The 221,318-nt window shown below is 41.0% G+C and overlaps 1 protein-coding gene across 1 annotated transcript; it reads right to left on the bottom strand.

The window, feature by feature from the left end:
* Positions 1-1,184: 1,184 nt before the first annotated feature.
* On the bottom strand, positions 1,185-195,757 carry LOC310997178 (interleukin-1 receptor accessory protein-like 1; the record flags this gene model as incomplete). Its single annotated transcript, XM_083986841.1, has 10 exons — positions 1,185-2,018; positions 7,266-7,436; positions 13,117-13,260; positions 16,851-16,996; positions 26,235-26,367; positions 86,334-86,408; positions 115,116-115,269; positions 116,302-116,488; positions 133,360-133,639; positions 195,676-195,757. 10 exons carry the CDS (start codon positions 195,755-195,757, stop codon positions 1,291-1,293), a joined length of 2,100 nt encoding a protein of 699 aa, XP_083842967.1. The 3' UTR covers positions 1,185-1,290.
* Positions 195,758-221,318: the final 25,561 nt, after the last annotated feature.

Genomic DNA, 221,318 nt, shown 5'->3' with positions numbered 1-221,318 from the left:
AGGTGGGTTTCCTTCTCCTCCATCTGCACTGACATCATGGATAGTGGAGCTCCGTCCTCGTCTAATTAACTCCGAATCGCTGCGATGACCGAGGAGTCGATGGATGTAGAGACCTTGCGAGCTGCCGTCTGTTGTGTGTCAGAAAATGTCACAACTCCCTCTGTTTAATGATGAAAACACAAACTTGCAATATAAGAGTAAGACATTAAGTGAAGGACCTATTGATTTTTTGTGAGATATGCAATTCCATATAACAAACACTTCTTTTTTTTATTATGTTTCCTCAATTCTTTCTATCTGAATCTTTATAGGTATAACTTCTCTAAGCAAATATCCCTCAGTTACAAAAATAGACTTTTCTTTTTTCATAAAATAATACACATAATTAACTTTCGGTGATATAATCATCTGTTAAGGTAAATAGCAAGGTTGTTTTTTTGTTTTTTTAAAGTAAATGTTATCGTGAGAGAAACATAGAGATGTGAAGCCTAGCACCATATTCTTCATATTCCCATTCACAGATAGGACTTCCATTACAATCTTCTCCCGTTCCCTCCGCTCCAGATTTTGCATATTCTGGTCGAGTCCAGACTCTCGACCCCTCGCGGCAGCCGGTGGAACCGAAACTCCCAGAAATCCAAACCAGGTAGTCCTCATCTCACGAAGGCTGCGACTTTTACCCAGCCGCCCCCCACCCCCTCCCCAGAAAAATAAAAACTAAAAGCTTTATAAACTACACCAGCCAACAAAGTAAGATAAAGGTAACAACAGTTTAACCAACACGTCTCACAGGCCATTGCTTCACTTTTGTACAAACTGAAACAAAAGAAATAAAAAAGAGTCCCAACTGATGGAGAACAGAAAGAAGAAACAAGTCCCACACACTGATGCTACAAAGAATTAGAAAAACGTATGTACAGGACCCTGTATTCCTTGACTCTCTGGGTAAATCATCGTAGGTGTTGGCTTGTGTTACATGAGTGTTTGTACAGGCATACAAAAGAGTCTCCTTGCTTCTTTTTTTGTTTCAATAAAAGCTCTTATTAGACCAAACCAAACCTCCATCACCTAGTTGTCCACTGTGTCTGACCCCGCCCTCCCCCTCCCTCCCCCCACCCCGCCCACCCTCCCCCTGTTGTTTCCTGGTGCAAATTCAACAGCAGCAAGTAGCTTAGTGCCATTCAGGTTCATCTGGCTCCGGTGCGTTCAGGGTCCGAGTGCCAGCGGTGAGTCCTCCTGGTGACGGACATCGTATAGATCCACGGTCTACCCCGCCCGGCACCGTCTCTGTCACCAGATGACGCTGGATATACTGGTCTCTCTGGGCAGCAGCGGCAGCATGGCGTTGTTGCCGTGGGCCTCCTCCAGACTCTGCTGCCGTGGCGACTTGGACTGCGGCCGTTGTCCGTTGATGAGTGTCATGGGGATGTTGCAGTAGGTGTGCTGGTTGCCTAGCGAGGAGAGCGGTGGGAGCGTGCCGCCGGGCGGCAGGTCGTAGTCGTAGCTACGGTAATAGTGTTTCTGCCTCATCTGAGTGTGGCAAGAGTTGTGAAAGGTCGAGCGCAAGTCCGGGTGTGCCGTCGCCATGGCGGTGGAGGTGGCCGCCGCCATGGAGATGGCCGAGACGGTCTGGAGCTCGCCGAAGGGGCCCTGCTCGCTGACGTCCAGCACCTGCTCGTGGGAGATGCTGAGGGGCTCCATGCGCTTGAAGGGCATCTCGTAGAGCAGCTGCTTCCAGAACTTGGAGTTGAGCTTGTTGCTGGACGGCCCGCGCCACTTGATGACCGTCAGCATCTTGATGGTGTGTTTGAGGGCCTCCACTTCCTGGTAGTTCATGATGCCGCGCAGCTCGGCGCACTCGATCAGAATGACCTTGATCTCGCCGGTCACCAGCATGTTGCGCAGCCGCGTCTCCAGCTCAAAAATGCTCCAGCCCCTCCGCACCACATAGCTGGGCGTCATGACTATGATGAGGCGCTTGCTCTGATCCACACAGCGCGCAACGTCCTCGATGTAGGCTGGACACGGACAGAGACACACAGACAACTTGGTGTTAACGTCAGCACAAAAAGAAAAGCAGAGCTGTTTGTGTGACTTCCTGTTAGTGTTCTGCAATTATCTCATTTATGACTTTAATTGTACAGAAAAACTACACAGAGCTAATGGCTGATGAAAATATGATGAAACGTATCACACAGGCAATTTGAAGAACTCTCTTGGCCTCATAGCGAAAGCTTACCAAACTACTGCCTTTCATCAAAGTTTCAAACAACAAATCCAATTAACGAAAACAGTGTGATTTCTGCAAAAAGAAGAGACGTAACTTCTGATGAATCCTAAAATCTACACTAACTCAAATCCTCTCGGAGAGATGGTATGAGGATAGTGATGCGTGAGATGAAAATAAAATGAGGATAAAACTGAACGTGTTTATTTATTCTGACTTAAATAACATCTGGAGCCTCTGCTGCTCTGGATACCGAGACGCAACTGTTCAGAATTAGAGACAAAAAACAAGGGCTTTAACTGGGAGATGACAGTAAACAGAAAACACTCAGAGACAAGCAGCAAACCTGTCGGCTTAAACCTGCATCTGTCACCTGAAGCTAACACAAGTCTGACTTTACAGTGAATACAGTTCTGTGTCTCTAATGAGTAGCCAGCCGCTCAGGTAGTAATGACTGTGATCAAGACTTTCCCCAGGCCTGTCGGGGAGAAGAGGAGTGTGTGGGTGTAAGAGAGTGTGTGTGTATAGCTAATAAGTCTTTCTTGGCTAAGCATGGACATGGTGTCTCTTGGACAGCAGGTTAACTGGACTTTACTTCCCAGTCAAAGTTGTTTGTGTGTGAGAGTGTGTGAATAGTATCCTAGTGTTTCTGCCGATCTTTAAACAAACACACATCACCTCTCCTCTCCATATCTCTGGGAACAACCTCCTCCTTACAGGTCACGTCCACCATCACAGACCTGATCAGAATAAACTCTTCACTTCAACACGACAAGTCAATCTCTCTGCTGTTTGGTAATTGGTCCTCACACTGTAATTCACCATAATGCCCCTGGAGCTACAACTCCTCTGCAGGGTGTCGGCCTATTCCGCTTGTGTTGAACCAATCAGGCAAAAACAAATTTTTCTTTTATCTTATCATGAATAAAACAAACTAGAATGGATAAATGGATACTCTATAATTAGCTAATGAGTTGTCGTTTCATTTTATGTTTTGAATTGATTACACTGAAACTAAATCTGCCCTCTCGGGGTGCTGTCTGGTAACACTTTATGGCTTCATAGATTAAATTCCTCCTTTCAGAGACCTCACAAGCTTTACAATCAAAGCCTTGCAAGTGTAATAATTGATTCTCGTCTGCATAAAAAGAAAATCAATGCTAAATTACATGGAGCAGAAAATCACTGTTGCTCTCACTCTACAGTTTTATCTCAAATTTTTTAAATTGAAAAGCCCATTAAGATGCATTGAACTGCATAAAAACATTCAACTTACTGGAAAAAGAATGTGTGCATGAAAGTTTTGTTAGCAAAGCAGTATTGTACAACCTTTAGAAGATTCAAAAAGAAGCATTTGAAACGACGCCTGTGCTAAACAGCCAGAACGACATCTTATGTCCGTCAGTAAACATCGTCAGTCATATTTTATCTGTGAGTTGACGAGCTACACGCTGGGCTCCGACTTCCACGCAGCTGAAACCTGCTCAGATCTAGTTGCTGGCAGGTTCAGTGACCAGCATTTGTTCCAATAAAGCAACAGCTACACCTGAGGGCAGATTGGAGGCTCTGACATTTCAGTTACAACTCCACTGGGCCACAGTATCACAGACTCAAACCCCCCCCCCCCCCCCCCCCCCCCCCTCTCTCCAGCTCCCCGTCACCGCTCAGGCCTCTCTGTTCTGATCACGTCCTGATATGATTGTGATGGGTTGCATTAATGAATGATGTCCTTTGCTACACACAGTGAAGTTCTGTATGTTTCTGTTTCATATCATCGTGGTGGGTCTGAAGTTATCAGAGTACATGATGCCTGACTGGTTGGGACCACATACACTGGTTAATTTCATTGCGAAACATTCTCATTATTTCCGTTACTTTAACCCCACTCATCAAAACAACATGTGAATATTCATGAAAGCAAAACTTTTTAATAAGTCATGTTTTATAAAAACTGTATAAGTTGTAGCTCAGGGCTGTATTGGTGCTTGATGAATAATTCATTTATGCATCAGACATCAGTAAATATCACTCTGTAAGAAGATTAATAGCTGATCTGATACTGATCTATGAAGCATAAATAGAAAGAAGTCACTACCAACAATGCCATAAGCAACAACGGATATGACTTATTATGAAGTGTGTTCATTTTCTAAGTTACTGACTTGTTGAAAAAGTCTGTCAGTGTGTGTTGACGCGAGAGTTAAAATCTGGGGAAGAAGTACCTCTAAGTAGTCTTGTGTCATCCTGGAAATGATCATTGGTGAAACCTAAACATAGATATTTACATTCAAAGTGTGATCAAAAGATTTAGAGAGAAGCATAAAAAAAGCACAGTTCTGTCAATGTGGGGACATGGCTCTGGCATAAACTGTGTTTCTCTACTGGTGATCCACTGGCGGTTGTGAATCGGTAATGGCGCTGAACAGTTTATTCCAGTTTAATATGGGACATGTAGCATAAAAAAGACAAGGAAAAGGCTTTTACTTTGGCGGAAGGAGTTCAGCCGAGTCCTACAGTTGCTGTTAAAAATACACTAGTTATATAAGAAATCTGTCATTGAGGTGAGGAACTTGACACATCCAGCATAACAATCCAGGAGTAACACGTCACATATCAGCCGCTCAGGAGAAGGATTGTTGACACGTGCTGAAACCCCAAATGGCCAAACTGTGTTTATCTATAGCTGTGGATTATACTTCATCATATTGACTGAGATGCTAATGCGTTCCCAGTGGGAGCTAATGTTTATACGTAGACACAGTGAGCTGTGTCACTGGGCTGCAGTAGTGGCAGACACACTTTAGATTCCTCTCAGTCCTTGCATTTTTATGCCATTTTTCCCATATTACATCAGTCCCCCCGCATCGAGCACATAATCACAGCAAGGGATTCGGTTTATAATCTTGGCACAATGCCACTGAAGAGGAGCATAATTAGTAATGGCGGTATGTGCAGGAAGACAGGCAGATGCAAGTATTCAAATGGAGGCTAATAACATAATGATATTATCAAACTCATCTGTGTGATGAGTTAATCAAAGATAAGCATGGGGCATGGTGAGAGGCTCCATTAGAAATATACTGTAGCAAAACATGCATTAATATCCATGCATAAAGAGCTTTTTCATTTGTACATTACACAGCAGCATGCAGAGGTAGAGTCTGTATGGAGCTGGATCAGGAACACGGACTAATAATAATAGGCTGCTTCCTTCCACTAATTATGCTGCATATGTATTATTCCTCCCACAGGCCTTACATAGTGTGGATAATGCCCTTCAAATATATAATATATAGTATAATAAAGAGACAAATGGTAAATCCAGACCCTTTCCAGACCTCTGGTGAGTATTTATAAGGCCAAGTGTTCTGTTTTTTTCTGAAAGAACAGGTCAGACTGCAGGAACTGACGTCAGCTTTTGTTACAGATTAGCTGCTGTACATGTTGAAAATCTCAGAGCAATTTGGAATTAGTTGATTAAACCCTGTGGAGGGAGAAGTATTTAAAAAAATGCTGCATTAAAAACTTCTTCACTTAAAGGAGAGTGGGTAAACTATCATCTCCATAATTTACCGAGATGACGAAAGTGAGCCCACTCATCCAGGAGTTGTGTTAGCGGTGTATTATTTTACTGCATTATGTGCAGGCAGAATTTTAATTTTTCATCTCATGGAGGTGGAGCACATTTTGCCTTGTTTATTTACTTCTGAACAGCATGATCCATGATCCATAACAATGTTCCATATTTATAGGAGGAGAAGATGAATTATAAATAACAACCGGTAACTTAAGGTGGAACTTGTGACCATAACTGCAAAGTTAATTTACATAAAGTAGAGAACAGAATATCCCCATTACAGTAAGATGTGAGGTTAGAGTAGCATAAATAGAAATAAAGGTTGGCACATCACATACTTTTGTTACTTTTTGCCACTGGTAAATTCTTAAGCAAACTCCAAGTGACAGTCTGTTCAGATTCACGAGGATTATCTGTCATCTGGAGCATCTTTCTTGGAAAAGCAGAGTGCTGCTATTATCAGAACTATATGTACTTATCCTTAAGATTTCCATTTTCTTGGTATTACAATCATCAAAACTATTGTGTTTCTTACAGCATAGTAAGAGAATTGTAGTACTCTTATTATGATGTACACCCTCCTTGGGCAGTCACTTGGACAACAGGTTTTAGAAGCATTGCATTGGGGGGACGTTGGTTGGACAGCCCAGTCAGATCTATTTATACTACACCTTCTCATAGGAATGGATGCTATTTAACTGTAACAAAACATTCAGTTATCAAATGTCATTACTTAAACTATCTTCACTGTGTTTCCATTACAAATAGCTGTCTAATCTAACTACTTATCAATTACTTTAACTGCTGGTTCACTTCTCTGCACCTTAACTATTTTTCCTGTAATCTTAATTACAGCACATGAGACCAGACGCTCCAGACGCTGCTATGCTGTTCCTTAGCTTTATCTGTGGAAGGCCTTCGGTGGTCGATACTCTGTCGAGTCCATGCAGCATTAAAGACCAGCTAGGAACAAGACAGCAGTGTTTTTTCTTTGCTTTGTTATTGCAGCAATGTGTGTGCTTCCTAACTGTGGAAGTAGCCCCCTGACATACGAGCAGCTCTGCTTTTAGGACTGCAAATATTTCAAAGAGGTTAAAGAACTGTTGATATGATGTCTGCATTACCACTAAGTGCACAGTGAGCAACGAATGATAAGTGGGGGCTTGTCCCCAGAAATAATCCAACATATTGACATTCTGGTTTTGGTTTCCTTATATTCTCCTAAAATCTACATGCCTCCTTTCAGCTTACTGATCCACTTTAGCTCAGCCAGTGGTTAAAAAGATGTAATATCTAAATGATCAAATTAAATCAACAATGGTCTTACGGGTTACGCCACAACACAAATGCAAAACAGAAAACAACAAACAAGCCATTTCACCACTGCACTGACAACACGAGCAACACCAAGTGACAAAACATTCGACACAACTTGACATCGCCGTGAGAGAGAGAGCTTACTTCCTGTGGGGATCAAGTCCCTGTCTGGAATGAAGAGTTTATACCCATAATGCTTCTCCAGCACGTCGGGGAGGATCTCCAGGGCAAAGCGCTCCTCCTCTCGGGTCTCCTGGCTCCACTGGTCCGGGTCCACTTTGGTGTAGGACAGGTACGCGTCGTAGTCCTTGTTGTCTGTGGGAGAGAAATGTCACAGGTCCTTTTATCCACCAGATAATTCAGCCGAGTCTGTTAGCAGAGTTTTATTGCCCTCAGACCCCTCAAACAGACCTTTTCATTTGGTTTTATAAGCCCTGATATCAGGCAGGTACGTAGAGAGAAAATAAAGCCTTGGTTTCATCAAACTGAATAAAAGCCAGTCTGTTCCCTTGAATACTAACATCGCTTCTTGTATGGATATTATAAAGCTCCCAAAACCACTTTGCTTCAATTAAATGTGTGTATGTTTTACAATGTTTCCTGCTTTGGTCAGCAAAGTTCCTCCCTGCTGTACTCCTGATGCTCGCTATCCATTTTCACACTGCTCTACAGAGAGCTCAGTGGGAGACTTCAGTGAGGCAGGACGCCTCCATTACACTGACCTCTGAGCACTTCTGCCCATCTGAGTGCTTTTCATTACTGCTTTGTCCCCACTGATGAATTATATTATGCCAGTAGCTGCTTTAGCTGCAAATTAGACTCCAGCCTGAGCTAAATGCCCAACACTGCCCGGCAGGTCAGAGCACGGTGGGGCTCCATCTCTCGTATGGAAACAATGATCGACGACAGATTTAAAGGGATTGAGTGGAAACATGAAAAGTGAGAAGACTGATGATTCTTCACAGGCTGGTGCAGCGAGGCAGGAGGGTGGGACATGGAGGAGACATATCCCTAAACCCCCTATGCACACAGCCAGCCTGGTAGAGACAAGAACCTGCAGAGAGCTCTGACCCTAAATCCATCCAGCACCTTTGAAATGAAGTGGAACAGCAGCTGTGAGCAAAGTCTTATCGCCCACCATCAGGGCCTGACCTCACTAATGCTTGTGACTAAATGGTAGCAAATCCCTGCAGTCAGGTACCAGGGATCTTGAAGAATGACGAGTGGAGAAAGTCACGAATGAAGCCTCACAGTTTTGGTCAAATAATTTAAATGGTGGGAGATAAGCCAGGCACTGTGTCTTTTAATCTTTGCTAACTTTGATGAACTGTCTCTTTAAAATCAGGAATATTATCCTCTGCCAGCTGCAGTTTCCCAGCCATCTATCAGATACAATGCAAGTCATGTTTTGAGGTCACATTCATAAGAAATGAAAATATCAGATTCTATGTGTTTCTTTATTCACTGAAACCAGCGTCTCTGTGTCACAAAGGGACAGTGGAATCAGAGCTGGGACACTGAGCTGCAGTGTGAACACAGTCTTTGAGGTGAACTCATTAGAGACAGGAGCAAGGTTTGGATGCATGAGCTGCTCTCTTCATTATGACTCCTTCATGGTGGAACAGGAGACATGAGGCCGTGTCTGACCTGTCAAGACACTGGAGATGATGCTGAGGATGAGATGTCAGGTCAAGAGAAGAAGAAGAAGATGAAGAGCACATGGGTTAAAGAGGAGGGAATATGGAATAAAATGTCAGTTCAGCATCTCATATATGCAGCATCTAAAACCCTCTCCATTTTCCATTTTCCACTTCTGCCTCTCTCTGGGTTTGAGCCTGTCAACAAGACTCACTCACATCCCAGTGGGTATAATCTTGATATTTGGCAAGTATTCACCGCTCTTACATGACACCATGTAATTCATTTTACATTTTTTTTTATAACATTCAATTTGTTTTACAACATCAGAGACATGAAGAAATAATTGAAATGTAACCTCATAATCACTTAGTATAACTAACTCTAAGGCTTGTATTCTACTTTGTGGTGACATAAATCTCCCTCTCTGTTTTTCTGCGGTAGCTTTTAGACAAAAGCTGTGTAGGCAGATCAAGGGCTATTTTAGTGGAGCTGATTCACTCGTTTGTAGAGAGAGAAAGAGAACGGAGGGGGAGGGAGAGGGTGAATCTCTAAGGAGGAATGACCCTCTCCTTGCATCTTGAGGAGTGACTAGTGAGGTGTATCCAGCACACCTCCATGACCACATCCGACACCTTGTGCTCCTCTGTCCCACAGGCCGAGTGCAAAGGCATCGACTTCGACACTACCACCAATGCACGCAGTGGTGGTAGTGGTGGTAGTGGGGGGTAATATGCAGATGTGAATAGAGAGCCCACAGTTAGATTGTGAACTCTTGAACTTACGCTGGAGAGCAGCAAGAGAGTTGGAGGCGTAATCTCTGGGATATCTCTGGGCTCCATTACATTTAATGGAGAGTAGATTGGAACGTAACACACATACTTAACTCTGGAGCTACAAAAGCACATGGGGCGGACTGCTAATGAGCAACAGAGCATTTTTTTTATACATATCATTTTGTTTTCCATAATCTAATTTACCCTGAAGAATATGGGTTTGCATCAGACAGTGGAAGGTAGACTATCCATGAGATGCAGTAATCGAATTTTGTTTTAAAACATAGTTTGGATCTTGGTGCATTGCTTGAATACAGTTTGATTTTCTGGGCTCTGACTTCATATATTTACACATTTCTGAAAATACACTCAGTTGCTAGTTTATATATACTGTGTATATATATAAACAATGCTGCAAATCCAAGACAGTGCAACTTTATGTCTTGGTGTACTAATAGTAGGGAGGGACATTGTGCATGTACTTTATGTTTAATTAGACATAATGCAGATATGTATATTTGCATATCAAAATCGGAAGAAATAAAATTAAGAATATCACAGCTAGTTAATCTTGCTAGGAAAGGGATATAACGGTTACTTTAAGTTATCTCTGAATGTGTGATTGTTAGCAGATTGGATTTTTTATTAGATTTGAGAGATGAATATGAGTTCATTTGAACATAAAGCGTCTTTATTTTTATCTGTAACATCTCTCTCACCCACTCAGAGTTGATGTGGTGAAACTGTAACTCTCCATTTGTCTTATTTTTCTAACAATATCACTGTGGAAAATGGAGACACCACTTGACCCCCTGATTACAAACGAGCCTCCACGTGATGCTACCTCTGCATCTTAAACGTGCAAATGAAGCGGGGTGCGTGATGTGAAACTCACAACGCTCAGTCCTGCAGAACTACACCCAACACAGACGCAGCCTCATAATTCCACGCCGCACTGACAACACTGACATTCGTATTTATGGCAGAGCGTTGATGAGTTCCCACCTCCTTGACAAGCTTGCTCGGCTGTTGTCATCATGAAGACTATTATTGATTCCACTGACACCCACACAATGTGACAACTGAGTGGTCTTTAACTAAATTGCGCTGCTGACAAATAGCTGACAGTCCATCCTATTGTTACATAAAGCCTACAATTGTACATCTGGCAGAAGAGGCAGGCAGGTGTTCAATTAGTACTTTGCGAGGCCACAATGAGACACACCACTTTCTTGGCAGAGTTACGCTGGAGCAAAATAACAACATTTCTGTGCATCCAACACACTGGCTTAAGGGCTTTATTGATGAAAAATGTGTGTGCGCAACTATAACTTATATGCAGCTACTTCTCCCTGTCAGTGCAGTGGTTACCATAGAGATGGGATCTCAGTTAACCACCTCCTGCCATTGCTCAGTGACTGTTTTATCTCCACTCGACTGGCAACCATTTTCAGCTTGGCTCCCGTTTACTTCTTTGTACTTTGCTGTTCCCATCCTCTACGCCGGCCTATCCACGTTCTACAGCAAACTGTCACTGGTGCTCCGACGCTTTAGGGAGCAGCGGTGTGCGTGCGTGCACACTGAAGAAAGTGTGCGTGCCAGAGGTGGCAGTGAAGTGCTCTAATTGACTGTGGCGTGGAGGAAAGTATCAGGGGTCTCCTGAGAGCTCTAGAGGCAGCGTGCTGTGTCTTATTGAACCTGATCCCCTTTATACTGGAGAACAAATTGAAAATCTGTTTCTCTCTCCAAGCACTCGCTCGGGTGGCACAATTAAAGGAGACAATTGCTGTTTGGCATTAAGTTCAAGGCTCCACATTTTTTTTCTTCCCTTTCTTAACACAACCGTCTCTGGGCCATCCATTATGGCGAAGCTTAGCTTTCTGAGGCCGGAAGCCCAACGCAGCCAGAGGTAATGACTTTGACTGAAATGTCTGATGTAGCAGCCATCACAGTTACCCAGAGCCAGGAGTGTAGGAGGAGAGGAGAGGGGCACTGAATACTTTTTTACCTTTCAACACTCATAACTCTCTTGCTGTCTCTCCTTCCTCTGCATACAGTCCCTCAGCCTCTCCGAACTAATCTCATTCCCCCTGAATTCATTGCAGCGCTGGTGCTTCAGAGACTCATTACAGGGGAATCAAATTAAAACTTGCTCCTTGTCTTAGTTTGATGCATTCTTGAACCAAGACTCATCCACTAGGCCCAATCGGAGGTTGTTTTTTTTTTTTACTGCTGATGGGTCTAGTATGGGGACTGTGTTTTGATTAGCGTTCACTCTTGCTCATGCACTGCTTTCCTTAATGCACTGGTTCTGTTCATTGTCAGAAATATGTGTTTTTTAAATGTATTTCAGAGATGGCTTTATGATGGAGTTTGCTTTGGTTAGTCAAAAAAATAAAAATCCATTTCCTAAAACCTTTTTCAGTAACTCAGGATAATGGGCTTTAAGTTACAGAGATCAACAGCAAGAGCGATTCAACTTCCCCCTTCAACAATAGGGTAATTGTACCACTTAGGCTGTGTTTTGACCGAGATTAGTGCTGCATCAAAAAACACAGCCTCCCTGTTTCACTGTTTACTGTGTTATCTTCACAACAGAAGATAAAACCACTGTCGCCGTGAAAACTTCCCAGAGCTTTAAAATCCTGTATTGTAGTACCTGAATGACTGCTAATCCTTTCAAATGATGGTTTGATTATTTCAATAGGACGCATGGATTCGGTCGAGCAAACTTATTATTATTTTTTACTGAATCAATGTGGCCTGGGGAAAGTCTGAGAAACTGATGACAGGCATGATGGGCATATGTGATGATAAAAATACACAACAACCTGGAAATATAGTAAAATACATCACAAGGTGCAACAGCATTCACAGTGTTGAGGTGATCAAGGCTGCATTTTTCTTTTAAGTCTAAACTCTGCAACTTTGCTCCCGTTTCAGGCTCCGAAACGCAGCGAGAGGAGAGACTGTTTGAAAATCCAAACTTCATTACCCAGAAGTCATGCATTGTGATGTCAGGGTACAACACCCAGCATGAACATTCTTACAAAGCCGCTTCGTGATTAGTTTTTACGAGGATGCAAATGTGAGAAGAAAGGGAGCCACATCAAAGATTGTTGACTTGTTAGCTGCAGTTACGGAGACAGTTTACACAACAATTTGCATAACATTTTGGATTTTGTGTTTCTCTTGGGTTGAGAGGATTCCCTGAAATTGACAACAGAATTTTATGAGTTAGAAACTATGGGAGGCTCCTCTGTTGCAGCCACTGTGTCATTTGCAGTGATAAAACAGATGTATATTTACATAAAAATAGTGCCACATGCAGCTTCAAGATATGAAAAATAGCCCAGGTGTTTTCTGAGTAAAAATAAATGTGTGCAAAGCAGCACTGATACTGCTCAGGTTTGGGATTTGGGATTTAATCCCTACAGAGGAAAGACAGGCTGCTTTCACAGCAGTGGAGGATGCTTTAGAAATCCTCCACCAAACAGCAAACACTGTGCTATCTCAGATTATGGGAGGTTATTATATAATGCTGTAAAGTAAATTATGTCTGGCACTTTATCTCATCTTACCTCCATCTATATCCTCGCTGCCAAAGTGGTTCCTGTAGAAGAGCATGAGCTCGATCCTGTAGCACTTGTACAGCGTCACCAGACAGATGAGCAGCATCAGGATGGCTCCCAGACCTCCGGCCAGCTCCACCGTGTACATGAGCTCTGCTGTTGTGTTGAAAACACAGTGACAGGAAGGAAGACACAGAGAGAACGTTTTAATGCAACTTAGAAAAGAGGCACTGTGGGACAGCTGAAGTCATACCAGATGAGTGAAGTGTGGAAAAGGGCATCTGCAGACATGTAAACTTCTTCAGCCATTGATTACACAGTTACTGCAAAATGTCAGATTTGCATTATTCATGATCTATTTCTAGTTTTTTATGATTAGATTTTTCTTTAATGAAACTGGCTTTAAATCATTTAACTACATTTTCATTGTCATTTTTATCTTTTGAATCAGATATCTGATTCTGTGAGACTACGTTTTACACTGGTCTTAAAATTCCACTTCAACTCAACAAGTGGTACAGTGTCAAGTCATAACCTCCTCCTTTATTGTCTCTCTCTCTCTCCTCTTGTGCACACGCAGCCTGGCTCCACATCTACAGAAATCAGATTGACTTTGAGCTAAATCCAACCTCAGTCCATCAGTACTTGAGAAATAAAGCATGATGGATAAGATGTATCAGCTACTGTTACAAGACTCTACATTGTGAAATGACTTCAGCGTAGCGCCACGTTTGTTTGAAAATGGCTTTTAATCATTTCCCATGACTGAATTCATCCACTCTCTGTATGTATCAGTTTTTCTTGCTTTCCTTCTGCATTTTTCCTCATTACTTATTTTGTCAGTGCGGCTGGATTGTATCCAGGTGACATATCGCTCCCACTGGAATGAAAGTACAGCCACTTCTATACCTGTCACTTAATGCCTCTTGGCTTGATTGGATAATAAAAAACTCACACTGAGGCGAGCGGAGCAACAACAGCTTGTGACAGATCAGACTGCCACACTTATGAAGATCGGTTACATGTGTGTACTGCTGCAGAGAGGTGCGAGGTGAGCACAAGCTCCCGGCTGTTAGCTCAACTGTCTGTTCGTTGACAGATCGAAGTGATCCACTCTCCTGGCCATCTGTCATCACTGCAGCCTGACGAGAACTCATGAAAAAGCGTCAGTAGAAGCTGAATTCACAGGCCTACTGGACTTCACTGTTGATATTTCAGGTTGAAGCTGTGAATTGCTCTGTTTTTAAGAAGGTCCACAGGACGGAGAGATTCTGTGGAGGCCAGACTACTGGAGTTATTCAGCAGGGTGAGAGGTGATTTTTCACACCACAGGACAATGGACTCCACCATTAGGCTCCATGGTCTAGTACCTTGCCTTGAAAATCAAGTCGTTTACTTTATCTTTTCATGATCTTGTCTATTTTTCAAGGCTTTTCTTACTTTCTTACAGTGTTTTCTATCAGAATGTCACTCCATCTTTTGCAGTTCTACATTTCCTCCTGGCCACGACTCACAAAATACCGGTGGTCAGCCTTCATTGGCTGACTAATGGACAACGGTAAAAGGCTGGACTTGCTGCAATGCCACGCGCACACATAAACATGGATGGAGAGGACTCGCGTGCATCACCATCCATCACGGCCGCCCATTTAACCTTGTTGGAGTGCGCAATGCCCATCCCACTGCAGCGGCCATCAGGCTGACAGCTCCCATGATAAAGCACGATGTTCTGGAGGGCTAACGAGCACGGCCTGCGCCGCTTCATCGTGTCCGTCCAGGCGACAACCTTCAGCAAAACTCTCAGACAGAAAGACGGACACGTATGGAAACAAAAGTGTAAGCAAAGTCATGGCAGCACGGACGCAGGTTTCCCTCGTGAGCCTCTGACGTGCTCCTCTTGTCTGAGTTTCTCTCCCCTCAGCCTGAATTAGTTTGCTTTTCTAAAGGAGGTGCTGCGGCTAACAAGCACGGCAGGAAGCCACAACCAAGAAACTCCATTTCTGGCTTCCTAACAGTCCTCTCCACATCCACTCTGCCCTCCTGCCTCAGATATCTGGACAGTATAACGAGCCAGCTGCTCCTCAAGTAGCAGAGATTACAGTGGAGGAGGCCAATTCTTCTCTTCCTGGCATCCATATTGTAGCACCGCTGCAGTGGGACAGATTAAGACAAATTAGCTCCTGACGACTAGAAGGCAGGATTTGATGGAGCCACATGGCATCGGGCGATTCATCACCCTTCCTCTCCCTCTATTTCTGAATCTCTGTCTAGGGAAGGGCTTTTGAGGGAGAGGAAAAAGGCAGAGTAGGGGTTGGATGGTAAAATAAAAGAAAGGGAAGCAGGCGAGAAAGTGTGAAACCCCAGAATCCACATGTTATTATTTTTCAGCACATGAAGCTTCGTACTAGTCAGTGTTCTTGCTGCAGTTGCGAGAGAAATACAATATCTGAGTAGAAGTTACCATGGCAAAAAAGTTGGCCACAGGCAATTGGAGAATCACAACTTCTCAACTACAAGAAGTTTTACAAGAAATGTAAAGAAGGACACATCTCCATGCTAAAATACATACAACTGAAGACGTATTCTGATTGATGCTGCATCGTTCAAAGCATCTGCATGTGTGTGTGTGCATGGAAAAGAAGCAGAGGCGAGTAGGGAGGGAGTACAGACATTCTCACGCTGAGCCGACCAAATTCACTTGGAGTGTCATGTGCCGCTTTCACAGCTTCAAGAGACAAGCAAGAAAACTTTGACGCTTTTTTCAAAGCAGCGTAAACACCGACCGGCCTTGTACTGCACCGCAACACAGATGCAGCAAATAAAAACATGGAAACGGGTCAATTTCTTGTCGACCAGCCATCCTGTGAGGACCAGGCTAATCTTCTCCGGTTTATTCTGAGGTTCGACTGTGCAGCATTTGCTTTAATATAGCAAATAGAGGGGAACTGGGCTGCCATCAAAGCTGGATCCAAAGCTGCAAGCTTAAAAGAGAGGAAAAATATCTACTATGTAAATGTATTCAACACTGACAACTTTAAGGCTACACAGACCCCCCTTAGCCTCTCTAAAAAATGTAAAACTATATCACTTATATAACCACACTGAAACGTGTGCATCTGTATTAAAATCATCAAACAGCCTTCCTTTCCTCCACCTCTGTGAGGTGAAATCAAGAGGAAAAACCCAAAGATAAAATACCAGGGAGAAGGGGAGAGGGCAACAGAGGCTGGTGACGAAAGATGAGAGGATGTCTGAGAGTTCAGCGATCAAAGGAGGATTTGTGTGTGTCTGTGTGTGTGTTGGAGGAGGTCACTGCTAGACAGTTAAACAGCTTGTCTGCCATCATAACATCGAAGGCTGCCTCTCTCCCAAAAATGCTTTTTCCTTCTCTGCAAACGAATGCTTCCTCTGGCCGGTGTGGATGAATCGGCTCTCTGGACTATCTATAATACTGTGCCATTTTTTTCTTCCCCGAGGCAAGAAACAACTGGTCAATTCCCAGAATCCCACTAGTTGTTCTTCTTTGTACTCAGTAAATTGCTGCGAGCGAGTCACTCATTGTCAGAGCGAAGGCCTGTGGTATTAAATGGTGTTTTTCACCTCCAGAGCTGAAACAGCCCTATATTAAATATCAAGGCTTTCACACTGATCCCTTATATTCATGGTCAGAAAGATACTTAGAATAACACAACTTTCTTCATCTTTTGCGCTGATGTGTGTGTGTGTGTGTGGGCTGGCCTCACCTTTTTTGGTGAGCTGGATGTTGGCTTGTCTCCGTCCGTTGCCATTCTCCACATAACAGGAGTAGTTGCCCAGATCGCTCTCTTCCAGAGAGTCGATGGTGAGAGAGATGGAAACCTCCTGCTCCCCTAGGTGCTCACGGATTGCCCTGCAGAGGGTGAGAGAGAGAAAAAACAGAGAAGATTGATAGTTGGCAATCACCTGAAGCTCAATATCCGCATAAACAATGACCTTGAGTTGGACTAACAGAGACACAGGAAGTAGAGAGTGTGGACTGTTACAGATTGAACAAATAAAACAATGAACTGAGCTCACAACACTGAAGCCCCTGTCAGGATGGGACACATCAAGCCACTACATCACTTTGACAAGTGCAAAAATGTGTTTTCTGAGGTCACAGCGATCAAATCAGTTCATCTGAGGGTCCAAGAGAGTGTTTGTACCAATTCCAAAGAATTCCCTACAGGTATTTTTGAGACACTGAGTTCAAGAGAATGGGATTTATGCACCTGAAAACATAATACCACCAGAACTGAGGCATAAACACAACATCTGATGCTGCTGGCAAACACAGCTGCATTATCATCCATCTGGAGCTGCCTTTGTGTCCAACTGCTGGGTGTCCATTACTGGTCCACACCTCCTAACCTCCTGCTCCTGAAAAAAGCTTTAGTTTGACTCTTTAGCTGTTCAATGTTTCTCTCTTTTCAGCAGAAAGCTCTTAACTTTGTATTTCTCTCTCTTTGTACCGGGCAGCAGCTTTTTCAAAGCTTTTAACCTGATGGAGAAGAGGTCAAAGGCTCCAAAGAAGTGAAAGTGAGTAAAAGGGAGATGATGGAGATTGATGGTTGGTTGAAGTGGGTTTGTCATGATGAAAAACAGCTTTCAAGGTCATTTGTTCAAAAAATATGAATTACTGAAGCTTTAATTATGTAGTAATTAAAATTTGGGAAAGGACTTAGACACCACTGTTATAAAAAAATAAGTCAGCTGAAAAATACATTTGAAAACCCCTCCAGTACTGTAACACAATATGTAAATACATCAAAGGAGGGAACTGTCAGATTGTTAATATTCTCTCCAACTTTGGTAATTTACCTGAGAGAGTGCAGGAATAATAGTCTGCTGCTTTCATTTCCCAGCCATTCATCTCGAGAAAAACATGCAGAAAGTAGTTGTCTGGCATGAAAAAGTAGATATGGTTACAGCCGTTGGGAGCAATCTGCTTTGGACTCAGACAGGTCAGACAATACTGAGCTTTTGTGGAGCTGTGGAGTTGATGAAAGCAGGATTAACTATCTGAGCCAAAGACGAGTGTTGAACATGAAGTTGCCTCTGGTGGAGGGGAACCACCGGTTCTGATACAGCTCATACACATGTGAGCTCATGGTTGGCAAAATGAGGTCAACATCAATAAAGCTTTCACACCAACATGACTTCAAACATTTGCCCGAACACCTCTTTATATATAAACTAAACATGTGTCTTAATTATTGGGTCACATATATATATATATATATATATATATATATATATATATATATATATATATATATATATATATATATATATATATATATATATATATATATATACGTATATATATATATATATATATATATATATATATATATATATATATATATATATATATATATATATATATATATATATATATATATATATATATATATATATATATATATATATATACGTATATAATATGCAGGTATACCCTGTGACGGCAGATTCAAAACAACAGTGTTAAATCAGATTTTTTGAATCGGTGTACCAAAAAATAAAGAATAAAAATAACAGAAGAGAAAAAACTATTGAAAAAACTATGGAAAACAATAACTCTAGACTGCAGGCGGTCAAAAAGTCATAAGTCGAGAGTATTGACTCTTTAATAAAATATGGATTATTCTGAAAAACAAATGCCCCAGGGAAATTTGAGTTGTGTCTACAGTTTGCATCCTAGATTCATAAATCATGACCTTGGAGTTATAAACTTTTATCTGAGCCGAGTGCAACTCTGAGAAACTGTAACGCAGTGTGACGTCCTCCAGGTACAGTATCATACCATTATATTGTACCTTTACACCTCTTTGAAATCATAAATATGCAGATAACCACAGAAGAGCCCTGGTTTGATTCCAAACTTTATAATCTGCTGCCATTGGTGGCAGCTTTTGAGTGCAGTTGATCAGTCAAGCAAAAGTGCAGAACAAAGGTGGGAGGTGACAGCGTGTAACTGACACGAAGCCAGCGTCATCTGAGTCGTGACAGATTTCTCCCATTTATAAAACTCCTTTGTTGACTCGCTAAGCCTTGATGTCTATTGGTTGTGACATGTTGGTACAGGGATAATGGTGCGACTGTCATGATGCACTTCACTGCTGACCTATCACAAAACATTTTGCCACCAGGGTTAGTGAGAGAAAAAAGAGCTCTTTTGACATTTTTGTTAAACAGAGCTCAGTCAACCAACAAAACACTAGAAGCCACCGCTCTATATAACCACAGTAACTGCACTGGAAGGACACTGTGACACTTTGATAATAAAGAGGAGGCTGGGAAAAATCTTCTTCTACTAATTAACACAACGCCCTGCCAAGTGTTCAGTGAGGAAAAAAAGATATCTGTGTCTTTAAGGAGAGCATCATGGTGTAGCTAAGAGAAACATGACAAAGCTAAACACTCAAAATGTCAACGTGAACACTTTGTAACAACTTAGGTGCTCTTCTTTACAAGGAGTTTTAATAATCTGAGGTCAAAACTAAAGCTGCATCCAATTTAGAAATTAGACAGCATGGATTTTGTCAGTATAATATACAGGAATATGTTTAAAAAACCTTTCAAAAAGGTCAACTGATGATCTGTTTGTTTCAGAGCTGGAGCAAGCAACATTTCCATGAAGTATAAACGGAAGCTGCAGATGTATTGATTTAATTTGAGGTATGGATAAAAAGAACTCCTCTATTTGCAGCCTGTCAGAGGAGAGATAATATTGTCAGGACTAATTATGAGGACTTCTGTATTAACAAGAAAGCACTGCGAATCAATGCTAGGAGCTCTGTGAAACTAACTTCGACACAGCTGTGCTTTGACCTAAATGCTAACATCAGCATGCTAACATCTGCATCCCACTGGAGCTGACAATGACAATGCTACAGTAACATGATGCTCATCAAGTGCAGTATAATTATCACCTAAACAATCTTTATCATGCTTGATGCTGATATTGGTGACTAATGGGAACAATGTTGTTTTAATTACTCACACCAACATGGATTGGTAAACAGAGGATTGCATGTATCATTTCCTGAATAACAACATTTGTCCCTTCTGTGCTGTCTACATTGATTTTCTCATGCATATTTACAGACTTGAGCCTGGGTAACATTTGAAAACAAGCAGTTTGCACAGAATCAGAGGTGCTTATACCTGAATTAAACAGCCCCACTCAGGACTGAAAAGCCAGCTGTCACAGAGGAGGTTGACATGATACAATTTAAATGATTAAATAATGGGGATGACGGCACACATTTTCAGCCAGCCTCTTCAGGAAGACATTCTTGCACTCGGTTGTTCACATTAAGAATGACAGAAATAGTTCTGCCCCCCCAAAAAAACACTGGAGAGAAAAGTGCCATCTTGAATGAATGTGGAAATAAAACGAAATGTAATCAAGGTGTGGAAACCATTTCACACAAGGATGGAATGGTTTTTATAATGATTAAGCATTTCCTGTCACACGTACAAAACCCCAGTTGTAATCATAGTGGTTAAATAAACCCAATTATACTTAAAAAGTGTGGTTAAAGCATTTGTAACAAACTTCTGTGGCCCAAAGAAAACAACACAGAGGTAAATCTCTCCTGCTGGGCTGCTGTGCAAAAGCATGAATGATATATGTGCAGATAATCTTTTTAAGGTTGCGAAAATTGCCGCTATTTCAAACCTCTGTTTAATGATGCATGGAGCTAATAGTGTGAAAAGGTACAAGTGTCACTTGGGCATTCATCTACTGCCTGCAGCGGAGCTTCTGAATATAAAAACTCATCTAATGCTTGTTGATCAATGAAAAGGCTAAACAAATCAGATCAAGAAGTGTTGGGGAGTTAGAGACAAACTGCAACTCACCCACTGCTGCCATGGTAATATCTTATATATCTTGTGTATCATATATTCCCTTCACAAGCTGCTGCTAATAATTGGTATCATACAGAGAAGAAACAACGTTCGCAGTGAAATTTTATGTTATTGACCATGCACAATAAAGAACCATTAGAGGTAATCTTTTGTAGTTACATGGACTGGTTGCTTTATAAAAACTAATTATGAAGGAGTAGTTTTTAAGATGATCATCTGCAGGGGAGCATGAAGGTGACTTTCTGGATTAAGGCTGGTGTTAGTATGTATGTGAGAGGGAAACAATTTGAGCGTTTTCTCCTAATTCCTGCGAGCTTTTCTAACACTCATCCTTCTCCATCGTGCAGCCAGTCAGCCAGAGACATGGGGCTCCACAAGGTTGGGATATAGATCCATGCTGATGGCTTTTTAAAGAGGTGGCACTCATGTGTGACTCAACATGGACTGAGCTGAAACACAGTCTTAGCAATGAAAAAAAAATCAATCTTTACAAAAAGACTCATCATAGTTAGGGAAAGTTTTGAGTGGGGTGTGTGTGTTTGTATATGGGTGAGGGAGATAAACAGGAGCAGGAGTGTGCGAAGCTGAAAAAGAGGAATCGTGAAGCATGAAGTCTCCCACACAAATATCTGGCAGGTGCTGTGTGTATACGTAAGTCAAGGGTTGTGGTAAGCTGCTGCTGTGTAACTGGAAGGAAATGAAAGTGCACCAGGATCCTTGACAGTGTAGCGAGGATACTGTTGCACTACAATGACTCACTGACAACACACTTCAGTGTCATCTTGACAAACATCTGTGAGTTTGAGTTTGGATTTGTTACTTTACTTTTTAAACAGTAAAACTAACAAAGATCTGCTGTCGATCCTTTGACCTAAAACCAGTTTCTTTACACAGACATGAGAGCAGGGGTTGTGAAAACCAGAGCCGGGCTGAGAGCAAGCAGCTCTGTGGCTGGAAGGCAGATTATTACAACATCATTATTCATTTCAAACCTAAACTAATAATCTGACATGAGCTTGAAGACTTTTACTGTACATGTACAGCAACACCTCCTGTGAACGTGCTGCAGCAGGATCACACAGCATCCCATCATCATCTCCAGGCACTGTGACATATCTGTCTCGTACAGTCTCTCCCAGCAGCTTCAATGTGACACCTGAACTATTGAACTGCACCATGTTGTCATGGTGGTGGTGGTAAAACACTTTAGTTTGCATTTCTTCTGACTGTATGTATTGTTAACAATGACAGATCTAAGCAGTAGCTTCCACTTTTCTGATACATTTCCTTTTTCTATCTGTTCCTAAGTATAGTGGACTGGTAAAATTAGCTCTGCTTTAAAACATCAGGCACAAAACATAAAAGCAATTTGACCATTTTTGCTGTGAGTACGAGCAGATTGATCACTAATGTGTGTATGCTAAACAGAGCCGCCCTAGTCCTCTTCAGTTATATGCCAAGTTAAGATAAACCTCTGCTGGTTACATCTTCATATTTATTGTGCAGACATGCGAGTGTGACTGATCCCCTCATCAAACTCTTGGCAAATATAAACAGCCAATAAACAGCCACTGAGATTCTGACTCCCACCCACTCCTGCACAGAGTTCCTCCATTAAACCATCAAATATCAAATGTTTAAACTTGAGTCGAGGCTCAGATGATTGTCAGTCTGTCTGGAATGTAAAATGCAGCACTAGTAGTCAGTGACAGACACTAAACATATCTGCAGGAGTGGTAATTAGTGTAAGAAAATACATTTTACTCTTGAACTTCTGCTCAAAAAGGTGCTGCCTGCCCATGCACCACACTTCCTCTGGTCTTCACCTCTGAGATCCACAGCCACAAAATTTTATATCAACTCTGAATCTCAGTGGTGAAACATTGTGCCAAAAGCTCCATTTCATGTATTAACAGGCAGTCCTTCAGGGAATACTCCTGTGTGATTAATTTCCATTTCAAAGCTAAAAGCTTGTGGAATGATGTCAGGGAGAGGGTTTGAGCTGGTGCACAATCAAATGGGAACAAAAAATAAAATAAATAAAAACATGCAGAGAGACAGAGTCACGCGGTGGCACACAACAAAAATAAGCACTTGAAAAACTTGAATGTGCGTGCATTGTCGGCACCCACTATATGCACACGAGCCTCTTCACTGCCCATGAACACACAGAAACACAAACGCTTTCTAAAGCTGCTCATGGTCACAGGTTTGATCTCTTGGCTTGTTACATCTTTTGACTATCATGTGAAAAGCAGGGTTTCTAACCGCATGTGACTCACTCCTAACTATTTTTTCCTTCTCATTATCATCATACCACCTACCCAAAGCCGCCACCTGCCGCCCCCTCCACCTACACCGCCCCCTCCTAAATCCTGTAGGCTCTAATTGGCCCGGTGTCCTTCACAACTGAGAGCTGGATGGCGCGTGCTAGCAGGCTAACACAGACATCTCCAAATGCCAGGTCACAGACCGGGCCGCTTGCTCTCCTCCCAGCCTTGTCATGCTGCTTACAGTTAACCTTTTCATTAGATGGCATTTGTCAACAACAGGGATTTTCTTGTTATATGTGGTTCGTCGAAGGAGTGTAGTGTGTATTTCACTGAGGACACACCTGCAGGAATATCTTGCTGAACAAATAATCTATCTTTAAAAAATCCAGACCAGATTTATGTAAATATTTAAGATACAGTATAATGCACATTTTTTTCATTCTATCAATCCCTGTTTCATATTATTTATGGATGCCATTTGATGTATTTACATTCATTAAGCACCTCTCCATACTGCTCTGTATTGTTTGTGCCTGGATTAAATTGCCTGAGAAAACTATAAACAATGGATGGATGTAACACAGCACTGTATCTCGCTGATATCAGCATCACTCTCCTCCACCTCCATCAGATGTATCACAGTTGTATTAAGTTACTGCTAATCAAATATTTCTAACTGCTGCTTTAAAATTAAAACCAATCAACTGGGAAATCACTGTGTGGCTTTTAATGTGAAGCAGTCACACGAAATGCTGTGCACTTGCACTTTAAACTGATACAGCAGCTGTTCTAGACTGGTATATTCCTGACAAAGTGTTTGCTGCAGAAAAAAATAAATACATGAGCTAGTTCATCCAAGGCAACAACCAACTTGTCTCTTTAAGATTTACTTTACCCACATTATAAACCTGGACATGAACATGGAGCCCTTTGAAACCAGAACACTGTTCCTGGGAACAACATTGCTGATAAAACTATATTACACAACTCCATTCACCGTCCTTGTAGATGACAGTTTTAAACATTGAAAAATACAACCCAGACTATTTGCATGGCTAGATGCCACTAAACAAGGAACAGTTCCTTACGATGTTGTTCGCTACACCCTCTTCCTCCGCTTTGATTTCTGAATGCCCCAGTGGCGTCAGCAGAGCAAAGAAACACATTCCTGAGGATTAAGAGTTTCCTCTTCACTGCTAAAACCCAATGACAGATTATTTGTTGCTCGTGTTTTTGTAACAACATCTGGGAGACCATGACAGCACCACTGCACAAATACAGAGAATTCACTTACTATATGTAAATTCTGAAGCAACACCTTTCTGTCAAGGTATTAATTTTGTATATTTGACTATTTTTATGTCGTATAATCCTCTTTTCTTCAGGAAGTCTCTCGTTTCTCTGATCATGATTAACCTGTCTGTATGAATATAATGATAGACTCTCCTGATGTGGACTGCTTATAAGAGATTATCTGAAAAGCTGTTTAGTCTAGCTTTGACTGACCTTCACTGCCCAATCATCTGCTCATCATGTTGAAAAAAAAATGTGGGTGAGGAACAGACCAAAAGGGAAAACTGTGACCTTTTTCCATGTGGCCCATAATAACGCGAAGGTCAGATGAATGACAGTCACCCGCCATTCATCTGGGCCAGTTAATCAAATTTCTCACATGCAGATTTTGACCTATATACATGTCAATCACGTCAAGTCTGGACTGGTTTAATATGGAATGAGCCATCTCTAGTGTATCCCATACATAACCCGATAATGTCATAAAAATTAGCGGTAAATAGGGTGTCACCAGTGTAAGGTCTTCACCTTACACTGGTGACACCAGTGGTGGAGGTAAGTTTTAATTTGCAGTGTGTTTATGGTGCGTTTTAAATGTGTGAATAAAGTTATTCTGGATGAATTATTCTGTTCATGTGCCAGTGTTTCTGAGCTAAAGCCACACAATGTCCTCTTTCTCTGCTCTTTCCAAGGCGACCTGAATATAATGCGAATCAAAACAAAGAACCACCCACCACTGACAGAAAACATCAGCTTGTCATTTAGTCAAATGCTCCGTGCCGAGTTGTAATAAACAGAAGTTATTTGTACAATGTCGCTGCTGTTGAACTTCTCAATACAAGTGCCAGCGTTTCAAATACAAACAAAAGAGCCAATTTGTTATTTGTTGCTGTAAATTCACTTAAAAGAAATGACCCCCTACAGCTGAGGAGAACAATATTTTTCTTGTTATTTTTTGTGTGATGTTTTCCAGATGAAAAGAATGGAGCAAAACCTAAAGCAAAAAAACAAAAACAAAAAAAAAACAACTTCCTATAAGCCAATTATGACAGTGCTGCAGGGTCAGCCAGCTTCAGGTGGAGTGTGCCCGGCCGTTGGGTTTCCACCTGGTAAACAGACCTCTGTTTCCGGTGATGAGTGTGAGCCAAAAGATGGAGGTCACCCAAATAGAAAAGGAGGCAAACACTGACATTCAACTGAAGTTTCCATCTGCTGTGCTTGCCCTGCTCCGCTATTACTGCCTCTGCTTCCTGTATATTTCAGTGCAAAGTAATAGCTGATCACTGACGGATTGATGCTTGAATCCTGAATATATATTGTACATGATAAAGAATGCATAGCTATCTGCATTATTTAACAGCCACATAAAGCATTCATGAAGTTCATTTGAATGATAGTTTGATAGTGAAACGTTTTATTGTTCTGCTTGTGTATGGATGTCCACACAGTTGTTGTAAGTGCATTTATAGGTGTTTACTGGTTTAGCCCTCGGGTCATACGCTGCTTTTGAAGAGATCAGAATTACCTCATGAATTGATTATATGCTGTTAAAGCTCTGCTGCCATATTAACTGGTTTAGAGAACATTCAACCTGAATTGACTGGTATTTTTCGCCTCTGTTCCAGGAATTTAGTAAGTATAATGGTCTGATGTTGAAGGTCTTACTTGATGTCACTCTCCTGAACCCGCTCCTCATCCAGATCCTCGATGAACTTCTCCCCCTTCATCCAGTAGATAAGTGGACTGACGTCTCCCATGTATCCAAAGAAAGCTCTGCATGTCAGGTTGACAGGAGTTCCTGGAAGAGACAAGAGACAGGACATGAAGTCACCCAATGAACCATGTGTGAACCAGCATATCTGCTGAGAAATCATGAAGATATTGTGTTTGCAATAACATTCAGATTCATTGAATATGATATTTATTAAATACACTGTTCTATAAATACTGTATATATAATCACTACAGCTATGTTGCATTATTTTCTAATGTGGGAATAGTAAAATGGGTCAGGAGCAAAACAATGCAGAGCATGTTGATTCACAGTGCTGGAAACTTCCTCTAATTGTGATCCATAACACGAGGCAACAAAAAGCAGACAGGGACAAATATAACAGTATGGTGCACTAAAACTGATGCATGTCGACTCCCTGTGAAATTGAAATGCAATTTTATGCTTGTGTGTGCAGCATGTCAGTCTTGACACACGGTTGCAACGTGGCTTTTCTACCTCCTCATGTAGTAAAGTAACAAACAAGCAGGAAAAACACAACTTGTTTTTCCTTAAACTGTTCCTTCACCAGGTGCATTCACTGTATGACAGGTGGTGGTGACCTGACCAACACAAAGTCAGCAGCTGAACACTAATACAAAGATATGTCAAAACAATACTTTATCACAATGTCCGTGCTTTCTCACAGGTGCTGCAGGATATCTGGTAACTGGATCCAGCAGCCCTGGACACCCAGACTTACATGAACCTCCTGTTATAGACTCCCTCTTTTTCCCCCTAACACTCAATGAAAGCCTCCTCGATTCCATCAATTCCTAAACTGTCTCTCGATCTCAAGAGATGCCATTTCAAACCACGCCAGACCTATCTTAAATTCCCTGACAGCCTCTTAAACTTTTAAACACTCTCTTGAACCCCCTTACACGGCAACTTTGCAACACTGCTGTGCCTTCATAAAAGCTCCCACATTCTTCAGCAGCCTCTGTCAGATCCTACCCTTTAAACTTCAATCGCTGTGTTTTGCAGGAAGTAGACTTTAGAAAATTTGAAGAACAAAAGTGCGGCAAAGTTTTTAAGGACAGCGATTTGCATAAGATATAAATTAATTCAAACAGCTGATGGAAAACTCAATGATCAACCTTCATTCCACAGTGTTCAATGTGATGATACAAGGTGGTCATACAGAAGTTAATAGAGCTCTGTAGTGGCTTGACTGCACCTTGATTTACTCATCTCTTCAAAAGCTCAAAAAGAAGCAGGTTTGGACATTTTGCAAACAAGTCCTCATTAGAAATATGGAGATAAAATTACAAAACTCATGTAATGAAGTTGTTGAATGTGTTCACAAACAGCAACATCAGCGATCACCTGTTGTCATGTTCACTCTACGGTTAGCTCTGCCTCAGTAAATATCCAGTTCTCTAGTTTGATTAAAGCTCCGCTCTGTTCACTTGTTAGTTGTTAACTTTGACTGCTTTCTTTCTGCTGTCACTGTGCTGGGCAGGTAGCACAGTCCATTCAGCAGAGCTTAGAGCTGCTTTTGCTGAAAGCAGCTGCCAGCTGAAAACAACAGTGATGACAGTAGTGAGACGGAACAAATCAGAACAATAAAGTTGCATGATGTAAAACCGAAGAAATAAGAGTAAAAAATGCTCCATTGCTCCATAGAAATGCCTCTGAGTGGAACTGTAGAGTTGGGCGAACACTCTTTGTAGGATTGTCACAGAGAAACCTTTTCTGTGTTACACTCTTTTAACCATTGTGATTGAAATAATAAAGATAAGTGCAGATTTGAACTCTGAACAATAGCATCAGATTTCTTTGGCATACTTTGAGAGGAAGCATTAAGTACATTTAAACCATTTATAAGGAATGGTACAGTGAATTATACATGTAATATTTAAAACAGCTAAAATGTCCAATGTTTATTCATTTGAAATGCATTAGCATGGCTGTAATACCTGAAGTAGGTACTTAAGTTGTAGCTGAAGTAGGAGCACTGAAAGCTGCTTAAGTTCAAGTTATCAAATGCATGACTGGTAGAAGGTTGTAAAAAAAAAAAAAAGGAAGAGGAAGATATCAACATGTTAATTTCAGATAGTCTTCCTGAGATGATTAGAGGTTAGAAGGTGCACAGAAAACACACGAGAAAAACCCTCTACCCTCAGATCAGTAGTAATGTCTGCTCGGCACATCCTATACTGTACAGTACGACTGGAAACAGATAAACCCTTTTGCAGCTCGTTTTCCTCTCACTGCCTGGGATTAGAGCGCTCTCATTCTTCTTTTGCACTTATCACACACATGCTGCAGCCTGTGGTAAACCCATGAGTGTGTGGCCTGTGCTGTGACAGGCTCAACGGCGGGGGAAAAAGAAACACATCATCAAAGCTGGGGAATGACTCTGATCCATAAAAAGACGCCGATGATCAAGGAGGCTCCACCAGTTGTGTGTCCAGGAAGGCAGGAAGGTAATTCAGCATCTCTTCATTAGCACTCCTTGCTCATTGGCCCCGTGGCGAGGACTCAGAAGTCTGTGAGATGGGAGATAACCGTGGCGTATAATTGGGTACTTGCTAGTTCAAAGATAATAGGGATTTTATTTTACCAAGTCCTGCTCTAATTTGGCCCTCTAGTGCAGTCTAGTGAGCTCAGATGATAGCTAAAGCCTTAGCAGACACAATCTGGATTGGAGATGCAGAAAAAGGCTCCAAGTTGGAGGACAGTTTTGCATTTTGTCTCACGGCCCAACAAAAATATTGTCCACAGCTGAGAGATAAGAGCTGTGTGTGTATCTGAGTGTATGTTGTGTATGAGACAGTGTTTTAGCACAGGGGACAGAGATAATGTGTTTTGCGGATGCTGAGATACATCCTGGACCCCACATGCACACACACAAATACACACATAATGCTATGCTGACCACCTCCACCAGGGGTCTCTGTGGTGCTACAGAGCAGGAGGGCTGGTGTGCAGGAAGAGCATGCAAAAAAACAACAACACAGGAAAAAAAATACAAAAAAACAAAACGCCCCGTTTTGACAGGTGCGGACAACAGTAAAAGGAAACACGGATCCTTTTGTGTGCCACCTTTGATGTCAAGAGGCTTCACCCATGGATCTGAACAGCATGTTGCGTTGTTGCACTGACAGCTCTACTGCTGTGCTGGCAACAGCCGCCGTGTCACTCTCCAAGACTTATTCCAAGGGGCTCTTCGTGCATATGGCTGCGTGTTATTCCCTTAACGATGCCGTGTTAATTTGTGCCGGCTTTACTGTGAGCAGCGAAGACCGCGCGGGCAGGGGTTGTGTGCTCAGTTTGTGAAAATGCACAAACAGCCATGTAGGGATTTAAGCAAAAACGATCCTAACATTTAAATCCCAATCTCTGGTCTTGGTCAGGGGGGGTAAAGTGAGTCTTAATGCGATTGTTTCCTCTCTCTCTTATCTCTCTGCGCCTCTAGAGCATCTCTCTCAGCCAGTGTGGTGGAGACGTCAGCAAAGACTCCCGTGGCTAAGCGGACAGACTGGAAGCCATGAAACCATGAAACACCACGGAGGAAGCAGGGAAAGAGACCGAGTCAGACAGAGGGAGCAGGCATGCGTGCGTTTCTGCATCTGTGTGCAACTGACAGAGGTATGGCAGGAGAGAAAGGGGGCATATGTGTGTGTCGGTGGGGATGTAAGTGAGGAGAGCTAGACAGAACAACCACACACGTGGGAAAGCAAACTGTTTTTCATGGAGGATTGAAAGACTTCCCACCAAGTGAACGGAGAATCGTATCGTCCTTGTGCACAGGAGATTACATAGATTACAGATCAGTACATCTGCAAGCACTGTATGCACCATCCATGTCAAGTTAATCTAGCAGCGTTTTCCATTCAAATCCAAACAATCCAACTCGAGTAGGAAAGCCTCTCTCTCTCTTTTTTTTGCTATTAACAGCCTTGAATAAATTAAGCCCTGGAGCTAGGGGGAATAATACTTCAGAGAGTGAAGAAACTAAGCGTTTCAGAGGATTGTGTTTTCTTTTTTGGAAAGGGCATTGCAACAACGAGGACACATATAACTTTCTGTTTTAATGTTTTGGGTGAGATGGGAAGCGATTTAGGAGCTGGCAATTAAAGACAAATAATGCTGCACAAGAGCAGCACACTTTACAAATTACTGGCAATCTGCTAGCAAGTTTGATTTCTCTGAAAGAGTCTTTACACCATATTAATGTTAATAAAGGCCAGTGGCTGTCTGAAAGATTGTTTAGGAGAAATACAATAAAAAAAATGAAATAACTAAAAACTAAAAACACTGCTATGATTAAAAGTTCAACAAACAGCAGCTGACAAAAAGGTCCATTTACATGCAGAAGCTTTTTATAATTCTATGCTAACTGGACACACACCATCTGTTGACGAAGACTGTGTGATATGATCAGAAGCTCTGCAGCAGCTACCCCGTAAACTTGTGCTGAGACAACTAAAAAAAGCCTGTGTTAACAACAGCAGTCATGTTATTATGCATGATTTATTATTAAAACACATCTACGGTAGTACCTTCAATCTCCGTCCTTATTTATGTTGATGAGATGAGCAACTCCTTTACAAAAAAAATTGAATTAACAAGTGAAGGGCTATGACACACACAAAAGCTCCTTTGAGGGGTCCATCGGTGATTTGGTGAGCATATGAATCACATGCTTGCCTAACCACTGCAGTGTCTGTGTCTGTGCCATAGAGGTCAGACTTGTAGACTCAATGTGAAACAACACTGAGGCTGGTTTTTCTTCTTCTTGCATTTCACTTCATTTCAATTTATCAAGGTAGAAAGTCAAAATTTCTTTAACCATAAGAAGCTTACAATTGCCACTGCTTTTCAAGCACAACTAAAACCTCTTCATCAAATGTCAGAATGACATTTGTGTCACTTTTCTTGCTCTCTCCAGATGAGATGACATTCCCTCTACTCTATAATTAGTCCTTCCTTTAATGCAAGAGCCTGGGCTCGACATGAAAGCAGTTGAAGATTGCCCCATGGCTTGTGATCAGCATGATAGCCAGCGACTGATCTGGACCGAGAAATAGCCCAGGAATCGAATCAGTGAGATAGTCTGATTGTCAACGGTTAGAAGGGGTTTCCCAGATTCAGCAGGGCATCTGGGAGGAGTGAATCAGTTCCTGAAAATATTTTACAGTGGGAGTGAGCATCCCCCTTTATCATTTGCTCCAGTGCAACATCCAGGAGGTGAAGGGTTACACCAGCCCTCTAATTGCAGTGGCTGCGCACCCACTCACATTGCGTTGCCAGATGTGGTTGTTAAATTGTCTCTCTGTTCAGCATTCACTTTGTTTCATTACAGCCCATGCCTCTCCAATCATGCATTTTAAGGCCGCCATTGACTGCGCTGTGCTCAGTATTCATTTAGCTACGTTTCCCTTGCGTATGGTCAATCTCCTCTTATTCATACTTGGCACTGCACCTCATTATCACTAAGCAGGCAAACCGTTACCACCATTCCCCTTAATTAATGCAGGTAAAGCAGATATCAAGAGACAAAATACAATGTTTAGACTGTTTTCTGATTGGTATAAGCATGTTAACATGTGGTAATAATAATAGGAAATGCTCAATGATGTGTTGTGAAATTACAATTTTCTCTGCTCTGTGTTACTTTTGCCGGGGACAAGCTGTGCCTGGAAATTAAATATGGTAGTACTGTTGAATATTACAATGTAATGGGAAACAAACAGGCTGGGGGTTGGGTGAATAACAAGTCCAATTCGATCCTTGTGGAACAGAGCATGACATTTGCAAAGATCAACACCCACTCTTTGCATTGATGTTCTCATAATACAATGTTCTTTAGCACAAAAGCAGCTCCTATTATTACTGCCCAATCCAAAGAAAGAATCATTATCAACATTAAACCTCACATTGCTAATAATCTCACACAGAGTAGTCACTGATGAATTCTCCAAATGAAAAGCTCATTAGACATTAATGAAACACTTAAAGGGTAAGTGCCACAGTAAACGGAGGAAAAAGGTAATACCACAATTAACAAAGCATCAGATGATGAGAGAAATTGACACGTCAGCTTTGAAGCAGATGCTATTTTTGCTAATGGTTTAGTGAGACATTGTTAAGTGCTGTGCTTATTCTGGCTTCACTAGTTGCTGTTATGTTCTTCCATCTTGCTGCTCACATGAAAAACATCTCTTGGCTTTTCAAAGAAAACTGTCACTTACAGTGTAACAGCAGAAAGAGTTAAGTACAGTAAAGTAAAAACTTTCTTTGAAATCCCTGTCTTCTTCCTCAACCTGATTCTTACTCTGAAATGCTGATGCTGCTGTTAGCTGAGAATTAAAAAAAAAAGAAAAGAAAAAAGCTTCCCTCACAGTGAGAAGACAGGGATTGGATACCAACAGGAACTGAACGCTCACTGGGCTTTGGTGCAGGGCTATGCAGGCAGAGGAGGAACTCCTGTCGGGCTTAGCCCAGAACGAAGAAGACGTCTAGAGAATCCCTAAGCGGCACCATGTAGTTTAGCTACTGATGGAGGGCTGGTGAGCTGGGGAAAATACAAGATGTGGTAGGGAGGGGAGTGTAATAGACGGATACACAATGAGGGAAAGAAAGAGACTGATTGCACAAAATAGCAGGTTCCTTGAGACCGTACTGGGTCACCTTTGAAGCGTGTCCAGACCCCCAACAGTCCCATTTTCTCACTGCGGCTCCCTGCGGTTAAATGCTCAGCTTGGGCCTACTTTAAAAATGCTTTAAATGAATTCTTTCTTAAACAGTGTCTAGAGGATCGAAGCTATTCTCCACCTCCAGACATCACAGGCCCTCGTGTGCTCCTCCATTGTTCTGCATGACTGTGAACCAAATCGAGTCCTGTCTGCTCCTGTCTGCTCAAAAGTCTCAGCCTCCATCCAGGCTTGCCTATGTACACTCGAATTTGCTTGTTAATGATGAGATGTTATGACTCATGGCACTTGCATGGCTGACTTTCAGGAGCTGCCGAATCTATCAAATGCTATTTCTATCCCCAGTCTGGCTCATTCGTGACAAATTACAGCAGGGTAGAGTTGTGTTACTCACACCAACACATGCTAAAACAGGTCAATAGCACTCCCAGTGAAAAGAGTCATGTACATGAACCTAAAATTCACCTCTTCTCTCAGCATTTTAGCTGCTGCAGAGGCAGACGATCTGGATATCGAGTTGGGCTAATGCCTGGATCAGGCTATGTGATATCATTGTGGAGATAGCCTGGTCCAACATGCATGGGGTGTCTGGAACGATTTGTTGGGTTATCCAGTACAATGTGTCATGGTGGAGCACTGACTGTGATCAGGAGGCCGAGGCCCAGATGGAAAGCTACCACAAGCCATTGCTCATTCAGTTTAGCCCTGTCCATGACATGCTGTGAGACTGCCCGGCCATTCCACATTTTGTGATCCTGGAAGTATGTCTCTGCACCCTCATGCATAATGCACTCAGTCTCTGAGCCAAGTCACAACCGAGTCGTCGCTTAAGCTGACAAAGTGGCCGCTACACATTGCACCCATATGTGATTGTTGAACTTTAGCTATTGATCTGCTGCCAATCTTCTGAGAAAGTTTTCTGAGAAAGATTTTGGAACCCGTCTGAAGGAATTCACTGAAGTTGGATGATACGGCCTGACTTCCAGTCATCACTCCGCTTCACACCAATGGAGCTGAGGTAAAGGCTCAGAGCCAGCCAGTGTAGACCCAAGAGGGGTCTCCATACTTTTAGCCATAAAGTGTGCAAGCATTTACCATTTTGGCCATCCTGCCTTCTACTCATGTTCACATGTTCAGGGATGACCGAAGCATCGATTGACTCTACCTTCTTGCAGCATTGTGTCGTTCATCTCTTAAGCCATCAGTGAAAAGAGTCTAGTCTCTAAATGGTCTAGTGAAGCAAACGCACCAGCAAAGATCAAGGCAGCTTACGGTGCTCAGTGAGCAAGAGAGACGGAGACGGAGAGTGAGGGAAAGAGAAGAGAGTGGAGAGGAAGGGTGTGCTTCTACATCCATACCCTCTCCTGGGGAGTCTGTGTAATGAAAACAGGACACAGCAGAGTGGTTGGGACTGTAGGTGCTTTCCCAGCATTTCAGGAGACACCGTGTTGGATATCTGCAGCGCACGTGAGCTGAATGACCAAGGAAGTCTGGGGAGCGACTTAACCGAGGCAGCGATGTGAAGTGAATGAGTGGAACAGGTTTGAAGAAGCAGGGGGAAAAGCTGCTGTAACTTATCACCTCAAATCTAGCTGCAGAAGGAACCAGGAAGGGAGGAAGGAAGGGAGGGAGGGAGGAGGGAGGGTTATTGGGTTTGGAAATCATTGCATCACATTTCTCCAGAGCGAGCGGGATAAAGTCGGGAACCAGGTTTGCATGGTGGGAGCTTGGCACTCCAGCGGTTGGGAATACATGTACTGAAATGTCGAAAAAATATGTGTGGAGGCGAGATGTCGATGTATCAGCTTTTTCTAAAAATGACATCGCCTGTTCCAGACATGTGGGAAAGCTAGAAAATCTGTTTTTCCTTCAGGCCCCTCAATTCAGAATTTATGGTGGGATTTCCAGTTTTTAAATGGTTTCATGCAGATTTGAACATAAGCGGGTACTGTAGATGCAAATGAACGTATTCATCATTGATTAGTGCTGCTCTAATCGTTTCCTTATGTTTACAAAAGCTGAAGTGACAGACATTATAGACAATTAACAGCTTAAAGGAAAAAAAAAGTCTAAAACATTTCCCTAAAAGTTAAGTCAAATTACAAAGTTATGATACGTTGTCCGATCATTTCCCTTCATTTACAGGTACTGTACTACTGCCACTCTTATTATATTATTAACAGTATAGTATATCCTCTATGCATTGTATTTCTGTTTTCATTGTCTCATTGTCTACATTCATCCTATTCATCTCATCCTCTTCTTTGTCTTCCACCTCACCTTTCTCCCTTCTCTCTCTCTCCCGTGCCTTGCAGCATGTCTTGGGAGTGCTTTGTACATAAACAGGTTTCTATAATGAGTGCCGAATCAGGACAGGGACCAACAATAGGACTGTGTGACAGAAGGGCCGCAAGGAAAGAGACACTCTGCAGGAAGGATGCCGGGGAAAAGGTTAGAGCTCTGGTGAGACCAGACATCATCTACACAGCGTCCTGCTGCTTTCACCCTGTCTGTCATGTTAACAGAAAAAAAAAAAAAAAAAAATAGGAACACAGTATGAGATCTCTGCTTGTGTGTCAGCGAGTGTGTGGTGTTCTGGTGCATAGGCAGGATAATTGGAGTGATTTGTACTACCTATGCTGCTGTCCTTCCAATTTGCATGGACATATGGTAGTAATAAATTCATGTTCACATGTTCAAAACAGGGTGCACTGGGATTTGGGATCCTTTGGGCCTAACTCCCGTTCTCTGAGTGCGGAAACAATGCACATTTGATGAACATGCCATGACGAGAAAACATGTTTAAAAACCCTCCATGTGTCCATCTGGATAAATTACCATAACATTGACACAAGCGTCTGGGGATGACAAAATGTCAGCATGATAGGAAATATCCGCTGCGATGAAGGCGACAAGAATTCTCTTTGGGGGCGCTGACAAGACTGGTTGAATGGTACATTTGCAAAAGAAAGGATTTTAATGTTGTAAGGTCAGGAAGGTCAAGGCACTGTGATTGCTGAATGTCAGATCGCCATCTGAATAAAATTGGACTCTTGTGAACGGCTATCTAGAACAAATAACCTTTGAGGCATACTCTCCAATGACCTGATATATATGGGGAAATCACATTTAACGCCAGTCACACAGAATAAACCCTGAGAGTCCATAGCTCACCCTCTGATTATTCAGACATACATCTCAGCTTGCGCCGTGGATAATCAAATTGATTTGCTCATTCCCACCCACGACTCCTTGCTGCAGTATATTTTCCTTATTAAGCACTGTGGTGGTCTGACTGTTCTCTTGTTCGGTTTGTACTGCAGGAAGTGGATGACGGGGTCAGAGACAGGATGGGAACAAAATACACAGATAGTGAAATTAACAATTTTTACAAGCAATTTCTTTATACACATTTTACAAGCTGAAATGACCTGATTTCTTGTAATCTGGTTTCATGAGACATTATGCCTAGAAACATGGCTTGTTGTGGTCTTGACTGAAGGAAGTGGTCCTGCACTGAGCCTGCTGCGACTCCATTTAATTTAAAGTTCTTTTTTATCTGGGCAAGCATCTCTGTAATCCAAGGCTGTCTCCTCTCTGATCCTCTGTGCCAGACTGAGAACACACCAGCCAGGCTGTTGGAGCTGTGAATCTGCGGTGTCCTGATGTCTGTGAAGTTTGTATTCACTGCTACACAGCCGCCGCTTTATTATCCCCGCTCTTCTCTTCTAAAGGTGACATTTGTCTAACTGTTCAATCCCTCTAACACGCAGCGGTGCAGTTTGGGACCTATTCAGCTTTATAGTCCTGCTTTACAGTAGGTGTGCACTGAATTTAGAATTTAGATAAGAAATGGCACGTCTCGGAACTGCTGGGCACTTAAACCCCCTTGCCATCCATTTAATTAAAAACAATACAATAAATTACAAGCAATGCTATTAGGAGGTGGGAGGGAAGCAGAAGAGGAAGTAACTGGAGGCAAGATAAATTATGACCTTATGCTGGAAAACATTTAAAAGGGGGGATATCATGGTGTGTGCATAAATTTAAGAGCGCAAGTGCTGATCTGTCAATCATGCACTGTTCCCTGAATGCAACAGTGGGGGACTTAAAGCTGCTACAGTACGCATCCATATTTCTTTTCATGCTGGAAATAGCACAAACATGCAAATTTGTGTACATATGTACATTTTAAAACATGTGATCTGACGCAGAGGAATAATCCACATCCACTGACATCCAGTTCTGTTATGAGATATTAGAAGCAGATTTAATTGGTAGAGAATAATAAAGATGCAGATGTGGTCAACTATAAGAAGAAAACCAAAACCAAACCACACAGTAATGTGCTCCTAACCCACATGTCACCAAAAACCCTTTATCACTGTTTGCAGCCACAGCATTTCACCACCAAAACAGATTGACAAATATCTTTTATAATCTGTAAACCAGCAGGCACATTAGAAGCTTTTGGGCTTATTCACTTCATCCACTGTTAGACTAGTAGCTTCTCCGCTGTACAGACTTAAGCGGTGCTCCCAAATCCACAGAGTGATCGGTGCTCAGTGATAATCCACTAAATATGTCCAATAATGCATGAGCATGATTTCCAATAATATCACAAATTATAAACATATCAGATATCCCTGTTCAAGCTCCCTCAGTGCCAGTCCCTCAGTGCCTTATCAGGAACTGATAAGGCACTGAGGGAAAAGTGACATGTTTTTTCTCTGTGAGTGTGTGAAAACACAAGAACAATATCTCAAGAGCAGCTTTATTCACTATTCTGGACACCCTAGTCTTTAACAGTAAATATTAACAGATTTTAACTATACATTTCCCATAAATTGCACCAAAACTGCCAATGTATAAAATATTCCTGATAGCCCTCATACACTCTACTCTTAAAAAGCTGCCTGTTTGAAATTCAAAGACATCTGGTAAAAGAACAAATTAACTAAGAAGTTCAATACTCAGCTCAGAAAGCAAGAGAAGTGCCTATAAGCATCCAGGAGTACTCAGAATAACTGAAGTCAGGGTTTCATGAGTGTTATGACAAAAGAGAGAGAGAGAGAGATTGTGTGTGTGTGTGTGTGTGTGTTTGTGTGTGTGTATGAACCAGGAAAGCTGAATCTGTGGGATGATGAGAGTGATGGAGCGCTTACATGATTACATTACTCTGTTATTTGTCTATCCTGACGGCCATCCTTGTGCAACTTGTGTGTGTGTGTTTGTGTGTGTGGCACAGGGGGGTTGGGGGTGTACATGAGCAGCATACTGATGAGTTCCCAGCATACACCGATCAAATTACACTACCTCACTACCTACTCCCCCCCCCCCCCCCCCCCCTCCTCGCTTTCAGTCAATCTTGCCTGTTGCCCGTCCTTTTCTCAGCTTCTCTCTCTGCAGGTAAACAACTTGATATTTCACCGATGTCACAGCAGTTCAATTCCTGATGACCTCAGAACCTTGCCTTGTCTATAGGACTGCTATCAGATTCACCTCTCTATATATTTATCTTTAAGAACTACAGCTGCTTTAATATACACAACTATACACAGTCTATCTGGACCTGTATCCCCATGTATTTTAATACTATCACATTGGGCTCATGTTATTCATCTGGAAGCTCATGGATCACAAGTCTAATATTAAAGAAAAACTTTATTCATCAAAAAATAACAGAGTGCTCAACTGTTGGCAAGCTATAAATAATAACTTAGGAAACTTGGCAGAACATGCTCTTGTTATTGTTTTATCTTTTAAGTATGAGACAGTTAAATCATGAGTGAATGGATGGCTATAAAAATAGATAAAGGGAACATGAAACATGAATATGAAAAATAATCAAATATATTTTATGTTCTTTAAATTCATGCCATTAGAGGTGTCATATGATCATTTTCACAGGTTTTATTCTATATTTATTTAGTCCTAGCTGGGCTATGCTTTTTGTATCGTTTAGAAATGCTGAAACGTGGCCTAGCCGTGGTGCGAGGCCCTTCTGTCTGCCTGAGGCTGCAGGGGGATTTACTTATTAGCCCTGCTGCCAGCGCCACTGGCACACCTCACTCACGTCACTTAGACAAATTGACTCAGGGATGATATCAATCAAAACTTTGAGAGAAAGTAAGAAAGTAAGAAAAGGGGAGACAAGGAGATTAAACATGACACAGTCTGCAGCTATGATGACATGTGAGGCTGCTGCTTCCCCAATCATCCAATAATGTTTGGTGTGTTTTAGTCTGGACCAAAACAGTGGTCTGACCGAGGGACTGACAATCCATCACTAGAACCGGTATGGCTGAAAAGAAGCTTTTCATCTTCACCGTAATGTTTTTCAAAAAGAGAGGTAAAAGACGGACGGACGGAGCGAAAGAGAGAGTGAGAGAGACTGAGCTAAAGAAATAGATCGATGGATAGAGAGAAACAGTCAGAGTGAGAGAAGAAAGAGAATCCATAAAACACAGATTAGACTTCCTAAACCTGCCTAATACAGAATCTCTAATATCAGCTACTGTGTTGTAACACTGAGGTGCAGAGGAGAGGAAGAGTCCCGCTGAGTCTTTTCCTGCACTGCATCCTGGGATATCAGGGAGCCTGTTTGGAATCGGTGCAGATGGACAAAATGTTGCTGTGAATGCCGATTTGCCCGGCGCACTGCTGGACACCGAGTCCAGGTCAAACGTTTACAGAGGTGAAGCGCAGCAGGACCGATTGACCCGGATGTCAGAGGAGTGGAGACAGAGATGAGGTGGAGTCAGAGCACAGGAGGAAACTAAGTGGGTTCAGCTGCTCCGGTGGCTTTACCGAGGGGAGTTTTAGGAACACAGGGATTATGAGTCAACTCTTGGAGTCACAGCTTCAGGGATTGGCTGCATTTAAGGCACCAACAAATCGCTATCTTTTAATTAATTAGATATGACTTCATTATGCTTGTTTCGTCTGTCCAAGATTTCAGAATCCTAATTATTTACATTATGCAACAAAAAAAAGAAGAAGAAAATCCTAAAATATGTAAAGGGACCACGTGGTGTTTAGCAGACTCAACAATTAACCCTGAATACTAAAATTCTTGTTCCATATCAAGGGTAGACATTTGTGCAAAGTAAATTATCATAAGATAATAAAAACAAATCCCACATTACCCATCATGCTGCAGCACTGTCCCTGGACTGTGGCCTTGGTTACTAGCTCGTAAACAGGATTAAAGATAGGAGGTACCTTTGAAGATATTAAAAGGACAATGTACAAGCATTGAAATCAAGAGGCTAAACTGGCATGGTGATGCCCTGAGCTGCTTGGCTGTGAGGCCGAGGTGGGGTGGGGGGTGGGGGGGAGCTGGGGGGTTAATCTGAGGCTGGGTAGTGAGGCAGTAATGCCAGGGCTCATGGGGAATTACTGGGGAGATTTGGAGGAAATCTGCTGGCAGCAATTTCCCTGTCGCTTTTATTAGCCTAGATGTGCAATTTGCTGCTGGCTGCTCTAATATGACAGGCTACGTCTTGCTTGTGTTTTCTTCACCACCAACCCCCCCACACACAAGTGGTGATTCAAGTTGTGAGATGCACAGGAAGAACAGAAAATGTGTCACTCTATGTTTGTTACGTAATACAACATGATACTGTACTGCCCCCATAGGGCAGTTCCTCATTTGAAGGAAGGTCAGAGGTCACTTACTGGGATTAAGTGTCTTGCTGAAGGGTTCTTGTGTCATGTTGTCTTGTTGGCCTGTTTTGTTTCTAGGCCACCCTGCTGCTACACAACACAGCTTGTTTGCATATGTATTCGCATGTGTGTGTGTGTGTGTATGTGTTGACAAGCCGTATCTGCACCGACCCATTTCATCCCCGGGGATACATGCACACATCAAAGCAACCCCAGGCCTCGTGCTATACATACACCTCAGCACATATTGTCTATCTTCCTCTCACACACAGTCTCTGCAGTCTCTGTCCAGGCCTGCAGGCTCTCTGCTGCTTGGTATGGAGCGGATAAAGAGGTGACTGACACTGAATATGAAGAGAGGAGCACTGACAACATAACTCTCACAGATAATTGTGACCATCATTGTCAGAAAGGGGTCAAAAAAAGCTGCATATTAGCAGCAGGATAAGCAGGTGGGAATGTTTCTGAATCATTATTCAGGACGTGCTGACTTGCTTAAACATTACTTGGTAGGAGAGTCAATAGTTTCAGATAGAGAAGCATGCTGGAGCTTAATTACTAAGTATTGTATCTTGCTGAGTCCTTGAAATGAAGTCTGTATCATTCAGAGCAGAGCAAATCAAACAGCGAGTGCAGTGAGTGATTAGCTACGTACAAAGACGTGAATGCACAGAGGGCACATGGTACATGTGCAGAATTCTCACACTGATTGCTGCTTCCGACACTGAAGATAAGCAGCCATCCCACATCTCCTTGTGTCTCATTAGACCAGGAAATAAACAACAACATTTCATTTCCTACAAAAATGCTAAAAAAGCTACAGTGAGTGTGCGGCACAACTAGAAGGAAGCCAGGAGGCTTGTCGGAACTGCAGGAATAATGTGCAGGAGCCGTGCCAAGACAAGTGGGAACGAAGGTGGGAGGAAGAGGAGCCGCAGCTTATAGCATCACCACGTTTCAATCAACAGCGGCTTTGGTTTCTGATCCTGAGCTGGAGTCAGTATGAGTAAGTGCAGATAGAAAAGACGAAAAGATACTCGCGGCAGTTTTAGGAAGCTCTCGTCGTCGTATTTTCTATTCACAGACATTTAAAATCTACAAAATCTTTGCTTACTGGATATGTGACTCTTAAGAGGATGTTATTAGTGTACTAAACTGTTTGTCTGTTTACTGCAGTGTGTGTTATTTGAGACAGAGTAGCTCAAAATAAAAATGAGCGTTTGCGTCGCCTCCTTCCCCATCAGGTCATTTGCCTCACACTGACCTCACATCCACTTACAAACCTGTCTGTCTGTCCTGTCATGTGGAATATGTCTCATCTCATCCTGTCCTGCCCTGGATTCATGCTCATCATGTTCCATCATATAATCAGAATGATATCATACGGGGTGGAAAGAGGCAGACAAAAAAACAGGTCAGTGGTCTGGAGGTCTGTCACACACCTTGTCTTGGTACTAATTGGTTTTTCAATAAAACTTTGAGGCACTAAAGGGAGCTGTTACTGTGTTCCACCAATTTGGTTTCACTTGACTCCATAAATCTTTATTGAATAACGCCCTGACCATCAAGGTGGGTACTGTAAACACAAAAGTACTGCTTTAGGAACAGGCAGAAGCAAGAGTGTGCATGTCCATGTGTGGCTCTGCGATAGAGTCAAAGTGCTGTGCCAAAAGCATAATTGGGCCTCAGCTTCGGGCCCACAGCGACAGCGATCAGGCCTCAGTCCAGCGGCACTGGACCCACTTCATAAGGACTCCTCCGACATCCCAGATGATGTTTGTTTGTGTGGCTGCTTTCACATTTATGCGCATCTTTCTCAAGTCTGGTAAATTATGACTCTCCGCCGGTAGTCTAGAGGGAGCAACCTCACATCTTTGGCACTCTGAACAAAACATTCAACAAGCAAGATGTTTAAATTAGAGGGAACCAATTAAAAGAGCAATGGGTGGTCAACACAATCAAAGGCAACATGTCAGCCATCTAAACCCATCTCCAAGGCATAAGTGGAAATACAAGGAATTCTTGAATAACTAACATATAATTTACTGCGTTTACTTTTTATGACACAGAGAAAAAAAAACTGTTGTTCACACTGGCTGGATGTGAACAAGCAGCAGCTGCTGAGACAACCAGTTTCTTATTTTATAAACTGTATAAGAGATGAGCTGGACACCGACTGTTTCCAAGAGATTTGTGTTGAAACTGTGGGTTTTGTAATTCTAATTTCATATCATGGAAAAAGGTTTTAGTTTTCCTCCCATTCTCAGTCAGATGAATCCAGTTCATTCTCCGCTATCGATGGGGTTTCCCTATTCTGAGGTGAAGCCCCTGAGGAACAGAGAAAACTGCCTGTCTGGCATTCTTTGGTCAATGTGGTGATGGGAGAACAAAAGAGAACAACAGAAAGGTGACATATTTTGAGGGACAGAACTAATGAAGCAGGTAATGAATGGACCTCCTTCCTAAAACATCAGATAGCACAGCTGGAGTATAATGGAGTGCAAAAACAAAAACATGAGTCACTAACCACCGAGGCTGTGCCTTGCCCACCAGTGTTGTTGGCGTCAATACCACGACCAAATCATTACAAAACGAGACGAATACATCTTTGATAAATTGAGGCAAAGGAGCAGTTCATTATTAAAAGGTGTACAGACCTTTTGAGATGCAAATGGAATAGAAATGAGTCATGTTCTTAGACATGGCATCATGAGTCACACCTGCTTTGAAAGTCCATCTGAACAGGTCTAAAAGGCTCTGGTGACACTCCACCATCCTCCTGCTCTATGAGGTTAGATGTACTGTAGGCGTTATGCAGGTTGACTTTTGCCTGAATGGGCTCTCAGCATACTCTGTCATACAGGGGTCTGAACGCTTTAAACTGTCTCTTCTACAGATATTAGTCATATTGACTGAATTATTGATGTAAACATCATTCATCTGACTCCCTAAAAGGAGTAAGAGAAAAATGCCTTTTGGTAGCTTAGGGTTACTTCTTTAAACAAAATGATGAATAGAAATGTATTTTTGCGATATCTAGGGTGCAACAAATTTCAAAAAGTCCCTTCATGCTTCATAGAAATGCCCATGTCGTTCAAATCAAATGACCCTGGGTTTGCCATGCACAAGCTGGATAACTGATATATGTAACACAACTGGAGTCACTATAAATTCTATACTGCAAACATGCACCACTAGTATCTGCATATACTATATACTGTGATGACAAAGTGAAGGCTGGAGTTCCCGACAGAAACAAGGCAAAGAGAGAAGAAACAAGGGTGATTCATCATGGGTGAAATGGAGTGGCAGGTGGTCTCCCCACTGGGCCAGGTCTGTTGTCCTGTGGTGTCCCACTGCCCCCTCCTAGCCCGATCTGGCTCGCCCTGCTGCTCCCCCACTGGCCATTGTTATGCCCCATCAAGCCAGGGAGCCACGACCATAAACTGAGACCTCAAACACCCCAGTGTGAAGGATATGTGCGTGTGTGTATATAGCTGTGAACCTTGAGGGCATTTCCGCCTTCTATCAACACAGCCCCCGCTGAGGGTGACACCTGCAAATAACAGTTTAATAGCTGAGTAATGTCTCCAGCCTCCTCCCCAGCTGTGCCGGGGCAGCCTGGTGGGCTGGGAGGCAATTGAAAAGCCTTTGCTCCCTTTAATGTATACACACGGACATGTCTATAAACACACATGTACTCCGACTGTATATATTTTTATGTACACACAGACACACAGTGATGTGAGCTGATAAAACAGTCAGGAGGTTGTAAAACTGGGGCACAAGTGCCAGCAGCGGGCCAGCGAATGGGCATGCACATCATATATCTTCATATTCCACCTGCTCCCGCTGCTAATGTTTTTCCTTCCATTACAGGTATGTGGGTGTCTGCTGGGGAAATGAGGGTTGTGCAGTCTCTGCAGACCAAACAACTTTATTGTGGTGGAGAACATCCAAATGTAATCCATACATTTTGCAGAACAGGAATAGGGACGCCTGCTTCTGCTGGTGGTGAGTATTGATTCTGCTATCTGATGACACATTCCTATTCATAGAGCTCAGTGATGATTATCCACCGCTGAGATTATCAAACAGCCTATATAAACTGTACACACATTCAAGAGATGCTGGGCAAGATAAATATTTAGGGCTATGAAATTAAAGATTTTCAGTGGTAAATTGGCCACAGAGGCATACAGGCCTGAAGAGCAGGTTTGATTCTGATCTGTTTCTCTATAGCTCCTGTGAAGCCAATTGCATAAACAAGCATTTATCCCCTCGCCTGCACATGTAGCTGATACTTTATCTGTGAGTCCACAAAGTTTTATTTGCCCTTCCCCGTCAGCATGTGAATCTTTGTTGGGGAATTGCCATTGTGTCCTGACAGACAGACCAGAACTAAAAGCTATCTGGAACAGCAAACGCTCCCTGGTGAAATGAGAAATAAGTGAAGATGTTAGAGAGGACCTGCCATGAGTCTGAATGCTAGAAATGAAAGACTGAACTCTAAGTTATGAAATCCATAAAAAACGCTTCTAATAGTTATTACAAGAAGATGAAATTTCTGAGGACACTTGTACGTCATCTCTAGTGATAAATGATTAGAAAAACAATGCTCAGGTTCTGTTCCCCACAATTGAGTAAATGATTAACTCCACCAGATTTCCTGCTGTGATCCTGTTTTTGAACAAATCTAATGCATGTGTCAGCTTGGCAGCAGATAAAATCTCTCATATTTAGAGACAATACTTTACGTGACTGATCTATCCACAAGTAGAAACTGATGATGCCAGTGTCTTCTCCTTGTTTCCTAGACTCCAACCGCATGAACTCTGGAAGGAGACTGAGATTTTTCACTGCCCATCAAACCAACTGTAGGTGCAATCAGGTATAGTACTCAACATGATACATTTATGAAGTTACAAAAACTTCAAGTTCTAGTTTGCCCTACACTAAAACATATACTGTACTGCATTACATGAATGTAACGTCCATCTTGTTAAATATCCCTAAAAGAGTGCAGGGGGTCTACAAGAAATACAAGACACAATTCAGAAAATAAAAACTCATTGGCTCCAGAGTAGTATATTATTGTATGATTACAGTGTTCTCCATAGACAGGTCCAATGACTAATTCAGTGAATGTGCATTCAACCACTACAGTCCTACTGTATTTTCTGGAATACACATCAGGTTTACTGTATGTGTAGATATAATGTGATGATACATGTATGGCCTTGCTGTGTGGTTCAGATGAGATCAATGCAGGTGTGTGTGCAAAGTTTACCTAAGTCTGTCGGCAGATGTTGGGAGTACGACTGAACATGTGAGAAAATGCTGCATAAAGCCCTCTGTGTCTTGGCTGAGCCGAGTCGTGAGTAATATAGACATCAGGTTTTTAAAGGGAAGAAAAACCCTTTGAAAAAAAGAAATGCTTTGAAGACATTATCTCTGGTTTCGCCGCATCGATTTTGACTTTTTTTTGTGAAATGTGAGTTTGTTGTGGAAGTGCAACACTAAATTTGCACCGTCTTTTAAGTCTAGTGTGAAAGCTGCCATCTTAACCCTGCTGCAGACCAAACAACAACATCAAACTGCTTGAAATGGCTTGTTTCTGATATAGTCTGGAGATTATGGACAAATTAGGTCCAGTTACAGTCTCTACTAGTGATTCTCATAATAGCTTTTGTTTGTGAGCTCCTTGTGACAGCACAGAAGATAAATGAACCCGTAATGCTACGCTATTTGCTGTCACCACTTGTTCACCAACTGTAATAAAATTTGTTCAGATTTTTCCCAGAAGGTTCCTAACCTGATGACTATAGTCACAAACCTGTTCTATCATTGAATTACCTGCTGTGTCAAAATTGCCTTACATGTAGCCTCACATGTTGATCTATGAGGATTTATCCCTGAAGTCCAGATTTGTGATGAGGATCCACTTGTCTTGATTATAATGAGAATGTGAGTCATCGTACTCTGTGTGGGATAATAGGCTCTCTGGCATTTGGCTGAATAATTTGTGCTTTCTCAAGCAGTCAAACAGCTATCAGCGTATAGACTAAGGAGACAGAATGCATCTTATACTTTTCACATAAAGAAAATCCATCTCGCAGCCTAATTACTACTGACAGACGGATGACAGGGTCACAGCAGATGCACCCACTTAGCTCTAAAACCACCGCTGCACCGCTTGATCTCGACGTTCTTGGAATGTAAAAACCTTAGAGGACAGAAGTGGGGATGGCAGCAGTGAATAATGGGGGTGAGGAGTGAGGGGAGCAGATAACGTTCTGACCATGCTAATAAGTGAGGAGACAACAAGTAGATTGGAGCCCAAGATGAATGAAGTAAGTCACAGCGTCTTGTGATTGCCAGCTAGCGACAGTTACCCTGCATGTTGCATCCAAACATCATGGGAAAACAGTGACACACGACAGACAGAAGCAGTGAGGGAGCATCTCTACATCTGTGACTGTCAGCCGTGGGAGCTGAGTGACATTCATCCTCCTCTCTTCTCTCACCAGCCTGGTCAGTAAATCACAGTCTCTCTCTCACTCTCTTTTTTTTTTCCTTTTGCCTTCTGCTGAGGTCAGCTCTGAGCGGTCCAGACGTAAAGGGGGAGGCATCCATCACCTTTTTATACGTCCAAAGCCTCGGCTATTTAATGCAGCCTGAGATAGAGCACAAGACAATCCAATCAGCCAGCTGAGATTCAACCCTGCCACATTCCTGTGATTCTGCTATTTTTGGACTGAAAAGTGCAGAGAGTTGCAGAAAGGGGCTTTCTGAGGAAAGAATCCAGAGATGAATCCAGCTCCTGCTTCTGCCAGAGTAGATACATTTGGGACAGATGCAGGTAGGTACAGGCAAGTTAAACTCAACGTTGGTTGAGGGGGAAATAATTTCCCAGGAGGCCATTCTTTAAAGAGACCACAATTCAACATAAACACAAAATTGATGAGCACTCTCATCAGAAAAAGAATTCCCCTAACATCAGGCTGCAACTGGAACAAGATAAATTTGGAGCCATTTTCTGGAAACTGCCTCTCGAGACTAATAAGACATTCTCAGAAAGAGAATTAATGTCCACTGCATTGTTCCCCTCATTGTTCATCCCTTCAGATGAGTGTGCATTGTCAAAACAGGGGAGGAAAGACAGAGTGTAAACAGATTATGTCGACTAGAGACAATGGCGGGTAGCCGACATTGTGCCCTCGTGCTGAAAAGAGGCTATTAACCTCAGTTTGAATGCCAGGAAACCCAGAGATAATCTACTGCCTCACCAATTTTAAACCCTGAAATACTCCACCAGGCGATGATGGCTACCGAACCTCTGTTTAGTCGTCCTAAACTTGGGGGTGTTGCTCCAGTCTGATCTCACACATAGGTCAAGATTTGAGAGGATCAACTGGTCCAAGAACTGCTGTTACAAGGCAGCCCATGACTCCCCCTTTAAACGTCTCCTGATTACCTGGTTACCAAGGCAGCTCTATGTGGGCTGCTAATGGCAGTGGTGCATCATTCTTCTTTTTCTTTCCTGTCACACAAACCCTCAGCTCCGTATAGGTGTGGGTACACATGTGCATACTGAGACAGGAAAGGGTATTGATTGGACACAACTGTGAAAACACAAAACAACTTGATTGGACTATGAGTAATGAGAATGAGGCAAATAGAGGTTTAGTAGGAGATGGCAAAACGCCTATTTTGATAACAAAACTGCTCCAAACTGGTCTGTGTGTGTAACTGGATAATGAAAAATCCACTCACAGGATGAATTGTGCACCTATGTGATAAAATTGGTTAATGTTCTTTCCACGAGAAAAGTACTATTAAAACAGCTAGAAATACCATGTAAACAGCTCTGTTGTTAACACAGTGAGTGCCCCAATTTAAAGTCATTTGTCTTTTTTTTTGTCTTTGATGTTGTTACATATCTACAATGAACACTGTGTCTCCTAGTTTATATTGACTGATGTTTATTTTTAATCAAACCAAAGTAAAATATCTGTTTTCTGAGTCCACTTCTGTCCACACCTCACTCATATCTGGTGTGTCATATGAATCTTTGTCTATTATTAAACCCCTACTCTTTTCGTTTTCAGCTCTATGCATTCACTGCAGCCACCCGCTGGTTTGTGTTGTGGTGGTGGTGTGTGGTGGTATCATTTGTCAGCATGACTCATTTACTGTTAGTCAGCAATAATTAGTAGGCAACATTTAAAAAGTAAACTATACACCATGGTTATCTAAGATCGTACTTGACTGCTGCTGCTGCTCGTACTGAATCACCAGCCACTCTGCAACTCTGAATCTCAGAAAGTGGGAGTTGAGTGTTTGGAGGCCGACTCTACATCAACAATGAAGGCAAATCAACACGCAGAGCGAGGCTGATGCGATGATGACACATAATTTTAGGGGTTTATCGTTCTTTCTCTCGTCTTAAAAATGTGTATGTCCGCACAGTGAGACAGTTTGCCCACGCGCACTTGTTTGTATTCTGCTGCAAGGACATATTAAGATTCAAATCATGTCTCCCTCCAATCTTGATAAATGGAAAGAGTCTGCAAAAACTTCCCTAAATGGCCCTCTGGCATGGCTGGGGAATAAATTGAGCTAATCAAGGGTGGCCTCACAATCACTGCATCCACAAAGTAATCAAAGAGTTGAGAAGGAAACACAGTGTGCATGTAGATGTAGGAGTGTGCGTGGATGTGTGTCAGAGTCAGATACAAGATATCTCCTCGTCTGGGCACTAAAAGCCACTTTGGAATTTCGTGGCCATAATTGGCGCTTTTCCTCCATTCATTGTATATGTGCATTGTCACGTTGCATGTAAAAGCCTTTCTGTCACAGCTGTATGGACGCAGTGAGCGCAGAGCCAAGTGCCTACATTAATAACCACCTCATTCACTTGACATGTAGATGTACCCAGCCACGGCGAAGATGCATGGCAAACTGAATGTTGACACTCAATAAAAATGAGCTCTTCTACTCAAACGGCTTCTTCATGTCAGGATCCAAACCTCAGTGGACGCAAACAAATGACTGAGAGAGGGATGACTTTGCAAAGTCCCAGTTAGCTTAACCCTCCATCCTCCTTTCCCATACAGTTTTATTCGATTCAAAATGAAACAAGGCCAAATAACAATCTATTCCTCTGGGCCTGATGACCGTGGAATAAATCCTGGGATTTGGACAAAACACTGCACCTGCTTTCCTTGCTAATGGGCACGCTCGCACTCGCTCCAAAAAGTGTTTCCTGAAGCCAATTTAGTCACTGGTGAGGAAATTCTCAGAGGTGGCAATCGTAGCAAACAAACAGTGTGTATGTGTGTTTCTTTGACCGTTTCCCCCTGTGGAGATAGACTGAAGCGTGATGGATAACCACTTCGCCAAGCTGCTGTTCTTTTCCACGAGCCTGGGTCCAGCCTCAGGGGTGTCGCTACATAAAACTAGGTTGGAGAGGCAAATTCTGCACAAATTCAACTTGATCATCTGAAACATTCAGCTCACAGCTCTGAATGACACTTTATTTGTGAAGACAGATGCTCCCTGTGTATGTTATCTGCAGGCAAAGACTTTTAACATTTTGGAAGCTCCTGTTGCTATTTAAAACACATATTAACATTGTGCAATTGTCCGTGAAAATCTTTACTTTTACCCATTTCAAGGCCTTTTCCTAACAAGCTAGATGAGCAACAGCCTGCAGCTAAAACGCAGGTGAACCGGTGTTAAATCTCTGAGCGGATCTTTTACATGTAACCAGAGGCAAGACTGTCAATGATCATTCAAAGGTTAGGCTGCTCTTTTGTGCCAACTTCAGCCAGCATTACAATTTTACACACTCACTTCACTTACACATTCCAGTGCCCTTACTTACCACCAATGTTAAGCATCAACTAAATATGTAAGTCACCTTCTCAACTGTCATCAAAAAACAATCAGTTCCACTAAACCAACAGGCAGCGCTCAGCTGCTGCATAATGAAAACGTGACTTTGAAGTCCGATGTGGGAAAAGTCACCGTAAAACTGAACCAAATCATAGCGTCTGAAGGAAGGACAAATGCAAATCTCCAAATTGAAATGGAAAGTATGTTTCACCTGCAACCTCAGTCAACTCCTTGTTTCCCTCCCCCGGACAAAGGCAAATGTTTAACAGGCTTCCTTTAACCATTCCACGTTGAATTCCTTCAGCATCCCAGCAGGAGACGCTTTGACTTGTGATTCTGTGCTACCAAAGAGCCCCCCCCCCCCCCCCCCCCCCCCCCCCCCGACAGATCGAGTCAAGCTGACATCCTGTGAAACACAAGGACACAAGTCTCTGCAGGTAGTACACGCTACCCAGAGAGGCGTAAGTGCTCAGTCAGTCTGTTGAAAGCGGCGCTGGTGAGCAGCACATTGGTGTAATGGCTCGATGATGGGAACATTACGGAGGGGACGGAGAGAGGCCTTTTCAAAAGGCAAAGGGCCATAATCCCTCTGTTTGTAACAACAAGAGGGTATATCAAGACTGTGACAGACCTGAAACAACTCTCCGGCCCCCTCCCTCTGCCTGTGAAGGGCTCTCAGACGAGGCTGGAGCACGGGCAATAGACTGGGATTTGGAAAGGAATTACAAAGAGATCCTTACAGAGATTTAGAGGGCAAGCACATATATGTTCAGATTAAACGCAACACACTTTCACACATCTCCTCTGACTGTGGCAGGGCTTCAGGTGTAATCCCATTTATTTTTCCATTACAGTTGAATAATTCGGGAGTGTGTGTTCAAGACACTGAACACTGTGTTTTTGTACCTGAGTGTAATCACTGATGTTCAGAGGCTGAACGCAGGAATATCATTTCCTGTCCCTTTGCATTGATCAGGCAAGAAGATGGAAGTTGATTGACAATGAAAAGACAGGGCAGTGATCAGCTCTGCACACACATGCGCACACACACAGGTGCACAAACACGCACACACACCCACACCTGTGACTCACGAACCATTTGATTATTTCTCGCCTCTGCTCGCTCCCTTTGCTTCATCCCTTCTTCACCGACACTGTGCATCTTATCTCTGTCGACCCATGCCTCCCTTGCTCACACGCCACCGCCTCTCCTGTTAAGAGGCGGGACTGCTGTGAGTGAACAGGCCCTTCCTCTGCGCGGCGCTGATAGAGCCTTAATCTGAAGACCGATGCTCAGGAAGAGGCTGATTAAAGGCGGCCGATGAGAAGGAGGAGGGGCCTTATCACGGTGAGTGAAAGCATCTCAACTCTCAGGGCTAATTGGCCGGGGAGCGAGTGACCAGCTGCTGGGCAGAGATTGGGTCACCTGATGGCTCTCCTTTCACACTGTCACTGGGTCTACTTTTACACACTTTCTCCCTCGAGTTTGCTCCTGCTTAATGAACTCGACCTTGTGATCTGGGCTGTGCATGTTCCAGCAGACCCCTCCACACACACACATAGAAAACCTGATTAATTTTTTAAAAAGCAAACTTGAAGGGGTAGGGGGTGGGGGGTAGCGGTCCCGGAGGTACAACACTTGGTAAAAGGATTAATTGAGCTTAACAATACGAGCCGGTGAATCACTCACGGGATCGCTGATACAAATGCCTTGTTTACACAGGAACATTTCCTCATGACACCCCCTTGATATTTGCACAGAATTGCTGAGATAATTTACCCACAAAAACGTGTCCAAACCTTCAGGCTGGCCTCATGACAGTGGGCTTGGACAAGAACTAGGGCGAGAAATTAATTACTTCTTTATTCTTTTTTTTTTCTTGTTGTTTTCTCTGAGCTCAGCTCTGTGTCTTGCGTCGTAGAGGAAACACCTCCACAGAGCTACAGACAGATAGACTCACATGTCACTGTTTTATATCTGCATGTTCATAAAGACATAATGTTTTTTTGCCCCCAGAGAAAAGGTGAGATTTGCACCAAAGCATGTAACCTGACTTGACTAATAGGTTATGTTAATTGGTATTCATCCTGATTGGATTCTATATTGTTTTCTTAATCTGTCTAAATTTCAGTGATGTAAGGAGGAACAGGGACTGCACTTCTTGTCCTTTACATTGTTACTTTCTGGCAGCTCATGTATAATTAGGCCTTAAGAGGAGCGTTTGGACATGAAATGAAATAGCTCAAACCTCAAATGAGCCAAGGAACTCTGCTCTACATGCCTCCAGTACAAGATGTCTGCTGGATGAATCCTGGTCCCTTGTCATTGCCCCCCCCCTCTGAACTGCTTGCATTTGCATAAAACTCTTGTCACACAGCGACACAGCGTGCAGGTTTCAGCAAAGGTGCAACCGGAGAGAGAGAGGGGGGCTTTATAAAAAGTGAAAAAGGAAGTGAAAAGGAGAAGTGCTAAACTAGCATGGGGTCTTGAGGGGTGGGGGGGACTCATTTCTATCCAGATCTGCACCACAAGCAGAACGGATGCGAAGCCCCTTAAACGTGCCAAGTTCAAGCCCATTTCAATATTCACTCTTCAGCAAATATAATACCTGTGACATTAGAATAAAGCTGCTTTGGTCGGATTTGTGCTCTAGCTTCTCCCGACAAAATGAACAGGGAAAGGCAACACTTGAATACTGACAAAGAAAAATTGGCTGCAAGTGCACTTAAAAATCCATATGACAGTGCGACCAGGCACTCGGTCCTCTTGTACATGCAATTTTGAGCATAAAATCATCATAAAAGTCTTGAACACTGAACTGATTACTAAGATTTTGTGCTACCAGAGGTGAAGCAAAAGCACTTGTCAGCTATTCCCACGAAACATAGAGGTATAGTAATAAGATGATAAATGTATGAGCCGACTATCTGAGGGATCATGAGTGACATGCGCGACGGAACAAGGTACAAAGCCACAGGCTGAGCCAGAGTATTTTCCTACTTATTCTTATGACATATTTTTAGATGAACCAACAATTCACCCGTCGAAGTTGAAAAGTGCAAATCAGCAGGAAAATCCAGAAGAAGATATCAGAGAGGAAACTGTCAAATTTCTCTGATTTAACAAGCCCACTGCTGCATGTGGCCTCTCACTAAACCTGAGTGATGGCAAGTGAATAAAAATAATGAAAGACATGGGGAGATCCACAGGTTTATGTGTCCGTTCTGTATGCACCATGGCGCTCAGTGTTCACAGCAAGGCTCAGGCTCCTCTCTTCCACATCACGGCGAGATGGAACAGTTTATTTTTACTCACTGTGCCAGCCTGCTGAGCCTCTTTTATGGTGAAGATAATTGAGTCTATAAAGAGAAATGCATCACCTGAAAAGCAGCGCAACAATTCATTACCTGCCATGTACTTTGCAATAAATTCACACACAAACATGTTTGTTATTTACCTATTGGTAAATCGTGAATACTGAACCACTTCATCAAGCTTTGATAATATCCTTTAGCTTCATCGATTTATCACAGTTACTGCTACAAACCCTTCATTAATTTTGGATGAACATATTGAAAAATAACACTGGTATAATTAAAAAGAACCAATAAAACTAGCTTCTTTAAGGCTCTGGAGCTTTAACTGAGGTGACTGAGAGATGCTGTGAACTTGGGTGTTTCAAGTTTGCAGTTTTTTTGTTTTTTTTTGTACCTGAGGCAAATTTAATCTCTACAGCGGGAGGGTCACAATGTCTGCTAGCGCATGTAAAAGGCTGCTGTTGGATTCAAACTTTTATCTTCTATATTTGGACTTTTTCAGAGTTTAAGAAAATAAAAAAAGGAAAAAGTACAAATGACACCAAAGAGGATGTGGAATTACATTATTTGGTACACAAAGTTCCAGTGGGACCTCAGGTTGCAATACAACCTGAGGGCATAAAAAGAAAAGTCTGTTAAAGGAAGTGCAAACAGATGTACACTCAATGAGTGTTTTATCAGGAACACCATACTGTATGAACACTGCTAGTTTCTGCCTTTGCAGGATGTTGAAAATTGAGACTTTGCTCCATGTTGAGGTGATTGCATCACATCATTTCTGCAGATTTGTCAGCGGCACATTCACCTGCCAATCTCCCGTCGTACTGCTCTCTGATCTGGAGACTGGGGAGGTCACTGAGGTTCACTGAACTCACTGTTGGTTTCATTAAACCAGTGTGAGATGTGTGACATGGTGCATCATCATGCTGGAAGTAGCAAGATGCACAGTCAGCAGCAATACTCAGACTCTGCCGCAGCATTGAGACAACCACTGATTGATAGTAAGGGGAGACAAAGTGTCCCAAGAAAACATTCTGCACACCATTGCACCACCATGGACTCATGCTGTTGACACCCGGCTCTGCTCCTACCATCTGCCACAGCACAGATCCACGTTGATCAGAGCAGGTTATGTTTTTCCAGTCTTCAGCTGTCCACTGTTGGTCAGCCTGTGTCCACTGCAGCCTCACATTTCTGTTCCTGTCTGACAGGAAAGGAGCCTGACATGGGCTTCCACTGTTGTTGCCCGTCCGCCTTAAGACTCGACATGTTGTGCATTCTGAGATGCTTTCCAGCTCGCCACAGCTGTAAAGAGTGGTTATCTGAGTTTCTGTCAGCTCAAACCAATCTGGCCCCTCTCCTCTGACCTCTCACATCAACAAGGCGTTACTGTACCATCTGCAGAACTGCCATTCACTGGATTTGCCCCCACCCTCCCGAAACCCTTCTGAGTAAATGCTACATACTGTAAACGTTGTGCCTGGAAATCCAAGGAGATCAGCGGCATCACAAATGCTCAAACCAGCCGGCCTGGCACGAACAACCATGGCACAGTCAAAGTTGCTGTGATTTCATTTTCCTCCTATCATATTTAATGTGAACAGTAACTGAAGCTCTTGACCTGTATTAGAGTTATTTTATCATAATGGCTGAGTGTATAACTGTATGAAGGAACTTGTCTACTATACTATTGTATTGGCTGAGAGCTGACAGAGCTGAAACATACTGTAATATCAAAAGGATGAAACCTTGATTAAGCTCTATTTAGGTGAACTGACACAATAGTATTGGCCACTGTGCCAATACTATTTACTTAGTGATGTTTCTTCATTCATAGGGAAGACTGGCGTAAGCTCCAACATCTCACCCTAAGAGTTTGCTGCCAAGTAGAAACACTGCTAAAAGCACATTATTATTTCTGTGACAACTGCATTTGTATTTTGTTTCTCCTCAAAGTTAGATTTTCCAGCAGCATAACTTACTGACTGATGTGATGAATACAACACAACAGAAAACATGGAAAATCTGTCTGCCCACAAAACCACAAGGCGATTAAGTCACAGTGACAAAAACAGAAAACATGATGTTCATTAAGATGAATTGCCAAACAATTAAAATGTCTGTATATTTATTTTAACTCAACTAAGACAGAAGTAAGCAATGAATCACTGCTTCGGCAAACAACTGAATACATATAAAAATAAATACTGAGAGTGGTGTTTCAAAGCATTTTTGGGCAGAAATAATGTTTGAGGTGAAGGTAAATGATGCGTATGTGTCCTTGTCTACATGTTTATAATTTGCGATCTGATGATAGCTGACATTATTCTCATCGTACGAGTGAAGGACTCTCTTGCTCTACACAAGCCTTTCACATCCTGCAAGACACAGTTGGCTCAAACTATTCAAGCGAAACAAGATGACATACCAGAGCCTGACAACATAAGCAAACACACTGGCTGACTAACAAACGACATTATGACTCCTCGGTGCTGCATGTTCGCCTCAGCATGCTGATCCACTGGGACATTAAATGATGGTTTAAACAACAGGCAGTGAAGAAGTGACCCCGGTCAAATGTGTGTGTTTTGTGTTTTGCGAGACGGGGACAGACAAGCAGCAAGAATTAGAGGGGCAGAGACATTGAGAGAGGCAGACATTAAGAATTAGTGGTACACAGAAGCCGAGCAAGACAGAAAGAAGGGGGGTGGTGGTGGTGGTGGTGGTGGTGGGGCTTTGCATGGTGTAAATCACTGGGCCTGAAGCATGGTGCCAGGCCTGCCAAGCAGCTGTTTGGTATGCAGTGTGTAAAGCCTGTTCTCTATCGGAGCTGACATCCCGGGCAGAGGAATTATGATGAGAGATGATTGTATCATGACTGTAATTGTAAATGTAAATCCTGCAGCGTGGCCACCCTCTTTTTTGCGCATAACGATGAGTTGCCCAAACAAAATTTACATTCCACTTCATATCGTGCAGCGACTGCATTACTTTGACAAACAATAACCATTGACAAATGAATAACATAAAAGGAGATGATTAACTCCAGAAAAGCAATCTGGATAGATAATTTACACTGAGCTCACGTGCTGAAGCTTCCCCAGGCACCACTAGGGTTTTTTCTGCAGATGCATGTGTATAGCCATGACAGCAGAGATTTATATGGTGCATAGTTAATGAACATGGAGAGCCACTGATTCACCTGTCTGTGTCATTACAATACTTTGTGTCCCGGTCTAATTTTAACCCACAGGTTCCTTGTGTGGAGCTGCTGCAGGAAAACTGGAGTTTCAGTCTAGTTAAGATGAAATGCCACATGTGTGATGAAGCAGCATCTGATTCCTCTCATTATCCAAAAACAACAAATATGTGCCACAGTAATTAGCGTGACGTGATCACTGGCCTACGGTGATTACACAGATACACCTACAAAGGAGAAGGTATGGCCTGTCGCCTGCTGCATAGGACTCTAGAGGCATCCATCTTATGCAGGCAGCCAAGGAGACTCAGCGCTGCATTGATACAAAACCAACAATTAGCATCCACAAATAGATGTGTTGCTGCTGCTCATTCCTCATCAAGAGAAGAGGTAAATGAGTTAACATAGTTGGCTCAAATTATCCTAATTAAAGAAGCTAATTGGTCCCCTTCTTTTCATATTGCTCTTCCAGTTTGTTGGGAACTGCATGTACTGTAGTGCCGCTTTTCACAACAAAACTACATGCTGGACTGGATTATATATATCGTATCGTATCGTATTGTATTGTATCGTATCGTATCATATCATATCATATATTTTGTGACAAAATCCCAACAAAAATGAAGCCAATTAATTTTTCTGCAACAAAAGTAGACACAGTACTGAGATTCTATTCTTTTAGTCTGACTTTTTTCATGTCTGCTTTTATATTTGATGACAGACTAGATCCTCAGGGCAAGGATGATACATCAAATCTGTGGAGAGATGTTCTGTCGTTCTTCATGGATGATTCTTTGCAGCTGCTTTTTGCTGCAGGGGGTTTGCTCCTGTACCTTCACCACATGATGCACCAAGGGTTTTCTGTTGGATTCAAGTCAGGGGACATCCTTGGCCAGGTCATATTCTTCACTACAATCTCTTGTGTGATTGATGTTATAAATGTGATTATGGAAAATTAGCTACGCATTTTGCTCTCATGCAGCCCCATATCATTAGGCTCCTGCCTCCATATTCGGACTGCACTATGCAGTCAGTGTGGTAGCCCTGGCCAGGTCCACACACAACATAATGGACCCCATCTGAGCTAAACAAATGTATTTTGGTTTCATCTGACCAAAGAGTGTGCTGCCAACATTCATCAGGCTTCTTTTCACGTTTTTTGGCCAAGTGAAATTTTGCAATTTATCTTTTTTTCCCCCCGTTGTGTGAGCAATGGTTTTCCTCCTGGATGCTTTCTGGAATGGTCGACTTCATGTGGTGTCCTCCTCACTGTCTGACCAGTCACTGAAACACCAGTTTCCATAAATAATCATTGCAAGTCAAAACCATTTGCCCGTCTTTATTTCAATGCAGTGTTGCGTAAATGGCATCATTTTATGACCAGAGTCACAGCAACTGTATCTCCTCTATTGGTCCAAATTAAACAACATTACTGGCCAGAATATCAAATTTCTCTGTCAGGTTTGCAACAAAAACTCTGTCTCAGTATTTTTTGGCAACTTTTGACTTGGTGATGTCGCTATTGTACTAAAAAGACACAGAAACAAACCCTGTTTTAAGTATGGGTTTGATGACAAAGATCAAAAAAATAAACCAGGTTTCCTCAGCCACTGGTATGATTCAAAAGTCTCCATCAGAGGTGTACTATGTCACATCAAAGCCTGCTATCTAGCAGACACCACAGTCCAGGCAAAAAAGAGACCCCCTCCGTTTCTCCATTTACTTTCTGTCCATATCCCTTCCCAATGAAGTGATTGGCAGCTCTGGTTAAATCTGTGACCCAGAGTCCAATTACAAGGAAAAGGTGTGGAGTATATGAGTCCGATTACAGACCCATCTTCCCAGAAATAAGGACTCTGTCACCGGGGAGCTCAGGGCCTCACAGAACCAGCCAAGCCTGGCCACAAACCAGAGAGGTATTCTCTCTTCTGTCACTTCTCGTTGTTGTGAAGCGGCCGCTCTGCAAGCGAGCAAAGTAACCTGCAAACAGGCAGCGTAGCAGAAAATGCAAAGACATGGTCTGGTATTTACACAAACATGGACACACAAACAAAAACACACAAGGATCTGTTTTTCCTCCCAATTTCACAAGTGTCAGGCATAATTGCACATCCATGCATATCTGGACATAGCGCGGCCTGTTTTTAATCATCTATAAACTGAATTTGAGAGGAATTCTCTCTCACATCCCTAAACACAACACAGAGTGAACACTAACATTAATAATGCAGATCCCATCACAGTGGTTAGTCTTATCTTCTTATAGAAAATGAAGCCCATAGCATACTACACCAAGAATACTAAAAAGCAATTATTGCTCTCAGCTGTGGTGAGCCCCAAATTAATGAGGGAGAGAGAGGCAGCGCAGATTTGGGCAAAAAATCTGCAGGATAATTTGTTTAGAGAGAGTGGGAAAAAAGTTCTCCTCAGAGACTAGTTAATTGTGCTCTTCTGGTGAAGTTAACAGGGTGCAGAGGTAAGAGCGCCCCTGGTAGACAGAGACCCAAAATCAAACTATGTGCAGCTATTTCCATGACAACAAAAGCAGGTCTGCTTGTCTCGCTGCAATTTTTGAGAGCATCTTCTTCTGTGCTGCATGATAAGATAATGATTGCTCTCCCCTTCCTTTTGACAAATGAGTCAACCTCTCAACAGGGAGAGTATCTCCCATAATGGTACCGGCACCACCAAAGGAGGCTGACTTCCAAGTGGGGAGGGGCATCAAGTCAGGGCTAAAGCCTGCTCCGAGTCCCCGGGCTCCAAAGCTTAGGCTGCTCACAAATATCTGTGCATAAGGGAGAGTGTGTTTATGTGGGAGGGGTGTGCATTGAAAGGTCAAGAAACAGCCCACATCCTCCCTCAGAAGGAGAAGAGGAGAAGAGAAGAGCTGGGTGCTGGCTGTGGGTGGGTGACTGTATAAATACAATAAACAGCATGACAGTGTGCTCACCCCCTGTTCTCAAACTTCTTCATCTGCAATAAACACGTATAGACTGTCAGTGTATCTTCATTCATTTTCATTTCTTGGTGGAAATAAATTGACATTTGACACAGTTGTATAAACACAATAAGAAATCTGTGTCCTCCCACTATTAGGACTGAACACAGAATAGATATGAAATACAAATGAGCACCTCATGGCTTCAATAACACAACATGGAGATTAATTCCCAGTAATTTGTGACATAACAACAAAGAAGCTCTAACTAAACTGTCATCATCAATGTAAGAGATTTTCTGCAGGACAACTGAACAAAATTCATCCTTCGATGAAAACTGTGGATTTTGGAAAACAAAAATAAACTCATCATACTGACATATTTCCTGTGTCACGAAAGCCTGACACATCTTATTCCTCTGTGCCACAGGGCTTAATAACACCAGTTTAATAGCTACTGTATGAATAATAATACATCAGTGGGTCACATCTTTATACGGCATGTCCCTACGTTACAATCAACACACTGTACTGTAGTTTGTTTCGTGTCAATGCCACATAGATTCTTCTGCTGTCATAAATACTCACAAACTCAACCAGTGCAGTGTCTGTTATGTAATGTGTATCCACAGTAGAAAACTGTCACCAATTAGTTCTTCATTCCTGTGTAAGTCACATCTGGTAGAAACTTTAGGTGTTTCACTGAGACTATTTTTAAAGGAAACACACATTTGTGAGCATTTTTCTTATTCTCAATCTCAATCTCTGCTTTAAAAAGTGTTTTCTACAAATCTCAATCTTGTGATGATAACTTTTATACTTTAAAAAAACTCAGTTCACAAGAATCACAAAACTCTATTTCTCCACTTGTCCCAAGTGGTACGTAGCCAGGCTGAAACTGTAGTTTTGGTTTTACGAACACAGATTTTCAGATATCCACCTTTGAGATTTCTGCCTTCATCCCAATATAATGGAGGAGGATAGAAAGTAATTTTGCAGTGTTCCAGATATTAAGACGTTGTTTCTGGACAGTCAAAACAGCATCAATACAGCCAAAACCATACACTAGGGATGCAGTGTAATTTTGTAGGTGACATTGTGAAGTCACCTTTAATACAGTCCACATTTCCACTTTCAGTCAAATAGGCATCTTGCATGATCACTTACATCTCAATAGTAAAAACCTCTGCAGACCTGCAGTGTTGCTTTGCCTCACATCTCCCAGTCAGATGTTGCCATTACAATAATCTACAATATAATCTACTACTGTATCTTGTGAGCAACTTTGTTTTCTTGACTGCCCTGTAATCTGTGCAAACCAGACTCCTACTGTATATCAATGCTACACTGCATTACCCCTAACACTCAACAGTGCTTTGGTAAAACATAAAATATAGTCTCATAAAGGTCTTATCAGGCAAACAAGTGGACCTAAGAGTTCCAGACGAGTGCGCTTAAAGGCTCATGGTGAGTTTAAAGGATTTAATGATGTCTGGCCTTAGAATAATTTTTGCTAAATGCATGCTACAGGACTTTTTGGTAAGCAATTAGACACTCAGGCCTGCCCTCCAGTCCAGTTACCTGTTAACGTTTCTTGAGAAATGTGACACAAGTATAAATAAGATAAAAACAAAAGCAGATTCTTTCTTTTAATCAATTTCTATATTTGTTCTGGATGGGAAACATCACATGAGGTGTCTTGTAAAATAATAAATCAACCAACAAGCAGCTGTCAGAATCTCAAGAATAGGCCTGGACAGACACATTTGTGTGATTATTTGTTGTAACTCATCTATTTAAATCCATGCTCTAATGATGAAAAACCTCAACTGTCATCTCACTTAACTCATCAGACAGTTTTCTCTGGTAGAATCCAGTCTGATTAAACAGTGGACGTAACCTCAGCTCCTGCTGTCCAGCTGTTTGTTGTTTACCTGTCCTCTCAATTAAGTCTAATTCATGCGAATTTTTCTGATAATCACTAATGGTTGTTTATCCTCCTGCTTCTCCACTCAACAGGCCCCATTCAATCAATTCCCCATGAGGCAAATAAAAAAACAAACACAATTACTACTCACCATGTCACTTCTCTGTTCAGCCAGGGGCGGACTGGCCATCTGTACGTTCTGGAGAATACCAGAAGGGCCGGTACGGCAGGACGGCCGCCGCCGGCCGCTGCGCAGCCGTCAGTTTTTTTTTTCCTCTTGCTTATCATCTACTGTTGTTCCATGTCCAGACCAATAGGTGGCAACAACGCGCCCGCAGGCCCATAGATGCGCAAGCTCACTCGTCACTCAGCCGTTGACAGTGAGCATGAGTGCAACGCGTAGCTCAACTGGTAGAGCACCTATTCTACAACTCAGAACTCTTGCTCCTGTGTGGGATCGAATCCCTCCATAACTCTCTGAGTTTGGATAATGCATTTTCTTTCCCCATCATTATGATCACTCTGTCAAAGTTAACGCATTAACGCAAAATGCTTTTAACGCTTTTACCGCTTCGACTAGCAATTGTTTTTGTTTGTTTTTTTCCCCAATCACCTGTTCATTCAGCCTGGGGAGATGAGAGGGGGAGGGGGGGTGGCGCAGTCTTAATGTTACAGAAAACCTGCATGTTTTTTCTCCTCATGTTCCTAAAGAACCTGTTTTTATATAGTCTGTCTATATATATATATATATATATATATATATATATATATATATATATATATATATATATATGTAACTTGAAATATATATATGAATATGTGGCCTCTCTCTGTCAAAAATGCCAGGGCCTATTTTCTGTCCCAGTCCGCCACTGTGTTCAGCTAATGGTTTGCAGTGATCCAGTATCAGCTCATAACATTTATCAAATAAGTAATGGTGATTTTCTTTTTTCTTTACTTGAAACCAGAAAATAAAGCTTTTCCAGCCATGATCAAACTGACAAACTACTACTGCAAGGTGAACAAATCACAAAGGCAGCATTTAAATCATCTCTTGTGTTGCATTATTTAGACCAACACACCAGTCTCTATCTCAAACAAGTCCTGTTAGAGCTGGCCTTGGGCTATCAACATGAAAAGTGTGACTGAAGGACTTTGTGCTGCTGAGCACGTTGAGAATCCTTGGTACCAAAAGTATCATTAAATTAGACCTTTATCTGTATTTAATGTTGCTAAAGAAGCGACACACTGAGTGTTCTTACGTTATAAAAGACAGACCAGAGGTGAAGGGGCACGGTTTCTTCCAACAAGTCTATTATTTTCCAAGTCAGGATGCATGCGAGTGTAATTTGACACATTTTAGGTTTGTTCATAGTCAGTGAAAAAAGCAGCCAGAAGCAGCTGCCCAAACTGTTTACACCACAACCAAAAGGCTTTTCAAACAAAGTCAACACTGCAAGCTTTCTTTCCTATACACAAGAGTTGCAAACTGTAGCAAAACCTATTTTCTGTTAATTGAAAACACTTTTGTTTGCTCACTATCTCTAAAAAATGTTATTACAACAAGTACAGGTTAAAATATTGCACTGGTTGGACCTGGCAACCCCTCCACAGGCCTTATTGTATGAGAAACTACTGTGTAATCAGCTACTGTGCAGATTCTTTCATTTTCTTTGTATCTGTACTTCATAATGAGGACTTTGGTCAAATTTCACTATGCTGCAGCAGGATTTGTGAAGAACTCAAATAGGGCTATTTGGAAAACTGGGTCACTTTGAAGTCCAACATTTCCAAAGCACTAACAATCTACTTAGACCATGACTTCAAAACAACATTTTTATCCTCACAAGTACACTGGAGGACATTAAAGTTTCTCTTCTGCTGGCCCCTGAAAGCAACCAGAGTTGACCAACCACACGAGCATGAATATGAATTTCCTTCAAACAGTTGAGGTGTTAAAAAGGTGATGGAGGAAGTTAGAGATGTACAGAGGGAGACTTTTGACCAGAAGAAGAATTCAGTGAGGTATTAAGTAAATATTCAACAGAGGCACTAGAGACTTCATAGTATTGACTTCATAAATAATAGTTATGGAAGCGTCTACTGCATTAAATTTAGATTGTGCTGCTGTCAAACCATTCAGTCAGGGAAACTGTCTCTCTGCCCTCACTGACAACTGCACAGGCCCCTTGAACATGCCACATGTCTCTCACCTGCAGCTGTGGAGCCGCTCGCAGGCAAACTGCATAGGAGATTTTACTTGCAAAACTCAGCTCCCAGATTTGAAGGTGTAAAACTATGAATGTGAAGCAGGATGTTCCTAAAGAAAGAACAGGCTGAATGCACAGCTGCAAGTTGGCCTCAAGAATCAATGACACACTTTTGGCCTTGCTATTCAGTAAGAGACTAGGAGTAATACAGGCCTGAGGAAGCCTTTCAAAGAGAGACGACCACGGTGCTCAAGCTGCTGATACCACGGAGGGGTAGCAATTTTGTCACATCTAAAGCAACAAAGGATATAATGAAATAATTATTGAGACTGTTGGTGAAAAGTAGGAAAAGCACTTCCATTGCCTCACTTCCACTCCCAGCAACCAATAATCTGGATCATGTGACTAGTGAAATATACAGTGGGTACGGAAAGTATTCAGACCCCTTTAAATTTTTCACTCTTTATTTCATTGCAGCCATTTGCTAAAATCAAAAAAGTTCATTTTATTTCTCATTAATGTACACTCAGCACCCCATCTTGACAGAAAAAAACAGAAATGTAGAAATTTTTGCAAATGTATTAAAAAAGAAAAACTGAAATATCACATGGTCATAAGTATTCAGACCCCTTTAAATTTTTCACTCTTTATTTCATTGCAGCCATTTGCTAAAATCAAAAAAGTTCATTTTATTTCTCACTAATGTACACTCAGCACCCCATCTTGACAGAAAAAAACAGAAATGTAGAAATGTTTGCAAATTTATTAAAAAAGAAAAACTGAAATATCACATGGTCATAAGTAACCCTTTGCTGTGACACTCATATTTAACTCACATGCTGTCCATTTCTTCTGATCCTCCTTGAGATGGTTCTACTCCTTCATTGGAGGTTACAAAAGAATTTCTGCAGCACTCAAGGTTCCTAAGAGCACAGTGGCCTCCATAATCCTTAAATGGAAGAAGTTTGGGACGACCAGAACTCTTCCTAGACCTGGCTGTCCAGCCAAACTGAGCAATCGTGGGAGAAGAGCCTTGGTGAGAGAGGTAAAGAAGAACCCAAAGATCACTGTGGCTGAGCTCCAGAGATGCAGTGGGGAGATGGGAGAAAGTTCCACAGAGTCAACTATCACTGCAGCCCTTTGTATTGGGCAGGTGATGAGCAGTGCCTGGTTTTCTCCACACATACCGCTTAGAATTAATGCCAAAAAGTTCAATCTTCGTCTCATCAGACCAGAGAATCCTATTTCTCATAGTCTGGGAGTCCTTCATGTGTTTTTTGGCAAACTCTATGCGGGCTTTCATATGTCTTGCACTGAGGAGAGGCTTCTGTCGGGCCACTCTGCCATAAAGCCCCGACTGGTGGAGGGCTGCAGTGATAGTTGACTCTGTGGAACTTTCTCCCATCTCCCCACTGCATCTCTGGAGCTCAGCCACAGTGATCTTTGGGTTCTTCGTTACCTCTCTCACCAAGGCTCTTCTCCCACCATTGCTCAGTTTGGCTGGACAGCCAGGTCTAGGAAGAGTTCTGGTCGTCCCAAACTTCTTCCATTTCAGGATTATGGAGGCCACTGTGCTCTTAGGAACCTTGAGTGCTGCAGAAATTCTTTTGTAACCTCCAATGAAGGAGTAGAACCATCTCAAGGAGGATCAGAAGAAATGGACAGCATGTGAGTTAAATATGAGTGTCACAGCAAAGGGTTACTTATGACCATGTGATATTTCAGTTTTTCTTTTTTAATAAATTTGCAAACATTTCTACATTTCTGTTTTTTTCTGTCAAGATGGGGTGCTGAGTGTACATTAGTGAGAAATAAAATGAACTTTTTTGATTTTAGCAAATGGCTGCAATGAAATAAAGAGTGAACAATTTAAAGGGGTCTGAATACTTATGACCATGTGATATTTCAGTTTTTCTTTTTTAATACATTTGCAAAAATTTCCACATTTCTGTTTTTTTCTGTCAAGATGGGGTGCTGAGTGTACATTAATGAGAAATAAAATGAACTTTTTTGATTTTAGCAAATGGCTGCAATGAAACAAAGAGTGAAAAATTTAAAGGGGTCTGAATACTTTCCGTACCCACTGTATTTGTGGGAATCAGAACAACAATCGTTCATACTTTCATTTCAGAAACAAAATCCCTGAGTATCTGATCAAATTGCACATGGTTCCTCCAGTTGGCAGACCGACCTCAGGCACTGCTGCAGCCTTATCACTATGAATTACAGTGTTGTTATACTGTAATGCAACTGTAAAGTGTAGACTGCATTAGAGGGGGGAAACCATGAATGAGCTGTTTCCCTCCGGCTGAGAGATTATAACTCTTCTGCTCAAACCAGAAATAATCAGAATTTTCTGTCCTTGGGTGTTCTTGGCTCGACTGAAAAGTCCTACTTTTTTTTTTTTTTTTTTTTACCCTACACCTAGACACAATTCAAGAGAGCGACCACTGCCATGGCTACTGCAATTAAATCACATGGGAACATCAGTGTTTCTGAAGAAGAGACTAACAATTCAGTCTGTTGTTTACTCTTTGTCAGACTAGCTTTCAAGAGAACAAAGGAAACCTACAGACATAATGACAGCAGCAACAAACTGGCAAAAAAAATTGGACAATTTCAGATAGAGAGGAAGATGTCATCAGAGTTGGGCAGTGTTGGTGAACACGATAGAGTACTGGCAAGCTCAGTTTGTTGTGTGTCCGGACACATGGCTGCAGATAAATGCCTTTTCTCCATGTCTGTTTGATGTGTGAATAAGGCAATTGTTAGCTAAAATGTTTTCCAACAAAAAGTAACCCAAGTCCTCAAATGCAGAATTGAACTTTCATATCCCCAAACCTCAAAGAGGGTTTGTGACGTTGGTGTGATGATGTGTATATTGCTGCTGCTCCTTGACTCAGTCTCAGAGTATAGCTTTGAAAAAGGCCTTTTAGAAGTGTTTTCTTTAACTTTCTCTCTCCAGTGCAGAGTATGTGAGTGGAAGAAAAAAAGTCAACTTTCTCTGAAGTGCTGGCTGCTCCTGCTTGTATGTTTCTGTTTTGTATATTATGCTAAGAGAGGTATGACCTTGACTCAAAGCTGTTGAATTGTGGTTTGAGCTCCCATCTCCCTTTGCCTCAGAGAGAGAGGAGCTACAGAGTATGCTACTGACCTGGATGGTAAACGGGGCGCTAAATCTGAAATGATGTGCATTAAACACGGTGACGTGTCAAGTGGCATGCGATAAATGAAAGGGAGAGGAAGATGGCTCCAAAAAAGGAGAGAAATTGGTCAGGATGAAACTGCCTTTGCATAATGGCATGAGGAAATATCTCTGGGTATAATGTCTAGAAGTATTCGTCACAGGCCTTGCCAACAATTGAAACCATGACCATATAAGGTGAAAAAGGCTGCATGTACAATATGTCCCAGGAGATCCCAGTGAGTATCACAACAACACTGATGATGAGATCAATCTCAATCAATAGCCATAACTACCCTACCCAGGCTCCTTTCATTTAGCCATTGCCTATATAGATCTAAGATGTGATGTGAACTCATAATTGCAAATTTTCTGTACTGCTACTTGATTAATGCCCGACTGCTTTACTTTTTCCCACACATCACTCTCTAAATCAGCTGCTATTGTGTCCTGTGACACGCACACCCGCTCAAACACCTTGAATCAATAACCTTGGCTGGGTTTTAGCTAAAGTCACAGAGGCTGTAATGATGCTTAACAGCCCATTAAAGTGATGGAGACCTACAGTACTGTGTGGGTCACATGTCAGGGTCAGGCTGTGGTTTTAAGCACCCGGGGGAAGTTGTGCTCTCGGTGGCATAAAGTACTTCACATACTTGACCTAAGATATTAGACCAGTAGGAAATTTATAGTCAGCATTTTGAAATCTAAAAAAGTGAGAGATTTAAACAAAAAAAAAAGTGTAATTGTTTAATTGCTGAGCAGAATAGGGAATACTTTGTCTGCATCCAACAAATGTACAGTTGCTGAAATCTATACTTAGCCGTTCATGAGAGCTCTCAGTGTTCCCTCGAGCTGCAGTGCCAAACAACTCGTGGCCAAATTTCTTTTTATCTTCGCTCTAGTGTTTTCTGACCTCAGTTGTATGAGAGGCTTGTTCTCCATTGTTTGCCTCTGCAGTAAAATTGATTAACATTGGCCTATAATTGCAGCTAAGATTTGGGGACAAACATTGGGAACCATTATCTTTCACACTGTCTGACAAAATGGAGCCATAATTACATTCTACTGTTTCGGAAAACAACTCGTCTGAATCCAGTAGAAGTGCAGTCCATTAGGTTGTACGTGCATTTGCATGCAATGTGTAATTGATGATTACCCCTTGCTGATCAAAAGAGACTTAATGCTGGCGCAGATGGCAATAACAGAGGAGGAAGGTGGTGGGTGAGAGTGTGTGGAGGCTCCATGAAAGCCAAAGAAAGAACATGAGAGAGAAAATGAAAAGAAAGGTTAAGTGCAGGCAGAGTCCAAGTGAATATTCATGTATGTTAAATGATATGTTTTGTTTCCTCTGTGTAAATCAACCTAGTTATGAAAGGATAAAAACCACTTGGCTGCCAAGAGACTCTCTCTTAATATTCACTGATGTAACAATTATCTTGTGTCCATATGTTTTGGCAGAAACACACAAGAAGCAACTTCTAAATCGTCACTTGTTTACATAGTGTGATGGATGCATGCGAACGCTACAACAATAATCCACACATCTTTTCACAAAATTGCCTCAATTTAGGTTACACACACACATACACATGTACATTAACATATACAACGCACACACTTATGAGATTACACAACACGATGCTCAACTAATCCCACATGACATGAATACATCTGGCCAACAGGCAGATTTCACAGCCTTCAAAAGCCTCACCGATGGGGAAGGACTGCAGCGCGCAGACCTTGGATGTTGCTTTGAGTTTCAGCAGCCAAGCAGCACATAAATAGCAGCCATTTATTTCTACTCAACAGACTGTGAGTCGAGACTCTGCATCGCACAAACCAGACATCACACAAGTGGGTCTGAATTGTCAGCGAGGAGAGGTGAGGGTGGGTTCAGTGCAGTAATGTCACAGAGGTGCAGATGCACATAAACACACACACACACACACACGCACACACACAAGACAAAGACACTCAGGCAGTCTACTGTGCTGCTCTTTGTCTTTATGCAGGTTGACACACTCGTTTTGCTGCTTCAGGCGCTGACCGCATTTCACTACCGAAAAAAAAAAGGATCTCCATGGCAACAGCTTGTGCAGTTTGTAGGTTGTCACACGTGTGGTGACATCATCCAACCACGCGGATCAGAGATACCTGCTGATCCGTACACTTTCACCCGTCAATCAAAACATCATGTGGCCTCTCAGAGGAAGAAACAAAAAGACGAGATAATCTACTGTGGAAAGAGACGTCAACCATCTGAAACAACATTCAACGCATGTTTAAAATATGATACATATCATAGGGTGTGCAGTTAATCTTATGCTATAATATTCTTTCCCATGCTTACATTTACCAAGCAGAATTATCATTATTAAAGTATTAAGAAGGTTAACAAAATGTTATCCTGAAAGAACAACTTCTTTCTTTCTTTTTACAGTAGGTATTGTAACTTGAAAAATATAAACTATTATAACTCAGGACAAATACACAGACCATCAAACAAACAAAAACTAAATTTTCAGATGGGAATATTATCAGTCAATTGGAAACAGCATATAGCATTACAACTGTTGAGAATATGGAAGCATGTGATTTCCAGTGAAGTATATGTAAATTAACCTGGATGTCTCCTTCTGTAGGAAACAGTGTTTTCCTATAAGAGGTACATCCACTCCTATGCTACCAGGGAAAGTGAAAAAGAAGCAAAATATGCTTGTGAGAGAGAAACCACAATAGCTGTTAATGATGTGACACACACACAGAGACACACACACAGGTAAAGTAGCAAAAGGAGGAAACAAGGATGAAATGTTGGGAGAGTTAAGATGTGAAGAGTGAAACACGGTGGGGAAGGAAGACTGATAGAGAGATGCCACAAGCACGAACAGATGGCTGAGAAGAGAGTGAGCGAGAGAACGACAGGCAGACAGAGAGAGGGAGAGAGAGAGAGAGAAATCTGGATCAGGCTGAAAAAGGCCTCAAGTTCACTTTGGGGAATGCAGTAAGTAGGACATCGCAAAACTTAAATTCCAAAAAATGAGACCCAAAAATAACCCAAAGGAGAACAAACCACCCGAGCCTAGGAGCTATGCTAGATGGTCAGTGAAAACAGAGCCGACTCTCCCGCTTTGAAGAAGTGTCTTCTCTTTAGGATTCATAATCTACCTGAGGATGAGCACAAAAGGGGGCTGAAGTCTTAATGGTAATCTATGCAAATTCAGCTATGAAGGAAAAATGATAAACAGGGATAGTTCTGATGCAAATTAAGTCTCCAAAAGGAGGCAGATTCATTCATATGCATGTGAAGGTGGAGCTATATCACACTCTGTACAAGGTTGGACAGAATAAGCAGTACTTGCTACAAGTTTGCAGCCCTTGCTGCAACACGAGGAAGCCTTCGTCTCACCCTTGTCTGCACTACACCTTATTGCATTCATCCAGTACAGCAACAGTTCTTATTCCTTCCTCCATGCTCAAGGCAATAGCAATATACAGTAAGAGCTGGTCATTAATTCAACAATTCCTTCATATCGTCTAATTCCTGGGAACCCCCATTTGAGCATAAGAAATGATGTGAATCATTAAGTGGGTTGAACCAATACCATTATGTTGTAATATGAAACCAATTCTCATGGCCGATATAAAGCAGGCCTGTGGCAGTCGTCTATCCTTCTCCACTAATCCATGTGCTTTCTCTTCTGTGTGCTCTACACTGTTCCCACTATGAAATCTTTAACCCAGTGATCTCACATCCACATCCACACACACAAACACACACGCACACACATCTTCATGCACAAAGCACCTCAGGAGGTAAAATGCATTGGTATTCTCCACCAAACGTGGGATGAGAGTCGAGCGGCTGGCAGATTGACAGCTGTTGGATGAGCGTAGATATGTTGTATTATGCTCTCTGACAAAAATGGCATGGAGATATGAAGATGCGATGCTGCTGTGTGCGTATTCAGCCGCCTCAATTACAGCGGGATCCCTGTAGAACCTCGCAAACACGTACGCATGCGAATAGCACAATCCAATTTGATTCAGTGTTTACTGTTCGTGCCTTTGGGGGAAACGTTGGTTCTGCCTCTCACCTGATGAGTCATTCACATCTGCGAGTAAAAAAACCAAAAAGAAATGACGTATTGTTTGAGCGTGATATGGTGTACGCTCTGCCCTCCAAGAGGATATGCTTGTTCTGAGATGGGTTTCTTTGAGGGGAACCAAGCAGTGCGTCAATTCTCCTCTTGGTACTTGGTTTTTATTTAACTCAAAAAATAAATTCAAAATCTAAAAAACCTGAATCAAAGAAAAAGATTTATATAGACACAGGTTGAGGTTAAATGCACAATGTCTTGAGCTTTGCCTGGACTGAACTCTACTGCCAGTATTTATGAATGGGAATAACTCAAACCAAGGCAGAGCAAGTACAAACCAAGTGTTTTGACTAAGCCAAGTCTTCACACGAGGAAAAGAAATGCCACCGGTATCTCATTTTCTTCACTTTGAGCATGACTGACGTTTAGCTGACATTATTATCCACCTTTAGAAAACAGGCACTAACATTAGCTGGTAAAGGCCAAGTTCAGATGGTAACAACCATGACAGCCTGTCAGAACGTGTCCACTGGACATCCTGTCTGACAGGAGGAAATCAATAAAGCAAAAGCCATAACCCATTGTCAGATTCAGACAAATTTTGTGAAAAGTGCCATGCTGCTGTGTGGATGGATGTGTCTGTGTGATATTTGGCTTTCTCTTATGTCAGCTGTCAGACATGTTGCCTTCACATATTTTCAAAGTATATGAGAAGCTATGGGCACATGCCAAAAACTAAATACTGTATGTTTGACTGCGAGCTGGTGTAAAAGGTAATAAAAAAGGGGCCGGCTGTTGTAAAACACACCTATATCAGAAGTAACTGCTATTCAGGCCAAACTACATATATTACACTTGGATTCTCCTTTATTACAATTAACATGGGAACTGCAGTTTATTTTGTGTTGTACTGCTTCCTGCTGCTGTAAGTAGCACTACAGCAATGTGTATTAATCCACGGCTGAACACATGCACTATTTACTTCTGCTTCAGTCTCTATTTCTCAAAACAGTGCCCATGTGTTTTAGAAAATGAGTGAGAACAGATGTCAGCAGCTTTGGTCTTCTCACTCGATCTGTCGACAAGAAGAAACACATTGAATCGTGTCGGCCTTCTCTTTTAACTATATTTGCACTGGTGGGAAATTTCACTGAAACTTCACATTGGAAAACAGTATTAGTTATACGTTTATAAGATATATAAAGAAACCAATTGTGTTGGTAAGTGGGAAATGAATTATATATTTATAGATAAAGTGTAGGAATTTAAGGACAGCAGCAATAATACTGTATGGATATGCATATTAAAAAACTCAAAAACCATGATCCACAAGCACTTGACCAATTAACATACCAAAGATTTCACAACTAACTATGAAAATCCTGACTGGAGGGCAACCCTGGAAATATCTTACCCCTCTGACCCTTTGCGTTTGATATCCTACTGGTTCATGCTTTAGATTCAGTACGCCTCACTGAGCTACATCCCACATCCTGCCAACAGGATATATATGGATATACTACATATTAAGGAAGAAAAGATAGTGCTTCATTTTTTTCTGCACTGTGTCAACCACTGATTTGACAAGTGATGCATTCAATCCTGTATTACATTTTTTTAGTTGTATGGATAAGTAGTGATATGAAGCATTGCTCTATTATTCTGTTTTATATGTTGGAACTGGTCCAGAGTGCCGGAATTGGACTCCAGCAAATTTATGAGTTTTCTGCAGAACAGTGATTATCATGTAAACTCTATTTAATGGTGACTAATGAACTATAAGCTTCAACTGAACAAACACCGAGAGCAGAAATTACCGTAAATGATTGTCTCTATTAGTTTCGCAGCAGCCATGTATGTAGATAAAAACATTAAATGTTATGAGCACACACATCAAGATGGAAAATGCACAGCTGTTCATAAGAGCAGAGCAGCTACTGATTCTCAAATTTTTGTCAGGAGCATGAGAAAGAGCAACTGCAAACCTGACAGCACACTGAGGATAACTTAGGACACACACTTCACACTTCACACACAGTTGTGACGAGGTAAAGGTGAGTGAATATTTATCTGAACTCATTTTCTGTAACTACTGATGTAAAAGGAAGCAAAGGAAAACTGTGTGTTAGTGTGTACGAGTGCAAAGGCACTGGTACAGTAGTGACACACTATGCCCCGTGGTTCTCAATCATTCTTGCTGTGCTGCTTCTTCCCTTTTCACACATGGTAAAACATGTGCACACACACACACACACAGAGTCAAAGCATAAACATATACTGGCAGAGACAGTCACACAAACATGCTTCTCTGTCTCTCTCCCTCACACACACACACACACGTATACACTATCCTTTCCATCCTGTTTTATTAGTTGATGAGTCATAATGTAGCTCTGGGTCCTCTAAACTGGGACAATCCACACTCGCGACACACACAAACACACACACCTTATACAACAGAGCACCCAAATTATACCTACATGCATACACAGTGAATATACTCTCCAACAGACACACAAATACACATACACAGGGGTGACTTGGCAGCAACCAGACTGGCAGCCTGGGGTCTCTGAAGCTGCCTGGTGTTGACAGGTTAGTGCTGTTTTTCTTTCACACATTCAAAAAACTGGAGTGTGCTAAGTATCAGCACCAGCTGCTTCTGCCGTGAAATGGGCTAATTAACTTTATCCTGGGAAAACTTTACTTATCTTCTCCACCTAACGCGGGCTGGAGAGACAAGGTATAGATTTTGTAAATGGATGACAACTCAATATTGGGAGGTGTACTTTATATTAAGGTGTATGTCATCCAAAATAAATTTGCCCGGTGACACAAATACAATCCTAATTTTGCCTCTGTGACACTTTTCTTAGAGAATTGATTTTCTCTGATGCTTTGAAGCCACTCTGAATTTATAATCTGTCTGTAAAAAAGCAAGACCACAGAGTGACGGCTTGGCCAAGTTCTTCTTTTACTTGCCAAAAAACTAAACTCTCAAGATGTTTGTTGGTGCAACTGTCGAGTTTAAGCTCTGATTTAAACGCTTTCTGGTTGAGTTGGACTGGGTGGGCACTTCTGCACTTTGACATCCTCAAGTGGCAACGGTTTAAAATTTCACATCAAATTTCTGTCATTACCAGGAAAAACATGCTTGTGATGTAGGACGATGCTCACTGCTAGAAGTTAGGGTTCTCCACAGCAGCTTCTGTGGGAAGAAGATGGTGGAGAAGGAGAGAAGCCAATGTTCTGGTGGGGGTGGCTGCTCTGGGTGACTGGGTTCACCTTTGCTCACTCTGAGACAGGTGTATTTTTATCTGAAGCAGTGACTATGGAGATAAAAGTTTCACATTATGGACTGCTTTTACAACAGGAGCATGGAACCACTCAACCTCTCTGACCCCAGACATGATGTGAAAAACAACATTGTTTGTGGATTACAATAGCTGTTTATACCCTGGCCCTTGTGTTATTATTTGTCCTTTATTTCCTTTATGTCAGTCAGATGGGGAGAGAATAAAAAAAGAAGAGACTTAACAGTGATAAACAAGCAAATGAAGAAGTAGGGGAGAGGCAGAAATGAGCATTTCCTGTTTGTTTGGACAGCTACCCCTCTGCCTGCTTATGTATCTGTGTTGCTGTGATTTTTACTTGCCAGTCTGTGTGAAAGAAAGTAAACCCTCCTCATTCATAAGAAAACAAAACCGTGTGTTAGACAGGGTGTACTAAATGTTACCAGATCCTTTGAAGTACATTGTTTGCAGCATTGAAAACTGGCAGCTTTGTGCAGAGGGTTAGAGGGATAAAACCTCACTACACCATGTGACTGTCACAATAATAACCATGATGTTTAGCCTGACCTTAACCAGGGAGTTTAATTAGTCTAATCTTAGCCATTCTGCCTTACTGGAGCTTTGGCAACTAAAGGGTAGGTGTAGTTTGCCTGTGTCTTCTTTCCTGTGTCTGAGGGAGCTGGTGGAGGAGGAGGAAAACATATACTGCAGTACTTTATGCTTCTGCCTCCAGAACCCTTGTCTTTTGTCTTGTTTAATATTCTATAGAAAATCTGTCAGGGTCATGTTAGAAGACATGTGCATGCGATGAAAAATAAAAAAAGGCCAAATGCAGTTCTCTAAGGAACAATTCATTTGGATCAAATGAAAAAAAGAAGAAAGAAATCCTGAAAAAATCTGTTGTTGATGCCTTTCCACTCATCAAACCAGCAGCACCAACAGCAACTAATGGAGCAGGGACACACTGAAGCACAAGTCCTCTAAAAACACTTTGTCTTAGCTATGTTGCTGTCATAATTGAAATCAATATCAATACTGTGTCACTTCATGGAAGGATGCTCAGTATCTTCTATCTGTCCTGTGCTTGGCAGGGAGAGTGAGTAGTCTGGTGTGTATGTGTGCTAAAGGAAAGAAAGGAGATGGAGGCTCCCATGCTACGGTTAGCCTGAGTCTTAGAGATTAAACCTGGCTGCTGCCAACACAGCTGGCACAGTCGCTGTGGTTTCTCTCAGCTAGACCCAGGAAAAGGAACACATTTTTTACAATTAAATATTTTCCAGGCACTTTGGTTTCATTGTTGGGAGACATTTTGGTTCCTTCCAAAAGCAATATGTTGAACTGTGAAGGCACAATTTAGAATTTCATATTATTGTAAGTTCATGTTGTGACTCAGGGAGGCTGAATGGAGCCGTCTCAACTGCACACTACTATGTTCACTGATTGAATTCAACTGTGTGTTCACGGTGGAAAAATGTCAAAATGGAGTTTATCGAACAATGCCAGCGAGTAACACTGCTCTATTTTTTGAGAGTGCTGTGTCACTTCACTCGTTTTTTCACTGCGAGCTGCAGTAAAACTGAAAAACAAACAAAACGTACACTGACTTCTACATTATAAAATCAATTCATATTAAAGTGCACATATACTGTATGTATAAAAATATTCTGTTTTTAATTCATTGAACATTATACAACATCTGTTCTGCCTTTATCTGGACTTTTACTTTTTCTACCCTACTAGGATTTGGTTTCAGAGTAGGGAAACACTCCCTGCACCTTCTGCCCTGGATTTCTACAAAAAAGAGCTGAAAGGGGGATTCCAAAAAGTATTGATCTATGCAGCAATGGTGGGCATTCTTAATTCAAATACTTAGAATAAAATAAGGAGTGTTATTCCTAAAACTAACTCTTGCCACAGTGCAGTAAAATCTTTCTGAAAAGCAAACAATAACTGAAAGTCCGTTTTCTGTGGTCATCACAAAATATCTTATTCTTGTTAATTCCCATGATTTGTTACAGAGTAGACTTATCTGGGGGAAGAAATAATAATAATAATTCCAATAATAAATCACAATATAAGTAATTAATGGGAGTCTACATTACCATTTTTCTTTCCTTCAGTTTTTTAATATCTGACACAATCAAAAAACAAAATGAATGTATTGGTTCAAACTAATAATACATGAGATGGGAAATAAAAGGGCACTCTGTCTGTCTGACACTGGGAAGAACAAAGACGGAATAATTACAAATGACACGATCAATGCTAGAAATGTCACCATGTTGCAAGTCAAAAAGTTGTAGGGATGACTGCACTGAATAGCCTATTCTGTTCTTTGCGTCCTATTCTACTCTGGTTTATTCTGGTCTGTAGCGAGGTCAGGGCCTATCTGAGCTTGTCATAATCCCTCCCACTGCAGAGGGAAAAAAACTGTGTTTCTTTACATAAGGTATAGAAACAAGGTGTTGCCTGACTCATAGCAGTTATGAGACAAATATCTGCAGCATTTCATCTGACACATTCTTATTCCCTGTAGCATGGCTGCCCACAGACCAAACACAGGACCATAACTGTAGATACAATGCACCAACACAAAGCAGTTGCATACTGTATCTATGTGGAGAAAGACAAATCGGACAATATCAGATTGTTTTTGCACATACAAATCCCCTGAGGCGCCAGTGTGAGGTGGTAAAAGCTGCAATAGACCTCTGTGTGTGTCAGCGTGAGTGTGAGGGAAGGATGAACCTGTGTTTCTGCTTGTCCTAAGGATACAGCATTTTTCTTGTAGCAATATGTGTATGCATGCAGCAGCTGTATCATGACATCATATATCTCTGCTCTCATGTTTTCTCATGTGTGACTTGCCAAAGTTTGCTGCCAGTGTCATCTCGCTCCCCTCCTGACCGTCATATCCTGGCCCTCCAGCTCTCTGGCTAGAGATCAGAGGATGCTCCAACGCTCTGTGTCTCTCAAACGCAAACACACACAATAACACATCCAAAACCAGAAGTTGGCCCCAAAGACCAATGGGAGACCAGAGACAGTGCAGAGGGAGCATAGCCCAACCAAGGTCATGCTCTGGGCGGAGAGGAGACACTGTCATCTCTGTCCAACCTGGAAGCACTGTCTCATAAATGCAGCCAGAAGGAAAGCAATATGGCCACCTGTTTGGCTGGAAATACAGCAAGGGCAATTAGTTCAACCAGGCAACACACTTGTGCTGCCAAGGGAATGATGATGAGGGGAAGGTTTGCATTTTGGCTGTGCGGTTTACTGTGGAACTGGCTTTACCGCAGAAACTGATAAATTCTTGAGAGACAGAAATGCAAACTACTCTGGTTTTCTCAGCATTCCTGGAGAAAAAAAACTCAACAGCATCCATGGAAACAGCAACTAAAAGACTAAATAACCAAAGAGATTAAAATGAAAAAGATTTTATTCAAGACACCAGAATAAATGAACGTGTCCTGTGCCTGCTGGCAGTTGAAGTTCTTGAATTGTGGCTCACAAAAGAACAAGGTGACACTGCTGTGCTGAGGTTAAACAGAGGGCTAATCTAATGGCTGTAAAAATCCTGTGCTTAACTGCCACACTAAAAGGTGCGTTTAAATTTAAAGCAGGTGGCTCTCGGGTGCCAAGCCGTCACACGCTGCCGATCGAGTCGCAGAGCGAGTCTTCCTGCTGTCGGTAATTCATATGCTGCTGTTGGAAAGTGGCTGACGATCAGACGGGGAGTATCACAGCTACACTGCAGAACCCACTGACACATCATGGTACTGGAGGGAGCATGAGGAAAGTAGAAATGAGGAAATGTGTTTTTGTGTATGTGGAGGAGGAGGAGGAGGTCTGTCAATTTAAAAGACTTGCTCGATTCTGCAGTACACAGCTGCTGACAGAGCAACAGCTGGATTGGAGCTACACAGACTGCACTCTGGGAGTACATGTGCTGTGGAAGCACTGGAGACCTGAGTCACAGAAAGGCTAAACAAAGCAAAGTCCAATGATAAAACCACAAACCAGTGGCTTTAAAGTTGCACTGTGCTAAAACAAACCCAAAAGCACCAGAATAACAATCACAGCAGGTGCCTGAGGGTGTTGTTGTACTGAAACATAAGGTCGCACACACACCACTACTGCAGCTATGACAGCCCCACTAGATAGTCCAAGGCTGAAATGAAATCGTAAATCTTAAACTTCGGTAAACTGCAATTTATAGTGTAGTCCAACTTAGCAGGTGGAAATGAAAACACCACTGACTGCACTGTTATCTGTGTTAATGTTTAGTCTTTAAAAAAAAAAAAAAAAAAAAAAAAAAACAGCAAAAAACAGTGACACTAGACAATGATAGTGGATTGTAGGAGATGATGAGGCTGCTCCATTATATCCTTTCTATTTCATTTCCCATGCTCTATCTGCAGCCTGAGATTCATACACCTCAAATTTATATCCCTGAATGTATTTCATCTTATCACAAATCAGTATGTCAGTAAGTCATGACAGTTAGTTCATCAAAATATCAAATTAAGTAAAAAAAAAAAAAAAAAAATCAATGTCAATCCCATCATCCTTGTGTTCACTGTCATTAAAAGGCATTTGGTAAGCTGACTATGCTTCTGCAGTAATGGTGATGTAAATAAATCAATCAGCTAGCAGATGAGTCAACAGTCAAAACAGGCTAAATCAACTTTTCTCCTCAGGTGAAAGGTAGAGGTCTAGTGACTGTGCTGAGTACCTCCATGCAGGTACAATGCGGGAACACTATAACCATTAAAAATAGAAAACAACAACAGCCTAGACTTTCCGTAAACTACATGCCAAGGCCCAATTTATGATTAATAGGTCCACCCAGAGACGGGAAGCATTGCTGGCACAGATAAGAGGCTGTATATCTTAATACTCAAGTGCCTTGGCCGGTTCTTGATGCTATTTTCTGCTAAGGAGAGCTCTTGCCTTCAGCCATTTTTCCTCTTAGTTTGCCAAGACAGGTACAAGGCTGCAGGTGGGAGTTGCTGACAGGAAGCAGAGTGGGGGGGTGGGGGGGGGGTCAATGTGGGACAGTGGCTTGACTTTTGAGGTCAATCGTGATCCAAAGTGTGAGCACGGTTTCGGCCTCGCGGTCACACTCTGGTGAATTTTCGCAGCCACTGAGTAAAATTAGCCTCCTTAGGTCTCGCGGGCTGATCAGATCCGGTGAAGCTCTTGCACAGACTGTCCCCCTCATTACAGTCCTTATGTAAAACACTAATGGGAGCATCCCCTCGCCAAGAATCCCCTCCAATCACCACCAGTGCCCCTCTCTCTTATATGACAGTCACGATTTATGCCTCCATGCTGCAGGGCATATTAACCATTTGGGACAGAGCGCCGTCTTGTATCCACTTTCATCTGTAATAACCCAAGGTAAGACACCATCATATTTCATCCCCTCTGTGAATCTTAAATGATCTTGCTCACTTTTTCTCCCTTGCTCCGACTCTTAGCCGAAACTCCCCCTATACCTACGTTCCTCTCTCATTCTCTTTCCTCCTCTCTCTTCATCCCTGCCTCCAGGGGCTTGACTCAACTGGAGACTTGCCAGGAATGCAGATAGGATCACTCGCAGATGTACAATAACTTGAGGGGAATAAATATGCCCTAATTGAGAGAAATGATGTAATATTGATCCCGGGGCCTCTCAACCTTTGGCATCGATGAAGCGTTCTACTGAGCCTGTGACATTTAGAGGGATGGCTGGTGTGTTGTGTTAGTGTATGTGTGTGGTACGGAGGATAGGTGTTGCTGAGGCTGCTCTGTGTGGGACTTTGCTTTTATTGTGAGACTGAAATGTTTCACAAAGTTTGAGGAGAACTGGGCTGAAAAGCACAAGACAAAGTAGACGTGAGCTAGAAGATGATGTTTACCATAACACCATGCTGCTGCACTGGATTGAATAACACGTTGAAGATGTGGAAATATTATGTACACAGTATGCTGTCTGCACCTGAATGGTTCTAACACACAGTCTGCTTCCAGGCTAACTTTAGGATTAGAGTGAAAACAAACACCTCATCTGTCCTTATCTATAATAATGTATGTCAAGTCTGAACACATCCAAGCCAAGTTGTGTGGATTTTTAATGTTCACTGTTGCTATTTCAAGTTATTTTTATGGTGTCAGTATGTAAAATTGGGCCACATTTCTCTACTCCTTGTCCTGATCTATATACAACCATGAACACAGGGTTTCCAGCAGTATATTGGCTAAATTGGTGGAGTCCAGCTTTTCAGTCTGGTGTGAAATTTGTTAGCTGAACTCTGGTGCAGCTTATTTGAAGTGTGAAAGCAAAAGCAGGGAAATTAGAAGGATTTTATGAAAGTGTGACTTTAGCCAGAAGTCAACAGATGAACTGGGTTTTAATCCTTCTGATGATCAAAAAACTGTAAGACTACTCCCTACTTCCTTCATCCACAAAAACCATGTGATCTAATAAATGAAGATCTCAAAATACATGGACTGGATGTATTATTGAAACTGAAATGTAAAATTGAAAAAAGGTCTGCAGTGAGCTTCAGCATTTCATCTGCAGACAATACACAATTTGTGTGAGGAGGGGGGGAAACAAATCAATAAACCATGTTATCATGAAATCATTATGTCTTCCTGACCCTTCGATGTTTACATCCTCTCCACCGTACTCTTGGTATTTACCTTGAACATGATGTATCACACATGTTTAACTATTCGTGCCATGGTGTGCCTTCATCCTTCTGCACATTGTCAGCAGGACCTCCAGGACATCAATATTAATCATTAAATATTGAGAATGGTGCCTGAATCAATGACAGAAGATCCCCAACATCACACCTTAGCAAGATCAAATCCATACAGCTACAGGAAGAAATCTGTTCCAGGATAATGGGATGATCAACATTCATGGACTGTGAGAGTCAAGTAAAGGTTATACATTTCAAAACCATCTGTTGGACAGAGTTTACGCTACATGCTGTCAGTGTGGTGAAAGTTGACATTTTGTCTGCTGTCTAACTGCGGTTTATCATTTCCTCCTAATGACATGCTCGTCTACCGACTATGTAAAAAGTACTGAGGTTTCTGAGTTGTAGTTTCTACACTGTGATCTATGAGGGCTTAAAGGAAACATGAGTCTCACAGAAACTTGACCTGCACGAGAACAACAGTAGTTAAACTCATCATTAGTAAATTCTGTTGTAGACTCAATCCAGGATAATAACGGCTTTTTGTTCTGACAGAGGTATTGTCTATTCATAGCATGAGACGGTCTAACTCCTTCCAATGAGTGACTGAAGACCAATTTTCAGTTTACACTGCTATTACTCATCAACCAATAAATGAGGAGACTCAACCTCTGAGAGGAGAGCATATGCATTGTTATCCTGAGGCTGAGAAGAATAGGGATTTTCACAATGAGCTTTTGTGGGGGGAAGTGATACTAATTTTTCAAACTATGTAATTAAAAGAATCCTGATTGTATTACTTGGTAGAGATTGGAAAATAACACGGTAAAACCTTGTATTTGCCAGCTTGTGTAAACTATTACAACAATAATTAAAAAAAAACAAAAAACATAATTCTATTGCTAATTTATCTGTAATTTTCCCCATTCTGTTCCCATAAAGGACAGCATTAGCACATCCGATGTCCGAAGGTTGTACACCATTGCTTTACACACACCTTTGGTTACAGAACATTTCATTTGTAAATCACAGAATTAGTAATGTGCCAACAACCTCCACTCTACTGGAAAGCCTCTCCCTATGATATTTGGCACCTGACTACAGGGATATACCCTCATTCAGCCAACCTCAAAAGATGTTCTTTATAGACTTGACTAGACTCACATAGAAACAGTGGAGGATCTATCCTTAACTCTTGTCATGAGGTTAGAAGCAAACTGTTTTCTAAGATAGCACAGTATCCTCAAACTATAGCATTAAGAAACCTCTTCACTGTAAGTAAAGGTGTGTTCAAACCTGAAACATGTTTTATATGGATTTTTTTTTACAAGTTATTTCATGTAGATAATGAAAACAAAAACTAATTGTCCATTTTGGAGTGAAAAAAAAAGATCCAAGTATTTTTCACAGACTACACAGCAGCCTAGAAGACCGTGTTTTGAATTAGAGGAGCACCGGTTACCTTTGACCCTTTTTTGTGTTCACAATTTGTTGCTGAGCTTCTGCACATCTGAAAACAACCAATTCACTCATGTTCAAAAGTTACCAAATGGCATTGTGGGACACACAGCAAATGACTAACTGAGGTAAGGAATCAATTCAATTATTCTGGCACAAGACAACCCACTCACTGAATATAACAGAGTGGTGATGCAGAGCAACATCTAAAGTTGGACGGCTTCTTAAAGTCAAGCATTGATGTGTGAGCTTCAGTGTGAATTGTGGAGAAATTCAGCAAAGAGATACCATCAATGCTGCAATTTCACAAAACTGGCTATGGTGTCGTAATGTCAGGTGTCGGGGGATGAAGTGTGGTATCCCAAGGAAGGAGGCAGCTGAAAGAGCTTGAAGTTTTAACAGCCAATCAAAATCACAGGGGAACTTTCCTGGGTATTCCCAGATTGAACATTAGAAACAGCACCACCATGGTCGTAAATTCAATCTAACCCAAAATAAAATGTCAGGATAGGTAGGTAAGTGAGGCCACAAGTGACATGTCAGCTCTGCCTCGAAAACCGCATTACAACAAATCACACTTGGCAACAGCAGCAGAATAAAGGCTAAAGATGCAGGTTTGTTGCTGGAAGCTGGGCTGATCGAAGAGCACACAAGTGACAGGAGCAGTTCTCTGCACATTCACTCAACAGGGAAAACACAAACATGTTTGTGCATTAAGGAAATTAATCACTCCATTGTCAAAGTCTTTAGTGTTCACAAATCGTACGCATTAGCAGTCTACTAGAAACAGACATGCACTGCAGTCAGTCTGCTTTTATAGACCGCAGTCAATTATTCTACATCTGCACAAGACAGAGTGAAAGCAGCAAAGAGGCCAAGCAGTGTGCATTCAACTGTCAGGCTGAATTACAGACCCAAACTGTATCTGCTCCGTCCCACAGTGAGAGCAGTGGAAAGACATGGCCACCGAGGGCTGAGGAGAGCATTTACACAACATGTTTTAATCAAGCATTTTAAATTTAATCAATTATAACTGAAGAACCACATCCATTAGGAGACCAAAAAGGAAGCCAGCCATGGACGGAGAGTGCGCACTGATTAATTGGGGCCCCCCATTTACAGATCCCTCTGTTCTCTCTGCTCATCCCTCGAGTTGTGCAACAAGAGCTTGAAAAGTGTCTCTCCACATTTGCCTTTCCCCACTCCTCTTGCTTTCTCCCTCTCACCTGCCCAATTAACTGTCAGCTGAAGCCATTTACGCTTCTATATTTCATAGGAGACTGAATATTAAAATTCTGCCAAAACTGCCACAACACTAAAAAGGATACACTGCGTTTGACTGGGCTCTCAGTGGATGACAAAAGCAGGCCGATCCAACACTGAGAGGAAGTGACAGGGGCTTGTACAGGCAAATAATCAAATATGTATTCATGTATTATGTACACAGTGCTGCTGACTCTGTGTAGAATATCAATGGGTGCATAGGTAGAGAGAGGAGCAGAAAAAACTCTCCCAGCTAATTCTCACCAGAGACGTTAGAAGGACTTTGTTCTCACCCACTGTTTTTGATCTTAAATTATGAGTTAAAAATGTACAGTTCAACAAGGGGAGGTCAAATAAGTTAAAATCCCATAATGATTGTATAAGTACAGTCAAACATACAATATTAACCAATCAAATACAATTCAGAAACATGAAAAGCGGTACCTATTCTTTCCTTCTTTGGAAATGTATTGCCATCAGGTAACAGACATCCAAAAATGAGACACTTAATCAGATGGAAAACGCTGGAGAGGCTTTTATCCATAATCAATTCAAAGCTACAATGATTTGCGCCTATTTTCTGATTGCCACCTTTTACCTCTGCAAGCCAGTTGTGTTCATCGCCCATGACAAATTTACTTCAAAGGAAGCCTCCATCATGACCCATTTTCCCTTCCACCAACAGCTGAGCTTTCGCCCAATAAGGCACAAAGCGGGAATTTTCCCATGAGCCGCTGTGCATCTAAAGCTGGTAAGGCAAACGAAAGGCAGCCACACGAGGCAGAATTAGAGGCAACCATTTGAGGCAATGCTAACATTATGAATCTGAGAATAAGGTGAAGAAAGATTACGTATGGTTCCTAAAAAGTGCCACATTACAGCTGATCAAACATATGCTGCACTCAAGCTGTACAAGATACATGTAACTAAGATGGATGTGATGAGCATAAATACAATAAAGAGGTACTCCATCGGATAGGGGAAGAAAAAGCAGAGGACACAGAGGCTTTTATAGAGTACCTACTGCATCATATTCTTTTCCATACACACACATGACCTGTGTTTCATCTTATTTTTCTTCTACCATAATGAAAACTCAAGGTCCGTTCAGAAAGGGTACAGAGAGTGAAGAGGCCTGACACTGCACTGAGCACTGTTCAGTAACTTCAGTCAAACACAAATGTATTATAGGAAAATACTGGAGATGAAAACACTACAACATGCTCTCTATATATGTAACAGCACAAACCTCTTTATAGTGTTGCTTACACAATGAATCTAATCCCCTATAGTAGTCCAAGTACTGTCCAAGCACTATAAGTTGTTTGCTGATATTGTAAATCCAGCATTATGTACAGCAATAACTCCTCTTCATACTCACAGATGAGCTGCTTTCTTTTTCTAATTGAAATACTGTTTTCAGTCTCTAATTACTTGCAATCATTTCTGTGTTGCTGTTCTTTCATTCAGTATTGAGTGACTGTCAATGGAACTTAACATTGGCAGAAACAGGAGGGAGTATATGCAACTTGAGCTGCTGGAGGGTTTTTATGTCAAACATTTGTACAAGGGGTGTTGAGTTTCATTGACAGAAGCTCATCAGCAAGAGAAAAATGGGATTGATTTGTATTAATTAGTGCATGAAAACAGTATTTTTTGAAAAAACTTTAAGTGAAGACAGTGACAATATTGCTGCTGTACTGATGGATTAGTATTGGAATTCATCAAGATAACAAGATAAACATGGAGTAAATGTTGAGAAAACGGCATCAATGAAGTATTGAAATTGCAGCAGCAGACCAGAGAGGGAGGCCTTGAACCAAAGTACAATAAAATACTGTTTATAAATTAGGAAAAGAAAAATGTAAAGAGTGTTTTCAAATAAAGGCCATGCTCTCTCTGCAAAAGTGGTGAATAAAAGATTTAGAGAATGAACCAGAATCTCATTCAAATTATTCACTAATTCACTTGACCCCAGGGGAGGAAGGAAGAAACTGACATATAGCTGCTAAGTAGAACACGACTTCTGGGGAATTGGCTTTGATCGGCTAATCTAGAAATCTGAAGCAACGCCATTGTGTTGAGCAGGCATATGCCACAAGTATAACACCACATGCTCCACTGACACACAGGAAATAAACAACCAGAGTGGGGAATGAAACATTTTCTTACCTATTGCCATCTCTATGATGCTCATTTGGCTCTCTGAGGGGAAGAGGATTTTTGGCGGCTTGTCTGTTAGTGGGGCTGTGAAAAGAAAAGACAAACAGAAAGAAAGAGAGAGCACATTAAATTCCATATCTTTCTCCCCCATGGAAAGTGGGCGTATGATTTATTCATTTAAGACCACAATAAGGGCTGCTTTAAAATGGGAACAAATACATGCAAATATAATATTTAAAGAGTGGACAGAGGAAATGGGAACAGTTACTGTGACTCAGAATTATCAATTCAAAGCTTTAAACATCAATAAATATACTTTCAAAGCAGTGGCTGCTTGACTATTAATGCTTTTCATTCGTTGTATAAATGAATGTGTAAGTGATGATATGGCTTGTATGTGGACCACAGTACAAACTGTGCTGTATATACAGGGGCTGTGCGACGTGCCAGTCATATCTGAATTTACATTATATCCTGAGGTAAATCATTCACAGCAGTGGGCTGGAAGGTTGAGAGCCGCTGCGGAAATTCAGTATTTTCAGCCAATATCACTGGAAAATCTGTGTTTCCTGAAAAAACATATAAACTTAGAGTGGCTATTAGCATACTTGCAAAATGAGATATATATTGTCAAAATGTCCACCATTAGAGAGTTCCTCTTTAAAAGTTTGTCACAGTTACTTCAGAACAATCTAGTTTTCGTCCCAACTCCCTTTCGAAATGCACCAACACCAATTACACAGCTGCTGAGTAACAAAAGATGTGCACTTAGAGGATCCTCGTTATAATGATTCCCTAATTGGTTCTAGTCTTCAGAGTGGTATCAGAGAGGTTTTCTATCTCTGAACGCTTGGAAATACTCCGAGGGATAAGACTTGTTTCAGTACAAATGACTGGATTTGTGATTGTGGAGCTGACCTTAAAAAAGACACACAACACATACAGTACAAGCCCTTTGTTAACACTATCAATAACTGTGAGGATTGCAGTCGGATTTACATTTACTGGTTTAGGAAATCAGACAAGTTCTTTCTTCTGCTACCACCAGTGCTTCAGTTGATTAAGCTTGGGTAACTTTAACCACTTGGCAAAGGTTAGGAAAAGATCATGGTTATAATTAAAAGAGACAGCATGTGAACGATGATGTCAAAGTCACACTATGTTCACCCATGTGTTTACCATTACTCCTCCCTCACAGGTTTTATAGCTTAACATCATGCTATTACTGACAGACAAGAGCCATAAATCACGTAACTGCTACAGGATCGTGTCAGGTCAGTTCACAAGACATTTTAACGACAGTTTTTGAGTCTCGTCTTGCAATAAAGACACAAAAACAACTTGACAGAACATGTAATCAGTGGAAGATTGTGACACATGTATTTTTACGGAAAAGCATCATCTCAGAGAAACACTGTGATAAATATGAGGAGTCTGCAGACATGTCTGATGAGCAAAACAACTCAAATGCTTCTGGTTGGATACAAGAAACAAAAACACAGGGAACATGCAGTGTATATATTGTGCATACAAACATTTTAATTTCCCTCTGCTGGTGCCACATGGTGACCACTCATTTGTGCTAATGAAAAACCTCTCCATTGTTTTGATGTCCAATCCACTGACAGACAAAACCATGACAAGGTCTCAAATAAAGGATCATGCAATTTGATGAGAAGAGTGGGCTGATATCAGGAAATAATTGCTTATGTGAGCTCATTAATTACAAATTCAAAGAAGAACCACAGCGAATTATGCCTTTCCCTGTGCCTGGCATGTTTCAATGCTGTGTAAAGAAATCTCATTACCTTAATTACCTTTTTCTGGATGAAATATGCTTAGATTATTTTATTTCATTATGACATGAAAAGAAAAACGAGTTTTTCCACTCTGATGGTTTGTCTTATACAAGACAGTGAATCTAAAGAGAGAAAAGCGTGCAGAGGAAGGGATATGGCTGCATGTATTTATAGTAACAGGAGCAGAGAACTAAGCTCTGGGTACAAACATCAAACCTGGAGCCACAGCTCTTTCTTAATACTGATTAAGATTGGTTTAATATTTTGCAGTTACATCCATGATAAAATGAGAAAAAACAGATCACATCAATATTTTTGGCCCACTAATACTGCCCTATTATTTTCTATTAAGATACAATTGTGAAATGTACCCAATTCCAAGAGATCCACTTCAACTCTATAGTATGTACTGTACAACCGACAGTCCTGATTTATCTTAAATAGACTTTTTAATAACCTCCTCTTTTGAAACGATCTGAGATGCCATTGGCCAATTGTTATGCATCATAAGGAGACACCCCTACTGTAGCAACTGCTTTGTGTAGCACCTTTTGGTAGGAATGTATAACGGCGATTGAAATGACATAATCCATTGCCAGGATTTCATACACAGGAAAATGGAAAATATAGAAGGTTGGACATAACCTGGAAGCTTTACAGCTTTTAGAGCTGCTGCTGGACTAGAAACAACTGTACTCTGAGCATCCAGAAATGTAGTCACGTGGTATTAAAACAACACAGCTGCACACAGCATAACTATGTTCACCAGATCAGTATTATATCAGTGATAAGATATTGGACAAGCAGGGTCCCTACACTGTTATCATTTCACCATGGTCCTACAGTGAATACAGAACATAACGTATCTAGATCTAGATATGGGTTTAGTGACTTCATGCTGATCTTAGCTTGCCTTACATTCTTTAATGTAACTTCTCATGTCAGTAAATTGAAAAAAAAAATCCTCTCTTTTCAGAATTAAGGTTCACATTGGAGGTTAGGTTCACCTTTTCAACCACTGTGCACAGTACGTCCAGTGAAATCACATTTCAAAGGTTTACCAAAAGGATTACCAAAACCTGACCCAGTGTGCATTTGAGCAAATGAGTATTGCTACTGTTGCCATTTTATGTGGTAACACACAACCTGCTGTTGCACCTCAAGACTGACTTAATCCTCACACAAAATGATGCACATCATGCACTGTGTGTTTTATTCAAAAGCTCTTAAATAATTCCTAACATAGCTCCAGAGGGATATCCATAACCAGTGTGGTGGTGTGGATCAAAGTTTAAATGGAAGATGTTATAATGGCCAAAGGAAACACATAGCGAGCTACCTAGTGTTTCAGCTGGGGGTGCAGTCTATGTCCACTGCCTGTGCTAGTTCCTATTTCCAGAATTACATCAAACAGGATGACTCTATTGCATCTCGATTAAAGGGACATGACATGCTGTTGACTGTGGTAACCTCACTTTGCAATTTAAGCAGAGAAGATGGATGTTTTTCCATTTTAAAAACAGCCATGTGGACAGGTAGCCAGAGTACAGAGACTCCCTCTCCCTGGCTTTCAGATGTGAATTATCATTTTGACTTGCAGGTTGTGGTGAGGCAGATGAAGGTGAAATCCCAAACCTGGAAGGTAATCAAAGTTGTGGTGTATTTTTAATAAGCTCAGAGAACACGAGGCTGATTTTGGGCAAGTGGGGTGCAAGTTTAATGCGAAAGGTAACAAAGCTGGAGAAGGCTGTTTAATGCTAGCGTACATAGATAGTGCCCTTCATCCAAATCAAGGGCGCGCTGCTGATATGCTGTTCGTCAGTGTGCTCCTACCATGCTAGAAGGCATGCAAACACACATATCCACACACAGACACACACATTTGAGATGCATTAGTGAATCTGGCTGGTCTTCAACTACAAAACCATAATTCTGTGGTGGGTTATTATGAGTGGGAGTGGGCAGGCTTTTCGCTGAGGGGCTAGAAACACATCCAGCCTGACCCACTTCCCTACACACAAACAGTATAAGCACATTACACACACTTACGCACATGCATTCCTGCACACATAAACATTGAAAAGCCTGATGCTGGTATCAGCTACGGAGAAAATCTTTAAAGTGTCCCTCACAGGCCCTGTGATCTGCTCCCGCTGTGATCACATGATGATGGATGGGGGGATGGAGTAATGAAATAGAAAAAAAGACCTCGTTCTCTCCCATTAACTCTACCATCGCCTTCTCCCCCTCCACCCCTATCTGTTTGCCGCTCGCTCTACGTCTTTGGCGCTCTGTCCGTCTGTTTCTGTCGCTCTCAGGGGTGAGAGAGAGGGAAGATGAAAAAGGAGGGAGAGGGTTGTGGTCCTCTGTTCACACCTCATTAAAGACCACTTCAGCAGACATAGATTAAGAGGAGTAGGGTGGGTGTGTGTGTGTGTGTGTGTGTGTGTCTGTGTGTGTGTGTGTGTGCACTGGCGTGTGTTTGTGAGCGTGAGATCGTTAAAGGAAAGATGCAGTGTGAGATCCATGGACGGAAATAAATGAAAGCAGTTTTAGAGCAACTTGAGAGGCAAACCTTGTTAGTGAAAACCTAATCTTTTTTTGGCACAGCGTCCAACCAACTAACAAATTCCCCCCCTGCTACGTCTCCGGTTCAATTTCTTTTGATCATAATGACAATTGGATTGATGTGAAAAATCTGCCTGAAGGTCTTCTCTCCTCAAGATAAATCAGCCAAGTGACATGAAAAGAAAGACGACATAATAAACTTATAATGTCGACGTGAACAAAACATTTTGGATCTGATAAATTTTGCTCATAAAAGACTGGTGAAGAAAAGCGAATTACCATTGGAAGACATATTTGATCGGTGACATCCATGGCTGGATTGATCTGATAGTGATTTCATCAAATGATTTAACTACTGTCAACTCATCATTACATCTTAAAAAAGGATGTATCTTTAAATCTTTAAATGTGTATTTTTCATATAAAAAGCTTCAGAATATGTCATTAGAGCACATTTAGAAGACAGTGCATGGCTTTATATTTGGCAAGAATGTCCTCCACCTGAAGCTGATTGGGGATGAGAATATTTTTGTCAGGAACTGTTCAAGCTGTGAAAAGGCAACGGGCCTCTTCAGGGCAGAGGGAACAAATGTATCACGATGCCAGGTAATTAACAAACTGACATTATCAAAGACAGTTTCTGCTGGTAAATAATATAAGGCAACCTGACATTCAAAAAGAGGTTAAACAACAATGAAAACACTATCAGGAAATACTTCAGTGAACTGCTGGAATTAAATAGTAGCAGTTATTGCTCATTACTGCATTCTGTATTTACTGAGCCATTTTGGAAGAATATTGTATTTTTGACAGGCTGTCATCAAGTACTCACATGATTTGATTGTGCACTTTTCGATTCATGGGGAAAAAAACAGGTCAATAGGCTGGAAAAAAGCCATTGTAAATTCTTAATGTGACATCAGCTGAGGGAGAAAGAGCTTTAACTACCACATGGCAGAATGTGCACAACAAACTTCACGAGTAACACTCAAAACACAAACTGTGCTGCTGACCAGTCAGACCTACAGGAAAGTTCAGTGTGAGAACAATGCTGCTGTTGTTGTCTGTGATGGCGCTGTGTGGGAGTAAGACACTATAGTTCTGGCTAAACAACAGATATTTTAGCAAAAAGACCCTTCAGCTGTTGCCCTGACACATCTGCCTTATCCAAGAGGAAAATGGAGATCTACATAGTTGAGACCTGGATTTAGATTTCTCTATTACCTACACATTTCTGGGTTTTACTAAGAAAATCAACATGACATTCAGCCCACTGGCTTTTGAAAATACTGAACTATTGCGATGCTGATTTTGCCATCTGCATACCACCACTGTCCTGCGCTTCCAAATGTCTGAAATGCTGCAGCCTCCATGTCTGCCATCAACAGTCACACCACATAGATCAAATCCTGTCCTGTCAATGCAACATTGGAAATGTAACTGAACCTCTGTGTTCTCTGTTGAGTTGTAGCCACTTGATATGATGGATATTTTGGAGTGCAAAACATAAATCTTTTATCTGAAAGAGCACACTGCTTGTTAAAAATGAGCTAGATCTATTGGGAGACTGGACTCACAGAAACAGTGATCTTTGAAGGCACCGCAAAATACACAATTGGAAAAAAAAAGAACCCTTAAGAAATGACACTGCAGTCTCTGAGGATACTTGTTGAAAAACACCACTATAGGAACCCTGCAGGAACAGACCAGGATATAGATATTTCCTTATTGAAAAAGCTGTTGTTTTAGAAGATCCATCAAAACAATTGAATATGAGAAGGCTCAGAGGGTGGGACAATACGTTCAGGGGAAATGACATAAATCATATAACTGCCAGCATTGGAAATGGCTAGAGAAGTCCTATACATCATTTATACATTCATGTCATATTTGATGTGATTAATATTTTTAAAGATTTATTTTTTTAATCTCTGCAAACACAGTTATTGCTTCCTTCGCCTTATTACAAAATTGATTTCTGTTGGTTAAGTTATTTTGAATTTGATTTCACTTACAAAATAATTTGAAATGCTTATTTAATTCCACAGATGTGAAAGGTCTTTTTTTTGCATGCGGTTGCACATGATATTGAACTGACAGATGCATGTGCTTCCTCCTCAAATGGTTTAGCTAGTTCGGATACATATACATGCATATGTACACTATACATGTATATGTTGGGTTATTGGTTCTTCCAAAGTCAAAACAAAGTCAATCACATACATGACACCTGTTTCTGAGTGTCATTCTTTACCATAAGACACCTGTGAGCAAATGAGACGTATGACTCAGACTATGCCGGCTGGACTTCATGGACAATGACAAGGCAGCAGGTGTGATGTTGAACCAATATGCACCTTATCAAATATTCTGGATGATTAAGATTCTTCACATGAAATCCAATATTTTTCACATGAAATAAGCTGGTTGCTTTTGATGGACGTTAGAGTGCAGCACACCAAATTATACATACGACACACTGTGAAAAATCAATTTTTACCTCAAAATGACGAACGTGGTTATATAAGAAAATAATCATTTTTTTGATTCCTTCATCGTCAATATCTTTGAAGACTCCAATGGCTCATCTTTACAGTGTTTCAGGTGTGAAAAAGGATGTTTTTCTCGCTTTCAGAGCACTAAACTGTGTTAACATGCAGAGCTCTGCACTTGCCTCTGACTACTTAACACATTAACATTCTGGAAACCCTTTTTCATCTGCAGGGGAAATGTATTCTTGCAGCATGAAAACAACACAAACCGACTGAATTCAAAACTGCCAGAATGGAAATGATGTAACAGAAAATTCATGCCGGGGCTGGTGTGCAGAATAGTCAAATTGACAGTTTTTACGCCAAAATGCAGTCAAAGTACAGAAAGAATGGAACAACAGGCAGAGAGCAGATCTCTCTCCAATCTCCACTGAACATGAATATGCCCAGGAACCTAATACACATGCCGACAACTTCTATGAGCCAGTTGAGGAGAAATGTACTATTGATTCATAAACCTTCTTCCATATACTGCGTTCTCAGCAAGCATCGCTCGCTGTTTGTCTTAGCTTTAAATCTAACTACTCGACAGGCAATACCTATGTACTTCCCTGTAATTAAAAAGTGAATTAATCTTGAGCGCTGCCTGTCATAAATTCTCCCATTTTCCACCCAGCCTGCTTTCCGGTTCTCGGTTCTCCCCAATAAATATATTGAGAGCAATCAATAGAGGTATTACTATGTATATATCGCTGTGGGAATCAGCTTGGCAGGTTGCCGTTGGCAGTGCTACACTTCCTGCTTTGCCCATGTTATCCTTCAAAATGGCCGTCTTCAGTTCTATATGAGGACTTGGCTGCGGTTCACAGTCACATGTGTAGGAGTGTTTGAGCAAAGGGCTGCTTGGCTGGAACCTGATTTAAAAATGCTTGAGAAAAAGTAAAAGAAACAAAATGGTTTATGGACTTTGATCGGCTGCCTGGGCAGGAACACACCAGGGAAGCAGAGGAGAGGGGAGAGAAGAAACACTGCTAATGTGACAAGTTCTACTTACTTGAACATTTTGAAATAAAGTGAAAGAAAGTTGCAATTAGGCAGATGTGTAAACCAAGGCTGTGTGCTGTAATTCATCATGATTGCGTTAATTACACTTTGTTTTTGCCATAATGAGGACTAAAAAGAGACAAACAGCAGAGGAAAATATAGACGATGAAGGATCTTATGCCAAATGACACTCTGCAGCCTCACAGTGGCTATATTGGGATTTCATTGCTGTGGATATTAAAAATGCCAATTCTCTCCCTGCAGCAAATAAGTTCTCTCTTATTGCAGCTACCCCAGCACAGTGAATTATTTCTCTGCTCCGTCTGTAAAAACTTGTCTTTTAAGTCCATTATTTCCCTATTTTCCATAAGCAAAGCTATGTCTGATATAATCTTTTAATTAAGATTTTACAAGTTGCTTCCTGCAGCTCAAAAATGATTTCTTTTACTGTTGCAGCAAGCTTCCCAAGGACAAATTATAATATCTTTGTTTAGCTTGGCAGATCACTCATCTTGCAGATCTCATCTGCGGTGGGGACGACTTCGTTGTTTACTCTGTGCTGCAGGAAGTTCACATTACACAGACAATATAGTGAGAATCCCCATAACCCTCTAATGGAGATTGTTTAAAGGTGCTGTGCGTCGGTGAAGTTGTTAGTGTAATCGTTTGTTCAAACTGAGATTACAGATACAAGCTTGGCTGAGCTTGATTTTTAAATTGCCCGACTGTGTTACGACCAATTTGAAACATTACAAATTATATTCCAAATATCTGAATGCTTAACTGCTCGGCTACTTTCACCGCAGTTCTTCCAGTCATTCATAGCACGACCAAAGTGATGATGGGTGATGATGCTTAATTGTGCAAGTAGACATCACAACAGCATATTATGAGTCAGAGGGATGAGTTGGACTATTTGTCACTCTAATGTTGTTGCTACTGATTCTCATGTACCATTCTGTAAATACCAATCAAGAACAAACCAGCAATATGTTACTCATACTGTACAGCATGAATGCATCATTCTTTTTTTTTAACTATTTTACTGATTATTGTTCAACATATAAACATTGCCCAGTTTGTCTCACTGTTATTGCAGTCAACACCGCTAGTAGAAATGAAACTGTATGCTTTTTAATACTGATTTAATGTGCAGTTAATTTTGATGAACCTTTACCACTTCCACATGCCAACTTATATTTAAAAAAGAACACAACATATTTTATAGTCTGTTGTTATGACAAATTCCTTGGTAATTTTCAGCTAATTATATGCCATACATGCACACAGTGTATATCTGTATCACAGTTCACAACTGGGATGCCTAAAAATGACATGAACTTGGTCACTGTTTACACCAGCCACCTCCACCGACTCATGAGCTCCACAGTCACTGCAGAAAAATCCTCACAGAGGATTGAGTTTCACAAGACTGGCGTTTATGGCAGTGATAGAAGTCCCTCTCCTTCAAGGCCAGTGCACTGTAAATCCTGGACTTTTAAACAACAGGAAAAGTAATATAGAGGGATGATTTGCCTTTCACCTTATCTCCCATGCCTGGACAGCCTGATGATGCCTTGACTCCACCAAGTTTGCTGCCAGCTATGAAAAATTGTTGAAATGAATTGTCTGGGCCATGCTGCAATCACAACAGCTGAATGCTGAGGCCAATATGGGAGGTGCCCTCAGACGCAGCTCCTCTAATGGCTGCCAGAAACCCCGGACAATACTGATATGACTGGCACCAAAACTACTCTTTTGAAATGTATGTCTTATTTTCTTCAAAGCATCATTTGTATCTGCAATTAAAACATTCTCTGTACTGAAAATGCTCAGATGAAAGAGCTATATTAAAATCCAATCAGACAAAAAATTACAAAATGTTTTGTTTTTAATTTGGGAGGTATGAGTCCTGGGGAGGTATAGTCCCCACTGGAATCTGACTGTCCAACCCCAGTGACCCATCTAATTGGCTTGTCATCATTAAGGAAGGAAAAAAGTGTTGTTCAAAGTTGTTCTAAGCATCAACAAAAGCAATTATTTTTGGACATTTACAGGTAATTGTATAATTTATGAGGCAAAATAGATCCCAGTCATATTTAACCCACAACAACTGGAGGCTTTTCTGGCCTAATAAAACTCTCGGCACAGTTTAGACTTTGATTGCAGAAATCAATCCAACGCTTGTATGTTAGTGTCCACTGTATAAAATCCATACTATGCCTGAGGGTTCACTTAACTGTGATGGTGATGCAACAGCTACAGGATGCCCATTGAGATCAATGCTTAATAGTCTGAACCTTTAACATTATACAGTCTAATGTCTGTTGCTCTACGGTCCACTTTTTGTAAACACGGCCAAACTGGACCTGGTCCGACACGTTTCCCTCCCAACATTCCAGTCAAACAAACTAGGTTGATCAAATATTGGCATTTCACGGCGAGGTATGACTGGTGGCGCCTGAAATGATTCTAGCCAGGGTTTTTGGCACTCGGCACAGTGCTCAAACATTCTTTGGAATGTGCATCGAGTATAGCACAACCCCCTGCATTATTCATCAAAGCTGCCTCCAACATACCTCTGGAAAAAAATATGATTAAACCAGTGAGCTTAAGCACTTCCATAAACAAGGATATGATCGTCTTTAATAATAAAAAAGCTCTCAAATGGATGTTACATAAGCAAAAAAGAAATCCTTGGCCAGGCAAACAGTGAGGAGGCTTGCATCTCAGAGGAGGGATGATATCATCGGGTGGAAAACAACCAGGACCTGCCAGTCCCCTTGTATTGTATGAGGCTGATGTACTACTCGCATTGTTCAATTTCCAAATAATAAGAAAATAACTGAAGCTGAATTTAGGCATATGATGCACACTGACCCTCCTTCTCAAATAATATTCTAACATTCTTGTGAAATATGACTAATGCACTTAACTGATTCATTGTGATCTCTGCAGTGATAGCTGAACAGATAACATCTCTCAGACTCTCTTCTGGTCTCTCTGTGTCGTCCCCCCTCCCTTGCTCAACTTCTCTTATCACAAACACACACATCTGACCTTCCTTGCAGCCCTCTGGCTGAGGACCAGCACATGAAGATGGGCTGACGCTCTCTTGCATCATCAGTGCAAGTTCAAAATGACACTGTGACCCGGCAGGCACACGATTGTGATCAAGTGACATCAAAGACGTGGCTTTGACCCTGAGAACGCCGAGTTTACCTCCTCATCAGTCAGTCAGTCGCTGCCTGTGTGCAATGTGCACGCAGAGGGTCCACTTGATTCCCACCAAGACCTGAGTGATCACATGACGCCTCATCATCATTACAGGGGAAGCGTGGGTGAAACGACTCCTATTTCTATTTTCACACCACACCTGTTTGTTAATTGGTGAAGGATCATTGTGCTACCAATGTTAATGTTCTCTCTATATTTAACAGTATTGGTTGACTACAATTTCAACCACGTCTAATTAACCTTGACTCGACTGCAAAGCAGGTCTGACTCTCCTTTCGTTGCCTCTTTTTGAGAACAAGCACTCATTATGTTTAGGTAGGTCTTCCATGGGCATGTTTTTGGATCAGGAGTCCCGAGACCTTTACCCAGCAGCATCATTAATAGCTACCAGAGTGAGTGCTGATAATTCACCATCACCAATTCACCAAGAAGATGGTGCTTTCCAAACAGGACAATATAATTTCAGTTGAAGGTAAAATGAACCTTCAGATACATCACAGTTAAAGGATTCAAGGGTTTCACTGTGGCTGAAGTTATAGCTCACACAGGAGCATGAACATCCATTAACATTTGCTCACATGGAGCCTAGAGAAGCAGGCGTCAGGCCTTTAGTCATTTCCTGTACTGTACGTGTTCTGATCCATTCCAGTGTGTTGATGCTGCTGAGGAGAGTCAGCGTTGACACTCGTGTCTCTGTCTGCACTATGATGTGATTGCTGAACATCAGTGCAAAAATGCTACTAAAAAAGAAGCCTTTTCCTCTTTGATTCAAAGTGACACCACACCCTGACTTTTAAAGATGACACTTAAGATCAACCAGAGGGGGAAAAAAAAGCTTCACTCAGCAGCACTGTGAAGATCTGGCATCTGACAGTGTCATCTACATTTCAACACAATACAAAACATCACTCATGTGACAATTCAGGCTCTATCTTCTCTACCGCTAGGTTAAGATAAATATCCAATACACTTGTTCTTTTCACATTGTTTTGTGTTTCATTACACACACTGGGATTCCCTGAGTACAGTAAGAATCAGATGTCACTTGAATAATATGACCGAGCACTCAGCCAACACAACAGCAACCTCTCCTCCACATCTATCAACGCTTCATCCCTGCAGCCTGCAGCCCACTTGTTCCTCTCAACCTCTTGTCAGCGATTGCTTGGTTTTGGTTGAACCACCGCCTCAAGCTGCTAAGTGCTCCCTTGTTTAAGTCAGTAACCTCCCACGCCCCAAGTACACAGATTCAAGTCCTCCAAAGCACACAGAAAAAATGAAAACAAAACACTTGGCTTCGAGTCATCTTAACAATCTATTTATTATCGGTCTTGGTGGCCTGTTCACAGACCGGGCCAAACAAAGTGACCGTCCAAAACGCTGGCCCCCTTTTAAAAAACAGTGTCTATTTAACTTGAACTCTATTCCAACCTCCCCATCCTCAGCTTGTTGCCAGTATCCTGTTTAATTCCTGATTGGTGCCATTTCTGCACAGTGGCCCCCTATTGCTGAGCTATGAATTCCTCCTCCATCATGCCTCCCATCCCCCGTCCTTCTCCCTTCCCCCACTGCCTCTCCCTCTTCCTTCCTCTCAACCCCTTTGCCAGTGGCCCTGCAAATCTCCGGAGGCAGGCAGTGCCAAACGTTCCAGCTGTTTAAACAGGTCAGTGGTTGGTGGCGGGTGCCAGCAGGGGTAGCTTTGCCATCGTGGTGCCCTACATCACTGGTTTGTGCTAACCCCCCTGGATCCGCTGACCCATGGGGAGCTGCGGGGCCCAAACTGTACTGGAGCTCAGCTGAGAGATGCTGGATTTACATACATTTTATTGCCTCAACCCTTTTCTCAGTGTCTGAATTTTGTATTGTTGAAAAGAGAAGGGTTTTTAAGCTTGATGAAGATCAGAGCTGTGTTATAAAAGCATGAAAACACACTAATTTAAGCTGGCGGTGTGAAACCACTCACTTTGCAAAATGACAGAACACCCTGCTCTTACAGTACCATGAAAAAGGATGATGAAAGTGTGAACCTTTATTGATTTCACCTTTTAAATTCACTCCAGTCTTCTCAGAGCAAATGTCCTACACGTAGAGGAGCGTAATCGTGAGAGACACGGATGCACCATTTAAGCCTCTGAAAACTCTGGCATGGGTTTTGAAAAAATGAAGTACAACCCATTGCAAGGAAACCATTTCTGATCATTTTTTTCCCTCTCAAAGCCACATTGTTATTCTACTGTACCAAGACATGCTGGCTGAATCACTGCACCCAGCATTTATTCTACTTTCTATTACATTTAGTTCAAGATGTTAAATATCCCTGAAGGATGGAAAGGCATTTGACAGAAAAAAACACTGTCTTTTTTTACACATGAAAATACTTTCATCTCAAGTATCTCAATAGGCAGCTTTTCAGGTTGTGATGATCGGACATAGCATTTCAGGCAAAACTTGAAGGGCACTTTTTTTAAATTTCAAATTTCCATTATAAAATAATGTATTTGATATCTTGACAAAACATATATGCTTAACTAAATGTGACACTGAAATATAAAATCACAGTTTCAAGTCAACGTAAAGGTCACCTTTTATGTTGGCATTACAAAGCCACAGTGCAGTATTTAAAGGAGTAGATGAGATGGTGTGCTGTATGCATATGCAATAAGAGGTTTTGATCATGCAAACAGTATGAGGGTTGAGTGTTAAGTCAGTCTGATCAGAGCGTTTCCACATGCAGGTCGAATGGCAGGTCTACTGTGTAAATGTAATGCAGGTAGATGGCTGATGAATGCTAACTAAAGCAGAATCTTTGAATGTATAGAAGATCTGTCATTGAGATTCTCACTGCAGAACACTTGTTCATTAAAAGAGGACTTGATGCCCTTGAGGGCTCCTGTTGTTTATTTATTTGCTTCCTTTATAAATGCAGTTGTCAAAACAAACTGTCACGTTGCAGTGGAAAGAAAACAAAGAAAACTGTGCTCCATAGTAGAGAGGAGATAAATGAAACCATATATGTCTGTGGTAGTTTGTAACAACATATAAATAGATTCATTTTCTACATTTCCCTGGACATATTTGGCCTCTAAGTGAAATGCATACAGCAACCATGTTGTCCAGCAGAATTATGCAGCAACCCCTGCAGGCCAATTAGCACAGAGCAGCACTGAATTAATGTGAGGGCGACAAAAGAAAATCTATGTTTTACTCATAATAATAAGATCTTTCCTTGTTATTGTGACATCTTTTTCCTATTATAAAAGGAGGAAATTAATTCTTTGTTGTTGTAAGATTCTTGCCACAAAGAATATCAAGTGATCTTTCCCCATTGTAAGATCTTCTCAAATTCCACATGTTCATGGCATTTAATTGGTTTTCTTTCTCTGAGATCTCCTTTGAATTATGTTGAGTGATCTTTGTCTGTTATTGACAGTTAAATGAGTTTCTCTGTTGTAATGAGAACTTTTGGTCTTTTAATATCTATCTCATTGTAACTGTTTTCATTACAGTGAGGGGGGAAAAATCAGCCAGTGCACAAGTTACAGAAAGATACGGCTGGATTCACTGTGCTACAGTATCTCAAAGAAGATCTGATTTTTGTGGCCATTTGGGTGTAATGGAACGAGCTAAAAACACAACACTGACATCTTGTCCACAGGTAAAAATGTTATGAAATACACATCCAACAGAAACAGAGGGATATTTGACATTAGAACATATAGTCACTCTTCTATTAGCTTTGTTAGAAGATTTCTATAAGTGATAAGATTTCACCATAAAATGGCAGATGTGAAAAACATTCACTGGAAAACAATCTACATGTATATGAGCTCATTGACATGATGATAGCTCACGAGTGACAAGGCATAATAATGTTGCCCACAGTGGGTAACTGCAACAGTCCAAAATGCAGGTGCAACAAACATCTACTACATGAATGCACAAACACAAGAGGGCAGTCAAATCAAAGCACTTTCTAGTGTCACAGAGGGGGCACTTAGTGGTAATGATTGGCCTGCTCCTGTATGTATTGTAAGACATAGTTCATTGAAATTACAATCTAATTTAGACATGCTCCAGATCTGTCATAGAGAGAGCTGAGATGTATTAAATCTAGCTCTGTAAGCCCCATGTGAGCTGAATATGAATTAAGCATATTTGAAGTAGATGAGTGACTCCTCACTGAGTATATGGGGGTAGCGTCTCCATCTCTCTCTTACACACACACGCACATAGACACACACACACACTCTAGCATGCTCTCTTTAATATCTCTGCATGTGGCAAACACATTTCGCCCACAGACATAGCTGACCAGCCACCTCCTTTCCCCTCGTGGACCTGAGCTGCTCGCCCTCAGACATTCCACATCAAAGTTAATTTCCGGACTTGTTCAGATGATCAAGCAGTATGTGAGTGAGGTCTTGGCTCTGCTGACCCGTGTGATGAGGCTTACTGCTGTGCACAGTGGACGGTGACACCAGCATGGGCAATCAGCACAGTGGGGCGTGTGGGTCCACGTGCCAATTTGTGATTTTCCTCAAAGCCTGACCTTATACCTTTCACACTGTTAAACACAATGCCGTGGCTCCTTCGGGCCAAGGCGTGGGATCACTTTTCACTATTGCAATCAATATGCCGCTCGTGGATTCGCTCCAACCCGCATTTACGCTAATGATCACTCGTGCTGGGCGGTGACGACTGTTTCAGCACAAGCGCGGGGTTTTAATTGGCTGCTTTTGCTGTCAATGAGTGCACACTACAGACCTTGTGATTTGGCTAGACTGTCAAATAGTGAGCTTTAATTGGCCTGAGGACAACACATGAGGGAAACACATTACCTGAAGTGCTCATGCATGAGCCGTCATAATTTATTACATTGACATTGTAGAATGAAATGCCATTAAACTCAAAATGACATTAAACTTTAAAATAAATGAGGAACTGATTGTGTTATGAGACTCTTAAGTACTCATCACTAAGTCTCTGTCTTTTGCTTATGATATAAATCATTCTATATAGCAAGTCAGTAGGAGAACCAAAAAACTGTGGAGGAAACAAGAGGAGGAAACAGGAAGGCACACAGAGCAAACAGCTTTTGTAGAAGTCTGCCATTGGGAAAGAGCAGTCAAGTCTCCTCCATTGATAAAAATACACATATCAGCAGGCCATAGATGACCTCTGCTCAGAGTTACTTGAATGCAACTTGTTGACAAGAGAAAACTTCACCTGTGCCCACATCACTGAAGACATGACAGCAGGTAAAAGCCTCTTTCTTTATTACAGTTCTTTTTTCCTAGTCTAAATGGTGAAGGAGAAAAAACTGAGGCTGAAAAGTTCCTTCTGTCACAGCTGTTATGTTGCAACCATTACCTGTGCCAGGCCAATAAACAACAGATTTCATCTTAGCTGGAAATTTCCTTCCACGCAGCGTCACAGGTTGCTACTGCCGACCGTCTATAGCATATACTTTACTGTTACATTACTGGACTGACAGCCAAATGGACAGAGAAAGGCATGAATCATTCTCTAATTATCACTTTTGTGGCTCACTTCAACCATGACAACCACTTCTAAGGTGTCAACTCTTGAGTTGGAGAGGTAATGGCTCTGAACGGTCACCCCATCACCCACCCACCCCCATAATATTCTTCTCAATCTCTCATTGTTACCTCGCTGGCGTTATTTCTTTTTTCTAGAGAAACATTCTGCCATCTTATAAATAAATAACAAGGCTTGCAATGCTGCAAATACAGCCCGAGTCACTGTTCTTCTCCCGCCCCCCTTCCTTTTAAACTTCAGCATAAGCCCGCTTTAGTGCCATTAAAATAACTTGTCATGACAGTGTAGCCTGGGAGCAGCGCAATCAATTTCCATTACATCAAGGCCCAACTGGGCATCGCCACTGAACTAAGCGCTGGTAAGCAATCTCCCTGACCGAGGGTGGTTTGTGTGGTGGTGTGTCGGTGCGTGTGCGCAGCATTAAGGGTGTGTGTCAGCGTGCAAAAGAGCAAGGATGGGTGACGTAGGGAGCAAGAGGATGTGCTTGACTTCACAAACACAAGCTTCCACTTTCCTCCATAAGATCCCTGCTTTGCCAACATAGGAAAGGAAATAATAATATTCTTTTTTTTTTTTTTTTTAATTTGCCATTCATAGAGTCCATGTGGGCTTTTGAAAGATTTTGGTCACGTTCCAAATAAAGAAACAAGCCTAATTTTCCATCATAACATCATGAGAAATGATCACCAGCTGAACAATTCAGACTCGTCACGGTGCGCTGAATCTCTCCCTGAAGTGATTTAAAATGCACCTTTTGTAAAAGACCAATCTGCAACTAATTAACATCAAAGTAATTTATGCCAGAAAATTGATTTTTGCTCACTATAAATTATGCAAGAGTCCCATCCGCTGTCCCTTCCCACCTTCTTATCTCTCTGGTGGAATCAGTGGATTGACACGTGGCTGAAGTGTCCTTGATGGGGCATTTCTGCAAACTGTGGGATATAGTGGAGGCAGGAAAATAGGGGGAGAATACCTCCAGGCCGAATTACGCACTCATGGCCTTGAGGGGAGCCATAACTCTAATGCCACTGAAAATCAACTACAGACATTTCAACATGGCACTACAGCCAGGGAAACTTCAAATGCTTTTAAACACAGATATGATTCAAATTTTTGGTTTCTAAACATCTCAATGTGCCAGGTAATGTTAGATTTAAAATACTAACTGTGGTGTGGAATTACATTAACACCAGTTTAGCACTGATTTTCACATCTCAAAAGCTAAGACACTAAGTGAGCGCTAATTAGTAGAGTGAAGGCATTAATTATGTAACACGTCATCTTAATTAGCAATCCCAGGCGCATGGTGTGTCAGAGCAGCATTTGTAAGCACAGTTTGCTAATTGATAGATATTTGACAAGCTCCATGACAGCAGCCAGTGCAAGGGTGACAGACAGTTCAGGATCCTAAATCAGCTGGAATAACAGTGAACATATTGGTAGTGAATCATTGCAAGTAGGAAGAGGTTGACAAGGTCAGGGAACATTTCTATTTTTCTATTATTCCTTGGTAAGATATTTTTTCTCATAATGTAAAAAGAGTGAAATAATAATAAAAAAAAGTGCAAGGAGAGATGTGGTGCAGGACCGAGGTGGAATTCAATTTATTTCAAACTTATCTTTTCTGAGCTTCAGTTTCAGCTGTCAGAGGAAGCAATATTCATCAAAAGGATCATTATACCTGTCAAATTGTGAGGAATATATCAATATCAAAAGCCATCCACTATTAGTAATTAGAGCTTTTAAGCTCTTGATCCCACTTTCATGCAGGGGGATTATTATCAGGGATTCTGTCTTCCTGCTAAAAAACAGGCCAATCAATGTGCTGCAAGAGCAACACAGGCACCAGACCACCTGACCTTTTTGCATTTTTGCACCATCTGTTCAAACCAGCATCACATCTGTTGCTTGGTTTCACCTGCTCCGTGAAGACCTCGTCTCTTAGGCAAAGAGGTTTCGGTAAATATTCACTCCAAACTGCTCTGGGTTCAGATTTACATATACAGCCTGATTTAATCACACATTCACTAAAAAAGCACAAGTGATATGTTATGAGGACACAGACAATGACAGCCAAGTGCACCTGCCATTTCTGTTGCCAATTTGAGTGCCCATGGGCACTATGCGTAAATTAGTTGGCAAATGTGGAATGTACGGTAAATAGAGGAGGGTGTGATGATGAATCACTCTCAGCCAGTCAAATTATTTGTCCAATAACTCTGAATATCCGTACTTATTACATATGATGGCATCTCAAGATGTGACAAGCTGGCTAACGGAAGAAGCCTTCTTCCACTAAAGGCTCTATTTTTCACTGCATGTTACTGCATGCATATGAAGAAAATAATAATAGAGGAGAGAAACCAGACTTCAGCGTTTGGTGGACAATCCCAGATGAACTCCCAGAATACACTTGATGTCAATGATTTTGAATGGACATTACCACTGTTTTAGAGCCAATTTGAGGTCTGTAATGGTTTTGTTACATGTCCATGCTCCAACCTTCTACACCTGGTCTTTACTGTATTTAGCCCATGGGGATACACCACAGTTTAACCTTGTAGAAATTAAATGTGTCATACTTTACTGTCTGTATCACATCGCATATGTGCTCCAGGCTTCACAAAACAAATGCTTTGTGACATACAGGGTGCGCTAGCAACTAAATTTCATGTGAGTACTTCCATGGGACATAAATGATTGCAGAGTTGCTCTATTTGGACATAATTTCTTCGGAGACTTGGAGGCATAATGCATCTTACTCAAGTGACAAGAATGATTTATATTCAAATAGTACAAAACAGTCAAGTCAAAACTCTAAGTGAAGAGAAAAATGTGGTCAGAAGAATGTAGTTTATGTCTATTATTAACATGATTACTCAGTCTCCATTGTAAATTTCTTATCACCATAATAGCAAAACCAAATTCAATTGCATGGAACATCCCCTCCCGTTTACTGAACAAGGTGTAAAAACACCATACAAATGTGATGCAACATGCATACCAATGACACACAAACATGTGAAGCATAACATATTCTCTGCATTGCTCTCATGCTTTGTTTTCCCATGTCAAATAATGACAAGCACTGTATTGTATGTCGGCACAACTCTACTGTAACTCCCCATATGTTTAGCACTTAAAATGCATTAAATCCTCCAGTCCACCCTTGCTAGCCCCACATCCTAAATCTTGTGACAAAACACCAAGGGAGATAGTCCTTTGTTTGCTTAAAACAGCATTTGTGCCCAGAAAGTGCCACCTCATCAAACAAGGGGACACTGATCAAAGTCATCTCACCTTGTGGAAAGCTGGCCAAGTCAAATTAATTCCTGGAGCTCGTCCTCGGCAGTTATTTGTTCATGGGGCTCATATCTGGCAGGCCAAGCCAAAAAACAGGCCTCGAGAAACTCTTTGCCAATTACCGTCACTGTTTCATAGAAGCAAACAATGCAAACATTGCGGATGACCTCAGGATATAGAGGGATACAAACAGAGGGAGACAGATTTCGCCAAGCTCTGAATCTATGAATGCCTAATCTGAGGGATTCACAGTCGAATCATAACACTGAAACCTCTGTTTTCCTGCAAATCAAAAACCACTTCTGACAGCCATACACCCATTTTGAGAAATAAATTACAGCTTAAACTGACAGAGTAACCAAGTAACCACTCCAGACTGAGAACACCACGCTCTGCACATGCTTCATGCTCACATATTTTCTCTCCTGCGTCGCCCACTTCCTCCCCTGCTGTAAGCTCTGCAATCACATCTCCTGTGTGCTGCTCCTTTGATGGCGCCAGCAGGTGGAAACCCACCAGGATGCTGAGTGTGCACTACACACACTGCTGCCCGATTGATCAGAGCGCAGGGTTGTGTTGGGTAGTGATGGTAGGGCCAGGGGAACGCGTAACAAACAGCCGGCAAAACCACAGGGGAACGAGGGCATCGGCAAGAACAAGGAGTTAAGGTAAACAGCTGGATACAGCGGAGAACTACACCACTGCAGGATTGTTACAGGCACAATCAGGATTCAAGTATTTGAGTTATAAAATGTCTTATTCAGACATATGCATCAGGCACTGAGTTTAGTTTGTGTGACTATATAGTCAAGCTTTCTGAAAGGGTGCACACTGTATAGCTGCATAATGGAAACTACTTGCTTCTGCTGTACGTGCTTCATCTTACAGTAGGAGTGGTTGGGATGTTTCTTAATGGATACACTTGACCTTCAATTAAAATTCTCAAATGAATGATTAAAAGAAAATTAGTATTTGATCGCCTGCTGATTTTTGCCCTTATTTCACTTAATCAAATGTAAATTCATTTACAGTATAACCTTTATATGATGATATTATTTCTGTTTTGTTAATAATCTGTCTCTCTGTGAAAATAAACTTAGCATCACAGCTATAGACCTACAGAAGAAAACTTCAGGAGGGGATAAAATACTGTATCCACTGTAGCTGTATTATTAGATCATACACGTCTAACTGCAGTGTGTTGTATTGCTGCCTGTATAGTCTTACAGGGAATCTAATCCATAATGTTTTGTTGATCGCACATTTCTTTTATTGGAAGCTGAAGCAAGTAAAAACTATGTAAAAATACACATGCCTCCTCAACTGAAATCACAATTAGGAGACAAAACAATTAGGAGTGATCATTCTTGAAATAGACCCAATTACTGTCATCAAACCAAGTTAAATTCTGGCATGTGATCTGGCATCTGATCAGTGGTGGGAAATCATCCCTGGAGCGCAGTCAGTCAGACGAAATGAAGCTGAGCAAAAACTTCCTTGTTAAGAGCGAAGAATGAGTGATGATGTGCATGATACCTCTGACTAAACGCACACCTTTCCAAGAAAATAAAAGACAGTCACATGACTTCTGAAACTCCAAATAAGTCTTTCTTTCTTAAGTGCAAAGTTGCGACACTTACTGTAGGTGTCAGGAAAGCACTTTACAATTTTTTCACGGTTTTTATTCTTGTCTGTGTTAAAATCCTCTCTGTTGGAGCTCTAGCCTGACCTCTGTGACTCTGTCTGAGTGGAGGTCAAGGACAGTTTATTAAAGGAAAAAGCCTGAGGAAGAGACAGCTTGGAAAATAATCCACATCCACTGAACATAAACAATATATGTCCTTGTTGACAGATTAAGGACATGTTTTTCAGACTGTATCTGGTTCACTGCTAAGAAACTGACAAACATGTTCAGGCCTTAAAGCAAAGCCTTTTGTACATAGTCTTACTTTCCTCTTATTTTTTTAATTTCCTTTTGTCCCACTGTCCTACATTCACAGCTGTTGTACGCACAATGGCAATATACTATAAGAGGTCAATGATTTCTAAATAATGTTAATGTGTTTCTGTCCTTTTGCAACAAGTCTTTCAATCTGGTGCCATAGCTGACTACACAATTTAGTAGGTTGTGGCAGCAGCAGAAGAGAAAAAAAGTCACTGTCCGAGTCGAGCTTGTGGGAGCGCAGTGTGTCCATTATTGGTTGTAAAAGGAAAGCCTCAGGTTCGGCCTCTCACCTGTGATTGATATTTTGTCTTGACTGGTGTGGCACAGAATGTGGCAGAGGCGGGACATGACAAATGGCGATACAAGGGCTGAGGTAGAAAAAAAAGAGCTGATAGAGAGATGGTATCATAAATCTCAAAATAGTAAAACTGTAATAACAAAAAAATGCCATTGACATTTCAGATTTGACATTTTGTTTTGCTTGATCCTGATATTTAGTTTGATGATTTAGTATATCATTTCTCAGACAGAAAAGCTTAAAAAGCTGTTTTATGAAAATGGAGCATCCTCCTCAGAATTTCCAGAGACCCTCATCGAGTAATTCATTCAGAAAAAAGAAGCAGCAGGGCCACGACAAATAAAATCACTCCTATTGATCAAAAAGCCATCTATCACGCTGTAAGAGCTCTTCACTCGGATTTAAGAGCATTTCATAACAGCATGTGCATTATGGTAGAAAACTGTGTCACTTTTATGACAATTTAATGTAATTCCACTCATACAATTTCATCTTCTGTCATCATGTGAATCAAATAGAATAGTAGAAATAATAGTAATAGTTGTTTTATGTGGGATGAAATTGTTACAGATCAAGCGGCTCAACAAGAATGGGACAAATCACCATTTGTGTGTGAGAGGGGTTGACCTGTGACATACAAACACATCACTAAACAATGTACTTGTCTTTATGCCTACGGATCTTTGTAGCAGAGCTGTTTCCAGCCAGAGAAGCTAAAAACAAACTGTATGTGACCTGCCAGCTCCGACTGGCACCGAGAGCTCACTGTTACTGCTGGATATGTAAATAGGAAACTGTTTATAACAGTTCAAGAAATAAATATGAATGAACAAACAAAAGATTTCAAGATATTTATATTGCTGTATTTCTCACATGCCCTTTCTATTGACTTGATCATTGGCAGGTAAATACTGTATTTACACATATCTTTGTGCAAATTAGGTAGAAAATTATTGTGATAATGGAAATAATATAAAGAAAGCCAAGTAATTATAACAGCTCCATCACCCACAATAGTAATGTGGGTCTGCACATTATGCTATAGTAACTGCAGTGTGAGCTTTACAGTTTGGCAGGCACACACTCTTACACACAGATATATTGTGTCATTGAATACTTCCCTCCTCCTCATTTTCCCATCATGCTGTTGAATGCATCATCATGAGAGATAGGGACAAGCCTGGTCCAAGTGCCCATGAAGCCAGAAGGTTAAAATAATACTCTGTAGCCCATTTCCACAGAACCCAGATGTTTGAGTGACAATCTTAATTAATCCACATAATTCCAACTGTGCTGGGGTGTGTGGTGAGAACAGTGCTCAAGAGCCAGCGCCATTCCTTCTGAACATTGTGAGGGTGTGAATATCATATTGCCATGCCAAGGTTATGACATAAAAGAGCCATACAATATAAAATGAACCAAGCTCTAAGATCCAGCTAGTGTCTGTGTGTATTTCTTCAGGGAAACGCATACAAATGTTAACTAATGGCTCCAAATCAAACAGAAAAACACCAAAGAGCTTAAAGTCTTACAATTCAACATAATGCTTGGCTATAATAAATAACACTCACTGTTGGAGACTCAAAGAGTTGAAATGCACCATCGGTCACAGCAGGGGACAATGGATTCAAATCACAGCCAACTTTCAGAATAATGACAACCTATATTTTTATTCATAGTATGCTCTCCCACCAAAGTGACAAAATATCAAAAGGTAATACATAATAATGAATATAAACCTCATTACCACCTGCTGATTATACAGAGTATCAAATTCACACAAGAAGAAAAGGATTTCTTTATCAATCCACTGACTGCACCGTCTTCTCTTTTCCACCAGCACCTTGGCCTGATTAATTATCTTCCATCAATTAAAAGGAGCAATTATATTTTAACCTCCTTCATATGCTAATGAGTCAACGCAGAGATGTGAGAGGAAATTGGTAATGGCTACCAAACTGTGCTGGCAGGAGGTACACTGCGTAGAACAGAGGTGTAAGGGAGGCAGTAGAGTTACACTGAGCTGAAGAAGTCAGCAGTTTATTAGGATTAACAAGGACACAGAGACCTTGTTAACATTTTAACACACAACAAATGAGTTCATACTGCAAATAATTGAATAGATATTTGAGATTATTTAAACTCCACAGCTACTGTTCTTGAGCTGTCGCCGTTTCTCTCACTGCCAACACCAAAATAAATGCCACATTTATTTTTACTCAGCAAAACTGAAGTCATTTAGCTGCTGCTGGGGAACAATAGACTAGACTGAAGTATAAACAAATCAATATGTTTCAGATGTAACAGCATTCATCATGGAGACAGGATTGCATATATTATAGGGTAATGACATCCAAGATGTGTCAGGTCAGTATGCAAAAAGAAAGCAAACACACAATGGTTCCAATATTGAAAAGCAAACAAAGAAAAGTTTGATGCTCAAACTCTGTGGACCTGTGGTTGTGGGGACAGGGATTTGTGTTTCTAAATTCAGAGCTTGTTGCCCCAGTCTTGCAGTTTCTGATCATTCATCATTCAGCTTGTTTGCTTGCTAACACAGCATGGTACAGTAGCCTAAGCATCACCGCCATGCTGTAAAGTCTAATTTAAATTGTAAAACAGACAAATAGAATGCAAATTATTAGAAGCATCCTAAGATTTCTGATAAATGATGGGCATTTAATTGGTATCTTTTTCATCTTTGCTAAGTTTAGCAAACACTTCTTTAAGAGTTTGTCCTTACTTGTCACGTTCCCAAAGAAGCCTTGTTCTCTACTCAAGTGTCATGTTTGAAACTTGTACTGGTCGCCTGTTATTCCTTATTGTCTGCGTTTGCAGAAAATAGCTCTTAGCTTACAAAAGCACAGCAGAAAACACTTATCAAGGGAAAGGTTCCCATCATTCTGGAGAAGTGGTTGAGCTGAGGAAGCAAAATACTTCCTTTCATTTCCAACCAGTCAAGTCACTCTGCAATAATATTCAACAGTAAGCAAGACACTGAAATAGCATGGAGCTCTCCACCAAGAAACCACTATTCAACTGAGTGAAATTGGGCTTCAATGCGAGACTGAAAGTCTGGCTCAATGAGAAGAGCTTTAAGCCACCAGACTACAGCATCCGACCTGTCTATCTGAAAGAGAGGACATTGAAACTGTCAGGTGAGTGCATGCGTCAGTTTGAAAGAAGGTGCAGGGACATGTCATGTGAAGAGCTGTTCAGCCTGTCAGGCTTATTGGCTATTTGGATGCTCACACTGCAAAAGCATGCTCCTTCCCATCATCAGGCAAACACACCTCATTGCATGCTGGTTCAAAATAAGAAAAGCTGGTTAACAGCATCAGTCCCAGCTCATTGACTACGCTGACACTAAAGTTGCTGCTCCCCTGTATATCTATTTCATCACCCTTCCTTTATTCTGCAGTGTTTAATCTAAGACATCAAACGAAGCACCTTACAAAGAAGTCATAAAACCCCAAATTTCATTTAAAAATGAATGTCACTTCCAATCACTCAGCAAGGAAGCTCATTATGGCTTTAGCTGTGCTCATTATAATCAAATGGAATCTGACCTTTTGTCCCATTGCACTACTTTTAGAGGGGCTGTAGGCTGTTGATAAAGAGGGGAGTGACAAAGCTTTTGATGGTGAATTTGAATTATCTGTGGGAGATTGATGATAATATTACATAAAAGTTCATGTATACTTATTCGAGATAAAAAGAAAGCATGCTGATAGAAAGGTCAGGTCTATGTGGAGTACTTAAAACCCTTTTTCCTCAGCAGGCCTATAATGAAATGTAACATAATGACTAGCTATTATCACAGGCTAGGCTTTTGTTTCCACTGTTCTCCACCTCTTTTAGGTTTTTTTTTTCTTTTTGGGGGGGGACTGAAGTTTGGCACTGCTAAAGGGGAAGTGCTAAATGCAAGTTCCAAGTTCCAGGTACTTTAAAAAGAAGCCAGCAGTGTCAATTGCTAACTTTAATAATTACAAAAAACAATCAGTCACAATTTAGCTGGTCCTGTACTGGATTGATGAAAACAACCACTGTCCAGGCTCTTGTTGGTATTTGGAGAGAGGAAGCCATTAACACTGACCTCGAGTCAGTGGTTTGAAAATGATTTCTCAGTGTTTGGCAATATATGGCTTTGCTAAAGAAACAGTTTTTCTTTTCTGGTCGGCTGTGATGTTCTTACAATCTCACACTTCTTCTCACTGGCCCTCTAGATGGTTATGTAATGGGGATAAATGGCTGACAATTTTCTGAACAATTGAACCCTAGAATAGTTATTATCATGATTAATTGTGAAAATTACACCAAAATTTGGATGCTATTCCACACAAAACTAATTCATATTAAAACTAGTGGAGGAAACTGATTTAGTATAAAAACAGTGGATGCATCAAAGCCAGTGTTACACTGCCATGACTTGTTGACAATGAGCAAAGTTCAAAGTGTTTATGATTGAAGACTGATTCAACCCTAAACACTATGGAGTTGTTTCCAAGAACTAAATCCTCTTCCTTATAGGGCGTGATGTGTTTCATGTGTGCTGAAGCAGTGACAGCAGACAGGAATGGAAGATAGATCAAAAGAAGTGGGTAGTTAGCAAGATCAGTGAAGCCACTATGGCTGTATAAAAGAAAACGCCGCACACAAAAACTCAAAACTTCTTCAATCGAAGACAGTAAATAAAGAAATAAATCCAAAACTCAAAGGAAAGCAATTCTGCCTGAAAGGACAGCAACCAAGCCAAACTCCAGAATTAACACTGGCATTGCTTTCTGAAGATAAAAAGCAATATTCAGAAAAAAACAATGAGAATCTGTGTTATATTTTGTTGCCTCGAGGAAAAAATTGTACGTGTTAACATAGAACACAAGTCTGCTTAAGGTGTCAGAGTGTATCAATAAACTACTGTAGAAAGATGTGACTTCCTGTAAGGCCTATGCTGAAAATGTTTACCTGTGTTTTCCGAATTAAATCTACCATAAATGATAAAAGAGATGGAGGAAATTCTGCCAAAAAAAAGCAATTGGGCCTTTTTCTTATACACAAACTGACAACTTCATCTTACATCAACCTATAAAATAAACCTGACACATACTGTATCCATCCATTTATTTTCTATACTGCGTACAGTATAGGTGCTGAGAGCTGGAGCCTATCCCAACATACATTGAGTGTGAGTTCATCCTTGACAGGCTGCCAGTCGATCATGAAGCAAAAAAGAGACATATTCACACCTACAGGCGGACCGAATATGAGTGTAAACCCACACAGTCACAGGTGGAAGAGTGTATTTCTTTCACAAGAAAAAAAAAAAAAAAATCATAAATGCTGTTTCTACTGCCATGCCCAATCATCGATCATCTTTTGCCACCTGTTTTGAAATGCTGAATATCTCCAAAGTAGATAGAGAGATTAAGACTATTCCCCCTGGATGACATTTTGAGGTTAGTGAAAAAATGATTTATGACTTAAATCTGCCTTCAGTGGAGTCTGTCTTTAAAGGGACTATAAAATGTAATCAGGTAGTAGTTAACAGCCACCACTTTGTTTGACCCTCACACCTACAGTAAATGATGGAAGTTGCACTGAAACACAACAGCCCCTCAATCCATGTAAAACCTGTTTGTCTCTTCTCCCTGTTTTGTTTCAGTCTGCGTCATTCTGGATTTGTTCGTATCCTTGAAGGCGTCAGCTACCACGGTGAGCTCAGCCAACTGAGTCACAGGGACAAGAAGCTGTTGTGAAGCAGATTTACTCAAACAAACGTGAGCCCTGCTTTCACAGGGATATTCGTAGGACCATTATGTTCACAATGTAAGACCATTTTAAATCTGGCAAGTGATAAGGTCCTGGAGTAGGTTTAGCTGTTTTAACACTATTAAAATACTCATTTTAGTTAATATCAACTGTGTTGCTGTTTCCTGATCACAAACTAAAAGTGACATCTCTCAGGAAAACTACCAGAACGACCTCCAGTCAGATAGGTGGAAAAAAACAAAAAACAAAAAGAGGTCGGTATAATTAAGTTGTAAATTTAGGGTTCTCCCTATCCACCGTGCCTGCTGTGTCAACCTTGGCTGTGACAGTGTCAGTGGCAAGCAATCTGTCACCCACTTTAGGTTCAGGCTTAAATATTTCAACAGCCTTAAGAAAAAGTGCTGAAGTGGCTCTGTGTGAATTCCTCTACTTAGCAATTAAAGCAGCCTGGAAGTCACACAGACAGCTCCACTATTGGTGAAGGGTGCAGAGATCAGCTTTAAAAAGCTTAATTTTTTTCAACAACAACCTGAAGCCTTTTCTTCTTTTTTTTTTTTGCTAGATCACAGACTCACCACACAGAGCACAAAGGCTCATGGAACAAGGACATTATTTTGTGGAAATGGTTCTATTTTTAAATGTATTATTACAAATATACTTGTATTGAGGCTTTAGGTGTGATGTTCTTTTTTGCTGTTGCAAGCACCATGGCTATTCAAGCTTATTATATCTCCTATAACAGAATAAGGGTCTTGACAAAGAGTGTTTCCTTACCTGTGACAGATAACTCAGTCGTCCTCCGTACCACAAAGTTCCCAAACTGCAATTCACAGGTGTAATTCCCAATGTCATCTTCCCGTACTTCCTTGATGGACAGAGTGTCCCTCCTCCTTTCAATGGTTTGTCTCCACTGCTTTGGCTTGCATTCCTTTATTCAGAAAGAAAAGAGAGCTACTGTTTGAAATGTGCAGAAAACAGGCTTTTAATTAATACCTCTAATCATTAGCAACAGAGACGAGACATGAGACTTCATGCCTGTTTCAACTTTAAGTATATTGAAGGAAAAAAGGATAAAATCCAAAGAGGACTCTGTGACTAAAGTGTCATGAAGCACTAGTGTAGCTTTCCACACAGTCATATGAAATGGTGAAGAGGCCTGATATCAATACACAATTGTGGGAAATTAAGAGCACCACTTTAATCACAAGACAGCATCAACAAATTGGGTGGCAATAAATATTTCATTTCACAAAACCAACACCGTTTATATTTAAAGTGCTAGTTTCTTAGTAACCACCTGCTTGCTGAAATAGTTAGTAGTTAAACCAGTTTGGACATCTTGGATCAGATTCAATGATGAAGCGTATGCCTTGACTCATAGTCAGACTATTCAATTCCCAGAGAACCCTGCACAATACACAGCAATTTAAGGTATAAAATGGATCTCCTCAGCATACAGTAGCTACTATTATGTAGCTGGTGCATAAGTATGGGCTTCCATAAATGGTCAATGCCTTTCAGATTGTGGGCCACAGAACACCTGAGGCAAAGCAAACTGGGTCACTGTGGGTTTGGTTGGAACTATAGTCCAAGATAGGTCTCCAAGAATTCAACCAGCCCCACTGATGAAGTGAGAGCCAATAACTAGAGAGTGTGGGGGCCATAGCACACTTTCATGTTTGATAAATTGGCCCCAAAGCTTCACCTAACAGCTTTGTCAAAGTGGCCTGCATTTGAGGTCTGACTGGGTCAGCTACACTGTGGACCAAGGAAAAGTTTAAGTTCATACATTTAGTTTCAGAAGTCAGAGACAAGACGGTATGTGAAGCCAACTGGATTTGGATACTGCTGACTTTAACATCATTACTGTACTTCTCAGAAAAATGACTGCATTTCCTGTGTAGCATCTTATTTTCAATTGCAGTGGCAGAGAAAAGCCCTGGTTTAGACAACATCTTACCTTGTACCACACAATCTCTGGCTCCACTCCCGGTTGAAAATAATCCTCAATCCCTGGGCAGCTAATGTGTTTGCTTTTGCTTAGTTCAGCCTTCTCAAAGAACCTCATTTTGGAGTTGTAGCACAGGTCTGTGTCGTTCTCCGCCACCGTGAGCGACATGGACACCTTCATGCAATACGTCGAGTTCCTGCAAAAACACAAAGTTGATGAATCAGTCCCAGAAATAAATGAGTTTATTTGAGTCATATTGAAGTCGTGCAGCAAACAGAAGCTGCCAGCAGTCCTTCTCTGGCTTCAAAGAAACTGCTTGATCAAAATCTGACACAATGCTCATTCCTCAGATTCCATGTGAACCATTAAATTCAGCAGAAAAAGATAGAAAGAAACCTTCCTGTGGAAAGCAATTAATCATTTTCACCACTTATGTCACACTTTCTTGGCTAAAACCAAACACGCCCATACACACGTAGAGCTTACATGTGTGTATGAGAAGCAGGGACACGGGTGGTAATGTGCGGCGACAGCTTTGAATGTCAACATCACTTGAAGATTGATTGAGCCTTTTGTTTTCACGTGTTAAGCAGATACAGTGTGAGCTAGCAGAAAATTACTTGCTACAATTGATGTAGTGTAACTGCTCAGGTCATATACATAAAAAAAACGAATTTATAAGGCAGGGGAAAGGGGCGTAAAATGCAAGATTACTTGTAATGCTTGGAGACTACATGGTTGCCTGGGTCCACAGATACTGATGAGTGTTCATCCATGGTGGAATAAACAGTTCATTTCACTGCTTGGTATTGTGGTATACCGACAGCGCTATGTATTGTGCCTCAGTTGGGAACATTTATTTTTATGTGTAACACAGTTTTTTAAAACAGGATCCAGATCTTATTTAGGCCTGAAGGACAACGGTCTACAGCCACAGTGATCAGCGATTCAGAGATTGGATCTTCTGCTTGAACAATTTTTAACACAACATGGGAATCAATGAACACATTGACTCACTGTGAATGTTGTGCTATTTGAAGGAGAGGAGCTGAAGCAAAGGTCCTTGATGATCAATGAGTTCAATACGAGCACCTTTTGTTTGCCCGAACTGTCTAAAAAGACTGTCACGTTTGACAAGTACTATGGTCTGCCTGCAGTAAATCCCTCCTGGTTAAAAGACCAAACAAATTGGCAGTGTTTAGGAAAATCTCATTGCTAATTTTCCAACTAAAGCTGGTTACACAAATTGAGCTGAACCAACAAACAATTACAAACATGTTAAATCCTTACATAATTGCGAAGCATTAGCTGCTTTGTGGATTAGTACAACACACACTGGTCTTCCCTGCAGTGGGCGGAAAACAATCCCTTGCCCTTTCGAACTGGCCAGTGCCGTGCTCTACGCTTACAGTAAGTGTGCCATTTTCATGAAGCTCGGATGCAAATGTGACATGATGTGGAGATTATCCCAGACAACTTCTACCAGATGGACACCTGTGCAAATGAGATCCCACGGGTGCGCTCTCTTCCCTGTTAAATATTCTGGGCAGCGCTGATAAACTCGCCCGCTGGAGAGAGGGAGAGAGAACTGTGTCATCTGCTCCGCATGAGTGATCGATGGTGTGGGCCAACACTTTGTCCTACAATGTCTTTCCAACATTTCACATCCATCACGATGCCTTTTGAGCCTGAAGAGCCAGGTGATCTCTTGACTATTCACTAAGCAGGTATAATATTCATGAAGCCTATGCAAAGCAGGTAAGCAGGAAAACTATCCGACTGCCGCACGCTCCAGAGACCGCACTGTTTACTACACACTGAGCATGCAGCGCTTGTGGGACTGTGCCTACTGCAGATACAGTGATAACAAGCTAGGTGATACCCTGGCATTAATGGGTGAGGATGTCTGTCAAAATGTGTCAAACTGAAGGGGATATGCAATGTCGTGGCAATGATAGATAACATCCTGCATACATCAACTCAGAGAAGTGTCAGGCTGACAGCTACTGTACACGGCTGGAGGGCAGGCAGAGGACTTGAGCTGCAATACGCAGCAAATGTAGTGAAATGACATGCAATGGTCAGTTCAGAGTTAAGATGCCTTCTGAAAAGATTTTTGATTGGTCATGTGGAAAAACTACAACTGACTATTCACTGCAAGACACTTGTGGGATTATGCATTGGTTAAATTCATGGGTTCATTTATAGATTTATGCATGCAGCCATTGTTAGTTATAGACTTAAATCCCTCCTAATCACATAAAACAAACTATATACCCAACCATATTTTCTTATTTATTTTATTTACTGTCAGTGAATCTACCCACAGAGGATGAAACCAGATGGAACCTACCCTACAACTCAGCAAGTGTTCGCTCTGATATTAAATAATAGGGATCAGAATTGATTTGAAAGTCTCCTGGGAATCCGTGGCACCTGAGGAGAAATTAATGAACTAACTTAATGAATCTCTTAATTAAAATAACTCCTCTATGATAGAAATTGGATGATGAAATAATTGCTGATTACTCATTATAGCTCACTTTCAAGTAACAATAATGTTCCAGGAGAACAGTCTCAGTGTAAAGCAGACGTTGTAGGACGAGAGGTCTCAGGATTAAAGGTTGTCTCAGTACACTGTCATTACAGGACTGTGAAAGACTCCAACCCACATACATCAACCCTGTACAGAGGTTTTAACAAAGCATGTTACATATGCTGCACACTATGACTCAAAGCTGTCATTAGCATTTAACTAGAGATTTACATGGTGCAGACTGTAATACATTGTATTCTGCAAAAATATAGAAATGCAAAAACAGAGTTCTTTGGTTTGTGCGCTTAAATGAATGACTTTGATTATCTGTCTGGATCTACTTATTTATTTAATTTTATGTCTTTTAAATGTCATGTCTAAGAGACAAGAAAAGCTACTGAACTGCTGAAAAATGAGACCTGTGTGTCAGCCTATTTTAGGACTGTCATTGTTAATATGGCAGCATCCCAACTGTCTCATCAGCATTCAGAAAAAGGTTAAGCTGTTTCTTCAACCAACCAAGCACAACCTCCATCCCTGCAACATTTTAAAAAATAACACTGAGATATACCTACTGTAATTAGGGCATCAGCCTCTTTAGAGACACTGCTAACATCTGCCAAGTCATTACTCCGTCCCTTATTAGCAACGTGTATAGATTTGTGTAACTAGAGCATACGGCACTGGAATTAAGCACTAAACTGTAGAAACATGTTGAATTCAAGACCAGTTTAAACTGTGACACAATGAGATAAATTGGCCCAAACTGAGGAATATTGTTGCTACTGGGTTCAGGTGCGGTGTCTGAGAAAAACATAACACATAATTCATGCTATTTTAATGAAACTCGTGGCTCCTTTGCATTTGTTTTGTAAGTTTTCCTTCATTTTGAGTCACTTTGAACCCGTGTGTAGAAAAACCTGAAGTGACCCCATCGACAACAAGTCCTGCAGTCGCCCTGTGTCACTTGTGTTCTTCTACCTGAGACCCAGCCTGCTGCATGACAGGATGTGGAGGCCTTTCACTGACACAGCTCATCTCAGCCAGTTAATGATGCCTGGCATGATTAGATGTGCCAGATTGCTTTAGAGACAGAAGAAGCGATGGCTGCTGACAGGCAGGAAAAAGTCTGGTCAACATCAAGTAGTGGCTGAGACCAAGACAAGTCCAGGTCCAAAAAGTCTGAGAGGCCAGAGGAATGTTGACACAGAGCTACAGACTGAAGTGATATTCCAGTGGACACAGACACAGGTATAAACCCACAGCATCTGCAACAGCCTCCATACAGTGTGCCAACCTCCATTACAGCGGCCCTCCATGGTCCTGTGCCACCTTCCCTGTCCACAACAAGCCAAGATGAGCCCGGACCAAGACAGGCCTGGCCCAGTTATCCTAAATCAGTATTTTATGGTCCCTGTATTATTTATGGGCAGAGCGAAGGTCATAGTGAGCGGTGGGAAGGCTGGGTCTCCTACCTGTAGCACCCACTCATAACTCACCTGTCAACTGTAGCACCAAGCCCAGGATGATGAAGCACCCCGGCTTCCTAAATCTGACTGTGGGCCAACTTGCTCCTACTTAGCCCCTGTGTGGCACTTGTCTGCAATGCTGGAACAACCAACCTCGGCCTCAATTATAAACCATACCCCCCACCCCACCCCCCTCTCTGCCCCCCTCTTGCTCCCTCCAGTCATAGTTAGTCTCTGTCCCCACCTCAACCCATCCAGTCGCCCTTTTCTCTCCTGTCTTGTAGTACACAGTTTCTCAGGGAGGAACACACACCTCAATGGATAATTCAGTTTTGCCACACTGTAAAAAACACAGTCCTGCACCAGTTTGCACACTTGTGCCCACTCATACGAGCATGTAAACAACAATTAAAGATAAAGACACAGAATGTCTGCAATTTGTGAAATGCAAGAAAGAAAAGCAGAATATTAGTATAACTGTATTTACATTGTGGGGTCTATTCCTAGGCAAATAAAGGTATGATTAGGAGACGTTATCCTTGGAGCTCAAGGGACACATACACACAGCAGAGATTTATTGATAAACAAATGGTGTCTCAGTATTTGGAAGCATGACTGAAATAATGAAGAGCTAAAGCTTCTACAATCCCAGTTGAACCTATTATGATTTAAAAATATATTTGAGTCACAGAAATAATGTAGCTAATGATAAAACCAGGTTCAACTGAGCAAGGACATACAACACTGTTTTCCTTTGATCCATTTAAGGAGTAAAAAGCGTACATACATCACAATGTGGAAAACCAAATATATTTTTCTCCTTGAAGGTGAAAATACCTTAAAACAGTATTATCAAGAACCCCCTGGAGGTTTTAAGGTCTGCAGGTTTATTTTTGAGAATGTCAAAGCTGTGCTTTTTTCAGACGTGAAGTGTTGTGATGCAAAGGCGATGGGATGAGTGGCACACATTAGGCTGCAGTGGGCTCTGATGTAGACACTTAAGAGGGACACAAATAACCTAAACTGTTACTCTTTAGTATACAAGTAGTAAGACCAGCGCACCCTCTTCAAGGACCACCTTTAAAACAACACGCTGCAGTGCTAATGCAACTATCTCAACCCAAAAACCTACATTCAACCAAAGAAGTTATTTTCCAGTATTTTAAGTCTGAAAACTCCAACTAAGCCTTCCCTCTAGTTGCTCGTCTCAAACTGTCAGTAGCACTTCTTGTGTGTGCAAATGCATTACTCAGTTATTTCCTATTCGATGCCTTCAGGGAACTCATTTTCCATTCCACGACACTCTCAACTCATCTTTATGCTAGGAACCTGATTTCATAACAAGCATAAACAATTTGTCTCCATTGTATTCTCTTCTTACTCCGTCATGACCTTATTCATTGGTCCCCAGGCCCTCTGGGTGTAATGTATGAGCAGCATAGTGCTATGCATATCAAATACAAACCGTCTCATCCTGCTGCCACAATGGGCTGTTGCACTGAGGGTTTGGGCCATTCTAGTGAAAAATGTAACCAGTTGCAGTCGCCTGTGTTGTTCTGTTGCTGAATGTCATTATGGTTTTGGACAAACTAAGTACTTTCTTTGGGAGATGTGGGAAATGTTCCCTGAAAATGGCCACCAGGTGAATCACAGGATCAGAGACATTTCCAGGAACTCTTATTTCATTTTCCTTTACTGTTACAAGCAGTGTTGGGTAATTACACTGTCCTAATTAAATAAACAAACAAACCAAAAAATTGAAAAAACAAACATTTTAACCTACTAAGCTCAGAATTGGTTAACATATCCTGTGCTGACACAGCCAGTGCAGACTGACAGTGTATTTGTGTGTTCGTGCTGCAGCTACGGGTTGTTAAAAGTATCGAAAGATCACCTGTGTGTACATTTTCTATTCATTTTTTGAGAGGGGTCTATTATGTAATTGTTTTTTCCTTCCTTATTGATTCAGCTATTTGAGACATTTGGAAGATGTAGCTTGTGAATTTGACTATTTAGAATTTCACAGTATGTATTTCTGTGTGCTTCTATTTAAATAGAAATAGCTGTCTGTTTAATACAATTCACTACAACAGCAGCACAAGCTGCAGCCTCCAATAACCATAATATTGAATCGGCACAACTTTAAAACAGTTACTGAACAATGCAACTATCTTGAAAGCAGGATTTAGGTGTGGAGTGTACATGACTTCAAGTGATATATTTATTTTAATAAATAAATACTTCTAATATGAATTCCAGTAAAAATTTAAATTAGCTATTTCAGATTTTGAAAATTCTAATTAAGTTTATGTCTCAGTCCCAGTTTATTGTGCTCTCACCCTTAGGACTGAGGCAAACTCACAGTTTGATTGACAGCTGCGGTATTGCAGATGTCTCCCTTGGAGCTCTTTCGTTCACAATCCAGAAGGGAAAGGAGGGAGAGAGGGAGGGGGAGGAAAAGTTGGCTCATGCACCAAAGTGATTGTGCTTGGGGAATGGTATTTCTGACATTTGTCTGGCAGATAAAAACCACCATCAGATATGAGGAAGAGAAGGTCAGTGTCCCTGCTATCAGATAGGACTGGTGTGGCATCTTGTTTGATGACTTCCTCTGCTCAGTGTGGACCAGAGGAGCCAAGATGCTGGTCGTTTGGGGAGGCAATGGTGAAAATGTGACTGGATAAAATCCCTCAGTTGGTTATGTCAAAATATTTGGTGATATTCTGATGTGTTAATTCAAACTTGCTGACAGACATTGATCCTTAAAAATAAAGAAATAAAAATTGAACATATATGACCTTCTGCTGGGTAGTCATGCAGACTGTGACAACAGATTTGAGTCAAGAGGTCTCTCAGTGCATAATCTCCACAGCCAACCTTCTCCCCCTCTGCTCCTTGTAGCCAAGAGCCATTTGAGCTCGGCTTAATCAAATGGAATCGAGCGTGGGACAAATGTCCAATCAGAAGGAGCATGAAGGGCATACGGAGAAACTGGCAGAGACTGTAATACATGCACATGGTGGATTCAACTTATATTCCAATTTCTACAAAGAGTACCCCATATACATCAAAATGAGCATATATAGGGCTGGTTAGAAATCAGCAGTGCTGGCCATTTTTTCGCTGTGTAATTGAAAAACTACATTCAATTTCCATTCAGCATACGAAAAGTATTCTGTTTGGCCCATGTAAATGTCATATTACCCTTTTACATACTGTAGTTATGGAAAGCCTAAATAAGATGTCTGGAATATAGCAATGTTTGATGGGGCACACAGGCATGCACACCTTTTCCAGTGAATGTCTGGATTTCAGTAATTGGAAAAGAAGCAGGAGCATTCATAAAATTCAGCATTTTGTATTGGTTTATACATTGCAATTGTGAATGAGATTGTAAGCAGGATAGGGACCATTATTCAGGAAAGTATATGCTTCTCAACACTGTAAGTAACTCAACCTTGCGGTTTAGGCTTCATGATCCTGTGCTTATTCAAAAACTAAAAAAAGAAATAAGAGAAAGGCTGTGCTGCCAACCGTCAAAGATTTACCTCCAAGAAATCCAGTTAATGAAAACTGTGTAAATGAAAGAAATGCTGAATTTTAATGATGCTACAAATAAAAATTCCTAATCTTCTCTTTGATTGAGTCAATGTTAGGTCCTTCCTCTCCTTGACAGTACAAGCAGAAAAGAGCACCTGGTGTTCCATAATGGTTTACCTGTCGATATTATGGAAGTGAACTGCTCCTCCACAGCAAGCTAACAGATACAGGTTCATTTAAATGCTGAAATGAAAGTCTGCATGAGTGGGAGATAAATATTACAGCAAGAGAAGACACTTTCACAGGTGGCTATGGGTGAAATATAATGATACCGTGTGAGGCCTTAAATACAGAATAACTGCAATTACACATAACTTGTTTGTGTTTCTCTGCATCCTGTGGATAAATGACCAATACGGTGGTGGAACTATTACACAGCTATATATTAAAACCAGGAGTTGGCTTTAAAGTTGTGGCTGATTGGTATACTGTAGATATAATGTCAGGGGACACAGACTGAAACTGGTTTTTGCTACACACCACGATCATCAAAATATAATGATGTTTTCTGACTCTAAAACTCTTCTTGTAATTGTCAGTGGCAGGAAGATGAATACATAGAGACATCAGACCAATTATCTAAGCCATGAAATATGAACATGTCTGAATATACCCAAGATGATACTGTGAATCCAGCCTAATAACGGAATGTTTGGTAAAATATTACCATGCACATACCAAAATATGTTGTTATACAACTTTGATTTAGCATACCTGTTAGCAGTATACAGCTTATAGGTTGATGACACTGATGTACTGTGTTGCATACATGGTTAAATATTCATCATCACCATTTTAAAGATACTGACCCTTTGCTGCAGAACTACTGTACTTACTCTGCATATTTTGCCATCATAAAAGAGTTGAATAAGGACTAGCAAAAAAGAAACACAAAGAAAACAAATAGCCATTGATTTAAAACTTTGAAAAAAAATGGCTTTTTATACATTTTCCATGTGTGTGCTTGATGAGAGTCTATTAGCATCCAAGGAAGTGGTTTCATGAGAACCCTCTTCTTTGACACTGCCATTGTAACATCAGACGTCCACAGTGCATATCTGGCCAAGACCACACTGCCATATCAAAGCTGAATAAAGCATAGTGTGAAAGGTGGACTGAGCCCAAACAGTAGCCCATGCATCATCAGACAATGGCTGCTGGAAAACAGCCTCCACTAAACCACATAGAGCCAACTAAAAGGCTGTCCAAACACTGTGTCGACAAAGCACTCTCTCTATACAGGTGTAAAGAATACTGAATATAGGGGAGCGTCATCAATAACCCTTGGCTGGTGGGTGAAGCATCTTGGCAAATCCATATCACACAATTAACTAAAACTCCACATGGGCACTGTGAATAAGTGCTGCCAGTGTTTTGGCACCATCCTCTTAAGTAGTAATATGGAAGATGCTCTTCCCTTCACTTCTTAGATAATCTGTTGATAAAGTTTATGTAGCTTCTGTTTAGCCCTTATGACCATCACAACTCATGCTGACTTCTGCAAACACACATAAACCACAAACCTTTCAGGATTTTTAACCACGCTGCAGCATAGCTCTGGGAATGATTGTGTTGTCTGATTTAGCATTTCATTTCTGACACAACATCTTAACTAATGTTGGCTAGACTGCTAGAAAAGGCAGTAGGACCACATACCCTCAAAATGAATGATATTCATGCAGCTACAGTATAAATACATATAAAATACTTAACATGCAATGACACACTGACATGCTAAACTAAAATGGAAACATTATTCTCACTATGCCTAATGTCATCTATTAGCACAAAAAACTAAACTTGATGTATGTGCTATGATTCACCCAAAATCAAAGCAGTTAAAACTTTAAAGGAATGCAAGTTCAATCATTTTATGCTTGAGTAACTTCCTATTTCTTGGTAAACAGTTTAAATGAAGCCCAAAGCAGATACAGAAACTGAGACTTTGGTAAATTGCTCTGCAGCTGTTGCAAATCCCATGTCATTCACAGAGAGTAGAGTCATGCAACAAGAAATACATTGCAAGATTCCAGATGTTGTGGGCGGGCTTGCTCTGTTGTTTGTTAACATCATTGAGCAAATGAGTATTTTATCATTTCATTGTGACTTCAAAATGTAATGTGGCACTGCAAAGCACTTAAAAATAAACTCGGTTATTAATAAACATCCGTCAGGGCATCTCTGTTATAGTCTTCCTCAGTAAGGCTGTTCCACTGAGCCGCAGCTAACTGATTGTCTCCTGCCAGGTAGCTTATAACACAAACACCATCCTTATATTATACATCATCCATAACCCCTGGCAGCACAAACCGTCCCTGCTGCTCCTTAGTCTAGCGTCTCTCATTGACTTTGACAGCTGGGCTGGATCAATTGGACAGGCCCTGACTGGGGCTGAATGACAGAGTGTTCCAGACGGCCCATTCTCACTGTCACTTCCCTGAGAGATCACCAGCCACTCCTGCCCACGAATACTAATACAGTCAACATGGCTGCTGTCTGGGATGAGTGGGAAGTGGTTTTTAATGTGTGTGCGCTCTCTGTATGACTTCTTGGTGTGTATGTCTATACACAGGTGCCAGGTGAGATGCGTTCACAGCGTCGATTCAGGCTTAAATAAGCAAATGGACGTACGCACGCACACGGACCTACACTTTGTTATCTTCCCCTCCCATTGTCCTTTGCTGGTGACAGCCCAGGCCTTGCAGGACATGCAGGAAACCCATTAATAAGCCTGGGACAGTGGCAACATGCCAACACTGGTGAACAGGGTCAGAGGTGAGACATTAGCTACCAGCTTCAAAGTAGGATCCTCCTCCTGCTGCTGTATCTGTCCTTAATCTCACAATGATCAACGTAGTGTGGATGTATGTGTTTGTTTCTTTTGTGTGTGGAATGTCTCATTCTGAATTGATTTAAACCCACTTTAGAAACAATGTGGCATTTGAAAAACTAAATAATTACATTGCCGAGACTTTCTTTCTGTTGTCACATAGCAATGTAAAAAGAAATAAGCAATGGTCATTAACTCATGTTTCTGCACCTCACACACCTGAGGCCAGCTCTCTGGATTTACAGTAAATCATACACATGACAATTTCAAAATTGAAAATGACAAATGAGCAATTGAAGTCGAACCACTTATCATATCATCTACAAATTGTCAATCGCACCAAACCTTATAGAGACTTGATCAATGACATCTAATCAGTCTTGGAAGCCAAAAAATAAATGCAATCAGCTCAACAATAATTCCACTCAGGTATATTCAAATTCAATTCCCATAGTTTCACAACATCAGTGTGCCCATTTCAATCTATGTTTTCCCTTCTCCCTGTCACGACATTAGCCACATCAGCTTCTTCCTGGCAGTGCTGTATAAATTAGCAGGAATTAGTAACTTTGTAATGCTAATAGCCGCAGCAAGAGAGAGACTGGCAGCAATGTTTGGGAGCTAGCAGTATCCTGTGAGTCCTGTGTGTGTTTGTTTTGTGTCATTCTACAGTAAGTGACACACTCCGTCACTGCAGATGTTTTCGCTCTGCATATGAAAGACCTCCTCGGGGTACAACATCTGAAACAGCTGAGTGCTGACCTCGATTTGACACACAGCGCTGATCATCTGTTCCTCTCCACTCTCTTACTGTATGTGGTGTGAGCGTCCCCTCATCATATGTGCGTGATGCATTTAGAGCTGTGTGAGTGTGCAGAATGCAGGAGAGTAAAAAGAAAGAGGCACACATGCTTCAAACGTCGAGTGTGTGTGTGTGTGTTTTGATGTTGGCCTGCTTTCACATACAGATTGGAGGCACATTAAGTTCCTGTCAGTTGCAGCTAGTCTCAGGGGAGCAGAGAACTGACAGGCCGTGTATATGTATGTGTGTGTGTGTGTGTGTGTGTGTGTGTGTGTGTGTGTGTGTGTGTGTGGGTGCAGGCACATGATGATGCCCTCTGACACCCTTAAGTGCAGCTGAGCAAATACACAGAGATGTGACGAGTGCAGGCATGCTGCTGTACAGTATGTATGTATGTGTATGTTAATAGAGACAGGAAGGCCAGAGGTGCAAAGTCACAGGGCACAGTGTATGTAACACATGCATGAAAAAGAACATGTTTGCACCTATTGGTTTGCGTGAGGGCAACACAGATGATGTACGATATCATGCATTGAATAAAAAAACTGCAATGTAATCTGATGTCCTACTTAGTCTTAATGCTTAAACTAATGACACATTCTGCCAGTGCTGTGAGATAGCTCCACTTCACAGACTTCACACATCTTAAAACAAGTAGCAAACAGGAAGATGAGTCAAACAGCATTAAGAACAGGCCTCTTGATTAAGAAAGTACTTGAAGCGCGATGATTTGAATTGGTAATAATTGTGTTTATCTGCATGCTGCTGCGATACTTTCCCAGCTGCTTCTTAGACTTGAAACTTTTCTAACTGTAAAACTTATGAAGATGTTTGTGTTTTTCCTCAGTGCAGATGGGTCTCTGTCATCATCTGTATTATGCCACATGGTGTCCAAGCTGCTCACAAAGCATATTTCTATGAGACACGGGGCTTTCTTTCACAGGGGCAATACATAATGATAAACGTGTCTGTTAATGTCTCATGCCTGTGACATCTGTCTTGTTTTTTCATTTGGTAAGAACATCACAGGGCCTTGATCCTCAATCCTCAAAAGGTCTGGGTGATGTGATTGAAATATTAATGTGACATTCATCAAGCAGTTTATTAGGAAAACCATATCATAATACTGGCTAGGGTTGTCCCTCTGCTGTCAGTACTGAAGAGTCCTTTGAGATTCTACTCATTGATGCATCAAGTTGACATGATGCATCACATAATTTCTGCAGATTTGAGGCCACTGGGGTACAGTGAACTCACTGTTACCTTCATTTACCAGTGTTAGATGACTTCTACTTTGTGTCACAGTGTATCATCATGCTTGATGTAACTAATAGACAATGATAAATTGTGGACATAAAGAGAATGCACATCAGCAACAACACTCAGATAGGCCGCAGCATTAAAACAATGACTATTATACCATACTATATTATACTACTATATTATGGACTAATATTAAGGGGCCTAAAGTGCAGCAAGAAAACGTTTCACCATTACACCACCATGACAACCACCGGTATGGACTTTCTACATGTTGTGTATTGTGAGAAGTTTCTCTGCTCTAGTTGTAACAAGTGGTATCTGAGTGACTGTGGCTTTTCTCTCAGCTCCAACCAGTCTGGCCATCCTCCACTCGTCTGTCTCATTAACAGTAGATTTCCATCTGCAGAGCTGCTGCACACTCAATGTTTTATTTTTTTGGTGTCTTTTGCACTAGTAAAAACAGCAACAGATTTGCAGTTTCGGATCAATCCTGCCATAGACAAAGTCACTCATGTGAGATTATTCTCAGTCTGATATTAACGGAGGCTCCTGACCTGTATCTGCTGGATTAAATGCCACATGAATGACTGATGTGATCATTGCACGAATAAGCAGGTGTGGTGTGGTGTGGTCTGGAGATGTTCCCAATAAAGTGTTTGGTGTGCATACTGAACCTCATTGGACAAAACTTCACATGTGTAAAACAGACACTTATTAACTTACTGTATCTGATTCCCGTTCTGATTACAGACTGCTTGGACACATTCATTTGGACAACAGAATTTTGCACAGCATTAAGACGGTGACCTCTCGTTACATAGCAGCAAACTGGCAGAGGTGGCCAATAATACTGCAGCAGTTTGTGTTCACTGGCAGAGGCAATGCTGATGTGGGTGTCTTATGAATATTCCACCCACACCGTTCATCTTTGACTAATGCAATAACACCTGTGACGGACAACTGGCAGATACCTCTTCACTGGTATCCACAGAGTCTGTGTACAGGACACATGGACTGACAGTCTCTGTATTACCGATGCTATAAGATAACATATCATAAACTCACCACTGAGTAGCTTCTAAAAAAATTAAGTTATTATATGACACCCAGCACTATCTTACTAACGACTGTTTCAACATATTAGTGTATTTATGATATTATGCTCCCAACCCGACACAGTTTGTGATACAGAGAATTGCAGCTCAGACAAATGTGGATTAAAGTCACAAGCCATGAAACAATCCTGATAACAGAATCATAAATACAGTATGATATGATGTGTCAAATATGATTTAGAAACCAAAATGTTCATATCATTACAATATCTTTCCACTCAAGGGTGATAAACAATTACATTGTGGCATCGCTAACCTTCAATTTTCACTATACCAAACTGATGCTTGCATAAGGCAGTGTACTGATCATGTCTAATGTGGTCTGAGGACAAGATCTGTTTTAACATTCACATAGGCCTATAGCATTCTTGGATACACTGGTCTCTACTAATACTTGCTTTGGGATAATAACATCATTGGGGCCCATAGTGACTGGGATTGAATTGTTATAGCCTGCTCAAGTATGAAATGTATCCAGTGAGAGATGATTTATTGTTGTGCTGTGATTCATTGGTTCCACTGCTGAACACTCTAATTCCCTGGCTCCCTTTATGTTTCAAAAAGGTAAGGATCCCCAAGTAAAAACACTGCCAAGAGCCTAATCCAAATATGATATGTTAACATATGCAAGTGATGATCATCTATAGGACCCATGCTGCTGAGACAAGAGAGAAAAGCAATCCTCTGACTTGGCTGTGGTGCTTGGGAATTGAAATGACTCACAACGACATAACAGCTCAACACGCTGCTATGTGGTTGTAAAATAGGATGAATCCATTCCTGCAATGTTTAACATTATTGATGCACAAGCATGAGAAAGCAAATGTGGTTGCAAACGTCATACTCTAGTGAGGCAGGGTGCGACATCCACTTAAGACATATCTACGTATATACTATACAGTATTTTCAAACAAGATAGGATTAGACAATGCCATTCATATCAGTATAGTAGGATGCTTTCTATTAACATTGGCCATTTATTGAAATGATTTGCAGCTGTATATTTTTAAACAGGGAGGGGAATCTGGTTTATGCTTTTCAAGATGATCAGTCTGTTTAATTTAGGTGCATGTGGATTTGACATCCAACTGAACCTTAAGCCCACTTCATAGAAACTGCCAAGCTATATTTTACACGGCCATCCAGCCTAAAAATACAGACATGATTTTTGATCTAACCCCACCTCGACTTTGTAGCCATGAATGTTTAAACGCAGGAGCTAAAGTATTATTATTGCTTAAGCATTTCAGCATTGCTCTCTTTAATCTCTGACACTGAACAGCATGAATGCAGGACACTTTGTGAAAAATTTAATTCAACATTTCCAGATATTTTCAACACATCATATTTACAGTTGCCATTGATAAACTGTATGAAAAGGCAATCAAAAGTCTATTTCCCAGAAACCATTGCTCTGTCAGTCATCTGGACTGAGCTCTGGCCTTATTATTATTATTATGGCTACATTGAACAAAACTCACAGTATATGGTAATACAGGACTCTAAATCACTCTAATTTGATATTCCCACGTGGTTAGTTCTGATGTATTGCTATGCACCTCAGGATTCTGCATTAAACTACACATCTCTCTCTCTCTCTCTCTCTGTGTCACACACACACACACTAATCCTCCCAAGCCTTTTATGCTGGCCCTTCCCCCTGTTAAAAGCCGCTGTATAGAGCTGACTAATGAGCCAGTCAAGGGAAAACGCCCTTTACCTACAAGGTTAATAAGTTATTACTATATAATCAAGCATGTGCAACTCTGCATGCTGTTCAGCTTATTTCCTCAGCTCAAATGTTGCAAAACTGACAGTAAACACCTTATGACAAATGATTTATTTTCCCTTTACTTTTTGTATTTTCTGTAGTAAATACAGTAAAGTAAATACTGATGGTGGATTTCACTTTAGAATGTGATGTCCACACTTTTGGGCTTGAGTTTATGTTTTCAGGGGAAACTCTGGGATTACCTTTAATTGTTGGCATGTTTCTTTGAGATCGGCGGGGGAGAGGCGCACGGTAATGAACCTATACTCCTAAAATTATAGGGATTATGGCAATAGGCGAATTTGCCAAACTTTAAGATTGAACCCTAAAAATGTCCTCACTCTACAATGTAGAGTAAAAGCGTAGCCAAGACCTGCAGAGAGCAACTACAGGTAACAATAGCCCAAAGAAATAACTGCAGAATGACATTCTTTGCTATGAAAAAGCGCTCTGTATTCAGAACTACTGTTATTTCTCTCCATGATGGCCAAATAAATGTTGCCCCTTAATTTGCTTCTGAATGGTGGAGACTGGCGACAAAGCAACTCTACTCTTCCAAATCAAATCTCATGGCTCTACTTTCTGCGTGATTACACAATAACTCTGAGCTGACTGATTGTCTACCTCCAGAAAATACTGCCAACGTCACTGAATAGAGAATTGTTGCATTGGTGCTGCCCGGTTCTATTCAGGGCGGCTGCCACAGCAAAGGAGAGTGCTAATGGTGTTGAATAGTAATGGCTAAAACCTCTTAGAATTGAGCTTGTGAAACACAGGGAAACCTGTGCTGAATGCAAGTGCTCAAGAGCATATTATTCACCAGAACGTTTTCGCCAGTGTAACAAATGTCTTCGATTGCTTGTTTTTAGACTGAAATGCGAATGTTTCTGTGGATTTCTCTGAATTCCAACAAGATTACACCGCAATCTTTCAGGAATGTGTTTCAAAGTTCCCCTTGTCCAGGGGAAAAGAAAATTATTATGGGCTCAAAGACGGCGGCTTTGCCTTTTCTTTCTGACTGGCCATAGACATCCTCCATATAATGAAAACTTCTGCCAATAAGAGTTATGAAGCCAGACATTTTCTGACATTGTAGAACTCATGAATCAAACAATTGTCTACCTGCACCATCAGGCAAATGGAAAGGAAAGATAGTACGAGTCCTTTCCTTTTCTCTTTTTATCTTAGCAGCCTTTTCCCGTTCCTCAATCTTCCTGCACTGTGCTCTTTCACATTTTCAGAAAGGACTTGTGAGGCCGAAGAGATATGGATTTACCAATTGCACCTAATGGCTTACTGTCCCCCAGAGGACAATAAAGAAATAATTTAGCATATAAAGCCAAGCAAAGGGGACTCATAATGTTAGATGATGCTCTGTGGACTAAGGACCAGTGCTCTTTTGGCCTGATATGAGAGACTTCATTAGGAATCAACAGGGGAGGACTTTAACACAGCTTTACTTGTGCCCACGGGGTTCCAGAAAATGTTACTTATCCCCACTATTCCACTGACACACTGCTGGCAAAATAAGTCCAAAACTGTGGAATAGTTTCTCACGAATGCTTGGTGTAGTTAAGGGCACCAATGATAAAATCAACAACTTAAAATGGATAGCAAAGAGGAGAGCAACATGCAGCGTGTCACTATGTAATTTAGGCTTATAAAAATGAGAGAAACTTACCTTAACACACAGGAATAATACCCCACGTCGTCCAGTTCTGCAGGTCGAAACCATATGGCGTCCTCCTCCTTGCTCATCCTTGTGCCGTCAAAACTGATGGGTTCCTCGAAGTCCCCGTGTCCTGCACTTTTGTACCACATAAGGCTGAGTCCTGCACTCTGTGCATGTGTGTAGTTGGCCCGGATATATCCATAAAATAAAGCACACTTAATCCGTACAGGTTCCCCCAGAAGCACCTTGTATTTCAGGTAGTCCACTGACCAGTCCGTGCAGCCTTCCACTGAAACAAAAGCACAAAGAAATGTTGGATTAAGCAGAGGTTCATTGAGAAGGCTCAGGATATTTTTGTGAATCATTTTCTATGAACAGCAGGCCCAGCAGAGGAGATATATACACATGAAAAAGGTGTTTGTGGCAACCGGGATGAGGCCACTCTCTGCCCTGGCATCAGATTTCCCAACAATCCTTTTCATTAAAATCAAGCAACATGCTCTATCTCCATCCTACAACGTGTCCTCTCTCTGTTTCACAACCAGACACAGGCTAAATGCACATAAATTAATTCACAGCAAATTCATAAAGGTCAGAGAACAAGCAGGGAGTCTTGTAAGTTATGTGTTAATGTTTTGAAGTGTTTCATTACCATAATATCCCTTTAGATATTAAACTCTCGACATATCAATTGTGGCATCCAAGCACTGCGCCCCTGCCTGCACCTACAAACATTACTGTATTTATATTTGACTTGTGTGTCATCATCTTCCACATAAATTGATTCTTCTGGCACTAGACTAAGTGTAAGCTACTATCAATATCCACTGAAATGGCAGTGATGACCTTCATCTGCATTTGACCTGACAAAATTAGAAGCTCATGTTAATCTGCATTCATTTGCTGAAACTCATCAGACTATTATTGGGTCTCAAATGCTGTTTTCAGCCATAAAGCAGAAAGAGTAGCTCATCTCTTATTACACCGCCGCTCTTGCCAAGGCCAAGCAGCGGGGATCTTCCAGTTAAGACATCTAATAAAGCTCACTTCCTGTCAGTCAAAAAAGTTCCACCGATTGAATAATGTTTCGTGCACAGCATGTAAAGGGATTATCAGACTCTGTGTGTGTAAGATTTATTTGAAACATCAAGTTTTATATTGACACTTAATCCTAAACAAGATCTTGCAAATTAGTGAAAACTCACACACACTAACACAGACACAGACACACTTACTGTAACCAACTGAGTTTCTGATTGAGATTTTCACACTTGAGTGAGTGGTAGAAAATGACAAATGTGTTTTTAAAGAACTGCCAACTATGACAGCAATCCTATGGATATTGTTTTTAGCATTTCATATAAATAAATCGAAAGCTCCTGACGATGCAGAGGTTTTATATTTTCCTAAATACATACGCTTTTGTGCAATACTCAAGAAATAAACTGGGTTCACAGTGAATCAAACACCTCTCCTCCATCTTCACCTTCCCTTTTCCATTTTTTCCTTCCTGTTCCTGAGATCTTCTTTTCCCTTGCTCCACCTCGCTGCATCGCTCTAGCTTTAAAAACAGCTGGTGAGCACAGCTGCCGCAGACTCAACAGGCTTTGCTAATTGAGCCTCTATAAATGTTTTATTTACCAAAGAAGCAACTCGACCACCAATCAGCAAGGTGCAGCGTGTGCGGCAGTCTTTAGGGGTAACTGGGGGAGTGGCGTTGGTGGGGAGATGATTAAACAATGCTGATTGTGATGCTGAATTGTATTGTGCACTACTAGTACAGTAAGTATCATGCTGGGAGTGGAAACAACAACACTGTGGGTATTTTGCGTGCAACAGAAAAGATGAAAAAAGGGGTATTTGAGATCACCTGCAGTGAAAAATGAAGACCACATACAGAAAATGTCATATTGGGATATTCTGAAGGTGGCTGCCATGGAGTTTCATAGCAGAAGATCCATTAGTTCTGAAAAACTGCAAACTTTTGGTGTCAATCCATCACAGTAAAAGAACAAAGTTCAATAGTCAAAGATTGTGGGGGGTTTCCATCACTGAAGAGGCAGTACTCCAATACACTGCAAGTGGATTTTACTAAAGGCCATCCACTTTTTATCCAAGTTGGAAAAACTCACTGACCTCCCGTTGTTATTTTTACTGCTGCTTCACTTTCTGGATGTTAGCAAAGAGTGAAAATATCCATCACAATTTCCCAGAGTTCAGTCTTCCAGTTTCTTATTTTTGGTTGGATTAGATGAAATGGGCCCTGCAGGCCCGGCACTCCAGGGCCTCTCGAAGAAAACATCTGACTGTGTTAACTGGATTTTTGAAATTGTATCTATTTGGGAACATTCAAGCACAGTGTCTTGACATATTAATGACTTTTAGGAAGACCTCAGATAATTTCTTGAGGCTCTTTCTTACAGAGTTAGGTTATCAAAATGTAATTTAAAGTTTGTTTTAGCTTCTTTCTCTTTTTGCTTCTGTGTTGCATTTTCATCTGATTACAAAACTGCAAAACTGGGCCAGATAAAAAGTATTCTTTGTAGAATAACTTTCCAGACAGCACAGTAAGTGAGAAGAAAACAGGGTTAATGAGGGCCTAATTTATCTTATAATTTTTTTATGGTTTAGTATATATAGACAACAAAGTGTCACATCACAGAAGCTAGAATTAGCTAAATGAGTTGATGAATATTTGAGGTTAGATTTGTCAGGCTGGTTTGACAGCTCAATACCTGTGGCTCAGGACAGTGCTTTCCTAATCTAACTTGATCCTAAATCACTAACAATAAATCGCTACCTACATTTGATGAGACTGGGAACATTGCATTCCGATGCAATGCTTTGACACCACCCTCTCAACCACTTTTTGATTTCCTCAATTATGTAGGTCTTGCAGCAATGCCACAAAAAAATTAAAATGTACAAAGAGAGAATAACTAGAAACAAAATTAAGCAAATAGAAATGCAGGAGAAGGCTGTGTGTGTGTGTGTGTGTGTGTGTGTGTGTGTGTGTGTGTGTGTGTGTGTGTGTGTGTGTGTGTGTGTGTGTGTGTGTGTGTGTGTGTGTGCTCTGCAAGCTACCCAGCAGCACAATCCTTTCATTGTGATTAAGTCTAACTGTTGCTATGGCAACAAAGGGTCTACCCTCGCTTATCAAGAAGTTGCTAATTAGTTTGTGGATGATAATAACTTGAAGGCTTAAGGTAAGACAACCACAGCCAAGATGGTTTCACTTCTAATCATGTGTCCTAATTGAGACTCTGAAGTGTTTTACTCTCACAACTAATAAAAACAGCAGCAGGGTGTAGAAGGTCATACAAGCAGGCAGCGGCTCAAACACAGACTGTGATTAGTTTGGCAAGAAATGTGTGCATGCAGTTACTGCTTATCTGCCTGATGTGTCTATGGCACACTCACACACACATACACACACATAAAAAGCACACCATAAATTCCCCTAAAACACATGTTAGTGCTGTGGTTTATAGCAGCATTTGCCTGCACACAAGTGTTGGTAACTTGGACTCATGTTACCTGTGGTAATATCACTAAACACAAAGGACAGTTACAGTCACAGAGTAAATTACTGTAAATGTCTGTCGCTAAAGGTCAGCCTAAAACCCTCTTTCAGAACAATCTTCTATTCCCATTGGTCCCACTGGTTGACTGCTAAAACAGTCCTTGTACCGTACCCCCTAACATATTCTGCTGACCCAGACAGAAGAAGAAAAGATACATTTGTTCAGAAGAGCCTTCAGTTTGGCTGCACAGACTGGATTTGGTACCAGAAAATAACACAGTAAATGCTTCACTGCCAAACATCAGACAGCCTGGCTCTGTCATTGCCTTTCCCATCAGCGCTGCAAATAAACGCTCAGTCCACTCATTTTTAAGAGCTGAACATTTTCCCTCTTACTACAGAAAAATAATGTCTAACTGAGGGGAAGAAGAGAGTAAGTGGCTTCAAAAGAGTTATTTTGATGTTGTCACGGTACCAGGAATTTGCTACTGCAGCACACTAGATTATATCACGTAAAATAGTAATGTGCATCTGCATAAGTGGTTCAGTAAAACATGAAATGGCATGCACTTAAATGTAGGATATTACATTCTGTGGACTAAATAATTGAATTACATACATATTAGTTTGCATCTGATAAAAAGACAAATGAGATAAAAAGTGAAATGGCTGATTACTACTGAAAACATACGCAACACATTACAGTGGGTGTTTTCAATAGTAAAATGAAGAGGAGCTGCTTTAAAGTCATTCAATTACTGTAAACGGGTTTTGAAAATATCTCCAGTTTAACTGAGGGAAACATCAAAAAACTTCTAAATTAATTTCCCTTTAAGGGCGAACTCCAGCCCAACTGTTTCAAAGGGCTTGTTGTATTTATCTCTCACACTGCCACGAGGAACTTGCCAGTGTGAGTATCTGTTATCGTCCACCTACCCTCAAATTGCCAGTTTCTTCATACTTCTGACAGAGGGTTATCATTCATTTCAGTAAGTGAGGGTGGGGATTCAGTATAATCTGTTGGCAGGAAACAAACATGGTACAAAGCCTAATTGAACTCGATTAACATTTCCCTGCTCACCAGATTTCCATTCTGCTGGATCACAATCGGTGAGGGAATTGGCCAATCTGCTGAGTGATAATAACAACTCCAGCAGCTCCTCAGCGCCTGGGACCATCGAGCATAAGCAACATTTGTGGCTTCACTACACGTGCCCAATAAATAAAAAGGGGGTAATTCTTCAGTCACAATTCTGTTTGTCAACTAGGCGCACAGAAAGTGGTAACTGTCAGCTGTCATGTTTTACAAAATGACTGAGCAAATGTTTGCACGTCACTGTGCCTGGAAGTCAGGATAAATAAAAACCAACATTCACTGACAATGAGGTCCTCTTGCCGTATCCCGATTTAACCACGCCATTAAACAAAGACAGGTCCATTTGTCAGGCCTGCTTTGTTTTTATGTTTGTTATGTTTGTCTCATTTGTACAAGTGTGTAAAAGACAGGGGGCCTCATTCGCAAAATTTTCTTATTCTCAGGTTTTATGCTTATAACCTCATCAAAACAAGGGTGTGGATTATAGAAGAACAGAACAGTGGCTCTGATGCCAAAGGTTCTCTGCTGCTTAGATGCATTTTTCATGTCTTCAAGGTTTAAATGCAAATATAGACTGTAGTATACATATGATCCAAGGCTACAACAAAGAAGACTTTTATGAAGAAGGTCTTTTGAGTATTTCAGCTAATTATACTTTCAGAATATAAACATAAAGCATTATAACAGTATTTCCTCTCTCTGTTTAAATTTGACCCGTATATAAATCAGCCTTCAGGCATTTTCCACTCATCTACAGAAACTGTTTTTTTTTCTGAATTGAATATGCATTACTGTATACACTTCTATGGAAACTAGGTTGGTTATTTTAGTGGGGTTTCTTCACAGCGGATACATGGGGCAGGGTATTCACTCAGAAATCTATCTTTAAAATAAATCTTGTCTGTATGCTAATGCTGAAAACAAACAACAGGGGCTGCAGTAAACGAGACGCTAGTAAACTTGCATGAAAAAACAACTATGATGCATTTCTTGTTTAAAAGGCGCCACAATAAAGCTGAACAAATGTTATGTCATTGTGTTCCTGCTACATTTTACTGTCCCATGAGATTGAGCATGTGCTCCTTCTGGAGAGAAGGTGATCAGCTCATAAATTGGGTTACAGGTCTGCTGAGGGGTAATCGTATGCAGATTGAGTCAGGTCACCACGGAGACTCCTACAAAGTGTCTGTTCTCTCATAAGCACTCAAGGAGAAGGTTCACTACCATTTTTCTCCATAAAAGCCCCAGTGTAATTCAATCAGAAAGGCATACATTACGCCTTGGCTGATTGGATAAACACACAAGCATTTGTACACACATACACACACACACACAATCTATGGGGTTACGCGACATCAACCTTTACTTGCCCTCAAGAAGTGTAGTGTCTTAGCTGGCCTGGCTCCAGGGTCCCTAAAGGAACTTATCAACTTCACAGCCTCTTCTGCCAGGGGAGGGAGGGAGGGAGGGGGGAGAAAGATGTCTCGAAATCTTGACCTGCCATTTTCCACCTTGTGAAAACGCTGTCGCAGCAGAGTGGGTCTCAATTAAGAGGAAAATAGCTCTGATGTGTGGGAACGGTAACCTCTCAGCTGCCAGCATGCAGGGGAAGATTACCTACATGATTGAAGTACCTCCACCAGGTTGAAAAGGAAAATGAGTCATCAGCCCATAAAGTAATCAGCCACATCACTTTGCATGTGAGGATATGTTCCCACACACACAAACATACCATAGGACATCAGCAATAATAACCAAGACCCATGCCTACAGCTTCAACAAAAAATAATCACTTTCCAAAATTGTAGTATGGAAAATTCATGGCCGTATACTGCTGGTGTAATGGCACTGCAACAGGAAGGAACTGCAAATGCTAAAGTAAAATGACCACAGTTACGGGCCATATGGTGGGATAGAGGAGAATCTACAACCACCTGGGTGTGAACAGTGATCTATAAATACACAGAGAGGCTAGAGTATAGGGGCTGAAATGTTAACAGTCCAACATTTTATGAAATATTCTTATTGAGTGTGGAGCTGGAATGAAGATGTAATTAGCTTTACTCAAAGCTAGCATAGAGACAAAAAGGAGGCAAGGGCAAACAGATAACCTGACTCCATCCAAAGTGTAACAGTATGCTGTCACACCTGAAAAGCTCATTAATCCACCGACCGAAACAAGAACTCAAAATGCTATGGCATGCTACAGCCGCAGTCACTGATATCACTGTGGCCAGAGCAGGTGCTGAGGCTTCACAAGTCAAAGCTCTGTTAGTGTAATGAGGCCTGACCCACTGCCTGACTTCCAACATCACAGGAACTATATGCAATAACTTACCTGAAGACACTGAGAGCCGATGACAATAAGACCAGAGTGGTCATTAAGATAATATTGATAGTTTTCTGTTTAAGCAGAACTATGAGGTTGGTAACGATCTTCTCATTTCACCATGTATTTCCCGAAAAGTTATACAGTTAAACACACACACATTAGCATAACTTTGCCTTGCTTTCAGAAACAACCAAATTTTTCAGATTGAATGCAGATGAACTGAAGCAGCTTATTTCCTGATTGCAGTGACATTTACCTCCAATCCTGCTCCTCATCCCTCACAAGCATGATAAAACGTCTCTATCTGCCCCTGTCTGCCTGCAGTTTACTCTCATGACACTTCATCTTCATTTGTTGTTTGTCTCTCTCTCCCTGACTCCTTCTCTTTATTGACAGCCACTGGGCTGTCATTTATATGCAAATACTCATATGTGGTTGGAAAAAAAAAAAGAAACAGTTTTTCTTCCTATCGTAAAATAAACATTGCCCGCAATCTGGCTGGCTTACCCCCTCTGTATCAGATTCAGCGCCTTTGATTGGACAAGGCCTCCAGAGAGAGCAGCGCCTGCTGTCTCCAATCACGGGTTAAATGCTGACAGCGACAGGGAACTCAGAGAGGTAGCTGATAGGAAAGGGAAGGGAAGGGGACAAAGCTGACTTTGCCTGGGTGGACCCTTGCAGGGAGCAGAATAAGGAAATCGGTGCAGGGGAAAACAAAAATAAAACACACACACACACACACACATACAGGTAGGTAACTTTGGCAGAAATTATTCAAGTAGTGAAGAAGCTGCTCCTTTTTACGGTCACGTCTACAACCATTTGCCAACAACAGTCGTCAAATGTGTGTAAACATATTTACAATTATTTGTTTCATCTGTGTATTGCAAAATAAGCAGTTCTGCAGTTCTTCTACAGACACTGTGTTGTTTCTGCAGTGCTACAGGACATGGTTCTCTTCTTGCATGCAGCAAAGAGTCATACAGTAGCAGCCCAAGGCAAATCTTTCCTGAGCAAGTTAGTATTTAAAATTCAAATGGAAGTCAATGACACTTGACACTTTGACTTGTTGTTTTCAGACACACATTTCTGCCCATAAGATGACAAGTGGCCTCTCTCAACACAGCCATTTCAGACGTCTCTCAGTGAACATGTGTCAGGTCCTGTGACGTCTTTTGACAGTAGCACTGGTCTGTGGTCAGTGATGGTGACTATCAAGGCTCAACAGCACAAGACAAATCTTCTGTTCATTTAAAGGCAAGTGTAAACCACATTATGTGAGAGGGTTAGTTATTATGGAAGAGTTCAAGCTTTCATCAGAGGGTCATTGGCTAAATTGCTGTTATGTAAAGTGGCAAGAGAGTAGTTAAAGATTATATAAGAAAAACTGTAGCCTGCAAATGTTACTCAAGCTCTCCTCCAGTCAGAACAGTATGAACACGCAGTACAGTGAGTACTAAATATCTAACCTGCAGAAGAAGTAGAACTGCATTCAACTGCAGCAGCACATTGCTCTTCAAAGCAGTATGTAAATCAGTCTGACTCTAAATAGGTGATTAGGCCTGTTTTCCCCTCTCTGCTCACAGGCTGTCATATTGAATTTGTGAGGAAAAAACCCATCATTGTCCAACACTCGTCTACGTCCAAGTCTGACGGTGTCTTATCATCTCATTGGATCATATCAGATTGAAAATCTAATGACTTCTCCTCTGACTTAAAAGAGGTGATTATGTCTTCCAAACAGCCTCCTGATTCTCCTGAGCAATCAAACTAGGAAAATTGACTTGTATCCATATGTTTGCTCCCACTCTGTGCCTATCACAGGGTAACATTTGACAAGGAGCAGATGTGTAAGTGATCCTGTTATGGCTGGGGTGTCTCCTCCAGAGAGAATAGTATATAATCAGAAAATCATCCTTCTGTTCCCCACGGCACCAGTAATCCTCTCATCTAACAAAAAGCCTTGGGAGGCGTCGAGACACAAAACATAAACAATACCGACTCCCGAAAAAATAACAGAGTGCTGCATTGCAGACATGACTGTGCACATAGGACAAGAGTGTGGATAAGACATTTTTCCACACACTCTCACCCACCCACACAGGTACAAAATACACGCAGGGAACACACACGCGGAGAACGGGCCACACAATCCTTGCCGCCTCCGCCGGCAGCCCTGTCAGCCTGTTATTCTATGCTGTATCATGGTGGTGTGGGTGCGCTAAGCCGGTGACTCAGACCCGGTCCACTACAGACACCGACACACCATTTGGGTGTTGTGCTCCGATGCCCACGTGAAATGAGCGTTGGTGAAAATAGAGCGTGCCCAGATGGATAGAGTGCCTTGTCACATCAGCCTCTGCGCCAGCCGTCTGTGAAATGATAAGATGGCAAGAATATGTAACAAAGCAAGCAGCAGGCAGCGTCCTGATGGGCTCTGGTGTCAGCTCTCATACTTTAACTCTGACCTTATTTTTTGTCTCTCATTTTTTCCCACACTGTTAACTACCAGAGCGTCATCCCGTTCTCTTTTTTGCCTTTGTGTTCCCTCCCTCTCCTCCTCTGTCGCTCCATTTTACCCCTCTCTATCTCCATCCTATTCAGCTGCTGTACAGAGGAGTGGGAGGGTGAGGGAAGGTTGTGCCAGAAGTTCAAAGACAGAGGGAGAAAATTATGATGGAGGAATGATTCAAGCTGCAGATCAGCAAGGACAGTGAGGTCCCCAAAAGCCACACAAGTGCGGGCGTCTGCGCTGTAAATCACTTGAGGCAATCACCAATAATTCAGCAGACGTTAACGGTGACTCAATTTTTTTGATAGATATGTCTTGAAGGTCGAAGAACCTGGAATATTGAAAAGAATTCAGAGGTGAGGCAGGGGAGCTGCAGAACAAACTGCCTTTGCCAAACACACTCAACCTGCACATTTGCACTCACATAAAAACACACAAATACAAGCAGGTAGTTACATTCAGCATGCACAAGAATGCACACACACACACACACACACACACACACACACACACACTAGAGTCACACACTCACACAAGCAGCCTGGGATCCAGGGAAACCTAGTGGCCTGGAACAAGAGTAGAGCCAGAGCTTCCCATTAGAGGACATTACTGTCAAACACTGGAACGAAAACTACCTGCTGTACACTGATTACCAACCCACCTCCCGCTACAATTCAATTACAAACTAGATAATATGACGCACTGCACTCATTCTCTGTGACAGTGTTCAGCCAGTGACATGGGGAGGTGCAGACAGCTGGCGGACATCTTTACCGAAAATGCATACGCCTCGTTTCTTTCATATTTCTGACCACAGTTACTATTTTTGAACTCAGGTTTGTTTGGATATTTTGGGATCATTAAAAACAAGACTAGCTTTCTCCTCCAAATGGTAATCTGAACAATGTATACCCTTAAACGATGAGTTATGGTAGACTCAATTAGCAGTGTTGTTCACATCATCTCTTACAGAGTATCTGCAGGAAACTTAATGCCCAGTAAAAAGAGACTGTTGGAGCAGTGTCTTCACAGGAAAATAACTGAGTTTTCCCCAGGACAAAACTGGAGGAGTTATTAGTGACAAAGGAAAGTGTTCAGTCAAAATGAATGGGGAGAGAGAAGAGTGCAGATTGGTGATTTATAGAGAATGCAGGCCATCAGCAGATGTGCCCAGACTCTGCCACCAAGTCAATCATCCTCAATTTTCTCTTCAGACTGAGGATGACTAATAGTCTCAAACGAGCCTCTTAGAAACAATTTTACCTTTGGGAGGAGATTCTCCCGACATTACAACTCCAATTATAGTGCAGGCAGTGGAAGAAACCAGGTCTGCAAATCACATATTAACTTATTCATACTTTAAATCTAGAAAGGCAAGTGACTCATTTATTGTACCAGTCAAGCTGTGAGCGTTCAGATATTGAATTATTAAAAGCTGGTCTGCACGTAAACTGCTCCAAAATCCTCCCCAAATAGGCTGAGAGTGACACCAACTTAAACCAAGAGCTATAAAATAGAATAAAATAGCAAATAATTTTAATTTGACTGCTGTTCCCTTTGTAATTAAATAAATAAAAATAATGCTAATTCAAATGAATAATATTAAAACACTGCAAATAGGGAGTACTTCTATTTAGGTCAGAAACACTTTCAACTATGAAACTAATTAAATAAGAGATGAACATGAGCCCAATCTGGTCATTTTGAGCCACTTTTTAGTTATATAACCATGCAGGCATACTTCAAGCTGCACACACAAACACAGCTATATGTTCCACTCAATACACACATAAAAAACAACTCCCTAAATACGCAAACCGCAATGCCCTTATCCCTCAGCCAACCGGCTGATAACAAGCAGTTCATTTTCCTGATTCCAAATAAGCCATATTCTGCTCCAATTAGAAGCTTAGTAAGAATTCCATTACCATGTGCTGCACCCGTCTTCTCCCTCCGAATGCACCTATATAGTTCGGGTACAAGGAGTGGAGGGGGGCAGTTCTGGGTGAAAACTGTTTAAAAAATGTATTCATACACAGTGTCAGCAAATTAGATCCTTAATGCAAATTGAATTTACAATAAATCCACCTGGAGCTGCCATAGAGGAAGAAAAAAATGAGGAGAAGAAGAAGAAGAGGAGGAGAGAAGAGAAGAGGCAGAGAAAAGAAAAAAAAACAAGAAAATGAAAATGGAGACTCTGGCACTATGAGCTTACATTTGCATATACATAATTAATTAAACCGGGGTTCACTGCTTTAGATGGATGACCGTCTGAGGGGAAATCGGGGAGCTGCTGAAAGTAGAACAGTAATAAAAAGGTTGTAGAAGAGGTGATTCTTATTTCAGGGAAGGGAATAACCACGAAGATTCAACTCACTGACTCATCATTGCTGCTGTTCACATACAGTACATGCTGTATTATGCACTGCATCATGCACTGTATGTCTGTATGAACAAAAACAAACCATTGAATGCCTACTACTGCACTGCACAGGTCCCCCAGTGCCAATCAACTTAGGTTGACAATAACAAAACAAAACTCAAAAATAATCCACAGCCCTCCAGCGAATGACACGCTGGGCTTGTTAGTGAGAATGGCAGGTTTGGGCAAAGTAACCAGTGTAATCCAACGGAAGCAAACTATCCACAGAGGTGGTTGACTACACAAAATTAATGCAATTGTTCCTTTGCTGTTCAGACTGGCTCTCTCATTTAGTAAGTGCTCCCACTGCAGCCTCTGAATGTTGCTATGCAGGGGTGAGGCCTTTGAAGCTTCCAAAAGTACAACAAATAATAAGAAAGAAGACCAACTACTTCCACCAAGCTTAAATAAATTTTAAAACAAGAGATACAGTAAATAACCTGATTGTGTGGTAAACACAAATGCAACTACAAGGTGATTAAGCAAATTCTAAAACTCAGTAGATTATTAGAAAATGTTATTTCTTCCTTCTTCTTATCAAACAGTCACCGCAGGTCATTTCCATTTCATTCTTCCATTCCAATATCATTTTTATGCCATTCTCTATTTGAAAAGGTCATTATTCCAACGATTGTTTCATTTCATAATGCCACAAAGTTTTTATCTGTCAATCAAGAGAAATGGGCCACAGTCATATACATAACAGTACGGGTGCTAGTTCAGCCTGAATGAGCGCACAGCCAATCATTTAACACTAAATACTCTGAGTCCATTGATAGCTGGCTGTGACGGCTGAATGTATACGACAAAGTTCACTCTGGGGAATGTCTTAGATGTTTTTACTTTACAAAAGGCTCTTTGACCTGTCTTTTGTTGCATATTAATAAAACAAGTTTCACTTATTGCAGCTATTCCCATTAAGAGACTATGGGCTTTGAAACAGAAAGGCCAACCAATAATAACAAGGCTGCTTTCTTGGCCTTGGAAACTAGATACAAAGATGGCTGCATCTACATCCACTGACCTTGTTGTAGAATCGAACATATTAATCTGTAGAAGAAACACAGGAGGGGGAAAATGCACTTTTCTTCTTCATGTAACAAAGTAAACTGAGACAGAAGCTTCAAACTTTAGCTACTTGGACCCATACAAAACTTGCTGTCTCTCCCCAAGGCTACTTCAACAGATAACGCTGGAGAGGGCTGGAGGTCGGAGTAAAACAACTCCAACTACAGTATATCTGTGCAGGAGATGCACTAGATAAAAAGCTGCAGCTCTGATATTGATCAAACGCTAAGACCAGTGCTCCAGTATATCAATCAAAGTAAACCAGCACTGCTGTTCCACCATCAATAGCGTACAGTAGTATCTCCACCTGGATTGCAACTACAACACGTTTTCGTCTTTTTTCATATCACTGGCAATATGAAAAGTGTTTTTTTTTTCTTTTTTAATCTGCTTCTGGCTCATTCATCCTCTCTTGGCTTTTCCTCTGCCAGTAATCAAGGAAAATCAAGGAGGCAGTGCCCTTGGTTGGACTTTAGACAAAAAAAACATGATAAAGGCTTTAGACTGTAAGAGAGCTATGAAAAAGCCATAATTCCCCTGCTGAGATGAAGAGGATGTCATAAAGAAATTGAATTAAAAATGTTCATGCTGTTAAAAGGCTAAAGGGGTCTGATGTGATGAAAAAGGGTAGTCATTGTTAGACTTTGACAAAGCATCAGGCTACTGGCTGCTCAAAGGTTTGACAAAGAAACTAATTATTTTATAAATTCTACTCGTGTTGTCTTCAGTTAAAAAGAAATAGATCTGAGCTGCATCTACAAACACTGAACTCTGTGAACATGAAAAGACGTTCACAAACTGCCAAACAAGGTTTTACCAATTAATGTTATCAGGAACTTTTGGCCATTAAAGGACTTAAATCTTTTCAGCGTTTAAACCAAAGACTGGTTCAGATGTCAGTCACACCACCTTGTTTTTTTTTCCCATCAATCTATATGCGTAAAAGTCAGTGCAAATGAGATGTGGTCGCCGAGCTGTCATCTTTGCTCTTCTCTTCTCTCCACAGATGAAATTATAATATGAAATGCAGTGTCAGTGTTTTAAGAGGACACTGTCTTCTTTTTTCCCACTATGTCAGAAAGTTGCAGTTTGCAAACCATTGTCATATTCGTCTGAGAGTTGCCCCTGGTTTTGCATTGGGTATGTGGATCACTATTGTGGAATAATGAACAAAAGACGAGAATTTTTAACAAAGTGCACCAGTATTAGCCCCCACCCGTCAGTGTCCTTGAGCAAGTCACAAGGCTGCTGTTCAGTAGCTAACACTGACCTCTGAACCCCATTCGAGGCAAAGCAAGCAAATGAAGGCACCGCCTGAAATCTCATATGCTACAGTGAGGCAAAAGGAACAAGACGGGAAGAAAGATAGATAGCAAAGTTTGTTGTTTGACGTAAGACCTTTGTCATTTGTCATTCCTTTTCTCCTTCTATCTCTCCGTCTCTGCCATCTTGCTCAGCTACACATTATCTAATAAAGCAGAAATGCCATAAAAATAACCTTAAAAACCCTTCAGCCTGCCAAATTCTGACACCGGCCCAATTGAGATGCCATCATAAATTCTGAAGTCTGTGATTCTTTTATAGACAGTATGGGAAGAGGTGAGCTAAATGGATGAGGGAGATAGTTGCCAGTAATGTAAAGGGGGGAGAAAAAAAAATAAAGTGGGGCTGGGGGGTGGGGGTAGGTATGTGTGCGAAAAGAGGAAGACAAAACACACTTCAAGGGAAGCTGAGAGTCCACCTCTTAACCACGTGCATATTAATGTGGCACTGCGGAAATCCAGCCAGGCAGGCAGCGACCAAGGTCACCAGAGATTACCAGGACCATGACTAAACAGGCCGGCCAGCGATTACCCAGGGTCCCCTCCTCTCCTCTTCCCATCAGCCTACCCATCCTCACTATCAGCCCTTCACCCCGGCCACCTCTCACCCCGTGTCTGTGGCTCCCATCTCAATCCTATGGGTGATTGCTAATAAACCAACAAGTCGCCCCTTTCTCAGTGATCCGCTGAGTGGGAGGCGGGCTGAATACATGAATTTTGATCAGGGTGCACATAATACCGAGGGTTGTGATGATGTAACAAGACAGGGTTTCTTGCCTCTTCTTCACAGTCTCTCCCGCTGCCACCTTCTTCCTCCTTTTCCCTCCTGTATCTCCCTTCCCGACTGTGTGGGTGGGAATGACAGAAACCAAAGAGGGACAAAAGCTGCGGTGGGGGGTTGGTGTCAGCGCCGATTGATTGCTTCAGCCACCAATTGCAGATGAGACTCTAACCACAACCATTAAATAAGCAGCAGTGTCATAAAGGGGCTATTTTAGGTCAACGTGCTCCCTGTGCCCACTCATCTGAGTCAGCAGGTTAGGACAATAAACACATTTACACTAAATCATAAAGCATTGTGGGACTATGGGGGGAACTGCGGGTAACAAGGTGGTCACATGACATGTCTGAATTTAAGACACACGGTTACAGAAGTACTTGAAAGCACCTTCACGTAACAAGCCTGATATACTTATACTCAGACACTGTGATTGGAGTGGTGCTATAAAAAAGCTAAATTGCACCATCACACACATACATAGTGACTCTGACACACACAATAATGCATCTCTGAGCATTTTACTTTCACATTAAAACGCCTAACCTTTACCTAAACCTGATTCACACCCTACAGCCGAACTGCAGACATCATGTACTTGTGAGGTCCAAACTTTTGATCCCCACAAAACAGTTTGAACCCATAAGAATCGTGGTCTCTCAGTTTTTTTGACCCACTGAATATATAGTAAAACAACTGAGACACTCAAACACTGCAGTATTTTTTTTGGGACATCCTTGGTACAAGACTCCTTTTCGATTAACAACCAAAGTTTCTTGCCGAGTCTGAATATATGGCTCCTTGCTGAGTGACTACTAGACAATCGATTCTACACTTTGATGATCTTCTAATGAAGGTAGTAAATATGCAGATTAGAGACTGTCAGTAGCCTTTCTAAATGACTTTCCTCCTCCCACTTTATCTACCATCCACTATTTAGGGAGCCATCACGATTAATAGATCCTAAGATAAATGACACCATTTATCTAAGTAGCAAAAAAACTATTTTTGTTAATACACCACAGGAAAGTACGGAAAACTAGTTTCTTCAACAAGTCTGCCCTTTCAGCAGGTCTGCCTTTGTTACCTCAGTGAGATATGGATACTGGGAATACTTATCCCTAACCTCTGTTTCCAATCAGTTCAAGTCATTCTCGGTTTACAGACTTTTTCCAGCGTCTCACCTGGTTTAATTTCTGTAACTTTTGAGGACCTAAAGAGATACAAGTCTCCAGTATTTCACACAAAAAACTAAGAACAGAGAACATAAGAAAAACATAAAAACAGATGTATTTGTCACGCTGATTTTAGTCTTACTGTACATGCACTGATCGATCACCCTTTCCTTCGTTATTTTTGTCTCTTACAGAAAGCTCCCCTGTGACATGATGGGATGTATTTAATGGCAGGTTTAATTTCAAACTTTAAGCCTAGGTGCATTGCAGCACTGACCTTTGTGTGGCTATGTCCAGCCTGCAGGGACAGTGGGTGTTTAAATTGAAACCATTAACACAATCATGTCCTGTGTAACCAACTGGCCAAGTGTCACATGTACAGGTCACAACACCAGCTGCTGTTCATGAGGATGTTTTTGTGTGTGATGTCAGTTTTATTGAATATAATTTTAGCAATACAACACATTTTTCTCAAATAAGTTTACCACAAGGGTATGATGAGGTCCTGCAGTACATTTCAATTTCATTTCTTATCCATTGAACCCTGTAAACAGCTTCTCAGATCAACACATTGACAAGTTGAGCCGGCTGTAATGACTTCTCTTTTTTTATTGGAATTAATCTGTCTTGCAGAATGTTCGCGGAGATAATTAACTGGTGCTTTCATCTTCATTTTAACTGGCATGTTCATTAACGGATTTGCCGTATCCGGTAAGAAAAGAGACCTAATGTTTCTGTTAATGAAAATAAACAAATAAATTAGTTGGACCAGAGGCAATCAAGTCGAGGCAAGGTTTTGGCAGGGTGACAGGTATCAAGGCACGCAGAGCCAGCTTCATTAGCTGGAATAGGGCAATCATGTAAGGATCATGCGGGCGGCACGAACATAATGATCATGATAATGTCAGCTGGCAAATAATAAAATAAACAGGTCCCCAAGGCCAGGCTATCAGCGTCACAAATCTTCTCTTCGTTATTTCCTACACATTTCAACGTCGGGTGATAATCATAATATTATTACTTTTCACTGCATTATTTTCAGTGGCGACGGCGGTGATGCTGTGCAGCTTAGCGTGTCTTAGAAAGCAAAAATACCTCTGCGTTTCAGGAGAACTAAAACTGCATATTCACATTAGATATTCCTGAGAGGAGTTTTATAACCCAAGAGGAAAGGACAGGGCTCTTGGGCACTGAAATACACCAGAAAAAAAGTCAAACTGCCTGCATGTCATACGTTGTCAGATGACTTATCTACCCTTGGTGCTTACCCAAAACCCAATACTGGGTAATGGAGCCCTGCTGTCAAAGATGGTTAATCTTCCTGCCAAGAGGGCGGATTCTAAGAGGGGAGAACATATTTTTCCCATCTATTACCTGAGTAGCTTCTATATCTCAGTACAGACAGTAAGAATGGTATCTGAAATATCATATTAAAATAATAAGGTTGGCTGGATGGCCCAAGAGATAGCAGAGCAGCATCTTGAATTCCAACAGACACTGGACAAAGGATAAGTCTCATTTTAGATTTCTTTTCTCATTTTAACCAAACTTCATACAGATTTTTGTTTCAGATTTTATGCTCCCATATGTTTAACTTTAGTTTGTTTTTCCTGATGCGAGAATACACATTAGATTACAGTGTAAGACAAACAGTGCATTCTTCCACATTTACATACATCTTTAAATTACTCTCAAATATGTAGTTGGAAAGATTGTTACGTTATGTTGTAACTGAGCAAACAGTACAAAAACAGAAACTATTTTCAGATGGTGATTAATGCCCATTCGGTGCTGTAGTGCGTGTTGAAAGCAACAGGACAGTGTTTGTGGGATTACCTCAAAATAAACGGCAGTAGCTGTGTTCACTGTAATGAAGGAACATGTCACCCAATGGAACTGTGTGGCTCATTGATGTGTTTTTTTTTTTTTTTTTGGAAGGGTTTTGGACCAAACTGAAGCTCTATATGGCACAGAGGAATAAGCTATATCAGGCTTTGGCTGCAAAGGCAACAACACAGCCATTAATATTTATTCAAACTGGACCAAACTGAAGCACTATGAACAAAAAAGCTAACCAAAATTAACTTTTTATTGATATAGAATGAGAAAATACCCTGCACATAAACTTCTGCCTCCTCATGTTCAAAATCTTAATGGTAAATAATAAAGTGGTTTCAAAAAATATGAAGAATTCAAAATGCAAGGCACTATGTGTGGCTAAGCCCAGGCCTTCAGCATGACAATGACCTGAAGCAGCCAAGACAATGTGAGAGACCTGAAGTAACAGTTCACAGACACCTCTCATCCAGTCTGACAGAGCTGGAGAGGCTCTGACGGGAAGAATGGGATAACCTGCTCAAATCCAGGGGCATAAAGCTTTTAGAGACTTACCAAGTAGACTCAAAGCTGCCAGAGGGGCTCCCACAAAGTAATGAATTCTAAGCCTGAAAACTCTATCAATAAGAGATGTCAGTTATTGATTTATAATAAATCTAAGTTCTCAAAATTCAATGTAAATAAAAAATACAGTTATTTGGTATTATTTGATATGCACACTGCAGTTGTTCTCAGGCATTACATAATAATCGTGCTGTGTGTACAATCAGCTTTAGATTAAACACTGTATTTGCATATTACCTTGTTCAACCTGCAGAAGATCTTAGTGAAAACTGAGAAGTTTGCGTACGGCTTGGCAGGTTTCCCTGCCACACTTTGAGATAGATTTTTATACAATGACACGTTGGGATACTGGCTTATCACCTCCTGTCTCATACTCCTCCTCCTCTATCTCTCCCTCTCTCCCTTTCCTTCAATGTCTCTCCCCTCTTTTGACTCTCCTTGTGTTGCTCCCTCCTCTCGTCGTTCTAGCTGTACACACTATTTGCATATCAGTCGCTGAGGAGCTGTTTCTCTGGTGGCAGTGGTTGTCGCCCTAGAGTATTCTTGTCTGGCATCACAACACAACTCAGAGATCAGAGAGCCGAGCACTGTGCCTCTTAATGGGAAGATCTCCCCCCACAGGCTCCTCTACCGCATGCATTCTCTCCTGCTATCATTTAATCCTCTCTCCTCGCCTCCTCTCCTCTTTCCTCCAACACGCCTTTTCCTTTTCCTTCTGCTCTCCCCTTCTGCACTCCTATCTCTGCCTTTATCCTCCTCCTCTCCTTCTCCAGTCCTCTCAATCTCTCTGAATCCTCCCTTAACTTTTATTCCCCCTTCTTTCTCTTGCTCTCTTCCTCTCGTGTGCTTGTTTTGAACACACCAGAACCAGGACATGGGTCTCTAGGGGTGCCGGGGCTTCTTATATAACATTATAAAAAATTCACACATTGCATGTTCTTATTACAGAGAGGAGAATGAGAAGAAAGGGGGAGGAGAAATGTGGTTGGTGGGGGCTGCAACCACAAATTAAAAATAACTTAGGAGTATGGAGAAGGGGGTTGGTTGGGGGGGGCAAAAAAGTACAAGTACAAAACAGTCTTCAGTGCCATTTTGGCAGGCAGGATGATGAATCCTGCTACTGCGCATGATCAAAACCAAGCTAGCCAGATTATAAACCGCCTTTGAAACACAGAACAGGAGAGAGGCAATGCTGCACAATTCCTTTTTATATCCACCACTACATCTACTGTACATAATGCATACTGTGCTGCGCAGCGCAAACTCATTTCTTCCCAAAATTACCTCTCCAGGAGAGGTTTCCTTGGGAAAAAACCAAACAAAAAAACCAAACAAACAGTGCAATTACCATTAAATTGATGCCTATCACGGCACGGTCCTATTTCCACATTATCAATCATCAAAGGGGAGTTATTGTAGAAGCGCTGAAGGATACTAGAGAGTAATGGTGCACCACTTACAATATTCCCCTCATCAACAGATATGAAAGCCATTATATACAAATACCATAACAAAATGAAACCTCAAATTCATGAGGCTTCTCATTTTTTCTGCTCGCCACAACAAGTTGGACTGAAATTGCACCAACAATGGGGTCATTGGTCATTTTGTCTTTCATGTGAGCATGTAATATAGCTGATTTGAAAGCCATCAAAGCGTGTTTACCACTGCTATTCACACATCATCTGCAGAGCATGAATTATTAATCGACCAGAGTGTCTCTTTCTCCCTTCTCTCTCTTCCTTTCTCGCCATTCCATGATGTCATGCAGAGGCATTTGTCGTTACTCAACTACCTACTAGAGAAAGAAGAGCAGAGAAGGAGTGTATAACATGAACCCATGTTGCCAAATCATTTGACTCTAATGAACACCTGCAAGGTCAAAAAAAAAAAAGAACAAAACAATGGAGAGAGAGAGAGAACAAAACCGACTGACGATATGTTGAATGCATTTATTTGATTCTGCTGTTCAGTCTCTCTCTCTCTCTCTCTCTCTCTCTCTCTCTCTCTCTCTCTCTCTCTCTCTCTCTCTCTCTCTCTCTCTCTCTCTCTCTCTCTCTCTCTCTCTCTCTCTCTCTCTCTCTCTCTCTCTCTCTCTCTCTCTCTCTCTCTCTCTCTCTCTCTCTCTCTCTCTCTCTCTCTCTCACACACACACAAAATCACATTATCTCATTCTCCCATTTTCATATGCTTCTCTGTTTTCGTCAGTCTCTGTTTTTCCGTCTCTTGGGTAGAGCTCCAGCTTGACGTTACACTATATGTGGCCTGCATGGTTGTTTCTCAGCAATGGAGCCCTTATGTCTGCAATGTTAATGAGGAATTATCAGAAATTAATTAAGATTAAAAAAGGTCCCAAGGTGAAGGACTTGCTTATTACAGTGCCATGTAACTCTTCTATAATCCGCAAGCACAAGAGCCGGCCAAACACTGGAAAACTGTGAAAATGCACCACACCACTGCACTGTTCAATCTCTTACAGACTCCTATGGACTTGTACATGCAAACCTATTCAGCCTTTACACTCCTGCACACATTAACATAAGGTACACACACATACACAATGTATACTGAATGTGTATAAGTAGCTGGGCTCACTGTTGTTTCCTACACACACTCTACTGGCTCACAACAGTGTGCTGAGAAAAAGCAGAGGCAGCTATGGGACGATGGGACGAGCCCCTGCCTTCAGCTAATGAACAGGTGAGGAAAACTGTGCCGGCGCCGGATTACACCGTGTCGCACAGTGCCACAAATCCCGCATTAGTGATCCATCCTGTGCTGTGTGCTGATTTGTTGACTCGTGGAAAAATGCCAATGACATATTTTCCAGTTGCCATCCTGCATGTATCAGTCGGTGCTTCTGGCGTTGCTGGTTTCCGACATGCCAAAAAAGGTTGCAACAATTCAGTTAGACAGACGACCTCCTTACGCAGTGCTTTTTAACTACACACATGCATGCTGGGCTTCGTGTCAGGGGCTTTCCTAAGGTGGGTTCATCATTATTTAAAGGTGAAGGAACCTGCTGTGTTGCTGCATTGGACGCAGCTCAAGGTTAATCTGTGCATAAGAAAAAGTGGCCCTCCCATGTAACAACGGCTAAGCTTGTTTCTTCTCGACTGGTGGCGCGTTATGTGGAAGACACCAGCAGAGTGATGTGACAGTTTACATCAAACATCTCTGTCTCACCCATCATGCATCTCTGGGGTACGGGCCAAGTCCCGTTGAGATCTGGATGCCTGACATGGAGTCCACAGCAGCTCAAGCTCCGATCACACAACAGAGTCATCTCTCACAGACGCATGCACACACTGACACAGCAGTATTCTCCATAATAAATAAGAAATGAAAGCATGAAGCACCGGCTGGCCGGCTTTGAAAAAGTTTCCCATCAAAGTCATCAGCTTGTGGCTTTTTACTTTCTTGCCTTTTGTTTTTAGTTTTGTTTTTTGAGAGAAAAACATTTCATTTATGCTGACAAGATGCTGCATTGTCCCAGCAGGTAGATGAAGGACATCTAATATCGAAAATCTGTCTGGAGAAGTGCACCTGTGAAGTGCTCAAATGTGAAGGATATGAAAACAAGTGACAAAGTTTCTGAGACTGTCCTTAAATCCCCCCTCTCATAAGTTTCTGTCACTTAAACAAAGCAGCTGATTCACTCAGAGGAAGCACATCTGTCCTGGGTGTTAACATCCAAAAAATATTTTAAAAGCTAAAAGTTTTAAAAAGCATGACAAGTATTACTTATTAGCCATTGTGGGTGTTGACATGATTTAACTAATACAAAAACTTCACCACATTCAAGCACACTAGCACGACACAAATGTTAAATAGCTGTCATTCCATCCAGTTGCTGTTTTGGTCTCCAAATATTTGACCTTCATGATGCTCTTTTTAGTGAGTCTGGATGTCCCACATAACTATGCAATGATATCAAAGTGCAACAAACAGGAAGTTGCGTAACTCCATTGCACTGCGGCATGGCACGACTGCCGAACTGTGCACATTTTCCGCATACTAATCAGCTGCTCTGACACCCCAAAGCCAATAAGGCTTTCATTATGAAGGGGGGAGGCAGGGAGGGGGCATTCTGTGAGACTGGGGAATACCAGAGCAAGGCATGTTAAGCCTGTTTCTAAAATGGCTGAAAGAAATGTTTTTTTTCTCTCCCTCATTCCTGTTTTAGGAAGCAATCTAGCGTTTGGAAATTTGCATTTCTTTGCAGGAGAGACTCATTAATTCGGAATAATTGTGGAAACTGTGCCATTTGTTCCACTCTTGTGACTTTTAATGCACCAGAGAAAGAGGGCTGTTGCACCGGGGAATGATAATCAGAAACCACACTGTAATTCTCTGCTTCTAACAACAAATTCAAATTGCTGCACACTGACAGACGTCGACGCGGGTACAACACGTATTACTGATCATTAATACATTTACAATGCCAACTGCCCGTTCATCAATTATTCACTCGTTTCACAATTAGTTTGTTTTGTAGTTTCTGTTCTGGCTGTTAGTTTGATGAATTATGGACATCATTTATATGCTTACTTTATATTTACCAATTTCATGGCATTGTTGTAAAAGCAAGAAAATGATCAAATGAACCCTAATCAGCTGCCCTAATGACAACTAACATTTGATTGAGTTGTAGCAGCATGTACTGTGCTCTCATTTGCAGAACAGGCTGTTGGTTGAGTCAGTAGAGAGAAACTCTATACAATGTGCCTCCCTCTAGGAATGCAATGAAGTGTATTTAACCGAATTAGTTAAAAAAAAACGTTTTGTTAATAGCTTCAAATATAATTTCACAGCAATAATATAATTGCAGCCTCTTCTGTTTAAGGGGAAGCACCTGTGGGTATTACAGTATGCCATACAGTTACTGGGGCTATGTAGGCAGGGAGAGTATCTAAGCTGGACTTGGACAGTTACGTTCACTGACCTCTGGTTTCCTTGTCTGTGTGCTCCTTGTCCTGCTCCACTGTCCTACTGTTAACTGGTCACCCAATAACCAAATAAACGCCTGCAAATTAGACCTTTTTCTTATGTTATAAATCAAATACAGGGGAGCTGAGACAAAAACAGTGATGTCACAGTGTGTTAGTTTCTGCTGATACTGTACAGCATGTGTGTCTTGCGGCAGAAGCGCAGAAACACAGAAGAACTTAAGCCAAAAGCAGCAAAGTGTGTCACATACAGCAGGTATGCACACTGCGTAGTTTTAAACTGCAGAGCTTTGAATTTCAGCCAACAGCAACCATTTAATCTTAGGTGTCATCAAAGCAATGCACGGAACCGGAGAGGCCACACAGCGTCTGTATCCAACCAATTTACCCACAATGCTACCTGAGCTGAAAATAGCTCAGTGAAGCACATTTTTTGCTGCTTAACTACAAAAATTACAATATTCAACATACCAGTTTTTGATATAGGTGGCAAGTTATCAAATTACCTCAGCAGCCTCACTGTATTTTAAGTCGCTTAATATTATACAGCAAAGCAAATTGAATAATGTGTCCATTTATATTCAACTCAAGGGAAGCAAAGGCAATTTATTCAGACAGCATAAAAGCAACTCAAACTCTCTTTAAATACAGTGGATGTTTTCTTATGGACAAGGATGCTTTGTATATTTTCTGAGAGCTGTAAGAACAACCCAGACGTCTCCATTACAATACTGTGTACTAGCTCAGGCATTTTAAAAGTCTATAAAAACTTAATGCATTGAAAAAAAACAGGCACTCCGGGCACTGGGGCTTGAACAGGGTGGAAAACCAAATAAAAAAAGAGCCATTTCCCCTTGAAATATATTAAATTACATTTACTGTAAAACAGATGGCGCCTCCATGATTGGTAAAAATGGTTAAAAATAAGACAACCCTCATCCTTATACACCCCATTGAAACTTAAAAGGAAATTAAAAGCAGCAACAGAGTCAAGCCTGTGGAGGCGGCCATCTTCTCTTCTTAAATCCTTTCAGCCTGGTCCTCTAACTAGATACAGTAGAGTGTACACAGTAAGATTTCATCCCTCTATGTTGGCCTTTATCCATAATTTAACTAAGAGCTGATCCAGAGCACAACTTAAGAACTCTGTATAAACTTTTATTATTGGTGCGCAGCACAAGAGAATGTTTTTTCCCTTATTTTAAAAATGCTGAATAAATTTTCGCTTGCTCATTAAAATTCTGTTTTGTGGAGTCAACAAAACGGCTGGGCCCTTAAAACAGTTCTTATTTACTTGCCTGCCAGTGCTGCTGCCATGTTGTTGGGTTAAAAATGACTCTGTGTCAGTAAAGGATATAGTGCAGAATGTAATCATCACCAGCAAGAACCTGCCCAAACCATAGCAGAGCCAAAAGGGGACACATTAAAATGGTAAACAATGATTTGCACCACCTTAAGATAAAAATGCTGATTCAATACACCCCCTGAATTGTTTTCTGCCAACTCTGCAGGTGTGCAAAAGATTCTCATTTTTTTCTGGGCCATTTAAATGAATCAGTGTCATGCATCACCGGCACCATCAAGACTCGATGAATACTTCTGCACATGAAAAGCGAAGGTGGGGAAAAGGCGGCAGTGAATCCATTAGCCTTGCTATGTCTCACTGACTCCATTGTTTTATTCTGTTTCCTGGCAGCACAGGATTCACCTCTGTGATGCTGCCGCACAGAGGAGAGTGGAGGTGATGAAAAGCATGAGCCCGGGCCACACACAGATCCAAATGGGAGAGCAGGCAGCTGGATCTGTGTGTGTCCCAGGAAAGGAAATGAGTGCTTGTTGTGGTTGTGTGCGTGGCTGTGCACATGTGTCAAATGGCTATGTACTGTGAATTGTACTGTACTGTGAAGTCACCGCAGGGAATTGAGGTCACTGTGACACAAGACCAAGCACAAGTCAGACACGGGCCAGCAGACAATCTTGATTCAAAGGGAAATCAAGGTGTTTTATGTCATCAACCTCCACAACTACAACCTACATTTCTCATTTTCATTGCATCTGCTGAACGTAAGAGCACTACCATTAAAAGTCATCCATGATTTGCAGAATCAGCCGAGTGTTTTTTTTCCCCAGGTCCAATCTAAATCCTAAAGGACCCAGTAGTACTGATCTAAATTTCCTTCAAGCTTTTAAGAACGTGTGGGAAATTTGCTCCAAATCTACAATAGACTGCCATCATCCTTACAACTGAGGTGGTGAGTACAACTATAGCCAAGATATGAGAACAGCACCCAGTTTGCAGAATTAGAGTTGCTGGTACTTTATAAACAACCAGTTTGTCTTCCGGTTTACCTGTCTAAAAGAGCTATTTTAAGCACTACATAAAACCTTAAGTTAAGCTGTAATTATACAGGAACATACAGTATAATTAATCAATCGCTGATATCACCAGATTGGGCCTTTGCTGATTTTGATTGACACATTTTACTGAGCCGAGTTTGTGCATCAAAAAGGAGTTTTTCTTTTTCTGCTGTAAAAGGCAGCCGCCCACTCACAGGTGTCAACAGGCCTCTAATCTGCAGTGTTAGGACACCTCTGAGTGAACTTGTGCTTCAACACCAAACACACATTTACATATCTGCCTCCAACTGTGATTGTGGTCATTAAAGGAAAAACTGCTAAGAAAACTCCAGATTGGTGCGCCACGGCTGCTATGTTCTAGCACCCACTGTGCCGGGCTTGAAGGAGTGCTCTTGACATTCAGATTCAGCTGATTGCACATCATGGCAGTAGAGCCACATGTAGATATGAAATGGACCAAGTGAATGATAGCAATGTGTGATAGAGTATGGTACATGTATGTGGAGCATTCAGGACTTTAAAATGTTGGAGTTCTCAAAGAAGAAAGAGGGTGGTTGATTAATACTGGACAAAAAGAAAAGTCAAAGAGATAATGAGAAATATTTAAATGAACATACTTTCACAAAAATGACACTTGTAATGATTCACTTGATTATGAAGTTATTAACAGTCGAGACAATCAAAGCCATTAATCATAAAAGACATTTGATTCAATTAACTCCTCTGTAACGAGCAGGATGAGGAGTGATGGTGTTGTGTAGCTCTTGGTGTGAGCGATGATCTCTTGCGCTGTGCTCTCTAATGAATTCAGGTATTGGCTGTGGACAGATGTAACAAACGGAAGGCCTGATGAGAGCAAGCAGGTGAGGAGTGTGACTTGTGGAGCGAAGGAAAGGTCAGCCAGAGTGATGAACTCTTCAGGTCAGGCAGCATCAAACTGAGCATTGATCACTCTCCGGTATAGATCCGTCTAATCAAGATGGTGTCTTTGCTTAATGCACCTGTTTGTCTACACAACATTGCTGATGTCTATAAAAAGACAGAGAGGCAGGCTCACAAAGTAATAAGCTGTTCTGTAATGCTGCACACACACACTTACACCGACACACACACACACCGGCCATTGTCCAACCTTAAATGAGGCCTGCAATCCAACACACTGGGTTTTACTGCTGAGGACTGCAGCTACAGGATGGGTGTCGCAGTCCTAAATGAGTCCAAGTGCCCAAATGGGAAAACTGTGGATCCTAAATGAGCCATTACTAAAAGAATTTGGATTCCTCCCACTGCACACAGAGAGGGTGGAAAATAATATTTTATTTAGAGTTTAATTGCAGCTCATGGCCCTGAGTGCCCCATCAGACAAACTATAATGGAATCTATGATCGTAATGGTTACTGTCTTCATTCTGCTTCTCTGCGTGATCCTGGAGCATATGGCACCGCGAGCATTTGTCCCTTTCTCTTACAGAAAACATGACATATGGCATGGCAGTGAGTGGAACCTTAACATGACAGACGCATTGTTTAGTCTTTTAGATTATCTCAGACTTTTAACCAAAACAGCATAGAGCTGAACAACAGAGCAGCTTTACGTCCTTATTCTATGTGTTGCTGTGCCACTGATCAGAAAAATGAAGAATACAGACATTTCTATCATTTGTGATGTACAAATTGTACAAGATGGTTTATCTTGCTATTCAAATTAGTCATCTTCCCAAGTGAATATATAGAATGAATTGAGGAAATTGAAGTCAATGTGGAAGAAACATTAGATTAAAAAAAATAAAAAAAATAAAAAACTCCTTCCATTTTATAACATTTGTAAAATGCAATCAGGTACTATTTGACCATTTGTCCCTTGATAATTGGTAAGATTGTCCAGGTATTGGAGCCACGGACCTTTGGTGAGGTCTATGCTGCAAATAAATGTCTAAAATTGCTCCGGCACTGGGAAAAACTATATGGCTCCTTGGCTCATTATAGTTTGTCTGACTGCGAAGCCATTAAGTTTCACTCACAGCAGGATTTGTCATGGGGCTGGTCTCCACTTGCTTCACTTCCCACTACAGCTGTGAAGAATTCATCACAAGAGTAGCCTTTGACTTTACCCTTTGTTAGTGGGGAAAGAGTTGGGAAAATAGAATGAAAGAGCGAGCACATATTGTAGTACTGAAGGCCTCGTTGGGATCTCATAAAAAAGGATCCCGAACTCATCCATAAGGTCAACGCTACAGGACTAACATGAAAAGAGTGTTGTTTTGACATCAGTCTTTTTAAAGTCAGTTTCATTCATTCCATTCATGAAGGAGAAGATAACAACGCAGAGGGACGAGACCGCCCGAGAAGTGATTGTCAGGAGGAGGGAGGCATGCGGCAAATGACATGACACACTTCCAAAGGCTTGCTGGCAGAGACAACAAATCCACCCACATCTTTATCTGTGATCAAAGGAAAGATTTATGATTCTCCGCATTTGCAGTCCACCCTCCTTTCCCTATCTCCCTGCCTCCTCACACATTATCTCTCCGAGTTCGGCCTATCAGAATGAATTTGCCAGCTGACTTTTCTGACCAATGTGAGGATGAAATTTCCCCTGAGTGACACTTTCATCAGGCCACTTACTGTCTTGACCTTCTGCAACTCGTGCTCTTTCTGTGGTATAAACATGCCTAATGCGCGTTAGCCCCAGAGTCTTCAGGCTATCCAAATATGCATGGACACACAGGCGTATGCTGCAGTCACAGCTTGTCTCACTCTGTTCTCTGGACTGACGGACAGACCACAGGCCCTATGGATGGTAGTAAAGGCTGGGATGCTGACTGGGTCACTCGGTTGGTGATAGCTGAAGGAACGGCTGTGTGAAGCATATGGAGCTGGCTGACATCCTTGATTTGTCTAAGTTCCCTGATCGCAGTGATGGATGGGTAGAGTTGGACTCCTTTGTGTGTTTTGTTTGGCTTTGCTCTGAGAGTCAGTAAATGAGCTGTGATGTTACATGACATATGACACATACAAACACAAATACATCATATGTCATATTATTGTGACTCATATTCCCTCAAACAAGACAATGACTATTCTCAAACCCTGTCAGGGGAGGAACAACCCAGTCAAGGAGTAACTGATATAAACTGTGTTGTTTGGATATTATATTAGAAGAGTAACAATGTTACATGGTAAAGACCCATTAAAGTGATTAAACGGGCACTGGTCAAGTTAAGCTGATAGGTTAGCAGGAGATGGGATGGAAACCACAATCCCTGGCCCTGAACTCACACGTCACACCAAACGTCTTACCACCCACACTTTTTGTCCATCTCTCTTCTCTACTAGTAACTATTTGCACATTTGTATGAGGTTGCTAGTCCAGAAAAAAATAAACAAAGGTTGTTTTAAGTCTTTGATTAAATGGCTAAAGCTATTGTTTTTCTGTGGAGGATAGTCTTGGTATTTCCCTGTCTGGTTTTGTTTGTGCTGGTTTTTATATCTTTCCCCTCTCTTAGAAAATGTGTACACACAAAAAGATTATAAGGACTACACGTGAGAGCAAAAGAACCATCTTCATAAGCAGCACATTATCCTCATTAAAGCTTCTTAAACCCACTTCACCAAAATCTTTTACTAAATACAGAGAATATTATCACTGCTGTTTAAGAGTTGCCCTTTTCCCTCGTGGACAGAATAGCTTACCACTAAGAAATGCATTAGCAGAGCTAATAAACTACTCAGCTGTAAGAATCTTGCAGCGCTACTCTGCTGCCATTGTCTAAACTTTATGTAAGCAGGCAGGTTGACTAACAACTCACTTTCATTCACAGTGACAGTCTGGCAGAGTTTCTGCAGAGTGAGGACGGTGTGCAATACTGTTACAGTCTTTCAGTGTCGGCCACTGAGGTTAAGTGCCTTGCTCAAGAGCAGTTTGGAGGAATAAGAGATTGAGGTGTGGAGGTAATGTTATGTATGGGTATCTCTCAGTACTCACATGCAGAATATGCCTTCTGCTTTGGGGATTTGAAAAAGCTTCTCCTTTAACCACAAATACACTTTCCTTTATTAGGCTATCACTGCCCCAAAACTTCATATTGGTTTTCTAGCTGACTGGAACCAATCTGCATGGCAGGAAGCCTTCCCTGAAGCTAGTGCCAGACTATCTCTTTCTCACAAACAGCTCAACAAGCCTCTATTTGTGCATCCATTTCTATACTGCTGCTGCCGCAAATGTTCCTGTGAGCAGGTAATGCATAATGTATCTGCATATGGAAAATCTATTCATGGTGGTCTTTGGTAGAGATGATATGCCAAATCACGTGATGCATTTATGAAACAAAAACATGCCAAGAGTGGCACGGAAAAAGGCCCTGAAATTACATGAAAGCATCATGAAAATGAGCTCTTCCACGATACACTGTGTTTTTCCAGGATTCCTGGTGGCCAACCGTGTACAGTAGGTCTTAAAAACCGATTCACAAAGCCAAGGCAGGTTAAACCTGGTTCTAACCTAGATGGCTTTGTTCCAGAGGAGAGTTGGCCTCAATTTTTACAGGGTTACCTTCTGAAAATGGAGTAAACCTGGGGTTAATTGCTGTCGGTGTGAACCGGGGGTTAGAGTTCAGAATGACAGTGGAATCACATTTGTATTATTCAGTTAAATGTGTTCAGGTAATTTGATCAATCTGATTGTGTGTTTTGTTACTGTAGCTACAGCTCATTTAAACCCTCCTTCCCACTTGTCATCGTCTTTCCTTCCAAGACGAAAGAACAGGGCTTACAGACATATCTACTCTAATTCAATTCAATACAACTTTGCAGAGCAATTGAGGGGAATTCAGTTTGCAGCTACCCAGTCCATAGACACATTCATTCATCCATTCATTCATTCATTCATTCATTCATTCATTCATTCATTCAGTCAGTCAGTCAGTCAGTCAGTCAGTCAGTCAGTCAGTCAGTCAGTCAGTCAGTCAGTCAGTCAGTCAGTCAATAACACATTCATTCCAGCTTTTTTCAGTTTAACAACTCCCAGATATGCTTCAAGTTTAATGTGAAGCCCAGGAACAGAACAGCATACATGATCACAATAGAAAATAGTACTAGAATGAATAAATAATTAATTAGTTAAATTAAGGGAACAGTATCAAGATAATAAAGCTTTAAGAAAAGGAAAAAAAACTAATCGGACAACTCATTCAAAAAATATATTTAAATGACTACTGTCCAGATTTAAAAATCCAATAGCAAAGGCATAAAAGATGGTTTGTTCTGCTGAGAGCTGCATTATAGCAGCGACCAGAAGGCATTATAGAGAATTCACTGGACAGGAGGTGATTTGGCTTGGTAATAATGATCTTAGCCTTTTGGAGTACTGTACATCAGTGTATCTCACAACAAAACAAATATGAGAATCAAAGTGAAGCCTCAGACAACATTACACTGTTGAACTAAAAAACAAAACCCCACTTCCAACAACAACAACAACAAAAAAGCCTGAAACATGAAATGGATTTTCCTACATGTGTCTAATAGTGCTCAAAATGCTGAAATTAAATTTAGCTTGATGTATTAGATGTATTGACACAACTATTCCCAGCAAAGATAAAGTGACCACATCTTTTGTAGAGATGTGAGATTACGTTGTTTGGAATCAGCAGTGCTGATCATCAGTGTGAATGATGTTGAAAAAAGGAACCTGTGAGTGGAAAGAAACTGAAGCCTGGAGGAAGGGGCTGAGGCTGATTAATGTATTTCAGAGTGAACATTTGACCGATTGGAGTTATTAAACATTTCTCAGACGGGCTGTGTTGAAAAATAAATGATCTTCCTGGTTTAGTTGAACTTTGCTAAGCCAAAGAAGGACAAAGACAGCTCACTGGCAAGTGTGAATGTCCAAGAACGGACAGGAAGACTGGGGGAGGTGGGGAACAATCAAGTATTTAAAGGATTTGTTGAAGTTTTGCAAACAAGGTAATGTTGCCTTTTCCGGCTCAAATTTTCTATCTGGCTGACAAAAGTGGGAAAAGAAACTGCAGATCAATAGCAGTTTGCCACTAAAACCACTGAATAGTTACTCAGTCAATAAAATGAAAGAAAGAGGTCGGCCATCAAGAGTTACTGCTTTTTTCTCCACAGTCTAAATGCAGGCTGCAGTTATAAAGCATTCAGGTCAGCTGTGTGCATCAAACAGTAATTCCCCTAATTTTGTTGATTTAGGCAGTTGACAACCTTGCCAGTGTCACAACTGCATGTTTGGTTTTATGCATCCAGTGCCTCTATGCAAACAGAATTTGGGTAAACAGAGGTCAATGCCCCACCAGCAAGTTGTACAATATAAAAAAAAATAAAAAAAAAAAGCCCTGTGGTGAAGTCTGAACAACTGCACATGTATTTTTGAGACACGTATCCATGGTGACTCATCTGCTACGACAGCAACAGGGTTTCTTTTGAAGTGAAAATGCTAAATCCAAAACAACAGAGAACAAGCCCAAAATGCAAGTATCCATGGGTATAATGAATGTGTTGCAGCTACTAAATATGGAGTCTAGAATGGCTGCAGCACAATCACAGCACCACAGCACCACTGCACCATGTAATGTAAAGACCTTCCTGTCAAAAGCCTGTGGAGAAAAACAAACTTTTCAAGACCAAGAGAAAGGCAGACAAAAACAGGAACATGGTTGAATTTGTTCCCTGCTGTTCAGTCGCACACTAAATATCTTTTTGAATTTAAGGTGACTGTGAGGGCGCTCGTGGGTGCCATCTGTGCATAAAGGAATATTTTCTGACAAGTTTTTATATCTCCAGACTGTAATATTCATTTAACAGATATTTAACCTTCTGTTTCCAAGAGCATGGTGAGAATCTTGGATAAACACAAGCTCTGGGTATATAATGTGCGTGTAAAAGAGGTTAACCTGTGGGTTAGCTGTGGTTTAAAGATAGTGTATCTCTGTTAAGTGGTCTATGGAGACTGACGTGTAACCACAGCAAGAGAGGTGGGGAACTGAGACTGTCAGCAGAGTGACTGCACATGTTACATCTGTGTGCATAGATGCATCAGTGTAATTCAGATTGCGTTAAGTGTGTGACTGCCACAGCAAAGTAAATGTGTGACTGTCATTTGGACAGCTGAGACCCGATGTTTGCACAGCCGCCCACTCCAATATGTCTGGAGAGCCATGTGAAAGCTGCTCCAAGCAAAGAGAGAAATATTCAAGGAGAACACTTCCCACAGGCAATGATCTCTCATCAGTAGCTCAGAAAGACATAATCATATCTATCTACAAATACAGGCAGCCACATAGGAAAGCAAAAATTGATACAAGTGCACAAAAACAACAATTGAGTCTCTCTCCTCACCTAAAAAATAATTTTAAACTATTTGTGGCCAGTTTAAGAAAGGTTATCATTTTCCTCCACTATGCTTCAAGCTAAATTTCCTGTGTTTTGACTCGTCTACTATCTGACATCTATATACTCTATTATCTGACACCTGCAGGTGCACACTCCTCTAAAGAAAGAGAGCTGTTCAAGAAAATGAACATTTCTGACTTGGGGCCATTTAGCAGGCAATCACAGCCAGCATAAATGGACCACTGACCCCTTTAGCTTAATCCAAAGAGGTTAATGCATTAAAGATGGAATACTTCCAAGCACTAAAATATAAGGACATTCTACTGAAGATTTACTTTTACTTTAAATGCTTAAGTACACTTTCTTCAGCACCTCACAGCTTGGTTATCTAAATTCAGAGTAAAAAAAAAGGTGTTTCCACAATAAAATCTCAGCAGAAACTTTTGAGAAGAGAAGAGGCCAAGACTTTACCCATACACATGTACTCACACACAATAAAAGAAAGCACAACTGCCTGCCATGTCAAAAAGACTTAACTATTTAACATTTGAATAGAGTGTTGTTACCATTATCAAATTCTACCACAAAGCTTTTTAAATCATCAAAGTTCCTCCTATAATTCTACACATGCATGCAAAGTGACAAAGAAAAAGTCAATGAAAGTCCAAAGAAACATGACACGACTATTTAACACTTGGACAGCCAGTCACAAGGACTGCTCATCAGGCTGCAGGTAAAAGGAAACAATACAGGAGTAACATCTATATTTCAGTCTGTGGGGAAAAAACAGCATAGCATCTTCCCACATCACTGAGCTCATCATTTGTTTTGTGTTGCGCTCATTGATGGCTATTTCAGTTAAAGAAAAACTCTACCTGTCAGCTTCGTCAAACAGATTCAGAATTGGTTCATCATATTCTTGCATATATCAATGAAAAGTGACATCAAGGGAAAAACTGAAAATTGTGTGGGTGAGATCAATATTGCTGCGCAGTGTTGAAAAAATGAAATAACAATGATAAATCAAAATTGGCATATTTGTTTGATTACTGTAAAAAAAAAAAATGGAATCCCTTCAGGTAACTGAAATAATATTATCAGGCTGGATACTTTCTCACTCAGTGGTAGATGGATGTATTAAAAAAAATGGTTTTCACTGTCCATAAAATGTGAAAAAAGTGTATATGAAGACAAAAAACTATCACACACTATTAACATGATGTCTGTTGCTTTGACTTGTTTGTGAGGGCATAACATTAACAGTGCAAGTGCCTTGCAAGCTGTCAACACTCTTATTTTCTGATGCACTGTGAACACATTACAGCCAGTTTAAGCCACCATCCACACTGGCCTTGGACGACCACTCTTGAAACATTTCCATTAGCAAGGAGAGCAGTCGGGCACACATGGAGGAGGCAGGAATGTATATTGAATCAATAGAGGTCTGCAGAGTCCAGCAAGGACAAACATACTGTACAGCAGAGCTCTGCAGGGTCTGCGACAGGCAGCACTGTGGTCTCTGTTGTTTGAGCTGCAGGAACAGAGGGGGAGGGGGTGAGGATGCAGGCTGATGAAAGGAGTGTGTGTAGAGGAAGGGGTCACCGAGGAGGCCAGATGGCACAAACTACATGAGATGCATAGGTGGTGTAAAGGAAACACACAGGGACAGGGACATAGGAGGAGGTTAAGGGGGGAGCCTGGCTGTGATTGCAGGGGAAGAACAAACATGTGCCCTGTCCCTGGGATCTGGTCGGCTTTGGTGACAAGACTCCACGCCAGCGGTGGCAGATGAGGGAGCAGGGGGCACTGGAGCTGTCAGCCCCCCTTGCACCCACATATACAGCTCTTTGTGCTGTGCTGGGAAAGGCCCTTTTGTTGCTGAGAAACAAGACTGTGCACAAGGTTTGAGTTTTAAATGCACAACTTTACAAAATGTCCACAGAGCACACTTTGTTAGAGCTTCGAAGAGTGCCACAGAAAAAACATTTCAACTTTACTGGCAACTGTCAGTTTTGCCAGAAGATATTGCCCTCTTTGTTTCCACTCTCACTGGCTTTCCTGGGAAAATGTCAAATATTATCTTTCACACTGTGGGGATTATTTGAGTTGAGCTTGCAATGAGTCACCTCCATGCATAATGATTTTGTTACATAATTTAGGACACTAAAGTATTCTGTTTGTCGGCTTGGTCTGCATTTACAACAATCCTTATGAGGTTATATCCAAATTATGAAAGAATATGATGAGCTGTGATGTGCTGATTTTAGCAAAAATGTTGAAGCATGTCATCACTTTCTTACAATCTTTCCTGCAGCATAAGCAAATCCTCTTTCAGATATTGTTTTATCCAGGTAGAGTTTTCAGAGGGTAGTCGGTTATACCATACTGTAAGTCACATTTTTCAACTTATGCTTTCTAACACTTCTAATGGTTTTTTCCATTTTGACAGCACTTAAAGATTTAGCTTGAATCCTTGAGCTCAGCTGTGGGTTATACTTAATGTGTGGGTGGACAGAGCAGCAGTGACAGCAAAAGTGGGAGAGTTTGTCTCTGATCATGAAAAAGTTAGAGGTGGCTAAATTGCATTCTGGGGGTTTGAGTCTCCTGCTGTTAATCTCTTCCACCTCACTTTAGATTTCCTGATTCTGGGCCCAGGATGTTTGTGCTGTCAGTTGTTATCGCGGCGTCACTGGAATAATCCATACGTAATGTCACACCGCCCGTCTGCTCATTTATCGACAGGAAGGAAAAAAATTACAGTTACTAAAATGGAAAGAGGCACAATGCACATCACTAACAGCTTTTTGTCTGCCACTATAAGGTGGATGTTTCTCTTGAAGCAAAATATGAGCTACAACTCTACTGAGTTGTCACTGAATTAAATCTTCTTCATCAAAACTTCTTTGATCCCAAAATAGCTCAGCAACTTTTCTGCAGTCAATTCAAAAGCAACATGAGTCTTTTTACTATTCATTATTCCACAACTTATGGCCAAAAACCCCACAAAGCAATATTATTAATCTTGAGGAGGAGGAGGGTAATTTATTTTCTCTGGCATGTAAAGATAATTAAGCACGGGGGCGGACGGGATTTCGAGCGTGCTCACTTGTTGTCGGCTCACATGTCTTGGCATCATTCCCAACACTTTGAGTTTATGTCAAAATACAATTGCTCACCCAATAACCCACCTGCTTGTGGGAGGCACTAATCTGCATTAATAAACTATTGTAAATCCAAATTCAATGCATGTTTCAAGTATAATTGACTCTTATTTTTGTACAGTACTTACTCACAGTATCATATACTGCCTCTGTGCGTGTCTGAGTGTGTGACCTTTATATCAATCTACCCATGTGTCAATTTTAAGCTTTCATTTTAATTCCCGCTTGTACCACTTAAATTAACCTTCAAATTTCATCGACAAAACAGTGGAAATGAAAAGTTGTTCTTCCAGGAATCAGGGTGGCCACTCAGAATGAAAAGCAGGGCGCTCAACAAGTTTCTCATAATGCGATCACCATCATTTAAGGCCAACAAGTCGAGCCCCAAAATTTAGATTCAAACAAATACATGAATATTGGCCTTCAATCACGAGACAGACTGACACAAAGTACGGCATGGTTTCACATTTTATACAGTTTTAACAAAATAAGACAGTAACCTCGGCCCAATTTGATGCCAAGTATTACTAAGGTAGATCATGGCAATACTGAGACATCATGTTTGCATCTGGTTTGACTACATCACTGTGCTGTTCTCAGTAATGTTTATACCAATAAGGCTTGTATTACTTTTATGAGATAATAAAGGGAAATGGCTGGTTGTATTCTTTTCATTGTGATTAACATCCACTGAGTAAACAGATGTTACCGCTGTAGTTTAATAAGTGATATGTGATAAATGTGCCATGAACTTACAGTATAACTACTCTTAGTCCTGAATATGCTGATTGTGTAGCACAACAATAACCTATTGATGTGAATATTGTATAAACAGAAGATGACTCTGATTGCAGAGAACTTGACTAAAATTACCACAGCTGAAGAACAATGTATGAGTGAAACCAAAACAGACCATAACAATCTTCAGGCTGATGCTATCGACAAATGGTTAATGTCACTATAGTTTTTATTTTACATTATACTTGAAACTTTGCCAAAACTTTCTCTTAGCTTCTTCATACACAATGCCTATAAGTCTGAGCTGTTGCCAGGAAATGTTCGACTCAATCTCATGAGAAACATGGGCTAATTTTTATTTCAATAAAGACAGTGAGTGGGCGAGTGAGCACAGTGCGGCACAGTTCAATATGATCTGATTATAGTGTCTGCTGAGAACCAACATATCCTTCAACCCGCTTTAAGGTTTCCATTGTGCCTTTGTTTCCTATACTGAAGTATCATAGGGTTCCTATCACTGTCAGTGGACATGCTGGCAATATGTCGGCTGCACTGTGGCCTGCCTGGGGGGACACTGGCTTACCTACAGCTGTTGCCTGTCACAGTAGCCCATAATTGGCCCCCTGCTTTTCAGTGTGTCTGTGTATGTGTGTTGGTGTGCATATGTGTGGGCGCCTGCACGCTCGCCTGTCAAACTCTTGGATGACGCACAGATTCATGGGCACCGAGGAGCCCTGAACTGCTATGAAGACATTCTGTCAGCTTAGAGATGCTGGGAACTGCTGAGATAGTTCAATCTGCAGGCTTTTTCACAAGGTTAAAGTTGGGGATTTTCGGGAGGGATGTGCCATATCTGATCGCAGTGGAATAGTGCAGAAATAATAGATGTGTGCTGTGAAAATGCACTGCAGGGAGCGAGATTGGCCGCAAATGTGGAAATGTGATACAGATGAACAATTCTTTGTTATCAGACGAGAATGTGGGCTGTAATGCTGAATGAAGCAGTTCATACCCAAGTCGTGACTTTAATTTTAGGAGGGTTTTAGAGTGGAATATAGTGGGGATATGAAGGGCAGGACTTTGCTTGCATGTAAACAGGGTTGTGTGGGAGTTTGTACCCAAAACAGGAGATAAGAAAGCAAAGCAAGCAGAATTCAAACTGGATTCAAAAGTCTGGTTTCTGTGCAGAAAACTCAAACAGCCAGTGAAGCAGTGAAGTAACTATAGAAAATACTCTGATACACTACATCTCCAAAGAAACTGGGAAACTGCAATAAATCCACACAAGTCTGCATGATACAATAATGATGTTCTACTTCATTACATGTTGTCCAACGTCCAATTAAACTATGGTGACTATAACAGGCCAATCTACAGTCTGTGACTTTCTGCAAGGCAATAAGGCTCCCAATCTGGGGTCTGGACCTCTCAGCAGGCCGTCACAAGATCAAACTGAGGGGCTGTGAGATAATGAATATAACAAGGACAAAACCCATTTGTGCTACACAAACCTGGGTTTATTTTTTTTCTTCTGCTAAACTCTACACTTTCAGAAAACACTGTGAGAAGAAAAAAAATTCTTTGGCTGAACTTCTCACATCTTATACTCAGAGGTTGAGAAGAGGTAAACAATCCTCACTTCGAAAGGTCACGAGCTAAAAAGGCTGAGAACCACTTCAAAACGCAGATGAAACAGTATTATCTTGGTTACCTAGTTAACACGACTTAGCTTTTAAAATTAAAACTGTGAAGCGGAATTAGCATTTGACCTTCCAAAATAACAAATGCTGTGGTCATAATTGAAATTAGATAAAATGCCTGACCTGCCTGCAGGACGAATTGCTATTACCATGAGCTTTCACATCCAACTGCTGAAAAGAGTTGCTTTATAGCCATTCAAACCAATATACATTTCTGACTTCAGTGACTGTGCTTGAAATCAACTAATATGATAATGTGTGTGTGTGTCTCTCTGTGTGTATGTGTGGAATTTGTTCTAACCATGTCAGTGTCCATTTGATCAGGTTCCTACAGAGAGAAGAAGTTTATCAGGGACTTCTGTTGCTCTTTTGTGTAATACTCCGCCTCCTTCCTATCCACAGTCCAATTTTGTGTAACATTTCAGTCTAAGCAAAATAATGTTTGCAAATCGTCGTGTAACTGCTTTAAACAGACACTCAATATGCCAAAACCAATTCTCAATGTCCTCTACGTCTATCTGCACTTATCAGTCCATTCCCTCCTCTCTCTCTCTCTCTCTCTCTCTCTCTCGTCCTCACTCCCTTGAGGTCAAACACTGGAGTTGCTGCTCCTGTTGACAAGTGAGCCCTAGGGGAGATGGTGGTAGGCGAGACTCTTGTTGCTGACACCTGTGATGTGTCCATCCTCCGGAGAGGTGAGTTTGACAGCGAGAAGACCTATAAGTGGAGGTGCTGTCAGATTATGCAGTCGCCCTGAGGAACAATGCACTTGGGGGGGAGCAGACAGTGGATGTACATGCTCAGTGTTCAATGATAACGATTGAAAAGGCTGCCAAAAAGCTGATGTACAGGGTCATGTAGCATATCCAAATTCAGAACTATTTTGACTTTTCTAGGAAATATTCATGAGTAAATGTGTGTACTTGTGTTTAAGCAAGGACAAAGAAAAATCCTGGAGTATTTATAACAGCAAGAGACGGTGAATCATCACTTCACTAAAAATTCCCAGTACCTCAGTACGTACCAATAAGAACACAGGGTGATTATTCTAACGGGCTGTCAGTGTGAGGTCGATACAAAATTTAATTAAGAAGAGCGTCACTGTTATGAAGAACACTGCTCCGTTTTGTGTCAGAGGGTTGAAAAATGTGAATTGTAATTTGTCTCGATAAGAATGATTTACATGAAGATGATACTCAAAGACAAGCAGCGACAGCACAAGAGGCGCACAAGGTTGTTTTCTTAATTTCAAGATGGGAGCGGGAAACCACTGAGAAATCAGCTTCTCAGTTACTGTGCATGACTCTACATTAGAATATGTACTTTTAAAAGAGCCGAGTATAAATCAAGAGGAGCGGTGCGTATAACTACGTACAGTATTTCTTTTGCATTTTTTCAATTGATCAGTGTCAAAGAATAGCTATGAAATCAAATCAACCAACATTATGTATACATATAACAAATGCAAATTTCAAGACTATCAATTATCAATAACTCACTCACTGTCACACTGTTATGGCTCACTCCCATTTCTATGCTTCAAACTTTCTGGATCCTGCTCCTGACCTTATTCAACTTTGTGGACAGCTGCTGTTTATAACAGTAAAAGAAAAAAAACTCTTCTAAAGGGATAAAAGTTTTATTCAAGTGTTTTTATGTCTTATCGGCTACAGCCATATCCATTGCCTGCTGGTAAAAGCCTGTGGGCAGCTCCTTAAGGTTCACAGGCTAATCTCTCTAACCCAAAAGTGCCACTGCACCAAGAAGCCTGCCACTGAGCACTCCTACAGCCTTCAAATCAGAGAACACACCTGAAGAATTTGATTTTTTTTTTTTTTTTGTCTACTAGTGTTATAAACATCAAAATTCACAATAGATTTTGCTGGAGGATGAACCAGTCTCACCTCACTTCTGTTTATTTACTGGAAGAAAGATAAAAGGATAGCTTCTCTGAGGGAGGAAAGGGGATAAAGTCATTATTGTTTAATATTAGATATTGCACATTACTATACTGTGTGTGCAATTTCACACATGCAGGGTGAATAAAGCTGAAAATAGAGTGTTCTTCATAAAAATACATTTGATCTCTGACTGGATGTCATGGAGAACGCAGGTTTTTTTCTGCATTACTGCAAGATCTGAATTAGAAAGACGTCTAATTAGCTAATGTAGGTTAAGGGGAATGATTTACATGATGTTTAATGCACTGTCGATCATCAGTGATAGTGTTAGGAGTGTGCAGCGGGAGTTGACAGAGATGTATGAGATGGAAGTGGGGAGTAGGCGGACAGAGGGGATGAGAGCAGAAACAGGCATACTGGAGAAGGAATGTATGGAAACAAGATATGGGATGACAAAGTGTAGAGAAGGGGGAGAGAAAAGGAGATGGACACTTTAAAAGACAAAACTAAGAGTGGGAGCGATGGGGCGAGAGTGCATAAGGAAACAAATGGGGGGGAGCGAAGGCACAGCAGAGATTACAGATTCGCACGCAACCACTCTTTTCAGCTGACACAGGAGAAAAGCTACAGTGTAGATTCGCATAACGAGACCACTGGACCATCATTAAAATCCAGAGGCCGAAAGACAAACTGAGCCCCACCTGACTGTCGGCTGGTGTTGCCCCCCAGAGAAACGCGCCTTGTTGAACCTGCTCCTCTTCTGTCAGCACTTTCATAAATAATTCACAGAGCACTCTGGGGCAAGAGAGCCACAGAGTGTACAGTAGCACTTCCCCTGACTTTCTCTGTATTATTTTATTGCCCCATATTTGCAGCACACTAACAAAATGCATTCATTATCATACTCTGAGGACACCTCGAGGTGCAGGTCAACAAAACTGTCCATTCAGAGTCTGCGTTGTGCTGTAGTTTGGTTTCAGGTGTGTTTTTAATAGTAATGCAAATGCTGAAGAGGCAACTACAGCATAGTTCAAAGTCCTCGCTACAGTTACAAGGTTGGAAGAAACAAAAATTACAAAAAATAAAATGATGTATTTTGTAATACCCCTGAGTACTTCCTGCCATTACCTCTATCTCTGGCACTTCCTCACAGGTTGCACTGAGGTCCCTGCTCATTGCCTCATCTACATAATCAGCCCTTAACACTGGCACCAGACACTTGTTAAAGTGACACTGAGGCAGTTACCACTACCTCTCCTGCCTCCACCAGTGTTAAAACGGGCTCCCTTTTCAAGGAGAAAAAACTAGTGGACATTAACATTGACAAATTTTGATGTCCGCTATTAAATGCATTTTATCTTTCCTTTTCTTGTTATGACATTTTGACAAAACGATTCAAATAGTTATGTGATAGAAAGGACATTGAAGGAGTAAAAAAGTTCCCTCAGTGGGTTTGTTTTCACTCCTCCTTACACACATTAGACAGTATTCCTTGAAATTTGACAGGGCAACAGAGCCACCATGTCACTTTTTGTAATTTATTGTTGTGCAACTGTGGTGCTTCAGTGGAGATGTGCAGGAGAGTGAAACTCTAGATGTCAAGCACTATGTCAGCATCAAAAACAGTAACTTTTAGGACTTCACCACTGAAGTAATGAGAAACAATCCTACAGAGAGCTCACATTAAAAGGTAAAGGAGAGTCCCCAATACTGATAACAGTAGCTACAAGTGCTTGTTTGTATCTGAGTAACAGCTGTACACATATTGCTGTCATATTAAGGCTATACTGTATACACACAGGCTCAGACACACTCACACGCATGCACTGTGCATAAATATAATATATGAAGATGAAATGCATTACAGTTGTACCTGTATATTGAGAGTTGTTTCGTTCTTTAAAACATACAACCCAAGAAGCGTCACACATAATAAACTCTAACTGAGTCTTCTACTTCGTGTAGCACACCAAACACTTTTCAAGCATACTGAGATTGACACACACTGTTATTGTTACATTACTCTGAATGACCAGAAATATTCATGGAGGCGTAAAGATAGTGAAATGGAATCTTCCTGCCAGGTATCAACATCTGTAATGTCTTTCCTCACTGTGGACCTGGTTTTGTTTCTTGCACCAATGCTCACATCGTAAAAGATGAATTCACAAATACCCCCTCCCCTCCCCTCTCCTCCCACACATACACACACACACACACACACACACACACACAGTACACCAGCATAGCTTTTAGGATTTTACAACCTGCACACTTTAGACACTTAAATACTTCAGTGAGTACACGTCAGTTTTAGTTTTATTGTTTACCAATCTGCTCAGTGGAAACTGGGTCACGTGGAGCCAAAATGGCTTCAGACAGGAAAGCTACTGAACCGTCTCTACTCACTGTCCTTTTTCCTTCAGAATGCACCCATCTATTTTTCTTTACATCATAGCAGCCTCCTCACACACCCCTAAATCTCTCTCTTCCTCACTGACCCACCCACTGCCATCCCTCTCTCGTCTTATCTCTCCTCCACTTTCTTGCGCACTGCCTTTCTGCTGCAGTCACTATTTCTGCAACTGTGGACAGTGTTGATTTTCTTTAAGGTTGGACGTGAGGCTCTTTTGAATGATTTCTCAAACTACGAAGAGCTCCGGGATAGACAACTTGCCTATAATTGGACGGGGCTTGATTAGCACACTGGATCAATTATTTTGAACAGACTAATCTGAACATGATTCTGCATTACAACAGAGTGTCGCCTGGTTTTGATTGTCAACGACTTCATCACTGTTTAAAAATGTTCCATACATGTTGATTTCTCTTAAGTATTTAGTGTCTTACATAATGACTTCCAGACAAATGTGACAAAATAGTGGTAAATGCATAATAAAGTTGATGGTCTAGTTTTTATTCTAACATCTTAAGTATAATTGTTACAGTAATAAATGATTGCTCCAAGATAAAAATTAATTAAATATATTCTGTGAATATAACTATATGATATTTGAATGTTGAACATCTTATTTGAAACATCTGTGTTTTTCTGCTGCTACAGCTTCACAGAGATGCTGGACCCTGACCTCAGGGATCTGCTGCTGTTCATCCACTCTTTCCACTCTGCCTCCATTCAGCTGGCAGTCCACATTCATCCCAGACACACTGGATAAGAGGTAGAACTCAAGGCTCCGTAAAGGCTACTCAAGCTTTTCCACAACAGAGTGGGAAAACCACTCATCTGTAATGTTTTTGTCCTTGTAATGTTGTAATAGTACATAAAAAAGGGACAATGACTTTTCAAAATGCTCCTGAAAGCATAAGACGACTCATTTATTACCAGAAAAGGCAAGTGGATCATGTCTAATTTTCTGTGTTGTCTAATGTGTGTAACAATAAAAGGTCCATTAGGCATGTTTGACTAATTTAATTGCAATATATGATGAAACGAGAAACCATTTAAGACAGAAGAGACAAAAAGAAAATTATAAGCACTTGCATCTATTTCAGCTGAGAATCAAATCTAGCCAATTCTTTGGAGCAGTTTCACTGTATCTAAATCCCTGTGTCATCAAAAACTACTCATTCTTACTCATAAGAAAGTTTGTGTGTTTTCTAATCACTAAGAGTGAGATATGCTGTGATCACTAAGCAGTAAAATTTGCATTTTCTCAGTAGCCCTCTTTGATGATCATTTATCAAACTGATGAATGGTTGTCATATTATGCATGATTTGTATAGACGCTCTACAAATGCCAGACTGAAGCGGATTCTTTACAGCAGTGACTGTTAAGTGAGAAGAAGGGGGTAAAACCAAGCCTTACTGGTGACTGAAAGGTAATTAGTATCTTGGTGTTCTGTGTATTACAAGAGCAAAATATGCTTCAGCTGCTAATGATGAGCTGCCGAGTGAAGACGATACAATTCGTTTGCTGAACTGTTAATGAGCAGGAACAAAGAAGAGAATTAAACCAAAAAATAAGAAATGAGAGTTTACTGTCAGGGCACCGGTGCCTTTGCCAACGCACACACACACACCAGAGAGCAATTCAAGAATTTAATCCTAACAAGGTCAGTACGCAGATACACTGTACCACCCCCACCTCGCAGGTTTTATTACAGTAATGCATTTAGACAACTAGCCTTGTTTCTCCAATATGAGCTCATATATCCCTGTACTTTACGCCGCAGGGAGCCACTGCAGTTTACCATGTAAGGTTCAATTCCTTCAAAGAACCACACAGTGTCCTCTCTCATCAGCCTCCTATTTTTCATACAATAGTATCACACCCATTACTGGTTCTTTTCTCTGCACAAGTGAACTGCCCTGCCCGTTATCAGGTCAGAGGTCTGTGGAGACGCTGCAGTGTCTCTGCAGTGAAAACCAGACAAACAGCAACTGGGATTTGGTCTGATTTCACGGTAGAGCAGAGGTGACTGACAACTTGTAAGATTCATCCCCGGCGCATGATAATGGAGGCTTGGGATGTGGCAACAAAATGAATTGGGTCTCATAGGGCTCATGTTTTTTGGTGAATTGCTTTGAACTATTCTTAAAAGAAAATCCCTCAAGTCATGCTGTGAATATTTGCTGTGGCATCAGTGGTCTTACTCAAGTGCATCATTTCCATAGGCTTGTTTTGATTTGCTTTTTGCATATGCAAGGAAAGAGAGGAACGTCAGAAATTCAAATCACACAATTAAATGTAAATCGCCTTGCTCGATAATATAAAAATTGTTTCTTTTTTCAACCTCATGATTCACTTCTCACATTGGAGACATAAAACAATACTCACGCTACACTGCTTACAGCAGTAGCAGATGGAATAAGAAAGACTGAGAAAATATTCATGCTATAAATGTTGCAGATAGGATTTAACAATGAAACGATAAGTTGTAGCAGGTCTAAGGAAGATGTTCAAACACAAACACATTGTCTCAAAATAGCAACCATCAGAGAACTACTTCATCCACTGTCATTGCTCTTAAATGGGTGTCAGAACAATCACTATGTCCATTAGTTCAAGAAAATACAACTACTGCAGACAGCTTCAAACTTTAGACTATTCTGGACAACAGGACTGTTTTTGCCCAAAGGCTGGAAAATCCTTTAGGCGAATCCCTGATCCTCCTTATCTCTTCTCTTAGCCTCTCTCCAACCAGGTCTTATCACCTCCTGGACAGTAATTAACAGGAATTACACAGAGCTCCTATCTGCTGAGCCCACGTCGTTACCGCAAAGAGCCCCTTCCCATTTAGGGCCTGTCTGGTGGGAGATTAGCACTGGAGAAGGGCTCCTCGATCAGGAGGCGCTACACAACTATTGTACTTTTGTGCCAAGCTCAGCCACAGCTTCGGTCACTCGGACAGATAAAGTCTGAGTTGGGTGATGGGGTGAATTCCAGTGCTGCCTTGCCCTTTTTTGCGCCCAAATGTAAAAATATGAATGACTGATGTTTGTTCAAAATGGATGGGTATCCTAATAAGAATGTGTGTAACCAATCTTTTCTTTAATCTAAAAAAAAAGTATTTTATTATTGCTCATCAATACTAACAAGGTACACCCATTGCAAATAACATTCTGCAGAAAAGCACCTCACTTCTTCTTGAAAAAATAAGATATTATTAGTGTATTATCAGCAAATTCAACTGCACCACAAAAATGATGCTTTAGGTAAATTGGAGGTTTGTGAGCTGTGTAATTTCATCATTTCCAACTGTGTTACTTGATTACTAGAAATATAACCTTTAAATTAAAACCAATGTTGCAGAGGTATCCAATAATACAAAGAAAAAGATGGATACTTGACAACAACACATCTTCTCCTCTACTCTCCATCTTCTCTCTCTCTACTGTAGCTCTCTATCTCTCTCTCTCTCTCTCTCTCTCTCTTCACACTCTAAATGTTTAACAGGATCCTTGAGAAAGCCTCTCTACTTCTGTTTCCGTGGCAACTGGCATGCATTCGAATTGATGACATCTCGTGATCGCCCACTTACTTTGCACTAAAAACACTTTTCCCGTGAACTTCGCCAGTGCCATTTCCCTCACAGAGAGATGCCGCCACAGCAGAGGTGGAGGCTGAGAGGAGAAATATTCTCTCCGTTTGACAAACACACGCCAAACATTTTCATTGTGTCAATCTGTAAACGCCAGAGAGTTTGACAATGTTTGAAAAGACTACAGCCACCAGACCGTTGAATAATGTTTAAAGGGATTGAGTTAAGAGAATGAGAATAGTCAATCGCTTTAACTTTAATAAATTCAACATGACAGACATACCAGGGCTTCAATAATTAATAGTCTGCTGAGTGCCTGTGGTGTGATTTGTATACCTCTCCTATCTATGTGAATCAAGGTCTTAGGCATGAATCTTGTCTCTTAAGCTCCGACTTGAAGCTGCAAACTCTGTCCTTATTCGGGCCATCTAGTTAAACGTTTTTGTCCAACGGTGTCCCCATACCTCACACTTTCATTCTCTCCCTTAATTAACATAGACGGGCAGCCAGACAGCTCCGTAGGCCAGGACCTGTGGCAAGGCTGCTCGCTGCCACCTTGTTACCACCGTAATGGGTTCATACGAGGTCCCCCTGACACAGGAGAGAGGGGAAATGAATTCATGAAGCCCAGCCACATGTACGTTCCACTCTGCCCCCGCCTCCTTTTTCCCATCCTCCATCCTCACCATCCCTCCCTCCCACTAAGCCTTGTTCAAACTGTTGGCACCACACAACATAGAAAACATATTCAACATAATCACACCAGCCAACCTGATGCACGATTCATTTAGCTTCATTAAAACCGCACGGTGACAGAAAATTAACAAACACAGTCCTAGAGTGTCCATTAAAATCTATTCATTAACTCTGAACCACATTTCATCCGCTGCTGGTTTTGTCTGTAAGTGTTTACAGCACCACAATAAAAACGCAAACACTCAAAAAGCATTTGGTGAAGTTAACGACGTTGAGGCGTCTTTGGTCACTTGTTTAAACATTAGCTGAAGTGCTACTACCTTTGACAGCTAAAGGACTGTGGAGGCAGGCCGCTCTGTCAAAGAGCTGGATGTCATGTATGTGAGCAAGAGGCAAGACACTGTGCTGTCAACCCAATTAGGCTGCTCAGGCACACACTGACTCCATTCTGTAGGCCTGAAAGAGGTCAAACAACATATAAAACAGAACCCTTGAACTGGCTCGTCCAGCGCATAGACTAGCAACATTTGGCTTCATTGATAGACTCAGAGAAAGACTGAAAGGCAGGAATGTCCTCTATGCTAAAGTCGTTAGGGGTGGATGTGCACACAAAAGCTCTGTGGGAAAACTGTTCACACATTGACCAATTAGGAGAGGGGAAAGACATGCGTGAAAGGCAATAAGACATAACTGTCATGTCTTCCTTTGTGTTGATGAAAACCTTGAGAATCACTCAAGGTCTTTGCTAGAGCATTAATCTTGGATAAATTAGCTTTAAAACTCTGAACTTAAACAGCCAATTCAGTGGAATAAACAGTCCAACAAAGACGTTTGGGGTGACTCGTTGTTCTGATGACATGTTCTGTACACTATTTTGTTTGTTTGATCCAATTATTTGGTGACTCCACTATGCAGATTCCTCTATTTCCTTTATCCCACAGTCAATAATCCTTAACCCCCCTCTGAGCCAGCCGGAGAATCCATGAATGCCCACTGGGGCGTCAGCCCCAAGCAAATGTACTCTGATCAATTGAACATGGTCAGCATGGAGTTTGATTGGATAATCTGCACCTCACTGTCTCAACATGTGAGAGCGTGTGTGTGTGCGTGTGCGCACAATCAATATTCCAAACAACAGAGGTGCATGTAGCTTGAATGCTGATTTAATAAGCATGGTGGACTTTCAATCTAAATTCAATTTGCTTAGTTTCAGAACAAACAAATAGTTGACAGATTTTGTCTTGGAAAGCGTTGAGTGTGTATTAGCACACTTCCATGAATGTGTGCTGCGGTCGCTTCATCCCCTGTTCACATGGGTGAACGCTGTTTAGGGTCACGTAATAAACACGCCTAGAGGAGGCTGAGAAGCAGCAACATCTAGATGGTGTTCTGGAGGGGTTAAACATACTGATGTAGCTGCAACTGGAGAGGTAGTCCACACTCAGAAATTAGGTCATTTAAATCACTCAATTATAGCTGTTGACACTGCATATGCATTGTATAGCTCTAATGCTAGGATCACAATTCCATGATATAAAATGTTTTCTAATCCTTCCTCCTCCCCTCCGCACTGGAGATCAAAAGAAATGCTGGAATTGCTTTCTATGCCACATTTGAAATGGTTTTCTGACAGTGTAATACCAAAGTCATTTACTCGGTTGCATTTGGCTTTTGCTATGAATTGCAGAGATGTAGTTTTCTTATTTTGTTTGATGTGTCTGAGCCATGCAAAGAGAGTCATCATTTAAATTTAGCCATGTGGTTCAAATGAAATACTGACACATGCTTTTGACTTAAATTAATAATACTGAGTCATGTTGCTAAAACCTTGTATTTTTCTTGCATGTAGCAGCACACAGCAGTAATGTGCAATAGGTTACACGACTGTGCTTTTAAGAGAGGTGGTTATTTCCTGATATCGAATGCACAGTGGTGAGAGACTATTGGATCCCTGCTCTCTGGATGCTGCTTTCTGCTGAAATGGTTAAGTCTGATCCTGAGAAGGGGGGAAAAAAGTAAGAAGTAAAATAAAAAAAAATAAAAAAAAGTGGGAATGGTTCGCATCACCTCCTGGTAAAATAACTCCCATGCCAAACAGTTTCTTTCCAAAGCTAATCTTCTATTTGCATATTAAAGGCAAAGAAAGACGCATACAAAACCATAATCCTTAGCTGTCCTTGTGTTTTTCAAGACCAGGCACTTGGTGCACAAAAAAGCAACAGAGAGCCTTAGAGAGCGTTGCAAACAGCAAAAGGAGGCCCTTTTCATGCCTATATCACACGCTTTTAAAATCGCTGAGGGTGGCATGCACATTAAACATTATAATCAGGCCATATTTGAATTTCAATACTGAGCAGATAAAAGGTGTTGGAATGGGATTTGGATACTTTTATTTTGGAATTGAACTGGGGTATATCAGGGCTGGAACTAGGACGGATGACTTGTCAAAAATCAAAATAGAATAGCACCATAACTGCTCTGCTTTGTTATGAGTTTTCTTCTTCTGTTTTCCCAGATGTGTTTTCATTAAACCTAAAAGAATAAGCCGTAGGTTGCAGATTGCGTATAAGTAATCACCACCTTTTTAATTAATTGTCTCTAGGTGTGGAGATAGCTGTAAGGTCAGCGCCCTTGTGAAAGGGGTGTTAATCATTCATCAAGCTATTTGATCTGTCTCTTCCATCATCTGATTTGTTGATGAGAAACGACACCATCTCCACCATTTATTAGGCTCTATGTGAACGAAAGAAGAAAAAAAATCATCTTTTGTCAAATAGCAGTAAGCAGACTTCACAGTTAAGCTATGGGCCTCATTACAGACGCTCAGAGGCTAACACTTCAAGAATCAAACTTAATTGGGCTGCCTGAACATTGCATTTTTATACAGCAATTTATTTTAAGTGTTTTTGATGTCAGATGATATACGGGGGAAAACTTCTATGAAAGGCTGAACTGTGCAGAAACAGCTTAATTACTCTCTGGCAACATCACATGCACAACAGAGGCTAAGGTTGAATTTTTAATCCAGTTTTAGAGAGTGAGAGCGTATGTGTGCATGTGCTGAAAGTGCAGAAACTCTGGGGATTTAGAGGTCGTGGCGTGCTATGTTGCTTGGCTACTGGCAGGATTCAGAGATGCAACGCCTACTAATATGTATCATTTCGCTCAGTTAGCAGAGGATGCAAGTGGAGAAGTGAGGCTCTCTGGATGGTGCAGCCTCTATGCTGTCACAATAAAAGCAACAGCCTCAAACCAGAAAGTTTGTGTTGTTACGACTTAAGAGGGTCTTTCTGTAATGACAGTGACGACCATCTACATGTTTCTTCTCTTTTTAACTCCTCTTTTCAGCTCCAAGAAACAGAGATTAGAAGCAAACTGTGTGTATCCTCAGGAGTGAAATCTGACGTGTCTCTTTTATTTACGTTTCACACATTAATAGAATCTAATCGTTTCAGACGGGCACTAGGGCCATTAAAGCATTTCATGGCTGTTTGAACTGCGGCTAAGAACTTTTCACATTTACAGAGCTATAACTATATCCCATATAAAAGGAATTGAATGAAAAATATGTCTTGTAAATTACAGATGATAATGGCTGCTCTTTCCCCTCACTGAGAACCGCACACTCCTGATGCAGCTCCACTCTCCATATTTGTTACATGTATGCAGGGGAAATGTGGGGGAGGCAGTGCAGTGCCATGCTGTACTGTGATGGGCTGATTAGAGACCACAGGGAGGCTTATCCCTGGGAGAGGCCTTGAAGATGACAGTGGAACTTAATTAATATGTAGAATTTATTGATCATTGCACTGCAGGGAAATCAACTGCCATCTTCTACCATTTTTTGGGCCCTGGGGGATTGTAAATAAGCAGTCTTAAATATTTCAACCATGCACCACATCAAATGCAAGCAATAAACACGACAGGAAAATATGTGGCGGAACTTCACTGTAAATCATGCAAGATGAAATTACAAGGCTTTCAGGAAATAGTTCAGCTGAATCTGAACAGAGTGGATTTTTAAAAACCAAATTTGGCGCATCTTAATTAAAGAAGCATTTCTCTCTCCAAACAATAGGTTCCTTCATTTTGGATTAAATTACATACTTTCCTACAGGGGGAATACCAGGTAATTCCCTGCTAATTACAATAAAAATGCTAAGCAGTAGAATTTGAATGGAACCTGCTTGTATCTTTAAAGGAAAGAACAGTGGTGAGAGTGGCAGCCAAGGCCTGGAGAATAGAGCCAACCTGGTTTGTTTCCAAAACTCCTGCAGTGCGTCAGTCTCCTGCAACCAACAAAGGCGTACTCCTCGGCGAGCAAGTTTACATCCTTTCTCCCTTGCAAAAAAGGAAAGGGGGGTGTGGGGACTGAAAAGCCCCAAACTTGGCAGGACTCCCTTGAGATTCACTGCACCTCTGCTTGTTGCAGAAATAGGTTGATTGTGCTTTGACCAATCCCAGTTTGACTAAAAAAAGAATGGGGGAAAAAGGAAAAACTAAAGGAAAGAAATGTACAAAGAGAACAAGAGAGTAGTGTTTTTGTTCTTAGTCGTCATTGAGCGACAGGGAGACTGTGAACAGGGAATGAACACAGTGACAGAGGATGTGTTCAAACTTTCCAATAAAGGAGCATTGAAAAAGGCCACACGCTGAGTGCCTGGCTGACGCGAGAGAGCTTGACAGCCTCATCAAATGCTACGTTGTTGAGAGACTTCCTGCATTCACAAAACTTCACCTCTCAAGTGACCACAGCCTGATTGCACAGGCTAGGCTAATTAAAAATCGCAATTCATGCAGTTTCTTTCACAACGGCGACACTCAAGGCAGGAAAAGGACACACATTTCCCATCAGTCACTTTTTTTAAAGAGCAGTCCTTAAAAGCTAATAATTGGTTTACAAGGTCAAAAGGGTCAGCTTATCAATCAGAACAAAACAGCAAACTGAATGAACACTGTCTATGAGGTCATTTCTAGCTTGAACATTTAGCGCAGACCATTTCATTACATAATAAAAGGTTCACTTTGAGGGTAACTCCATTCACTAACCTCCTGTTTGTGAAAAACATACTCATTACTGTATTGAACAGTTGTCTATAATCCATAGCCCAGTTTGGTGCATGATGAAGTGCATGAGAAATCTGCAGTCCCTGCACTATAAATCTTTCAGTTCATTTACGTATCTGTCATCCCATTGCCTTAAAGAGGAACTATGCAAGATATTTAGCTCAACTATGCTTTATTTCTACCTTGATTAAACAGCTTCGGAGTAATTGTGATGGTTAAATAAATGACTTGTGACTTGTTCCAGGGAGAATGGAGGCTCTCTGCCTTCCGTCTCTTGGCTGAAAACTAACCTTGCAAGATCAGCCCTCGTCTCTGAGCACTACGACACAAACACGCCCCGTAATCTATGATCCCTTGTTTATGACAGATAAGACTGCACAAATATACACGTCGTAACATCGTATATGATATATAACCTTATCCAATGCTCCATGGATTGCTTTGTTTCCAGCTTCGTTAAAAACAAATGCACATGGCCGGGAGGAGGGTTAGCAAAACAGCGGAAAAGCAACCAGACTTGCATAGATCCTCTTTAAATACACACACCATCCCTATCATTCTTGCATATGGAGAGAATCCTCCCAAAACTGATAATGTTGTTAGAACAAGAAAATACATCAGATTAAGTAATGTCTATCTAATAGTGACAGTTGTATGAAAAAAGCTTAAAAAGCTTCAAATCTAATTTTATGTCCCGAGCCATTGATCATTAGAAATGATCCTTGAGTAAAGCTGTAAGTCTCAGGATATACAATGCATTATGTTGTACACAGATGGCGAAAAAAAACAAGGAAAATGCATTTTAACTGTGATGGAGTGGTATGTTTATTAGTTTTTCTTTCTTAAAAATGATTAATGTGAATTGTAACTCTGCAATTCATTCAGGGACATTGTTGTTTTTGTTGCTTGATTCTCCTGTTAACATCTCCGGTACTGTAAGTTGGAATACCATCAGGTGAAGTATGACGGCAATTACAGAGGCTGATAAAGCTGGAAAATGACAAGAGACAATGTTGCCATGCAAATCAATGAAGCTCTCCTCAGAAATCAAACTTAACTGAATTGCATCAGCCCAAAACAAAGTTAGCGCTACAATCAATAGAAAACCAATGTACTCTAAGAGTCGCAACACTGGCACTGGACAAAAAGAATTGAATGTCTCAGAGATTGCAGAGGCTAAGATAAGTGGAAATCAGATTACAAGTTAGTCTGGTTTCCACAAATGACAGAAAAAAAAAAACTAATACTTGACTTTTTTTTTAACAAGAGGAGAATCAACTCTCACTTCTCAAAGATAGACCTTTTATCAAGGAGAAATGTAAGCTGTTATTTAGCCCGATATAACTCCACTCAAACAGACACTGCAGCTGTGCAATTCAAGGCAAAGCATTATATTTAGATTCCGATCTAAAAACAGAAATCACAAATGCTTACAAGAATAAAAGCAGGTCTGGTTTTTGGTTAAACTGTCTTGGGTTAAATCTAATGATGATAATGGGATTAAGCTTCAATGTATTGCTTTAATTATTCTGAGACATCTATCCGACTCCACACTGATCCTGTCTGGCCTCCAGGAGAAAGTCACCAATCAATGGCAGCAATAACCATTACTTCTTATGCGCAGGAGGTTGAGGAGAGATGTAAGGTGAAACATAAAGACAGGAAAGGTGGCAGGAAGAAACAGCAGTTTTTTTTTTTCATTTTGAGAGGAACTAAAAAGAGCAGACTGGTCTCCATTGTGACAGGAGCGACGAATGACATACTACATGAGCATACATACACAGAGATTTTGCAAAGATTGCTGGATAGACATATAGATGCAGGCAAAAGCGACGCAGGATGAGGGGGAGTACCCACAAAGAATAATCATGCCGTGCAGCCCCAGGTTAAAACGTGTGATATTTTTGGGTACAGTCCCCTCAACGCCTCCAGGCAGTTTACATAGTACTGAGAGACTACAGCTTCATTTCCCCCTGTAGCTCAGCTTTGCGAGAGCTGAGCAGTCAAGGGGAATTAAAATAATTTCCAAGACCATTGCTGTTTATGTCCAAACTGCCCTAACCTTATTACAAATCATTTACTTTTCATTTTCACTGTTTTTCCTTTTTCCCCCTTGGGAAGTTTTATTTCCCCTAAAGTCTTCTCCCTTAAACCTGGGAGCCAGATTTTCTTAAATTAAGCAGTGGCCAGCCTTCTCCATGTTTAAATCCTCTTTTGGACTAAAGCTCATTATCATCCACACATATAATCTCTCAAATTGGTACCAAACGCCCAAGCTGTAAAAGTGGGCTGCATAATTTGCTAAGGGAGCCTGAAATGAACGTATTATCTTTCAGAGAGAAATATTAAAATGGAGATAATGCAATGTATTGTATTTAATGTTGAATGCCTGCAGACAGTTGAAGTTCCAAGACAATGAACAGATAGAGGAAAGCACAACAAATAAAGGTGAGAGGAAACCTACAGTATTTCAATCATAGAATTTGCATGTACTTAAAAGTTTTCACCTTCTAGTTTTTGTTTTGTTTTTGTAATAATAAAAACAATTAAAGCAAATCATGCAAAAGTACTGGGATAACATGCATGACAGCTAAGCTGCGGTTGTTACATGTATTATGGTACTAAAACATCTCTTCTCCTGTTAGATCACTGGGGAAGATCACCATGGTAACCTGCTGCATGACTGACCTGCTCTGGAGCAGGTTAACTTTACAGGATTAGATCAAAACCTATCCAGTCAGATTACTGGAAAAACTGAGTTATCGTTCCTACACAATGATGACAGCGACAGAAGAGTTCACAATGACATATAATCAAGAGCACCATATTGATATTGTAGATCAGATGGAGCATTTTGCTGGTTCATACTGTAGAGCTTCTAACAAACAGAGGCGGAGCTAATCACATTAAAGAACTATATATAAAGACGCTGAAGCTTAATTGAATTACAGCTGCATTTCTTTGCACATAGGTTCCTTCATTCTCAGCAGGTACTAAATGTCAAGATGGTTTTAATCTTTTGCCCATTACTTGGACTGAGAATAACATAGGGAGATGATAATGATAATAATGTAATAATAATAATTGGGAGAAAAAAATCTGCTACACTTTCTCAGAAAATAATATTTGGAATTTCCTGTAATTTGAATTGCTACATGGCAGATAGATCTTATCAACTTATATCAACTATTTGTCCTCCTCATTACTGACATTTTCTGAAACTTTCCATGTGCATCACATATTCACTTATTTTCTTAACGGAAGAAAAAGCAAAACTATGATACAAAAAGACCCTCATAATAATACCAGTCCTTAATCACAGTATAACCTTAGTATTACTTTAGACTTTACACTTATTACTACATGTGAATTTACCTACAGTTATCACCATTTTCTACTCTATCATATTATCAGTACTACATCTACAGCTCTGACAACGTAGCTTCTCATTAACATGTCACCTCAACATGGACATACTTGAAGACAGATATGTGAACCCAGTATCAACCAAAGACAGTTGTTAATTGCGATGCCTCTTATAAAGAGTAAGTACAACAACCTTCATGGCTGATGCCTTTGCTTTTGAGTGTCTTATGATCAAGTTCAGCTATTGAGCTCTGTATGCAGCTATCAATTTATTTCACCTGTTTCTACCGATGCTTAAGATGACCGTTTCATTGTGAGATTAAGGAGTGGTAATGGTGAATGAGTTGGTGGGCAAATCTGCTTGATTGACAAATGTCTGACCCTCTTAGCTCCACCCCCACTTCCACCCTATTTCCTAAATCTGGATTTCACTAAACCCAAATCCAATCATCCTAGGGGCTCCATACGCCTCTGGGTGACATTTTTCCACGGATACATCTTTGATCCACATACAGAGGCACTGACAGTTCACTTCAGCTTTGAACACCTCAACCTGCAGCGACACACTGCATCTTCACAGAGCTGTAGCCCTCTCTATCCTTTCTGGGCATTTTTTTCTAAATTGCAGTGGTGTTGTAACATTATTACAGGTCAGGAAACAGACCACAGAGACACCATTCAGCTCATAAATCAGGTGACTGATTGTCATCCATCTCCCACGGAAGGCTGTGCCATGCGCCTCCAACCAGTAACACATATCCATAGTAACCCTGAGGCCTATCTGGTACACTTGTTGAGTTGTTTCTCTCTCTGAGCAGCGGGAGAGGAAACAACTCCAAGTGGCAAGCCATTACATATCTAATATCATGTCTGTGAGGAAATCATTCCACATTTGTGGTCAAGTATGTGGTATTGACCAAGAAAAGATGAACCGAAGGTATGCACAGATGTGTGCCACTGATGATTCAGTTTTCAATCTTAGCTGAAGTTTCCTGGACTTGTTTTAGAAACATTTCTACACTTTATTTTGAGCATTTCCATCTCAAACTGTAATCACTGAAACTGTGAGTTTTACCTCTTTTGAGAATCACCTGACATTCAGTAGTTGTCATGTGTAACTGACATATTAGAAAGGGTCACCAGTGCTGTGCCCCCTCTCTCCCTCAAAGTTCTTGCTGACAGCTTCCTGCCATATTCAACGTCCTTTAATATCAATTACAAAGTCAAGTGGCTTGCTATAATTGAATTTGTGCAGTGCGCTGACGTCCCCTGTTAGGAATCACTGTCTTGTGCAATTAAGAGGGGCCTCGTTATTGGCCAAACTGCGAGTAGCCCCATTAATGCGAGGGGAAGATTCCATCCTATAACTGACGTATTAATGTTGACATCCTCCGAGAGTTGTGCATTGCGATGGGTGTGAAGACTGTAAATTTAATTGACTGTCAGGATGTCCTTGATTCTTCCTCCTGTTAGAACAGAGGGAAGTCTGCAAAGCAAGGGAAAAAGGTATGCTGTGGTCCTACTATAGTGTCAGTAGATAAATACATGGGGAGAGATGGATGATGAGCAGCTGCACTATAATGGGAACCAAGGTCTTGTTGTGGTGGCGTGTTTTATTTACAGCTGCTCTTCATCAGAGTGACAACCTGGGCCCTCGGACCATCCTTAATAGAAACTGGAAGCAGAGGGGATTCTCTATTCCATTTCCAAATGGGAACAAATGTCGAAGACCTTGCTTTTTACATATGCATGAGTAACAGAATGATGCATTCACAGCGAGTGAGTGTTATGGGTAATATATCGCTGGAATTACTGGGAGACTGTGGAAAGGTAAGCATCATTTGTCTGGGGACTCATCAATGTCTGGTGAAGAAATGGGGACTAATGACTGTACAGCAGAGGGGAGGGGACAGGCCAAATCTGTCTCAATCAATGTCACAGAACATGATCATGAATCTACAACTGTCATCAGTGTTCACCAGGGGGAAATAAGTTAACAGTTTTGTTAAGGGGTGACTTTAACTGAATATGATTTTTTTTTTTTTTGCACTTCAGCCACTAAACTATAAATGCTGAGGCAACCAGCTGGTGGGCAGAAAAGCTGCTTGTTTTTGAAACTGACATGACTGTTGTGAAAAGATTGAGTTATTGTCTCTGCAGTGTCCGGTGGCCGTGGCTGACAGCAACGCTGCCCCTGCTTTGCCTCATTAGAAGTCATCCATGATCAATAAAGATGTTTGACAGCCCATTTTTTAGAAGAGTTTCCTAGCTGCTGTGTTAATATGCAACATAAAAAATGTTTTTTTTCTCATTTCTTACAAATCAAATAATCAGTAATATTCATCAAGCTGGGACTGAGAGAAAAATGATCAAGTGTTTCTCACAGAAGAAAGCAGTTACAGTGAAGAGCTTAAAAGCTGGCCTTGTGGTCACTGTGACAAAAAGACAGCAGGTCCACTCCTCAAGACACCATGTGCGTCATCAATAGACATGCTGTAAAAGTGCTCCAAGGCAAGAGGTATCACAGTAAATCACTGTGGATAACAGAAACTCCTGATGCTCAGGAGGAAGAAGTAGCTGCACTGTGCACATCTGAATATCAAAGATAAGTAGACACAGAGTTCCAAGGTAATGCAGCTGGATGGTGATGCTAGTGAAGTATTTTTGAAAACGACTTAAGTATTTAGGTAATGTTCAGACTTTTTGTCAGTCTTTCAATACATGCACAGGCCGTTTTTATTTTTACTATGCATGCAGGTCTGCCAAAAGTCATTTTCAGTACCCTCCAAAGATCCTTCTCACTCTGATTGTAATCCATGTTCAGAGATGAAAAAAGAATAAATGCATAGTTATTACTTTAGAGAGTTTAAAGTGAGACCTTACATGAACTCAAGTTTCTATTTCATATCAAACAAAATGCAGCTCTGTGGTGCACAGAAAGAGGATTCTGCTCCATTTAGCTCACTGCCAAGTAACCGAACGGGCACATGCAGGGATTTCTCACATGGCTCTTCCAAGCATCTATTGTATAGTACGGTACAAGTGGCCAACAAGGGAGCTTATTGTGTGTTTAAGACAATAACAGCACCACAGCCCATTTTCAGAGAGCAGGACCTTTTCTTTCTTTTTTTTTAAATGACCAAGGATAAAAACTGAGATAGAAAGAGACCAACAAAGCTAGAGCTTGTCCTAGAATCACTAACAACCAAAGCAATGTCTAATTTTGATTTCACCAGAGAATGGAACAGACAGATTTCCTATTCTTTAATAATTTTGCGATGGATGCTCAATCTTTGCCCAGAGGTGGGATATGCAGACCTCCAACCATAAAGTATTCCCTTCCAATGCCAGCGGTGCTCTTCAAAAACAAGCACACCATTATCAAGTGTTTTAATGAAGGCCATTTTGGAGGGTGGATTTTTCCACTGGGAAGGCCACAAGCACATTGCTCTGTCCCTCATATCTGCAAAGTTGTGATGTGCATTCTGAGCACAAACAACCGACAACACTGATTTACAAGCATCTAGGGTTGTAATTCTGACTGTAACCTGTAAAATTCAAACTATGTACTCTTTTGTTTTCATCAATGAGATGGCTTGCCACACATACAGCTATGAGGTGACACGGATATACTATACAATGCCACTATAGTAGTTTACAAGAGAGGAAAACTCTTCAAGCTCCAGATTTAGTTTATATCAACTCAAACAATATCAAAAAGGACTCTTATTGTACAGAAATGTCAGAAACTGATCAGAAACACCAATTTTGAAACAGACGATAGCCTTATGAGAAAGCAATGCAGCAACAAGAAACTTCAAATAGAAATTAACCCCTGGGATGAATCACGTATTATGGTTTGACCATCATCAACTGATAATATACAGCATGTAAGAGCTTCCAAGTGTGCGGTTTTACTTCTAACATCTAACTTGATGTGCTGCATTAAGCAGAAATATGTGTAATTATTCTGTTCGCCCAACCATTCAGGCCATATCAGCATTCTAACAAAGAGGAACCACAGCAGAGGACAAATGGATACGTTCCCCTACATATGCATGCTGAGGATTAGTACGGCAGATATACATTGTATGTTTTTGCACCGTTCCACCCCCCGAGTACAAGTGCAGACAAAGCATTACTCAAAGAGAGTGTTTTGAATTTAATCATCTACAGATAATAGCAGGGCACATGCTGCAGTGTGCAAGGGTTTCCAGAATTTGAATGTGTTTATTTGTGTGTGTGTATGTCAGCCCAGTGAAAGGGGATGCAAGTGAGATAGTAGATTCATTGTCCCAAAGGGAGTCAATCAAGTCATTACATTTCTATTAATGGGCTGACATTCCGAGTCCTAGGTTTGATATTTTATAGTGAAATTCTTTTAAGAAAAGGTACAAACAAACAGCACTGCATATTGACAGAGTTTTGAGCAGCAATTTCAACAGGATCCCCATAGTTCTCCAGACAATATTGAAAAAGAACAAGGGACAATTTGGCTCTGATATAGAAAATACAAATATTACAATGGTAGGGCTGTTTGATTTTGTTCCAAAATAAAATCCAGACTTTCTTCTCTCAAAAAACATTTTCTGATTACGATTACGTTTTTTTTTGTGAAATGACAAACTATTTTATGTGTGCTGTTTGTGTGCAAAATCCTCGCTGGCCTTAGCAAACGCCGACATGTTTGTTTACAGTGTGTGGAGAGCGTGAGAGGAAGGGGGCAGAAGTCACTATGGTAACCCAGCGCAGCCCAGATACATGAACGGGGGCTGTACCGTTATTACCCTAGTTAAGAGTAAAACATTGATTTTACGATTTATGTTTTTAACATCGTCCTAAATAATAATCACAATTACGATTTAAAAACCCATTAATCGAACAGGCCTACTACAAGGGAAAGCTTAACAGCTGCACCAGTCAACCAAAGCTTTAATTCTCATATAGTGCAGGTGGTGACAAACTGTAATCCAGAACTACAGAAAAATGTTTCTTTGAAAATAAACCTGCGACGACGCCACGATACTCACCTTCCACCCCCACTGTTTTTTCCATTCTATAAAAATCAAAGCAATGCAATTTCAAACTGGATTTCATTGCACAGAATCCCCTTTTACAATGCTGCTCTAACTTGCAACCAGCATGGTTTCTAATAAAGCTGTACAATCTAAAAGAGAAAGAACAAAGGACAGGGGTCTGGCTCGAATGGGGTATTCATTTATCAGTGGACACGTTTCAAATCCTTGCTCCAGGCAATGGCTCGTGAAGCATCCGAGGAGATAGCCCATAGGGACTTCTGCTGGAAAAGCAGAAAGCCCTTTGATGAGCCGTGGGCCATTCCTGCACCTGTGTCTAATATGCATGGGTAAAAACCCAGACGCAAGCAGCCTCTGGGTAGTGAAAAAACAGACTGGCAAAAGACTTCCCTAGCCAATGTAGATGTTCCACGATCTTACATCCACATGCCTGTAGAAATTATCATTCAGTCCGCAGAGACATGCGGGACTGGTGCAACGGCCGTGTTTAACAGACATACTAACAAAGACCACAGTTGCGTTCTTAGATGCAAAGTGATAAATGGATCCATAAAGTAATTCACTACAATCCTCATTCATTTGTTTTCACTCACTTGCCCTTGCACCTAGGGGGGCAATTCAAGCATGGGGATGGTAATTCGTGTCACTGAACCGGTATCATCAGCTCTTTGCCTCCATGCACTAACACAGTCCCAGTAAACCCAGAAGTCTTCAACCCATTTTCTGGCTGTTTACCAATATTGTGCTTTTGTCACAAATGTCACAACTAAATAACCAGGCTAAGTCTACATTTTTAAAAAGGAAATTTACACCAAATAGTGAAGATACAGCAGATAATTTGTAAGGCCAACTTAATGTCAGTATGTGTGTAGAAATGGAGATGTAGGTTATCTTGTTATGTCATTAAGCAGCATGTTGCAAACCCTTCTGGAATAAACAAATCAGATGTCTTGTAATTTTCTACAATGAATTTAAAAAACTGTACCATGCAACAGATCAGCAAAGATCAATGATGACATATTCCATCATCACTCACTGCATTTCAAATTGAATCTCTGAGACGTTGTGGACTTCATGCTGTTAAAAGACAGGACAGCTCTGGTTTTCACTGCAACTGGTTGTAATCCAGCTGTTCAAGGGCCATGTGATTCCTTCGCTGTGAACTTAATATGATTTGTGCTCTTAGCAAAGTAGAAAACAGAAAGCCTTGAAATCTTGGCAGGTACCAGGGAATCAAATGTCTGTACTAATTAAGGTAGCTGTTGTAAATATTTTGGATACCCAGACTATAATAGAAACTTTTACAGTTTTCAGAATTGGCTTTCATGATAACAGAAGTTATACAGTAGTTGCAATAAAAAGACAAGACTTACCTGAGCCTCTCTTTGACACCACTTTCAGGCAATGGACCACAACGGCATGAAGCAGGATCAGAAGTGGAATGGGAGCTTTCATTTTTCACCAGTCCTACAAGAAAACAAAAGCTTGCATTATTACTTTGCACCTAGGCAAGATGTGAATACGCTGGAACCATCCGAAACATCAAAAAAAGAAGAAATAATGATTTTGGCAGAAGATGCTTGTTCGAAGCCTGAAAATATATATATAAAAAATCTCTGCAGTTTCTGAGCCAATAATAAGAACTTTTACAAGCCCGAAGGTCACATGGAAAAAAATCAGGCACCTCTATGCGCAAATCCTGTTCTCTGAAGCATTTGTCTGCCTGTTTTATTTATACCAGTGTCTCTTCAGGGATTTACTGTATAATGAGGGCGAGGCTGTTGATGATACAAATGTCAAGATGCATTTCTATCAAGGCAAACCTGAATTTGCTGCGACAACACTAATCCAACGTCTTTCACAACCAACATGACATGTTGCCATCATTGCTGCTATTATTAATAAGACTATTACACACATATTATTTTTATATGTACAGTTTGACAGTGCATGAATGCAAGAGTATGTTCTGCTGCTCACAAGCCCAGTCACACAGTGGGCCCCACTGAAATCAGCCTTTACCCTGACCAATACCTTCCCAGAATTTGCAGTGAAGATGTGCCAAAGATTACTGTATATCTTTAAAGAGTGGTCGTCTAGGTCATCCACCCATGGACATCACTAAAAGCTTTCCATCTTCCCTGCTGATGCTCTCCAGGCCAAGTCTCTCTACCTTTGGTCTGTCCTTCATCAAGCAGAATAGAGCCCATTCAGACTGAGATCAGGAGACTGACTCTGCCAGGCAAGGACATTCTCAAATCTAGGAAGCTGTCTAGATGCTTTGGCTGTATGTTTAGGTTTGAAGTCCTGCTAAATTATGAAATTTTGCCCAATGAGTTTTGATGGATTTTGGTCTGATCTGAGCACATAGAATTATCTGAATCAATCACCATGTTTGACAGACAAGGTGTTGGCTTTGTCTGCTGCTCTTTTTTTTTCTTTCCATCATTTTCATACGGTGGCTGATATTTATTTCATCAGTGCAGAGAAGTCTGTTCCAGTATTCTCTGACTTCTTTTTGTATGTTTCAGTGAAGTGCAGCCTGGTCTCTCTGTTTTTGAGGCTTTACCAGGCATTCGTATTTTGGGAATCCTCTGAGATTACAGTCATGTCTTCAGTCTTCAGTCTATTCAGATTCTTCAAGTTGTCACTTGATCATTGACAGGGAAAAATGTCCGCCTACAACCTACAGACATCCTTGACTTGCTGTGCAGGGGTTTTTCCTTCACAATGCAAATCATCTCACTTCATACACAAAACATGAGTATCTCAGTCTACTGGGTTGTTTGCTACTTTGTAGTTGGACACCTGTTTCTTTTAAAGGGATCCAGATAATTGATTTTGACAAGTTGACCTTTGATATCGTTCTGATGGTTTAGATATTATTTCACATATTGACAGAAAACTCCACCTAAAACTAAATGATGGCTCACAATCAACTCCAACCGCCTGCGACCCCCTCTACTGTAGTTTGTGTGCTGAAAGCATAAAAGAATCCCCAGCACAGGTATTTCAATGTTGATGTCACCCTGAAACACAGCCTGACAACCAAAATGCATAACTCCCCAAATACTTCATTCTTGATTGTTCATATTTGTTGTTGCTAATTCCTCTTTTGTGGTAAAGCAAGTTTTATATAATTCATTCAGACTTGGAGTAAACATTAACTGAATGTTGCAACAACAAGGCGAAGCCATTTCCTAGTGACTGGAGAAATTAAATGGAGCTATAGTAAGTAATAAGACAAACAAAAATGCTGCAGTATGACAACCATGTGCACTATCTGAGGAACACAAAAACTCACATGCCAATCAGAGCTGAGGATAAACCATGGCAGGAGAAAAGCTCACTGAAGTCAAACTTCATAATATAAAATTAGTCTTAGGGTTGATTTAAATGTACAGTGATTACTCAGGTTTTGCCTGCAGCTAATAACATTTCTCAGTGATACACTGAACACATTGAACCCCAGAATAAAACTGTATAAATCTTCTTTTTGTTTGGCTAATAATTGAGCTCCTTGCTAGAGGCAGAAGTGCCATTCTAGTCGTGGCTTGAAAATATGCCAATGTCGACTACACGGACTCTTCCATTGGCATTTCGGTCACGACAATGATGCTTCACATAGATTCCACAAAGCTGCATCAGAAAAGCTTTGAGGGGAAACCCTGAAAAGCCACAATAACCCTTGAGACACTCACAGAGGCATGCGAAACTGGCCAGCAGCCAAAGATGGCGACATTGTCATGTTCTCCTTGTCAAAAGGACTATTGTCGTCAGCCCTTGCTTCCTGCAACCAATGCCACCTCAGAAAAGCTACACGGCACCGCACAAAAATCTTATCTTTTTAATTACTTTTCCATGTTGGGTGCAAACTCTGCAACAAAGCTGTGGTCTCTCCCTTTGGTTTGAACACTGAGGAAGGCACTGCATCACCAGTTCTGCTCTGGTATCCCTCCAGCTCACAGTGATATCCTGGACTACTAGACATCAAAGCCAATAGCAATTATCACTAAAAAGGTTAAAAGTGTGCTATTTCTTTTTCTTTTATGTCTCTCTCTTTTGTGTTTTTGGGATAAATGAGCAATTACAACTAATAGATACACTGATCCTATGCTGGTCCAGCACATGTGCAAGGAACAAAAATATATCAAATAAACATGCATGACAACATGACGTCTAGTTTTGCTATGATGTTGTTGAGCAGGATAATGCTGCAGAAGTGGGGTTTCACAAAACCGTTTCCAAGGACACTGACCACACTGGCCATTCTCCTCTCAAGGTTAATCATAAATATCATATCATTTTCACAGGCATAGATTAGAGGAAGAGTGTACTTTCGAATGGTAACAATACAACCAAAATAGGAAATCAAAAAAGTAAACTAATGCATTGTATTATGTTACATATCAAATTACATACAAATGATGTGCCACTTTTCAGCTGTCTAATGACTATCAATGCACCAGGCTAGTGCAAAGAAATTTTTCTTGTGCAATGGCATTGTGATTCATCACTATAAATGTACATTGTGGCATAATGCAAAAAATACTGCCTGGTGCTCAGACACCACAATGATCCACATCCCAAAACCCAAAGACAACTCAGTGAATTATCACAAATGGACTATGGAAATCAGCAAATCCTCACAACTAACATGCTGGAACAAGGAAATTGTTCACATTTTCTTGATTGAAAATATTTGTTGAAATTGGTTCAACAAAATTGATGCCTTTTCAGTTTGTGTCAATCAGCTCATGGTGCCATTAGACAGGTGTAAGTGAGATTTAAGCCCTCAGTAGTTGTGTGGTGGGGGTTGGGAGGGCAGAGTGGTGTTGAGGGATCTTCAAGCCTGAGGGAAGACGCTGCCGCAGAGCCAGCAGATTCCTGTGCATGTCCTGCCAGATGAACAGCGGGATGAGCAGACTCAGGCTGAACTAGACTGTCCTTAACTGTTGTGAGGGCTCTGTGCATTCATCCCATCTCACCAGTGCTGGGCAGTTATTCAATAATGATGATATTCTGGGTGGAACATCCACTCCTGATTCTCAGTCCCATGTGAGTGGTGCCAGTTTGTCATGTGGCCAGTCAAGATACTTTCGAATACCTCTGTAAAAGTTTGAGGAAACCTGGAGCTCAGAGTACAGCACATGTACAGAACTGACTGGGAGCATGTCCAGAACTGTCCAGAATCCAGTTACATAAGATAGTACTCAGGACTGCGGAGCTTGTTAAGCAACATTCAGACATAGGTACTGTTATTTTTAAGGTGTGAGGACTCAGTGGAGTATTGTTGAGAATCCTTGACATGCTGGACCTCGAGCATCTTGCAGCACCTCAGAATGATGCAGCTGGGTGCCGCAGGTTGGTAATCTCTGTGGCCGGCAGCTGCTGCAGACTTTCATAGAGGGACGATGCTGGCTGTTTGGTGGTGGGTAAGGAGTTTTAATGTAAGAGTGATGTGTCAAATATTTCAGTAAAGCTATCAGCCTCAATGCTAGGGACATTTTTTTAAGTTCGCAGCCAGCTTCACATTCACTCTCAGCAAGGTCTTTCTCATATCTGCTGTACACACAGGTGCCAGGTCGTCTGTTGAGAACATCAAAGCAGCCATTTAAAGGTGCTGAGCTCATCCAACAACCAGTGCTCACAGGAATGATGCAGGCATTCTTGCTTTTGTTATCCATTATTGCCCGCCACATGTCAGTGTGGCCTCTATTTGCAGTATGGTTCCTTTTGAGACTGTACTTTATGCTTTTGCTTTGTGTCCAGTCCACAATGACTGCTTTCAATTTCAGTCTGGTTCTTTGGTTCATGTGAACCAACTTAACTGAAAGCCACTTTCTAGACCTTTACCACAGCAACTGTCTGTATTTTTACAGGACAATCAGCTGATTTATGAAATAAATGTTCTTGTCTATTGACCTTTGTTGCTGTGGTGCTCTTGGGCAACATATCCAAGTCCCTGGACTTAAAACGGAAAATCATCTACAGTTAGATCAGTCTGTTATTTGACAACTGACTTTACTGATAACCCGCGTCTTTTAATTAGCTGAGAGTAAGCTGGCGAGAAAAGGAAGGAAGGAGCGCTCTCCAAATGGACCAGAGGGGGCTTGTAGGAATAAATCTGAACAAGACCTCATTGTTGTCCCTATTCTACCAGATTACTGAAGTGTTACCACAAAAACAGTAAATGATAATGGTTTATCTCTCATTTTGTGCTCCTGATGCTGATGCAGTCTATTTAACAGGATGGCCACCTGTTTGAAGAGACAAGCAACTCAAGGGCTTATCGAGGTGGAACACTCAATTTGTTATCAGTAATCATGAAAAGGGTGTCAATGTATTATTGTCACTATCGTCTTACTTTTTGGCACATGGTTATTAGCTAGTGATAAGTGAAAGATTCAGTGCAGCTGTCTAACTGTCAAGAGATATGATCAGGGACACAATAGAGCAGAAAAAAAAGAAAGAAGAGTTATCCCTCTTCAACAAATGAATGGATACTGGATGTCCAAAAAGTATGAAATCATACAGAAAAAAAACAGCCCTCCCTTAGAAACTCCACAATGAAAGCTTATCCTGCCAAGCATCTCAGTGTGCCATTCTTTAAAGAGAAGCTCATCCAAGAGGTGCTGTCACCTGCCTCTCATTCTTTGATTGTTTTTTTTTTCCTCACGCATCCACTTTCTCTCCGCCCTGACAGTGTTTCCTCCTCGGCAGATTCATCCAAAATTCAATTACTTTCGAGGAGGGTTCAGCCAGAGAAATGGGGCACTCTCTCAACACTCTTGGGGCTCAGAATTAGCCCTGAGGAATGCATCTCCCTCTCGCACTCACACAAACAATTTCAGCGATCGACGAGTGCGGCTTTACTGCTTTACTGAAGCTTGGCAGATGGATATTAAGATGATGATTTATACGGATCTCTCGGTTCAAGTCTCTCTTTCTCTGTCACACATTTTCTCGGGCTGTTCACACCGAGGACCCTCCTGCTCAATCCTGAACAACCGCTCATATCTGATGTTTTCTAGATGACTGTTCATATCTTTTTAGGATGTTACTCACACCAGATACCAGTGGGAACTGACAGCAAGCAGCAATATCAGACATCCGTTTAGTATCAACACCTCTCCTGCTCATTTGGAAAACATTTCAGTTCTGTGGCCCGAAGTTTTGATGGAATTGAGCCGAGGTGTAAAACTGATGATACTATTCATTTTATTTTTCTTAATGTATTTTTATTATGGAAGAGCAGTTTTATTTGAATGTCTTAGAAATCCAGGCTGCAGCCCGCATGATGACAAATTCTGATCCCAGCTCTTAAGTATAAGTTACATCCATTGAATCGCAAATCCAGATTGAAAATGAAAAAAGAAAATCATCAGAACTGCGACACTTGGAGATTCAGTATGAACAGATACCCTCTCTGTCCCAGTGATTACTCCCCCACCTCTCCCCCATGTCACCCCTCTGCACCCTTCCTCCTACCTCCAGTCAGAAAATTGGTACTGTGCTCGGTGAGTTATTAACATTTCTATTTGTGAGGAATACTCTTCAAGCCCTTGCACCCTTGGCTGACGCACACATACACCCACACGAGTCTGTGCTCTCCTCACTGAATTATTCCATTTCAGATTATCTAATAACCCTGCAACCAAAAACCTCCATGTTCTTGACATGCATGGAGGAAGTGAGAGGGGAGGAGAGAAGAGGTCGCTTCTTGAACATAATCAACATCTCTAAACGTTTAACACTGCAATTGTCTGCAAATAAATGTTGATTCCGCGTTAGTGTAAAAATATGCACAGTCCATTTCCTCCCCAGAAACAGTGAGAAAATAGACTGTGTAAATCATCCAGAACACAATTCACAGATGAATAAGAAACAATTAAAGACACAAACTGTGTGCAGACACATCTGATTGCTAATTTGTATTTGTGTTGTGAGAATAAAACAGCAGACTGGAAATCCTTGTGTCATCGATTGTAAAATTACAGATGTCTGAGTTGCCACTGTGGTTTGAAATGTTACTTAACCATCTAGTTAGAATTGGTTGTGCATAAATAATGTGAAAATTATTACTAATCAGGCCAAAAAACTTCTATTCAAACATATTGCTCTTGCTCTACAGCATAGTTTAAATGCAGTTTGAAAGCCTTATTCGTAACTGCATGAATATGATCGTGGTGGAGAAATACTAATCATTTTAATGTCATTCATTTGGGAGCTCGATCTGACAATGAATCAATACATATATATCATAATCAGACAAACTCAGATTGGCTAAATTCCCAAATTCTGAGAGACAATACTGAGGACACATGACCTGAGTGTTCTCGATGGCAGCTGTGTGCCTGTTCAGGTCAAACGGTAATTATAATATACTGCAGTGCACTCCTCTTCAACTTCCCACTGAACAACTTCGGCAGTTCAGCACAAGTTGCACAGTCATCATTATAACTTCCAAAGATGTAAATGAGTTAGCAAGGAACACATGAAAGCAATACTATCATTGCCAGCTGCCAGTGTGAATTCACATCCCCTGCCAGTCAGAATGGCATGCATTTTATCTAACGTAAGGGTTTCTTCTATTCAGAAGTGACAGTTCTCAGAGTTTTACACTAAGCTAACTGCCTCTGGGTTTAAAAAAAAAAAATCTTTGGTTGTTGTGATGCTATATTTTCCCCAACATCTATTAAATCTTCATACAATCCCTGTACCATGGGAATGAGGAATGTTGAACTCAACAAATGGCCAAATAAACAGCTAGCCTTAAAATTTAACTGGGCTCTTAGCTTTTTCCATTTGACCTCCACTGTTATAAAGCCAGTGGAAGTGACAGAAACCACTTTCAGTAGGTGAAATATGGCACACAGAATGTATAATGTATAATTTATATTTTTTATTTTTGGTCTTGGGAACTGTTAGCCACTACACTTTGAGTGAATTCTGTGGACACACACAAACGCGCACACACATACAAACTGTCTTTGCAGTCACGTCCAATTCTAAGTCCCTTTCCCTGAGCTGCCTGCTAACTAGATTCTTTATCCTGCCTGGCTGTCAGGGAAATAAGGATGACATTAAATGAACGGAGCTCTCTCTTTGGATATTCCAGGCCAGTGGTGAGAGGACTGAGGGAGAGCCTGCTGGAATCACTGAGAGGAAAAGGTGAAAGGGGAAGAGTGGATGAATAAGTGCTAGAACAGGGGAAAAGAAGAGAGCACGAGAAGACATGAGAGGGAGTATCATGAGACGGTGAGGCAGCAGGGCACGGGAACATGCAGAGAAGAAAATGACTGGGGAATACAGTGTTGTTGAACTGAATTCTTGTGTAAAGTATTTTCACATGATAGTGATTAACATCTGACTTTCACTGAGCTGACAGTCTTCATAACTTTCCATTAAAATGTGTTGATGTGATTTAAAAGATTAAACCAATTTGTAGCAACTGCATAGTAAATTTCCCAGTGTTAATAGATGTTGATTTTTCAAAACAGACAATTATTAGGTGTGTCAAATAGCTGTTTGTTCGCTCCACAGCTGTTATGGAAACAAAGCTGCAATTCAAACTGTCTAAAAGTTTGAAATTCACTGTGATGGATAAGAATTTATAGCAAAATAGCACAGCCATGATTCACACACTGCTAAATTAGTACTGAAGATGCTGCTCTAAAATGGCCCCTTTATTAGTTTTTGTTCATATCTACAATAAATTCTCAGACCATAAAACACATTAAAGGCCGTGCAGATTTTAATACTAACATTTTCAAGTTGAGCCACTCCCTTCAGACTATTAAAACAGCCACACCACACTTGTGTTCAGGTAAAAAAAAATTAAAAAATACTGGTTCCTCCAACATCTACAGTAGTATGCACAGAGAAGAACTGTGTCGATTGAGTTGGATTCACTCCTTCTCAAAGTTACTTCAGTAACAGAATCCAGAAAGCCAGTTAAACTCAAGCGCATTCTTTTTCTCTCCCCAGCTTGATCTGTACGGCTGATGTCAATCAAACTCAAACACGGTCCGAGTCAAGGTCTGAAATAAGATTCACCTCAAGAGGAAGCACGCTACAGTAGCTGCCGAATGACACTTGTAAAACTTGATGTTGCAGGGTTATCTGAAGTCTAACATAAGCTATCTATAGCAGCAATAGGTGCACTTCAGAGAGACATTCCCACTGCTAACTGAAATGAAAATTCATCAAGCCGAGGTAGAGACTTCCAGTGGCAACAATGAGATATTCACAGGCTGAAGCATTTCTCTCTTTATCTCCCTCAAACACAACCTCTAACACACATTTTTACTCAACACCTAAAATTTAAATCTGTGACACTGAGACTGATCTGCTGCTGAACAGCCGAGTCTCTAGCCTACTCTACAGTATGCTAATGCTATTCATTGGAGAGCATCAAAGTCTGAGCTCTTCAAGGACCTCTGACTTTAAGAAAGTCAGGAAAAAAAAAACACTGCATATTTTATAGTATACCGGTAGGAAAAGATTTCATTGGGTGTCTTTTTTTTGTTGGTGTTTAAAAGAAGTAGGACAGCAGCTTTTCAGAGATTAAAGAGACATGAGCAGCAACCAATAAAATGTCTGACATAAATGTTCTCAAATGATAGAAATGTGAAAAGTAAAAGCCTTCAAAAATGAGCAATACTGCCCTGGCAGATTCTGTAGTTTGCCAAATCATTTCAACTGAATACTGTCTGTCTAAGCTGCAGAACTGTGGGCTGATTTAAGGGGGGATGAAAGAGGATTGTCAGATTATTAACACAAGTTAATAAATGCCTACCCTGCAGCAACTGTAATCATTAAGGCTGCTATTTTTTTTTCATCTAATAGACCAAGGAAGAATCAAATTGAGCCAAAAGCAGAACAAATGTACAAATAAGTCAATAACAACAATAACATCTGGATGAAAAAGCATTTTCTGTAAAATGATACAGTAATATGACTGAAATTGTAATTGTACAACAGACTATTTGTCTGACTTTGTATGCTAAGGTTGTATGCTGCTTTTTAAGTAACTGTATTTAATCTTTCAATGAACAAGATCGATTTGCAGGAAGTGCCCTTTAAATTATTTGACTGAAATATCTGTTGAATTGGATCAGAGCAGGCTGATTCATGCTGAAATTTAGACCGAGCTTAGACAAAAGCATGCTTCCCACAGGGACAGGTGAGCAAACAGCACTTAGAAAACAAGTTGGTTATGCATTATATATATATATATTCAGAGATCCATAACCACATCGCAAACATATATACACACATTACATACACACACTCAATGCAAAGCTATTTGTCTCCACTGCAACTTTTTTTCTGAAAATGTCCCTTGTAGGACCGAACCAAACAGCACTGCAAGCAAAAATAAACTTGGCCGCTAAGGTGAGCAGACATGTTGTAGTTACCACTGAGAGCTTAACGGCACAATGCAAATAAGCTTTCACACAATAACAGACGACCCGCATCTCCATGCTAGGCAGCCGAGATTCAATATCGGAGGACAAGGAGTGCTGCGTCCCCAGGCCCTCCTTGTAAAGTGGCCCATAAATCAAGAACCCTGTTGAGAGCCAGTCTCTGCGGGTCTGGTCCAGCAGGGGGGAAACAGAGCCACGCTCTGGCTGAGGGGAGGGCACATCAGTGACCCCTTCAGCTGTGATGCAAAGGATATCTTAGCTGCATACAATTATAACCAACATTAGCCAAGGGATTGGCTTATTACTGGAATTGTTATGTTTGAATATGGATGATGCCAGAGCTCAAGGGCTTCAGCAATGCATGTAACTGAACCAAATCAAACTGTATATACTTACTAATGCTGGTCTTAAATATCAAAGCTCTCACAACATATTACATGCTTGAGTACTCGACAAAAAAGGTAATCATGGGAAATTATATAAATTAATTTACTGTAACAGTTGCACGAGTGTTGCTGAAATTGCCTAAATGAAACTAAAATAGAAAAGATTTAAAAAGTAAGAGCAACAAAGGGATGTGAAAAATATCAATGTTAAAGAGGCATGTCTGTTGCAATATTATTATTGTGTATGGCTTTTATTGTCTATGACTGGTTTAATACCTGTCTCGTAATGTTTCTCCAGCAAAAGTTCAACATATTAAAAACTCATTATTTTACTTAGTCATAAATCTCACTTTGCATCTTATTATTATCATCACTGACGGTTGTTCTATCATGTTATATTGATAAACACATTTTAAAATAGTTCAGAATTGCATTGCTGGACTTAAAAAAAGAGGTGATGCTATTGTCTCATTTCCAATGACAGCAAGTAGGGAGTCATTTTAGGCCCTGTGTGTCAGTGTGAATTGTTCTAATGAAGTGCACCAGGCCCATCTTTTACTAGACGCACAAAGAGATATACAGTATGTATAAGATCACCTGTAAATAATAAGTCGCCCCCGGACTCATGTCTGGTGGGTAATGACAAATGAAGAGGTGTTAATGAAGCACCCCTTGACTTCACTTACTATTAATCCCTTGATGTAGTTGTTCTATTTAAGGTCCCACATCTGGCACAGAGGGGAGAATCTGGTGCAAACACTGTCAGGAATCCTACTGAGCGTATCCATGTATGCACTCATACTGTATGCAAATAGGCTGTGTCCATGGTTGCTGCTGTATATACATGTATAAAAAATACTTTAAAGCCCTTGTGGACACAAAGGAGTCTATTGAATAACCTTAATATCTCAACAGAAGACACTTGAAACACCAGTCAAAATGTGAGTTAAGATTTGCTGTGTTGATCATGGTTTGATAAGCTCTGAGTAGTGTCTCTTTGTGCCATTATCTTGTAAATGCATTAGCTTATACAATAATCTAGACTACGTCTTGTTTTCCTCTGCCAACTGGATTTTATGTTATTTTTCATCTCCTCACCAACGTATGGAATGTCACAACAAAGCTTTCATGAATGAGTAAGCACAGATCCGATGAAGAGAGGAGGGGAAATGGGAGGAAAAATTGCTCATTTTGCTTCCCCTGGCATGCAATTTCCATCCTCTATCCACATCTCTCTAAAAGCTATCTAAAACACATCAGGTTCATCTTTCTAGGCTGGATGGGCCCTCAGAGGATCACCTCCAGACATGGCACGATGACAGTGGGGCTGAAAAGAAAGGATGAAAATGATAATTCTGTCCTCTTGCTTAAAGCAATGGGCTTCTTGTTCTACTGCTGATTAAAACGTAAAAAAAAAAAATCAAACGTTCATTTTATACGTCACTTGCCCCTAGCAAAGAAAAATATTGTATATTGAGGTAATTGATCATTCCTCTGATGGCTGTTTCATCAGAGGAAGTGCAACATGAGTATTTCATCGCCTCTTTTTTCATTTTTAGATGTGTTACAATTGACCAGCACAACGTTTCAGCTCCGGGGCAACCACACTGTGGCTGACCCTGAGTCCTTTTATTTTCTGCTTTAACAAATGTGAAAATAAATGCTTTTAAATTGCATTTGATTCTGCTCAACTTGATGTTCTCACACATACATACTGTATGGCTTGCATCTGTTTTTCAAGAGCAATGTAAAGAGACAGTTGGGAATTATGCCATTGCCATCCTTTTTTATGTGGCATTAAGTGTTGCTCTGTTCAGATTAAAATGCTATTACAAATAGAGAGTAAATAAAGCTCGTATAGCAGCAGCAGACGCTCAGTTGAGCCCAGCTCAGCTCAGTTCACATTCATACATGAAGGCATTCAGATCAAGGTCTAAAAACTAAGTGGCCCATGAAAATAATTAGCAAGAAGGAGCATTCTTTTTGATACCTCTCTGCTGAATAATACCATGAAAGCTCAGTGAGAGCTCGTCAGCCACACCGTGAATAGGGGGCGGATTTGAAGGCCCTTTACTGTAGTTTTCCATACAACCTGGTCTCCCATCAACAAGCAATTGCTGTTTGTATGTTCTCTGAGAGGGACACAAGGGTAGAGTTCCAGCCTCTGCACAATTAGAGGACAGAGAGTGTGTCTGTGTTTATCTGATCTGATATAACATACATAATGGTTATTGAATTGTGTATGTCATCTGTTATGGACTGCTCGGCACGGCGGGTGAAGCCTTGTTGGATTTCATCATAGTGGTGATGACAAGCTTTGGCCTTAAATCAAAATATGGTATACAGATGCAATAATTTAGTTTTTGGCTATGTGGATAAATGTGCATCATGATATACTGTATATCATCCCGTTTTCTGATCATGGCAATATGCAGGAAGGACATGATACATTTTCTGCAGGATGAGTTAAAAATGGTTTATGGGAGCCTATTTTTGGCAAATTGGGAAAGTTAAATGCCATAAATCAAAGTAAGCTGTCACACACTGATACAAAAATCCAACAATGACTTAAAGCAGTCGTGCAACATTAGCTATGATGGTCTCATCCTAGTTAGGATAAGTCTGATTCTATATGAAAATGTTTGTCCATACAGTAGCCTAAGGGGTATAAAGTTATACCCCTTCAAACCTCTGAAGAATTCTTTAAAATGAGACAAGTGAGAAAATAAGAAAGGGCTACTTGGCTGCAGTAACCTGCTACCTGCTGTGATGGGAGTCACAATGAGACTTTTTTGTCTGGTGAGCATTTGAAAAGAAACAATGAAGGTTTCCCTCTGTAATCTGGCACCTACACTGAGCCATAACAATGACTGGAACAGCTGAAATTATTAGTTGAGACGAGTCTGAAAATGCATGGAGAGATTGAAACCACCAGTAGTCCTGATTCAGCTTTGTAAGGGCAAGGTGGCGTGCCCAGACATATTGTAATCTGCTTGATCTACTATACTTGTCAATTCATGACATGATGGCTGCAACAAAAATAAGATCAGATCAATGCCAAGTGATTGCAAGGGAAAATGGAACAAGGCATGTGGAAAGAGGAATCTCATCTTCACGGGAATTGGATTTTCAAAAGATTTAACTGTGAGTGCGTCTGTTATGCATGTAGTCCACAGCTTCTAATACTCAGATTCAGAGTCAATACATCTGCACAGCAGGGCCATGCAGGAAGGAAAGGTGATAAAGCTGAAGTACTCAATTTATGATATTTGCACACAAACACATGACCACACACATATACGTCAACACACAAGCTGGATCACCTATCACTATTTCAATTTCCCCTCCAGTCTTACTTATGTAATTTAACAGCTATGATTAAGGTGCCCCCCTCTCAACTTCCTCTCCAACATTCTTTCTCACAAATCCTCATCAATTGCTCCAATCATTCCTCACAGAGAGCCAATACTCCACAGCGAGACAACTCTTATTTCCACCACATTAATGAACTCTTTCATTTGAAAGCCTTTGACGGCCCGCCCCTTGATTGCAAAGCCAAGGCCAATAGGCCTTGGTGACAGCTCCTTGAAAATTAAAAGTATCAATCAGGACAGGAAAGGAAAAAGGTTGTAATGTCTTCGGATCATTCTGTCTACCAGAGAAAGCACTGTAGCTGAACAGAGTCAACTGCTGTTTGCAAATGATTGTCATGGTTTGTTTTGGTGAGACAGGTGGTGTTGTCTCATAAAACAGGAATAAAAGATTGAATGTCTGTTATTAGGAGTAAAGTGGCAGCTGATCAGTTTCTATGCTTTGTGATATTGTAACACCACAATTAACAAGCATCTTGTTGTACAAGTTGCCACTCTGTGGAAACTTGTGGAAATTCAATCACAGGGTTTAAGCAATTGAAGCATACAAATATGCTGTCAATGTTAAAATACGTTTTACTCTGATCAAGTATTGAAAATGATACTTGAACGTCATTGGTGCATTTAGATTCTCTCTTTAAAGCTACACTTAATTCATCAGAGAGCAGAGGAGGAATTCAATGCCGCTGGGTAAACTTGACCAGCATAAAAAATGTGCCAATGCTGGATGACATAATCTCTGTCTAAATCAATTTCTGTGTGAGAGCACTCGACTCAGCTCAATATGTAGCTGCAGGGCTTGCGTTAAGTGGCCACTGCCACTTACCTATTAATTCATGTGCTGTGTTGCTCCTGTGGCAAAGCTTAACCCAAGATGTTGGAGATGAATAAAGATAGCATTAAAGAAACATCATAAACCGAGAAGAAACCACCTAAAGCACAACATGTCAAGAAGAAACTGCAGTGGAAAGATTGAGTGCAGAGCATGGTGCAGGTTGCTTTTTGGAGCAGCTGAACAGCTGAGAAAATGTTACCATTAACAAAATTAGAAAATCATATGTGATTAATGAGGTGATGGTTGAGTGTGAAGCCTGCCTTGCATGTAAGCCTCAGGCTTAGAGGAGAAATTGTAAGAAGCAACTTACAATGCTACAATACCTCTGGCAACTCTTGTCTGTAGTGGAAGAGAATAGGGGATAGTTTTATATTTGACAAGCTGGCATCTGCTCTAACTTTACATCAGTATCACTTCCTGATTCCCAAATATGTCTAAGTGTCAAAGCCCAGTCTGGTCAGAGCGGAGCTCCAGCATCCATCTGGACAATCATAAGCCATCATCCATCCAAGCAGGGGAGAGAGGCAGGGGAGAGGAGAGGAAATACTAGCAAATAGGAGCGGCACAGAGAGAGCTGACTTGCCAAGCAATCACTCAGCAGAAATAATTTGAAATAACTAAGCCCGGGTTCTTCTCGCCTCCTCTGCCACACACGCGCGCTTTGAGTGCATGTGATGCGCACATGTGCACCAATTCGCAAAACACCCACGGACGCATGCACGTAGGCGCGCACTCCTACAGGGGCACATACACAGGAACACACATTTTAGAGTCACACATACTGCTGACGCACCAGCAAATGCGCACGTTACACGGTTAGCGCCAAGAAGAAAAAAACAAGGCGTAAAATTAACAGTTCGTATCACTGACACTAACTGCTCTGTTTAGATAGTTAGGTTTCACTAAAGAAGACAGACGACTTCAGCAGTCCACTTCCACTGTCGTACTGCAGCCGCGAGCAGTTCCACTGAGGAGGCTCTGTCCGCAACTAAAGCATAAAGATCGCATGGGATTCATGCGTAACTGAGGGGAAACATGCTCGCTCCAAATGCGCATTTAAGTGCCGCATATAAGGAGATCGTGGATCCGTTTGTGAAAGCGCTTTGATAAATCTATGCATATGAAATCTCAGCGCCATCCAAATGCATCGAAAAAAAAAAAAGATTTCAAATGTACACAAAAGACCGCATCAGCATCTAAGCAACTTTGAGAACCTTAGGATGAAAGAATGAATTGAACTTACCCTCAAGCAGTTTCCCAATGATAGCGTACACTCTGCTGTCACTTCTGATAGCCCCACAGCATCACGGTGTATCAGAATCTGTTTTGGTCTACAGAGTAAAGCAGTAACGTTTTAAAAACAAGGAATCCCAGTTTTGAGATAGTCCACTTGTCCAGAAACGCAGCGTCTATCCCCAAATTACATATTGCCAGCCTGGACTGGCACAAATCAGATCACTAAAGAAAAAAGAAACACCTGCAGCCGGTCACTTTCAAACAGTAGGAGAGACGAAAATGCAGAAAATCATGTCAGTGATTAGGGGGGCGGTCGACACAATCAATGGAGGGCAATATCAGAGGAAGCAATTAGTCTGATTATCCTATTAAATCAGTTGCTGAGCCGCTCACAGCCACACAGCACCGGCAGGTGAGCACCGCTTTAAGCAGGACTACACGAGCGCAAATTTCCAAAGTGATGTGCAGAAAAAGACACATCGGATGCTCTCTCTCTTTCTCTCTCTCCCTCCCTCTCTCGGGGTGCCGCTGTGTCAACGAGATGCGTCGAGTGCGCACAGGTTCACCAAGATAGCACAGGACATGAGGAGATTTGCCATCAAAATAAGAGCACACAACAGAGAATAGCGCGGCAGCACTTCAAACGCTCCTCATAGCGTTTAATCTGAATGTGACATGTTGCTTTCGTTTCAAGTAGGCTACGTCCTGTAGATCATAATGTGTTTCTCATTACAGTGATCATATCGAGATATCACATATTCGAAACTATTGATTACATCCGGCTCATTGGTTAGTATTTGGTATTACAGCCTTACAGCTCTTATTTTGAAAAAAACACCGGAGGCGTTGTTTCGTTATTCTGTCAGACTTGACCGTGCCACCACTATGAACGCGTCCTATCAGACCTGCGTTCCTCTGGAGTCTTCATCCTCTGCATGGCGCACTGGCTGAAACCTTCCCGACAGGCGCCCTTGAGGAAACTCATCCTCATTATGCACCTGTTTCCAGAGATAAATTCGCAATGTGGGAATTATTTTTAGAGGCTTACTTAGTGCTGAATGGAGCACATGGGCCGACAAGCAATGCAGTGAAGCTCCAGTCTGAGGATAGACGCACTGCCGCCCAATGGAAATAACAGAAAAGGGTTTGAAATGCACTGTAAAACAATCCTCTCGATGACAAGTCTCTTGAGTCTAAGCATTATCCATAAAAGAAGAATAATATAACATGATCAAGACAACCAATAAAAGTATACATGCGGAATAATATTTATTTAGCTTTTCTGTGATCATAAAGCTAAGGAAGCTGAATGTCTTCATTTGATGAGACAAGACAAACTTATTACATTTAGGTTACATTATCATTGTGTGTGAAGTAGTAGAGCTGTTTTCTTGCAAAGTCACTGTGATCATGAGGAATCAAAGCTTGTTATGAGCAGACCACTAAATTATTTATAATAATTAATAATCATACAACACATTAATTACATATATGCCTGTTTATACGGTTGTCAGTTGAGTTAATTCTTCTTTGCATCAACATGTTGATATTTGTGAAAGATGACAAATCAATTCATCCAGTTGAGATTGAAGACGTATGACAAGAGATAATTTATTGTAACTGTGCAGAAGCAAATCGTCTGCAGGGATCCAGTGTGATACCATGTGTTGAGGAATAATCTGAAAGAGCCAACAATAAAACCCTGAACTTATGTCCTGAGACAGACCTTCATCTTCAACTGAAAATGGTCCAAATATTCCGGTCCATTACCACAAAATTAGATATTTTTTTCCTTGTCTACTTGTGGGAAGTTTTGGAAGGCAATCTTGTTTTCATTACACTGATAAAATACAAAAGCACCGACTTCAGCTGCACGCACAAACAGGTCTCTTTTGAGAAATGTACAAAACCAGCCTCTCAATGGACTTTACATTATAGGCAGTATATCCACATCTGACTCTGTATTCATTCCACTGTATCAATATTAATCATCATTGTTTTTTTGTTCAATATTCACTACACACAGAGATGAATGTGACAAGTCCACTGAAAAGCCTGAAAGGATTTAAATCTGCACAGCTCAGGTATTAACAGTATTTATGAGTAACCAAGGACTCATACCCAACAGGCTAGAGACAAACCTCTCAGTCACTAAAGATGATAAATGGACAGTAAGGCTGCTTGGCTTCTCATTGAACTGCAAAGGTGTGGTACAGATTAAGGACTTATATGTAAGCGGGCCTCGCTGTAGGCCAGCCAGGCCGTCAAAAAGGGGCTCGTTTGATTTCCCCCTCACTGGGCTACCCCTGTCAAGACTTTGGCCTCTGGCACTGGGTTTCTGTGAGGTGAATTTCGATGAGGGGAGGGCTTTGAGGAGGAGAATAACCACCCTCCTTGGACTGAAAATGTGCACTTGTGAGCTTTCTTTGTCATATACTGACCCTGATGTGAATAGATGTTCCTTAATGAGCAAAGAAGTGGACAAACAGGGCATTGATTCCCCCGTCTATCAGACGTTGTCGTCTGCAAATGGCCTCAACTCAATCAACTAGTTAGTGTGCAACTTTGAGGACAACTGTCTCATCAGGGTTGATTGTTTGACTTTCTGCTTGTCTGCTTTTCTATCTCTTATGCACGGTATGTAAAAACTCAGCAGCTCCTGGTAGGTTTTGGATTGCTTAAGCATGCTCCAACAGAGGCTAATGGTTTTCTGCAACACTTTCAAATCCAATCTTAAAGCTTTAAAACATCATCACCAAGCTCAAAACAAGGCTGCTTTCTAACATTCTTCAGTCTGACAGTTTAGGAGTATACATTTCCACTTGAAAACACAAGTAGGATGGTTTCTACTGTTCCAATTAAAAGTGACACGGCCTCTGATGTACTGGGTGGAAAACATGTCACATTGCTTACAAAACAATTAAATACATAAAAGTTAAAACTCAGTTTATGAAACTTGCATTTAAAAGAAAAAAAGGATCATAAACAGTTTTTGAAGCATTTACATTTTCATTTGAACCATTAATTTGAAGATTAATTTTGTCTTGTGGAGATGTAGCCCTTTTGGAATTAAGTCTTATAAAGTAAAAACGGTGTCTCCTTGCCTCGATCAAGTAAAACCTTTGGAATAAAACACTATGCAGCAACATAGAAGTAGGAAATCTCAGCCAGATCTAGAAGCAGAATAAGTTGAAAGGACAAAGTGAGGCTGGTGTTTATGTAAATGTGTAGCGTGTGAAGTTGTTCTCCCTGAAGTGGTGGAAAGATGATGATATGTGGAGAAATGTTTTTAAAGCATCTTATTTAATGACTCAAATGAATACTAAACAGCAGGCTGGGGGTTTCAAAACATCTGCAGGACTGAAACAATGTTTGATTACATGTGACTATACCTTATGAAAAGTATTACTGATGCAACCCTGCTTAAGAAATCACAGACTAACACCCATGCATGCTGACAGGAGGAGCAGAGGATAAACTGTGCTGTGATATTGATAATTAGCAAGATCACGTCAAGAACACACCAGTAAAATATTAATAATGAATATGATCTTCATTTCTAATCAGCTACATCATGGCCAAAGCTATTCTTAAACACCAACTGTACTGCAGTACAGTAAAGGTGGTCTGTACAGTAACTGACAATCATGACTCATCATCACATTGCCACAGAGTCCAACACCAGATACATTCAAACATCAAACAGTGAAAAGGTCATCGGGATCACAACTCTACCTTCCCACTGTTTCTTTTTGTTCTGTCATTCTTTCCATATTTTCCTGTATTTCTTTGCTGTTTGCTGTTTAAAGCCAGTAATTCCACTGACATCTTGAAGAAAAATTGACAACCTATCACCTTTGCTGTTTTTATAGGACAAACATGTAGCAGTATGTGACACTGATTGCTGTAAACAAATCAATTGTTTGTTTTTAAAACACATTATGCGAGTAATTATTCAGTAATTGTACTAAGAAAACTGCTAGAGTAATTATTTGTATGATTCAAACATCATTTTCTATTTGACAATTTAATAATTATTTCAGATGCATCCATTTTCTTTTTGATGATGAGAAAAAAGCCACTGCAGCAAACCATACAAGGCACAACCGTATGTTGCTGCCCTGCTTCCTCGCCTGAATATCTCAACCTCATTTGGACTGGGAGTGATAATCAGACATCACTTTGTGAGATGGACTGTTTTCTGAGAAGGCTACAGATTTAATTGGGGTAATGAGGTCACTGGAGGAAGCCTTGAAGCCCCTCTCCAATTACTGCCTACCAAACATAGACAACCAAACAGCAAAGAGCAAAACGCATTTTAACATGACAAAGTTATTACAGTGTACCACACAGATTAACAAAGCGTGACCCTTCCCATTAAGCCAATAATACATGTTTTAATTTGTTCCTGTGCATGAATAACGATACTGAATGCAACGTGAACAAAAAAGGTGGTCATTTTCATGACACCTTTTACAGAGGATGAGCTGAACATGAAAGATTGCATTGTCATGATCTGCTAATTGCAGCTTGTATGATTAATAGAAAACAAATTTAAGTGAATAATTTCTGACAATAACAGGACACAGTGTCTGTTACAGGCCTATTGTATGTGTGTATGTGTTTTTGGAGTGATGTCATCACAAAGTTGATGCATAATTTACACTTCATTTCCAATTCAGTTCAGCTCCTTAGAGAGAACTTAATGGGATATAACTTGATGTAAGTTTGAGTGTGATAAACAGAGTCCACAGTGCTCCTGCTGAGGTATGTGTTTTGGACATTAATGCGTAGCACTGTTTTCAGTTCTAAAATGTTTACAGAGATGCCATAGTGTATGTGAGCCGCCCTACACTAGTAAGCAAATACAAGTAAGTGATTCTCATCAGTCTACAGAGGCCTCTTGATGTGACAGCAGTCTAGTTCACTTCCAGTTTGTTGCACACAGATCATTCTAAGTACTGTCGAGGCACCAAGTGGCCAGTATACTCTGTTTTTCTACATTATGTCTCTTTCAGCATGTGAGGGAAAGCAACACATCGGGTGTTACCAAGTCACAATGAACCCCTGCTGCACCAAACAAAGCGGGATGAAACAATTTGTGCATGATGGAGGTTGATTTCTCTGACAGTGGAAATCTCTGTGTCATTTCAGCTGTGGGAGTCCATTATTCTGTACAGCATGATACATTTGACTGGGGAGCAAAGCATTCATATGAACACTTTTTTTTTGTTCAGGCTTGCTGACTGTCTTGGCTGACTATGTTGGTCTGATTTCTGTTATGCTGAGCTGTGTTGCAAGCACCTTAAAAATACAGTAGTGGTAAAGACACACATTCATTGGTCTGTAATAGAATCCCACCTGCCCCTATTTTTCCGAACAGTCTTCTTTGCAGCGTTATGTAAGTAAGAAAAGGTCACTGAACCAACTACCTGCGTTCCGAAAATAAATACTTGCATGCTCTGGCGGAGGTATGTCTGGCAGATATTTTTATAGCCCTCGTGGCCTACATCTGACAGCTCAAATGGTAATTCTTGTCAGGGAGCCACTACTTACTCTAAATGTGGTTTTATTTTTGTGTGCCTAGGAAATTTTGGGTGAAATGCCTTGGACTTGAACTGCACCAAATAACCACACCTGAAAATGCAAATCTCGTCAGAGTAAACTGCAGCAAGGATCACAAGGGGGGGGGGGGATATAATTCAAGCCAAAAAAAAAAAAAAAAAAAGTTTTATGGGTATAAAGCAACAAAATGATGACAGCAATAACTCTTGCACATGCATATAAACTCTTGTACAACAAAATGTACCGACTCATATTTTGCTTTTCTTACCGTTTCCTCGTGGGTATGGATGTATATTTTTCTGAACTTGCAGAAACTTTAAACTTGTTTTACCAAACATACTGTATACCCCAGACGAGTGTTGTGAAAGTTCACATTTGAAAAGAACAAGTTTTAAATTTTGAACTTGGCTCACAGCTTCCAAAATGAACTAGTTTACGTTTATCTATGACATTAAATCTATTTTTTCAATTAATATTAATTTTGCACTTAAATAATGTGTTATATTTCTATGAAAATGAAAAAAAGAAGAGCGAATAAGATATACAGTGTGTGGAAATACTGTACCTGGTGGACACAATTTACATAAAAATGTGACTTTTTTTCTATCAGTCTTCACTTGTTTGTTCAAAAAACTGCTTCAAACTGTCTTCAGCAGGAGTACGCACTGTACCGCAGCAACAGACTATTGATGCTGGGCTGTGTCCATGGAGACACGATGCCATGCTCTGTGCCGTAAGACTGTCATAAAATGAGAGTGACGTTCACGTTCATCATTTGTAAACTGATTCCTTCAGTTCACGATCACAAAAATACTGCTCATTGAACACGTTCATGCTTGACACTGCCACAGACTCCAACGTGACTTGTACAAGCTGAGGTACACTTTTAATTGGGCTGCACAAACCTAGTGATACTACTTCTAAGTCAAATAGGACGTTTGCATCACAGATCAAACTAATGAAAACAAACTTGAGTATTGGCAGACTGCCGCTCAGCCCCAAAACACTATGTGTATCCCACCCACCACAAAACCAGTCTCTGCATAGCGACATGAAAGGTCTTCCAGTTGTTGAGAAAAAGATGCTGTGCTTAGCTGGGAAGTGATGAAAGCACTTTCTCTGACTGAAAGTGTTTGAAGCTCTCTCGACAGCTTTTTACTTTCTACAGAAGTGTACAAGCTTCAGAGTAAAGACATGGAGCAAAGAGTGCAAGTAGGATGAGCTACCTTGCTAACCTAAGAAAAAGGCTTAAAGGGGGAAGTGTGCTAAAGCACTGGCCTTTAAGTCAACCACATTAGCCATGTTAAATGATTGTGGTCAGCAGTATAACCTTCTCCATACCTTTTGCATTTCAGCCACCTATAAATATTGAAATAAAATCAAATTAAAAAGTGTTGCATGTCAATATTTTGTGTCCAATATGAAAATCTGTCTGGAAAGTTGAACAAACTGTCCTATGTATTTCACGAACACATTAAAAATTAATTTTCTGTCAGAGATGCTTGACAAAACAGTCGCTGTCGCTCCAAAACAAATTTTGCTTATGCGGAGAAGTTGCATATAAATGAAATTCACAGAAGTTTGCAGCCCTCTAATCATATTTTGATGATGTAGCTCAAGAAGAAAATTAGGCCCTACATATATAGGCACCAGGGAGGGAGGAATGAATACCACAATATCTGAGGGAATGTGCTTAACATCATTATTCAAAGACTATGTTCAGCTTGACGTTATGTTTAATCCTGCACAGCTACAGTGCACACTGAATCCCAAATTTCTGCGCTGTCTGAAAATACAGTCTCTGTGGACTCCTTCAGATCATTTTAAAATCAAAGTATGTTAAGTATATATGAGACAGGATGCACATTTTTCCACACTGCCTAATTACAGAGAATTTAACAACAGAGTCAGGAGAGCGTAAGACTCAGTTAGGTGAACAACACCTCAACCTGTTGGCAATAACAGTTTGTTTGACCAGTTTTATTCTAAAAGCTTTAATAACCAATTTGGAAAAAATATTACTCTGTAGAATCTATCTGTTGAAATTCTCATTTAGCCTTTAGCTACTTTACCTGATCTACTTGGCTGGTGCTTACTCTTTCTGAAAGAGAAATCATTTTTATTGTATTTTAGCAACTAAAAAGCAGTATTCTCGGGGCCCTGTATACTGTAGCCTAGTGGGCTGAGCAGGTGCCCCATATGCAGATGTCGTTCCCCCTCTCTCTGACTCCCCACTTCCTGTCTCTTTCAACTATCCTATCAATTAAAGGCAAAAAGCCCCAAAAATATACTTGAAAAAAAAAAAACACAGTAGAAAGCAGTATTTTACAGTTTGTTAAAGAATAAATGATAAGAAAAGAAAATACTGAATAATATTTTAAATTTTTCTTTAAGCCCCTTTAATTTTTCTTTGTACTGTTCTACATCTACCATGAAAACCAAAACTGCATGGTCTGTCTTGAACTGCAGGACATTTGAAATCTAGACATCATACACTGGAGCTTTATATTGCATCATGTCTTGATCAACCCCACTGTGACTCATTTTAATAATTTCCTAGAAATAAGTTAAAGTGTTTCTGAAACAAGTACAAGGAACGAACAATTACGACTGAATGAGGTTAAATGAACTTGATGAAGGACATGTCATAAATTATTACTTCTGTTATATGGGTCACAATCTTCAAAGCCAATCATTTCTGGCATTTGTGTGTACAATGGAATGCGAATGCACCAGGTCTGATCCTGCCACAGTGTCCTGGATGTTTCCCTGAAATGTTGTTTAGAGGGTAATTGAGTGATGTGAATAATAAGTAATTCCTGGTGTGTTCTGCTTGGCTTTGTAGTGGTAACCAGGTGCCCCAAGCCTTGCACTTTGATTTATGAATGATGCATCAAGAGGCCCAATCAATATATTCAGTGCTCTGAAACAAAAAGCCCCCCTGCCTTCATATGGACATCACGCTTCACTTAATTAATGGAAATAGACCCAGGTGGTCCACGTGTACTTGATGATAAACCTTAGATCATGTTTGAAATGTGCTCCTCAAGATGAAACAAGGAAATTCATTAATACGAGGACAGAATGAGCTGCAAGAGGAGTGCTCAGTGTGGATCTATGTCAATTTGGCCAATGTTTCCAGCAAGAAATAACAAAAAGCCTCCTGGTACAAGATTAGAATAATGTGGGCATCCCATGTAACTAATAAATGACCATTCAGCTGCTGTTTCCTAAAACACATCATACATCCCACACAGCTGGCAGGAGAGCTTGATCTGAGCACATCGTTTGCTGCTGCTCAGTGGGACACGATGGAGTAGTGCCATGCTCTCATCCAAGTGTGTGAGGTACGGGATTATCCAATTTAAGATATTATGCAGGGCATATATCACCCCAGTGAGACTGTCAAAGATGAGTAAGAGCCACTGGTTTGTGTTGGCATAAGTGCAAGATAGTTACATTACTCCATCTATTTTGGGAATACCTTGCTGCAAAATTATTCTGCTGTGAAATGGTATCCTTATTGGAGATTATTTTCCTATATCTCTTTAGAGCCCAAAGCCTCATAACACTGGCAATAAACACTGTTAGCAAGCTATGGACACAGGACTAGTCTTAGTGGCTCTTTTCAAGTGGACAGAGAAAGGTAAACTGATTTATTCTTAAGACATTTGATTGAAGGACTCTCTGGACTTGATTAATACAAAGTGTAAAGTCACCCGGTTGAAAGAGTTTGATAATGGACTCACTGAGATTGAGATGAAAGCCCCAGATTGTTTGGTTTTAATCATCTCGATTTCTTAATGAATCTGTAAATTGCAGCTCCCCTGGTCTAACAAAGTAATGAACTGAAATCCACTACAGAAGACAAGGAATAGAGGTGATGAGGTGAGGTTAATATTTGAAGCATCTTGCTAGAAAGAAGGAACCATTCAGTCTTGTCTGTCAAACTAAGTGTCTTCCACTCAAAACAGCAGAGCACAGTCAAGCTGGTCACTGAGGACTCTTTATCTAATTGTCACCAAGTCTGTTCTGTGATATTTAAACTTGATCTACTGTCATCTTACTTTGTGAATGTGTTTTTGATGAACAGTCTGAGTCAGCACTAACTTTGCTTTTCTGTTTTTGTTTCAAAACAAAAAGTCTTCCCATCTTTGTATCAGAGTGAAGAGTGGGTTGATATCAGTAGTA

Source organism: Trachurus trachurus (genome assembly GCF_905171665.1).
Source record: "Trachurus trachurus genome assembly, chromosome: 2".
In the NCBI taxonomy this organism is placed as follows: domain Eukaryota; kingdom Metazoa; phylum Chordata; class Actinopteri; order Carangiformes; family Carangidae; genus Trachurus; species Trachurus trachurus.
The sequence above is the reverse complement of the archived record's forward strand: the minus strand, read 5'-3'. Positions and strand labels throughout refer to the sequence as shown.